At 41.2% G+C, this 288,358-nt stretch overlaps 2 protein-coding genes, 4 long non-coding RNA genes, 1 other non-coding gene and 3 pseudogenes across 14 annotated transcripts; 2 read left to right on the forward strand and 8 right to left on the reverse strand.

Annotated features, from left to right (window-relative positions):
- Positions 1–867: 867 nt before the first annotated feature.
- On the reverse strand, positions 868–111,555 carry Slc16a2 (solute carrier family 16 member 2). 2 transcript variants are annotated; one of them, XM_076918407.1, is made up of 6 exons: positions 110,901–111,555; positions 16,188–16,332; positions 11,831–11,999; positions 10,342–10,485; positions 5,221–5,449; positions 868–3,443 (listed from the first exon to the last, which is right to left on the reverse strand). In XM_076918407.1, the coding sequence occupies exons 1-6, from the start codon at positions 111,346–111,348 to the stop codon at positions 3,223–3,225; spliced, it is 1,356 nt and encodes a 451-aa protein (XP_076774522.1). In that variant the 5' UTR covers positions 111,349–111,555; the 3' UTR covers positions 868–3,222. The 2 variants fall into 2 exon arrangements, with proteins under 2 accessions (XP_076774522.1, XP_034341748.1); XM_034485857.2 differs by having other exon boundaries at positions 11,831–12,281; positions 110,901–111,554.
- LOC143435506 (uncharacterized) lies at positions 17,086–46,245 on the forward strand. The gene is made up of 3 exons (XR_013105877.1): positions 17,086–17,207; positions 41,124–41,216; positions 46,128–46,245. It is a non-coding gene; the product is annotated as an uncharacterized LOC143435506 (long non-coding RNA).
- On the reverse strand, positions 38,049–51,083 carry LOC143435505 (uncharacterized). Of its 5 annotated transcripts, XR_013105874.1 has the most exons (5): positions 43,215–49,663; positions 42,151–42,262; positions 41,892–41,980; positions 40,031–41,743; positions 38,049–38,324 (listed from the first exon to the last, which is right to left on the reverse strand). It is a non-coding gene; the product is annotated as an uncharacterized LOC143435505 (long non-coding RNA). The 5 variants fall into 5 exon arrangements; XR_013105872.1 differs by having other exon boundaries at positions 40,031–41,980; XR_013105873.1 differs by adding an exon at positions 49,739–51,083 and having other exon boundaries at positions 40,031–46,226.
- On the reverse strand, positions 89,593–91,729 carry LOC143435450 (uncharacterized). The gene is made up of 3 exons (XR_013105770.1): positions 91,657–91,729; positions 91,111–91,169; positions 89,593–90,377 (listed from the first exon to the last, which is right to left on the reverse strand). It is a non-coding gene; the product is annotated as an uncharacterized LOC143435450 (long non-coding RNA).
- A 21,055-nt stretch (positions 111,556–132,610) lies between the features above and the next one.
- LOC117694448 (spermine synthase pseudogene) lies at positions 132,611–133,828 on the reverse strand (annotated as a pseudogene).
- Positions 133,829–142,293: 8,465 nt separating this feature from the next.
- On the forward strand, positions 142,294–142,949 carry LOC117694978 (coiled-coil-helix-coiled-coil-helix domain-containing protein 2 pseudogene; annotated as a pseudogene).
- A 73,756-nt stretch (positions 142,950–216,705) lies between these two features.
- On the reverse strand, positions 216,706–218,702 carry LOC117694483 (small ribosomal subunit protein uS5-like; annotated as a pseudogene).
- A 2,544-nt stretch (positions 218,703–221,246) lies between these two features.
- On the reverse strand, positions 221,247–226,205 carry LOC143435496 (uncharacterized). The gene is made up of 3 exons (XR_013105859.1): positions 225,914–226,205; positions 224,812–224,962; positions 221,247–222,736 (listed from the first exon to the last, which is right to left on the reverse strand). It is a non-coding gene; the product is annotated as an uncharacterized LOC143435496 (long non-coding RNA).
- Positions 226,206–248,202: 21,997 nt separating this feature from the next.
- Rlim (ring finger protein, LIM domain interacting) lies at positions 248,203–271,371 on the reverse strand. 3 transcript variants are annotated; one of them, XM_076918528.1, is made up of 6 exons: positions 271,078–271,371; positions 269,261–269,322; positions 268,911–269,014; positions 257,079–257,265; positions 256,219–256,302; positions 248,203–255,055 (listed from the first exon to the last, which is right to left on the reverse strand). In XM_076918528.1, the coding sequence occupies exons 4-6, from the start codon at positions 257,242–257,244 to the stop codon at positions 253,488–253,490; spliced, it is 1,818 nt and encodes a 605-aa protein (XP_076774643.1). In that variant the 5' UTR covers positions 257,245–257,265; positions 268,911–269,014; positions 269,261–269,322; positions 271,078–271,371; the 3' UTR covers positions 248,203–253,487. The 3 variants fall into 3 exon arrangements, with proteins under 3 accessions (XP_076774643.1, XP_076774642.1, XP_034341152.1); XM_076918527.1 differs by having other exon boundaries at positions 268,911–269,018; XM_034485261.2 differs by lacking the exon at positions 268,911–269,014.
- Positions 271,372–275,165: 3,794 nt separating this feature from the next.
- Positions 275,166–275,284, reverse strand: LOC117695547 (5S ribosomal RNA). The gene has a single exon (XR_004604614.1). It is a non-coding gene; the product is annotated as a 5S ribosomal RNA (ribosomal RNA).
- Between the last annotated feature and the right edge of the window lie 13,074 nt (positions 275,285–288,358).

The raw sequence follows: 288,358 nt of genomic DNA on the forward strand, positions 1-288,358 counted from the left end.
TCTGGTCCAGGGACAGAGAGTGCTGGATTTTATTTGTACCTTTTAGATGGTTGAGAGTGGAAGAACATTTGGTGGAATCAGGTTCCCAAGGCTAAGGCTTCATAAAGGTCTAGAGTGGCTGTGAGAGAGACTACCAGGGCTTGGTGCCGCTTGGGAGAGAGGATAATGGTGGAGATGGAGTGTGCCAAAAGTAAAATTTTGTTCAACTTTTAGTTTTGCTCTGGGCTGGTCCTGCTGACGCGTCTTTGGAAATGAGTGCAGTACGTAGTTGGTGAATGAAGTCCACAAGTCCTTAGCTCTCTGTGTCCCTGATGAACTGGGGATCTGTAAGAGCCCCTTCCTAGGTCTCACGGAGATTCCCCATTTAAAATCAAGATAAAATGGAGCAAGACTTTAAGGCTGCTCTTAGCTTTGACAGTTTTGTCTCTCTCATGAGTCACCTTTTATTCCAGACTCTGTGCCTGTGGGGTTGTGTAACTGAGCTAGGCTAACATCCTTAAGTAGCCCAGCAATAAAATAAAGGAAGACAGATGGTGGTTCATTGTATTTGTGAATTTGCAGTGTGGTACTTTTTTCTCGAGGTGGTAGCCTAGCCTTGATAGGACCTCCATTCTAACTCAGCCAGTAAGATGTTCTCATCTTGTGAAGTAACTGCTTTTCCCATTAAAGAGTACCACACACAGAATTTCAGTCTGAAACAGTTTCCCCCCAGTTTCTCTCTTCCACTGTCAGCTTTCCTGGAGCGCCGAGAACCAAGCAGAAATACTGTTTGGAATGAAACTTCAACCTGCGAAGCCAAATTTCCTGCTGTTAACCAGGTTAAAACTATTCCGCTCTTGTAGACAACATACATACATACTCAAACCAAACATTTAGGTCTGTTTATTTTGTTCCAAACCCCTTGAGGATTTAAATGTCCCAGGTCTCAAGCTCTGAAATTTTGTTCGTTCTCTTTTAGTTTTTAACTGTGGTGCCTAAGAGGCTGCTTCCTACTCTAATTAGTAATACTGTGCTGCTTTGGCCAAACAACATTCTCTCGGAAAGCACACAAGCCCACACGTGCGCACACACATTCGTGAAAAAAGTAAATCCACACCCTGCCAATGTTAGGTGACACCTGAATGGGCAGATCTGGGACCCGTGAATGTCTTTCCTTCATCTGGAGAGAAGTGAGTGGCAGCCTGACTCTTAAAAGCTATCCAGCCATGAGCAACAAAGGAGGCCCTGCACACTTATTCTGCCCCCTACCTCCTAAGTGGCCTGGAGGGGTTGGGGCAAGGAGAAATGCAAGCGGAGGCATTGTTGCTCCAGTATTCTCAATGGCCTCTCCTGGGAGTCACAGGGCTCCTGGGGCCCAGCTTCTCCTCTTCCACAGATGCTTGAGTTGACAGGACAGTAGCTCCACCCCTTCCTGTCCTCAGAGCCAAGAACCAATGGGTTTTTCTATGGGGAGTTGATAAGAGCTGGACTGGGACCAGCAGAGGGGGGCTCAGGACTTTGGCCTTGAATGAAACATCAGAGGCCAACTATGCCCCAGCTGCCTGTTAGTAACGGAAAAACTCATGTGTGGGGACCATTGTATTCTTTGGAGCCCCTCAGAGCAACCTCATCCTCCTGGCCTTGGGATGACCCTGGCTTGGGGTGGCAAGTTATTGTTGGGTCCAAGTAACAGCCAGGATGCCTGGCAAAAAGATGATGAAAGGTTGGGTACAGGAACACAATAAACAAAGGCAGAGAGAGAGAGAGAGAGAGAGAGAGAGAGAGAGAGAGAGGCAGGCAGGCAGAGACAGGGAGGAGAGACGCTGAGTTCCTAATGAGGTGAGCTGTACAATTGGACGAGGCTGGCAGTGCCCTTTGCCTCTGGCCAGGGGCACTTGGAATGTGCTTCAGTAAGACTGTTGCCCAGAGCCTGGGTATAGGAAATTATCTGGCACCAACTTCAAAGGGATGATGGTGGTCCAGAGCCTACTTTTTCTGGCACCTATAATGCCCACTCAGTGGAGTGGTCCAGGATGCCCAGAATCGGGGACAGACTGGGTAGGTGGTAAAGGCTAGGGTGGCTTCCCCTTCTGAAAAGAAATTGTCCAACCCATGTTGCTGCCTATGTCTTTTGGGGATCCAGGTACAGAATGAGGTTTTTTTCCTAAAACAGTTCGATTCTTGGCCTGGCCCAGGTGGAAATATTGACCTGTTATGAAAAATGAGAGATGGAGGAGTTGGTCCTTCCCCAAGTCATTAACCATAGCACCTCCCTCAATGCCAGTGCACTGTCATCATTCCTCCTGTGTTTGATGAGATGAGAGGCATTTCTTCACATTTGACAGGTGGCTACAAGGATGGGGAACTGGGAAGGCCTCTTGGTTAATCTGTCAAAATGAGTGAGTGGTACGTGGAACTCTGTAGTGTTTAAGATCCCATCCCTATGTGATAGCCTGCTCTTCCAGTCTGTATCAGTTTGAGCCCAGAAGTGAGATGTAGCTCAGCCCGAGATGAAGCAGTACTAATGCTAATATTAGGGATGCTCTGGGCCAAAATGAAGTGGATTGGCCCAAGCTCTGGGTCCTTCCTTTTTCCAAGCACCTATGTGTCTATGACAACAATAAAAAGGAATAGAGGGGAAGAAAATGGAGAGGAGGCAGTAGAGAGAAAATAATAGGAAAGGAAAAGGGAAGCAGACGGTTAACCAACCATATGATGGGATGGCGCAGAGCCCTCAGGAGCTTTGATGCAAAACAAGGCTCCTGGTCTCCTTTGGCCTTCCTTCCCGCAACTCCCAAATGGCTCCCAAGGATGGATGGCAACAAATTTCTCAGCAAATAGAGGCTTGGGTCTCTCCCACTGGGTTCTGGGGACACAGTAGCACCTTTGGCAGTTGATTGTAGTGGGTGACTAACAAGCTGGGGCCAGAGGTCCCATCCCTGTCCTCCTCCCAAAGAATTAGAAAGTATATGGGGGAGGACCCAAAGGCCAGGGGGTGATCCACACTTTCCCAGATCCTAGGAGAAGAGCCTGGCAAGTTTCAAGGCATTCATGGGGAGAATTCGGTTAATGAGTTTGGAACACCTAGAGCATTGGCTCAGAGGAGATGGTCAGGTGGCTGAAACGCTGTGTGCACAGGTTTGGGAACAAGTGTGCTGGTGGCAAAAATGTAAATGCTGAGCAGGGTAGGATGAGGGGTGGGGTGGGGGTGGGGGAGGATCACACAATGGCAAGACAGAGGCATTAAATGGGCTCTTCAGGAGTTGGGGAGCCTGGCAGCAGTTCTCCGTTGGGGTCTGGGTCATGGGACAGCATTTTATCCTTGCTGGAATCTCTCTGCTCTTTCTTAAACATCCTTTGATGCATCAGGGGGACGAAGAAAAGGATCACAGCCCCAATGATTGGGGGCACACCCGCAAAGTAGAAGGCCACATGGTAGTCACCAAAGCAGTTTCGAAGGAGGCCTGAAAGGGTCAAGAGACATGACATTAGTTTAGCTTTTTCCTGCAACCCAGAAGCACTGTCTCTTCTGAGGGGGGCCATTCTAGTGCCTCTCTAGAGTGCTGGCCTATGCTGTTCTGATTCAGGGACGTTCAACTTCAAGGCTACAGGACCCTGAGGTGAATACTCACTATCAAAGACACCAAATGAAGCATCTCTTTAAAGTTTCTGTGTTTGTCTTTCATTCAGCTACCAGCCACTTTTCAGTCACTCCTAGGGCTGGTGTTACAAAGGAATTGAGTTCAAAAAGACTCCAGAGAATGGTTCACGGTGCAAGTTCTCAGCCCCGCTCCCTCCACCCTTGTTTGGTTCTTGTGGAGCAATTCAGCTGAACTACTGTTTTAGTCTACATTTTATTGATCTATTATTATGTGTGTGATGTGTGTGAGCATATGCATGACACAATGGTTGTGTGGAAGTTGGAGAACAGTGTGGAGGAGTTGGTTCTCTCTTTCCACGTTTACGTGTATTCCAGGGATAAGAAGTTTCCAGGATCCAGAGGCTTGCAGGGCAAGCACTTTACAGGCTGGACCATCTTGCTGGCCCTCCTGTTGGCCTTTTCTCTGGAGTTCCCTTTCTCTGGAGTTCCAGAGGAACTAGGAGGAAGCTGAATGTGTGTATCTTCCGCCAGTTCATGTATGCATGAGTCCCGCGTGCTCTTCCAGCTGCCAACACCATGCATTTGCTTGATGTGAGAAGCTTACGTAAGAAGCTAATAGGAGAAGATACATTGTGAAGATGAGTCCAGAAATACTACCTAAGAAAGGCAAGAAGACCCTTGCCCTATTGTTTACTCAGGAAATAAGCAAAACAAACAGAATCGTGGGTTCTCTGCTACTCTTTGGCTGAGTAGAGGCTTCTCTCCTGGTAGACAGTCTTCCTACTGCACAAGAGCCTGAGTGAAAGAGTTACCACCCTCACACGCACAGTGTCTTCAAGGTATCTTGTACATAATTGGTGTTCGAGGGGTGTTTATTGAATTAGCTCATTGGACAAGCCTAGAAGAAGTGAACAAATGAGCTGGTGTTTGCAGGAAATTCCTGCAAAGAGGACAAAGTTCTTACTCTCTTCTCTTGTTTCTCGTGTTCCTTGAGTATTCATTATGTCCTTCTGGGAGGGTGAGCAGAGAAATTTGGAGGCTGAGCTGGTCCTCCAGCTCTGTGCCTGTTCTAGAATATTTCCTCAATTACATTTCTATGATGAGTTTCATTCCAAAGCCGGTGGGTAAAGAGCAGGAAGCAGAGGATGTCTATAAGTTTTAGTAAACTCAGCGGGAACTTTCGTTTTACCTCTTCTTTTACCTAACTACCTTGAAATTAACCACTTGACTGTGGAAAGAGGAAAGAGAAACTTGGACTAAAGTCAGTGTGACGTGTAATGTGTAAGTGCTTGAGTGGCTATACCAGGAAGATGAAGAATTTGAGGCTAGCTTAGTCTACCTAGTGAGTTCCAGGTCAGCCTATGCTACACAGTGATTGAGAAGGCCAACCATACTTTTCTCTCTACTCTCTGGAAGGGGCTGTGCCATCGACAGTGAAATCCTAGGAAAACATCTACAGCCCTGAACAACCCATGTCCATGTACTATGTTTAATCTCTTCCATCAGGAATTTTATGCACTCCAATGAGGATGTTCATACAGAAAATCAGAGGGAAAGAGGTCTCAAGCAGAGGTACCCCAAAGAGCTAAGGCCCCTGAAAGGAAAACAAGACTCATACCTTCTTCAGAGGGTAGCCTCACCTGCAATGGGGGGCCCAGCAATCATGGGCAGGGCCATCATGCCTAGGAGGTAGCCAATGGCCTGTGAGGCCTGCATGGGTCCCACCAGCTCAAATGCAATGGGAGCCATGATGGTGATGAAGAAACCATCACATAGGCCCAGGAAGAGGCAGACAACGATAAGGCCCCCGAAGTCCCGGCATAAGGGGATCATCATGGACATCAAGCCCAGAAGCAGGAATGAGAGGACCTAGAGAAACAAGAACCTCAAATTACATTTCTCTTCTAAGATCTTCATTTCTACCATCTGCAAAATGGAACTGGATGGGGTGACCGCTGAGAGCAGTTAGAGTATATTTTCTATGTACTCAAGCCCTGCCTAAGTCCTTCACTGAGGGACTTTGTCTGTGAGAGAGGCCAGCCCTATTTAGCTGAATCTAGCAGGATGTTTAAAAAGTTGGGAGAAGGGGAGGGCATTGCCTTGTCCATAGCCAAAGAAGTTGGTATTTGCAATGGATCCTGAAAGGAAGGGAGATGAATTAGAATTTTTGCTGTCTGATCCTGAGACAGGATCTGGGATCAAGCTATATTGGTGTGTTCAGATCAAGTAAGGCATGGAAAGAGGAAGGGAGGAGGTGAGGAAGGCTTGCATGACAATTAGATTGAAGTTTTGATGCAAGGTGCAACTTATTAAAATAGAGCAAGCAGTCAACATCCATCTTCATTTAGGTAGAATACAGGAAATCCCTGAGCCTGAGAGAACACTGGGAGGTTCACTCAGATTCTCTTGTGCTTTACGATATGGTTCATCTCATCTGTCTCAGGCATGGCAGGCATTGGGCTCTAGGAAGCTCTGGGCATGTTTATATACTCAGAGAAGGCAACAGAGACGCTGTACAAGGGAGGTACTAAGCTAATAGAAGGGTATCTGTAGAGCCCCAAAGTAGCCCAGAGTGGGGCAGCCCAGGGCACTGGCTAATACTGTGAATTCTTTAGACTAAGCAAAATTACTTCAAACCAAAGAACCTGTCTTTCTAGAGATGAGGTTTTTTTCTTCTGGAAACTCCCCCCCTTCCGCCCCACTCTGGTTTTTAATTAAGGTCATTTGCAATCAGCGGCTGTGAACTAGACTGAAGCCCTGAACTGTGGGCATAGAGAGGAGACCCCATTCCCAACTCACTGCAGCTGGGCGAGCCAGGTCATCTCAGGGCCAGAACTAAGACCTGATCTGTTTACTAAGGAGTTAGGATGCCCGAGCATTTTCCAAAGGCCCACAGTTGACCAATAAATAGGCAGGAAAACATAGCCAAGAACACACAGAAAAAACACAAATCAAATCTGTTTCATGCCCTACAGATTTGGTGTGTTTTTGCTGACAGTGATTTTGTTAGGGCATTAGCTGCTTTTTGGACATTTTAGAATGTCTTTGTTGGGAGACTTTGAATTTGTTCCAGGCCATTTTGAGGTAGTTAGGTAGAAGCTAATGATAAGAACTGAGCCACACCTGCTTCTCCTTTAGGAAGTTCAACTATGAGCTAAAATCAGACCCACCTATCAATCAAGCCGAGTATGGCAGTTAAGAGTTAATACCATTCTATACCACAAAGGACCCCATGAACAGACCTTAAATCAGCTGAAATTGCTAACTGATGTATCTAGATCTTTCTATAATCCTCTAGTAGGCAGGCCGTGTCAAGGCTTGGAAATTTATAATCCCTCCTTGAACTGGAACTCAGGCTTCAAAAATGACCCCAAACGAGGTCATTTAGGCTATTTCCATTTCCTTTCTAACAGGCTCTTCAGGAGCAAGATGCCTGGCACGACGGGAGGCTTTACAAACTGTAGAGAAGCACAGGCTCTCCTGGGTGACTCTTGAGCATTTGAAGCTATGGGCAGTCCTTTTCTCACCCATGCTGGCGCTCTTACGCTCTTACATCTGCCTCCGAGAGCAAAAGAGGCCACAGGTTCCTGTGACAGAGAATCTTGAAAAACTGAAAAAACTTCATCATTGTCTTGTGCTTTGGTCCAACAATACTCAAACTAAAAAAAAAAAAAAAAGTTTGTGTGTGTGTGTGTGTGTATGCGCATGCGTGCGTGCTTGAGCGCATATGCACATGTGGACATACATGTGGAGGCCAGAGGACAACTCCAGGTGTCAGCCTCAGGAAGACTGTCTACTTTTAAGAAAGGGTCTCTCACTGGCCTGAAGCTCACCCATTAGGCTAGGTTGGCCGGGTATGGAGCTACAGAGACCCTTCTATATCTCTCTAGACCCAGTGCTAGGATTACAAGTGAGCACCATCATGTGTGTGTGTGTGTGTGTGTGTGTGTGTGTGTGTGTGTCAGAGAGAGAAGAGAGAGAGAGAGAGAGAGAGAGAGAGAGAGAGCACACGAACATCTATTGGAGGTCAGAGTGTTGGTTTCTCTTCCCACCTTCATGTTGGTTCTGTGGATTGAACGCAGGTTGTCAGGGTTGTGTGGCAAACACCTTTACCCACAGAGCCATCTTGTTGTTCCCTTTTTTTGTTATTGCCAAGCTTTTAAAAACATGGGTTCTCATGAGCAAACTCAGGTCCCTGTACTTAGAAGGAAAACAGTTTACTGACTGAACCACATGCACCCCAGCCCCAAACACTCAAAATTCATAAAAGGAGGGAGATAGGCGATAAGGGGGATGAAGATGTCTCAGCTGTGTTCTAATATTATTTTATATTATTCTAAGTGGTGAAATTGGGACGTGTAAGAGGAATAAAAATGAGGGAAGTCAGCAGAAGTCCCGGGTTCTACCCAGCTCAGCCTCTAACTAGCTGTACCCCCTTGTCCCTTGGAACTCTGGCTGTATAGTAGAAAGCAAAAGTAGCACAGAAGTTGCCTCTCTGCTGGGGTCTGGTGGGAAGCATTCAAGCTACCGCACTAGGCTACTGCCTTGCTGCAAGAGAGAGTTCTGGCTCAGTGCCAGCTTATTCTTATTTTCTGAACTCACTGGCATTGTGAAGCTGCTAATCCCGGTAGGGAAGACCCATGGTGGGGGACACCTGAAAGAGGCTGGCTGGGGGGGGGGGCACATGATACACCTGTGCAAAAAGTCACTCAGATAAAGCACTGGCTGATATTTGCACGGGAAGTAAACATTTCATAATTTTTTTATCCCAAAAACTCATGGGTTGACCTCAGGCAGTTCTCCTATCTCTGAGACTTAGAGATAAGTCTTGCTTGCCATCCATCATTTACAGAAAGATAGGTGTGCTGGTCTAGTTTTCTGTTAACTTGGCAAAAGCTAGGATTATCTAAGAAAAGGGAACCTCAATTGAGAAAATGCCCCCATCAGATTGGATTTTAGGTGAGCTTATGGGACATTTTATTGATTGATGATCAATATAGAAAGGCCCAGCCCACTGTGTATGTTGTCATTCCTGGGCAGATAGTCTTGGGTTATATAGGAAAGCAGGCTGAACAAGTCAGTAAGCAGCATTCTTCCACAGCCTCTGTTTTAGCTTCTGCCACCAAGTTCCTGCCCTGACTTCCATCCATGATAGGCTATACCCTGTAAGATAAAGTAAACTTTTTCCTCCCCAAGTTGCTTTTGGTCATGGCGTTTATCTCATCAATAGAAAGCAAAGTAGGACAGTAGGTACGAGAAACACGCTGCACATGAGCTCAGCTCTGCCGCTTCTGTGGAAGAAGCCTGTCTCTCAGTTTCTCCTTCCGTGTGATGCTAGGTTGGCCTGGATGGACTACAAGAGAACTCAGAACTCTGGGGAAGCTCCCCACCAGCTCTTGCAACTAGTAGAAGTAAATTCTACATGAAAAATCAATCGTCTCCTTCTCCATGACACACGATGGTGTTAAGGAACTCACTGGCACTGACAGAGTCCATGGAATCCCTACCACAAATGGTCAGGGCTTCTTAGAAGTACTTTTCAGGCATTTCCAGGAGAGAGGGGAGTCCAAACTCAGCTTCTTTCTGGTGGATCATTTGTGATTGCTTGTGTTCTGTGGCTGCATTTCCACAAGGCTTTCCAGTCTGGCATCTCTTGGTAAGCCCAGTTGGTAGGAGCAGAACCATGAGCCAGGCCAGGAAGACACTACTGCTGCTAGGTGGGTCAAAATTTCCTGTATTTAAACTAGACCAAACCCACGTCACACACACAAAAAAAAGATCACTAGAGTATCACTAGGGTGGTCACTGCCACCCCACAGTGTGAGGAAACCTATATTACTGTCAAAAGGACTAAATTGGGCCACCTCTACACATTTCCATGCTCACTTATATAATAAGATATTAATGGGATGAATTGTTTTTGCTGCTCAAATAAGGGCAGTGAGAACTAGAAAGAATGAGATTTGGCCTTTTCTGGAATGACTTTAGTGTTCATTGGTAGGAGGCATTTCAGGTTTCTTTGTTTGTTTTAGAAAGTATCTTTCTGTATAGCCCTGGGTGTCCTGGAACTTGTTATGTAGAGCAGAGTGGCCTCGAACTCACAGAGATCTGCCTGTCTCTGCCTGAGATGGCACTTCAGAGCCAGTGCCTGATGCTAAGTGGCCCTGGAAGCGTGAGAAGTGATGGACCTGGCCTAGAAGAGAGAGACACTGCGCTACAGAGTGCTTCAGATTTTAAGATAGGAATTAAACAAATCATAGCAATTAAACAAATCCTTACTTGGGGGACATATCCAGCTTGTGGCCTGAGTTTCCTGTTTTCAATTGCTGGGCTATTGTTAATAGAAAACTACCTGTTTTATGTTCTGTAACTTTCCATATACACAGCTCTCACGGAATCCTTACTCTATGCTAGTGCAGGAAGGAGAACAAGAATGACTATCTTTGGCCGGGTGGTGGTGGCGCACGCCTTTAATCCCAGTACTTGGGAGGCAGAGGCAGGTGGATTTGTGAGTTCGAGGCTAACCTGGTCTACAGAGTAAGTTCCAGGATAGCCAGGGCTACACAGAGAAACCCTGTCAAAAAAAAAATGACTATCTTCAAAACCAGGGGAAGCCGATAGGCCGAGGCTCAAAGAATTTGATTATCTACTATGTGCAAAGCTGGAACCCAGGAACCCAGAGAACTGCACTGGCTCACCATCCATCCTATCCCAGAGCCCAGTGATGACCTATTGTAGGCTGTGGACCAGTGTACACTCACCTGCAAATATATCTTCTTAAGTCCAGGGATAGAGTCACTGATGTGGCCTGAGACAAGACGTCCGAGGCCTGAAGTAGCCCCAATACACACCAAGAGCACCCAGGTCTCCTTGATCTCCTTGAACTTATCTTCCACATACTTCATCTGAAAAGTATAACACCGAGACCCCCAGAATGGGAGGAAAAAGAGGTACTGATTGGTTAAATGTTGGAATGGATTTTCTGCTACTCACTTCCCTGGCTGAGGACAAGAGCCTCTGATTGCAGTAGCACCTCCCCATGTCCCCCAGCTCCAGGAAAAGTCCCCTGACTGCTTCTAGCAATCACAAAGGCTACTTATCCTAGACTCTCTGGAATGTGGGCTTTTGAGAAACAGTTGACAGGGGGTAGGCACTACCAAGTCCTCAAATCCCCGACAGGACAAGCTACTAAGAAAATCTAGCTGTTCTATGATATTCCCATGCAATGATTTAAAATTGACAGGCTGAAATAGCAGGTCAGTAGGAGATAAGCGTCTACCAACTTCCAGGCAACTCTTTCAAAGTGTGCTTTAAGGGAACACGAAGTCTATAGGCTGGGGATGTAGCTCAATGATACAGCACATGCTTAGTAGGGACGAGGCCATCCTTAGCACACGCATAGATACAAAACCTTACGGTTTGTATAGAATAATGGTTACCCTACAATCATCAGTTCTGTGGCCAATGGACTCAAAAATTGCAAAATTTGTCACCATAGTAAAGAGATTACTACACATCCATCTAGAGAGTTCTTATCATTTGACCACAGAGACCAGCATGCCTCAGAGTGATCTTTACAACCATGTCTTCGGTCATCTGTCCCACTCTTCCAGTAACGCTTATCCTCTGAAACCCATCTATCCAGTTAAATCTTTTGTTTTCAGTATTAGGGGGTAAACCTAAAATATTGTGGATGTTAGGCAAACATTCTACCACTGATTTACTTCTGTAGCACCCCCCCATCACCTTTTAATTTGAAACATACTTTTGTTATGTTTCCCAGACTGGATTGAATTAATACTGTAGTTGAGACAGGCCTTGAATTTTCGATCCCTTTTGTAACCCTCCTAAGTAGCTGGGATTTCAGGTTTGCACTACCAAGCCTGGTTTCTATCTAAACTTTTATCACGGGAGAAACCATGGATAATGGGCCTTGTCCTAAGGAACTACCTTCATTTCCCACTGAAGTTCTCTTTGAACCCATACTCTTTACTTTTCTGCCAATCGCCAATCACTGTTTTGTTTCTTTAGTCTTTGTTCCCTTTTTGTTTATTTGTTTTGAGAAAGAATCTTGCTGGCTGGCATCAAACTCACAGCAACCCTCCAACCTCAGTCACGCAATGCTAAGACTAAAGGCCTGAGCTACCACGCTTGGCTCGGCTTATTTCTTTTTCCAAAGCTCTGCCCTTTCAATGTCCTCCACCCCCACCCTTTGGACTCCAGGTAGGTTGAGGTCAGCTTCTTCCTCACCAGATGTACGTAGGGGACGAAGTAACCAAGGGCAGCAGCAGCGATCCCAAAGGCCCAGATACGGTAGGTGCGCTGGCGGAATACACGCATGTTGAAGTACTTTCTGAACTGAACCAGAAAGCGCTGTCGCAGGGTGTGGGCACCTCTCTTGCTTGGGGTGTCCTGGGAGCTGGGCAGGAGGGGCCGGTAGGTGAGTGAGAGCAGCGTAAGAACAAACATGAAGGTACTCAGCACCTGGAAGGTTTGGGCCAGCTTGATTTTATCCCCCAGCATTTTGATGAGGAAGGGAAAAGACATGGAGAAGATGCTACTTCCAGCAGACACCACACCATTGGCTAGACCTAGGCGACGTTGAAAGTAGTGGCCCAGGATGACGAGTGATGGTTGAAAGGCGAATGAGCAGCCACAACCAAACAGAATCCCATAGGTGAAGTAGCGCAGACTTAGGGAGCTGTGGGAGAAACACCAAGAGCTAGCTTCAGCAGCCTGAAAGCAATTTACCTGCCCACTTTGTTCTTGGAAACCTCCATTCCTCCACCTTTACCCAGTGCCACACTCGCCACCAACTTGCAGAGCAGATAGGGAACCTCTGAACCCCACTTTGCAGATGGCGATGGAGAGGCACTTTGTCTAAAGTAACTCCAGATCAAAAACGCTTGGCTTGTTGTTGTTTCTTGTTTTTGTTTGTTTACTTGTTTTTTCGTTTTTTTGTTTGTTTTCCTAGATAGGGTTTCTCTGTGTTGCCCTGGCTGTCTTGGAACTTGCTCTGTAGAACAGGCTGGCCTTCAACTTAAAGATTCACTTGCCTCTGCCTCCCGAGTGCTGGGATGTGCACCACCACTGCCCAGCATGGTGGGGTGTTTTTTGTTTTTGTTTTTGAGACGGAGTTTTTCTATGTAGGCTTGGCAGTTCTGGTTGGTACTCACTCTGTAGACCAGGCTGGCCTTGAACTCAGAAATCCGCCTGTCTCTGCCTCCCAAGTGCTGGGATTAAAGGCCTGCGCCACCACTGGCTAGCAGTCTTCAGCCCTTTAAGACTAGTCAACTGAGTAAGACTGTGAGGTCAGACTCCGGCAAGTGGGACAAAGGCAGAATTACCACCCCAGTTAGACTAAAAACAGGGGCATGTTCTGTTAATATGTGCCAGTTTTTCCTAGTGTGCCCTCTTGATCAAGAGTAAAGTTGCTTGTCCAGACACTTAAAAGAAGCTTGGCCTTTAGGACACTTGTGGTGACACACACCTGTAATCCCAGCACTCAGGAGGCTAAGACAAGAGAGCAGCCTGAGCTACACAGCAAGTCTCTGTCTCATAATAATAATAATAATTAAAAAAAAAAAGCTAGGATTTCAACCCAGATCAGTGTGATTATAGCATCCCATGAGAGAGGATTAGGGAAAAAAGTGAACGAAATAAAGAAAAGCAGAATTAAGTTTTGCAGTGGTTAGGTGAGAGGCTGCAAGGAGTCAGTGTGTGCAATAGGCAAATTAGCTGTACCTTGCTTTTTTCCTAGGTACTACAAGTAGACATGGGGACCAAAGTTTCATCCTAAATAACAGCAGAGGTCTGCAAGGAGCCAAGACTTTGGTCTTGGAAGGTTGAGCTGTTTTTTTTTTTTTTTTTTTTTTTTTTTTTTTTTTTGGTGTGTCATTAATTTCAGGGCTCTTAATGTTTCAGAGACTGGCTAATGATTTCAGGAGAACTTCCTTTTTTCTTTGTCCTTGCCCACGGTCAAGAGAGCACCAGCCTTTTAGCTCAAGCCCCAGGTGATTTAGACAGGGACTATATAGTTAAGGAGTCCCTCTAGGGACTGTGAGTTAAGGAGTCCCTTTAGTTTCCAGAATCCTGTCTCTCTCACTGCATACGATTTGGATTAGTTCCCTCAGAATAAGTAGCCTGCTTGATTGACAGGAAGTCAAGCCTCAAGTTATGGGCCTAGCCAAGAAAGACAGGTTGTTGCTTAAAACTCTTAGGCCCTGCTTTGCTACAAGCCTCTGTAACAGAAGGCAAAATGTTAGGAGGGGAAAGGCCACAGGCAGGTCAGTTTGGCTGGCCATCTGCCCTCACACAATGCTGGCACAACCTAGTGAATACTTGTTTTCCTTTTGATGCTTCCATATATTTTGCAATAGTTCTTATCTGGCCATGAAATTAACTAATGCTCTTCTTGTTCTTCAGATACAGACTCAGCTTTTATACTAAAACCCTGGACTTAGGCTGCCCTGCCGGTGGCCTTTGATTCCAAGAGCTAACATCACTGTTGCCTTCCATCTACTTGTATCCACTGGACGAAAGTAGGGTTTAGTTTCAAACAGGTTGTCTTTACTTTGAACTTATAGCTAAGGTGATTGTTTTGCTTCTGTCAGACTCATTGGGGTCTTCTCCCATTACATTCTGGGTATCCTACGGGATTGGCTTTGGCTGGGGCCTTATCCAAAGGACAAGGAGCTAGACTTAAAAAGTAGTCCTGGAGGAAGCATGGGATTCAGTTCAGGGCACTGTAAGGTCAATGTTTCTAACTGGGCTCCAGGATGTGAGGCCTTGATAGTTCTTGCCTAAGGCTCATTGGTGCTGCCTGTGATCTGCCCTGTTCCAATTATCCAAAAGGACTCAGAGCCCCAATGTGAGACAATAGGAATAGCAATGACTTGAAGTTCTAGCCACAAGCAGCATCATGTTCTTCCCTCTAAACATAAAACCATCCAGAGAGTTTCTTGGCTCTGAAAATGTTCTTACAGAAAGAGCAAACAGAATAGGGGGCCATGGCCTAGAGAGAAAAATGCCTCCTCCAGAGGGCTGAGATAAGAATGCCAGGAGAAAACATGTCTAAGTGCATTTCCCTCCTGTGCCACAGCCCATGTGGGCTGCAAAAGAAATGAGATCCTTATGTTGCTAATTTGTTTACACTTTGCTGTGCTCTGCCTGAAGAAACAAGGCTGTGCTGTACAGCACTGAGACTAGAGATACTTCAGAGGCCTAGCTCATTCCCACAAGAGTCTGGTATCAGCTTCCTGGGAGGCAAATGAGGCTGGCCACCCGAAGGGTCTTCTGAAAGTTTGGAGCTGCTGTCTTGAGAGAGCTGAGAAAGTTCCAGGCAGGATATGTTTTCCCCTCTCCCTTGTCTCTATTGGATGGGTTGGAACCAAGACATCACTGCAAGCCCAATGGAAGCTCTGCTAGAGGGTAGGTAGTCTGGGCAGATGGACATGCTTAAGTCATTAAGACAGTTGGCTCACCCCCATGGGGCCAGCTGAGATAGAACATGAGTCTTATTCTCCACTGTGTATGGAAACTTAAGCCCAGTGAGCCATGGCCTTCTCTGGGGAGTCATACCCACAAAGCAAGCCTCTTTCAAGTTAGCTTAGTCACCATTCCAGACATGTCACTGTGGCCATGTTCATTTTTCCAGGCCATCAGTCTCCTATATCAGTCTGGGAAGACTGGAAGAAGGAGGTACCACAACTTGCAACGTGTCTGGCAGGAAGCCCACAGACTTGTTTAGGAATCTCACATTTCTCTTGCTGTAGAATCGGGTCTTTATTCTCCCCTCCTCTATATACATGCTTGTTCAGGGTTGACAGGAAAGGAGGCAGAAATACATGTGTAGCCTTCTCACCTAGCACTACCAATTCTCTGAGTGGGACCAATGAGTCTAGGATTTGAGTTTTAGCTGGGTTTCTGGGGTTTAGGTCAGCACTTCGGTGGAGAATGTTGCTAAATATCCTTCCCATGCCCAAGACACGAGGATTCCTTTATGTTTGGCTCACCTGTCTTTCCAGGGCCAGAGCCACCCAGAAAGGGGCCAGAATTTAACTGTTAACTGGCCAAATGCTCTGATTAGCTGGTTTTCAGCTGGAGATTCATTTGGAAATGCTATATCTTCACATTAACTCAAGTAAGTAGCTTACTTCAGGACGAAAGAGCAAGGTTATGTGAGGTGGCCACATTAGAGGGAAGCTTGGAGAGAGCGGAAGCAACCATGTGGTCTCTTAAATATATAGAAAGTGAGGTCCAGACCGGCAAAAGATGCTCTTCAACTACTCCAAAACTAGTCAATGGTCAAAGCAGGACTGAAGCTGAGATGTCTGAACTACCAGGTTTAGACTCCTCCCAATATTTTGGAACTTTGGGTCTTTTTTGGGGGTGGGGTGGTGGTGGTGGATTACTCATTGCATATGTATCCTGCAGACTCCATATAAAGTGAGTGGATTCTGAATCTTAGGAGGAAAGTCTTTGACGATCGGTCCTACATGACCAGGGCCAAAGAGGATCCTGCAATGAGAACAGTGCTCATAGCTCAAGCCCCAAGAAAGAAGCCAATTCTCAGTCTTGGAAAAGTAGCCAGCCGCTGAGGCCTTACCTGGTGAAGGAGCTGGTGTGGAGGCCAATGAAAGCAACAGCAGCCCCGGTGGTGGCTGTGATTCGGCAACCCAAACGGTCAGTGAATATACTCACAATGGGAGAACAGAAGAAGATCATGCCCATGGCAAGGGCTCCGACCCATGCTGCAAAGAAAAGGGGCACAGAGACACCGGAGGTTACTGTGCTGTCTAGTGATGCACTGCTGCCTCAGTTCTTTTCCCACCTCTCCAAGGTGGCACTGATATTCAGAGTGGTATGCAAACAGAGGTGAAATATGAAACAGGAAACAAATGTGGGTTCTGGAATTGGACTAGTCAACTGTGTAACAGGAGGCAGGGATACTAGACCAGATATGTAGCTTCAGGAATTTAAGTGCTTAGATTTAAGGGTGAGGAGGGTAAAGGGCAAGCTTTAGGATGTGGGCAGGCTTGTCTCAGTCCTTGGAACAGAAATCTAAATGCTAAAAATCTTAATATGAAGATCCAGGAGCAGGAAAAAAAATCATAGTCCCCCCCCCCAATGCTTTCTGGAATTGCACTAGAATACAGAGTAAGATGCTATGCAAGATGGCCACGGAACCCATATGCTGAAGTTTATCACCGAAACCCACGTTTGGTAAATCTCTGACGTCCGAATTCCAAATGAGTTTATCTTGTTTGAGAGGATGTGTATCTGTACCAATCCTCACCGAGGAGGACTGGTGCCCTTTTACTCACATTCTTCCAGCCCATTTCCCCTTGCTCAGCCCTCAGAAGGAGAGCCCAAGTTTTTTGTTTGTTTAAAAGCTGTTATCAGGTTTCATCTTGAGCCTCTCTCTTCTAGGTTAAATAATCTTAGTTCCTTTAAACTTTTCTTTTCAGCTTCAATTTACTTTTGTAACTCTGTAATTATTTTCAGAGTCCTTCTCTGAACTTGTTCCAAGACTTCATCATCATCATCATCAAAAAGCATTCATCGAGTGTCACCTGAGCAAGGGCGCTGGGCCAGTTTCTTTCTCCTTCCAAGTGAATAGCCCCAAGTAAGTCAGAGGGAAGGGCCACTCCACTGCCTGTACCTGCCTGTGCCTCATACTTTAGCACCAAATAAACCATTCTCAGGAATAATCTTCACTTCGCTAGGCCACTGTTCTGAGCTCTAGCTGCCTGGCCTCAAAGATCTTGGCCCAGGACAGCAGGGGATCTGGACTTACATGTCAGTTTCACCTATTATGATGTGTGGGACCTTGAGAAATCACACAATGTTTCCCTAATCAAATTTCCCACTTATGGAGTGGGTATTAAAATTCTTGTTGTGCTTTCTCCAAAGTGTTCCCTTAGCAATATTGGGGACTGAACACAAAGATTCACCATGCTAGGAAAGTGCTGTATCACTCAGCCACAGTACCAGTTCAGTCCCCAAAGTGCTTTCAAATGAAATAATGATCACATGTAATCATATATAGAAGAGAGCTTTGGAAATGTTAAGAGCTATATTGTATAGAAAAATCAGTGCAACATGGACCATAATAGACTTAAATGCAAATGTATAAAACTTCTGGAAGACACTATAGGAGAAAATAATTTGTGCAAGCAAAGATCTCATAGAATATTCACATAACTCATAGAACATTTACATAAAGTATAGCCTATAAGTGAAACATTGGTGCACTAGTCTTTACCAAAACTTAAAATTTATCCTTTGAAAACCAGCCAAACAACCAAGGTCTGATGTGGCCCAAGCTGGCTCGAAGCTAACCACCTCTTCCAACCAGTGTATACAATTCTGCCTTGGATGTCCTTAGTCTTGGGGGAGAGGCTAGAGGACATAGATGGGGTGGCTGAAGGGAGAGGTCTTCAACTCCACAGCCAGTAAGAAACCATCATTCCTGATGGGTGAGGCCTTCCAGTGTGTCTACTTTAAGGTCTCCCATGTTCCTGTCTAATCCTTCACATACTGCTATGTAAGCAAGCCTAATAAATTTGTTTCCCAGGGAGAACTTTGGTGAAATCTTAATTCAGTTTGTCAGTGGGACCTTAAGAAAAGGGACAGACATTGTTTACTTCTCTTTCAGGGAAGGAATCTTTGCAACATGGGATTATACATTTGCATTACCACATTCAGCTTAAAACTTCTGTGCTTTTTTTTTTTTTTTTTTTTTTTTAGTTATGTTGGTCAGAGAGATGGCCCAGCCAGGAAAAACATTTGCTTCACAAGCCTGGTGACTTGGATTCCCAGAACTCATGTAAAAACTGGACAGTCTGTCACTTGTGTGTAATTCTAGTATTCTACTGCAGTGAGACGGGAGGAGAACCTCTGGAGGCTCTTGAGCTAGCTAGCACAGAGTGTGCACCACTGTCACAAACAACAAAAGACAGTCTGCATCAAACAAGGTGGAGGGTGAGGACTGATACCCAGAGCTGTCTGTTCTCTGACCTCTACATGCATGTGCCCTCACATACAAATGTGTGTACACACACACATCACACATATACAAAAATAAATATTAAAAGTTATGAAGACAAAAGGCAGATAATAGGTTGGAAAAATATTTGCAACATATATATCTGGCAAAATATACATCTAGCACAAAAGTTTGGGTGGAGCGGATTATCACAATTCAGCGGGAAGAATGCAAAGAATTCAATTTAAAACAGAGACAAAAGTCTTGGACACACATCATACACACAAAATGAATACCAATTAAGCCCATGAAAACTCGATAAATATCTTTAATCATTTGAGAAATGCATATTAAAACTACACTAAGAGTCAGGAATGGGCTGGTAAATACCTGTAATCCTAGAACTTGGAAAGCTGAGGTAGGAAGATTAAGAATTCAAAGCCACTCTGGGCCACATGGTAAGACCTTCTCTCAGAACACCAAAACCAATCAAACGAATACACAGGAAACCTCCCAATGAGACATCCCTTATGCATCCGCTAAGAAGACTTCCTGTGAAGTGGCAGTACTATTGGAAGGATATAGAGGAGCTGGAAATCTCATACACAGCTAGTGGGAATGAAAGATTGTATTCTCATTTTGGAAAATAGCTTGACAACTTCTCATAAAGACAGTCAAGCACTTAACATATCCCACTGAAATCCTACTCTTAATATCTATGTCTATACAAAACCCTATACCTAGGGATGAAGATGCAATTCAGAGACAGAGTCATTACCTAGCATGTTCCAGACCCCAGGTTTGATGCCTTGTACTACTAGGGGGGAACAAAACCCAAAACAATCCAATGACCATGGACCATGGTTATCCACAATTATAGTATATTGTTTTCATAATTGCTAAAACCTGACAACAATTCAAATATACTGGTAAATGAATTAAACAAATGCATATATGTTAATAGAGCAAAACACAGCAACCCACAAATAGTAGTAAACAAGTGATACACACAGCAACTTGGACAGTTCTCAAAGGCATTATATTAAGTAAAAGAAGATAAACTCAAATGACGATACTCAGAAAATTCTAAATAAGACAAAATTATGGGGACAGAAAATCAAAGAGAAAATGAAAGTGAGATTTATTAGAGAGGGACACGAGGGAAGATTTGGGGTGACTGTGGTAGTACTTTTTGGAGGGTGAATGGTTGTTGTGAGTGTCTGTTTTCTGAACAAACCACCATTTTGGGGTATTCAGATGTAACCCCTTGGAAAAGATCATCCCAGGTTTTTTGCTTGTTGATGTTTTACGCCCCAGCACAGAGGGGCAGAGAGGGATATGTAGTGAGAATTTTGAAGTTTGTTTTGTTTAAAAATACAGAAATATAAGAATGTACTTTAGTTTTAATCCCAGGTGTGGGATGTGGTGCTGCTTTAAACTGTCCACAGCAGCTGACCATGATTTGCCTCGTGCTCTAGCAGAGATACAGTTTTGCCAGTTGTAGATAGTTTCTACAGTTGTGTGACGTTTGGAATTCTGGGAACTTTTCAGAAGGTATATACAAGCTAGGACTCCAAGAGGTGGGATAGATGGCTTTTGATCATTCAGAAGAGTTGGTTGTAGTTTGTTGATAGTTGTGCTTAAAGAAGAAAGAAATTAGATTCAGGGATCTCTCTCTCTCTCTCTCTCTCTCTCTCTCTCTCTCCCTTTCTCTCCATCTCCCTCTACTCTCTCTCCTTCCCTCCCTTCCCTCTTCTCTCCCCTATCATTCTTTCTCTCCTATCAAGTGATAGGGAGTCAAATGGGGAGGAGCAAAACAAAGTGGCAAACAGAAAAACTCATAATGTAGCAAAGATCAGTTTCAGGGACATGAGATTCTCACTGGAGTATGCTGCTTCCTGCTACCTGTTGCACACAATGCTACCTTAATTGTCCATGGCCTAGGGGAGCAAAAATAAATGTGGAGAAGACTAGATGGTGGCTCCATCTATGTGGCTGTGGAAAAGTCCTCAACCCTGTTGGGTAAGTCTTTTCCTGTTGTGGGAAGAGCACCCACACCCCTGTAAGTAATTCCTCATCTATGCTTTATAAGGAAGCCCAATAAACTCACTGATTCCCCAGAATGAACTTTGGTAGAGAATCATGTCTTGGTTTGTCATTAGGAGCCTAGGAGAAGGGGTAGACATTATTTATGTCTCACCCTGGAAAGGAATTTTAGCAACAACAGTTCAGTGGTAGTGTGCATTAGCATGTGTGAGAACATAAAAACTGAGCACATAAAAGTGTGACTATTTCCACATGTAAAATATATCTCTAAATCTTACATTGGTTTTTAAGGGGGCAGAAGCTCAGTGGAAAGAGTACTTGGCTAACATGTATGAGGTCCTAGATTCAATTCCTGCCACTAAAAGTGGCAGGGCAGGAAAGCAGGGTGTACCACTTTAAGATCTTATTTGAGGTACATTTATATTTTGTTCTATCACAATTTAAAAATGCCTCAGTTGTGTTGTGAAGAAGAAAAAACTATTAATTCAGTAGGTCATCTTTCAGACACTCTATAACTGAGCTCTTCTGAATATCTACAGTACAGTGAAAACTGATAACTTGGCTCATAAAATATCTTTTGTATAGTCCAAGGAAGTTTACACCTTATTTGACATAGCTTTTAAAATTAATTTAATTTTTCAATAACTTAAAAAAATGGAGACAACAATTGATTTACAGAAAACAGTGAAGACAGCTCAGAGGGTCTCATGAATCATTTACCCAATTTTCCTTTATGTAACTGTAGTACAATATTAAAATGAGGAAACCGACAGTGGTGTCATACATGCTAATAATCCTGTGCCTTTTTATTATGTAAAGATTCCTATCTCAATTAAGATGTACAACTATTACAACATCACAAAGATTCTCCTTTTGACCATCTATTTATAGTTATGCCAGATGTTCTTGTCACCATCCTTGACTCCTAACAACACCCACTAACTTGTTTTGTGTCTTCATAAAAATTTTATTTTAAGAAAGTTATATAAGCTGAGCATGGCAACACACACTTTCTAGCACTTGAGACTCAGAGGCAGGAGGATCTGGAGTTCAAGGCCAGCCTAAGTTACATACTGAGCCCAAGTTCTGCCTGGTATTCATGAGACCCTGTCTCAGAAAACCCAAAATACTAAAATGGAAGTTATATAAATACAGTATGTGATCTTTTGAAATTGCTTTTCAAGCTTCTGCACAGCAAAGGAAAGGAAACAATCATCAGAGTAAAGATACAACCACAGAATGAGACAAAAATCTTTGTCCCATATGTGTGTGTGTGTGTATACATACGTTTAGACTAATATATATGTACATATCCATATACATCAGACAAAAAATGACTATCTAAAACATGTAAAGAACTACAAAAGTTAAATACCAACCTCAGTCATCCAATCTATAAATGGACCAATGAACTAAATAGTTTTCAAAGGAAGAAATATCAGCAATGAATAAATATTGAAAGTAAGAAATGGTGACACAAGCCTGTAATTTCTATACTTGTGAGGTGGAAGCAGGAGGATCAGGAGTTCAAACTCATTCTCAGCAACATGGTGAGTTAGAGGAGAAATCGAGACTTACATAAGAACCTCTCGCCAACAATAGTAACAAAAACAAACTTGAAAAGTGTTCATCATCATTAGTCATCAAGGGAGTGCACATTCAGATAGCTTTGAGATTTCATCTCACCCGAATCAGAATGGCTATTCTGATTATCTAGTCTGAAAACAAACAAATGCTGGGGAAGATATGGGGAAAGGAACACTTACTGCTGGTGGGAATGTAAACTGGTGCAGATAGCATGGAAATGTAAATGAATGTTTTATTCAAACCCTAAAAATCACTCTGCCATATAATCCACATACCATTCCTGGGCCTGCATCCGAATGACGCTAAGCCAAGAGACCACAGAGAGACTTGCTTCAGTTGCTAGCTTTTGCACACACCGATAAAGCATTTGTAAACACTAGAACTTGCAGCACACTGTCCACATTCATATTCAGACCCGAGGAAGGCTTTGCCATTTCTCTGAGCCTCACTCACAGGTGAGATGAGAATGAGGCATTGGTCCTTGACTTTGTGCGCATGTCAATAATACTCATTTACTCAGGGATTCCTCTGCTCCCCACATCTGTGCCCCCTTCCTATTTCTTAGATGTTCATAGTGAATCTTCACAGTTAGTTCAGGGGCGGTTCACAGCAATGTTGGACACCCGACTGAGGAGAGAAAAACAAAACATGTAGCCTCTGGCCTGGGGTTATTTGAGCTTAAAACTGAAAAAAAAATGTGTAAACCAGTAAGTCACCCCAGCCCCTGCACTCCCACCTGCGATGTGCCTCTCTCAGGGGTGCTTTTAAAGGTTGAGCCACAACAAACAGCTACCACCAGCTGCCCTGCTCACCAAGGCAGTGAACTGCATGCTGCAGCCCAGGATTCTCCACCCCAGAAGGGTCACACAGCCATGATCTGGAAAGAGGTGGGCCACAAAATAATTAAGTACAATTCTTCGAGGCAGGGTGACTCTAAGCAACAAGTTTTTCCCCCTTGTTAAGCAATTTCCTTCTAACCCTTAAGGTGACTATGTTAATTAGTTGGTAAACTTGCAAAGAGTAACACAATTGGTTCCCAGCCCCTTCATAGCCAAAGGGGCAGAGTCTAGAAGATAGACTCCCTAAGGAGATTCAATTCCACAGAATTTGCCCCTCTGTGAAGAAACACAGGGGTTTAAGGCTTCACAAACCCAAAGAGAAAATGGGAATGCTCTTGGGTCCTTTGGTCATAGATCAATCTTTTTCCCATGCCCTCTCAACCAGTCAAACTTACTGCCTATTCCTCAGGAAGCCAAAGGCATATGTCCTAAACCTAATTCAAAATGATGAAGCTACAATGCTTTTATCCTATTTCTGTAGTACCTTAAAATCTCCTTGGATTTATTGACATAAAATTTCAGAGTACCAACATATATATCTAGCTATCTCCAGGTACCACTTGTCCCATGTCTTAACACTAACACTTACAATTGTGCTCCCTTCTTTTCTTTATTTTTATTATTTTCTTTGCCTTTATTTGTGTGCTTCTCTAGGGAGTGGTCCCTTGTCTGACTAATGTGAATTCCTAATACTGCAGATATAACTGATTTAGGCTCCACTCATCATAACTTCCACGCCCCAAGTGGGCGCCTTGACCTGACTAAAGTAGTGTGGAAATGAAGAAAGAACACACACACACACACACACACAGAGAGAGAGAGAGAGAGAGAGAGAGAGAGAGAGAGAGAGAGAGAGAGAGAGATTCATGTATAAAAAAGGTTGGGGTTAGGTGTGTTGTGTGCACTCTGATGGAGAGCACCAACTGTTGGTATCAACCTAAATCTTTATCCTGTTTATTCTGTACAGCACAACACAGCAGAGACAAATTAGCTACCCTCCATAGGAGACCTCCATAGGTCTCCTATGAGACCTCCATAAGCTTTGCCATTCACATGGGAATGAGGCATTGGTCCTTGACATGGCTGTTCCCATGCTAACAATACACATTCACTCAAGGCTTTTTCACTTCCCAACAAAATACTCCATATTTTCTCTTCTTTAAGGAGATGGAAGTTTGTAAAAATGTGAGTGTGTGTCTGTAAGTGTGTGTGTGTGTGTGTGATATCACTTTTATTCACCAGATATAATTGTTGTCTCTGAGATTTACTTCTGAATTAAACTCACCCTTTTTAGTTCTTTCCAATCTCTGGCTGGCTGGTTCAACTCAGCTGTTCTGGCTCAAACTCCTCTCCAAGCTGACTGATTCAATCTGTATTCTCTCGGCTTTTGACTGAATTGCTCTGCTTGGCCTCATAGTAACTCTGGGAATTTGTTCTATTCTTAAGGCTCCTTCTCATTTTCTGTCTTATTCTGTTTTCACCTGCAACCTGTCTCTGTAAAACTGTCCTAGTAAAACTGCCTCCTCTCTCCCTCCCCCTTTTCTGCACTGCTCTCTTAAGTCACCTTTCTTTCTTGTCTGTTCTCATAAGACTTGGGCATATCCTATCTCTGACTCAGTCTGTCAAATTTGTCACTTTGTCTGCCTCTCAATTAGACATCATTTTCAAATGTGACTGCTTTCTCCTACATGTGTGTGCTTAATTTTAAGAAGTTTGGCTATAATGTTTCTTAGCATAGATTTCTTGGAGTTCACTCTCTGGAATTTACTCTGTTCTTTTTTTATAACCTGTTTTCTTTCTGTTGATCATATTGGATATTTTTTTCAACTTCCCAGTACTCCCAGGTCTGCCCCCTGCCCTCATGATGCCCCCAATTACGAAAAAACAAACAAGTTCGATTTGTATTGCCCATATGCTCTCTGGAACATGGTTAAATTCCCAGTGGCCAGCCCCTCTTTGATGGCTTCCTATCTAGACTGTTACTTTTGGATGGTGAGTGGGTGGGGTAGGGGTTTTCACAGAAGCCTTCTATGCTATAGTGTTGATCATGGGCATCAACCTGGCCTCAGGTGGCTGCTCAGGTCACTCACACCAGCATGGCTTCCAAAATGTAGTTAACTTTTATTGGTCTACCTTCAAGTTCATTGATTCCTTCCCTTGTCTTCTTTACTCTGCTATGGAGTTCATCCAGTGAGACTTATTTGATTTTGATTATCATATTTTTCAATTCTAGAAATTTTCTTTGTTTTCTGTCTGTAGCTTAGACATATGGTATTTCTTATTTCTTTCACGATTTATTGTAATGGCTTGTTAAGTACTTTTTATAATAGGTGTGAAGAAGTATATAAGCCCCCTACATTTTACAATAAACTTGGTATTTTGGGAGGCGCTAATGTGGGAGGAGAGAAGGAGAGGAAGAGGAGGAGCTAGAAGGAGAGAGATGTAGGAGCCATGGATTGCCACACATGTATCGAGAACAGTCCTGGGTAACAACTTATATCTAGGTTAGTTAATTGGGTAACACCTCTAATTGTGTGGGCATCTTGTTAATTGAGCATTACCAAATACATAAATACATAAAGCCATTGGGTAATCTTTAAACATTAGACTCATTTCTACCGGGTACTGCGTGGATGGCAAGATGGTCTGGGCTCAGCCCAGCCTTGTAGAAACAGCATGGTAGATTGGCAGAGCCATCTTCTACGCTGGTGTCCCGTGGGTGTCAGGGCCAGTGCTTTTTTGGCTGTCATGAGCTGCAGTCAGAGTTGAGCAGCGGGCGGGAGGATGCCACCACTCATGGCCTCAGGCCTTGTCTAGTCGGGAAGATGGTGCCCCCCCCCCCCCCCCCCCGCAAAAACAAGCAAGAATGGGCCACTGCGATTTTTTTGTTTTTGTTTGTTTGTTTGTTTGTTTTTTGTTTTTTGTTTTTCGAGACAGGGTTTCTCTGTGTAGTCCTGGCTGTTCTGGAACTAACTCTGTAGACCAGGCTGGCCTCGAACTCAGAAATCCGCCTGCCTCTGCCTCCCAAGTGCTGGGATTAAAGGTGTGCGCCACCATCGCCCTGCATGGGCCACTGCGATTTAAATATTATCTTTAACATAGGTGCTTTAACTTCCTTGCCGGATAAGCCTCACTTTTGTGTCATCTAATGGTCCTTTTCCACTAAAGGCAAACTCTTTCTGCCCTTGGTGTGACAAATGATTTTCTGTTTTATCCTGAACATTTTTGGACATAAGTCTCAGGATCTTTTAAGACCATCTGTTTTTAGCAGGCCTCCTTTGAGAACTTGCCAGTCAAATACTATCTCATTGCTGCCAAATGGGGATAAAAACCCTTGTTCTCTGATCAGCTGCCATTATTAGAAACCTTGGGGAAGAAAGGGGCCTTGTTATTTCTGAGTGGGGCACACACACATTTCAACATCACCACTAGGCTACATCTGAGAACAGGGGTCCCTTGGCACAGTTTCCTGTGTGACTTCAGTTGACATTACATTAAGTGATAGTGAAAGTCCCAGTGTCCTGTTTGGCCTTCATTGACACCAACTTGGCACCTTTCCAGAAATAGGGGGAGGTGTGATCAGAGGTTACAGTCTGGCAAAAGTGAAAGTTTACATTTTCTACTTGGTTTCTACTAACACTGCAGGGGAGGGGAAGGCCTTGTTACTGGCTCACTACTCTGACTCCACCCAGCTATGGAAGGCAAGCATTTTAGCGATACTGTGTTACAGATTCGAGTATAAAAGTCTAGGTTCCTTGTTAGGCTTTTGTTCATAAAGGATGAGTGGAATGAATACGTTTTCCCCTATGGCATTCAGCTGGAGTGGATGAGTCACTATCTGGCTAAGATACCTCTTCCCTGGTCCTTTAAGGAGAAATTGGGCTTCTCTCAAAGCTTCTTTTTCTGCTGCCATTTTGGCATTTCTAGGTTGTTGGCTTCATAGTGCCATATTTAAGATATATGAAGCAAAACCAACCAAACAGAAGCCCAATAACAAAAAACAAAAGAAAAATCCAAACAAACCAAAAACCTAGGGGATTCCTTTCATGCCATTCCTCCAGCTCTGAAGTCTGTATTATTTTATTGAACAATTACTTAACACATTCTCTGACTAAGATACATGGCTATCCTATAGGCATTGAGGAGGGCACATTAATGACACAGACACAATTTCAAGTACCTGAAGGTAGGTACAATAAGGAGCACACTGTCTTTTTGCAGAACTGGGGACTGAATCTAAGGCCTTGCCCGTGCTAGATAAATATTCTACCCTTAAACTATATCTCGATTCAGGAACATGTTTTAAAAACTGTGCAGTATTAGATAATCAGTCAGAGGATTCATTTCTGGGAAAGGCAAAGTGGTCACCCTTGAAGTCATATACTACATACAAACAACAAAACCAAACTGAGTAGGCTCTCTCTCTCTCTCTCTCTCTCTCTCTCTCTCTCTCTCTCTCTCTCCCCTTGGAAGAACATGGGAGGAGTTATAGGGAGGGGATAGAGGATATGATGGATTGGAGGGGCTGGAGAGAAGAAAGGAAAGATGGAAGCAATGTGATTATATTCTAATTAAAATATAAAAATAAATTTAAAACTAAATAAATTGGGCGATAAAGTTTTATAAAATGCAAATGCATGGCCAGAATAAAGGTTCCTTCCTTGTTCCTTGAGACAGGCTCTTGTATAGTCCTAACTGATTTGGACTTGTAATGTAGCTAACGTAGTTTAAGCTTTAACTCCGGATCCTTCTGGCTTTACTTCCAAAGTGCTGAAATTACAGAAGTATGCCATTGTTCTCAGGTACATTTTCTATTTAAAGATTTTCAAAGGAGTTGGACATCCAAATGAAGGAAAAGTTTGTTAAGTTGAAGCAAAGAAATATAGTCTGCTACATCAATACCTGAAGAATAACATGTTATGACACGTGACTTACTAGGTAAGTTACCAGCAAGCGTCAAGATGATGATGGAAATGGTGGTGATGATGATGACAGTTATGAGCATATTGACAACAAATGAGCATTCTTTGTCATTTGCTGTTATAGCACTCATTTTCCTTTATTTTATACATGCAGGGATAGCAGAAGTTGTCTAGAATTGACAGTCAAAGCTAGAGAGTTTCTAGCTATTGTTTCCTATAATTACCTCTGCCTTTATATGGTGAAGACAAAGAAATTTTGACAAAGCAGTTGAGCTTGTGGGAGAGTTGGGAAGGATAAAACAAATGTGCTATCTTTCTAAAGAGACTGGGAAAAATTAGGGGTGGAACCCATAACTTTCCACGAGGCAGAAAGCATTATTTTCAACCCACAGCTGCATTGCTAAGCAAGTGCCTAATTACTGAAATAAATGTTCTGTTCAACAGAACCCCAGACTTTGAAGATCAACTATATTACAATGTATCATCCATTCCTTTCACTCAATAGTCCCAAAGTTTTTTTTAACCTGAACCACCGCCAGGTTAGGGCGAGCCTCACAAAGCTCATACTGATGTGAACACAATGTTTGCATTCAGAAGGCAGGCCTTTCCTTTTTTCTGTCTAGCATCCTCGGGCTTTTATTGGGCCTGAACAACACAAAGTCAGAACCTTGGCCTTTTCAGTTGTACCCTAGACCAATTGGTTCTCAAAATTCTTAGTCCTCCATTTTCCCCACTTAAGTGCTGAAGTGGTGTTCTGGATCTTTACCCAGGCTCTCAAGCAAACATCTTTGAAGTACAGAGACCTCTCAGAAAAGAACTCAATTGTGGTCCCAGACTCCTTGGTTAACAAAACTCAAGCTCTTCAAACTCCTCCATCCCTGGAGTTAAAAATAGAGCAAGAGATAGTCCAAGAGCCAAACTCTGTAAATGTACTGCAGGCATTTCACAAATTCCTGTTATTGTCAGAAACTAATGAAGGCTTAATAAGGGTCACAGCAGGGTTAGTGGGAGATGGAAGGAAGAGCTAAGGGGAAGTGACACGGATATAGAGGCGGGTCTATTCAAGAGCCACCGTGCCCTCCGACAGGGTGCACAGTATAAGGAAAGTATAACAAATAGGGTTAAAGGTTTTATAAGGCTTAGTTAGACTCAGTTCTAAGTGGAGAAAACACCACCCTTGTTAGAGCCCATGTAATTAGATGTGTTGCTCTTTCTGTCTTATCCCGCCACTTCTTCACAGTTCCCAGTGCTTCGTGAAGAGCCTAAATCTACATGGAATAAGTGCGGCTCCTCCTTGGAATGTTATAGGTGGGGCAGGTGGAGAGTATGGCAGGGGCTCAGGTCTCTGATTAAAGCATGTTGGCACATCTGACTAGGTGGTTAGCAGTCATTAGTCAGATGCCTGAAAGCCTTGATGAGACACATTTAGGAGAAGGCAGTGAAGATACTTCTGGGGTCAGCTGGAGCTAGCTACAGAGGGAAGAAATACAACACTCAAAATTTTTTTTAAAAGGACAAAGCCCTGCCAACCATTCTCTCCGTGTCCAACCAGGATAGTGACCTTCCTCAGAACTTCACATTATTTCTCCAGCCTTGGTCAGGGCCTAGTGTTAAGTGCTATGTAATCATTTTCTCAGTGAATAAATGAAAAGTTCTTGCTCAAGGAAGATGGCTCCAAATCTTTTTCAATTTCCCTCCTCTCTTCTATCCCTCCCCTTCCTCCTCTTTTTTCCCTCCCTTCCTTTCTTCCTTCCTTCCTTTCCTCCTCCGCCTTCTTGGTGTTTTGAGACAGGGTTTCTCTGGCTGTCCCAGAACTTTTTCTGTTGATTATGCTGGCCTTGAACTCGCAGAGATCCACCTGCTAGTGCCTCCCAAATGCTGGACTTAAGGGCATGTGCCACTAATGCCAGGCTTCTCTTTTGTTTCTTATCCTTGCCTTTTTTTTTTTTTTCTTTGCAGTGCTTGTGGTAGAATATAGGGCTGTGTGCACGCTCAGCAAGCACTCTATCACTGAACTCTGTCCTCAGCCCCCTTTATATTTTCTGATCTTGTATTAAAAGACTCTCCAACTCCCAGTTTCTCTAAATCAATTTAATCACCATCTATTCATTGTGCCCAGTATTCTGCTTCAGATTGGCAGTGAACCTGTGTTCTTTTTATATTTGATCTTTTAATTTGATCCTCCCAGTGTTTTCTGCCTTTGGAATTGTTTGTTTTGTTTTCAGAATGCATTGGTTCTTTCTTATTGGTACAATGTACTGGAAAATAGCTTTTCCTGAACATTGAGTATTTAAGCCAATGAATTTTTATCCTTCTACAGTTTATCTCAACATAACTAAGTTGAATAGGCTACAACCTTATAGTTTCAAAGCCTTTTAAGCCAAGAATATCACTGAAAATATTTTAATTCATACCTTCTTATCCGGTCATTTAGCTTTGCTGCGATCTACTTCCCTTTTTAGAGTAAAGAATAAAAGAGGTCTACTTCCTAATGTTACAGACTGAGACCCAGAGAGACTCACATTTAGGCCTATTTGTACCAAGCTTGCAAGATCAGGCTATGCCCAGTCTCAGTCCTTCGGGGTAACTGGAATATACCTAACTGCATATAGTATACTGCTTTTGCACCTAGGGCTTCATGGAATTGCCAGTTATCTACTCTACCAGGTAATGCTAATATGTCAAATAATTGACTCAAGTTTACCTTCTCTGGGAGAACTGTGAATTGAAGAAGTTTTCTCAGTTTTTCTCTGAGGAATCTGGCTTACTCAATACAGACTCTGGCTGTCAAACATTCATCTGAATGAGGGTATGAGAAAGAGAAAGGATACAGACAGGCAGACAAGCAATAAGGAAACAGGGAGAGACATATCCAAAGCAGAAGGGCTCTTATTAGGACTGCAGAGTCCTTTGTTGTTAGTGTTTTTGTTTTTTTGAGACAGGGTTTCTCTGTGTAGCCCTGGCTGTCCTTGGAACTCACTCTATAGACCAGGCTCACCTTAAACTCAGAGACCCACCTGCCTCTGCCTCCCAAGCGCTGGGATTAAAGACATGAGCCATCACTGCCTGCCCAAAGCTGCAAAATCTTAAAGATTAAAAAAAAGTCTTAAGAATAATAGTGGGGCCACAAAGTGATCAGTCCAGATAACCTGATGACAAATCCATATAAGTACATCACAACTAAAGGATAAACAAATGTTCTTCATAAAACTGGTTTATCTTGGCATGGTGGCTCACTTCTGTAATCCTTTCACTCAGGAAGCTTGAGATTGGATAGTCATCATGAGTTCAAGGCCATCCTGGGCTACAGAGTTGAGGCATTGTCTGAATTCCCCCTCAATACCTCCCCAAATCTAATAGTTAAAAAATTTAACATTTAAACGAACAGAATCAATGATTTATAAAATGGATAAAACATCATGATGGAGTAGGATTTGTTCCAGAAATACAGTCATTTCAACATCCAGAAATTAGCCGGTGAACTATATACTTAGAGTAAAAATGAAAAACATGTAATCATGTCACTAGAGGAAGAAAAACCACATGACAAAGTTCAATAACTGTTCAAGATCAAAAGAACTCTCAACAACTTGGAACTAGAAGGTAACTTTTCCAACCTGATGAAGTCAATTATGAAAACTCCACATCTAACGTCATGCTTCATAATGAGAGACTGAAAATGTACATGATAGATTAGGAACAAAACAAGGGTGCCGGTTTTCTATTTACAATACTTGGCTAGTGGCTCTTGCTAGCATATTAAGAAGATACAGGAATAGAAAATACACAGATAGGAAATGAAGAATTAAAACTGTTTTTATAAACAATGAGATCCTCTCCCTATGAAGTTCAAGGCACTCTACCAAGAAGTTGTTAAAACTAATGAGTCATACAAGATCCCATTCAAAGACAACATGTAAAACCAAATTAGAGTGTACAGAGCAGCAGCGAATACTTTCAAATTGAAATGAAAATGCCTTTCTAAACGTCAAAAAAAATGAAATGTTGAGCTGAAGACATATTTCAGTGGCAGAACCCTTGTTTAACACAAATAAGACACAGCCCCCAGAAGCACACACACACAAAAAACCCGTGCAATATTACTGCTGAGTGTAATGATGGTCATCTGCTATCCCAGGACACTGGATGCTGAGGCAGGAAGATTGCAAGTTCAGTGCAAAGAATACCCTGTCACAAAATAAACTGAATTATGAATAAATTTGATAAAAGATCACTACACTGAAAAAAAAATCACAAAATGTTGATGAGAGGTAGTCAAGGAGATGTAAGTAATTGGAGACACACACTTTACTTTTGGGCCTGAGTATTCAATATTGTTAAAATTTACAGCACCCACAACTATCTATAGCTACAGTTCCAGGGGGATTTGGTAGCCTCATACAGACATACATACAAATAAAAAACCCCACACATAAAAAAAAAAATAAAAATGAACAAAAGATAGAGCGTGGTGGTCTATGCCTATAATTACAGCACCTAGTAGGCTGAGGAGCAAGTTTGGGGCCAACCTAGGCTATATGCTAAGTTCCAGGCTAGTCTGAGGTACGAAATGAGAACTTGTCTTAATTTTAAAAAGTGTTCAAAGGGACTGGAGGGATGGATTAGTGGTTAAGAGCACTTGTTGCTCTTGAAGTGGAACTGGGTTCAGTTCTCAGCATTCACATGGTGGCTCATAGCTATTCATAATGGCAGTTCTGGAGAATCCAACACTGTCTTGTCATCTCTACTATCTTCTAACCTCTGAGGGTACCAGGTACATATGTAGTATATGCATATATATGCAAAACTTTTATTCACATAAAATAAATATAAAATATTTTAAATTGTGTCAAAGATACAAAACCACACTTCACCAAAAAGATATGTAGCTGATAAAAGTTAAGAAAAGATGTTTGGTATTAATGGTCACTGGAGAAATTCAAGCTAAAACTCACAAAGAGTCTACTACATACTGATTAAAACATCTAACATTTCAAAATTGACCACTCCCAGTGTTGAGGAGTATTTAGAAGTGCTAGAACTCTCAGTTCCATTTGCATGGTTGCTGAGAATATAAAATGCTGCAGTTTCTCAAATACTTAAACATAGATATAGCAACTCCAAAGAAATAAAAATGTACATCTATGTCAAGATTCATACATGAAGCTGGCTGTGGTGGCTCACACCTGGAATCCCAGCACCTGGGATGCTGAAACAGGAGATCTGCTATGAATTTAAGGATGGATTACAGAAACAGGATGACAGCCTGTTTCAAAAAAAAAAAAAAAACAAAAAACCGGAAGGAAGAGAGAAGAAAGAAAACAAGGAAGAGAAGAGACAGAGACAAAGACACACACACACACACACACACACAGAGAGAGAGAGAGAGAAAGAACAGACTTTTTTGTAATAGTCAAAAACAGCTTCAAATGTGCTATATCTATGCCAAGAGATACTACTCAGAAAAAAAAAGAGTGAACTGTTGATGAATGCACCATCATGGAAGAATCTCCAAACGCCTATGGTAGTGAAAGAAAGCAAAGTAAAAATATCTACTTAAAAATTATATATATATATATATATATATATATATATATATATATATATATATATAACTAGTTTTTCAAGATAGGGTTTCTCTGTGTAGCCCTGGCTATCCTGGAACTCACTCTGTAGATCAGATTGGCCTCGAACTTATGGATATTTACCTGCCTCTGCCTCCTGAGTGATGGGATTGAAGGCATGTACCACCACTGCTTGGCTAAAATACCTTCTTTTTAATTTCATTTATATAAAATTCTAGAAAATCAAACTAATCTGTGGTGACAGAAAAAAGTCCAGTGGCTGGGGCGAGGTCTTTGGAGGTGATGTATATACTTGCCACGTTAATTATAGTGATGGATTCACATGTCTATGTATGTCAAACCTTTTCATCTTGTGTGCTTTAGATACGGCTGTTTACTTTATGTCAATTATGCTTCAGTAAAACTGTTTTGGCTATTAGAAAATTAGAAAACAGTGCAGCAAACGAAGCACATCTATAATTCCGATCACTTGGTAGCAAGTAGTTTAACTTGGTTATGTATTCTTTCAGATTTTTAGACATACATCTGTATCATTTCGTTAAACACACTGTACATGCTATTTATGAAACTTTGAAATTTTATGCATGTTTTATAGACCTTTTCACAATAACAAAATTCAATACTTCTCCAAAATGAAGGTGGGAGGAAGTACAGAATGATGGCAGGCAATCGGGCAGGCAGGAAGGAGGGATGGAGGGATAGAGGAATAGAAGGAAGGATGGAGGGATAGAGGGGGCATGGAAATGAGGGAGGGGAACTACTAATGAATGTCAGAATATAGATGAATATCAAAACAGTGAACGAAGACAATTGCTGTCTAAGATACATATTATATTATATTATATAATCCCAGCTATAAAACCTTTAGAAAATACAAAATTATCAGTTGATGAATAGGACATCAGTGGCTGGGACTGGAGAGATGGCTCTGAGGATAGCAAACGCCTGCTGTACACATCTGCAGTCTCAGCACTCAGTAATCCCAGCACTCCTACAGTGAGATGGAGGCAGAGGCAAGTGATCCATCTTGAGGGCTGTGGACCAGCCAGCCTGAATACACCGCAGCAGAAACAAGAGAGACTTTACCTAACAAGGAAGTAGGCAAACCAACTCTGGAAAGTCCTCATATGGCCTGGCACCCATGGGCACTCCCTCATCAGTAAACAAATACATCAACATTGAAAGACTATCACCTTCTGTGATTGTTGTGGAGGAGGGAGGAGCAGAGAGCAGAATAAAAAAAAATATTGAAAAAAAAAAAAAGGAAAATTTGAAGGGTGATGCTTATGCCCATGACCTTGATTGTGGTGGTAGCTTTCTGGTTTGTACAGATGTCAAAACTCATCAAATTGTACACTTGAAAAAATGTGTGGTTTGCTGTATGTTAATATTTCCTCAATAAAGGGTTGAAGAAAACCACAAAATTACAAGTGAGGAAATTGAGGGTTAGAGAGGGAACAAACTACTCAAGGACACACAGCAAGTTCATTGCTGAGCCAGGACTAGAAACCTCAGTTTTGGACAACCAGTCCGATGTTGCTTTCCCCACAGCACAGCGCTTGATGGGCTCCTGGTAAAAGAGCTCTCCTCAGATCTTCTTTGCCTCTGTCCCATCCTTCTGAGTCTCTCTCACCTGGTGCTCATGGGAAGTCACTGGTACTCGCCTACCTCAGCTCCAGGTCTACTTTTTTCTTTCCACACACACGGCCATTCACCATGACTTCTTTTTTTCTAAGATGCTAAGTCAATCTTAAATTGCCTTTCCTGCAAGCTTGCTTGCCTCTTGGACTGTTTGTCCAGTGCTCAGTTAGGTGATGACTCTATGGCCTTGGTACCCTTGGACTTGAGGCCAGTGCTTGCTGGGTCTCCATTGCCTCACTTCCAAGCTCCCTGTTTCACATCACTAGGCAGCTAGAGGCATTAAGCCAAGGCTGATCGATCAATCATCCCCTGCTGTTTACAGATGATGACACAAGGCCCACAGACTTTGTTCACTGCAAAGTAGGAATGAGGCCTCAGTGTTCTTGCAGCAGGCCCTTTCTTCCCATTCCCTGTCTCGCTTTTTCCACATTAGCACCCTGCCTCATACCTTCTTGGTATTGGAGGTCTCATCCTGAGCAAAGTTCAGTGTAGCAGAGAAAAGGAAAGAGAGCCCATGGCCCAGAAGGAATATAAGTGTGTTTGTTGTTGCACTGGGTTTGGCAGTGGCGCCTAGAGCTCACTAGGTGCTTGCTTCCTGCCAGGTTAGGAAATCTCTACAGCTTCTTTGGGAACACGTGGCTCCTCCAACACATTTTCCAGCCACCAGGAAAATGGAGCATTGTCAGGCGGCCAACTTTCTAAGTTCTATATTGTGGTTTGAGTAGCTCACGCTCTCTCATAAGCTCTTGTTTTGAATACTTGCTCCCCAGCTGCTGGTGCTATTTGGGGGAAGGTTTCAGAAACTGAGGTGGGGTAGGCCAAGTTGAAGGAAGCTGGCCACCGGGGGCAGATCTTTGAGGGCAAATTATCCCTGGCTACTTCCAGTCATACTCCTTTGTTTCTTGGCCTGCTGCGGTGTGAACTGATCTTCCACCATGCCTTCTCTGCCATGATGGACTGAGCTATCCAAACTCATGAACCAAAAATAAATATACTTTTCTTCTTCAAGCTTTTCTGTCCTGGGTTGTGTAACTGATGTATGCTGCCGTCAGGATGTACCAATGCTTAGGTAGAACTATAAATAAGAAAAAAAAAAAAAGTCTGTCTACCCTTAGACAGTAACTGGATTCGGCCTCACCCTAACCTTTGAGGACACTTCTAATCAACCGAAGCAACCAGCTTTGGATAGTTGACTCTTAACCCCAATGGGCACCGATCTCTTTGCTTCCAGAATCAGTGTTCTTTACAGTAGTTTAGCATTAGGGAGGAAACCTGAAATGGCCTGGGGCAGACGACAAAATAATCTGTCTAGAAAGGCTGGCTGCTAGGATCGATATGACTTTGATCTTCACAACTGAGCCAAGAGTTCATATTGATGACACGGTTATGGCCTGCTGTTAGGATTTCATGAAGCATCAAAGTGCAGAGAAAATCCCAAGTGCTCACTTAGGCTGTATACTCTTGCCTGTGATCAGGACTCTCTAGATAATCCCTAACACACTTGGATTCCTTGTTAGAGCAGAGGGATGGAGCTAGGGGAAAGAGGACAGAGGGGTTGGGAAGAATATGGCCCGAGTTCAAGGGCTATTGTCCTTTTCAGTTAAGTGTTTTCTTTAGACATTTTTTTTTTTTTTTTTGAGACAGGGTCTCATACAGACCGGGCTAGCCTTTGTTTCATTATGTAGCCAAATACGACCTTAAGGTCTGAGTCCCTCTGTTTTTTCCTTTCCAAATACACAGGCAGCATGGTGCCTGGGTTAAATGGCACAGAAGACTCACCCTACAGCTTTATGCATGGAGGCGTACCCCCAGCCCCAAGTTGAGTGTTTTCTGAGGGGAATGGAGAGAATGAGGGAATGAGCAGAGGAAGGTAATTAAAATTCTCCCTAGGCCAGAGGGCACTGCAGTAGTTACCAATCTGTTACTGAACTAGAATGTTTCCTTAAGCTTCCCAGCAGCTGTCCTGCAGCCTGCTGGGACTTGGACCAATATTGGACGGTTCGGGGTTGGCTTCATCTTTCTGTGTTTCTGTAGTGATAAAGGTGTAAGCTCTGTAGTCAGACAGGCATGGTTTGGCTTTCGCTTGTCATTTTGTTGGCTTTGAGTGCTAGAGCTGGAACCCAGGGCCTTGTCTACAATAAGCACACATGACACTCACAGACACGGGTTTAAGGACAGGGCTCATTTACTTACTGTTCTACCTTGAACAATTCACTTCACATCTCTCTGTATCAGTTTCAGTATCTGGGGACTAGGCCTCATAAAAGTAAACAATTAAATAAATGCTGTTTTGTGCTGATTAAGAGATCTGGCAACTAGAAATTAAATATTATCCTGGGATAAACAGATGACTCACTTGAGGCAGCAAATAAAAGAAAACCTGTCCGCTCCCCCACTGCAATAACCCTCCATTAGTTATCTCAGGTTTGTTGAGTGGCTGTTGTGAAATAGGATTAATGATTGCGTAGAGCACTAGGTCCCCATAGCACCACACAGGTTTTAATACACTCACAACACTGAAGTGTGTCAGTGGGAAGTCTGACCACTAACAACTAGGAGCCTGGGTTTCAAAGGCGAAGCTGTGGCCTAGGCTGAGCACTGGCTATTTGCCTGTGAAGTACCTCAGCAGTAGTGGCAGGATTGGCAGAGGGTGAGAGTTCCAATCCCTTCATCTAGTTAAGTCTGCTAAGAGGACCAAGTGACCACAAGGATGGATGAGCAGCAGGAGAGAAAAGCACTAGCCACAGACAGCAGCATTGAGTAAGGGAGAGTCCGGAGACTCAAGATAAACCTTTTGTTAACTAGGAGAAAGATTCCTGACATTGTAGTCTTTTAGTATCAGTTCCAGCTCACCTTTGAATAGTCCTTTTGTCTTCTGAAATCATTTTCCAGTACTTCAGGAGATTCTCTCACAGCACATGGGTAAGAAGGAAAGTCTCCTTCTGCACACTGCTCCTTTCTTCCTAGCACTGCTTGCTGTAGGACAGGTGCCTGGTCCAATTCCTCCTCTGTCAGTTGTGCTGTCTCATGTAGTTATTACAACTTCATAAGGTAGCAGATGAGTGTTTCATACACTCCTAAACAGACTGAGGCTTGATCAGTAGATGCTGCAATTTGCATATATTTTTGGCAGTGCTGAGGATGAAACACAGACCTACTGTATGCTACACCACTCAGTGTTGTGGAGGTGGTGGGAGTTGTTGTTTCTTTGGTTTATGAGTCAGGATCTTGGTATGTGTAGCCTAGGATGGTCTAGAACTCACTATTTAGCCCATACTAGCCTTAGAGTGGCAATTCGTAGGCCTCAGTATTCTTGGTGCTACGATTAAGATGTTTTGTTATTACAGGTATGTGCCACCTTGGAGCTTGCAAAGACTCATGGTCTTTAGAATGGAGCTATTTCCAGGTGGCAGAACCCCTAAGAGATATGGCCTGATAGCACTTTGGGTCATTGGGTTTATATTCTTGAAGGAGAAAATAGGATGTTAGTCTTTTCTCCCTCTTCCCTCTCTCTTTCACTCCTGGCCACAGAGTGGGTGGTTTTGCTGTTTTACATACTTCTTGCTATGAAAAGCCCTATCTTCATATGTCCAAAATTGACAGGGCCAATCTATAGGGTCAGAAAGCTCCAATTCTATGAGCCAAAGTAATCCTTTTCTCCTTGGAGGTTTGAATTAGGTAATTTTTTTTTTATGGTAACAGAAAGCTTACTAAAGCATTATGCCAACATTGTACTGTACACGGCTATCAGTGGTACAGCTGAGCTTCCATCCTGGTTCACACTGACACTGAAGTTCATGCTCTCAGTGGCTGTGCTGTGTGTACTCTGCAAAAGTACTTTCTTTGTCTTATGCAAAGGAAGAACTCAGGGCCAAATGGGTTGAGTGGCTTGCGGAGAACCAGTGGGCCTAATTTTGCATCTTCAGGCCCTGCCTCCTATTTCTACCTTATTCTCAACATCAATGGTGTGATTTCCTATTCATGGGAACTATTTTCTACACACATGTGGTCATCATGACCTTGGAATGACAGAGCATGTAAACATGTAAGGATGTAAGGAGGCCTTATTCCAGCAAGATCAAAGTTTGTCCTCTCTCTCTCTCTCTCTCTCTCTCTCTCTCTTTCTGTGATTATGAGACCTGCTCTGTACATGGACTAGCCAAGGTGGAAAGAAGGCAAGCAGCTTACTTCAGGATCCCTGCTGTACCAGGATCAGAGAAATTCCTCGAAGTTCTTAACTTTCAAGTCTGGGCTTGTTTCACTTGTATATCTATGCATGTGCCCACAAAGCAGCAATGAAAACAATACGGGTCCTAAGAAACTAGACAAAAGAACCCTAGTCTGCTCCCAGTCTCTTTTAAATCGGATCTATAGAGTCCTCCTGGCAGGGGTAAAGAGAACTGCTGCACAAGTCAGGTGGCTGAAGAGAAGGTCATGGGCTCTCAGGGGTAAGATTCTTGAAAGATTATATCCCTCAGGCAAATTGATAACACCAGGCTTTAAAGGCTAGAAGTGTGTTTCTGTAGAAGCTCTGTGACATATTTCTTTGCTACCGCACAAAGCCTTTTGCTATTAGAATGACACAGGACTCTGGTTGTAAGGGTCAGAAATCAAGAAAGACAGCAGGTTTTAAGCCTGCATCTGCACCCTAGATAGTGCATGAAAACAGGTTCCCAAATGTTTCCTGGAACTAAATGCTTTCTTCACTCTTTGGAAGGGAGACAAGATTTGGGGGAACACTTTGAAGTCACCAAGGCCAGAGCCCCAGGTACTTGAGAGTTCTCCACAATCCTTTCATGCAGTGGGCCCATGGGGTTGTCTAGTTCTCCCAGAGTGCCCACCTGGCAGAATGGAGTAGAGCAGCAAATATTAGGAATGGTCAATCTTCCCAGCTTCCACTACAGTTTGCTGCCTTCTATATGGGTGGCTTTCCCCAGGGGCCAGGATGGTGGAAATGGAGTCAACAAGTGCCAAGGCGAAGAAGAACAGAATGTGGAACGCCATGTTCTTTGGAAAGGCTGGGCTCTACAACAACAAAAACTCTTTCAGAAAAAAAATTGCATAAAAGATTAACCATGCATTGGAGTTTGAGGTTCAGAAGAAAAAGAATATGACTGTATTCTGACTGAAGTTTTGCAGCCAGTAATACCAGGCTGTAGAAGAGAATGAAAGGGGGAGGGGTGACATTTCAGAATGAGAAGTGGGTGTTGGTACCTCCAGAACTACCTTCTAGTTAGGAGGAGTCCATTTTACGAACATCGGTGTCCTGGCGATCAAAGCTAAGCTGCTTCAGAGCAGAGGTGGGTGCCAGATGGCTGGGTATCAGGGATTATCAGGTGGGTGTCAAGCAGCAGCACTGAGTCTTGCTGTGCACCTGCTTACTCAAAGGATAAAGCTGCTTCATCCCCCCAACTCATCCACTCCACTGACTTGTGCTATTATCTACAGCTACAACAAAAAAACACTCTTGGCTATGAGGTCTTGGAAGAGAATTTTTCTGTCCTCTCCCCCTGGGCTGCTTGCTATCTGCATTGCCTGTCAAGCCCAGGAAAATGCTATCACTGATAGGACACAATTAAAGGCTGAGCTAATTGCTCACTGTGTTACCTTAGCCTCTCTGGTGAGAGATGAGTATGGGGACACTAAAGAATGGTGTGGTACTTAGTACACAGCTAAAGCTCTACACAAACTAAACCTAAAGGCTACTCTCTATGTCCCTTCACACTTTTCTACTGTGAAAAAACCCCAGGAGAAATCGTCACATCACAGGATGGAGGTAGAAGGTACAGGCGTGGGAGGAACACACATACTTTATCATGTAAATCCTGCCAATTTTGAGAGGAAATTTTAGTTTTAACAATTAAAACTGGATAAGGGCCATAAACTGGGACATACAGTCTCTCTATTTATACAGTTTTTTTTTTTTCCTTGAAGAAACTCAGGCTTGATTTCTGCAATGGATTTCTATAGAAGTTGGTACAAACGGCCTCCTTCTCTGGAGCTCACTGTGTGCATCTTCAATAAGAGGTAAATAGAATAAATGCAAAGAGTAGTCTGGGAATTGCATTGGCTTAAGCCAGACCTCTTGGCACAGGGATGCAACTTCAGCTGCTGTGGAGCCTGAGGCAAGAAGATCTTGAGTTTGAGGCCAGCATGGGCAACTTAGTGAGACTGCTTGAAGCAACAACAGTGTTTAGGGGACTGCAGATACAGCTCAGACTATTTCGCACAGCGTAGGTGAGATGCTAGGCGTACTGGCAAGTAGCACGCAAAAAATAAAGGCACAAAGGTTGATAACTGTTTCAGTAAGGGTCATTAGGGATGGTGACTGAGTAAAATAAAGGTTTCCAGCCCTTGAGTGCCTACAACAAGGTATTCTTTGATTCTCAGCTTCATGCAATGAGAAAGAAGAGGCCAGATGCTCACTCAGAATTCTCCATTATCCAAGATGCTACAGAGATGGCGCTTGTTATATGAGAAACTGAAACCGTAGGTCTTACAGTTCTGGAGATGTAGTGGGACCACTGCTTTCCATGAAAGAGGGCTCTGTTTTCCTAGGGTAAGCAGCAAAGTAAGGCATTGGGGTAAATGGGGAGAGGGCAGACCCAAAACCTTATCCTTAGAAAATATACTGTCCCAATATCTAAGTATTTACAAACCTATCTGACCAAACAGACTCAGAGACTGAGTAATGGCACTGACCAGGTAGTTGAAAGGAGACAGTTCTTGAGGTTTTCAACGAAGGATTCAGTAAAATTTCTTTGTGTCACAGGGCGTAGTGAAAACAGAATCTGCAAGACAAGCTTTCTGTGAAATACACTTGGAGAAAGGGCCCAGGGAGGGGCAAAACAGACACAGGGCCTGAGCACTTGTATGTTAATTGCCAAGACCAAGGAAATCTAAATCACAGATACAGGTTTGAGGAAATAAAAATTCTGGACCTCAGCATCAAACCACTCACTGAACTTCTGCCATGTATCCAGGCTCCTAAGTCCACATTTCATATCACTAAAGGTGGCGGGATGGTGGTGGTGGTGGTGGCAGCAGCGGCGGCATCGAGGTCACAGCAACTTCTAAGTTGGGAGTACAATCATTGGTGGGGCACAAAGAGAAGAAGATGGAGGGGAGGAAAAGGAAGGGAAGGGGAAGGGAAGAGAATGGAAGTGAAGGAAAAGGGAGAGAGGAGGGGAGGGGAGAGAGGAAGAAAAAAAGAGGGGAGAAGAGGAGAGAGAAGATATGTCACTTCTGCTTACAAAAGCCCTAGAAGCCTCAAGATTAATCTTAGAGATCCCAAATCTGCTCCTTGGAAATGTGCAGACTCAGCAGCCCAGCCCTCATAGACACCACAGTCTTTGAAGACCATTCACATCCTTGGCTTCTTTTGTCTAAACTGAATAGGGAACACCAAGTGCTCCCCAAGGTTAATTTCCTGACAGTTCAGAACTGACGCATCAAGAGACAGGCATATCCTGGATTGTGTCCACAGCAGTGTTGTCTCTGAGGCCTGAGATGGGCTCTTCTGGGTTGTCACTGCCTAGCGCCTTCCTTCAGCCTGGGAGGAACCGAGTTTGCATGCTCTTCACTAGCTGGGCAGCAAGCTCCAAGAAGACCCACTGAGGGCCTCTTGCTCATTGTGCACTTCCCAGCAACATAGCCCCTGATGAATAAATGAAACTGCCAGAGTCAAGCTAGAGTTCCAGCTTTGGCATCTGGTATTAGTATCTGATATGTTTATGACCTGTTTCTCCCTCCCTCCCCCGCACCCCTCTCTCGAGCATGCTCTCCCTCTCTTCCTCCCCTTGCTCTCTCTCTCTCTCTCTCTCTCTCTGTGTGTGTGTGTGTGTGTGCTCCTCTCTGAAAGCTCCTGATGTGGGTTTCAAATGTTGTTGATTTCAAGACAGTTTCTCATATATCCTAGGCTGCCACAAACTTGTTATGTGTTTGAGGATGACCTTGAATTCTATCCCCCTGCCTTCACTCTCCCAGGCGAATGGCAAGTAGCCAGCCTGTCCCACGATGACTCACCAACATGCTTCCTGGAGGCTGTTGTCTCCTCAAGCATGGGCTCAAGAGCAGGGAGTCTTCGAGCTGGGGAAATGTCTGTTTCCAGTGCAGGCATTTTGGGGGACAATCGGTATCCTTTTCAAGACACAGGACTTAGCCAGAGGAAACAAAGCTCAGAGACAGTAGGGAGCAGGCAGGAAGAGCCTCCCTGACAGAAGGTGATTAAAACCCAGGCACCGTTTATGCACCAGGGAGTGTGTATGGCTCTTGGGCTTAGACTGTAGAAACTTCAAAACTCGTGGGGCCCTAGAGAGTCGCTGGCCTCTTCATTGTAAAGATAAGGAAACAGACTCTGGGAGGGAAAGTGGTCATTCAGAGACCCAAAGAAGCATACTGTCTAAGCAGAGAGCAAGATCTGTTGCTTGGCCTCTTCAGCCACAGCAGGCTCCTGTCCTCCAAGCTGAGGGAGCCTCTCACCCCGAGGACAGAGTGCTGAATCTAGTGTCTTTCTGAATGGCTAATGACTTGCTGTGGCTCTCAGAGGAAGTCAGAGGCATTTTTTCCCAAGATATCTAGGTCTAGGCTGTTACATGGAGTCTCCTGGCCTTTTCTGAGTGTCTGCTTGTTGGTCTTACACATAGACTGGGATTTCTCCTCAAAGACTGGCTTGTAATTGTAGTTCACCTCTCTCCCAAGGATGTCCTTCACTCAGGCAAACAGGCAGATGGTTTCCATGTGGGAAACACCTTTCTAAATGTCTCTGGGTACTCACTGGAGTGGGGACACAGACACTCAGGAGTCAGGTCCCCAAAGTCATCACGTTCTGGGGAGACTGAAGCACAAATACTCAAGGACAAAAACCTGGGAGGAGAGAGGTCGAGCCCACATGAGGTCAGAGGAAGGTGGACTATGTTGACCTTTGACATCTGCTAGGGAAGACCCAGATGGACCTAGGGATAATTGGGGTAGAAGTCTTCCTCATGTGTTTTTCAAGGGCTTCCTTTAAGGCTGACATAAGTTAACCCAACTCTAGCATTCTGTCAGGGGGACATCCAACTGTTCACCTCACTGCTTTGACTCTCAGTGCCGTCTTGGAACTTAGGACCCAACATGGGCCTAAGTAGCACAAGGCCTAGCTAGCTCCCACAGGTTTCTGGAGGAGCCTGTGGACCAGTGGTTCCTGTCACTCAGTCTATTCTGGAGAACACATGGAAGAGTGTGTGCACTGTGGAAATTCACCACAGGTGACTACCCTGTGCTGGAACCCTCTCAGAGGGCATGAGGCAGGCAGTTTTTTTTCTTCACCCATCTTTTTTTCTCTTGAGAGAATCTTTCTATTATATAGCCCTGGCTATATAATATAATATATATAATATATGACATATGATATATGTCATATAATATATAATAGAACATGTTGGCCTTGAACTCACAGAAATCGACCTGCCTCTGCCTCCCAAGTGGTGGGATCAAAGGTGCGTGCCATCAAACATACCTGTGCAACCTTTTCTTGGTGTTGCTTGGGCAAGGATGCAGAATCTTCTAGTGCTGCCCACCAGAAAACACACGCGAGTGCATTTCATGACACAGATGAGCCTTCAGGCATTTGACACTCAGGATTTGATGATGTGTTAGGATAGCACTCATCCTAGGCCTTATCATGACAGCAAGGCTGAGTGATGCGAGTTCTTGTCCTTCTGGATTACATCCTGAAATTCCTAGGGATCCACTGCTGAGATGAATGTCAAGGGTCTAACCATCTCTAAGGCTGGGTGACATGTACAGGAGCACTTACCACAATGTTCTTGTGACTATTAAGTTTGGTGCTTTCCATAACAGCTGGCTTTACATGTGGAATACAGGAAGTTCTCAAGGAAGGTGTCTACCCAAGCGTGGCTTACCTGGCCTCCTTGGGAAGGCATTTGGTGTGGCGAATAACCTCCACACAGGTGACAGGAGCCTTCTATGTGTCACTCTCTGTGCACTAGCAGCACAGTGGGTGTGAGACAGGAGCTTGTGCCTGGAAACAGCTAGCATTCCCCTTACTTCAAACCCCTTACTCTGGCGGCAGCCATGCTGAGGCCCCTCAGCTTGTGGAGGCAGACTTGTGTGCTGGGCAGTGGAAGAGAGAGGCCAAAGCCCATTCCTTGGGAGAAATGGAGGGAAAGAAGAAAAGAAGTCACTCAGAGGCAGGAATGCACCTCTGAGTTGAACCTGGGGGAAGAGATGGCTGCGGGTCTCCTGATGTAAGTTCCTGTGCTTTTTTTTTTTTTTTTTTTTTTTTTTTTTTTTTTTTTTTTTTTTTTTTTTTTTTTTTTTTTTTTTTTTCTGTAGTTACTACCAGGACCCTTTCTATTCTTGGGGAGCCATCAACTGCTGTTTCTGTCAAGAGGTGTCCATTATCACAACAGAATCAAATTCTGGAAAGGCCTCTCCTGGTGCTCCTGAACTCTTAACTATTTAAAGATTCTGGGAAAGTTGGCCAAGTAGTAATTCTCCCTAGGTGATCTCCTGTGCTGAGACCATCTCATAAGCAGGGGGCTCCTTCACATGTGGGCAATCATTTCTTTTATTGTTTAGGAAAGAAAGCAAAATCCTCATGGGCTGTCTAGTGGCCAAGCAGTCTCAGAGAGGCTAACTATCTCAGGGATCCTGTGGCATAGCAATGACCCAGATTTAGCTGTGTGAACCTAGGCTGTTCTAGAAAACCAGCTAGCTTATCTGTAATATTTTCTCCTGCAGTTCCCGTCTCACTTCTTATTCCTGATGTCTCACCCTGGGTTACAGGGTCAACTCCCACCTGTAACGTCACAATGGAAGAACCACCACACAGCTACTGACTTCTGTCTCTCTCAGTGAAAGTTTTTCACAGCTAGGCCCACTTTGCTGTCATCATGATTTGCTTCTCATTGTTTTGGGCAATTTGATTCACAGGGTCTCCTGGTTGGCACGCTGATGGTGAGTGAGGTCATTCAGCTGTCCCAGCAATCAGCCTTTCAAGATTCAGCAAGTGAGAGAGGAAGGATATAACAGCTTGAAAACAAAAGCACCGGAGAAGGAGCAGTCGATAACTGAGCAAGAGCAGGGCCCAGACAACCCCCTCTTTCTGCAGCATCCTTGTGGCTCCTGGTTGCTAGGAGCAGGCGCTTTTGTTGCTAAGTAACGGGAGCCTGGTGGATTAAAATCAATTTCCTGAGCTCACTGAAAGGGGGAGGGAGAGAAGATGGAATGCAGATGCCTTGGGGAAGAACTTTGCCGCCTGGAAGCCCTGCTCAAAAATGAGAAAGGTGACTGTACACCAAGCATGCACCAATACAGAGGCCTAGAAAGATGCTGGCAATTAAGGTGCTGATCAGAGCACTAATGAGTGCTACTGCTGCTCCTTTGGGAACCACTAGGGAAGGCCACCACTCCCTCAGGTCTTTATAATCTGATTGGTCCAGCTTGGACTGGGCATAGGTTTTCTTACAAAGGAGAGATTGGAGGTATTTAAGGTCTATGTGTTATCAATAGTCCTGGAGTTAAAGTCCAGATGAATAACAGCAACTATTGGGTATATGATCTCCTGTTCTTTGTTTAGATAATAACCCCAGTGAAAGGCGCTTGAGAGATGGCTTGGTAGTTCCGAGTACTTGTTGCTCTTGCAGAGAACCTGGCTTTGGTTCCTAGTATCCGAGTCATGAATCTCAACTATCTCAACTATTTTAGAGCATCTTGAACCCTTTTCTGACCTCTGCAGGCACCAGGCATGCACGTGGCACAAGTACATACATTTAGGCAAATGCATAAAAATAAACAAACAAACAAAAAGCCCAATGAAACAAGCAAACAAAAAAACCAACCTTAAAACAAATCTCAGTGAAGGCAGAATGCTCGTTTCCTCATTAAGGACATTTTTGTGAACTTTCCACATAGGAAACACTTTGTCCTCTGGATCCTGTCAGTGTTCCTGTGGCTACTTCCCATGAAGTTTAAGAGAGTTATTCCAATCTATCTCTCTGTAGAGGTCTACAGCCCTCTCTCCTGTAAATACTATCCTCTATTCTTAGTTAGTTTTTAGGGTGCAGACTAGGGTTAGAGAATATTAGGAGGTGGCCTCCATTGTTGTATTTTAATTCTCTACTTCCTACTTTGTCTTTAGTCTTACAGGATGAGCCACCGGTATAGACCCATTGTCAGTATTCAGCATCCAAATACTACCTCTATTTCTAGGTTTCTCCTATTGTCCTGCTTAGGTAAGGACCTCTTGGCCTATGCCGGAGGTGTGGAATATGGAGAGAAAACATGTATGTGGATGAACTTTACAAATTTACAAATGGGGTTTCTTGTTGCAGAACTAGACAGATGAAAAGCTTGAGAATCCTACAGAATCAAATCTAAACTTAAACTACTTAAGGAGCCTGGAGGTTTAGCTCAGTTAGTGGAGTACTTTTCTAGCATGTACAAGGTCCTGAGTTTGACTTCCTTACTAGATAAACCAGGCATGGCAGTGCATGCTTGCAATTCTAGCACTGGAGAGGTAGAGGCAGGATAAACAAAAATTCAAGGTCATTTTTACCTACGTAGTGAGTTTGAGACCCTGTCTCAGCAAAAAAGGAATCACCTAAGATCTTTGGAAACTATCTCAATTGCCTACAGCAAGACTAGTAAATCTTGGTAAGAATTACAGCAGTCTGTGGTACTTGTGCTCTCATCTGCTCCCATCCAACTTAATATACACTAGAGTAACTTTGAAAGAGGGAACCTCAAGTGAGAAAATGCCCCTGCTACACTGGCCTGTGGGCAAGCCTGGGATGCATTTTCTTGATTAATGATTGATGACTGATGAGGGAGGGTCCAGCTCACTGTGGGAGGTGTTGCCCTAAGAAGTCAGGCTGAGTAAGCCGGTTAGCAGCACTCCTCTTCCATCAAGCTCTTGCCTCCAGGTTTCTGTCTTGAGTTCTTGTTCTGACTTCCCTCAGTGATGGACTGTGATGTGGAAGTGTAAGGTGAAACACACTCCTTCTCCCCCAATTTGCTTTTTAACATGGTTTTAACCACAGCAATTGACACCCCAGTTATGATACATCCTTAATCCCCTGTTCAGTATCCATGGTGCTCTATTCTGGAGTTGGGTGGGGTCAGTAAGCAACATGGTGTTTCCTCGTCTTATATCTCTTGCTACAGAGTGACAGTTTGACCCAGAAGGGATAGACTGCTGGAAATTATTATTCCCATAAGAATTATTTTTTCTCTCTGAAGCTTTATTCTACTTCCGGGAAATGGACATGACGGGCTAGGGAGTTTCTTTTCCTCTAAACTCACATTAGTAAGGATGGGGTTGTCTACTGAGCAGAATGACAAGCTAGTAGATAACATTGTGTTCACATCATCTCTATTCCAGATCATCCATCAGGAGAGGCTTCGATGCCAAGAGAGAAATATGAAGAAAAATGGTGGCTTCCCATTCTTGTGCAGCAGCCTGCTCACAAAAACAAGTGTCACTCTGGTTTCCCTGCTTTTGGATCTAATGAACCAGAGCAGAGGTTCTGTCCAGGAGAAGATACCAGCTTTAAGACTAGACAATTCTTGGGTTATGGGTACAGCTTGGTGGTAAGCATTTGCCTAACATCTTCAAGGCTCTGGGACTGACCTCTAGTGCCATTGGCAGGGAAAAAAGAACAGAAAGCCTTAGCAGTTATCTAAAAGAAAAACGGTGAGATTTACTGCCCAAGGGATTTATCAGAATCAGCCCTCATTGTTGAATAATTAAGAGGACTGAGAGTACTATGACTCTAGCAGCAATTACAGAATGCTTAGACAAGATACGAGTTTAATAAAAAGAACCAGAGCAAAAGCTAAGAAAAACCTTCTTATGGTCTGAATAAGCCTCAGAGACAGTTGAAACCCTGCCCTTGTAATGGCCCCGACTTTAATTGGATGAGATTGTAGAATAATTTATACTCCAGGGCATTGTTAAAAATGCAATGGTGGAATTATGAAGCAATTAGTGCAGGCTAATAGGTGGGTGTGATATCACTAGAGATAGACTATCCAGGAGCTAAAATGGAATCACAGGAAAAGAGGCAGAACTGTGCTAAGATCTCAGCAATGTGTGCTGGCAGAGGTGCATGCATCGCCGAGACTGAGGCTGCTGAAAGGCAACGTGAAGCATGTACAATGAAGGGAAGCAGACTTTATGCACTCATGTAGCAAAGTCAGTAATAATATCAATAGTTGCTACAATGTGATATTTGAAATATGAAGTTTTCAAAACATTTATGAGACATGCAAAGAAACAGGAAACTGGCAGATAAACAGGAAAAAAAGCATGCAACAGTATCTCAAGGGGGCAGATCATCAACACAGAAGACAAAGCAGCTGTTGTAAACAGTTTTTAAGAACTAAAGAAAACTATGCCTAAAGAGCCACAGGGTGTATGATGACAATATCATGCCAAATAGACCATTAATAAAAAAAAAATACAAGGTATAAAGACAACCAGTTAGAAATTCTATACTGAAGACTACAGTAACAAAGAAAAAAACTTCAGCTGAGGGGCTCACCAGTACATTTGAAGCAGCAGGACAAAACTCAGGAAACTGTCAGCTAAGAAAGTGGGCAGAGCTCAGAGCGATGTGAGGCACTGTGAGCAGACACACACATCCAGTGGAATTCCGGAAAGAAGAGGGAGATGGAGAGAAGAAAACAAATAGCAAAGTTGCCTCAAATTTTAAAGACAGACAGTAATCTACATAGCTAAGTAGTTATATACATAAGAAATTGAGTGAACACAGGAAGAGTCATGGCAGAAACACCACAAAGTGATGAAAGCCAATAAATAAATAAATAACATCTGAAACCAAAAAAGCAAAAGGAAATGATTTATCATGATTAAGAAGTAATAGGTGGTGGGATGATCTATGCAAACAACAACAACAACAACAACAACAACAAAACAAAACTGTCATCACCCAATCTTATATATGGAATTATGCAAGTAAGCAAATACATACAGAGACAATGTAGATTACCAGTTACTGTGGCCTGGGGAAGTAGATAGTGGTAAGCATCCTTTCACATTACAAACATATTAAAAACACTGAATCATATACTTTAGTAAATGAATTATTTGGTCTGAAAATTTTATATGAATAAAAATTTAAACTTGAGTATACCAGTCCATGACTATAATTTCAGTACTTTGTTTGGACCATGACCTTGAAGCCAGTCTGGACTACACTGTGAGTTCCAGGAAGTGGCCAGTGCTAAGTAGTAAGATGCTGGCATACAAACTTGTAAATTGAAATCAACAATATAAATTTCCACCTAAAAGGCCTAGAAAAAATACAAAAAAAGAACAGAATAAACCAAAGCAAACAGAAAGAAGACAACACAAAAAAGTAGAACAGAAATAAATAAGAGAATAAAACAATGGAGAATAAATCAACGAAACCACAAGTTAATTCTTTGAAAAGCCCTTCATACAAAATGAGAAAATTTAAAGAGACCTACCAAGAAAATAAGAGAGAAGACACAAATTAATAAAATCAAGAATAAAGAAAGGACATAAATATTGGCCTTCCAGAAACAAAAGGAACATAAAGAAAAGTTATGAACAATTGTATGCCACTAAATTAGATTACTTAGATGAAATGGGAAAATTTCTAAAAAGCCATAAATGACCAAAATCCATGCAAGACACAGAGAATCTGAATAGAACCACAATGAGAGCTGTAATACTATTAATTAAATACTCCATTGCCCACTCTTAAACCTCGTCTAACTGGTGACTTTTATAAAATATTAAAAGAATTATTATTATTACTATTATTATTATTTTCCCTTCACTTCTCCCCCTTGCTTCAGCCCCCCTTCTCTGTGGCCCTGCTTGCTCCTGCCCAAAGGCTTTTATTTATTTATTATACATAAGTACATTGTAGCTGTCTTCAGACATCCCATAAGAGGGCATTGGATCCCATTACAGATGGTTGTGAGCCACCATGTGGTTGCTGGGATTTGAACTCATGACCTCTGGATGAGTAGTCAGTGCTCTTAACCACTGAGTTATCTCACCAGTCCTTAAAAGCATTATTAATACCAGTTTTCATAAACTTTTCCAAACCCCAAACCTGTCAAAGATATAACAAGAAAAGAAAAACACAGACTAATATCTTCTCTGGGTATTGATGCAAAATGCAACAAACCCTAACACATTGAATCTGGTTACATATGTAAAAAGTTTATACACATCACCCCATGGATTTTTTCTAGGAATACAACATTGATTTAATGTCTGGGAATAACCTAATATAATGTAGTATAGCAATGAGCTATATAAAAATTAGCAAAATGTGTTAAAAAGTAAAAATTATGATTTGATAATAAAAATTAGCAAAACATAGTCTTTTTTTTTTTTTTTAAAGAAAAACACAATAAACTAGAAATAGAAGGGAATTTCTTCAATAAGGTAAAAAAAGCCATATATAAAAATTCAAGGCTGAGCCTGTTGTTGTTGTTGGTGGTGTATGTCTTTAATCCTAGCACTCAGGAGACAGAGACAAAGGCAGGCAGATCTCTGTTGAGTTCAAGGCCAGCCTGGTCTGCATAGCTAGTTCCAAGGCAGTCAGGGTTACACACAGAGAAACCTGGCCTTGAAAAAACAACAAAACAAAACAAAACAAAACAAAGCAAAACAAAACAAAGTAAAAAACCAAAAGAATTTACCCTCCCCCTGCCACAATCTAAGGCTGGACTGGTGAGATGGCTCAGTAGGTAAAAGCATTTCCATGCAAGCTGACCACTTGAGTTTTATCCTTAGGCCACATGTGCAAAAGCCTGATGCAGTAGTATGCATCTATAGTACTAGCACACTCCAGGAAAGATGGAAGGCAAAAACAAGAGAGTTGTCTAGAAGTGGATGAGCCAACTAGCCTAGAGTGGGCTGCTTGGTAGAGACGAGAAGCAAGATCTTGACTCAATAAGGTAAAAAGCAGGCACTGACTTCAGAAAGTTGTCTTCTAATCTTCATCACATGTGCCATGTCAGCCTCTTGCCTGCACACACACACACACACACACACACACACACACACACACAAACACACACTAATAATAATAATAATAATAATAATAATAATAATAATAATAATAATAAAATATAAATAAATAAAATCTCAAGGCTAAGATCATAATTTTTGGTAAAGAGATTGATTGCTTTCTCTCTAAGATGAGAAAAAAATGACAGTGATATCTGCTGTCATCATACCAATTTAACATTATACTTAAAGTTCAAGACAGTCCAATAAAAAATTCAGATTAGAAAGGAATAAATAAAACTACTTCTGTTTGCAGATGAAGTGGTCTCATATGTAGAAAATCCCAAGGACTTGATACAAAACTGTTAGAACTAATTAATTTATTCAGGATGTTTACAAATAATATCAACATACAAAGATCAATTTATGTTTCTATACACTAGAAATTAACGCTCTTTTTTTAAAATAATTTATTCATTTTTATTTTTACTTTACATGCGTTGGTGTTTTGCCTGCATGTATGTCTGAGTGTGAGGGTGTCGAATCTTGGAGTTACAGACAGTTGTGAGCTGCCATGTGGTTGCTGGGATTTGAACTCAGGACCTCTGGAAGAGCAGTCAGTGCTCTTAACCCCTGAGCCATCTCTCCAGCCCAGAAGTTAACATTCTTAAGAATAAAATTAAGAAAATATTTCCATTTGTAATTGTATAATAATGTACTAATTACAGTTCACTTATATGAGGTCCAGGCCACCTAAGCTATAGAGTGAGATCCTGCCTCAAAGACAAACACAACTCTGATACACTGAAAACTAGAATGTATTGTTGGAAGAAATTAAAACATAAATAGGGGCATCCTTACATCATGGATATGACTTATTATTGGCTAAATAGTAAGTTATCAATTTACTACAAACTTATCAATACTTTTATCAAAATATTTTCAGAAATTGATCCAAATTTTTTCTTTTAAAGAGAAAAACAATGTAAGATTCACAGTGCCTGATTTCAAATTCATCACCAAGTCACAGCCATCAAGAGAAGACAATGTAGTAATTTTATTAATATGTACATATTGACCAATGAAACACAATTAAGAACTTATTTAAAAACCTTGACAGTCATGAGTTGAAAGGAAGGGGAAGGAGACAGCTATTGTTTAATGGGTACACAGTTTTAGTTTGGGCAGATGAGGAAGTTCTAGACATAGATTAATGATGATGGTTGCACAATAATGCAACTGAATTGAATGACACGGAAATGTACACTCGAAATGGCAAAAATAGGATTGGTAAGATGGTTCAGTGGCCACCTGTAGAGAGCCAGAGAAGTCAAGGACCCCAACACTACAGTCTAATGAAAGTAGCAAAGCTTTCCCTGGGTGAGAGCTTTGCTCAGAGGGATGGCGAAGCCTTCCTCAGGCCCAAGTGTGAAGGCTGATAGGGTATACAGAAAATGCCTACTGTAGATTTCCTCCCTGAGTGTTTATGGACTGAATACTGCCCTTTACAGAGACTGCTCCTACTGAGATTAGCTGAACCTGCATCCTTGATTCAGCTGTATGCCACAAACCCTGTCTCCTTGCTCATCTGTAAGCAATAGTTTCGCCTTCATATTCTATTGCATATAATCAACATGCTGAGCTTCTCGAGTGCTGCACTTTCTCCATCTGAGATCCTAGAGCATCCAATGCCAGCCTTTCTGCCTCTGTGTGTCCATGTCCTTTCTTCATTTCCTCACCACCCCTAGTCAGGATGCAGGACCAAGCCATGTGACATCAAGGCAGCCACCAAGTCTGAAGACCTGAACTCAATTCCTAGGACGTGTATGATAGAAAAAGAGAACCAACTCCTCCAAATTGTCCTCTTGTCCTCTGATCTCCACACACATGCTGTGACATGCACTAGAATGTACACACACATGCAAACTAAGTGTCAGTAAAATGGCTGAAATTACAAATGTTACACTATACATTATCTTACCTCCATGAAGCAACTTACTTCTTTTTGTGCTTTAAAAGTTGCCAGCCAGTTAAAAATGCATGCTGCTTTTGCAGAGGACCAGAGTTTGGTACCCAGTACCTACATCAGGCAGTTTACAACTGCCTGTAACTCCAGCTCCAGAAGATCTGATGTCTTCATCTAGTCTCTTTAGCACCTGTGTGGACACGTGTACACACACACACACACACACACACACACACACACACGGACTAAAAAGTAAAATAAAAGTTGTCCGAAAGTGAAAGAGCAACCCACAGCATGGGACAAAATATTTGCAGTAAGTTAAATAAACAGACTATATACAGAACTAGCTGGGTGTGGTGGCACGTGCCAGGAATCCTAGCACTAAATCTGTGGAAAAGCAGAAAAGTAGTGAGCTTGGTGCCAGTCCGAATTTCATAGCAATACTATTTATTAAATAACAACAGCAACAACAAACCCATAACTGCTGTGGTATATATGTTGGAAGTCATCACTTTGTCCTAACAACCAACAAAAATATAAACAAGGTTGAACCATTAATAACTTCATAGAACCAACAGCCAACAGAGAAATGAGCCTTTAAGTTAAAGCAAACTATTATATAAATGGACAAGCTAACAGATTGGAGCATGATACCAGGCGAGACAATACTCTAAGAATCAACAGTGTCATAGGAAAACCCAAGCTATAACTGACAAATTGCTGGAAGTTCATGGACCAAGATCAGAGAATTAAAATCTCTAAGGGACTGCTAATCATAGGAGGACTCCCATGTTTTTGTAAGCTCAGAGATCTACCAGGTTCTTATAGAGAAGACTGAAAAAAATAACCTTGCATTTTCATCAGAAGTATTAACCATTCTGAAATAAACTATATTGGAGAATTTTGCTCTTAACAAGGCTTGCCTACATTCAAGAGATCACAATCAACCAATGTACACCCTCTCATTATTTCTTTTTAAATACAGGATCTAGCTGTGTAGCTTTGCCTGGGTTGGCTTCGAACTTGCAGCTATCTGTCTGCTTTAGTAGTGGGTGTGTGCTACCAATCCTGGCTCAGATTTTGAAGTAGAGTTGTGGTTTAATGAAAGCTTAGATATGAGTGTTAAGAGAGTTGAAAAATGCATTCAAGAAGAAAGACACATGAGAGAATGGATGTGGGTTTCTTTGAGAAAGAATTGGCAAGGAAACTGTGTTCATGTATGTGTTCATGTGTGCTTGGGGATGTATGTGTGTGTATATGCAGAGGCCAGAAGCCAAAGTATATCTCTGTCCTCCACTTTCAATATAACAACCTAATAGTGATTACTAATCCTACTGTGTGTTTTCCTCTATCTTTTCTACTTTGTGTTTATTTATTTTGTTTTGCTTGTTTGTGTTGAGACAGGTCTCTCACTGAATCGAAAGCTTACTATTTGGTTAGAATGGCTAGCTAGCAGGCTCCAAGGATCTATTGTCTGAATTGCACCCTCTACCCTTTTAGGCACACCATCGTGCCAGGCTTTTGTGTGGATGCTGGGGATCTGAACTCAGGTCCTTCCTTGTGCTTGGACAGCAGGCACTTTATTAACTGAGTCATCCCCTCAGCCCACCCCCAAGTGGAACTATTTTTGATTTTTAATATAACATTTATTTACACATACACACACTATAGATTACATAGTTCTATAAAGAACAAAATTCTGTCACTTTCAGTAACATGGGTAAATGGAGAGTATTATGTTAAGCGCAATTTGTCAGGAAAGACAAATACTACATATTCTTACATTTGGGAGCCAATGGTTGGTCTCAATGGTGTAGATAACAGGGTAAAAAATTATCAGCACTTGCAAAAAGTGTCCATTGTGGTGGAAAACAGGATGCTTAGTGGCTATAGGGATGCAGTTGGATACAAAGGATAACTTCTAAATGTATGTGATAGGATAATGATGGTTAACAATTAAATGTCTATCTCAAAACAGTAGAGGATTTTTGAATGTTGCTAACACAAGGAAATAATACACACCGATTACTCTGATCTGATCATTACATATTGTATGCATGCATGGAAATGACAGTGTGTCATATGAATATATACAACTACTATGTTTTAATTAAAGTTTTAAAAAATTGAGAGTTGTCCTGAGATCAAGATAATTTATTAGACATAAGGAAGGACACCATATAATGTTAAAGGAATCAATACTCCAAGAAAACTGAATTTTTACTGAGTATCTGCCTTAAAGCAAAGCATCAGAATATATGAGGTAAGCAAGAAACACCACGGTGGACTAAGATGGTGAATAACACACAGTCTTCCAGAAACTCCAGGGAGTAGACAGGGACATTTTCCCAATAGTCATCAGACAGTGTAGATAGACAACACAGGAATATCTCTAGTAATAATCAAGTAAAGTCGGCAACTTCACAAAGAGAGAAAGAAAGTTTAAAGTCCATCCTGGTAGGGTTGGTTCAGTTTGTTAGTGAGCTCCCCACTCACATGGAGATGGGGGATCAGCAGTAAACTGGGAGCCATGGCTTAAGTCCGAGAGCCTCAGAACATGTACTTAAGACTTTTAGGAAGCAGTATTTTCAAGGGCAGAAGCGCCTCCAGGCTGCTCGTGCATTTCCACTGGAGTGCATGGCCCACCCAAGCTGAGCTTCTCTGTACAGACACCTGCTCTTTCTTCAGTCCAAGCTACCTCAGTCAGGTAAATCTCAAGGCTGTGCAGGTCAGGGCAAGTGGCACTTGACGACAGGGAAATCACATTGGTCAGGCTCCAATGGAATGCACACAAATAAATGTAAGGGAGATTGCATTTTTGTTTACTGGTATTGAACATGGAGTAAATAGAATCTAGAGGAATGGATTTGTATACATGACTCCAAAGGTCATACTTAAAACTCAGGGCAACAAGGCTAAAATGTACCAGCTTATTTAGCCTCTAGACTTCTTCGTACAAGAGACTTCTCTATGGTTTCCTAAAGAGAGGATGGTTAAGTCTAAGTACCTAGGATAAGGTTGGAGAAAAGTTGAGATGCCAGTACATGGCAGAAGGCCCAGAAAAGATGTCTATTTTTACTTTTGGCTTGTGGTCAATGATCTGAGATTGCCTTGATCCATGTCCTATTCATAAAAAAATTACACTTCCTCTGCTTCAGAACCAAGTCACAGGGCTCAGTGCCGTAAACCCCTGCCTGAGGGATAGGAAAGACTAGCACTTAAGAGCATAACTTCATCTGAGGGGGATCCAGGCTCTTTCAAACTCCCCTGTGAGCCCAATTTCCCTCACAATGTCTATCAACCTTATGTGGGACTCAGAGGATTCTGGGGCTAATACAGAATCTGAAGCATGTTCATGTGGTAATAATGGCTTAGTTTCAGCATGCAAGACTTATGACTTAAGATTCCTTGAAAACACAGAGAACTCACCCTAGCAACCAGTTTGTTACAAGCAGTCCTGAGAAAGGTACTTGACGGGGGGTGGGGGGCGGGAGGGAGGGGGAATGGGAGATGAGTGTGTGTGTGTGCGCGTGCGCGTGCGCGCACGCGTGTTCCAGAGATTACACAAAATTGAGCAGGACTAGAAGTCAAGCTCCATTAGGATTGTATAAGAAATAAAATGAGGGAGATGTGGAGAGCTAATGTACCCTTGTATGAATGAGCACTCATGACATGGCCATGCCAAGAACTCCTCCAGTCAGTGCCTCAGACCCATAGGAATGGCAAGGTGTTCTCCTGGTCTGAGTACAGATGCTGACTGTGTGTACAGAATGTGTCAACTACGGCTTCCACCTTCTGGACTACTGAAGCCTGAAACTAAGCTGCTACAGAGACCTCCTACTGAGATAGCTAACCTGCCTCTTCACTCAGCTGTATATACAACATGGACTGATTTTCCATGCTCTGGTGCATCTCCATCAGAGTGCACAGCCCAAGCCATCTCAGCTTTTCTGCTTGTGTGTCTGTTGTTTCTTCATTCACTGTCACCCCAGTTAGGTCAATCCCAAAGCCATGCAGGTCACAGCAGGCAAACACAGTGTTTTACTATCAGTAGTGTGCTGGGGATTGAGCCTGGTGCCTGACTCAAATATTATTCTTCCAGATGAAAGTGGTACTTTAAACTTACTACATCCCAAGGCAGCATGACTCCTCCAAAAATTACTAATCCCACCATAATGACCTTCAATAAGAGCAAATTAGATTAAATCTCAGATAAAGAATTCAAGACACTCATTAATTATAAATATGGTTAAAGAAATAAAAGAGGACACAAACTTCTGGATGAATTTCATATTGAAAAAATATAGGTGAATAAAATAAGACAACTAATATAAGATATGAAAAAATTCAACAAGAAAGAAAAATACTGAAAATAAAGCTAGCTAAAATATTGGGAAAAGACAAAGTATCAGAAAAAAAGACAAGGTAGAGGAATTAAAATATTCAGACAATAAAAATGATAAAGCATTTAGGAAATACATATAGAGCATTCAAAATATATTGTGAGATTATAAAAAAAAAACCCTACCCATTATGAGCATAGAAGAATTTCATTTTAATTATATAGAAAGCAGTTTTCAACAAAATTATAGCAGAAAATTTCCAAAATCTAGGGGGAAAATGCATGTCCTCAGAAAGGAGAAATTTGGAACACCAAACAGATAAGGCTAGAAAGGAAATGTTCCATGTCATACTATAATCAACACACTGAATATGTAGAACAACATCAAAAAAGCATGTTGAAAACAAGAGAGAAATACCAAGTCACATATAAAGATAGCCCATCAGAATAACAGTAGATTTTTAAATAGGGACTTTAAAATGTAGTAATGTTTGAAATGATGTGTTTTAATTTCCAAAAGACAACTTTCAACCCAGAATACTATGTCCAGCAAAACTATCTGTTGTAATTGGAGGTGAAACAACCAACCACAACATAAACAGGCTAAATAAATTCAGGATCACTAAGTCACTTCTACAGAAGATACCTGAAGTAATTGAGACTGACGAGAAAGATAAGCACATCCACTAGCCTGCAGGAAAGACTAAATCTTGCTAGAACAGTAGTTTTAAAAAGAGAAATAGGAAACCATCAAGCATTGCAAATTCACCAAAATGACAATAATTATTATACACTTTTAGTGGTAATCCTGAATATTAATGTTGTCAATGCCCCCAATCAAAGGTTACAGACCATCAATTTGGATTAAAACAGGGTACAGAGCTGGGGATGTGGCTCAGCTGGAAGTAGAGTGTCTACAATCAGCGTAACAAAGAATTGCTGACAAATCCCTAATCAAAGTAACCAAAAGAAAGAGAGACATTAGAGAAATAAAGGTAGAACTTATCAGGAAACTCTTCTTGCTTCTTGGCTTTTATATGTTGCCAGAAGGTGCTATGCAGGCCACTGGAGAAGAAAATTTATCAGTGATCTTAGCCAGTAGTGGGCCTTAGGTACAATAATACCAACCCACCAGGTAAGATGAACCCACTGGTACAATACTGGCATGGATGATATGAGGGTAACCAGCCACTTTATTATTATAATTATTATTATTATTATTATTATTATTATTATTATTATTATTTACCAGTGTGTGTGCTTGTGTATAATATGTATGTGTGATCACATGTGTACCAAGTGACTCTTTTGGAGATCAAGAGACAAGTTTTAAGGGTGGTTCTTTCCTTCCACCTTGCTCTCTCTTGCTGTTTTTTGTCCTTCTGTGTTACTCCAGGCTAGGTAGTCCTTGAGGTTCCAGGCATTTCTCTTAACTCTTATTTCTTATCTATGCCTCTCATCTTGCCATAAGAGCTCTGAGATTACAGATGTGTGCTCTGCTATCTTTTTATGGAGACTCTAAAGACTGAATTTAGTTATCAGGCTTGTAAGCACCTTCATCTGCTGAACCATCTTGCTGCCCCTCCAACTACTTTCTGATTGAATTTAAGGCCCATTTCACTGAAGAAAACTCATGCCTGGTACTGTAAGCCTTGTCAAAAGCCCGTGGCTGGGGAAGCACTAAATTAGGAGGTCTAAAGAGAATGAATTTGTAGCTGCTAAAATTGAACTACTATGAGATAAACTACTAAAACAGATTTTATAACAAATATTGAGAATGAAGTAATAATCAAAGAATCTATCAAGTAAAAAAAGTCCAATCCCAGATCAATTCCCCTGCTAAGTTTAAAAGAACTAACACAAGGCCGAGTGGTGTTGGTGCACACCTTTAATTCCAGCACTCAGAAGGCAGAGACAGGAGGATTTCTGAGTTGGAGGGCAGCCAGGTCTATAGAGCAAGTTCCAGGGCAGCCAGGGCTACACAGTGAGAGCCTGTCTTGAAGAATAAAGGAGGAGAAGGAAAAAGAGGAGGAAGAAAAGGAGGAAGAGGAGGAGGAAGAGGAGCAGCAGCAGCAGCACCACCACCACCACTGTCACAAACAACTCCTTCCATAAAATAAAAGTGTGTTTTTACAAAACGACTCTTAACCTGATATCAAAATCAGATAAAGACCTACTAATGGAAGATTATAGACCAATCTCTTTGATGACCATAGATGCAAACATTAATTAAATAATTACAAACCAAAAAGAACACAGCCAAAAGACCATCCATTATGATCAAGTTATCTTCATTCCAGAGATGCAAGGATGGTTCAACATACACCAGTCAATAAATGTAGTATAATGTATATATATGGACTCAAGGACTGAAATTATAATTAATAATATCAATAAATATAGAAAAGGCTTTTTGACAAAGCCAATATCCCTGCACGATAAAAATCCTTGAGAAGATTAGGAATAGAAGTAACAGGTCTTGATATAATAAAGGCTATATGTGACAAGTGTGCCCCACAGGCTTCGTAGCTCCTCCTTGCTCCTCTATGGTCTCATTTTCCAGTTCTAGGAAGGTCCTGCTTAGCTTCACACTGTAAGCTGCATTACACCACCTCTGTCAGTATCTTACTCCCTGAGTGGCTGGAGGCCTTCTGGCTCTTCCCGGGTCTCACTTTCCAGTGCTGCCAACTTTGTCCTTCTCCTCTCAAGCTCATATACCTCTCAACCACCCTTGTGGATTCCTGAAGATATCCCGTCCAGTTGACCGGAGTTGATTCAAGACAGTGCAGTCAGGTATGGAGAAGACAATATAGGACAAGACCAGCAAGGGAATGTGCTGCTATTTGCATAGTGAATATTAGTACAGACCATAGGAGACTAACCAAATGAAACAGCGTTACCAGTCCCATAGAAAAGAACAATACCTAAACCCTATCTTCCCATCAATCTAGCTCTACAGAACATATCAGAAGGAATATTTCAGTCTGAAGAAAAGATTCACCACACCTAAGGGAACATAAGGAAAAAATAATCCCAGAACAGTTAACCAAAAGAAGTCTAAGGAAACAACACTGTAAAAAAAAAAAACAAATAACACAAATCAATAAACACTATTCAATAATAACTCAATTCTCCAATAAAAGGATATGGACTAACAAAACAGAATCCATCTTTTTGTTGCTTCCCAGAAAGAAACACACATTACCATGAAGTATGGACACTATCTTAAGATAAAAGGATGGAAAAAGATAGTCTAATCAAATGGAACCAAGAATCAAGCAGGTATAGCTATCTCAATTCCTGACAAAATAGACTTTGAACCAAAGCTAACCAGTAGAGATAAGTAAGGACAGTATATACCCATTAAAGAAAAAAAAAATTCACCAAGAATTTACAGTTCTAAACATTTACTCACAAAACATTGAAATACCTAATTTCAAAAAAGAACATGATTAGATCTAAAATCACGATTAACCCCAACACAGTGACAGTGGGTAACTGCAATATTTCACTTTTGCCAATAGACAGGTCATCCAGACTAAAACTAGGCAGACAAATATTAGAAATAAGCAATAATATATAAATCCAATAGGCTTATGTGTAACCCAGACTGGCCATAAACTCAAGATCCTCCTGCCTCCACATACTTCAGTGTAAGCCACCACAACTGGCAAGCACAGGGTGTGCATAGATCTGCACCAGGTCCTCTGCGCGCGCGCGCGCGCACACACACACACACACAAACACACAGAGACACTCACGTAGTGACTGTTAGCTTGGTGACTTTGTGGAACTCCTAACTTTGGAGGAACTATTTGTCTGCTCTTGGAACTCTTTCCATCCTGTTGGGTTGCCTGATTCAGTTTCAGTGTGAGGGATTTTGCCTTGTCTTATTATACTTTGTTCTGTTGTGTTTGGTTGTTGTCCCCTGGAGGCCTGTTCTTTTCTGATGGGAGATGGAGGGGGAGTGGATCTTGGGGAAGAGGGGAGGTTGTGAAGAGCTGGAAGGTGTGGAGGGAGGAAAACTGTGGTCAGGGAGTATTGTATGAGAGAAAAAAATTAAAAGATAATTTTATAAAATAGCATAGAAAAATCAAACGGACCTAACCGCTATCTACAGAACATTTCACGCCAACATTAAAGAATGCACATTCTTCTCAATAGTCCATGATCTTTCTCCAAAATTGAGTGCGCACAAGGCGACTCTCAACAAATGCAGGAAAAGTAAAATAACTCCCTCTATTGTATCTGACCACAATGGAATGAAGCTAAATATCAACAGCAAAAGAAACCACAGCAAGTATGCAAATGCCTGGAGACTAAAGAGTACAATCCGGAATGATGAGTGGATTACTGAAGAAATCAAGAAGGACATTTAAAAAGATCCTAGAACCGAATGAAAAGGAGCAAGCAACATATCAAAAACAAAAGTCTAAGGGGCATGGCCAAGGCAGTTCTAAGAGGAAAGTTTATCACCTACGTCAAAATGAATAGGTAATGGTGGCAAATAAGAGTAAAACAACCCCAAGAGCAGTGGACTGGGAGACAGCCTCAAAACCAGGACAGAAAGGAATGAAACAGAGACAAGGAAAACAACGTAAGAAGTGATGACACAAAAGTTGGCTCTTCAAAAATATAAACAAGGCTGACAAATCCTTAGCCAAGCTAAGCAAAAAGAAAATCACCGCCAACCCACATTAATAAAATTAGAGGCAAGAAAGGAAACGTCACAATAGATACTAATGAAATTCAGAAAATCATGAGGATATATTTTTGAAACCTTTATTCCACTAAATTGGAAAAATCTAAAAGAAGTGGATACATTTGCAGATTTATAAGATATACCAAAACTAAAACAAGAAAAAAAAATAAATGATTTAAACACATTCATAATCAGGCATGAGATTAAAACAGTAAAAAAGTCTCCTGATTAAGAAAAACAAAACAACCACAAAACCAGAGGGCTTTAGGGCAGATTTTCAGCAGAACTTCAAAGGAGAACCAACACCAATACTACTCAAATAATTTGAATAGACATTTTCCCAAAGAAAATATATGAATGCCCACATCATTAAGAATTTGCAAATTAAAAAAAAAACCTGATAGGACTTCACATTCACTAGGATACCAACTGAAGAAAACAGTAACAAGTATTGTCGAAGATATAGAGAAACTAAAATCTGCTAGGAAAAACATTTTTAACAATTCCTTATACATTAATAATTACCATAAAAGTGGAAAGGTATTCTAAGCAGATTGAACAGCATAGACAATGGCTTGGAAGCATGGGATGTGAACCATACACAGTGAGGAAATGCAGTACGTGTGGGTGGTTTTGGTAGGACAGAAAAAAGTGAAGCTGGGTTGGTCATCTGGGAACTTGCGTGGTGTCTGTCCTTGGAGCTTGGACCTAAGTCCAAGTCTGTGGAGATTCTTGAGGAGTTCCTGGGATGGGGAACCACAAAGTCAGACTTCCATGCTAGAGTATGAATGACAGTATATGTAGAACATAAAGGAAGAATCAAGAATAATGCATGTAAACTGGCTTGTTTTATAAACTGTGTAGTTTCCAAAGCCCGCGGTTGGGGGTGTTCCTAATTGTCATCCCTGAGCTACCTCCCTTAGGGCCTGCCATGATCCCTTTCCCCACGGGACCTTACCTAGTATAGGGCTTTTGGAAAATTAAATACAAACAGACTTCAAGCTGCAAAACAGTTACTGGGAGGTAGCATTTCTGTTTCGGAGAGATACTTTGAATGATAGCATGGGGAACGTTCCAAATGATTCTAGATGGTACAGCAAAGTCCAGGTTGTGGGTTGTGACCTGCTTTCTGCATACTATTCAACACACTAACCAAGGACGTAATGTTTTATTTATTTACTTGTTTATTCATGTATTCATCACAGCACTGGAGACGGAAGGCAGGCTTCATACCATACTCCTGAGCTACATGTACCCAGCACTTCTTGTTTGTTTTAGAAGCTCCCTTTTCATTTTGTGTCTAGTGGTGAACGTTAATGAGTATTAATCCTCGATATGGCCAAGGTCAAGTTCCTTAGTCTTCTGGGCCTTGGTTTTTCTACCTTATTATGAGGTTAGTTTTAAAATTTTCTTGTCACTATCCATCTTGGCTTTCTGTAGCTGAAGCTGAGCCTCAGCAGTAATGGGGTGGCAGAAAGATGGGAAAATCAGGAAGATGGAAGAGAAAGGCACACTCTTAGAAGTCTTCAGCCTCTGACTGGGAACTGTCTGGGTACGTGGCATCCTAGTCCAGCCTGAAAGAGTAAGTGTTGTTCTCAAGTCAAACATGCTTACTATTTAAACTGGCATCTCACCCCGAGTTTCCACTTTCAAATCCAAAATGCACTTCATTTTTTCCTTTGTGTCTCTAAATCTCAGGAGAGAATATTGCTCAGGGGACCATATTGTTTTGGGTAAGCTAGGAACCTATATAGGAAGCATGTCCTTCATTAAAAACCTGAACTATGACAATAAAGCTGAAAGGCACTGGAGCTGGGCCTTGAATCAACCACAGAGAGCATCAACCTGGGTGCCTCTTGACTGCCTTTAAGAGGCTTCTGGATTCTTGTCCACACTTCAGTAAGTTTCCTACTACTGCAGAAGAAAAAAAACATAGAACAGGTCTAAAAGTGAGTAACAGCCTAGAAGTCAGCTACGGCAACACTACAGAAACTGAAGAACCAGGTTAGGAGGCGGCCAGGAAAACACGGCAGGCAAGGGCAACAGGGATCAGCTGAGGCACCCATGGGGGCTGATTGGAGCTTAAGGACCACCTACTACAGCGGCTTCTGAGACTGCTACAAGTATTCTGGCACTCATTGGGAGGAGAAAGTCTTTGAGTATTTTCTTCAAGTGAAACTCTTAACAAAGTTCTAGGTTGACCTAGGATAAGGCAGCACAGGCTCACTGCAGCAGCTTGCTGGCTGTGGTAGTCAGTGTCATTTACTAACCAGACCTTCTGATTGGTAGTCATTGTTTTCAGTTGATAAAGTTATGAAATGAATTATCCTTCAATCAGTGTATTTGCTAGTAGACAAACTCATGAAAAACTATATGACTTAGGAGAGAAAATACTGAAAGGTGAAAAATTTGAGAACTGTAATTTCACCCAGGAAGAAACAGAGACTCAAGAATTAGTTTGTCCAAAGCCATAGTGACTGAGTGGCCCCTTCAAAGCTGGAACTCAGATCACTTACCCATCAGCCAGATGCTTTCCCCTCTATTCCACTGCCTCCTAACACTGCTCATTCATCCACAGTAGATTCTGAGGCAAGGTCTGTTTAAATGGATGAAACCCATCACTTATGCCAGGAAAGTGTCTGACTTGATTTGTTCCTTGGCCACAAAATGATACAGGTTGACAGAATGGGCTAAAAAAAAAATACAGAGCCTAGACATTTCTGTTTTTTTTTTCTTATTATAACATGTTTTGTGAAAGAGTAACTTACGAAGGAAAGAAATTTACTTGAGTTCTGGGGGGGCTAAGAAGTCCATGAGCACGGCAATAGCATATGGTGAGTATTTCAAGCTGTTTTGCGTCATGGCAGAGAGGTGGAAGGCAAATGAGCATATGTGGAAGAGATCACACACATCCTTTATAACAACGTACTGTTATGGTAGCCAATCCAGTCCAAGCAGAGCAAGAACTCAATACCATGAGAATTAACCCAGCCCCTCGAGAGCAACATTAACCTGCCCCATCACCTCTCAATACCATTACAGTGGGAATGGTAGCACTTGCCATTGTTGTAGCGAAATAACCTGGGCAAGAGCAACTCAAGAGAGAAAGTTTACTTTGGCTCACAGTTCTAGTGTATTGTCCACCATGGTGGGGACGTCATGGTGGCAGAAGTCTGAGGTGGCTAGTCACAGTGCATCTTACAGTCAGGAGGTGAAAGGAAATGCAGGCTAGTTAGCACCCTGCTTGATTTCTCCTTTTTCTTCAGCCCAGGATCCCAGTTCATGCCATTGTGCTGTCCACGGTTAAAATGGAACTTCCTGCCTCAATTAACCTACTCTAGATAATTTCTCACTGGCAAGCTCAGGGACTAGTCTCCTAGGTGATTCTAGATCCTGTTAAATTGACAATATTCGGCATACAGGAATCAAATTTCAATGCAAGTTTTAAAAGAGAAAAACCATTTTAAAATAATAGCCATTGACTAAAATGTATCTGTGTCATGAATTAGGGATTACTACTATGAGAAAGGTTGGGCATCTGGACAATGCTAAATCCATGGCAGCTCTCACTAACATTACATTACATTACCATCTGTTCTAACATGAACTACAGCTCTCTTTGATTAGGTAAGTGTTTTATTGTGCCTCTAGTGTTCCTGAACCAGAATCTCAGAGTATTTGTGGCAAAAGTGAAGCTTGGTAAAATATCTTGGGAAACAGCAACTTTACTTTTACCAGGCACAAGAGAGTCACTGATGTGTAGTGAGGAGAGCCACGTAGAATGAGAGCACTGGAAGCAGCCGTAGACACCAAATAAAATACATGCAGGAAAAGCAGGTGTGGTGGTGCATGCCTGCTGAAGGATCAAGAATTCAAGATCAGCCTTGGCTACTTGAGACCCTATGTAAAATAAATAGATAGACAGATAAATAGTTAGATAAAAAAGTGACTAGATAGATAGAAGGATCTATCTATGGGTAGATAAAAGATAGATACATGGAGAGATGGATATATATATATGAATATATTTATTTGTATATATATACAAATATTTATATAAATATAAGTTTACTTGTATGCACATACATACATATACATACACACAAATAAATACATAGGTAAAACAAAAATCTGGGGCCACTGAGATCGCTCAGCAGACCAAGGCACTTGCCACCAATTCTGACCACCTGAGTTTAATTCCCAGTACCCACACACACAAAAAAGGAATGAACTCCTGCAGACTGTCCTCTAACCTCCATGCTGTAGCACTTGTGTGCCCATGCACATACAACACATACACATAAATACAAATTGAAAACTATGTACATGAGAGTATAAATGAGGAGGGACGCTGCAACTTGAGTAACTATTTGGCTTTTCTTGTTTTGTAGGAGGCAGGTCTAGAAAAATCTCATTCAGACAATGAAAGCAAAAGCTTCGCACCAGCCACAAGCACCAGCGCTTTGAAGCATGGGTGGGAGGAGGGTATGGACTCTGAATCCACCGCCCATCCGGGCTCCTGGAATCCTGGGGTCCTTGGATGAAGTCTGCCCGCTTCTTCCTAGGCTTTCCCCAGGAATGGTGCTGCCTGCTGGGTCTGTGGTTCTCTTGGCTCCTTGCTTTCCCTTCTCCCCTCTACTTGGAGGTGGTATTCACCAACCCTCTCCCACCAGATAAGGAAGTCTTGTTCTTCCTGATACAGGAGAGCCAAACAGTTCTCATTCCCTGGGGGCTGGGAGGGCCCAGAGAGGGAAGTTCTGATGATTGTAAGCAGATCGGTTAGTGGCCTGGGCAACTCCAGGGGCTCCTGGTCCCCACATCCTTCCCACCTTTATCTTGTGCCCTCATTGACCACTTGGCTACCTTGTACACGCTTAGAAACTTGCAGCAAGCAGAGAACACTACACCCTAGCTCTAAGGAATGATCTTCCCAATGTGAGCGTTGGCTGGTGAAGAAAACTCTGGTGTGCTCCTCACTCAACATCCTTTTGACCCATTCAGTCCTTTCCTGCCATCCAGAAGGGGCTGTCCTCGTACATTGATGCTGGCTTGGGCCTACCAAATAGGCTGAGTTCCACCGCCAGCTTCCCTGGCAGCCCATTATGAAATACAAAGCCTTGAGGCCCAGGCTAAGTTTCTGTAAGTTGGAAAATTTATGGTCTAAAGAGTTACTCTTGATCTCCAAATATCCCATGTTGCCATTTTACATTTTATTAAGGAAATAAGAGTAGAGTGAAAGTACAACCATTTTCATGTGGAAGCCTAGGAAGAACACATGAGATGGACCACATATCCTGTTAACAGTGTTTACACTGCATAATCAATCTCTCTGAAGCATTTTCCTAAAATGAAAGGTTCCATTGGCCATGAACCAGAGTACCCCATGCTGCCATATTCCCATGTACAATGGTTCTAAAGCTGCCTTAAGATTGTCACTTGTCTACTTGCTGTCTCCTGGTCTCTGGGGATAGGTAAAGTCCTCATCCCTTATCAAGGTCAATGAGATCAGAAGGAAATTACTACTGATGTCCTCCACTGAAATAAGATGTTGAAAGAAAGCCAAGTGGAAGAAGGTGGCTTTCATCTCCGCTCTTGTGAAGAAGTAGGAGTCCAAAAGAGGTAGTGAATTCTGTCTGAGAAAAGGCCTAAGAACCTAGGCCAAAAGAGACTTCACCTGCCTTGTCAAATATCCTCATTACATATGGCTTCAGCAGCAAAGGGCCTTCAAAATTGTCCTCTATGGTTAACTGGCTCACATAGGTCCACAACAGTCAAACAGCAGGACCGGATCCCTAAGCTTTTCCACAGCTACATGTCAGAGACAAAGCAGGAGAAGTAGAGTCTGTTGGCCTTTGTTGATAAAAAAGCTTTTGGCAAAGGGGAAATCCCCACTAAGAGACCACCTATACCTTGAACAGGGGTCAAGATTGTGACGGCCTTTGTGGAGAACATGAAGACTCTGCTGGTGATGATTTCACATGATGTAGACCCCATAAACTTGGTGGTTCTCCTGCCTGTTCTGTGTTACAAGATCAGGTCCAAGGGGGAAAGCCAGGCTGGGGTGTTGGGTTCAAGGAAGACATGTACCACCATTGCTTTCATACAGGTTAACTCAGAAGGTAAGAGTGCTCCAGCTAAGCTGGTAGAAGCCACTAGGACCAATGACAATGACAGATATAACATAACCTGCTACCTCACTGGAGAGACATATGCATCCAAAATCTGTGACTGTCATTGCCAAGATGGAAAAGGCAAAAGACAACTTGCCACCAACCTCCATTAAATGTACACCACAGGGTTTTCTGTTCCTAAATATAATTTTAAAGTTTTTTTTGTTAAAACAATTTTTTGAGACAGGGTCTCTCTATGAAACTCTGGCTGTCCTGGAACTCACTCTGTAGAGCAGGTTGGCCTTGAACTCACAGAGATCCATCTGCTTTCCAAGTGCTGGGATTAAGTGGTGCATGTGTCACCACTGTCTAGCTTTAAAGTGTTCTTTAAGAGAAAGAAACTAAAAGCTTCTTTATTTGGTGCTATAGTTACTGATTTGTTTTAAGAAATACAAAATATTTAAAAGAAAATTTTTGGTCTCTCATTTTCATCCTGGACAAATCTTTAAAAATTGTCTTAAATGTTCAGCTGAATGTCTTTCTCTATGGGTTTTCAAAACCCAGTCACAGTGCTCAGGGCGGTGCAACAATGAGTAGCAACATCAAAGGGAATAAAAATATCAACAACAACAAAAACTTCCAAAAATAGTCTTCAGTACTAAAGAGAAACAGCAAGGCAACATTCGCCAAGTCACTTTCTGCTTAAAAAAATATTTTGAAAATAGAAGTCATCTGTGAAATAGAAAAAAACACCGATAAGTGACCTGCAATTAAATGTACTGGGAACTTTCATTTTTAATAGGCCCAAAACTGGAAATAACATAAATGCATATGCACAGATAAATAAATAAAAAAACTGTGAGATAGTTACACAATAGGGGAAATTGCTCAGTAATGAAGTGAGAGCTGGGCATAGTGGCACACACCTGTAATCCTGGCATTTGGGAACCTGAGACAGAAGGATTGTGAGTTCCAGGCCAGCCTGGGTTTCATAGCAAGATCTTCTCCCTGCAACTCAAACCAATCAAACAAGAAGACTAAACAAAATGTTACTACACACATTATTTTGAGTCTCAAAATAATCTCCAGATAAAAGAGTATATACCATATGATTCCACTGACAAGGCTCTTTCAAAAGCCACTTAATCTATACTGAGGGGAGCATACCGGTGGTCGCTTCGGGATGGGGGTGACTGACTGCAAAAGAGCACGAAGAGTCTTTTGAGAGTTATTATTGAGTTGAATTAGTGGGTGAATGTATTTGTCAAAACTAATCAAATCACAAAAATATATGTTGTTTATTGTATATCAATTATATACCTCAATAAACTGTAAGAATTAGACTTAGAGCAAAAATTGTACTAAGTGATGTTGAAGTAACTTGATATGCATTTCCCATTCTCTTCTTCACTTCTGACACCATTACCAAAGCCAGAAAAGTGAAATGCATATTTTGCAGGCTCTCCTCGCAACTGGAAGTTAGAAAGTGAAACATTTTCAAATCTGTGAAACCTCCCTTCCTTTCCAACTGCACTCTGAAGTCCTTGGCAAAAAAATCATAAGGTAAGAAAGGTAAGGACACTCTGATGTGAGGGAGATGGTTGTTAGTCTACTGGGACTTCCGCTGACTTTTTTCATTTGCATTTTTTCCTATCCATTTGTGTGCCTGATGACTTCTGAACGATTTCAAATTATTCAGATCTCTTCTTCCCCAGGCTAACAATCTTGCTTCTATCTTAAAAGATAATCGAGTCTATCTCTGATTTTAAATGTGGGGAAATTGTGCCATAAAGAAATGAAGGATCTTACATCTGATTTTGAAGAAGAATAGAAAGACAGAGAAGATTAAGGGACAATGGAAAGGGGAGAAGAATCTGATCGAAGCTTCTTGCCAGTCAAGAATCAAGAATTGTAGCACTATGGGCGGTGGAGATGGCTCAGTGGGCAAAATGCTTGTTGTGCAAGCAAAGAAGACATAAGTTAGATAGCCAGCATCCATGTAAAACATGGGTGCAGCAGCACATCCATAATCCCAGTGTTGGGGAGATAGAGACAGACAGACACTGGGGGAAATCACTGGCCAGCCAGTCTACCTAAATTAGCATGTTCCAGACTAGTGAGTGACTTTGTCTTAAAAAATAAGGTGGAGAATTATAGAAGAAGACACCTGAAATCAACCTCTGGCCTCTAAACCTGTACTCAACCATGTGCATGTGCATACACAGATGTACATACACCGTATACACACAGACAATTTCAGTACAACTAACAACATTGGTTGTGAAAAAATTTTTGACATAAAACTAATATTTCTTTATAAAGAGATATCTTATGTTAAAATAGCAATGAACTGTGCTTTAGGCCTGTATTAGTTATTTTTCTATTGCTGTAATAAAACACCATGGCCAAGGTAACATATAGAAGGAGTTTATTTGGGTTTACAGTTCCTGAGAGTTAAGAGTCTGTCAGGGTGGGGAGTGTGGCAGCAAGCAACAGACCTAGCACTTAGAGCAGGTAGCTGAGAGCTCACATCTTGAATCACAGGCATAAAGGAGAGAGAGAGAGAGAGAGAGAGAGAGAGAGAGAGAGAGAGAGAGAGAGAGAGAGAGAGAGCAAACTGTGAATGGTTCAAGGTTTTGAAACCTCAAAGCTTGCCCCCCAGTGACACACCTTTTCCAGCAAGGCCACACCTCCTAAACTTACCCAAATTGCATCACCAACTGAAAACCAAGTATTCGAATTCCTAAGATTATGGAGGTCATTCATCATGTAAGCCACTACAAAGTCTAAGCATAATTGTCAAATATAGACTTACTTTTTTCCCCAGGTGTTTTCTGAAATTTTAAAATTAATACTAAGCCCTTGCTTCCAAGGTAAATAAGGATGTTTAAGGAATAAAATCATTTTAACTTTCCCCACAATTCTTGCGACTTAGGGTTTTACCTTATCAGCTGCAATGCTATGTAGTGCACATCAGGACTAATGTCTGATTTCATTTACCAAAACCAAAAAGGTTTTATAACAACCCTTTCAGAAGCAGTAAAAACAATACACATGCCAGAAATCATAAAAACCAACACATATGCCTACTATAAAGACAATCATGATTCTCTGTTGAGAATCCTATATTCAAATTTGGGTATATTTTATTCCTTGCCTCAGTTTTTTCTCTTTTTATGAATCCCAGGTTCTATGTGAAAGATGTCTTTTAATATATTCTCTTTTTTTCCTGTCATGAAGACAAGTATTCCACATCACTTGAGTAGAAGTCTCTAAAAGAGAAAGGAACTCTTCAGGTTACTCACTGGCAGTGGTTCTGGTCTGTCTCTCCTGCTACATTGTCACTTACTGTCTTACAAGACAGAAGAAGAAGTTGATCTAAATATTTCAGATTTCCTAGGTCAGATCCCCATGTGAAGCCTATAGATGATATTTCTGAAGAGCTTTGTTTTAGTTTCTTCATGAGTGTTTTGAATTTCTGAGTGGTATCTCCCACACCCTGATTCTAAGAAAAACTACTTCTCTGTCTCCTGCTCAGTTCTGTTTCTCTTCAGTTGTGGTCTTCTAGGCTGGTGAGATTCCCTCACTGTGCAGAGATCTGCAAAAGTTTCAGTAACAGTTATAATGTGCTGGAATAAGTATACCAAACCAGAATGAAAAGCTCTGGATAAAATGTTAACACTTGGGAGGTGGAAACAAGAAACCTCTGTGAAGAGAAACCCAAAGCCCCAGAGGAGCCTGGGAACTAGAAAGTTCAAGTAACAATGATGCCTATTTACTCTTGGATGCCTGAAACGTTTTTGCTCAAACTCAGGTTATCTCAGAACTTTAAAAAAAAAACCCCAAGGAAGGTGAAAGGAGGGAGAAAAGAAGTATAGGGGGAGGGCCCAAGCTCCGAGGTTCAGGAGAAGGCATGCCTTTATAAGAGCAAATGGGAGAAAGTAAAGGCCACAGTAGGGGAGGGAGTTAGATTTAGAGAAGTTGAAGTTTGGAATAAAAAGCATCTTAACCTCCCTCGAGATGGATTTAAGCCAGAATCCCACCTAGGAGGACTTGCAACAGATTGAGTCTCAAATCTCTGGGGTTGGTTTCTAGAAATACAGAGCTAAGGACCAAAATGCCTTTCAAACTTATTGATTTGGTTCAGTATGCTAGAGTCAAAGATCATCTGTTCCATATCCATCTCTCTCTGTCTGTCTGCCCACCTGCCTGCCTATCTATCCATCTATCTATCCATCCATCCATGTATCTATGTATCTATGTATGTATCTATCTGTCTATCATCTATCTATCTATCTTATCTATCTATCTTATCTATCTATCTATCTAATTATGTATCTATATATCTATCCATGTATCTATATATCTATCTATGTATCTATCTATCAATCATGTATGTATGTATGTATGTATGTATGCATCTGTCTGTCTGCCTGTCTGTCCTATGTCTATGTATCTATATCTGTATATCATCTGTATCTATATCTGTTATTTAGTCCAAGAGTTGTTGTGGGCAGAACAGCAAGGTAAAGAAGAAACAACTCCAGAAAGATCTTTCTTAGAAAAGTAGGTCACCATGTGTGTTGCCTAGCACTCTATGTGAGGGAACCACCAGGTAAAGCGGGAGGCAGGGCACACAAGATGTTTAACTTTTGAGAGCCCTCTCCATTTTCTCTTCTTCCTCTCCTTTCCCCTCCCCTGCCCTCCTCTCTCTCCCCTCCCCTCCCCTCCCCTCCCCTCTCCTCTCCTCTCCCCTTTCTCTTCTCCTCCCCTCTCCTCTCTTCTTCCCTCTCTCTCCTCTCCTCCCTTCTCCTTTCCTCTCCCCTCCCCTGTCCTCTTCCCTCTCCTGTCCTCCCTTCTTTTCTCCTCTACCCTCCCCTCTCCTTTCCCCTCCTCTCCCCTCTCTCTCCTCTCCTCTCCCCTCCCCTCTCTTTTTCACTCCCCTCCCTTCCCCTCTCCTCCTCTCCCATCTCCCCTCCTCTCCCCTCCCCTTCCCTCTCCTCGCCTTCCTTCTTCTCCCTCTTTCCCTTTCTTTTCCTCATTGTTGTCTAATTTCCTCTACCTGCCCCCCCCTTATTCTCATTCTCTATGGGCTTCTGTCCTCCCCCATTCCCAAAATACCCTTGTAATTTGTAATTTAGAAACCATTGAGCCCCCAAATTTTTAAAGACCATAACTGAAGTAACAAATAAAAGTTGTAGGGGAAAAATATACAAAACCATGAGGCCCAGAGAGGGAAGTCATAGACCTCAAAGGTATTTACCCAAGGTCATAGGGTTTGTTAGTGGGAAAATAGGAGTTCAGTTTCTCTGAGTTCTGATCCAAAGTGGAAAACAAGAGAAAATGAGTATATCTCAGACAATAAATACTACAATGTGATTAAAGAACGATTCTTGTCAGGTGTGGTGGTGTATGCCTGTAGTCTTAGCACCCAGGAGGCTGTTCCAGGCCAGTTTGAGCCACATAGGGAGATCCTGCCTAAAAAACAAAACAAAACAAAACAAAACAAAACAAAAATAAATAAAAAAGAAGAAGAAAAAAAAGAAACAAGAGCTATTTCCCGTTCCTCATGATTGCTATAGCTTGAAGTTTTGCATAACGAAGTTAACTATGCTCTTAGGCAGGTTTTCTCTTGTTTTTCTATTGTTTTGAAATTCTGGACTCGAACCAGCAGTGACATCAGTGTGTTTTGATGATTGGTTGATAGTGAGAATCCAAAGAAGATCTTTTGTAACAACATAGAAATTAGAATTGGTGACATACACTTGGAAAATAACAGTGCTGTAACCAGGATGCTGACCGTCAACTATAGGTTTTCTTATCCTGTTGTTTCCTGTGGGACCAACAGATTTATGTTCCAAGAAAATAATGTTTTTCTATTATCTGAGCGCAATTAGAGAGCAAATTTGGATAGCATCCATAAGTTCCAGGTGGCTTGCTTTGTGGAGAGGATAAAATTCTCATCTCTTTGGAAAGGGATGGACATGATGTGAGTACCTTGAGTGACAACTCTCAACAGAAGGAGGACAATAGCCATCCATTTCCTCTCAAAGTAAACAATATAAACCCAACTTTAGCAGTTACATTACCAGCTAGGAACTGCTGGGTTAACAATGGCTGTGTTAAGATGCCCATTGCTCCTGGAGATGCAAGAACACTAATGTGGGATTTAATTTTAGTACACTGTTATTCTGTCGATTCCAAGATACTACTTGTCTAAATGCTTTCTGGAATTTTTGGATGCTGCACATCTATACTGCCATTCATACCTACATAAGTCATTTGCCATTAGAATTTTTATGTGAAGTCGTTTATTTATAATAAAGCTGGTACTATATAAGAAAAAAGAAATAAAAAAATCTTCCACAAGAATACACATAAGACAATAAGTTGGGGTATTTTTTAAAACATAGGGGCTGGAGAGATGGTTCAGCATTAAGAGCACTAAATGGTCTTCTAGAGAAGGTGGGGTCACAACCATCTTGTAACTCCAGTCCCAGGGGGATCTGAACCTACTTCTGGCCTCTGAAGGCACCAGGAATGCACATTATGTACAGATGTGTATGCAGACAAAACACCCCACATGCAAAATATACAAATAATTGCTTTAAAAATAAAAATAAATCTATTTGTCTTAGGTAGTGATTTGGAGTAAAGCAGAGCAATACATTAGGTCATTCACAATGTTTCTGTAAACCTTAGGGTGACTTTCCCAATGTATAGAAACCTACTGTTCTCTAAAATTGGCCCAAAGCTTCATGTTGCACAAAACCCTAGGTGCAGGCCCAGACTCTAGCCAATGTATCTAATTTCAGTTTGATCAGAGTTTGTATTATTAGTCTGGGACCTCAGAGAAGCATAATATAAAATGGATTTTTAAATGAGAACTTATCAAGGGAGATGAGATCAGATGGTGAGGGATGCTGGGAGAGACAAAAGACGGCAACATAAGCCTGAGTGTGAGTGAACATGGGAGAGAGGGGTAGGGTGGGGTGGGATAGGGAAGGAGTCTTCATGGAAGAATTTATGCCTCCCCTGTGCTCCATAGAAGATTTGGCAGGGCCACCAAGGCTTCATGAAAATCAAGGTCAGCCAGCAGTCAGAGGAGTTCTGCGTCTCCTAGGAATAGATGGATGTTAGTGACTCTGCCATGTAGCAACTGTGACCTTAGCACAAATACTGGGCTAGATTTCAGAGCATCGGGGCCAAAACCTTGAGCCAGTTCTGTTCTCTGTAGCTTAAGGTCTACAAAGCATATTCTTTTTTTTTTTTTAATGATTTATTTATTTATGTTATGTATATGAGTACACCATTGCTCTCTTCAGACACACCAGAAGAGGGCATCAGACCCTATTGCAGATGGTTGTGAGCCACCATGTGGTTGCTAGGAATTGAACTCAGGACCTCTGGAACAGCAGTCGGTGCTCTTAACCACTGAGCCATATCTCCAGCCCTACAAAGCATATTCTTATAAGTGCTATAGAGTTCTGCTTTTAGTTTATACTATGTCCCTTTTTGTCCAGTGATGGTGTTTCTGTACCCACAGGCCCATCTGGGACCCTGAGTCTTTAAAAGGGAAGAATTAAGAAGAGGAAGACAAAGAGCCTCTGCCTGAGGCTTAAGTTTGTCACCTCGAGCATTTTCTCTTTCTTTACAGAGTCCTCATCCCAGGACCTCATTACCATGGTCCTTCTTAGTATTGTATAGATCTTTTCCTGTTCCAGATGCCTTGACTTTCCTTCCCAATTATCTTAGTCACCAAGCCTGGAAAACATGGACCTAAACATGGGACAGGGAAGTGGAGTAAGAGTTAGAGAATGTCAGATACAGCCTTTAATTCTTACAGCAATGACTACTCCTGTTGAGACCTGGATGGAAAAGATTGAGACATCCTGTTCTTTGAATTTTGCCTGCTTTAATCTACACGATTACATGGAGAGGTAGTAAATTAGTGTACCCACTTGTTAGATGAGAAAACTAAGACTCCATGCAAGCTTTGCCATCACTGACTCAACTTTAGAGGGCACAAGGGCAAATTTTACAGTGAGCCAGAACTTCAGTGAGGGAAGGGTGAATTTTACCCAAAGTTGTTGCTCCCTCTTCTAAAACCCTAAAGACTGGGCAGGATTGGAGCTTCTCTGAAAACTGTTCACATGAAGGCCATCACCACCTGCTCTGTGACTGACATGATGCCACTCAGCTCCAGCCCACATGACTTGGGGATCCTACTTTAGCCCCTCCTTTCCAGGAGATTTCTCAGCTGCAGCCTGAAAAGAGAGGACAGTTAGAAGTGGAAGCCAGGCTGGAGGCCTATGACTGCTCTGTGAAGGGCTGCTGGGGTGCTGATGCAGCCATACTTTCTCCACACCAACAGCCATCAGTGAAGGAAAGCATTTTTTCTATAGTACTCACCCAAAGAGATTGTTACTCTAGGTTTGATTTTACACTTTAAATGCCCACAGGATATCAGTCCAGACTTAATATTTCTAGATGAAGGGGGCAGATGAAGGAGTAGAAACTACATAAAGAGAGGACATAGAAATACCATTTCAAATATAAAACACTGGGTATAAGATAGCTCAGTGACTAAAAGCTTTCCATGAAAGCCGGATGATCTCATTTTGTTCTTCAGAATAGATAGGAGAGAATCGGCTCCATAAAGTTGTCTTCTAGCCTTCACCCATGCACCTTAGCATGAGTGCCCGCACATATATTATGACCAAACACAAAATAAATAATAAATAACAATAACACAAAACAATAAAATTACTAGACATAAATCCAGCCATGAATGTGTGAGATCAGTATACCATTATGACATCAATGAAAACAATCAAAGACACAAATAATTGGTATTTTATGCTCACAGGATAGAAGAGTTAATATTCTCAAAATGTTCATACTACCCAAAGTAATACACAGATTCAACTTTTTTTGAAAATTACAATAATATTTGTCACAGAAAATAGAGATTTTGAATAGTTAAAGCAATTTTGAGAAAGAAGAAACTTGGAGGTATTATGTGTTCTGTCTCCAAATCATAGTACAAATTAATACTGACTAAAATAGTAAAATAATGTCATAAAACCAAATACACAGACCAATGAAATAGAATCAAAAGCCTACAAATGCACATTCTCATCCATGCACACACAGGCACACCCACATGGTCAACTACTCTGACAGTAGCACCAATAATACATAATTAGGAAATGAAAATCTCTTTGATAAATGATACTGGGAAAGCTGGAAATGCACCAGCAAGAGTATTAAATTAGGGCTGCAGGTGTAGCTTAAAGGCAGAGTACTCACATGCATGTATTCAATTATAAACACTGGGGCAGGGGGAAGGAAATTCAACAATAGCTTATACCATATACAACATTAACTTGAAATAGGTTAATGTATTAACTATAAAACCTAGAGATTCTAAGAAAAAGCATGAAGGAAAAGATCTCTAACACTGGTCTTGGGAAAAGGCACAAAAGTAAAAATATGCAGTGTGACTATTGTAACTGACCTCCCGTAATACAATAGCAAAACACAAAAATTGAATTTAAAAAGGAACTAAAGAGATCTAATTTTTAAAGAAGGTATACAGATAAGCAACAGGTTTTTGAAAAGGTACTCAACATTGTAAGTCAACAGAGAAGATCAATAAAAACGAAATCATAATGAATCTCACAACTGTTAGCATGGCCCTTTAAAAAAAAAAACAAGGAAGATGTGGAGAAAAGAGAACCCTTGTATATTGCTGATGGAAATGTAAATTTATTGCCATCATGAAACTAAGTATGGAGGTTCTTCAAAAAATGACAAATAGAATTGTCATACAACCCAACATGTCTACTTTTGAGTGTATATCTAAAGGAATTGAAATCAACATGTGCAAAGCACTATCTACATTCTCATGCTCACTGTAGCACTATTCATAACAGCCACAATATGGAATCAACCTAAGTGTCCGCCAACAGATAAATGAATATAGAATGTAGGGATGGTACATAGACACAGTGGAATGTTATTTAACCTTAACAATGACGAAAATATTGGTATTGACAAGATAGTGAACAACCCTGGAGGACATTCTCATGTGTCTGTGAAATCTAGAAATGGTGACAGAGTAGAATGGTGTTTTCCAGGGACTGGGGAAGTAGGAGAAATGGGGAGATGCTGGACAAACATTAACAATTTTGGTTACAAGGTGAGTAAGTTGTAGAGACCTAATGTATACATGGTGAATGTAGCTTATAATACTGGCAACATATACTTGAAATTGCTAAGAGCATAAATCATAACTGTTTTTTTTTTTTTTTACCACAAACAAGAGTAACAAGGTAATGGATGTGTTAATTAGGTTGATTGTGGTAATCATTTCACAATGTATACATACTTTGTATCATCACATTGTAAAACCCAATTATTATTTACAGCTTTTATTTGTCAATTAACCCTCAATAAAACTGAGAATGAAAGACTTGAAAACACAAAGTGACTACAAGTTGACAAACATTGTAATTATTACTAATGATTGCTTTCAGTTTTATATTTTTGCTTTTCACCTTACTTATTTTTTATAAAATATATCTTGATTATATTTTCTCCTCCCAGAATGCCTCCCAGATCATCCCCACCATCCTACCCACCCACTTATATGTACCTTAGCTCTCCTTCTCTCAAAAAAAATTCAGGAACTAAAACCAATATGAAAAAAAAAAAAAAACAAAACAGAAAATCCCCACCAAAATAAAAATCCAACAAACAAAAGACCAGCAAGTCAAAAATTGCCCAACCAAAACAAACCCGGAGTAAAACTCTACAGGAAAAAAAACCAACCCAACTCACAGAGTTAATTTTGTGTTGCCTACCTGCCTTATTATTTGAGGATAGATTTATGTTGTATGTTGAAAAAGATTTTTTAAATGTTATTTTTAACTAAAATACTGCAACATCTCCCCTTCCATCTTCTCCCTCTGGCCTTTGGACCCCACCCTCAAGCCTATTCAGCGTATTACCTGATTATCAAGTTGGCTTTGAGCCATAGTATTGGGTAATGACTTGCCTAAGGTGACAAAGCAGAGATCTCTCCCTCACTTGTCCCCCTTCCCTTCTCTGCTCACTCTCAAATTCATGAGCTCTTTTTCTTTAATTACTGTTACATATATGATTATAATAGACAATAAATAAATATGTAACTACAGGTTACAGAATCTGTTTAGTGTTGTTTGCATGTACTTTTTTTAGGGTTGGCCACTTGGTATTGAATAGCCAATTAGGGGCCTCCTCCCTAGAGAAGACTGATTGTCTCTAAACAGTCATTAATTGCTTGTAGCTCTTCATCTAGGCACGGACCCTGTGAGTTGTTTTCTTTACTTATTTTCACTAATAGAATACATCTTTTTTTCTTTCATCTCTTCTAAAATTATTTCTTTGAAGTGTTGGTGATTGAATCCAAGCAAGTACCATACCACTCAGCCATATCCCCAGCCTAATTAATTCTAAAAAAAGAAAGGCCACTTGTAGAGTGGGGAGAGGCACACATCTCTGCTTTCTCACCCTAGGCAAGTCATTACACATTATTATGGCTCAAAGCCAACATGATAGTCAGATAGAGAGCTGAATAGGCTTGGGAGGGGGAGGCAAAGGCTCAAGGTCTGTTCAAAGGCTCTTTTTTTCCTGCTTTTCACTGGTTGCCCATAACAGGCTGGTGCTTAGAAAGTGATCTATATGTATGGGAGTCGCAAGTAATTGGGAGTGGGGGCTGATGGACAGTTTTAGGTACTCAACACTAGTCCCTTAAAGGGATATATATGCCTTGTGAGTGGACGACTGAGAAAATCCAGAAATTGGGTCAAATTATTTATGGGCTTCCCACTAGAGACTGGTAGTCTCTTTAAAGGTCTTTTTGATGTTAAAAAGAAGATGGCTGAAAGTAAACTATTTCTTAGATTTGTAATGATTTGAAAGCAGTAACAAGAAGATCAATGTGACTTTGGAAGATACCAGGCATTTCACACGCTAGATTGGAGGGCATGCTCAATGTCCTGGTTGAAAAGGAGCCATGTCTGTAAAGCCCGCTTCACTGGGAGTCTGTTCTTCAAGTTCCCTCACAGATGTCGAGCTCTTTTCCTCCAGGGCAATGATTCTTAATCTTGACTATATATTAGAATCACCTAGGGAGCTTTTAAAAACTATTGCCCCTCCTTTGGAGATGATGATTCAGTTGATGAGATAGAGCCAGGGTGCCAGTATTTTTAATGCTCCCTAGGGAGTTTTGATAGGCTGCTAAGGTTGAGGACTACTGTTCTGCAGGAATCCTGCAGGCTCAGTCTTTTTTAAAAAGTGGATATTATATTTCAGATTTTATACCCTTACCCCATTCCCCCCACCACCCAGGAACCTCCTATCCCATCCCCCCTCTTCCTGCTTCTATGAGGATGTGCCCCACCTACCCCCGACTCCTACCTCCCACCCTCAAATCCCCCCCTCACTCGGTGTCCAGCCTTCATGGGACCAAGGATCTCCTCTCCCACCTATGCCCAACAAGGCCATTCTTCCCTATATATACAGCTGGAGTCATAGGTCCCTTTCTATGTGCTCCCAGGCTGGTGGGTTAGACCCTGGGGAGCTCTGGTTGGTTGGTATTGTTGTTCTCCTCATGGGGCCACAAACCCTTTCAGCTCCTTCAGTCTTCTCTCTAACTCCTCCATTGGGAACCTCATGATCAGATCAATGGTTAGCTGTGAGCATCCTGCAGGCTCAATCTTACAACAGCCTGAGTGACAGACAGGTCAAGTGATTGGAAGGTTTTGGAGGGGTGGGGGATGCACACTGGATTTGGAACATTTCTGCTACTGCTGTACAGTGGGATCCTTGTTAGGTCCCATGTCTCTCTCTGAGTCACTAATCCTCCAGCAGTATAATAAAGTATCCGACTCAATGGCTTATGAAGGTCCTTATGAATTTCTCAACATTCTGGAATTTACCAGGTAGGAGAAAGACCAATGAATACCTTTGTTCCTGCTGCACAGGCCAGGCTTGGCTTATAAGGGAGGTGCAAATGATTACCAGTAACCAAGCCCAATGGGAAGAGCTGGTACAGGAAACTGCCTACCAGATATTAGAATGGAAAGTTCAGAAATAGTTGTCAGGTCTTCCTCAGTTGTGATCCCAGTAGGGAAGGTGTAGGCTTTTTATAATGTTGGTGGCATTGGTGGCACCACATCTGTTTAGCAGCAGCAGCAGCAGCAGCAGCAGCAGCAGCAGCAGGAGAGATAATGACCTTAATTTGAAATACAGCTCTCATCCCATATAAGGACATCTCAAGTATATCTAGAGCAGAATTTCAAGGAGTTGAAAGCACCTCTACTGTTCTCTCTTTTCTTCCTTTCATCTTTCTCTGGGAAGATAAAGGATTATATTTTAATTCACTACTTTTTCAAGGTTAAGCTTGGCCAAAATTATTGGCCCACATGTTAGACTCTTTGGGCAGCTTGCTGCCTAATTAGGAAGGGAGCAAAGTATCTTTTCCCACATCTAATTCAGCCTTTTACTTCCCTTCTCTGCACTTTCTTCCCCAATCAGTGCCCTTGTGTTACATGGCAGTTTTGTTGCCCTCTTTTCCCATTTCTTACTGCTCCCTGTCTCAGCTTACTTATGAATTACCCAACATAATTCATTTAAAAGCAACTTCACCATGCTGTTACCACAATTCACACAAAATTAAGTATAGTCACTTAATTAAATTGCAAAGTTCTTGGAAAAGACCTGGTGCACTACAGGATACCACTGGACTGAGCACAGAGTCAGTGTTAGAGGCCATCTGGCTCTTCTGATAGAGTTTCAAGGGCTAATAAATCAAGGGTCCAATGCACTACTCAAATAGATATGGAAGAAAAAATGCATGTATGATTGTTTGTTTGCATGTGCATCTCTGTACCGTCTTCATGCCTGGTGCCTTTGGATGTCAGAAGAGGTTGCTGGATCACCTAGAACTGAAGTTACGATGGTTGTGAGTTGCCATGTGGATGTTAGAAACAAACTTGGGTCATCTGCAAGAGCATCAAGTGCTCTTAACTGCTGAGTCATCTCTCCTAGTCATGAATCTGTCTGTCGTGTCTGTCTGTCTGTCTGTCTGTCTGTCTATTTATGTAAGTACATATCTACTCTGACTGTCCTGGAACTTGCTCTGTAAGCCAGACTGGCCTTGAACTCACAGAGATCCACCTGCCACTGCTTCTAAGTGCTGGGACTGAAGGTGTGTGTGTGTGTGTGTGTGTGTGTGTGTGTGTGTGTGTGCTACCTTTTGCTTTTGTGAGCAGGCTGGCCACTGTACGCTTTCCTCCTTTTTCCATATAGCACACTCCTGCACATGTCACAGACCTATTCTTGGCTGCTTCTCACATGAAAACACCATGCCCTGATGTTTTCCTCTCCAGGTTCCTTTTCTTCCTGCTTGTGACCCTGTGCACTGGAAACAAAATGTAGAAGGAGGTATACTTTATGTCGTTCACTAGCCCACTAGGCACCCTATGTCTGCAGCAACTGACCTGACCCTATTATCCCAGCCAGCTGGATGTACTCCGTTCCTCATTGCTTCCCCATCCCCATGAGCAAGCGTTCCCTGCTCTCCTAATCAGGAGAGTGTTAGAATTTTCTATTCCACATCACAGTCAATTCTCAAATAAATAAATCTAAATAAATCTCACCACCATGGCCTTAGACAAGGCACCTAACACAGAACCTTTAATTATTCATCTTTAAAATGATGACAGTTCCTTCTGTGGAGCTCAGCCCAATGCAGGCCTGTAATTCCAGTTACTTGGAAAGCTGGAGCAGGAGGGTCATAAATTCAAGGAAAGCTTGGGCTATGTAATGAGTTTCAGAACCTAGGCAAGATCCTGTCTAAAAAATAAGAAAGAAAGAAAAACAGAAAAGAAGCCTCTCTTCTCAGATAAAATGAGACAAAGCATGTTAAAGTATACAGCCTATAAGGCATATAATTATGTTAATAGTTAATAGTTATATATGCCAAGCACGTTAAATACTTCATACATATTGATTCATGGAAACCACCAGCAACTCTATGCAGTAATATTATTATTATCTTGATCTTGATTAGACTGAGTCATTTTCCTCCAAGGACATACAACTTACTAAGTTAGAGAACTAAAGAATGTGATTTTAACTTAGACTTTGGAGTGTTCACTTGTATGACTTAATCACATATCTATAGTATATGTGGTAATATATATTAATCATATATATGTATAGTGTGTGCATACAAATTATTTTTATAGCTAACCCTACTATATAACTATATCCACTCCTGCATACACATGTCATCTCCTGCATACACATGTCATCACCTCATCTCTCCTCCCTTTTTTTTTGCCCTGCCCTTCTTTGTTCCCTTAGACAGTTTCACTTTTCTTTTCATGTCATATATTCACACATGATTTTATTTATCTGTATAAAATATAGGATCCATAAATGAAAAAAAAGCATGCTGTTTGTTTTCCCAAGATATATTTGATTATTTAATTAATAATTGCTAAATATGACTATCTCCAGGTGCTCCCATCTGCCTAGGAATGATCTAACTTCATTCTTTATGGACAAAAATTCAATTGTGTAGATATACCATATTTTCTTTATCAAATTTTCTGATGTTAGACACCTTGATGGGTTCCACAATTTATCTACTGTAAAATAATACTGTTATATTGTTATATTGTGTGATGGTCAATGTTGACTTGGAGTCCTCTGGTGAATACCCAGAAGTGGTATGTATAGCTGGGTCATACAGTAGACCCATTTTGACTTTTTTTGAGAAACTTTCATAATGATGTAGAGTTGTCAGATAAGATAGCATGGAAGAGACATCATAAAAGATGGATTAAAATGGAAAAATAATCTAAGGTGGTCAAGCAAAAGCCTACTACTGGTCATTTAGTGCAAATAGTGTTGTGACAGTAGACAGGGAGATTGTGATTTTCCCCTCTTGAAATAAAGGGCCTCCTTTGGCCCTTTCCCAACTATGGAATCCTCCAAGCCCATCACTAACAGCAACACATTTCTTTACTTTGTGACATAACACATTTATATCCAGGCTTGTTCCCTCCTGTTTATAACACCAAAAAAGCTTAAGTATGCCAAAGGGATTTGTCCAGTGTGGCACATTTACTGTCAATATCCTTCTATGAGACATTTGTCCCATAACAGGTGGTAAGGACCCTGCCACCAGTGTGTGTGTGTGTGTGTGTGTGTGTGTGTGTGTGTGTGTGTGTGTATTTCCTCTACAATCCATTCTTGAGCTACTTGGCACTGAGGATCAAAAGGTTTCTCCCCAACTATAACTAACCATCAACTTCCCATGCCTCTTTATAGCCAAGCATAGCAAGGTCTAGTCACTTTTCAGTCATTTGTTCCTTGCTCAAATTGAACATTGAAACCAACTGCAGAGGAATCACTAGAAAAGCACATTGTAAGTCTGAGTAATCTCAGAGTCAGAGAATGTCCATCAGAAGCTGAAGAAACCCCACAGACTAGTCTAAATCTGAAGTTTGAACAGGGATCTTGGCTGTGTGAGGGAAAGAGTTGTGGGCGATCCACGTCCAAATGATTGATTACACATTTTAGGCTGCACGTCTTTTTTGTCAGATAGATAAATATGTTCTGCCTTTCCTCACAAAGCAGCCTCTGCATCCCCTAGGAACTCAGCACATATCCATGTAGCTAATACCCAAAGCCCAGCTGCAGCCTGACTCAGAACAGTGCAAGAACATACAAATCTTTCTATTTGTTACATATTTGGAATTAGAGGATCATAAATTTTCAGGACTGGAAGTTCTCTTACCAAGATTTTTTTTTAAGCCTTCGAAGTTCATGTGCTTTAACCACAGAGCCCACAGAAACTCAATCCAGAGGGACAGAAAAGAACTGGCCAAGTAAGAGGGGGGCTGCTATCTTTGGTTTTCTACAGCATTCTCTCTTCACTCTAGGCCTGCGTTAGTTAATAGTGTTATAGATAGGACTTTAAAATAGAGACATTTTATAAAATTTTTGCACTGAGGAACAAGGATTTTATTCTCTCATGACCAAGGAATCCAAGATCTCCATAAGCCTACTGACTCCAACCACCACCTAAGCCCAGGGAAACATTTCTTGAGAGAGGGTTTCACTATGTAGCCTAGGCTGGCTTCAAGCTCACAACCTTTTTGCCCCGACCTCTGTGGTGCTGCCATCACAGATGTGCGCCTACACACTCAGAGCAACATACATGTTATGGGGCATCAAAGTAGAGGGGACAAGACATGAACCTGGGTGTTTTTGCCTTTAAGTCAAGGACATAAAACCCTATCAGCCACCCCATTGGCACTGTTGGAGGCACTGGCTTCTCTAAAATTAGTTTGGTTTCAATTGAACAGTCATATCCATTTATCCCACCAGTGAGAGTCCAGTTTCATCTGATAACAAGATGAAGGCTTCTGGTTTTTTTCCCTGGAGACAGGGGGTAGAGTGGTATTTTTTGATACAGGAGTACAGATAAGACTCATTCATGAACTACAAAGATGGAAGTTTCATAAGCAACCATTCAGTTCAGCATATAGAGACTCAGACCCAGAAACAAAATGGAAATACTCAAAGTTACAATATACATTAGTGGCAGGCTCAGCCTCCTACATCAGCCAGTGCTATTTCCACTGGCCTTTGGGTCTGTCAAGTCTTCATTTATTCTGTCGTTATTCATTTCACAAATATTTATGTCCTCTGTGCTAGGCTCTGGGGCTTGTAATGGGGAAGTACATAATTTCTCAATAGGAATGGCTTAGGGAGAGCAAGTTGGTTGAATGAAGGTGATTAGAGGTCTTGTCTTAATGCTTGTTGGCATAGCAAGTGCATGAGTTTTACTTAGATCATGTACTCATTAGTTGTGGTTTTGGGAGACGCTAAAGTTCCTGAAGCTAGATTTTGATGCCACCATTGATGGAAAAAGGTTAGATCTTTCTGGTAGCCTGTAGTGTCCTGTTGTAAGGCAAAGATCATCTCTTTATCCAGGAGGGCTGAGGGGTGAGGCTTGGAGGAGTGGGTTTGGATGAAGGGTGATGGTTGTGGCCAGGAGAAGTGTTAGGCAAAGGAAAAATCCTCATAACAAAACAGCTGCCAAGCTAAAGAGTTCCCCACAACAGGATGAATCAAGACCTTTCCAGTCAGAGAAACCACAGACTTCTGACACTGAGCCAGTTGTGGCAGGTGACCTAGTTAGAGGGGTGTGTGGCTAAAGAAGTCAAGGTTCTGAAAAACCCAGTAGATCTTGCAGAACAGAACAAGAGAGAAACAAAGAGGAGATCATGAAATGTCCAGTTATTTATGCCCTTAGAAACCCACGTATGATCAGAAAAGTAGCTGCTAGTTGTATCTAAGGTATCTAGAGTGCAGTGGAGCCAGCATGAGCTGAGATGTGATCCACTAAAGCCAATGCAATCAGGCGAGAGTAGATCTAATTACTTTGGGGGTTCTATTTCGAGCCTTTGCAGGTAAATAAGTACTTTCTTTAAGAGCAGATTCACAATGAGATGGAGAGAGAAGCATGAGTGTAGAGAAGGAGCATCACTCATTAGATTCCCCCTCCCCCCATCCTACAACTTGAATAATTGAATTACCACTATTTAGTTAGAGTGGGAGGCTCCCAGTCTAATCTGGTCATTGTGTAGGTGAGGAAACTGAAGCATAGGAGAGGAGTAAGGGCTTGGTCTATAATCACATAGCAAGTGAACATGACATTGATGAAGTGAGAACCCAGGTCTAATGACAGTTAGTGCCTCATCCACAGTCCCCTCTTCTGCTCACCACCAAGCACACCTCAATGTACACAAATGAAAAATTCCCAACAAGTCAATTATGCCTTGCTTCCCACCAGCCATCTTTCCATTCTATTTCCTCTTTGCCCCTACAGAACAGAGGGCCAGGGATCTGAGAAGTTTTGCAGATTTGAGCAGGGTAAAGCACAGTGCTTGGAGGGTGATAAGTACAGCTAACATAGGACATGAAGAAACAACTCCCGGGGGTTGTCTCAATACCTAGCTAATTGACGTTTGAGGCATTTTTTTCAAACATGTCATTATCCTTGTACTTAAGGCAGCTGCCGGCGATAATACAGTGGGAACCAGGCCAAAATTCCCTGAGATAAACAAACAGACATTTAGTGTCAGCCTGAGCTTTGGGTAACCTGCTCCCACTAGACATTGCATCTTTCTCAGCACAAAAGCTGTCTCCTAGCAGTCACATAGCTCTGGGTAGATCTCTACCAATAGACACACTTGAAACCTTGCAACCTGCTTTGTTTTGTAAAAAAGGGGCACCACATCTTTCTCTTCCCCAAACCCTTTGTCTCTGGAAAAACTGAGGCACATGGTCTAGGAATGTCCACCAGCCCAGCAAGAGATCAGCTCCAGGGATCAAACTTAAGGATTCAGAGTCCTAAGATATGGTCTGATGTGGTTTTGCCATTAGAATACTCAGTTATGTAAACATGGGGAAACAAGTAATTGATCAAACAAGATGAGGAAATGTAATATGAGTATTCTATGCAAAGAGGGGACCAATGAGAACCAGGGCACATGTGATCTGCTCTTACTTTCCACTTCTTACAGGTCACAGCCTCCATGAACCTCAGTTTTCTCAACTAGGAAACAATCAAAATACTCAATTTGATAAATAGATCTCTTTTATCAGAATCACCCAGTGTGTGTGTGTGTGTGTGTGTGTGTGTGTGTGTGTGTGTGTGTAGTAGTAGTAGTAGTAGTAGCAGCAGCAGCAGCAGCAGCAGCAGCAGCAGTAGTAGTAGTAGTTGGAACTGAACCCAGAATCTTGCACATACTAAGCAAGTGGTATGCCTTGAGTCACATCCTTAGCAAGTTGTGCATTTCTAAAATTTCAATACAGGATCTAAGTTGTCCATGTAAGCCTTGAATGTGTAATCTTTCTGCCTCAGCCTCCCCGATAGCTGGGGTTACAGATCTGAGGCACCAGATCCAGGGTCAAAATTATTTAAAATATTGAGTTGAAGGCTGTACTTCACCAATTCTGATTCAGTGAGTTTATCTTTAACTACAGAGAAACTGTATTTTTAACAGTTTCTAGATGATTCTACTGGTGAGCTGAAGTTGCCACTAGGGACTTTATGTTATGTTCCTACCATCTATGAATCTGAGGTAAGTTTGGAATACATACTTAACTATGGTTATCAACATCACCATCCCTTTCTTTCTTCCTTTCTTTCTTTCTTCCTTCCTTTCTTTCTTTCCTTCCTTCTTTTCTTTCTTCCTTCCCTCTTTTCTTTCTTTCTTTCTTTCTTTCTTTCTTTCTTTCTTTCTTTCTTCCTTTCTTCCTTTCTTCCTTTCTTCCTTTCTTCCTTTCTTTCTTTCTTTCTTTCTTTCTTTCTTTCTTTCTTTCTTTCTTTCTTTCTTTCTTTCTTTCTTTTCTTCAGAGTCTCACTACGTACCTCTGGCTGTCCTGGAACTCACTATGTAGATCAGGTTGGCCTCAAGTTCACAGAGGTCTATCTGTCTCTGCCTCCTGAGTGCTGGGATCAAAGGCATGCACCACTACTCCTGGGTCCATTTTTTCCCATGTAACTACCATCATATGACTCAGGCCTGAATATTTTATAAAAGGAGCTGGCAGGCCCCTTTGAAAACTCACAAAGACTGAAAAGAAATATGTGGTCAGATTCACAGGCCACAACTAAGGTTTCTTGCATGCTAAATAACCTTTTATTGGAATAAAGCAATAACAACTTCATGTAGGAAGAGAAGGGCAAAAGCTTACTGAGGGGTGGCACAGGAAGAGGCATTCAGTGACATGTTAGGGCAGGGCCGGGTGGGGAGGAATGTGTTCTTTGTTGCAAACAGTTAGGTAACTCTGTCATTCTGTCATCCTCTTCCTCACCTGGGCCTTGGGCCAAAATCTGCACTTCTGACAACAAGAAAATAGGCTGAGTTCTTCTCTTGGGCATGACTTGAAGCAGGAGGCTTAGGCCAGAGGCTGGGGGAGAATCAGATCAGTCACAGTGTCTTAGAGTTCCAAGTTCAAAAGTTCTTTCCTCAAACATAATATTCTTTTGCTGTACGTTTACTTAACCAAGTAGGGTATCTGTGTATGAGGTAAGCAAGCTCTAATCACCATTCCCTGAATAATTAAGTGGCACAGTCTGCTAGAACTCAGGATGCTAGCTGCCTGCTTCAGATTCTAGCTGCCTGCCTGCTCAGAGTGTTATTGGACTGGTGAGAGAGGAACTTGTCTTGCTTGCTTGCTTTTTTTCCTGAAGGGGAATAATGCAGAGGACTGATTTAGTTTGTATCTGGAAACTGGAGGTGGGAAGGCCAGGCTTCCAGCGGAAGGACAGGACAGATGTGTGGGAACTCTGTCCTGCCTAGCTGCACCTGGAAAACTGAAGAGGCAGATGGTGCTTTGGGAATTCCAGCCTTGGTCAGAGGATCATTGAGAGTACAGCTCTCCCCTGGAGCTCAGAAACCTGATCAGCCCCAAGGGAAAGAGAGGAAGAAAGAATACTTGGCCCCCACAATTCCAATCAAAATTCATAGACAGGGCAAGGAAAGAGGACAGTCATTTGTCAGGTGTCCAGGAGCAAAGTAAGTCTTGGGGCTTCCTGTGGGATTCCTTAGGGGGTATGGCTAGCAGTCAAAGCAAAAGCCAAAATCTCCTCCCTTGGTTGCTAAGAACAACAATTTGTAAAACAAATCCAAACATATCATACCTTTAAAGTAGCCTTGCAAATAAGGCCCGACACCGTGGATCTGGCTTTGATTATGGTGCCTAGAATGAAAGACAAGAACGACTACAGTACCCCCCCTTTTTTTTTTCAAGCCACATTATCTCATCTTTGCCCCTCACTTCTACACACACTTAGCAAGTACTTAAGACTATAGTGCATTGTGTTAGGTGTGAGACTCACTCTGATTCTCCTTCAGGAAATCTTTTGTCAACTGTTAGCTGCTGTTATCAGCTATGGTCTTACTTGACTCAAGTGTGGTATTTGCATCTCTTTGTTCACACAGGCTTGCAACTTAATCCTCTATCTCCCCTTGACCCTCTTGCAACATAACACCTAGCAAAATATGCTGTAGTTAGTGAAATGAGTCCTCTTGAGGAAACTCAAACCAAATAAAGCAGACAGAAAGGTTAACACACATGGGGCTGAGGGAAAAGCTCAGTTGATAAAGTGCTTGCTGCACAAGCATGAGGACTCCATAAGTTTGAATCCCCAGAAATCACATGAAAAGCCAAGTGTGGTGATACACACCTGTAATAATCGTAGCACTGAGGAAGTGAAGACAGGCAGATACCTAGAGTTCTCATGCCAGCTCAGGTCCCATTGACAGACCCTGTTCCCTAAAAAACAAAGTGGACAGCTCCTGAGGAATGATGAGGTTGACTTCTGGCCTGTGTGTGTGTGTGTACATGCAACTGCATACAAATCAGTTCACACATAAGAAGAAATGCAGTGCATAGTCGGTATCTCTTTGATCTAATGCTTAACTTTTATTGTGTTTACTGCCTTGTTTTATTTTATTCCTTAAGACTGATCGTTATCTGAAAATCAAATCCAGATTGTTTACCTCCCAAAGGCTTTCAGATAAACTTCCTACCCACTTCAATGTGCACACAAACACACACAACTAGAACTCACCATTTATTATCTGTCACTTCTCTGAGGTCAGTTTCCTTACCTACAATAATGGGCTAATAATAACATCATGAGACAAGCCCAATTTTCCAAATATCTGTCTTGATTTGCATAGACCCAGGGTTGGCACCACTCATATAGGTGAAACAAGAAAGCCTTTCTGTGCATAAAAACCTGGCAAATTTTGCTTCTGGGAAAGGAAAAAGAATCCTGCGATTCTTTGTCACAGAGATTACAGAAGCAGATGGTTGCCTAGTCTACAGATAACGGGGCAGGGGGACAGGACATGAGCTAGGCTGGGCAGATTTGCATTCTTGTATATATAAAAGGGCAGGCAGGGAGCAGAACAGAGTCCCAACAGCCGCTCCTCCTGAGAGAGGAGCTCATCAAGGCTCATCAAACATTTCCCAGCCATTTTCTCATCCGATCTTCAAAACACACAACACAAATCTAAATAAATGTTTTGATATACCTTTTCTTTTCATCTAAACTCTTTCAAACCTTTAAACATGGGTTAGGTGCTTTGGGTCTGTACAAAGGATCCATGAGCAAAGGCACCATTTGCTTTTGCCAAGCCTGAGGACCTGAGTTTGAGCCCCAGGACTCATATTGTGGAAGAAGAGAAAAACAAACAAACAAACAAAGCAAAAACAAACCTAAAAAACCAACAACTTCTGAAAGTTCTAATCTCCATGCCTACTTGCCACAAAAAAAAAATATGAAAAATACCCTGATTTTTACCAATGAGGCAATTAATGTTCAGGGTAGTAAAGTGCAGAGGGTAGCCATAAAACTTCCAGACAGTGGCAGAACTCAGATTTTTGACATGTATACATGGATGGGCATGTACATGCACACACATGTGTGTGGAGGTCTAAGGTAGATACAGGTGTTTTCTATTGCTCCCCACTTACTTATTGAGGCAGGGACTCTTGCTGGACCTGGACCTTCTGGGTAGTCTAACTAGTTGGCTTGAACCAGGGATCTCCTGGGACATGCAGAAGTGAGGAAACTGAGTCAGTCCTAGAGCAATTCAGACTAATCTTATTAGGAGACATTCCCTGGGTCAACTGGTGTAGATGCATTACACGCAGGGAGTCCCAAATGGGCAGAGAAGAATAACAGGAGAACACAGTCAAATAACTTTAAGGCTGCTGGGGTTAATAGGGACGGATTATCATAGAGCTGGCCGACCTCTACAAGGTCAAAGCTGCGAAAGGCTTTATGAGTTATTTGAAAGCTGGGAGCTGTGGCTCAGTAGTAGAGTATGTGCCCAGCATGCTTAAAACTCTGGGTTTTAGTCCCTAGTGCTGGAGGGAGTAATATCTAGAAGCATATACTGCTATTCACAGAGGAGCAACTTAGACTTGACTCATCAGAGTCAACAGTACTGGGTTTGAATCCTTTAATGCAAGTGCTAGTACTGGACCTTAGATAAATGACCTAATATTTCTGATCCTTAGTAGCTTTATGTGGAAAATACTGGAGTGAGTACTAGCCCCCTACAGAGTTATTCTGAAGATTAAGTGAGATAATCTGTGGAAAAATTTTTAGCATAATGCCTGGCATGCCGTAGGCTATCAATAACTTCTTTTAGTCAAGAAGTTGTAGTTGATTTGAAAATCAAATCCAGATTGTTTACCTCATTCTGCTGTTATTAGCCATTTTACTTTGACCAAGCCACTGGTAATTATTTCTTGGAGTGTATTTACAGGGTTAGTGTAAGGCCTCCCTCAATAATACAATTTATTTATGTAAACATCCAGTTTGATGTTAGGCACACAGTAAATACCCAGTAAATACTGGCTGACTCCAAACTGGAGTATCTCTAGGACAGAAAACTAGAATAGTTCCTCCTAACTGTTGCTATGGCACCCCATAGTCTTGCCTCATCCTTTGTACAGCAAAATGAAAACTCAAGCAGGTTCAGTCTGTTCGGATGAGAACTAATGTTTTGATGGTTTTGCTTCATTGTTACGGGGCTACCCCTCAACTACAGATCAAACAATCCAGGGAAAATGAGGTAGCTACCTATCTTCTGGGGAGAGACACATTCTTAGTCCCCACCCCTAACTCTGTTAGGACATCTATTACCATTTCTCTTGCCTTGAAGTCCAGTGTGATGGGGCAGGAATAAGGGTCTAGGGGAGAGAGGTGTCATGTCTCCTATGTCAGTCTAGGGAAATTTCAGCATACGTCTGCCCTAAATCCTGTGAAGATTTTTAGTGGATCTCTACTCTAGATCAAGGTTTGTCTTTAAGACAAATAACATCTTTAGGCCGAGGGATGAGAAGGATGGCATCAAGTGATATTTCAAAGCTCTCGTTGCTTAACAGCATCCTTCAGAGAAACAGCTCCAAGGGAACCAGCCATCGGTTAAATATTCCCCTGGCACCCAAGCCTCGTCTTTTCAGGCACTTCGAAGTGACTTAAGAAGCTTCTTTTTGCACTTGCCAAGTACCCATTGTTTGTAAAAACCTTTAAGAAATCGCTGGGCTTTCACTTCAATGCATATGGATTGGCATCTGACACCCAATCAGGATTACTGTGACTGTTGCTAGTCAACCCTTTACCATTGCCAAACAAGTGGTGGAAGTGTATAAATCTTATTACCCATGCTCTGGTTTCCCCACATGTAAAATAAGGCAGTGGACTATGTGACTGCTGTCCTGGAATTGAGTGGGCAATTCAGTGAAGCAGGGGTGAGGACTGGCTATCTTGCATGTGCTCACATGCACATGTACTCATCCACTCTTACTATATTCATGTACACACACATCATCACACATATCACACACATACACACCCATAACAACACAAAGTTAGATACGCTCACAGTCTCACGTACTTTCATACAAATTTAACCCAGACACATAATAAACAACCCCTCCCCTTGCACACAAACAAACACACATACATTTCTCAAGGCACCCTGTGAAGAGCCTTTATGGTGCTCTTTTTCTCAGACAGCTATAACAAACACACCCTGTTTCTAGAATGGACACACATTTTGGGTTACCTGTGACAATCCTGTTTTATGCCTAGTGTTGTAGAAAAATATTAATAGTGTTCTCTTCCATCCTCAAAAGCATTCTGGTTTTGATAATAAGTGATACTCTAACCCTACCTAAACCCATATCACCATAGACTCAGGCCTGTTCCTTTCCTGGGAGATTACCTTATTATTGCTCGCTTTAATATTTCAACCTCCCCAAAAAGCAATGCAATGTGTGGGTCCACATCCCGCAGATTGTGGGAAGGATGGGATCCTCTATAACCAACCAAAATTCTAGTTGGCCTCAAAATGGGGTCTCAGCTTCCTTGTTTTGGGTCTGACAATTACAGATTCTGCACTTATATGCTTTCTTTTCCTAATCTTCAACAGTCTCTCTCTCTCTCTCTCTCTCTCTCTCTCTCTCTCTCTCTCTCTCTCTCTCTCTCTCTCTTCTCTTTTCTTTCCTTCCTCTTAAAGTACTATGCTCTGATGGTGCCAAGCTCTCTGAAGCAAATCTACTTACTCTATGGTACCATATCCCCATACCTTATTCTAGGTACCATATCCCCATACCTTAAGCTCAGAGATTTATGGAATAAGAAGTGACCAAAGGGGGACACAGGAGGGATGATGAACAGGAGGAAGAGGAGAAGAGGGATGTGAAATTCAATTTCCTTTAGGCCTAATTTCTTTTAGCTTCAGAGCATTTGGGCCAGTGACTATTTCTGTGGGTGGATTAACTGTGTTTTGAAAAATACTCTGAAAATGTTGTCAGCTATTTGCAACCATGGCTATAAATACATTATGCGGGAAGGAGCTGTAGTGCTGCTATTCATGGAGCAACTGGACAGGACCCATGCTCTCCAGACATGTGGATACCACACAGGGAGGTCTGAATTTTAGCAGCAGCTGTGCTAACGTGCAAACAAGATGGAGGCCAGGAAGAGGCCCCAGCAAGGGCAAAAGAGACACTGGCAGGATGAAGTTGGGGAATTTAGAAAGAGTGTCTTTTTCAGACTCCTAGAAGACCAGTCTAGAGAGAAGATGAATGCTGTGGTCTGCTCCTTCATTTCACAGCTAGAAGGCTGTTCGTATGTGCACACTTTTTGAGAGTATACATTTATAATGGTCCATGTCATGAGTTCAAGCTTAAAATCAGACAAATGTATGCATAATTTCTTACATAGATGGAGTTGCTTATACATGCATACACAGTGGGTAAATGTCTCAGTCCACATATACATGCATGACCACACATGCAAATCTGCAGGTTTGCTTATTAATATGACCATAATGATAATTCATGTGGAATGTTCAAAGTAGTTTCTAAAGGGTTATCACATTAATTCTATCATTTGAACTGTATCACACAGCTGAGAGGCAGGGATTATAACCTCCACTGCTGTCTTTTCTGCAGAGAAGGAAAGTGAAATTCAGACTTGGCCAAGGCTATGGATCAGGTAAACAGTAAAGCCAGGGCTCTAAAACTGTCTACTTAGTGTTAAATCTTAGGCCTCATAGAATGCAGAGAAGTGAGACAAAGGGGAGTTAAACTTTGGGATCGTCATTGTGTGCTCTCATCTCAAGGCATCTTTTATTTCAAAGCTCAGACTAAGTCAATGAAAAAGAAGAGGGCCTCAAGGCCAGCGCTGGCCTCAGTTGAGCCATGGCCTGGAATGTAGCCTTGAGGTTTCTATTCCTGTCTGGAGTACCAGCCAAGTCCACTCATGAGACATAGGTGAGCCACAACATTCTTTAACAGTGTTCATTGGTGATAATCTGGAAGCCATAGGTAGTTTTTTCAAGTTAGAGGCTGGAACAATAGATTTGTTTCCTTCTTATTCTCTCCCATGGCTGTGTGTGTATCTATCTTTCCCTTTCTACAAGGCGTAGACTCACAACATCTGGTCTGACCGGTTCCACCTGAGCCTTCCATGTTTGAGATGCTTTATGAAAAGGGCAGATGGCACAGGCCTGAATGTGAGTGATGCCATCCCCAGGGAGATGGCAAATGAAGGTCTCTATATCTCTCTTACCTATAAAACCTTCTCTCTCCATCTCTTTAGTTAGCAGGCCTATGGAAATTTTAACTTGAGCTATTCTTTCCATGGGCAAAATGTGGGTCAAAGAAAAAAAAAAGCCCCCAAGCCATTTTGGTTCTTGAAGCACAAAACTGTCTTATGGTTCACCACTTGGGTGGTTAGAACCTGCTGACGCACAGAGCATTATAGAAGCTGATAATGACATCAAAGTTTCTGACTTGAAGCCACTGGAATAGTCAGAGCTGGGAGACTCTTGCTCCACTCATCACCAAGAGGCAGAGGATCCTAACCATTCGTCTCTTTCATTCCAACTATACACCAGAATTTTAACTTGATAATATTTAGAGCTTCCTGCCAGGATTGTTTTATTGAGACTTCCAGGTATATGTTCTCACCTGCTCTCAGAAGATAATAATCCTTCCAAGTACTGTGTGGGAGGTTCCAACCAGCAAAGAGTCTGTGAGGCTTGGCAAGATAAGCTAGTAGGAACAGGATACAGAAGTCCCTGCTATGTATAGAATTGCTTGGGGGGAGAACTGCTCTGGGTAGTCATGTAGACCACACATAGTTATTGATTCTTTCCAGAACTTAGGAGTGTATGGACTAGTATAACTATTGTGGGATAACTCCAAATGTGAATTGATAATCTTAGGTATCAATAAGTTAAGACCACCTCCAAATAAGAAAAGTATATATTTACCAATTGAACTCTGTCATCTTGCAGCATTTAACAGTCTAAAAATAGTTCTTAGGGACTCTGAAGGTCCTAATCTAGTACTCAACATGAGAGTAGCCTATGTGGTATCTTAACAATGCACCCAACTCCCAATTCTTGACTATAATTGGGCTAACTTGGAATCACATTTGCTTTCAGGCCCTAGTATGTAGATTATTAGATAGATGCCAAGAGCAGCAAACATGTATGTAGCTCCTGCTGTGTGTCAGATACTGTTCTAAACCAGTTTATAAGCTCGTGTCGTAACCATATATCATAAGTGATTTTCTTATTTTCCCTTTACAAACAAAGAAATAACAGTACAGAGATGTTAAATACCTTGTGTGTGGACAAACAGCTAGTGTATAGTGTTAATCCAAACAGTTTGTCTGAACATCAGTGCTGATTGAAGCTGACTCTATGACAGGATCCATACACATAAAACACAAACTTCTTTTAAATAATAAAACCACTCTGGTATCTGGAAAGCTATCTTCATTTTTATTTTTTTTTGATTTATTGATTTTGTTTTATGTGTATTAGTATTTTGCCTATACATATGCCTATGCACCATGAGTGTATCCAGTGCCACTGTCTTGGAACTGGAGTTACAGTAGGTTGTGAGCCACCATGTGGGTGCTGGGAATTGAGCCCAAGATCTTCTGCAAGAGTAACAAGTGCTCTTAACCACTGAGCTATTTCTTTAGTCTCTAGAAAGCAGTCTTAGAGTGGAGATTATTCAGGAAAGATTTCCTATGATGTTAACTCAGTATGCCATAATTGGTTCTAGCAAATACTAGCTGTGCTTTGAGGTGTGATCTTACTTGCACAAGTATATACACATGCATACACACATAATTCTCTTTTCATCTCTCTTTAAAAATTATCACATCTCTATCTATCTATCTATCTATCTATCTATCTATCTATCTATCTATCTATCTATTTATCATCTATCTGCATGAGTTCACATGCCCTTATGTCACAGTCTGTGTGATGTCAAAGGATAACTCACTAAAAATCAGTTCTCTCCTGCCACTCTGCAGTTCCTGAGGATGGAACTTAAGATATCTGGGCTTGGTGGCAAGTGAGTTTACCTGCTAAATCATCTTACCATCTATCTTTGCCTCACTTGAGGGAATTCTTCAAGGATATAGGATTGAAGCTATGGATAGCTACTATCTCTGAAAGCTGTCTTTCCTCAAGCCTGTGAGGCTATGTTTCCATTTTCAAAGAAGCTCTCTCGTTCACCTCTTTGCCATTCCTCATCACCATCATGCCCAAGGTCTCCTTGTGGAACTATTCATTGGTCCAAATTTTTCATTTCAGAATGAGAGAAATTGAAGTCCAGAAAGGAAACGGGACTTAGCAAGGTCACAAAGAACTTACTCAAGAACTCCCTTTTCTCCTCCTCTCCTCTTTTCTCTTCTCATCTCCCTCCCCACCTCTTCTCCTCCACTCCTTTCCCCTACTCCCCTCTCCTTGCTGATGACAGTATTTTCTGAATTCCAGCCACAAAGTGTCAGTTCCATCTAAATCTTTCCTTCTGTAACTCTTGTTTTGATTCCCTTAGTGGCTCAACTCCTGGTTGCTTCTTTTCCCCTATTGCATACCGTGCTTCTTACCCATATGCTTAAACTTCAGATGGTACCAGGGTTAGCGAAATTTCTATGGAGCTTCCAGAAAACATGTGCATTTCCTCGCCCGTGAAGCACGGAATTGGAAGCCCTGGGTTAGAATTACTGTCTACTCTCATTTGCCTCCAGTCTTCTGTCTATTTTCTGCCCCTAGAAAAGAGGATCAGGAATTCTACACAGCCTTTCCATACAGTGAACTTTCCCCTAATAGACACAAAATCATATGAATTGTTTTATTTCCCAGATCCCATCAATATAGTACTTGATGTGACTAAAGACACTGGCAGAAGATGCGCTTAAACAGTTTCCTTTAACTGTTCTATGAATTTAAAAAATGGAGATGTTAAGTACAATGTACCTAGTAAGAGATGACTGTTGCAACTCAACAGACTTCTTTCTGCTGAGGTTCACAGGATCTGGACACCACACACCTAGGCTGAGAGCTTCTGCTACTATGCTCTTCTTGGCCTCAGAATGCTTAGAAAAAAAATGTCTAGGTTGCTGACATAGAAAAGCAGGTGGTGTGGCCCAGGCTACTGTGCCACAGGCCATTTTCAGGCATCTCATTTTGTGGCCTGATGCCCAGACATCCCCCCACCCCATGCCTTTCTCTCCAAAAGTCCTTAGTATTTTTTCTTCTCCTACCCTTCCACCCCACCCTAACCCATCTGCTGTGTAAGGCCTAATGGGGAACAGTGACTCACTGGATTCCCAGAAGGGGAAAACCCACCCCAAAACAAAACAACAAAAAACAGAATCTGAGACACAACCAAATAGTCTAATGTTTTTGTTGTCGTTCTGGATTTTAGTTTTGTTTGAGACAAAGTAGTACTATTCAGGCCAACCTGACTTTGAATTCCTGATCCTCCTGCCTCTGTTTCCAAGTGCTAGGATTATAGGCCTGCACCACAATACCTGGTTACAAATTGTCTAATTCTCAACTCCTATACTGTTGATTTGCCCAGTTTCCATGAAGCTAAACCCTATGTCGAGTTCCAACCCTACCAGCAAGTTTCCCCTGATTCTTCTCTCTTTGCCCATATCACCACAAGAAAGTGATAACAACATTCAATTCAATACAACACACATTTTTTCCTATCTAGCAATAACCACAGTTATTTTGAATGTTGTATTTTTCAAAGAAATTGTAAACTTCTTAAGGGACACTGCTCTGGCTCATATGGAGGTCACTCCAGCACACAGTAAAGACCTATTCTCTTGGATTAAACCCGCTTTCATGCAATTGGAGGAAAATGGATGGGGAAGGCTCATGAGCCAGGAAAGAACTCACACTTAATCAGATGCTTAGTAGGTGCCAAACTGTGTGTTAGATATTGAACATGTGTTGTTTCATATCAGTGATGATGTTATTTTATGTCTTAGAAAACTAATAAAATTTCCAAGAAATTGAAAGCTTTGTCTGGGAACCATATGATAAGTAAGGTATCTCCATCTAATGCTGCTTCATCCTAAACCCATATGGAAATATTGAAGACAGTTGAATGTCCATCAGTAAGACATTGATTAAATAATTTATGATATACCCATTTGAAAATATGATGTGTCTTCAACAAAGAATGAGGGCTTGCTTTATGGACTTAATGTATAACTAATACCCACGATACTTTGAAGTTTGAAGGCAAGTTAGAAGACAATGTGGGTTATGTTCCATCATTTGCACTTCAAAGGTAGGGTATGCATTTGAATGATGGCAAGAAACAGAATATTTCTGGAAGGATACCCTAGAAAGTGCTGAGAGCCTTGGGGAGAAACAGGAGAGAGAAACAGGAGGGAGAGAGAGAGAGAGAGAGAGAATTTTCAACACTATACATTTTGAATTTTATCTCCATGTATTTCCACAAAGTAATATTTGAGGATTGACTTTGGGAAAGTTCAGGATAAGTAGGGAAGCATAATGCCAGTGATTGAGCAGAGAAGTGTGGAGCATGGCAGCAACTCACCACCTTCACTCATTTTTCAACCCCCTTTCAAAGCAACCTCCACTACAAATGGATTAGTTAAGGACACGCCTTTCCACACATAGCTTAATTATAGACCTGTAAGATGGGAACTCCCCGCCCCCCATCTTTCCATACTTACCTCAATCTCTTGGTTGGGTGCAGATTGTGGACAGACCCCAGGACCTTTGTATATGCTAGGCAAATGTTCTGCCATCAACCTATAACTTTAGGCCTTTAGCCCACATATTTGAATAGCTAAAAGTAAGGGTGCTTACTTGTGGTATATTTAAAATTCTTGTCTTAAAGAAGGACTTGTGGCTTACATTTTGTGACAAGCAATTAAAGAAAAGTGTACCAGGCATGGTGGCATGTGCTTATAATCCCAACACCTGATGTCTGAGGCTGGAGGATCATCATGAGTTCAAGGACAGCCTGGGCTATAGAGTAAGGCCCTTGTCTCAAAGTAACAAGATAAAGCCATTTCCTCAGTCAACTAACTGGCCTTAATGGAGGCTTCCTAAGTGGTCACTGAAATTCATGCCCGAAACTACTACTGTAGTCCTCCTTTGTGACCTCAGCTCTCTGGGGCCATCCTGTTTAAAACACAAGGAAACTAGACTACTCCAGAGCTGAATACAAAGGAGTAAGTCTCCTTATAAACTTAATGTCCCCTGACTCAGACCTTCTGACCCTAAATATCCCTTTCCTTCTTCCTTACTATCTGCAAGAGGACAAGACTCTGTGACAGTCTCCCTGGAGGAAGTGACACCCAAACTCCATCGACCATCTGCCCCCCGCCCCCCACCGGACCTAGCAATTCTTACTGAAAAATTCTTCCCTTGACAGAGTGAAGTTTGTGAGCTCTTGACAAGTGCTGTAAATATTTCCACATGTCTTGTTTCCTTGAATGTATATGACCTGGGATCTGGTACCTCCTCTGCTTGGGCTCTCCTTGGGCCAAGGAAGAAAGTAAACACAACCAGGCCAGTCTTTAGCTTTAGGACATCAGACCAAACTGCAGAAGAATCCAGAGAGGAGATGGTGAAGAGATGGAGTAGAGAGTGAGAGGACAGGAAGAGATCTTTAGAGACACATTTAGACAAAGTATAGTGACTTCATTTCTAGGGCCTGAGCAAGGATCATCATAATAACGACGACGATGACCATAATTTGCAAAGACCTTTTATAAACACACAGTCATGTCCCACCCTGACAGAGCTATCAAATTAAATACTACTTGCTGAGGACGGCTTTGTGGTCTTTGTATGTGGGACTGCTGAATCCTAGAAAGGTTATGTGATTTGTTCAAGAATAAAGAACAAAGAAGTGACAAATTGTCTAACGCTTTTTGGACTTTAAGAATTATGATTCTTTGCACAGACACTCTGGGTACAGTGAGATGGGTAGTGAGAAGATGATGTCCTGTATCACAAGACTGCCCAACCTTTGTTTACTAAACCCCATCTTTCTTTCTCATAAGGATCCCTAGAAGACACAGGAAGGAGAAAACTCCAAAGTAGTGTCTCAAGGTAACTGCTCCCACCACTGTGCTGTGTGTTAAGTCAGGGCCAAAAACCAGGAGTTCTAGGATTAGACTGTTGACATCTAAATTCTAGCTTTTGCCACATGAACCTGAACATGATATTTCTGTGCCTTGATTTATCTACAAAATGTAAGAAGTGGTGGTAACTACATGATTAGACTGTTGAGAATTCAAACAAATTGGTACTTGAAAGTGTTCAGGATGGTACTTTCCATAGAACTAATTGCTGTTAAGTAAATGTTGCTTGTCACAACTGTGCTACTACTATTAGGGTGCTCAACAGAAGTATGGCACTAATGGTCAAAGAAATCCCACTGTGAAATGTAGCAAAGGCAGCCACGCTAGGCTCTATACTCCATACTGCCCCACCCCCCACCCCCGTCGCCCCAGTGGCGGAGAGAACTGGCAGGGAGTTATCTCCAGTCTTCTATCCAATTCTCTCATACCTGCATGATTGACATGGACCATAAGCAGAAGAATCTTTTTGTTTGTGAGCTCAGTAGCCTGAACAAGCAGCTAAAATCACCTCAATCTCATAGACACCATGTTTGAAGGAACTCTACTAATAGGCCAGATAGACATTATCTATCCCTCTATACACACAAACACACAGGTCTGAACACGTGGGTGCATGTGCATACCACTTCAGCTGGGGTAAAATGGTAGGTGTGTAGATCCCCAGGATAAGGTAGGCAAAGAACCTGTGTGAGGACTGGTTATCTAGCAAGGTCCATTTTCCTTGTTTCTGACCCAGCTCATAGAAACAGGAAAGCAACTAACCAAGGAACTACCTTTTCCTCTCTCTGCCCTCCCTTTTTTTCCTTTTTATTCTTGAAGGTTTGAGTATCTGTTTCCTTCCTTCCCTGATCTCCCTGCAACCAACTGTGCATTTTTTTTTTGCTGGTACAAAGAAAGATGATAGGAGCATAACGTGGTGTGAACCAGAACCCTGAAGCTAAACCCAGTCTAGAGTTCTGGGGGCCTAGGAGATGCACAACACTGATGGGGAGGATTTAAGGAAGAAAAAATCAAGATTTCTTGATTTGTATTAGACTCAACCATAATAATACCTCTTGGGCTGGGTGCTTAGGTCTAGGAAATGAAGAGGTATGGCAATGGCCAAGTGGGTTTCATAACAGCTATTCTACCACAAAAATCTAGAGGTGGTTTCTATACCCTTGAGTCACTGTTCACTCAGAGTGGAAAGCAAGAGAGGGGAGAAAGGGAAAAAGAGAGGACTCAGTATATGTGTGTGTGTGTGTGTGTGTGTGTGTGTGTGTGTGTGTGTGTGTGATCTTGAGACTGCAGATAGATTTGAACTTGTGTAACATGCTAAACAATTTTTTAACTGAGAAGTGGAGAGCAAGAGAAGAGGGAGAACAGTGTGGGGAGGAAGGAAGATGGCATATCTAGCAAATGTGATTTAAAAAAAAAAAAAAAGACACACTGAGGAGTGAGGGGAGCTGAGCCAATGTTGTTGGGACAGCCAATCTCGCACTTTCCTCTTATCAACCCTACAAACTTGAAAGTAGAGAACAGAGAAGGACAGGACTGCTAAGATGAAGAGGTTACACGCCACATTCTCCACCCACAAGTAGATGTTGAGTTCTTTCATATAGGCAGGGAATGCACCCATCTTCAGAGCAGGTCCTTTAATACCACTGAAGCCAGAGATGTCCCTTAGATCCTTTATTACCACTGAAGCCAGAGATGTCTGCAATGACCACAGCTCCCTTCTCAGCAACATTTGAATACTAGGTAGCATGCAGAATAGGAGGGAATGTGAATATAGAGTGGAATTTGTGATAAATGTTTCCTAGTCTCATAACTGGGGAGTAGCAAATGGATCTGGACCAAGAAATATCACCCAGCCAGGCTGACCACACTCTCCATCCTCTTGACCTAGCATGTTTTCTAGGCTGGATACTTTGTATCTCTGTCACATTAAATTTAACTCCGTAGAAAGATAAGGGAAGACTTCTTTCCGATGGAATATTCACAACACATGAATGATGGTATACATGTGTGCACACACATGCATGTTTTAAGAACAAGGCCTTGCTGCCACATGAGGTTTTGCATGCTTGTAATCTGAGTAGTCAGGGGGGTAGAGGCAGGAGGATCACTGCAAGTTTGAGGGCAGCTTGTTTTAAGTAGTGAGTCCATGTCTCAAAAGGTAATCAATCAAACAAAAAGTAAACAAAACAAGTCCTTTTCTCTAGGGTTGACACACTCAATCCGAAGTGAGAGTTCAAGAAATGACACTTCATCATGCACACAATCTAACACAAACAAACAATCAAAGAAATTCTTTTAACACACAATAAAACAAAGCAAACCCATGACATTTGGTTGTTGGGAGGAGCGGGGCACCCTCCTGAGAAACTGGACTTCTCAAAAGGTGGAGACAGCATCTCTTACATACTTCTGCAAATGTTGATAGTTTAGCTGCTTGCTTATTCTTCACAAAAATGTTGCCAAATGACCAGAAAATAAAAATCCAGTGTAAAAGGAAAGCACTCCATGCCTGGTGCCTCATTAGGCACTCTCAGCCAAACCAAGAGTAAAGCCAAAGTTGACCAGGGATGTCAGGCATGTATCTCTGCCTTCTCCAAGGCTCTCCAAGTATCCCCAAGCCAGCTACAAAGATGCCCTCTCTGAAGCCCCCCAAGTGGGAAGCTCTGTATCACATTCAGAAATCTTGGTTTCCACTTTAGCCTGAAGTAACCAAACCAAACCAAACCAAATCAAACCAAACCAACCAACCAACCAACCAAACAAACAACAAAAAAACCCCAAAGGTCACAGGGACCATGCATTTATGAGAAATGAGAGCAAGCTGTAGGAAATTAAATTTTATGAGAGGGGCCCAGGGCTGGAGAGTTGGCTCTGTGGTTTAAAGCACTTCTTGTTGTTGCAAAGAGCCCAAACTCTATTCGCAGCACCCACATGGAGGCTCAGCACCTCCTGGGGCACCAGGCACACATGTGATGCACAGATGCATACGCAGGCAAAACACTTACACACAAAATAATAAAAGTAAATCTAGTTGTTTTTTTTTTTAAGAGAGGGGTCCAAGCTGAGGCCCAAGGGAGTGCTTTCAGTTTAATACTTTTGAGGAACAGATTTGAATACTGGGAAAGAGCATCATACAGACTAGCAGCACGCCAAGTTGAGAATTCTTTTCAAAATCAAGTTCTCTGAAGAGCAGAACACTGTGGGGAAAATATGTGTCGGCTCAGAGTTGCTCTTACATACTGAACAAAATAGAGCTGGTCTTTTTAAAGGTGCACAAATTTTATAGCCCCATAGTCTTTAAAAAAAAAAAAAAACAGATAAAGTAGAAAAATGGTGTGCACGTGGTTTTCTTCACTTTCCTAATATACTCCCAACTCCCCTAACTGCCCCTTCAGGAAGCTTAACAAATTTTTGTTTGCATGTCAAAACTTATGCTAGGTGAATAGTATAATGTTGGGGTTAGAAAATTCACACAGTTAGCTTTCTTGATTTATAGATAGGTAATTGAGGTACAGAGCCAGTTGAGATCACAAGTTTTATAACTCCTAGCTGCTATCACTGAGATCACCAGTTTGTGTGTGTGTGTGGGGGGTGTTCAGATTTGGCCTGAGGTCTCACTCTTTTTAGATTTAGAGTAAGTTTCACTCTCCGATAGCACTAGGAGGAGAAATTGAGGCAAGAAGAAGAGGAGTTGTTTACAGTGAGCACTTGAGGCCAGTGAGACAAGGCTCCAGGCAACTCAGCTATCAGCTCCAACAAGCATTTTCTTGTTTGGTTTTCCAGTGCCGCAGCCTCTCATCCTCATACTTTCTAGCATGAAGCATGGTCACAGATTGGGACCCACTTTGATTGGAGAGGAGGCAGAGGAATGATTTGAAAGATGTCTAGCCATTGGCCCTGTAGCCTAAAGCACCAACATGATCTTGCTCTGCTGGACAGCAGGCAAAAGCCTTCAGCCAAAGTCAGGGGATTGACAGATGTTTACTCAAAAGATACCTCAATTTCAAAGTCAACAATTTCTTAGTAAACCCAATGAGACACTGAAGCAACACTGTGATGAGGAGAAAGACAGCTGGCTTGTTTCTGCCCCTACTCAAGCCAGTAGTGGGCCTTCCTTACTATTGTCCACTTTGTTTAGTAGTGAGAGCCCGAGCCTTGCCTCCCTCAGGAATTTCCAAGGACTGTACCTCTAAACTCCCCCAATAAAAGGACCTCTCATCATGTATGGCTCCGCAGTAAACTGGAAATCAAGGCTGAAAGAGCAAGGACTTACTCTGAAGCACTTTAAAATAGACTTTAGTTTGGATCCAATGTTAGCAACTCTGGCTAAATCTGCCTTACCTGCTGAACTTAAATCCCAACCTTGCCTCTACTTAGGGTTTGAAGAGTGAGCTAAGGCTAGCAACCAATACAGTCTTGCTCCTATTTCCCATTATAAGGCTCAGCTATTGTCCCAAGAAACCATGCTTGATTTATATATCCCACAAATGGTCTGGCTGCCTCCTGTCCTATCTGATGTCTTTTGTGGGCTGGAGAGATCCCCAATTTTCTGTGATTTCTACAGAAGTCTACACTCCTTTCTCTCTTGTTCTTTCTTTCACCCTTTATTCCCCCAGCCTACACCTCAGTTATTTGTTTCACTCTCAAGAATGCTTTACCCATCCGTCCTTCCAGACCTAGCTCCTCAAAGGAGCTGAAGAAAGGACACAAACACCAGAACCTCGAAGCCACAGTATTCACAAAGGTTACCTGCTCTAGGACAGCCCAAACTCTACTTTCCTTCTATCTGTTTCTTGACCTGTGCCAGAGAGCCCCTGTTTGGAATTGTCTCATAGACATTACCTTTCTCTGGGACTGTCACTACTGTAGAACCTTAGACCTATTAAGCCATTACGCATACCTTCATGGCTATGACAGTATTAGGCCTAACACAAAACCATTTCGGTTGCAGAGTACCTCCAAATACAAATTAATAGATCGTTAGGAATGAATGTCATGTAAAACATCAAGAAAATGTGAGAATCATATTAATAGAAATAAACAAGGTACCAACTTCCTTAAGTGTCCCCCCAGACTGGTTATTGGGCAAATGCTGGCTCATAAAGACAATAGCAAAATACAAAGTTTTTCCCATCTTTTGATATTCCAGGGCTATGACACAGATGACCATGAAATTTGAATAGACTGAAGAAATTGTTTGCAGGCAAAGATGTCAAAACTTATGCTAGGTGAATAGTATAATGTTGGGGTTAGAAAATTCACACAGTTAGCTTTCTTGATTTATAGATAGGTAATTGAGGTACAGAGCCAGTTGAGATCACAAGTTTTATAACTCCTAGCTGCTATCACTGAGATCACCAGTTTGTGTGTGTGTGTGGGGGGTGTTCAGATTTGGCCTGAGGTCTCACTCTTTTTAGATTTAGAGTAAGTTTCACTCTCCGATAGCACTAGGAGGAGGAATTGGGGCAAGAAGAAGAGGAGTTGTTGACACAGCTCAAAATCAAGATCTAAACTGTGACTTGGGCAAAAGTATGGTGGCACATGCTTATAATCCTAGCACTTGGAAATTTCAGGCAGGAGGACTATGACAAATATAAAGCTACTGTGGGTTACCCAACAAATTCTAGGCCACCTAAGGCTACGTGGCAAGAGCCTGCCCCAAAAGACAAGTCAGTAAACAGTAGCTTCAGAAATCCAAGGGTCGCAAGAAAGGTAATTCTGAGGATGAAATGTTTCTGTAAAATATTTACAAGAATGTAGTAGGGTGTTACTGATTTCCAAAATAAAAACTGAGGCATTCTGCAAAGGCTCAGTATCAAAAATAACTTCAGTGAAATCATGATATACCACAACAAGGACTCGAGCCAAAGTATTCTCAGACCCTTGGGACATCCCAGATTTCTTTCTGTCTCTTCCTGACCTATACTCTCCATAGTTGAAGCCAGTAACTCTAGCTCCTTAGTGGATCTAGTCTGCGTTGGCATACACACTAACCACACCTCTGCAAAGACCACAGCACCACCGCCCCCTCCAGCTGCACTGTGAGGTATTGACCGGAAAGTCCCTGCCAGCCCTCCCCCTGAGTCTCCTATGATCACCTACTTTGAAGTCTGTTCCCCAGCAGTGAACCTCTTCCTGGTAAAATAGTGGTTTTTCCAAGTTTTATTGCATGCTCCTAAGGCCCCAGCGCTAGGCCTGATCGCATCGCATAAATACAGGGGCCTAATTTCAGCTTAGACTCTACTGCTTCCTTTTAAATTTCGCCTAAACTTTGCCACTGACCCTGAAGGCCACTAGCCTGCCTTCAACCACAAGGCAACTCTCAGCAGGTGCCCACTCCCAACCCCTCAGTAACCAAGGCAACATTCTGAGGGCCTAGCCTGGCTGCTTTCCCAAGAGCCCCTAATCTGCATCAAAGCAGGAAAAAGGTGGTCCCAGGGAGCATAGAAGCAGCCTTCTACCCAGAAGTTGTCCCATAGAGTCCAGGGACCCCTCCGCTCCAGTACCGAGTAGCCTAGGTTGTTATGGACTGCCATTTATAGCCACAAGTACACTCGAGATTTTTTTCAAGTGGGCCCTGTACACTGCAGCTGTGCCAATGGGTCACAAGGTCTGAGGCATAAGAGTCCCAAAAGCCCCTTCTGCCAGACAGCCCAGAAAAGCTGCAAACACCGCACCTCCTTGATTGAAGGCTGTGGAGGGGTATGTGTAAAAGTAATCCACAAGTGGGCATCCTAGAATTCAAGGTTTCTATTTTATTTGATAATCCAAAAGTCCCCTCTTTTGGAGACTGGCAAGAGAGGACCCCCTGAACTCCAGGGGAACACTATGTTTTCCACTTTTTCCAAGTAGGGAACTTGAGGAGATGGCGTGCACATTTCTGGCTATCCTGACAGCTCAGAGGGGGAGCCAGATTTTCATGAAAGGATATCTCAAGCTCCCAGCTAGGTCCAAAAACCTCTCATCAGAACAGCTGAGGGCCTTCTTTTGCAGAGCGAACAGCCTGAGTTTCCAGAGGTCACTGGAGGGTCTCCATGCTAGGGAGTCTGCACACAGCCACATCCCTGTAAGGCAGGGGCTATGTGTGTCTCCAACCCTGCCTAGTCTTAGGGATGACCAAGTCAGTCCCAAGCCAAAGCTGGAGTGACGGGTCAACATTCTAACTTCAGGGAGAAAAAAGCTCCCCCCCCAACGGATAACAGAGGTGTGGGACTCCAGAGAGAGCGCAGCTGAGGTGCGGACTAAGTCGCAGGGCCCATTCTGTATCCCGCCTCCCTGCCTCCTTTGGGGCTCGGCTTCCAGTGCACAGCGAGCCTCTTGCTCCCCGGAACGGCAGGCGACCGCACGGCCTGGCTGGGCTGTACCCAGAGCAGGCAGAGACGCGCGCACACCCCCCACCCCCCGCACGCCTCCCTTTCTCTCCTGCCGACACACACGCCTGCCATGTGTTGACTCTGAGCGACGAATCATCAGGATTCCCGAAGTGGGTTTTGATAGAAAACCGCTCTGGTCCCCAAAAGAAACAGGGGCTGCTGCGGGGACCCGTTGTTCAGTGCTTCTCTTGGAGCCCTTCAACCTTCCTAAGGTCCTGTCTACTTGACTTCGCTTTCCACCCCGCCCCCAAATCCTCCAAATATTCCCCCCAGCACACATGGGCAAAGTACTTTAAACAATCTAAAAGGTGAGTTTGAATTTGTCCCAGGGCAAAAAGTTCATTGCGTGCCTGTAACCAATTGAATGCCCCAGTTCTCACTCTTGGGACCGCTTCAGCCCAGGTCTCCATTGCCCAGGCTGCCCAGAGCCCTGCAACCCATGCCCTAGCAGGACACAGGCAAGAAGGAGTGAGAAAGGACCTTTGAAAGAGCGCCTTAGACCAAGAGGTATGGGGATGACGGTGGGGGCGGACGCCCTTGCCCACAATGCCAGGTGGGGCACGTGGAGCCACTCACCTGCTTGGAACTCCACTTGGCGATTTTTCTCTTTTTCCTCCTCTAGTAGCATGGTGTAGAGGATACCAACAGAGTTATGGATGCCGAAGATGGAGCCGTTGCACCAGGTGGCTGCAAACACCACTATCCAGCCGAAGCCACCTTCGGGAGGCTGAAAGCCACGCGCAGTGCCTCGGGTCTCCACAGTGGGCGTGGGCTCGGGTTCTTGCACTGGCTCAGCCTCAAAGCCCAGCTCCGGCAGGGGTGCAGGGTCGGGTAGGGGCTGGGGCTCAGGCTCAGGCTGAGGCTCGGGCGGGGGCACTGGCATCGGCTCGGGCTCAGGCTCCGGTTCGGGCTCTGGTTCTGGCTCCGGCTCGGGCACAGGACTACACACTGGCTCCTGATATTCCTGGTTTGCCTCCTGACAGGGCCCCTCAGCTTCCTCGCTCGCCGGGCTTGGCAGCGCCATCGCGGCTAGAGGACTGACTGTGGCTTGCTGGAGGGAGCTGGAGGAGCTGTTGTCTGGCTGGTACTTGTTTCTGCTGCTACTGCTCCTGCCGCCGCTCTGAGCACTGCTGCCGCTGCTGCCTCAGCCCCTGCCTCCTCCTCTCAGCGCCCGAGCTGGCCAGCCTGTCCCGCGACAGACGGTCCCTCGAGCCCTCTCCTTCTCCTCCCCCGTCCAACCCCCCTCCTCGTCTCCCCACGTCATCTCTCTCTCCTCCCCCTCCTCCTCCCTCCCACCTCTTCCTCAACAGGCAGCCGCTACAACCTCGCTCTTCTCCCCAGCCCTTCCTCCTCTTACTCGCCTACCTACTCTAGCCGCTGCTGCCGCCCCAAACTCCCTTTTCAAATTACTGACTCCTACTCTCATTCAGATACTTAGAAGTCGAATTAAATTAGCGAAAGGAGCAGAAACTACCCTGTTACCCTACCTTCTCCTCCCCGCAGGTCCCAGAACCCACTGATCAACCCCTAAGGCTCCAAGGAAGACCCTGTCTGTTCCTTGACTCCATTCCCTCTTTGCCTTCAAGCAACTTGCATCTAGATTGGTCCTGGGAACCCCAAGACAAGAGCTAGTCCGTGACAAACCCCACCCTGTCCTCGGGAGTCTCTGTGTTCCCACTTGGACTCGAGACTGGTGACCAAGAGGGTACAGCCTGGGCTTCAAACAGAGGGTGGGCACAATCTTCTTAAGTCTGGAACTCAGACCCCCACAGACCTGTGCACCCCTCAGAGTCTCCCCCTACCCCCGCGCTTCCCGGCAAATCCCTGGCGGGACTGAGGGGAGGAGGCGGCCCCGCAGCGGGGCCCGCCCCTCCGGGCAGTCAATCAGGGCTTTGTTTGCGCCAACCTGGAGCCCAGAGGAGCCACAGAGGGCCGGGTCTAGGCTTGGCCAGGGCAGACTCTGGGCCAGGGGCCGGGCCAGGAAAGGAGAGAGGCACGAAGGCACCAGAGGGGGCCGGGCCCAGGCCCCGGTGGGACCCAGAGCATAGTTCAGGTTACTCTTGGCTCTCTGTTCCAGAGAGCAAGAAATGGGGGTCTAGATCTAGCTGCCAGTTTGGTCAAGGGCTGTCCAGCTCCTCCTGGTCAGGCTGGACCCTTGGGCCTGGACCTCTGCTTTTCGAGTGCAGAGGGATATCTTTCCACCACCCACCTTTCTCGTACACCCACAGTTCAGGCACTAACCTCAGAGTTCCATTGAGTATCCAATACTCAGTAAGAGAAAGTTTGTTCTTAACCGAGTGCCTGAGACCTGATGTGGGGAAGGGGACTCTGCCTTGTGTGTGAACCACAGTGTACCAGCTCAACTCTCTCCTACTTGGTGATTCCAAGAAACTCTGCATCCCCTAAGGGTCTGCACTTGCACTAGCAACGAGTGTGAACGTGTGAACGTCAGTCTCAGTCGCATTTTACCTCGGATCTGATTAACCTTTCTGCTAGGTAAAACTGCCTGCCGGCTGGAAATGCAACTCAAGGCGCCTGGGCTCCATCTGATGCCAATGAACACAGTCCTTAAACACCCGTGAACAGGCACAATTGGGTGGCAGGCAGGACAGGGATGTCCTGTGGCTTGTGGTTCCAAGAAAGGAATCAGTCAAATTTACAGGTCACAGGGTCATGCCAGTCCACAAAATAGGCATTGTGCAAATATGTAGGGCAGGTCTCTTACTGACGGGTAGCAAATTTTATCACTTGCTTCTTGTGGCCTCCAAACTGAACCACAAATCGTATCAGCCATTTATTACTTTAAGGTCATGGAGGAAGTCAAATGAAAGGTAAAATTTAAGGCAAGTCTTCACACAGAGAAGCCAGAAGCGACCTATGATCTACACAGGAATATAGAACTTGTTGCTGAGATGAGAAAAGCTATGACCTAGCCAAGCAATAGCAGGGTTCTGGGGCCTCGAATATCGAGTGGGGTTTCTAACAGGTGGCTTCGGGATGGTTTCCTGCTTCAGAGCCTGCCCTGACCCTAATGCGCAGAGATACAGAAGCACTCTACTCATAGAAAGAGGAAAGTGAAAGTTAATCAGGCCAAAAACTTAATATGTATCATGCTTCTCCCAGGGAACACTTGCATTTTAATAAAACTCCACGATGCTTCAGCCATGAGGAATGAGAAATCATCGACATGCTGAATACTGAGGCTTAAGGGTTGCTTTCCAGCCAGGGACCCATCTTTCACATTGCCAGCTGTCCTCCAGGACAGCTCTAGACTTGATGTCCACTTGCAATAAACCTAAGACCCTAAAAAGAGTTTGTTTCCAGTCCCAGAACTGAGTAAACCATAAAGTTCTGTGCCTCGTTTTCATTCCAGCTATCTAAATTCTATTTCCCTTTTGGGAATGGGTTTTTAACATCACAGAAATGGGGATGGAGTGGATCGAGGTGTGGCAACACTCACTGGGAATCTCCTGTAAGCCTAGCACCATGCTAGGCCCTATGCGTACATGATGTTATAGAATATTCACAGCAATGAGGAAACAGGACCCAAGAGGTTAAGTTAGTTAAGTTTACAAAGCCAGTAAGAGGTAGAACAGGTATCTTTGCCCATTTGTGTGAATTTCAAAGTATGTGCCCCACCCCAGAGACAGGGATATGTCATCATTCTAGCAACACAAGCAGTACATACCGGTCCTCCCCTCTTTTGAAGGTACAGGTGCTTTTTAATGGCTACAGCGCTGGTATGTGGAGACCTGGGTTCTAATCTTGGTTATTTCGTTGCAGCTAGTGTGATCTTAAGCAATTCATTTCCTTATCTGCAATATATACTTCTGTCTACTTCACAGAATTAGTAAATGTAATGCTGAGAGCTATAAACTTTATTTGGTATATGCAAGTGCTATGCTTTCAATAAGTGTCCTCTAAAAGCCAGTGCTAACTTAAAGGCCTGGTTTGCCAGCTTGTGGCAGTGTTGGGAGGTAGTGGAACCTTAGTGAGGCAATGCCTTGTGATAGAAAGTTAATTCATTGGGAACATGCTCTCGAGGTGAATATTGAGACTCTGGCCCCTCCCTTCCTGTCTTTCTGCTTCCTGGCTGCCATGAAGTAAGCATCTTCTCTGCCATGTGCTTATTCCACATCTACTATAATGACACAGGCCCAAAGGCCCAAAGTCATTATATGACTATGAACTAAACGGTGTTTATAAACTGAAACGGTGTGCTGAAATGACCCTTCCTTCCTTAAGAGTTGACTATCCTCAAATATTTTGTCATAGATAATAGAAAGTTAACCCAAGAGTGCCAGTGAAGAGTTCTTGAGTCAGAGATGCATCCTAGTTGCATCCTGGAGAAAAAGTGGTAGTGATAGTATAGACAGTAGCTTGAACTAATTAGAGGTATAGAAAACAGGCATCAAATACGTGCTATTTTTTTTTCCATAAATCTTTAAATCAGTCTTGGTCAACAGACATCAGGGGTAATAGATCTTTATAAAAATTTTGTTTATGTATGTATTTTATGTGATGGGTGCTCTATTTGCATGTATGCCTGCATAACAGAAGAGGGTATCATCAGATCCCATTATAGATGGTTTTGAGTTGCTGGGAATTGAACTCAGGACCTCTGGAAGAGCAGCCAGTGCTCTTAACCACTGAGCCATCTCTCCAGCCACAGTGGGCAACACATCTTTAAAGAATATTTACTATTTGGAGAATCTTCAGCTTTACCAGGCTCACAAGTAAGTAACCAAGAGTCCCTGGAACTCTTTATTTGACTTGTGTAACTTTGGACTGTAGAAAAGCCTCAGTGAAGGTTTTCACTGTTATTTCAAGTAAGACAACACATTTTTTTTCTGTACTTAATAGATTGAAGCCTGGGGTGGAATCATTCCAAATAGTTATGCCTTTTATTCCTTGTAAGAGAGAGAAAAACCGTGTTATTTTCCTAGCTCAGAGGCACATTAGAATCACTTAGAGGGTTTGGTAAAATATTGACTCCTGGGTTCCCTGCAGTTAATACCTTCTAAACATAATATCTAGAAGTGGAGCCTAAAACTCAAGGCTTCTAGTAACCCTGATTTACCGCCTGATATGGAAACAACTGAGCTTAAACAATGGTCCCCCAACATTTGGATCTTAAGAATTAGTAAAGTTTCTCTCCAATGCCTACTACCCCAACATAATGCCATTTTTAAATGTCACGTGGGAATGTCATCACTAGCATGGCATTAGTGAAATGATATTTTAACATGAGACTATAGAAATGTACAAAGAACATAGTTTTTAAGTGGGAAAATCTTTCCTAAAAGAAGTCTGTTGGCAAAATGTTTTTCCCATGAATCAGTAGACACAGAATACACAGTAGACTGTCATGGGCAGGTGGATGTTTAGGATTTCTTGGACTAAACAGCCTCTGAAAGTCCCTTCTATTGCTCAAGTTGTCTATTTTATGTGAAAGAAACTCCCTCACATCAAGTGTTTCCTATTTAACAGAGTTTTGTGGCTAAAATGGAACTCAGTGGGCATTCTCATTATCCCTGTACCCTGTGTCTGAGTCAGTCATCTTACTACTTGAGAATGGATGGTACAATGAGAGTATGCTCAAGAAGGCCTTCCCTTCCTTCACTCAGCCTTCTTCATCTTTATGAGGGTAACTTAAGACTTCTGATGATACAGCATTACCTTGGCTCTAATAGCCAAGTAGAATCGATTGTGAAAAGGAGTTCTAGTAGCGTCAGTAACAACAACAATAAAACATCCAAAGGCAGAGAAGACTTTGCTTTCATTACCCACAATCAAGAAGGGTATTGATGGGAACCCGCATTACTGGGAAATGAATTTGAATGTTGACACCTTCTGATAGCCAAAGTGGAAGCATGGAAGAAAAGAGATACTGGGCATAGTTTGGTTTCAGTTCAAGCCAGGAGGCAATTCATAATAATAGGTGCATTAAAAACGAATCAATTGACCATATGCACAGAGCCTGCTTCCTGGATGCCAAGAAGAAGCAGTCTGTTCAATAGTGAGCCTATTATTAGAGCAGACATGGAGGGGGAAAAGATGAGAGAAGCACCAGGAGCATTATGGGAAAAGAAAGAGGTAGGGAATACTTAACCCCATCCTAGTGTGAGGAAAGCCTGAAGTGAAAGAATAAACTGGTTTAACCATTTCTTGATCATATTTAAGGAAAAAATGTAACTGTTTTCTTTTAGTCTTTTGTTAATTTATGTTTAATGATCATTCAAGAAATACTTATAAACTCCATTTAGACCCCATACATGTGCAAATTTGAGGAAGCTTCTGCAATATTAGGTTTTTATATAGTGTTTCCAAGTCTTTAGTGCTAGTTATCCTACACTATGTTCCGTCTTACACTCTGCCCTTCCACACCCCAATTTAACCCTTCTTGTTCTATTATTTTCTTTCCCCCCTCCACAGCACTTTCATTCCATCCCCTTTCATTGAACACCCCCGTGACTCCTTTCTGGTTTTCTGCCCTCTCTGGGTACTTCAATTTAAATACATATCTAAAGATTCAAAACTGGTATCCACATATGAGAGAGAACATGTGGTGTTTATCTTTCTGGGTCTGGGTTATCTCACTTGGAATTATTTCCTGTGACTTTCATAATGGATTTTTAAAATTGACAATAGAAGAACAGTCAAATGTGTATATAAAGCACATTTTCATTAGCCATTCATCCATCGACAAACATATAGATTATTTACATTTCCTGGTAATTGTAAACAGAGCAGCAATGAATAAGTAAGAATAAGGATGTGTAAGTATTTCTGTAGCAGAATATAGAGTTCTTTGGCTCTATACTAAAGAGTGATATAGCTGGGTCATATGGTAGTTTGATTTATAGCTTTTTTAGAAACTGCTACATTGGATTTCATAGTGGGCCACACCAGTTGGCATTCTCACCAGTAATGAATACCTCCTTCAGATACCACAGGCTAGCAAATGAAAAGTCCAGTTAGTCTATTACTATGTCCGCTCTATAGCATAGTAATAAAATGCTCCCTCAATTATTTTTATACTCATAAACGAGTGTATCTCTCAGTCCTTATCAGAGAAGCTTTTTTTTAGTAGATAGTGATTCATACATGTACAATATGCAAACAATAAAAGACTATAAGTTTCTAAGCTCTAAATGAGATATCTATATCACACACCACCAACCTTAAGGCTCAGAGATCATCATGAAAGAGAGTGGATAGACTGCAAGACTCAGAGAAAGCAGCTATCAGTAGCAAATCAGTGTTTGTCAGAAAGGACAATGCAGTTGTACACACAAGTTCACAGCAGCTGGGACTGTGTGCACAAGACTGGTACAAGATTAAGCCAGACAAAATCTCACTCTAGATGAAAGAGGGGCTCATGAAGTCACACCCCTATCTGAAATGCTATTGGAAACTGGCAGTTGCTGATAGAGGGAGAATTAATTTTCTCTAGAGACTTGGGACCATCCACTACTTTCACTTTATAGCCTAGACTGGCTTGGAACTTGCTGTGTAGCCCAGGCTGGCTTTGAACTTATGTTTCTGCCTTAATATCCCAAGAGTTGTGATTCTAGCCCCTTAATACCACACTGGGCTCCAGGCTCCTTATTTTACAAATAAGAAAACTAAAGCCTAGGCTGGAGAGATGGCTCAGAGGTTAAGAGCACTGACTGCTCTTCCAGAGGTCCTGAGTTCAATTCCCAGCAACCACATGGTGGCTCACAACCATCTGTAATGAGATCTGATGGCCTCTTGTGGTGTGTCTGAAGACAGCTACAATGTAGTCATACAAATAAAATAAATAAATCTCTTTAAAAAAAGAAAGAAAACTGAAGCCTGAAGAGGGCAAAAAACTTACTTAGGTGATATCTAAATTACCCAATTTCCCTTTTAATTACTGTAAATAGGTATAGAAAGTAATATAATGTAAAACACAAACAACTGAGGTAAGGCCATTGTTTTACAATGGTCGGGCTTTACAATGATAATGAACAATGAGAAACCTTGTGAGGCAATCAAAAGGTCAGAAACAAAAGAAAAAGGATTTTCCTCAGCACCTGCAGGGACTTCTTTCAAGCTGGACTTTGAGGTGATTGCATTTAATGGGTTATCTTGTTTTGGTCAATTTAGGAAATGTCTCTCCATATAATATTCTTCTACCTGTTTCTCTTAAATTTGGCCATTTAAGGATTAAGCATTCCCAGTCTAGATAAAAATGTGACTTACACACATTTAGAAAGATAATTCTAGCACTAACTAGTGAAAATACTACCTGCTAAAAAGGCTCAGGAGGGAAACATGAGGGAGACCTAGGAGCAGTTATTTCTGGATGAGGCTCAGGGTAGCTGAGAGAGAGCTGAGGTAGAGTTTATGTTTCCTACATTCTCAGAGAGTGCTTGTATAATCTCGAGAGTGAGTTCCCAGGCTCCAAGATAGCCACCAGTGCCAGGACCATAAGAACATCAAAACATACCCCACCCCCAAAGAAGATCCTACATACCACGAGATAGAGGAATGAAAAAGTATTGGGCTTTGGACCAGAATCAGGTATCCCCAGCCAAGTTGGAGGAGACCAGTATGCTTTGGCCCAGGGGCCAAGTTTCAAGTGTAACTTGCTGACCCTGCAGATAAGGAAAGCTAGACCACACCAAAAAAAAAAAAAAAAAAAAAAAATCATTCGAATGGAGCAGGGGCAACAGTACAAGGGGCAGAGGTGAGGAAGTTGGGTAGAGTGGAAGGACAGAGAGGAGGTGGTTTATTTTTCTCCTTCAGTACATATTTACAGAGTTCCCTCTGTGCCAGATTAAATGCACTTTTCCTGGGGCCTCTTTCTGGATGGAGGAGGAGTCAAAGGGAGTATTTTGTTGAAACTTCTTGAGATGTTAATCCATTTGCCCAAGGTCATTCTATGAATGAAATCCAGTTTAGTTTTCTGGCTTAGTTCTTAGCCAAGGACATGCCTCTCTATACCACCCTACTTCCTATTATTTTGAATTTACACTAGTCAGGGATATTGTTTTTGTTGTGTCTTTACCTGGTTTGGCTATTATAGTGACTCCAGCTTCATAGGAAGAGCTTGGAAGTGCTCCTTTTATTTTGTTTGTTCAAAAAATTTAAGAAGGATTGGCTAGAGATTGTCTCTGAAAGTCTGGAAGAATTTTACTGTGAGTTTCTTTTTAACTGGAAGGCTTTTTATTGTTTTAGTCTCTTCATTTCTTATGGGTCTGTTTAGATTGCTGATCTCTTCTTGGTTTTATTTTTGTAGTTTAGATGAATTTTTAAATTAATTGGTTACGTTTCCCTGTTCATGTTTTAATCTGTTAATTTGGGTCCTCTCTGTTAGTTAGTTGAACCAAAAACATATCAATTTTGTTTATCTTTTCAAAGGATCAGCTCTTAAGTTTCTTTGCTTCTTTTTACTGTTTCCATCTCATTAGTTTCTGCTCTGATTTTTATTATTTCTTGCCATCTACTGTGTTTGAGTTTGGGTTTGGCTTGTTCTTGTTGCTCATTAAGTCATTTATTTGGGCTCTTTCTGATTTTTAAATATAGGTACTTAAAACTTTACATTTCCCCCATAGTACTGTTTTAAATGTGTTTCAGTGTGTGTGTGTGTGTGTATCTGTGCATGTGTATGTTGTGTTTATTTTTCATTTACTTTCTGGAATTTTAATTTATTTCACTATGTCTTTTCTGACCCATTCATCATCTGGTAATGAGTTGTCCAATCTTCGAGTGTTTGTGTATTTACTAGATACTTATTCGTTGTCAATTTTAAGTTTTATTGGGAAAAGCAGCTTCCTAATAAACATACATACATACACATACATATATACATACATACTCATACACACATATAAATAGATAGATATAGATATATAAATAAAACCAGCAGAGAAATAACTTATCAGACTGATGTTACTCTGTATCTTTAATTCATGTTAAGTTCACTTCTTGTGAAATTGGGTCCACCAGAATTTGGTACACATATGTTTAGAATTATAATTTCTTTTTGTTTAACTGTCCCCTTCATTGGAGTGAGATGTCCTTTTTTTATCCTATCTGGAAGTTTTAATTTGAAGTCTATTTTGTCAGATATTAGGATAGCAGTACCTGCTTGTTTCCTGGTCCCATTTGATCGGAATATTTTGTCTATTCTTTCACTCTAGGGTAGTGACTATCTTTAAAGCTAAGATGAGGTTTTTTTTTGTATACAGAAGATAGATGGATTTTGTTTCTTGACCTATTAAGCTAGTTTGTATCTCAATCTATGGGTATAGGAAAAATCATCAGAAACTATTTTAATAGCAGAATAATAATATTAGGCTCTCCCCTAGGGCCTATGACAGGTCTAGCCACAGGCTATTGGCTCCATTAACACTGTCAAGTATGGATTCCACCTGTTTGACCATGTATATTGCTGCTTTTCTCATAATAGTCAGGAAATAGAAACAGCCTAGATGTCCATCAAATGATGAATGGACAATGGAAATATACTTTTGTTCAACAAAATTCTATCCAGCAATTAAGAAAAATAAAATTATGAAATACACAGGTAAATGTATAAAAATGGAAACAATTGTCATGAGTGAAGTAACCCAATCCCAGAAAAGCAAGTACCACATATTTCCTCTCCTACACGGATACTAGCTTCATTCAGATCTCATATTCAGATACACATATGCACACATACACAAATACACATATCATATTCAGTTTTATTTGGAATATCCATAGAGATTAGAGAACTAGTAAGGTACTGTGAGGTACAAAGGAATCTTTTCAGGAATGAGATATAAAGGGGGAAAGTAGATTAATGAAACAGGAATGATTCATTGGGGTGGGAGTATAGAAGGGTAGGTTGAGGAGAAAATATGGGGATGAATAACTAACACTAAAGGTCTTTTGAATATCTCATGTAGAAAACTACTTGTAGAATCATCTTAACACGTATAAAATAGTTGTAATGGAGTTACTCTACAACTGGAGGCAATATTCCAACTATACACCACATGCAAGCAAATAAAAATCTCAGTACTAGGAATATATTACTTCTTCTTGAATTGTAGGCTAATGGGGCACAGTAGTTCTCTTAAGCATTAGGGGTTATTGCTAATACTCCTGGTAATTCTTCAGAACTTGATAGTAAAAGTCTATGTTTGAAAAGATCACATACTTACAACATGGATAAATCAAGCTGGTGTTCACCTGGAAATTTCGAGCTTACCATCTACTTTTCATAGTGCTGGGGGTGTTCTGCCTTCCTCAGGAGGAGAAAAGAAGCCATTATTCTCACTCAGCTGTGACTTCTGTAGTCTACAGTTAACAATTGGCCTGGCAAGATACTCCCATAGGTGCAATAGTGAAATGAATGTTATGTCAGTAAGCAACCATTTTCTGATTTTTTTTTTTTTTGCATTGTAAAACAGTATCTATGCCATGTAACTCAGGTTGGCCTCCAACTCAACCACATAAATTCTAAAATTATAGGTGTTTGCCATCTTAATTTTGTCTATTTTTCAATCTATCTATCTATCTATCTATCTATCTATCTATCTATCATCTATCTATCTATCATTTATCTATTTTCTATTTATTTATTTCCTTTATTTGTTTTTGCTTTGTTTTAAGCTTTTCAGTTTTACTAAAGTATCATAAGACACACAAACGTCTTTCTCTATACTGGGGGCAACAGGAAAGGTGCCCTGAGGATGAAATCCCAGCCACTAAAGGTTTCAACTTTTAAAAAGTGAAAATTAACTAGAAAAAAGAAAGTTTAAATGGAGAAAGCAACTAAAAGAGTTCTCTACTTAAAACTAGCTGCCATGAGGACTGTTCTCCCAGAATCAGCATGCAGAGACCACTAAAGCTATAGTTCAAGGGGCCTATGCTTCATCTTGAATTGGCAGCAGAAACGTAACAGCATTATTCATGTGGTACTGGATTTACAGGCATGAAAGATTCAAGAGTGAGGGGATCATAGAAGCCTGTGCCAAAGTCCCCAAAGACACCAAAGCCACACAGTATGTAGTATTCTTTGCAAGGAGGCTCTGAAATACCATTGCATGAAGTTTGGAAAATGAAGTCTAAGTTAAATAGGAGACTCTGGGATGTGGAAAATGCCAGAACTGTGGAATGTCTTCTGGGGAAAGCTGAAGCCATGGAATGTAGTTGACCCAATAGAGATGCTAACTATGCTGTAGGTGACAAAGATGGCACTGCTAAAGGCCATGAGCCCAGAGAATTTCAGTATAAACTCCAAATGGCAAGAAATGGAGCTGTCAGAGTTGTTATTTCCCCTGCTGGGTTTTTAGTCATGTACTAGTGTGGTCTTGTCTTGCCATCCTTCCATTTCCTTTCTTGCAATGGTAATATTTATTCTGTGCCATTGCATAATAGAAACATACAACATCTTTATTTTATGGGGGCTCACAAAAGATTGCCCCAAGTCTCAGAAGAAACATAGAACTGTTGAACTATGTGAGATGGTTGAAGACTATGAAAGATGGACTAAATGCATTTTACACTATAAAGCAAAAGTGAGATTTAAGGGGCTAAGGGTGGAATTCTATGATTTAAAGTCATATATTTGGAGGTCTGGTTGACAATAGTGAGGTTGTGATAGTTAATTTTCAATGTCAACTTGACTAGATAGATCACCATGAAAACACCTCTGGTTCAACAGGTGTTTCCAAAAAGGTTTACCCGAAGATGGCTAACCCACCCTGAATGTCAGAGGCATCACCCCACAGCTTAGAGGTCCAGACTGAATCAAAGAGAGTCAAGCACTATTCACCTTTCAAATCCCTTACTGGAGATGCAATATGACTAGCTTCCTCCCACTCCTGCTGCTGTGATATCTCTGACACCATGGACTGTACCCCCAAGCTACTGGCTGCAATAAATCCTCCTTAAGTTGCTTTTGTCAAGTGTTTCACCAATGTCCCCTCAGTAGTGAAGCTTTCTTCATATGAATGCTGTCCCAGAACTCTCAGTGCCCTTGGCATGCAGTTATAGTTTCATGTACTGAGCACCAGTTTTAACTTATGGGCTAGCCTGTTTGTTTCAGCAACTCCAGCTTTGTGTCATAGGATGTCTATCTATATCTCCTTTACCAGAATAAGAACTGTTTGAGCACTAAAACTGGACTTTGTTTAATTTTTGTTTAATTCACTATCCTTACACTTACAGAGTGACATCATGTAGTAGACACTCAATAAACATGTGTTGAATGAGATACCTATTGTTGAGTATGTCCACAAATTATTTTTGATCTCCATAGAGGCTCTAGAGACGATCTTGTGTGATTAATACTTACACAGATTTTAATTGGAAAAGATGAAATCAGTCACTAAAAGCACACAGAGTTGAAGCTCAGAACTAAACTTTAGATTCAATTTTGTAATCTGGAAAGACAGAAACCATTTCTTATAGGTCCTTGCCATGATTGTAGAATATCAGCTTTATTTAGGCAGGGATTTAAACTGTTAGTATCTTGAAGACTGGCTACTACATATTAGATAATAATTGTTTGTCAAATTAATTAGAAGATTATCAATACAGTCTAGCCCCTTGATTTATCCTTTGCCAGTGTTTAAAATATGATGTTAGTATAGTTTCTCCTCCTCCTATTCTTCTTCTTCCTCCTCCTACTCTTCCTCCTCCTCCTCCTCTGCCTTCTTTTTTGGGTATTAGTTCTTTGAGAGTTTTGTACAACACATTTTGATGATATTCACCTTCCCTTCTCCAGTTCTTCTAGGACTCACACACTTCCTTTCTTATTTAACCTTTATTTCCTCCCCCATCCTTTCCCCAACAAGGTCAGTTTGTGATGCCTAAATATTCCTGAATGTGTGACTTTCTTTAAAGTGGTGCACTTTCAGCATCCCAGTAACCTTTCACATGTGCATTATTGATAGCTCCTCACAAAATAGCTTCAGACTAAATAAAACGTATCTCATTTTATTTATACGTCAGTTTTCTAAGGATAGCAGACCAGGGGTTGATTGTATTCTTCAGAGGGGCAATTAAGTCTCAGAAAAAGTAAAATTATTTTCTCCAAGTTGCTCAACTAGTAAGTGAAAAACTTAAGTCTTAAACCTTGATCTTCTTGCCTCTTCCCAGAACTTTCTTCACTACAAATGAATTTCTTGCATTGGTGAGGGCAAGGTGTACTTGCGAACCTTGAGAACAGGGAAGGAGTAGGAAAGGACAAAGGAGATGATTAAAAACAGGAAGAACTCTGTGGAATGTTAAAGGTGGGTTTTCCCATGGTCACTGACTCAGGAGTTTCAATTTAGGCAGGTGGAAGGCAAACCTTGTGCCTTGGTCAGTAAAAATGCCTTAGAGTGAACACTTTCCTGAGTAGAGCAGTCCAATCCAAGCAGTACTCAGGAAAGAAACAGTATTTTAGGTCATCCTCCTATTATGAGGTTTAGGTTTAAAGGTTTGTAGATTTTTGTTTGTTTGGTGTTTTCAGGCAAGGATGGTAATAAAAAGAGCTCCCTGGGCCTTACTAACAGCAACAGACAGCGGCATAATCCCTGTGTCCATGTTTCTGAGGGAGCAGGCCAAGTGAGAAGAACGTGCCAGCAGGATCGCAACTTCTCACCCAACTTGGCAAAGTCAAATAGAATGACAATTAGTGGTTATAATACCCATCTCCAACACTTTTTAAGGTGTTTCAAGAATAAGTTCTAGCAGGGTGGAGGTAGGAAGAAACTGTAGCCTACAACCCAGTATTGTTCTCTCTCCTGGTCTCTTCTGGTCAATTATGTACCTCCTTCTCTCCCTTTCTCTCTCTCTCCCTCCCTCCCTTCTTCCTTTCTTTTTTTCCTTTTGAGACAGGGTATCATGTAGTCCAGCTTGCCCTTACATCCCAAGTGCTGGAAATACAGCCTATTGGCATATATCAAAAATTCTTGGTTTATAATGTGCTGGTGATTGAGACCAGTACTTCATGCTCACTAGGAAAATACCAACAACCAAATCCTCAGCCTTCCTCCATTGTATTGTAGGTTCAATGATGCATATGACAGGAAGGATGGAGAGAAAGAAAGACACATTAGTTATAATTAAAATTGTCAGTAATTATTTTTTAAGTGGAGTCCTTGGAAGTCATCATGGCCTGTGGCTGGCAATGACATGTCAACCCTAGACTTTAAGAATATTGAACATCATAACCCATTATTGGGAGAAGAGAACAAGAAACCTTTGATGAAGTTTGATGAACATATGTAGGGCAAGGCTTGTGCCTGTTCTTGTCCCCATCCCCAACCACAAAAAAGCTGTCCCCTGTGTTCTAGAGACACTCTACTCAGCTACATATCAACCTGTTTGCCCTAGTGGACATGAATTCCTTTTTGTGTGTCTCTGAACACATGACAAGCACTCTTTAAGTTCATGTTGAATGTATGGGCTTTGACTTAGGTAGACTGAGCATCAAAAGTATTTTGGAACAAAATAGAGACATGGAAAACTATTCTACCCAATAAGACCTGGCCTTCTTGAGCTACAGCTTCAGTGCCAATCCCAGCTAAGTAAACAGTTCACTTTTTCTGCTTCCCATTCTCTTTTGCTTTCCTTCCTGTAGGAGATTCTAGAAAGAATTAAAGGGCTAGGAATCAGTTAACATGGGTTTAGGTCCCAGTGTTGCCAGTGTCACTGAGTGGCTTTGGGTGAGTCCTTTACCTCTTTTGGTCCTCTTAGTATCTTCATCTGACAATAGAATGAATAAGGATGAGTACTTTCCTAGTTATCTGGTTCATTTCTTTAATACAAGAACATGAGATCATTTTAGGTATTGCCAGAAGCAAATTTTGAATTTTAATAGTTGCAGATACATGTTAATATTAATTAGAAAAATATACCTAGGGCACTAAATCTGTGATGTTATAAAGGATGTAAATGAAGTCTTAGGAAGAAAGTAAGACAATTTAGAGATGTATACTAAATTATATTAACACACTGGTTTCTTGATATGGTGAAAATTATATGTTATTTATGAGTCATACCCAAGGCTGAACAGCTGCCCTAGAACTTGAAGACACCCTTCAGGACAGATATAAATACCATTACCATTACCACTTTCACCCTTTAACCAAGAGTTGTAGTTTTATTTTATTTTTATAATTTAATATTTTTATGGTTTTGATCATTTCATTCTTGAGTACTGTATTAACATCATTACTACCCCTCCTTCTACACCCTCTAACCCCTCCCATGCCCTCACCAACTTCTTCTTAATTTATGACCTCTTTTTCTTCAATAAGTATTGTTATTTACACATATATAAACATTTATAACTATATATTTATAGTGAGTCCATTTAGTGCTGCTTTGTGTGCATGTGTGCATTTAAAGCTGACCACTTGGGATTGGATAAACTATAAGTGGGCACATCCCTGGAGGAAGCTGTATCTTCCTCTTTCCGCAGCCATTGGTTGCCTATAGCGGGGAGTGGAGCCTTGCAACATTTCCCCCATCTAGTTGGCATTCGATATGGTGTTATCATTCTGCAGGTCTTGTGTAAAGACCATTGTATTGTTGATATTTAATGGGTACAGCTTCTTTGCCATGTCTATAAGACAATGTCTAGTTGCAAGCATCCTGGTCCTTTGGCTCTTATAATCTTTCTAACCCCTCTTCCATGATTTCCCTTGGGCTTTAGCAATAGGAGCGTCATTGTAGATATACCAGTTAGGGTTGGGGAACCCACAAGAGAACAAGAAGCCATAGAACAAGAAACAATTGTTCTCTGCAGTTGGATCAGTTATGGATCTCTGTAACAATCTCCATCTCCTACAAAAAGAAGTTTCTTTGATGATGTGTGAAAACTATACTTACATGCAGGTAAGTAAAGAAAAGTATTTAGAAGACAGAAATTATATTAGTTTAGGAAAATGGCAGTTGTGGGTTCTCCTTTAGAGTCTCCTCAGCCATGGGTAATTGGCTAGGTTTATGGTACCAGACCTGAATTTCCTCTTACCGAGTGAGCTATAAACCCAATTAGGCAAATAAAAGTGCCTCGATCTCACCATTGAGATATCTTGCCCAGCCAGTCATTGTTGTGGTTCATAGGCTTTTACATTTTAGTAGAACTATTGATTGCTTTTTATCCCTGGCAGCTTGCACAGCACCTCCTGATGCCATTAGAGTTAGTACTCAGGCCAGCTCCAGCTCCAAATTCCTCTAGATCTTGTATCTGAAGTATGTGGTGTCTTAATTTTAAGTTCTAGGAGGCAACCAAGGGTAGACCACAATAAACTATAAGGTTTTGGGAGTCTCATGAACTCCCTGACCAACAACTCAGAGGGAGGTTTCCCATGCTTGGCACTGGGGCTTTTGTCGGTCTAAACCCAATTCAGTCATATTTTACTTTCCTGGCTTCTGTGGTTTACTATACATTATATTCTCAAATTTAAAATTTCAGAGTCAGGATCCACAATACAAGAGAACTTGGAGCATTTGCCTTTCTGGGTCTGAGTTTCCTTACTCAGTATATCTTCCAATTCCATCAATTTACCAGTTTTCATTGTTTTTTTGTTTTTGTTTTTGTTTTTGTTTTGGCAGGTGAATATAATCCCATTGTGCATGTGTGACACATTTTTATTATCCATTCATCAGCTAAAGGACATTTAGGTTGTTTTCAATTTTCACTTCCACCAACCCTAAATGAGTGTTCCTGTTTCCTTGAATCCTGCCAGCATTTAGTGTCAGGTGTTTTCTAAGTCTTAGCTGGCTGGCATAACATCAAATTCCAAATTAGTTTTAATTGGCCTTTTCCTGATTACTAAGGATGTCGAACATTTTCCCACCTATTTCTTAGCCACTTTCTTCCTTCCTTTGAGAGCTCTCTGTTCAGATTAGCCTATATTTTAACTGGGCCATTTGTTTTCTTGATTCTTTGTTTTCTGAGTTCTTTGTCTATTCTGGTTATTAATCCTCTATCAGTGGTATAACTGACAAAGATTCCTACTTTGTGGTCTTTCTCTTTACTGGTGGTACTATTTTCTTTGCTGTACAGAAGTCTTTTAACTTTATAAGGTCTCATTCATCAGACATTGGCTTTAATTCCTGACTGAACACATTCCTGTATTTTGCAGGGTACTGCCTATGTTTCATTTTAGCAGATTCAGTGTTTTGGGTTTCACACTGAAATATCTGATAAATTTGTGGTTGAATTTTGTGCAGAGTGTTAAATATGGATCCAATTTTGTTCTTGCGCATGTGGATATTCCGTTTTCCAGCACCATCTGTTGAAGATGCTGTCATTCCTCTAGTGTGTATTTTTTGACATTTTTGTCAAATATCAGATATTTGTAATTATATACACTCATGCTTGAGTCTTTCATTTAGTTTTGTTGATCTACGTGTCTGTTTTTGTGCCAGTGCCACACTGTCTTGATTTACTATAGCTCTGCAATCTACCTTGAACTCTAATATGGTAGTCCCCCCGACATTATTCTTTTTGCTCAAGATTGCTTTGACTATCTTGGACCTTTGTATTTCCATGAGTTTTACAATTTTTTTCTACTTCTGTGAAGAATGTTATGGGGATTTTTATTGGGATGGTGTTAAATTTGTAAGTTGATTTTGGTAGGATGGTCATTTTCACATTTAGTCTACCAATACATGAGCATGGAAGGTATTTTCATCTTCTACTGTCTTGTCAATCTCTTTCTTCAAAGATGTAAAGTTTCAATGGAAAGGCATTTCACATCCTTGATTAGGATTATTCCTGGATATTTTTTGAGGCTAGTGAGAATGGGACTGTTTTCATAATCTTTTCTCAGAGTGTTTCTTGGGAAGTCTATTGATTTTATAAGTTAATTTTTTTTAAATCCTTCCACTTTGTTTAAAGGGTTGATCTTTTGTGGGAAGTTTTGTGATCTCTTAGGAATAAGCTCATATCATCTGCAAATAGGCATAAATTTATTTCTTTTCCTATTTGTGCCCCTTTAATTTCCTTCTCTTGTCTCATTGTAGCTAAAGATTCAAGAAGCAAATTATTGGAGAAGAATGAGAATTAGTGGACAGTCTTTCTCACTCCTGATTTTAATAAGATTTTATTAAGTTTTTCTCTATTTAAGATGATACTGGCTGTGGATTTGTCAAATAAAGCCTTTATCTTATTCTCCCCCAGAATTTCTATTATTAAGGTATGTTGGTTGTGTCAAAAACTTTTTCTGCATCTATTGAAATAAATGCTTTGAAATAAAATATATAATTTTTGTCTTTAAGTCAATTTATGACATTACATTTATTGACTTTCATACATTGAACCATCCTTCTATGTCCAGAATAAAATTAGCTTAGTCTGGGTGAATGATCTTTTTCATGCATGTATTTGCTAGTATTTTATTGAAAAATTTGTATCTATGCTCATCAGGAATATTGATGTGTAGTTTATTTCTGAAGCATTTCCTTATGATAGTCTGCTGTATCTTGTAATGATTCGCTATTCATTTCTTTTTTCTTTTTCTTTCTTTCTCTTCCTTCCTTTCTTCCTTTTTTTTTTTCTTTTTGAGACATGCTTTCTCTGCCTAGTCCTGGGTGTCCCAAAACTTACTCTGTAGACCAGGCCTGCCTCTGCCTTGCTAGTTCTTGGATTAAGGTGTCTGCCACCAGGCCTGGCTTTGTTGTTCATTTCTAATTCTGTTAATCTGAGTCATTTCTTTAATTGATTTGGTTAGTTGGGCCAAGGGTCTGATCTTGTTTATTTTCTCAAAGAACCATCTCTTAGATTTATTGAATCTTTGTACTGCTTTCTTCATTTCAATTTTATTAGTTTCTACTCTGATGTTTATTTCTTGTCATCTAGTAGATTGGGTTTGTTTTATTTTTCCAAATTCTTGAGTTTGTTTTATCTAGTCACTTATTTCAGTGCCTTTTGATTTTCAAATGTAGGCATCTAGAGCTGTAAGTTTCCCTCATAGGACTGACCTTAATGTGCCCTAAAGGTTGTGTTTTCATTTTCATTTAGTTACAGGAATTTTTAAATTTCTTTCTTGATTTCTTCTTTGATTCATTCTCCAACAGTGTGCTGTTTAACCTCCATGTGTTCATATACTTATTAGAGATTCACTGGCTGGTTATTTTCAGCTTTGTTGCAGTGGTGTTTGAAAGAGAATGGCCCCTATAGGCTTCTGTATTTGAACTTTCACACCAGGGAGTTGAAAGAGAATGGCCCCTATAGGCTTCTGTATTTGAACTTTCACACCAGGGAGTGAAACTGTTTGAGAAGGATTAAAAAGATTAGAAGATGTGATCTTGTTGGAGGAAGAGTGTCACTGGGGGTGGGCTTTGGGAGTTTCAAAAGCCCACAATAAGCTCAGTGTCTCTCTACCTGCTGCCTGTGGACCAGAATGCAAAACTTTTAGCTACTGCTCCAGCTACAGCTCTATGCCTGTTTCCCTGCTAAGATCACAGACTAACCTTCTAAAATTGTAAGCAAGCCTTGGATGAAATGCTTCTTAAGTAAGAGTCATTTTGGCTATGGTGTCTGCTCACACCAATAGAACAGTAACTAAGTCAACTGCATTTGATCAGATAAGATACATGGAGTAGTTATTTGAATTTTTTGTTGGGATGTGTTTTTGTATCCCAGTGATGTGTTCTATTTTATAAAAACATGAACTGCTGAGTAGAATGCATATTTCATGATGTTTAGGTGGTATATTCTGTAGATATCTGTTAGCTTTATTGAATTTATGATGTCACTTAACTCCAGCTTTTTGTTTAATTATTTATTTTTTATCTAATTGACTTTATTGAAGAATGTGGATTACGATTACTTAGTTGTGGTTAATATGTGTCTTACTAAGTCCAGGAGTATGCTTTATACAAAATTAGGTACACCAGAGTTTGGTACACGTATGTTTAGAATTTTAATTTCTTCTTTCTTAATTATCCCTTTGATCAGAAAGAAGATTCCTTCTTTTTCCATTCTGATGAGTCTTAATTTGAAGTCTATTTTGTCAGCTATTACGATAGCAATGCCTGCGCGTTTCCTGATCCCATTTGCTTAGAATCCATTTTTCCAATCCTTTCACTCTACAGTTATGCCCATCCTTGAAGGTAAGATGAGTTTCTTAACAACAAAATGATGTCTCTCAATCCACTTGACTAACTTTTAAAATGATTATTGTACTACTTTTATTTTATGTGTATGAATGTTTTGCCTGCATCTACGTCTCTGTACTACATGCATATCTGTTATCCTCAGGGGGCCAAAGAGGGTGTTGATACCCCTAGAACTGGAGTTGCAAACAGTTTAAACACTCATGTAGATGCTGGAACCAGGTCCTCTGGAGGATCAGCTAGAGCTCTTAATCATGGATTCAGCTCTCTAGCCTCTGTTGTATTTATTTTTATTTATGTGTTTATTTGTGTGCCTCGGTGTACACATGTGTGCTGGAGTACAAATAGGTCAGAGTGGGCATTGGACCTCCTTAAACTAGTGTGACAGGCAGCTGTGAACCACCAAAATCTCACCTGGCCATGCTATCACCACAGTTCTCAACCTAGCTCAGATCATTCAGCTTGCTATTGTGAATATCACTAGCCCGGGCCTCCCTACACTCCCAGACATACCTTGGTCCACACCGCTTATGCACTGGTCCAGTTTGACGAGTCACCCAGAACCTCACCTACCTATGCCATCCCCATACTCACAGGCCTAGGAGGGGTCATACAACATCTGCATCATTCCATCTTCTGATACCTCAATTTCTTTCTTCAGAGACTTGAAGTTCTTATCATAGAGGTCTTACACTTGCTTGGTTAGAGTCACACCAAGATATTGTATATTATTTGTGGCTATTGTGAAAGGTGCTATTTTCATAATTTCTTTCCTAGCCCATTTACCATTTGTATAAAGAAGGGCTGCTAATTTCTCTTTTTTCTCCTTTGTCAGAAGCACTGCTAATCACTCTTTTTAAACCTTTCAAAGCACCAAATTTTAATATCTAAGTCAATTTGGGGGTGAGAGGGGAGAAACTATCAGGAACTTCTCTCCAGAACAAAACAATGATGTTCCTTCCTCCACATGTTCAAATTAAAGGTCTACTGAAACCAAAACAAAAACCCAAACCCCGCACAGAGGAAAAAAAAAAATACTAAAATCACATTCTAGGGGGTCAGTGCATTCCACAGTCTTTGTGGTCTAATTGTCCTTCGGTTGACTTTTAAAAATTAACACCCTAACTCATCAAAAGATACATTTTTCCCATTGACTTTCACATTAAAAATAATAATTAAAAATGAAAACCACTTGCAGGAATTCATGAACAGTTGCCTGACTCATTTGATGGCATATACGGCATATGGAGGTCAGGAAGGTGGCTTGCAGCACACGTCATTCAGGGGATGCTCATCTTTAAGGCTTAACTTTCTTCCAAACAGTGTAAAATACCCACAATTCCAAGTATGAAGGGACCCAGACAATCTCTTTTGAGAATTCCACAGACAATACAGGCGCCACAGCTTTTCTTCATAGAGTGACAGGGCTTCAGTCAAGTTCACACAGTTCCCCTGTGTGAAGTATTTTCCATCCTGTTTCAGAACCTTCATTGACAGGTCAAGAATCAGTCTGAGAAACTCCCATGTGGAATCTTCTTCTGGAGATGTAGAGATAGGAACAGCTGTCAAATCATCAATCACATAATCAAATTCCCTTCTTTGGCGTACCTCTTCAGTACTGGAATACAACCTTCTATAAGACTCTGATAGCAATCTCCTTTAAGATTGTCTAAGACATCTCCACATAGTCTCTGCATGTATTTCTTACATCCATCAATTACCATTTGGTCAATCTTTACCATAGTGACCATCTTTGATTTCAGTTTGACAATTTTACATAATATGCCTCCATCTCCGCCTCGCAGAATCAGTACATCTTTGCCAGTGTAGTCTTCTTTACCATTGCCCATGATGGCCCGGGTATATGCCAAGTCACTCTCTACCGAATTCACATCCCCGCTGAGGATGAGAATATTTCCAAATTGCTTTGAGTGTAGAATTTTAATGTTCTGATAGGGTGAATCTTCATCATACACCACTTCATCTATGTCATATTCAACCAGGCGCCCATCAGCTGTAGGCCAGTATCTGTGAATGACCCCTCCTCAAACTATAGGTGGCAATTGCTTCACCCATCCAGTACTGTCTTGACTCAATTCTTTCATTTTTTTCTTCTATTTTGTTCAAAAGTCTGTTAGTTTCTTGTTTGCCTTGCACATCACTGTCGTAACTCTGAAGGTCCAGCAACACCAATCCATGTGGATAAATTCTCAAATTGGCAAAGCTGCCATTCTTGTTTGTGTAAGTTGCTAAATATCCATGGTCCTGCCAGGTGTGCACGGACTCTGTCATCCCCTGCTTCTGAAAAATGGACTGAAGGCCTTTCAGAATGGCCTCACCATCACCTTTGGCGCCGAGTGTGAAGTTGAGCGTGCTGTGCCTTGCTGCTGCCATGGTGTGGCGAGGCCCTGTGCCATGCCTGGGGAAGCAACCGCGGGAGACTGAGGGACCGCGTGACGTGTCAGGCTGCGGGCTGCTGGGAGTTTGCTACTGATTTCTTGGAGTTAATTTTGTATCCAGCCACTTTGCTGAAGGTGATTGTCAGCTGTAAAAGTTCTTTGATAGAATTCTGGGATTCATTTATGTACACTGCCATATAGTATGCAAATAGCGATACTTTGACTTCTTCCTTTCTTATTTGTACCCCTTTGATCTTCCTTTAGTTTTCTTATTGCTCTGGCTAGAACTTCAAGTACTGTGTTGAATAGATAAGGAGATTTTAGTGGGATTGCTTTAAGTTTCTCTTCATTTAGTTTGATGTCAGCTACTGGCTTGCTGTATTTATTGTGTTTAGGTACGCCACTTGTATGCCTGCTTTCTCTAAGACTTGTATCATAAAGGGATGTTGAATTTTGTCAAATGAGTTTTTAGCATTTAGTGAGAAGATTATGTATTTTTTTCTTTCAGTTTATTTATATGGCTGACTACGTTAATAGATTTTTGTATATTGAACCATCCTTTCATCCCCGGAATGAAGTCTACTTGATCATGGTGGATTTATGTTTTTGATGTGTTCTTGGATTCAGTTTGTGAGTATTTACTGAGTATTTTTGCATCGAGGTTTATAAGAGACATTGGTCTGAAGTTTTTTTTTCTTTGTTGGGTCTTAGTGTAGTTTAGGTATCAGGGTGACTGTGGCCTCAGATAATGATGAGTTTGGTAAAGTTTCTTCTTTTTCTATTTTGTGGAAAGGTTTGAAGAGCATTGGTATTAGCTCTTCTTTGAAAGTCTAAAAGATTTATGTGCTAAAAATCATCTGTCCCTGGGCTTGTTTTTGGCTGGGAGACTTGTATTGACTGCTTCTATTTCTGCAGGGATTATAGGACTATTTAAATAGTTCACCTGATCTTGATTTAACTTTGGTAAGTGGTATCTATCTAGAAAATCATCCATTTCCTTTACATTTTCCAATTTTGAGGAGTACAGGCTTTTGAAGTAAGACCTAATAATTTTTTTAATTTCCCCAGTATCTGTTGTTTATATCTCCCTTTTCATTTCTGATTTTGTTAATTTAGATACTGTCTTTCTGGCTATTAGGTTGACTAAGGATTTATCTATCTCATTGCTTTTCTCAAAGAACCAGCTCTTGGTTTCATTGACTCTTTGTATTCTTCTCTTTGTTTCTAATTTATTAATTTCAGCCCTGAGTTTGATTCTTTCCTGTCAACTACTTCTCTTGTGGGTGTTTGCTCCTTTTTTTTTTTTCAAGAACGTTCGGGTGTACATTTATTATTTATTTATTTATTTGTTTATTTATTATCATTCCTGTTGATTACATCTCAGATAATATCCCCCTTCCTGGTTACCCCTCCTCAACCCACCCCTGTCCCATTCTCCTTCTCCCCCTTTGCTCTGCTATCATAGACTCTAAACCTCTAAAAACCATAAGCCAAATTAAACATGTGCTTTTATAAGTTGCCTTAATTAGTGTTTTGTCATAATGATAAAAAGTAACTAAGCCACTTCCAGCCACTTCTCCACCAACTTTACTAGGTCTACAGCACTAGTGGATCCAAAAGTAGAAGGCATGAGTGGACACACACACACACACACACACACACACACGCTTGTGCATGCTCATAGTGGGGGAGAGATAAAAAGGACACTGGAAATGGCATGAGTCTTTTGAAACCTCAAAGCTGGCTCCCAAGGACTAATCTCCATCAATACCGTATCTTCTAACCTTTCTCAAGCAGTGCTATCAACTGGGACCAAGCATTCAAACATTTGAGCCTATGAGGGGTATTCTCATTCAAACTACTACATTAAAAAAAAAAAAAAACTCAAAGAAAAATAAACATGCAATAAAACCTCAATAAATCAGTTAGAAAATTTATGGGAAAACTTACAAGTAGAATGGATCAAGTAAAAGACAGATTATCAGGACTTGAAGATAAAGTAGAGGACTTGCATTGTTCAATCAAAAATTATGAAAAAATGTAAGACACATGAAAGAAATACGCAGGAACTTCGAGACAGTATAAAAATTCAATCCACAAATTATAGGCATAGAAAAATCCAAGGTTAATGACACAGATCAGATTTTCAGTGGGTTAGTGGAAGAAAACTTTCCCAAATTTAGGACAAACATCCTTGTGCTGGGTAGTTTTATGTCAACCTGATACAAACTAAAGTCATGAAAAGAGGTAACTTTAATTAAGAAAATACCATATGAAGCTCAAGAAGAAGACCAAAGTGTGGATGCTTCAGTCCTTCTTAGAAGGGGAAACAAAATACTCACAGGAGGAAATATGGAGACAAAATGTGGAGCAGAGACTGAAGGAAAGGCCATCCAAAGGCTGTCCCCCACCTGGAGATTCATCCCATATACAAACACCAAACCCAGACACTATTGTGGATGCCAAGAAGTGCTTGCTGACAGGAGCCTGACATAGCAGTCTTCTGAGAGGCTCTGCTCATAGCCAACCATTGGACTGAGCACAGGGGTCCCAGATGGAGGAGCTGGAGAAGGGACCGAAGGAGCTGAGGGGGTTTGTAGCCCTGTGGGGGGAGCAACAATGTTAACTGGTGTCTTCCAGTTTCAATGGTGAATCTGCCAAGACTCACCACCAGAGGATTTAAATTTAATATGGCTTACAAGATTAGGATTCTAGTTGTTACACCCACCAATTGAGTTACCATTGTTTCTGAAGTAAGTTTGAGCGGTGTTTTCTTCATGTGGCAGCTTGACTGGGTTCCAGAGAGAAAGGTACAGTGGCAAAGCGTGGGTTTGCCAGATGTGCACTACAAAAGGCCGTTGGAATTTTGAAGCATGGGGTTGGCATGATAGCAACGGGCCAGTGGGAACTTAGCAAGTGGGGTGGAGAGATTTTGGAGCTCTAAGAGAGTCTCCATGAGATGAGAACAGGCTGGCTATTTCCCACCAGTATCTGGTTGGTCAGCCCACTGGCGCCAGTCTGGCAATAGCATGGATTCTTTGTTAAAAATTTTCCTGCAACAGATGGCAAGCCAATGTGTTGGGCAAGAATCCACTAGAAATTTAAGATTATTAGCCTGAGAGAGTTTTATTTTCTAAGTGAGAAAAGGTGGTGCTGGGACAAGTCATGTGGACTCAATTGGGGGAAACTTGAAACAAAGAAACAGGGTTCTGAGGTCCCCTGCTGTGGAAAGAGACAAGATGGCTGCTCTGAGTCAGAAAGCCAGAGAATGAAAGTTGCCTACATTTTGGGGCAGATATTGATTGAACTGTAAATTTATAAAATTAGAATTATTTGCTTTTAGGATAGATTTATATATAGATTTTGTCTGAATCACATGGGAAATTCTGCCCATGGTTCAGAAGTAGGATAGGGAAAATTAGTCACTGACTCCAAGTAGAGAGGGCAGTGATAGTTACCTGTTATGAACAGATATTAATAAAATAAATGTTTGTAGCTCCAGGTAGAGAGGCCAAAAAATAGATGGTATAACAGAATGGCTGTTCTAGGCAGAGAGCTTAACAAGTAAAAACTACCTGCTTCCTATAGGCAGATATTAGTGAAAGTCTGAATTGTTAATAATTTTTTATTTTATTGTTAATAAAATATTGTTTATTTTATTGTTAATAAAGATATATTGCTCTAATAAGTCTTACAGGATACTCAAATTCTGTCTAATGTGGGCTCCACAGGAATTTTGGGTTCAAATCCTGGTTTGACTAGCTGCCTGCTTGTAAGCAGGTATAGATAGACGTGTGAATCTGCCAGGGGCCAGCCCCGGCTTTTGTAAGGAGATTTTCTTTTTTCTTCTTGGTTCTTCTTGAGGCAGTGGAGGGGGAAGAACATTGGTGGGGGTAAGACTTGGTCTTACGGCAGAAGAACAGATGCTTCAACGTTTTGAAGTAGAGCGAGTGTCCAGGTGTTCAGAGGTCTCTATAAATTGGCTAAGTTTTAGAAACTATGATTTGTGCTTCCCACAATTATAGTTAACTCAGTCATTCTGGATTTCTGACAGGGTTGAAAACATATAGCTATTGACCTTAAGAGAAAAGATTTGAGTGGATGGTCATCAGCTGACATTCATCCTAAAGCCAGGTTCAGAACTAAATGTTTTAGTTAGAATAGATGACAGAGGAGCTGGTTAGTCAACAAAAGGATAAACTGGGTATTAGGACTATCTTGTACCTCACTGGTACAAATTGGCATAATTATGCTCTAATTGTATTTTGAGAGAAAAGTTTCATTTTAACAGGAAGGGTGATGGGTAGGAGGAGCTAAGGTGGGAGGAGTACTGAGAGGAAGAAAAGGAGTAAGAAGAGGAGAAGAAAGAGAGGAGAAGCTAGGTGATGAAAGAGAGAAAGAGGGGGGAGACAGGGAGGTAGATGTTCATGTACCTCCACCAGTCAAAAATAGTTGTTATATCTAGGTTGGTCAGTGGGTTACACCTCTGATTGAACAGTTCCAAACTTATAAAGCCTATGATTAACATTTTTTTAAAAAAAATGTATAAATGCAAAAAGGAAAAGGGGGCATGGGATAGGGGTTTCCTAAGGGGGGTGGGGGGGAATGGGGAAAGGGGATGCCATCTGAAGTGTAAATAAAATATCTAATAAAAAAAAAGACTTGGTCTTACGAGATATTTAGGGTTGCTATATAATAAAAGTTTACTTATCTATGTTACTATGCTACTGTAGCTGTCCTGCCTTCTGTGATCCTCTGAGGCCAGAAACTGCAGTTTCTGGCACTTAGCACCTCATCCCCAAAACAGCAAAGGATTAAGTAAATAGCCTTTGTACTATCTCAGCAGGAACTGCTGGGCTCTAACTTGTGCCTGCTAGTCTGAAGTCCCAGGAAGAAAAGGACACTTACAAAAGTAGTTATAACATTTATTACTAAGTTGTAAAAAGTTTCCTACGATAGGTATCTAAGGGGAAAAGCAGAAGGATGCTACCTGTGGAAAGGGAAAAATTCTACTCTATCTGGGGAAAGGGAAAAATTCTACTCTATCTGGGGAAAGGAAAACATTCTATTCTATCTCTCTATTCTATCTGTCTCTCATCTCTTTGTCCTCAGTATTATGCATCTTTCAGAATACATAATCACATGTTACAAAGTTCATCACAAGTTCACACCAAAAATCAAATTATAAGTTGAAATAGAAGTTTACAACAGAGAATGTTTACATGCATATCCATTAGGAGTAATTATCTAAACATCCATCACCTATCTAGCTCCACAGGTTCACTGAAGGTTTATAACTATAAGTTATTAGTGAAGTTTTGTACAGATAAACCCAGGCAATATTTTATCTTCTGTCCTAGCACCTATAATAAATCATTAGTTCCCTTTTAATGACCTTTGGTTAATTGTTTTACAACTTCTTGAAATGTGCTCCAAGCAGGAGAAAGTCTGGTTACTAAGAGCAATTAACTGATGACACTTGGGAGACTGGCAGAGTTCTCATTGCAGTTTTGACTATCAGAAAAGGACCTAATAGCAGTCCCACTATAAAAGAGCTTAATAATCATTGATATAATTTTAGGAATTCTTATAGGATCATTATTAAGACTTAAAAAGTCATCTATTTGCCTGTATAGCGTCATCACAAGACAGTACATCTTCATGGATCTACAGAGATCTGCTCCAAAGGAGTGTGCTATTGCTTAGTGATTGTTACATGTGTTTAATAATAATAGGAAAAGCATATTGATAGCAGGAATCTTTCCTAAAATAAGTCCCTTACAGTCTTGCTGAATAAGTGCTTATTTGTCTCAGATTATATAATAATCCAAGGCAAGCCATTTCAGGATGATCACCTACCAGTTATTAGCTTGTCCCATTATGGCTCCTGACATGAATCAATTGTTTTAAAGATGGTATAACAAAGTCTGCAGGAAACTCATTCTCTAATGTGGGTTCCATGGGAATTCTGGTTTTAATCTTTACATGACAATTTAGGAAAAGTCTAAATAGGTTCATACAGTATTTGTTTAGTTTACTTCATTTGTTTTAAATTATTTTTTATTATCAAAATGGGTGTGATTTTTAGTATTGTGGTTGTTTTATTGTTCCTCTGGGACAGAGGGCAAGCTACAGGTTTTCCTGGTTGCTGGCTGGAGGATATACTCATTTGGGAGGAAGGTTTTGTCTTTGTGTTTTTAGAAAGATGACTAGGCTCTGGATGTCTTCCAGACCTATATGGGTCAGATTTGACAGAGGGAGACCCCCAGAGAACTAGATTCCAGAGAATCACACAAAAAAGTTATTTTGATGATACTAAAATTTTGTTTTGAGATTTATATATTACAGAATATACAGCTTTGGTGAGATTCATGTCAGACATGCTAAACTGACTTGCTTGAACTCCTGATCTCTTGGATTTTCAGCTGAATCCAGTCAAGACACAGACAACAGAGACTTTAAAAATTGTTGATGTGGCCTTCTTAAGGCCAACCAACTCCCTCATTTTCCCTACCTCCTTCCCCTTCAAGATATCTCAATTCCCATATTCAGCTTGAAGAAGTTATGAAGAGTCATTGTCCAAGTTCCTTGGATTTAGGGTTCTGGAGGTGGTTATACTAAAGTTGTCTTTCTAGGGAATTTAAAAATGATCATAATTGAAACAGGGAGGAAATAGATAGAATTGATTGTATAGCCATAATCTCATTTGGTAGAAATCTCTATAATTTTTACTAAGTTGAAGTCATAATTTCTTATTTTGGTATAGAATTTATTTGATACAATTTTAAAGCTTTCATTGGTATGAATTTTTTATTGATATAAAATTGGGATTAATATTGTTACTCTCATATAGGCATTGTGCCCATATAGCACATTTAAGAATACAAGGCTTAGACTTAGTCCTTCTATAACTGCTATTATAAACTGTTTTTTAGATGATTAAGCAATATGAGTTAAGAGCCAGACAGCAAACTCATGATTTTGAGTTAATTAAAAGGGTGTTTCTGAGATATTTCAATTAGCAATGGCTGAGAGTAGTCAAGGTTTAACAGTTCAGAAATGCCTTGGGTAGATAGTCAGTCTTCAAAGGTGTCAGAAGTCCACAGAATATGATGTATATGGACATTTCATTATTAAGGATCATTTGACTAGAGATATGTCTGTTCCTGACAGCACCCCTTGCTTGGATTCAAAGAAGAAATTGAGCATCAGTGGAGTTGCTCCAGTTGTTGTGAGACAGCCACTAGGCAAGAATTGCCTCATTTTATCTACAGACAAAATACTGTTCAGAAAAAGGACACACTAGGCAGAATAGTCAACTGATAATCTCTGCCAAGACAGGGTAATCATCCCTTCAAAATTCTGCATTACAAAAGTCTGTCAGATGATCCTGGGCCAGAAGGCTGTAGACTGATTCTCCAGTGTTTTAAAGTATAAGAGACTGTCCAGGTGATTAGTGGTCTCTATCAATAGGCTAAGTTTTGGAAGCTATATTTTGTGCCTCTCAGATTTTTTAGGTAATATTAGTCGTTCTTGCATTTCTGGTGGGGTTGAAGATTGGTAATCTCATAGCCAACCCAAGCTGTTTATCATTGAGAAAGATGATATAGATTTGTGAGGATGGTTTTCAGATGGCATAGAATCTAAAGCCATGACATGAGTCAGGTGTAGAATTATAAGTCTTTAAAGTTAGGATAGATGACAGAGTGTACTATTTAATTGACAAAAATGACTGGGTGTTAGGTCTGTCTTATACTTTATAAATTACAAAATGGTAATAGTTGTGCTCAATTTATATCTGAGATAAATGAGTCTTTTAATTGGACAGAAAGGGGGAAGTGTCATGGATAGCCCTAGTGTTGCTTGTATTTTTATGCTAATTCTGCTTTCCCAGGAGGGGCTGCAGACAAGGCGTGAATCATGTACACAGGTGACTTCTGGTGAACCATCCCCTAATGAATAAAGGAACCAATCACTGGGTGTGTAGTCGGGACTTCTGGGTTGGAGAGGGGAAGAGAGGAGGCAGGATAGGGATAGGACCTTTTGGACAGGGATAGCAAGAGGACAAGATGTAGCTACTAGTGTCTTCCAGATTCAATGGCCAAGATTCACCACAGGAGGATTTAAATTTAATATGGTTCCATGGTGTACTATATTTAAAATACTGAATATACGGAACAAGGAGAGAACATTGAAAGAAAAATCACAAGTCACACACAAAGGGAAACCTACCAGTTGACTTCTCCAGGGAGACTTAAAGCCTGAAGAACTGGAAGGAATGTACTCCAATTTCTAAAAGACCCCAGATGCCAATCTAGACTACTGTACCCCATAAATCGGTCATAGTTGGAGGACAAGGAAAAAAATTTCATTTATATAAGTAGTCCAAAGAATTCATGTCCATCAAACCAGCAAGACAGAAAGTACTAGAAGCATGTTCCAGACTAAAGAGGGGAGTAATAGGCAGTTTGTCTTCTCTGAACATGGAGACTACAAGCAGTTAGGAAGCTGAAGCCGCACTTCCCGGGTGACTCCTCCAGCTAGCCGGGCCCCTCAGATGAGGCCTGCTCCCAGAAGAGCACCTGCAGCTCAGCCTCCAGCAGCAGCTGCACCATCTGCAGTTGGCTCACCTGCTGCTGCACCCCAGCAGCCAGGCCTGATGGCCCAGATGGCTACCACTGCAGCCGGTATGGCTGTGGGCTCTGCAGTGGGGAATACCCTGGGTCACACCATCACTGGGGGCTTGAGCGGAGGACGTGGGAATGCTGAGCCTGCAAAGCCTGACATCACTTACCAGGAGCCGCAGGGAGCCCAGCTGCAGGACCAGCAGTCTTTTGGACCTTGCTCTCTAGAGATCAAGCAATTTCTGGAGTGTGCCCAGAACCAGAGTGATGTCAAGCTCTGTGAGGGCTTCAACGAGGTGCTGCGGCAGTGCAGCATTGCAAATGGTCTCATCTAATCAAGAAGTTCAAGCTGAAGAAATGTAAAATTGGTTCTGTATAATTGATAGTATAAGTGTGGACCTTACTTCTAACAGCCCCATTGCTTTGGAATGGCCACGAAAGCGATCTGACTAGAGATGTTTACTGAGGCTTGTAGTGTTGGTTAATGGGCAAATGTTTGGCCTCCTTAAACTTAACTGTATTGTGATTGTAAGTTAAATAAATTGGTTTATTCTGAAAAAAAAAGAGGGGAGTAATAATAGTGAAGAGGCAACAGAAAAAATAAACAAAACTATAATTACCAAAATATAAATTGAGACTAAGTACAAAAGCAGCAAACACAAAAAAGACAAGTCAACATCCTCCTTTAAAAAATAACTTTAAGTATTAATGTCCTTAATTTTTAAATCAAAAGACACAGGTTGGGGACTGGAGAGATAGTTCAACAGTCAAGAGCACTAATGGTTCTTAGACACTGCTGCTTGGTAGTGTGGAGATGGCTCAACTAGACAAGGTTCTGGGGAAATCACTAGACTGAGCTGGTACATGATCTAAGGTTGCAGTTTTTTTTTTTTTTAAAAAAAAGATTTATTTATTTATTTTATGTATGTTAGTACACTGTCATTCTCTTCAGACACACCAGAAGAGGGCGTTAGATCCCATTACAGATGGTTGTGAGCCACCATGTGGTTGCTGGGGATTGAACTCAGGACCTTTGGAAGAGCAGTCAGTGCTCTTAACCGCTGAGCCATCTCTCCAGTCCCTAAAGTTGCAGTTGCAGTTTTAATGTAAAGAGAACAATCTAAGGCCTAAATACACCCTTCATATAGCATTTGAAAAACTCAAAACTTTCCCCCTAGATTGCTGTTTCCAAGGTCCCCTAGGGGTGATAGTTAAGTCTCTATATCGAAACTAGTAGATCTTGTTAGGTATGGTTGTTATATTTGTAACCTTAGTACTCAGAAGACTGAGGCAAGATGATCAGGAGCTTAAGTCTAACCTGGGCTAAAAAGTGCTATAGTATGACCCTGACTCAACTCTCCCCTAGCAAACAATCCCTGAAGCTGTGAAGTGTTATTTTGGCCTGAGAACTTGATGTAAATTGATGATTCTGTTTAAGTCAGTCAGTTTGAAAATCTGCCTATTTTTCTGTAACCCACTCCAGGCTCTGAGATCAAGTTATAAAAAAAAAATTAAGAAACTTTCACTCAAAGTTAGTCTTAGAGATTGCTTGGGGGTAATAGTCTCCAGCATCTAGATGCCACCTGGTGGTCATGGGTATGGATAAAATGTTCTTTTTGTTGTGGCTTGGCATCTATTGCATGGCTTTCAGTTTCAATGCACCGTGTTTCTCACCAAGTCTCAGAGAGTATGGATTGGCAGAAGGTGGAGGCATAAGGGGGAGGCATAAGGGAGGAAGAAGTTGATGAACCTAACAAGTTTTTGCTGTTGGTTGCTTTTTATTTTTATTTTTTTATTGAAAATAGATTCCCTTCCATTACAATACATCCTAATCATAGATTCCCCTCCCTCCACCCCTCCCAGCTTCCCCAACCTCCCCTTTCTCCTAGACTCACTCCCCCTCAGTTTTCCCTCAGAAAAGAGCAGGTCTCCAAGAGACAACCAAACGTGACAAAACAAAATACAGTAAGACAAGACTAAATGCTTCGTATTGAGGCTGGGCAAGGCAACCCTATAGAAGGAAAAGAGTGCCAAAAGCAGGCAGAAGAATCAGACACATACTCCCACTTTAGAGGACCTGGTGCAAACCCATGCAGGCCCTATGCTTGCCACTTCAGTCTCTGTGAGGCCCTATGAACCCTTCTATGGGCTTCTCCTGGTTCCAGGGAGGGACCCAATGGAGACTGCCAATTTAGACTCTTTCCAAATAATGTTGGTCTGTGGGTCTCTGTACCAGCTCCCATCTACTGCTGGAGGAAGTCTCTGATGACTACTGGACAAGCCACTGATGTATGAGTTTAGCAGAACATCATTAGGAATCACTTCATTGTTTTTATTGTTCTTGCTGTTTGTTTGTTTGTTGCCAGTCATAATTGGTTCTACCCTAGGATTCTGGGCTATCCAGTCTCCTATTCCTGGCCATCTAGACAGAGTCAGGCATGGGCTATCTCTTGAGTCTTGGTCATCAAGTTAAACCAGACATTGGTTGACCACAAGTTCTGCATCACCATTGCCCCAGAACATCTTGTAGGCAGGATAAAATTTTTTTGCTGGGTTGGTGGTCCAGGTTTCTCTTTCTGTGGCCCGCAAAGTACCTTCCCTTGCCAAAGAGACTAGAACATAGGGGTTGAGATGAGCAGTGTGGATGTTGTGCTCAGCAATAATTTCCCTATGCCACCCCCAAATCCACCCCCTGTCAGTTTTCAGAGAGTGACTTTATGTCTTAGCATCATCCCAGGTTGTTTATGTATCTCCATGGGAGCCCCTCGGAAATAACTAAACCAAATGCAGCCCAGTCCCACCACTAGAAGCCTTGCCTGGCTACAAAAGATGGCCAATTTAGACTCCATATTCCCAATTACTAGGAGTTCTCACTAGAGTCATCCCCATAGGTTCCAAGAGTTTTGACTGCATTAGTGTCTCCACATCGTCCTCCCCCCTACCCAATGCTCCCAATTCAAGCTGTCCCTCCACTAAGAAAATAAATGTTGCTTTTTGATAAGTCAGTGTTGTACTGTTTTCAAATACCTGTTCACCATGCCACAGTGCCTTAAATCAGCACTAATACAAGTTGTTCTTGCATAAGCAACTCAGATCTTACTGTCAAAAATTGCAGTATGGGCCTCAACCTGTCTGCAGGCTCCCTCAAGAACTGGCACAAAGGCTTTTCTTTGTTTTATGTGACTCAGAATCTTCACAGGCCTTGAGTGTCCTTGAGGGAGACTGTTCCTAACAGTGTTTAAATGCTGTTGCATCCTTGAGCATAATGATAGGACAGCAATGGAGATTTTTTTTAAATGATCAAATGTAAATGTCCACAAAAGAAGTTGGGACAGGAGATATGTTTAGAAATGATTTTGAAAATCTCTTATGGAATCAGAGAAATGATACAGCTACATGCATTCATAGCATAAGACACATTCCTAGAAACTCTAACAACATCCAAAGATTTCACCTTGGTTAGCTTATAGACTCTATATCCGTAGGATGTGAAGGCTAAGGCAGAGTTATAAATCAATTTCCACAATACAAAGTTCATATGTGAAGATTAAAAAGATATTGTCGCCTACCTCTTGGTATTTTTCTTGACAACAAATTTAAATCCATGTTTGAATAACACTGTACTACTTTGTGGGGCATATTAAGTACCTCATTAAAATGATTTCTGAGTCCTTTTTCATGATCTATTATCACTGACATTGTTAAAGAAACTGTATACCTTCTCAGTGAGAAATCTCTCCACACACTTAGAGAAGAAGCAAAAGCTCTTTAATGAAGATCCTGACCCACCAGAGCTAAAGCCCAAATAAGAGTCAACCCTCAACAGAAGATTTCATAAGCATATATATATATATATATATATATATATATATATATATATATCATACACTGTCATCCTTAAATCTTTTTTTGGGTCCCAGCTCCAGGTTTGAACAGAGACATGAAACTTCAAATCTGGCCATGTAGGCAAGTAGATTTACATGGCACAGAAATTAAATATTGCCAGAATTATTTTAAGTACATCAATATTGTTCTTTTTAGAATAGTTGTTACCCTGGATCATCTTGCCCACCTGGCAAAGTTCTGTTTTTCCTGATAAAAGCAAGGGACTTAATGGCAGACCAGAATGTAATGATGGTTGTGACCCTATGCTGCCCTCATCAAGCTGCCCCTTAGAGGTATGTCTTTGGTACAGTAATCAGAAAGAATCAGGGCCTAATGGCTGCTTGCATGTCAAGGCTGTCTCCTTTGTCAGGGGAATGGAGCCTAATGGCTGATCAATCCTGGTGAATAAGCATTTTCATCCTATCATCCTAAATTTCCCTTATCTCTAACAGGCTCATTAGCAGACTGTCTTTGGGGTATTTTGGAGGCAGTGCTCCTTTAGCTAAATTCCACTTGTGTGACTTAATGTCTCCTAAGCAAATCTATTAGTAAGTCCTTTATTATATCAATTTTATTGCTTTGAGTTTCTTCTGCATTATTATTACTCATTTTATTTATGAAAAAGGTGTGAGCACTGAATAAATCTTTGTTACTATCTTAAACACTTTTACATTAGATTAATTAAGAAAATGCTTTTAGTTTACTCTCACCTCTCCCTCTCTAATGCTATTCCTTAAAAAAAAAAATAGATTCAGGCTTCTAACTCATATTGTTCTCATTGTCAAAATTTATTTGGAACAAATTTTCCAAATTTTTGTTTGTCAGAGAAAAATTTATTTCTTGTTTTTTTTCTCCACTTTAGAAAGATAATTTCACAGCATATAGAATTTGAGGCTCTGATTTTTTTTTTTCTCACAGTAACGCTAAATATCTAACGTCATTCTTCTTATTTGTGGAGTGCCATGAAGAAAAGTCTGATGTGGTTATCTTTGCTCTTCTGTAGGTATAAAGATTTGTGGTTTTTAAAAAATGTTCTCCCAAGATATTTGCTTTATCTATGCATACTTTGTTGAGCAGATCTTTTATTTATTCTTTGATAATTTTATACATGTATATAATATATCTTGATCCTAATGACCTCAATTCGTTCTTCTCCCCACCCCTAACATTCCTTAACATGTCCCCCTGAAAACCTTCATGTCTTCGTATCTTTTGAAACCCATGGAGTACAATTACTGGTGCCTGCTAGAATGTTGACCCATCTTCTTGTCTGGATCACATGTAGGTCTTGTGTGGGTAACTACAGGTGCAGGGAATTAATGAGGACAACAGCCATGCCATGTCTATAGGACAACATTTTCCCCATCCTCTGGCCCTTACAACTTTTTTCTTCCATCTTCCATGATGTTTCCTGAGCCTTGGCATTGGGAGTGGATACAGATGCCCCATTTAAGACTGAGCACTCAACAGTCACTTATTCTCAACACTCTGACCAGTTCTGAGTGGCTGCTGTGCACTGTGAAAGAAGTGTTTCTGGCCAAGGTTGAGATGTCACTAATCTATTGGTGCATGGGTGTATGTGTTTGGGGGTGGGGCATTTGTCTGAATTGGTATTCTCTGAACTTCATGGGTATATGGTTTGATGTTATGCATTTAGAGGATTTTTCCAGTCATTATTTCTCTTGTCACTGCCCCTTTGTCTTCTTTTAGGGTTCCTATTATACATACATATGCATGCAACTGTCTCACAGTACATGGGTAATCTATAATGTTTCTCAGTAAACTTCTCTTTGTTTTTCTATTAGAGTACATAGTACCCCTTAGCAGGTACCCCTAGTGAAACCATTAAAATGGAGAGAGGAGAGAGAGAGAGAGAGAGAGAGAGAGAGAGAGAGAGAGAGAGAGAGAGAGAGGCTAAGAAAGAAATAGAAACAGAATCATAAAATAATGATTGAAAGTTATCAGAATGGCTCAGCAGGTAAAAGCACTTGCCAAGCAAGCCTTTTCCACCTAAGTATGGTCACTGGAATCCATGGTGGAAACCTTCATATGCACACTATGGCATGTGCATGCACAGAGAGGGAGGGGAGAGGGGGAAAGAAAGAAATATAGTGAAGACAAAATATAGTAAAAGGAAAAGATAGAAACAAAGAACAAAAATAAAAAACAGAAAAGAGAAACAAATACCATAGATACTTAAAAAGATAGCAATCTAACTATATTGATATTCACACCATTGTCACAGCAGTGCTCTTTAAGCACCCATTTGAATTATCTTTAAAGCACAGGTTGTCAGTATACTTTTTTTTAAAGCCAAGCATATAGGGTGTCCATAAAATAATCTACTGATAAATATAAATGGATTGAGAAAAATATACCCTGGTAAAACTGATCAAAAGAAATCTGGAGTGACTATATAATCTCACACACCAGATTTCAAAACAAAGGGCCTGATCAGGGATAATGAGAGGCATTACTACTAATAAATGAATCAATTCTTTAAGAAGACATAATAGTCTTTAATGTGAATATGCCTAATGGTGAAACATTAAAATGTATAAAACCAGAATTGATAGACCTGCAAAAACACTCTGTTCTTATAGTTAGAGTCTGATATACCCTCTCAGTAACGAGCAAATCCAGCAGACCAAAAGCCAAGAAGGATATATTTGAACTTAGCAGCACATAAAATGGATCAAATTGATATCCATGGTCTCCATGCAACAACAACAGAATATACACACTTCTCAAGCTTACATAGAACATTAACTAAAAGAGACTGAGTTCTTATATATAAAATAAATGTTTAAAGAATTGAAATCATGCAATTTCTGCTTTCTAAGTATAATAGGATTAAACTAGAAGTCAATAACAGAAAGTCAAAGCACATATTAGATGGCTACTCCCACAAACCTTATGCTATTGTTGCACTGGTATAGCTTGCAGATCAAAGGGGTTGTGGTTGAGTTGGTGGTTATCTTTCTCCTTTGGTAGTGTGCAGAGTATCTTCCTATAGCATATAGGGATGAAGGCCGTATGTAGGCACCAGCTCAATTTCTCCATGTTAAGTGTGTTGTATAGGTATTATCTTTTTCAGTAAGGCCTTGTCATCCAATTGTGGAGAACAATGGAAAGTATTGGTGTTTTAGTCATTGTTTTATTTCTGTGAAGAGACACCATAATCACAGCAACTCTTATAAAAGAAAGAGTTTAATTAGGGCTGGCTTGTTGTTTCAGAAGTTTGGCCCATTATCATCATGGCAGGTAGCATGGTAGCATGAAGGTAGACATGGTATTGGAGAAGTAGCTGAGAGCTCTATATCTGAATTGGCAGGCAGCAAGAAAAAAAGTGACTCTGAGCCTGGCTTGATTTTTGAAACTTCAAAACCCATCCCAAGTGACACACTTCAGCCATCAAGGCCACACCTCCTAATTCTTTTCAAATAACGCCATTCCCTGATGACTAAGCATTTAAATATGTACCTATGGGGGCCATCCTCATTCAAATCACCATACTTGGCAACAGCTTGGGTTCTTTGGGGATTCCTTTGGTGATTTCGTTTAGATCACCTTCATTTATATATAATGAATATATATTTATATATAATGAAGGTGATCTAAACAAAATGAAATATATATATATATATATATATATATATATATATATATATATATATAAGCTTCTGCTGTATTAGGTTTACATACTACCCCTCAAATGGCCTTTAAGTTTAGCTGTCTGTCCCTGTATTTTTTCTCCTTTTGTTCCAGCCAACTATGGAACACTATCTCTTTCTGGAAGAGAACTTCTCACAGAAGTACTGTTTTCTTCTGTACTGTAACTACCCATGTTCCATGATAAAAGGAGGCTTCCTGATACCTGCTATCATGGGAATATACAAACATAAAGTTCCCCTGTGGAGTTGAATATGCGGGCAAATACATCAACATCTATGTTTTTGCTCTAGAGCTGGTGAGACCTGGGAGAATGAAGCTGATAAGAGAGGTGGACTAAAGTCTCATGCAACAGCCAACTTGAATCAGAGCATCAGACAATTTATACTCTGAGAGTTAAGAGGAGTCAAGTGAGTACAACCACAAGGGCTAAAGCACATGTGGCAAAAATCATGTTTTCCCATAGTGCATATAAACAAATAGCAATAGACAGTTGTTATGAATAATTTGAAGTAAACTTCCTCCTAACCACTACATATGGGAGGGGCATGAAAGCATAAGCCAAGAACAATTCCATGTTTTTAAAGAAACGAGGTCACAAGACTCTTGTCTTGGTTTCTTAAAGTTTTCTCACAAGCACTCAGAAATCTCACATGACTCCATTCTTGGACGATGTTCTGACACATCTATTATTGTAATTTCAGTGCACAGAATTTAAATGTCAAAATGTAAATTTATGCTGATGAGTTTACAATACATAAAAATATAATCCTTGATATCGCAACAAAAAAATGGGAGAAGCTGTAAAGAAATATATGTGATTCAATATTATCAACTTAAGACAGAGCTTTAGAATATGCAATATTCTAATATTACATTGTAATAGCAATGGCAATCACAAAGAAAATACTTGTAGAAATACATGAAAAGAAAAAAAGTCTGTAACTTATAAAGAAAATTCAGAGATTCACAAAGGAAATCAATAAAAGAAGAAAGAAGGTAGAAAAAAGTTACAATACAATATAAAAAACAACAAACTAGCAATACTTTAAATATCAATGGATTAAACTCTTTAAAACCAGCCATTGTCTGAGTAGATCCAATTGTATATTCTCTACAAAAGACTCATTTTAAGAGGATTTCAAAGCTGAACATGGTGGCACACACCTTTAATCCAAGCACTCAGGAGGTAGAGGCAGATGGATCTCTGAATTTGAAGCCAGCCTACAGAGTAAGTTTCAGAATAGCCAGGCCTACACAAAGAGAAACCCTGTGTCAAAAAACAAAACAAAAGCCTAAAATAACAGTAACAAAAAATGAGAACTTCAAGTTCAAGTTCTGTCTGGTTTAGAAACTGCGTTTAACTGTCATTAATAGTCATCTCACTTATTGGCCCAATTGTCATGGTATCACAGTGCTTATGTTCAGGCAAGCCTCTGTATTAGTCAGGGTACTCTAAAAGGAAAGGACTGATAGAATTTATATTATACTATATTATATTATTTTATTATATTATATATTCTTATGTGTATATTACACATATACTACATATATATGGCTTATTACCATGGCTCATAGATTGTGGCCCAGTTAGTCCAACAATGACTGTTTCCCAACAAAAAGGAAGGAATCCAGTAGTTGATCAGTCCACATGACTTGAACAGTCTGAGCAGTCTCAATATGATGCTGGATTCCTAGAGAGTGTCCAGCCTTCTGATCTTTAATGGAATACTGAAGAAGTAGTTTCTAATACTAGTGCGTATCATGCCTGCATGGTCTTAGGATTAAACTGTAAGTGCCAACATCAGACTGAAAGAATAAGAAAATGTATTGCCATAATGACAGTCAAACCAGCTAGATAGTAAATGTAGTGTTTTAGGACATTGAAAAGGTTGTTTTTTTTTTAATGTCTTTATCAAATATAGGACTAAAACTTGGCTCCTTCAGCTCTACAGCATCTATCTGTACATTACACAAACAGGTTTATTCTCTTAAATATGGAGGCCAAATCTAAAAACACAAAACAAAATTGTTTACCAACTATGGAATACTGTCTCTTTTTGGAAGAGAACTTCTCACTGAAGTAGTTTTCTTCTGCACTCTAACTGCTCATGTTCCATGATAAAAAGAGGCTTCCTGATGCCTGCTGTCATAACTGGTCACAGCATAGAAACCCAGAGTTCTCCATGCTAATGAGTTATTTAGATGGGCTCCAAAAGTTTAGTCAATAAGCTTCCCTTCTGAGACATTCCTTCCTGCAAAATGTATTTAATCTCTGGTTCATTCTGATTAAATCGTATGCATCATTTTCCATCATGTATAAACAGTTTGGGCAAGTAAGGACTGTCTCTTTCATCAAGGGCTGCCTTAGGGGAAGCCTCATCATACAGAGCCAAACCTAAGTCTCCCATAAAAGGCTCCTCCTTACTCCTAGCACTCACCCTGAACTAACCAGATCCCCCACAAACTCCACCACTGGCTCATTTCAGGAGTTTGAGAACCATAGCCTCTGTCCTGGCCCCTGCTATTTCTCACTTGGAGAAACACAGGCTGGGACTCCTATCTTAGGCTATGTTTTGTCTCCTCTGAGTGGCATGTTGGCGTCCCACAAGCCCAGCACCCCAACAGGGAAAAGGCAATATAGCTTAGCACACAGCCCTTGCATTTTGCCTCCCCGAGAGGTGATCTGACACCCCAGCAAATGAAGCGAAAAGCAGAACCGCAAATGCCTCTCCCTGATGAAGAACTCAAATATATGAGCCTATGGGGGTCATGCTATTCAAGCCACCACATCCACAAAAGGTTCTTTGTGATTTTGTTTTGCCTCTCCTCTTCCTTTAATAAGGACAAAACTGTCCCAGCTATTTTCATTATAATATTATAATAGTATGAATGCTCTTACTTTTTGTATGTTACAGATTCTACTTTGCTCATGTAGCATACTCCAAAGTTCTATGCTGTCATTACAGGGTTGTCTTATGTTCTCAACCCTTGACATCTGCTACATTTTATCATGGATTCTCAGATTGACCCTGGAGGAGTGTTATTGATGCTTCATCTGTGCTCATCCCCATCACTGTCTGTGGCTATGTCTTGTGGACAAGGGGATAATCTTTTATAAACTTAGGGGCAAGACTTATGAGGCCAAACTCCACTATGACAAAGTCCATCCTTTTGTGAGAAAATGGCTGTAGATATATGAAATCCTATATAAAAGTCCATAAACCAAAAGTAAATGTAGAAAATCTGTTCAGGTTCTTTGCCATGTATATATCTCATAAATTTTCTATTTTTTAATCAAATATTTGTTTCTTCTTCTGGAAATCATGGGTGTATCTCCTGAACATAGTCTAAAAATTGAAGCTGTTGTGTTTTTACTTTATTTCCATGCATGGTTTCTCAAATCTTCTTCTAAGTACATATAAGTGTCTATCTCTAGTTTTTGCTTGTCCTATGTTTTATATCTTACACATAGACATATACTTCCTCTTACCTTTATTCTCATAATTCTCAGGGATTCTTCCTTTGCCTGACCAATGGGAGTTACCTGTAATAAGGATACCTGTTTGGGTGCCACTTGCTGAGATTTGCATGGCTTTAGGATTGTCCTGACTGGGGCAACAGGAAATGAAAAAATAACATATATTCAAATAGAAAAGCAAGGATCAGGTGGGCCATGTGTTCCAATGGAAACCACTAGCATCCCAGGAACTCAGTGTGTTTATTATACACAGCTGAATGAAGAGGTAGAGGGGTGTGTGTGTGTGTGTGTGTGTGTGTGTGTGTGTGTGTGTAAGCAGTGTTGGGAGCTGACTTTTAGCAGAAAGCGGCTATCAGCTTTGCAGCCATCTTGAGCCATATACCCTGACATGAGACTTGGATTACAATAGCCTACAACAGCTGAGCACACTCTGATAACATCTTGCTTTAGATACCCAGGACTTTCCTTGGGTGTGTGAGATTAAAGGTGTGTGAGATTAAAGGTGTGTGACTTAAGAGTGTGACTTAGAGATCAGATTAGAGACAAGACCTAAGGGCATGATTAAAGGTGTGACTTAGAGGCATGGCTTAGAAGTGAGACATATAAAAGGTGAGAGGCAGATAGGAGAGTAGAGAACAATTTGGAGTAACAGAGATTGAGTACAACTAGGAACTAGGAACTAGGAACTCAAGACTTGGGACTTGGACTAGGAAGAGAGACTGAAGAATAAACGGGATTGAAACACACTCTGTCTGGTCTCCATTCTTCGAGTCCGTCCTCACTCTCTCTCTTGCTGAACCCCGACCCGCGGACTGGAGCTGCAGCTTGGGCCGGGATACAGTGGCCGCCAAGCGTGTAGTGGAGAGGGCCGCAACATTTTTGGCCGCCCAAAGTGGGGCAGCTCCGGCCTCAACAAGGCAGGTTTACTATATATAGCTGAACAGGAAAGTGGGTTAGCTAATCTTTGTAGGGGGGAAGGCTCAGGTTGCGGTCACTCATGAGAAGAAGCTGTGGTTAATACTTTCTGCACATAGATTAACATCTCAACATGGACCAAGAGAAGGCCTTACCATTCCCCTGAGCCTGATCTAAGGAGCACATTGGCAGTCTCATGAGTCTGAGACATTGGCATCCTAGCAAGACATCTTCCAGAAAAACATCACATGACATAGCCAGAAATTTCTACGTTCCTTCTTGAGCTCTATCTAATATTTATCTGTGGGTCTCTGCATCTGTTTCTATTGGCTGTTGATTGGAGCCTCTCAGAGGACAGTTCCTGTCTGCAAGCATGACAAAGTATCATTAATAGTGTCAGGGGTTCGTGCTTGCCCATGGGATTGATCCCAAGTTGAGCCAGTTATTATTTGGCCATTTCCTCCATCTCTGCTGCATCTCTGTCCTGCACTTCTTATAGGCAGGACAATTTTGGGGTCAAAGGTTTTGTGGATAGGTTTCTATCCTTATTTCACCACTGGGAGTCCTGCCTGGCTATAAGAGGTGGCCACTTCAGGAGCCATATCTCCCATTGCTAGGAGTCTCAGCTGGAGGCCAGTGCCCAATAATTTTAAAAAGTAATTCTATATGGATCACGATGGGAAGGATTATATAGACATTACAAAAATAAACAATATGGTTGTCTTAATGTGATTTGTGACTTTTGGGGAACCTGAGTTTCCATTTGCTATTGTTTCTTTCTACTTAAAAAACTTTGCTTAGGATTTTCTGTAATGCAGATTTGCTCTTGGCAAACTTTCACAGCGTTAACAATGGCATTTTTGAACAACACAGCCTAATATGTTTCCAGCTATCTAATTGGATTTACCTCACTTCTTCCTCATAATTCAACTCAGGTTTAATATTTTTGGAAATATTTTACATAAATGGTGCTTTGTCTTTGTCAATGAGTGTAGAGAATATGCATCAAGACGTTTGTGATACCAATTTGGTGTGATCTTGGTGATAGTAAATTTTCATCACTTTCCCCCTTTTTTAAAAAAGAACTCACCAATTTCCTGTGTTCTCACCATGTGCATTGTGCCTCCATTGATGGTGTTGTTGTTGTTCAGAGGCCCTGACTGACTCTTTCACGTACTGGAGTTTATGGCTTGTGGTTTAAATCTTGCCTGTGCTTCACACTGAATCACAAATTTTATTTCTTTCAGAATTCCTTCTCTGACAACCCAGGACTAAGACCATTTTTTCACTTCTTGTTGACTCTAAGTAACTGACTGTTTCCCATCTGTTACGTTTATTAAGATAGTTTTGTGGTGTTCTGTGTACCACCTGGCACTTTTTGGCTGGCTGGCTGCTGCTGCTAGAACAGATAATGCATCTCATCCCTTTTGTCGATATCCATATGTCCAAGAATTTCTGTTTCTCATTAGATAAGGAAAGAGCAGTATTTATTGGGGACAGGGTTAAAAGAAGGAAGAAGAAGATCTCTGAAGATAATAAGGCAATAGGATGGTGTTGTCTACCCTCCTCAATCTTACCCACTAGGTCTGAACTTATTAAAGAGTGAGAGGTATAGATGAAGGTGCTATAGGGATTACTCAACAAGGATTCTGTGAAGCCATGAGCAAGGAGTTCTTGCAAGGTCTCAAGTACCTAGACAACAGATTACTTGGACACAGAAAAAACTCTCTCTCTTCCATTGTGTGCTCATATATGCACTCACAAACATACAAGTGCATGCACATGTGCATGTGCAGAGAGTGTGGGCTGAAGTTGGTAGCATAAAAGGCAATGTTTTGGCACGGCTAGTGACAGTCTCTTCAAAGGCCATTGTAGCAAGTGAGACAGCTCCAAATGGTTTTGCACTGTATAGTTTTAGACACATGGATTTCAATATAGGAGGAACAAGTGGGAGTAGATATCATATCCACAATGGAAAATTTATTTGTAAGCATGTGAATTATTTCTTTTAGTACTTTAGAGGACATTTGTGGTGAGAGACGAGTCTTTCTAGGACTTGGCAAAAGCTATTGAGTCATAATGCATTGCATGTAGATGAGTATACATGCTACAGGTTAGGGTGGGCTCTTTAAGCAGAAAGGCATCTCCCCTGCTATGTAGCTTATCACAGATTTTGACACACAGCAGGCACAAATAACTGTGTTCCTTCAGTGTTTCATAGTGACTTTCTGTTTAGGATGAAAGAAGTTTTCTTCTTCTCCTTGATTGTCACAACATTATGTTTCTAATACAGATTAATTAGATGTAACTGGAGAACAATTTGTTTGTTATCTGCCTGGTCTATGGGTTATAGTTAGACAAGCAAAGATAATTTTATTTCAAGAATTAGAAAGACAATAAACATCTCATTTCTTCTGCAGACAATCTAAGCATGATTTAATTAGTCTCTTGAAGGCCTGCGGTGTACGGGGACAAAAAGATTCTGGGTAAGCTGAAAATGATGTCTCTTCTATGCAAGATGTGATGGTGCTTCCAGCCACTTTGGAGGCTGAGACAAGTGAGTCCTGCCTGGAAAACAAAGCAAGTGAGTTTAAGGTTAGAATGGGAAACTTAGCAAGAGTCTGTAACAGAATAAAAGTGTTCAAAGGCTGGGGGATATAGCTCAGTGGAAGAATGATTGCTTAGAATGTGTGAATCCTGAGTTCAATCTCTAATACCAGGAAAAATCTACATGAATGTCTTTCCTGAAAGAAGGAAGAAGAGTAAGCTTCCAACTGTTTAGTGTTGCCTGAGCTCAGCCCCAAAGCTTATTGTGATCCATCTGTCTTTGTGGAAAATTAATTCCAGAATTTGTACTATCTTTTTTTCCCAATTTTCATTTATTAATGCATCACTATAAAGGAAAGCAAGACATGTTAACAATTAGGCTATGATGTAAAAAGTTGTTAATTGAAGTCTGGTATGGCGACACATAGCACTATGGAAGCTAAGAGCAGATGATCACCAGTAGATTGAGGATAGCCTGTACTAGAGCAAAACCCTGTTTCAAAAGAAAAAGAAAAGAAGTGAGTGGTTGGGAAGAAAACATTAATTAAAGAAGACAGTTCTTAATGATAATAATTGTAATAATAAACAATTATATATAATGTGAGCTAGAATAAAAACAATAATAAGCTATCATTTATTAAACACTTCTGGGTATTTTTCTAAGCTCTCATTTGGTCTTTGCCACAAGCCTTATGAATAGTAGAGAAGTTTTTTGCAGTTTCACAAAAGAATAAAGTATAACACAGAGAAGCTAACACACAAAATTATATGGTACAAAGTCTGATTTCAGCCAGCAAGCATGGTTCCAATGCCCAAAATCTTAATTACTTTTACAAAATAAAAGCTAATCCAAGTTTAACAGCCTACTGTTTCTACTCAAACCACCTGTTTACAGTTTGGGATGAAAAATACCAAGAAACAGTATGTAGAAAGAATTTTGAGCCAAGGGAGCCAAGTGATCATCTACTCTGATTGCCAGAACACCATGGTTACCGAGTTGCTATGATAAAATGCCCTTTATTTTTTGCACTTCATCCATCAGCTCAGTAATTTCCTGATGGTGCTTTATCTAGCAGGCATCTTAGCAATAATCAGGATGGGAGTCTGCCTGACATATTCAGAAAAGGGTTTTAGTAAATCTCGGTGAATAATTTATTGTTAATTTTGTTTGCTGTGATGACTACCTTATGGCTCTCTATATTCTTAAGTCTTCATCATGAGAAAAATGTTAAAAGATCTGTGGGCGAAGGGACATGCATTTTTACTCTACGTATAGCCAAACAAGATAATCAGGAAGTAGCATAAGAATAGTAACACAATGGACACTGAGCAATAAATAGCTGTTACACTGCTCTCTCTGTGTATAATATTTTCCTTTTGCTTTCTTTTTATGATGAAAGGTCTTGAACAACCCAGGTTATGTGGTAGAATTTGCTATGTAGCCAAGGCAGGCCTCAAACTAATCCTGTTGCTTCCACCTCCTAAGTCCTGAGATTACAGTTATGCACTACCATACCAGGCTAAAAACATTTTAAAATGTGTTCAAGAAAAAAAAATCATGTCCTCATTCTTCTAAGCATAGTTAGACAAGTCAGCTTGTTGGTACATACCTATAATGTGTGCGTGTGGGTGGGGTCTTTGCAAATACCAGGGCTGGCAGAGTAGTGAACTGAGGCAAGAAAGAAATCCAGCTCAGCATGTCTCAGTAACCAGTGTTAGTCCAAACTTCTAGAGTCTGACACTGAGCAGTTTCTTTTAGACATATTTAAGTACAGTACAACTTTGAAAAAGGGTTTCCTGGTGACAATTATCACAATAAAGCTTAAGGCATGACTACATTGTAACTCTTTTACAAAGTGCATGTGACCTCTTCCATAAGAATGGATTCTATAGCTGAAGGACCTATGGAAGGATCTGCTATGGTCTAGGTCATTACAGAGGTCGCCAAACTACAAAGTACATGCTACATCTCCTTTAGAGGTGGGTTCTATTGCCTGAGAAACAATGCTTAAGATTCAGGTCTACAGAATAGAGTTGGGATAAACTTAATAGTCCTGGGAGATTTGGGTGTGGTCTGGTCCTACAGATATCACTAGGCTATTAATTACTGTCATTCCCAGCTATCCTGGTGGAAAACAGGTATATATCTCCTACATTGAGGAGATAACCCTGTGTGATTAGCGTTCTCATTTTTTCTAGTGCTTATCTGTAAGCAGAAGTATGGGTCTGGGGAGCCAGCGGGGAAACATCAAAAGTGGAGTTGAGGTATGTCCAAACCCTGGAAATCTTGTCCTAATGTTGGCAGGATTAGTATTGTTCCCCCCACCACTTACCCAGGCCTGAATGCCCTACTGCACATAGCCTTGTACCCCGACTTTTTGACCCCTGAAGGAGCTCACATAGCCCGATAGCCAGGTTAAACTTTCTCTCCCCTTATAAGGTCATGTCTGGCAGCACCTAGAAGTCCTACTTAGGCAAATGAGGCATCCCCAGCACCGGGAACCCAGCCAATAATGTACACTCACCCCTATATCCCTTACTTACCCCGTAAAGGTTTAAATAGCCTTTGCTCCCCCTGCCCCAAGCTGTCTCACTGAAGCTGTCTCTTGAGTTTATTCTAGTCTCTCTTGTGCTCATGGTGGAGTCTGAATGGCACAGAAGGACTTTGTGTCCTCTGTACTATAATTCTAGAACTCAAAAGACTAAGGAAAGAAGACCGTAAACTTAATACCAGCCTTATTATAATAGTGAGTTCCAGACTACCCTGAGATAAATAATGAGACTCTAACTCATAAAAACAAAAACAAAGAAGTCTTGGGTTGCCAAGGTGGCTCAGTGACCCTTGCCATGCAAGCTGGATGTCTTGATACCTGTCTCTAGAACCCATGGTGATTGGAAAGAACCAACTCCCCAAAGTTGTGCTCTGTCTTACACATGTGCAGATTCCATGTACATATCACATAATACAAAAGTAACAATAGTAATAGCAATAATAATAGTTTCAAAATCTTAGACATAAAAGAAACGCAAGAAGCCTCTGTAAGATAAAGAAAAGATCACAGAGACTAAACATGAAACATAAGCATAAGCCAGTGACAAGGTCTTCAGTTTTCCCTTTTGCCTTGTACATCCTAGACTTGAAGCTGAAAAAGCCAACAATAAAAGTGGGGTAGACAAAAAACAAAACAAAACGAAAACAAAAAAAAACAAAACAAAAGAGCCAATAAAGGATATGGGTGCAACCCATTGGTAAGCGCCCCGACCCAGTTTACTTCCAACCCCAACACGATAAGAAACAGCAAAAGTCCAACAAACACCTACTCACTTGTAGGGGGATACCACCACTACCCCCGCCCGCTACATTTACAATAAAGCTCGGTGATCGGTCAGTATGAAAGGTAGGTAGAGTGAGAGTTGGGAGGAGAGGAGAGGAAGGGGAGGAGAAAGGAGAGAGAGGGAGCAGCCATGGAGAATCACGGAGGGGTCGAAAGCTGTCCTGGGTAGCAACTTCTATCAAAAGGTTAGATATTGGGTAACAACTCTAATTGTGTGGGCATCTTGATAATTGAGCATTTCTAAATATGTAAATCCTTTAGCTAATCATTAAGCTTTAAGAGTCTTCTTTCTACCGGGCATTGCGAGGATAGCGGGTATTATCGGGGGCTCAGCCAAGCTTTGTGGAAGAAGCGTGGTGGGTTGGCAGAGCCAGCTACCACACTGGCATCTAGTGGGTGCCAGGGCTGATGTTTCTAGATAGCCAGAGCCATGGTCCAGAGCCGGAGCAGTGGGAAAATGGCGGCTGCCTGGGAACAAGCTGGACTCAGCGCCGAATTCTAAATATTACCCGTTACACTCACTCTACCAACACAATAAAGGAGAAACTAGGAAAGATAGAAAACTTTTATAAAATGATTTCTTTTTTTTTTAGCCTAACTGCCACACCAAAAGCTATTATCCTGAATCACTCCTGCCAGACAAGAATGGATAAAAAGCCTAGAAATTAGTTCTGTCCAGGTTGTAAGGAGGCATCCATAACATCCCCATTGTGAAGATGTCAAGAAAGGAAAAGTAGAGGTCAAGATGTTATTGACTTCAAGACTACCAAGGGAAGACCATAGTGCAAACCATAATTAAAGGATTTATTGATTACTACTATTGGGACAACAATCTCTTAGACAAATTTGAAATCACCATAAGAAGCAGGGTGAGGGAAAGTTTTGTTTTTTTTTTTTTTTTTTTAAAGATGAAACCAGAAGACCTTGGGTATCTGTACAATAAAACCAAGAGGTGCTCTAATCTTCTAAGATTATGTAGTCAAGGCAACCTCAAATAGTTTTTGACTGTCTGCATAAGCAAGTTACAGAAGCCAAAAAGCAGTTAGTTGTGTCATAACAAGTAGATGGTTACAGCTGTACATTTTTGGGTTGGGGTCACTGAGTCAGGTTACTGGGAACTTATCCAGTTTCTGGCTGAAATCAGAGACACAAATGATTAATTGGTACTAAGATGGATGCCTAGCATAAAATGGAGTTTCTTTGGCTATCACAAGGACTTTGACTCAAAACAGACTTGTAAGAAGGCACAATAATGTGGGTTGGTAGAGAAGATGTGGAAATCTATGACTCCTACTTACTTGGAAGGAATAAAGTTTACTCTTGGATTCCACCAGGGATGACTGAGTAGGGAAAGTAGGGAATATAGACTTTCTTCTTCTTCTCCTTCTCCTTCTCCTTCTCCTTCTCCTTCTCCTTCTCCTTCTCCTTCTCCTTCTCCTTCTCCTTCTCCTTCTCCTTCTTTCTCCTCCTCCTCCTCCTCCTCCTCCTCCTCCTCCTCCTCCTCCTCCTCCTCCTCCTCCTCCTCCTCCTCCTTCTTCTTCTATTTCTTCTTGTTCTTCACTCTTCTCTTTCTTGTCACCTCAGGCAAGACCCTCTGAAGTTTATTCAGCAGTTCTCCTTAGTGGACAGGCAGCACCCCACCACCTTGTATTCCTGAAGTGTGCCCAAGACTTTCATGGCACTTCATCAGCATTTGCATCTATCCAGTGGACTTCTACTTTCAACTGGCAGAAACGAGGCAGTGTTCTTTCCTTCTCCCTGGAAAAGTGTAGTTCAAGCTAAAGGTTTAAGTAAACTATACAATCTCTATAATATGATATCAGATTTTCATTTAAAATTAGTCAATATAAAAACTCTTTGAAATGGTGCAAGGAAAAGAGGATATCTACATGGAAGAAAGTGACAATGGGTATTTACCTTACAACATATATAAAGAGTAGATTGGTCTTACTTTTAGGGTCTAGTGAGATGACTCAGTGGGTAAAATGCTTGCCTGAGTTTGACTCCCAGAACCCACAGAAGGAGAGAATTGACTTCACAAAACTATCTTTTGATCTCCACAGGTAAACAGTGTTATGTGTGTCTATACTCACCCCCCACACACACACACAAAGTGCAAACACACATATATGAACACACAATAACAAATACATATTATTAAAAAATCATGCTATCAAATGTTTTGGATTTTTGTGGTAGAGCTCTTTCCTCTGGGTATGATGTGATTGTTGGCTATGATGAAGCACAATACCCTCATCTGTAGTTCTGGCAAAGAAATAAAACAGTACACCAATAGTTAGGTCTGTGATGGTAACAACGGGGCTGTTAACAGTCTTCCTAGGAAGAAAGAAGGTGGGGCGTGGGGTATCACCAGACCTTCTGTTTTGATTCCAGCCACCATTCTTCATGACTCCCTAGCTGCATGTAGTCTTGGGAGATACTATAGTATATAAGAGATGAAAGATTGATTGGTGATTGGAATTCCAATGATGCAGTGTTTTTCAGTCTTTACCCATAACGAAGTGGGACTTTTCCATTACCCAAGTGCCTATAAATAACCCCCAGCTCATGTTTCAACAAACTTATTTATTCATCAAGCTAGACTTGAATGCAATTGTGTCTTTGGTCTGTCAATACCCTATCTGGAGTGAATAAGCATATCTTTATATTTCCCAAGTAAAGTAGTACAACATGTTGCTACCTGAACACAGGCTGAATGGAACAAAAGTTTGGTTGGAACACTTGCATGGACCAGGCAATGGATGATGACAAGACACACAACTAGAAGGCCCACAAGTACATGGGAAGTTCCAATCTTGAAGCAGCATCAGGGGAAGATGCAGAACCATGGTGGGGACTCAGTCTGACTCTGACTTAGACTCATAGGTCAACACACATTACATATTAGCTTTAGCAGAATCTATGGACCTAGGATAGGGACCAAATATGACTTTAAGTAAGATCCATAGGCATGTGGGGACTTCCAGAATTCATATTGGAATCTATATAAACACAAGTATTAAGTCCAAGTTGACAATGGTCAATACGTGAGTCTCAGAGGAAGACTAGAGAAAGAGCTTCTGATCCTAAATACTAGTCTCACAGGGGGAAAGGAAATACTATGTCCATTCCTGAACATTTCAAAAATACTACTGAAAGAAAAAAGGCAATTTGTGTTTAAAAAATAAAAGATGCACAGGAGGAAAACAACCCTCTCAACCAACAAAATAAGTCAAGGTGCACAAGTCCCAGCACAAAACAAAACCATGAAAGACTAAGATAATCTTTCTTCTTCCAAGATTACTGATACTGCTTTCTTGCTGCCCCTTCTATCTCATATCCAGAGAACCACTCTCTACCAGTGACCCTCAGTTACCACATAAAGCTGGAACTCAAGAAGGAACCTTCATTTTCCTTCTGTCTTCCATTTTGGCTTCTCCAGAGTTACCAGTAGAGTCCCCCTAGTTCTGCCTGGTGGCTCCATTCAGCCTGTCCATTAGCTCATCTCTATTCCTGTGTTACACTTGATAACCCACAGTCACAATACTTGGCTGGGATCAGTCTGGGCAACAGCAATCAAAGAATAGAACACCCATCCAACAAAGATGAGACCAGATATCGTAACTCCGGATGCCTTTGAAGTCTTCCTTTCCTATTTGTATCACCTTAATCTCCTTCAGTTTAAGTATATCCTTTGTATCCACAGTCTCTCCAGGACTTTTAACATGAAGAGACATTGGATTTTATCAAAAGTCTTTTCTTCATCTAATGAGCTTATCATATAGTTTTTGTCTTTCAATCTGCTTGTATGGTAGATTACATTGCCTGATTTACATGTGTTGAACCATCTCTTTCTTCAATAATGCCCACTTAATCATGGTGGATGATCTCTTTAATGTATTCTTGGATTCGGTTTGTGACTATTTTATTGGATATTTTGCATCTACGTTCATAAAGGAAATTGGTCTGTAATTGCTTTCTTTGTTGGGTCTTTATGTGGTTTAGACATCTGAGTACCTATGACTTCATAAACTGAATTGTTCTGTTTCTATTTTGTGGACCATTTTGAGGAGCATTGGCATTAGTTCTTCTTTGAAGGTCTGGTAGAGTAGTGTGGTGGATCTATGTGGCCCTGGGCTTATTTTTCCTCTGTTTGTTTATTCATTCATTCATTCATTCATTCATTTTACATCCTAATTGCTGTCCCCTGTCTCCCCTGACAGAGTCCCTCTCCCCTCTTCTCCTCCTCCTCTGGGTTTCCCCCCACTTTGGCCATCAAGTTTCTGCAGGGTTAGGCCATCCTCTTCCCTGGCCAGACAAGGCTGTCCAGTTGGGGAACAGATTCCATATTCAGAGAACAGCTTTAGGGACAGCCCCTGCTCCAGTTGTTGGAAATCCCACATATAGACTGACCTGTACATTGCTACTTATGTGCCTGGGGGTCGAGGAGGGGCTCAGTTCAATCCAAGTATGCTCTTTGCTTGGTGGCTTAGTCTTTGAGAGCCTGAGTCCAGATTAGCTGACTCTGTCTTCCTATGTAGTTCCTTCAGGGCCTTCAATCCTTTCCCCCAACTCTTCTGTAAGAATCCCAGAGCTCTGCCCAATGTTTAGCTGTGGGTCTTTGCATCTGTTTCAGTCAGCTGCTAGGTAGAGCCTCTCAGAGGACAGTTAGGCTAGGCTCCTGGTTGTCCCAGGTGAGAGCAGGCCTCCTGGGAAGCAGTCAGAGCTGTGGGCTGGGGAGTGAGGTCCGCCCTGAGTTTTTTAAGTTGAGAAATTTTTAATTATTGCTTGTATTTCACTATGAATTTTGAGTCTGTTTAAATTGTTTATTTCTTCTTGGTTTAACTTAGGCAGGTCATTTATATCAAGAAACACATCTATTTCTTTTAGATTTTTCAGTTTCGTGGAATACAGATTTTAAAATATGACATGATTGACATGATTCTTTGGTGTCTGTTGTAATATCTCCTTTTTCATCTCTAATTTTATTAATTTGTATCTCCTTCTGTCTTTTAATTAATTATGCCAAGGCTTTGTCCATTTTATTAATTTTCTCAAAGAACCAATTAATTGATACTTTGTATTGTTTTGTTTGTTTTTATTTAATTGGTTCCAGGCCTGAGTTTGACACTAGAAATGAAAAATGCCTAATAAAAGCTCAGTGGAAAAAACCTCAGCAATAGAATAGATCATTTGTAAAAGGAAGTATAGGGGTCCTAAGATGAGGTAGAAGAATTAGATCAGTAAGTAATGTCAATGGTAATTTTTAAATAATACAAATAGAACATAGAAGAGATTTGAAACACCATTTAAATACCAAAACTTCTAATTATGAGTATAGAAGCAGGAGAATACTGCTCCAAGTACATTGAAAATATTTTAATTAAACTATAAAAATAAATCCTCCAAAAATGAAAGAAAGGCAAGCCTAGACCAGTACAAAAGGCCTCCAGAACACCACATGAACAGGACCAGGAAATAAACTCTCGACCATGACATATTATAGTTAAAACGCTAAAACCCACAGAATAATGAAAGAATGTTTGTCTTAGAGTTTCTATTGCTATGTTAAAACACCATGATCAAAAGCAATTTGGAGAAAAATAGTTTATTTCAGCTCACAGTCTATCAGTGAAGGAAGTCAGTGTAGCAAGTCAATCAGGACAGTAGGTGGGAGGCAGGAGATGATACAGAGGCCATGGTGAAGTACTGCTTGACACCTTGTTCCTTGTGGCTTGTTCAGCTTACCTTATTATAGTACCCAAGACCACCAGCCAAACGCATCATCACTGCTCACAATAAGCTGGACCTTCCCTCATCAATCATCAATCAAGAAAATGCATCACAAGCTTGTCCACAAGGCAATCCTATAGAGGCATTTTCTCAATTCAGGCTCCCTCTTACAAAATGACTCTAGCTTGTATCAAGTTGACATAAAACTAGCTAGAACAATTAACCCCTTGTCAAGGTGGCACACAGACACACCACTATTCAACTAGAATCTTTCTTTTCTTGTTGTCCCTAAGACATGTTAATATTAATAACACAATATAAAACATTTCAACTTTTAAAATTTCCCCAGTCTTTACATTTTTAGGCACTTTGAAAGTTCACTTTCTTTAAAAATAGCCAAACCTCTTTAAGGCATCCGAAGCCTCTCTAAAACATTTATGTTCTTATAACTGTGGAGTCTTTTTCTAAAAAAAAAAAAAAAAAAAAAAAAGAACCAAGATAAATACATTCCTTTTTTTAATTTATTTTTTATTGGATATTTTATTTATATTTCAGATGCCATCCCCTTTCCCCATTTCCCCTCCCTAGAAAACCCCTATCCCATGCCCCCTTCTCCTTTTGCTTTTATACAATTTTTTTTAAATGTTAACCAAAGGCTTTATAAGTTTGGTAATGCTCAATATCAATCAGAAATGTAACCTAATACCCACCTAGATATATCAACTATCTTTGACTGGCGGAGACATGTGAACATCTGCCTCCATGTCTGTCGCCCCCTCTCTCTCATCACCTAGCTCCTCCTCTCCTTACTCCTCTTTTTCCTCTCCATACTCCTCCCACCTTAGCTCCTCCTACATATCACCCTTGCTGTTAAAATAAAACTTTTCTCTCAAAATACAGTTAGAGCATAACTATACCAATTTATGTCAGTAAGGTGCAAGATAGACCTAATACCCAGTCCATCATTTTGTTGACTAACCAGAACCTCTATCATCTCTCCTAAATAAAACACTTAGTTCTATACCTGGGGTGTTTTTTTTTTGTTTTTGTTTGTTTGTTTGTTTGTTTGTTTTGTTTTTAGAATGAATGTCAGCTGAAAACCATCCACTCAGATCTTTTCTCTCAAAGTAAATAGCCAGGATTGACTATGAGACTATAAGTTTTCAACCCATCAGAAATCCAGAATGACTGAGTTAACTGAAATTATGGGAAGCACAAAGTATAGCTTCTAAAACATAGCCAATTTATAGAGACCACTGAACACCTGGACAGTCCCTATACTACAAAACATTGGGGCATGCGATCTTCAGCCCTCTGGCCCAGGATCATCTGACAGACCCAGTGATGCAGAATTATTAAGGGCTGATTACTCTGTCTTGGCAGATATAATCAGTTGACTATTCTGCAAGTGTGTCCTTTTCTGGACAGTAATTTGTCTGTAGATGGAAAGAGACAATTCTTGCCTAGTGGCTGTCTCACCACAACTGGAGTAACTCCAAAGATGCTCAATTTCTTCTTAGAATCCAAGACAGGAAGCTGTCAGGAGCAGACAGGTCTCTAATCAAAATGAACATTAATACAGAAATGGTTCTAACGTCAATTCTGTGGATTTCTGACGTTTTGAAAACCAACTATCCATGTAAGGCAATCTGGACTGTTGTCTGTTAACTCCTCTCAGCTATTTCTAAATAAAATATAGAAAACACACTAATAACAAACTCAGAGCCATGAATTTGCTATAGGCCCTTAACTCACAGGCTAACCATCTCAAATCAGTTAGAAAAGTTAAAGAAGGACTGGGTCTAAGCCTTGTATTCTTAAATGTTATATAGGCACAATGCCTATGAGAGTAACAATATTAATCTCACTTTTATATAATAAGAAACTCGTACCAATGAAAACCTTAAATTTGAAATCGAAATAGATTTTGTACCATTCAAGAAATTATAACTTCATCTTAATAACAATTATACATATATCTACCAATAGGTTATGGCTATGCAATAAATCCTAGGTAATCTTCCCTGTTCCAACAAAACCACTACTCTTCCCTAGAAAGACAGACCAATATTAACCACCTCAGTCCCAAGCCCAGGGAATAGGGGCGCCGACTCTTCATTAACTTCTTCAAGCTGATTATGGGTGTTGAGATATTAGAAGAGGGGTGGGGGGAAGAAGAAATTGATAAGCCCGTGACACTGTGTCTTCACTGCATCCAGCTGGAATTCCAGGACATCAGAGGTTCGAGCAGGTCTGCTCAGCTTGCTTGATGAGTAGATACACCAAGGCTATGTATTCTGCAATATACGATTCTCAAAACAAATTTTACTATCAAGATAATTGTTTGTTTGAATTCTGGATCTAGTCTTCTGACAGCCTGCCTCTGTCATATCTAATCCATATAATTCTGGGAGTTTCTATGAGGGTGTGCTCCCACCATCCTCCCATTTTTGCCTTTCTGCTCTCAAATTTCCCAACATTAGGGAATCCAAACTTTCAGGCATCAAGGCCCTTCACTTCCACTGATGCCTAACCCTTTACCCCATACCCCCTCCTCCAATTACTATGAGGGTGTGCTCCCAACATCCTCTCCTTCCTGCCTCCCTGCTCTTGCAATTCCCCAACACTAGGGAATCCAAACTTTCAGGTACCAAGGTTGTCCACTTCTGCTGATGCCTGGCAAGGCCACCCTCAACTACCTATACAGGTGGAGCCATGAGTCCCTCCCTTTGTGTTCTTGGGCTGGAGATTTTAGAATGGCTATTCCAGCTTGTTTCTTAGAACCATTTGCTTGAAAAATTGTTTTCCAGCCTTTTACTCTAAAGTAGAGTCTGTCTTTGCACTGAGGTGTGTTTCCTGTATGCAGCAAAATGCTGGGTCCTGTTTATGTATCCAGTCCATTAGCCTATGTCTTTTAATTGGGGAATTGAGTCCATTGATGTTAAGAGATATTAAGGAACAGTGATTGTTGCTTCCTGTTATTTTTGTTATTAGAGGTGAAATTATCTTTGTGTGGCTATCTTCTTTTGGATTTGTTGGAAGAGGGTTACTTTCTTGCTCTTTCTAGGGTATAATTTCCCTCCTTGTATTGGAGCTTTCCTGCTATTATCCATTGTAATGCTGGGTTTGTGGGAAGATATTGTGTAAATTTGGTTTTGTCATGGAATATCTTGATTTATCCATCTATGGTAATTGAGAGTTTTGCTGGGTATAGTAGCCTGGGCTGGCATTTGTGTTCTCTTAGGGTCTGTATGACATCTGTCCAGCATCTTCTAGCTTTTATAGTATCTGGTGATAAGTCTGGTGTAATTCTGATAGGTCTGCCTTTATATGTTACTTGGCTTTTCTCCCTTACTGCATTTAATATTCTTTCTTTGTTTTGTGCACTTGGTGTTCTGATGATTATGTGATGGGAGGTATTTCTTTTCTGGTCTAGTCTATTTGGCATTCTATAGGCTCCTTGTATGTTTATGGACATCTCGTTTTTTAGATTAGGGAAGTTTTCTTCTACAATTTTGTTGAATATATTTATTGGCCCTTTATCGGGAATCTTCACTCTCATCTATACCTATTATCCTTAGGTTTAGTCTTTTCATTGTGTCCTGGATTTCCTGGATGTTTTGTGTTAAGAACTTTTTGCATTTTGTGTTTTCTTTGACAGCTGTGTCAATATTTTCCATGGTATCTTCTGCACCTGAGATTCTCTCTTCTATCTCTTGTATTCTGTTGGTGATGCTTGTGTCTGTGACTCCTGATTTCTTTCCTAGGTTTTCTATCTCCATTGTAGTCTCCCTTTGTGATTTCTTTATTGTTTCTACTTCCATTTTTATGTCCTTGATGGTTTTGTTCAATTCCTTCACCTGTTTGTTTGTGTTCTCTTGTAATTCTTTAAGGGATTTTTGTGTTTCCTCTTTAAGGGCTTCTACCTGTTTACCTGTGTCCCCCTCAAATTCTTTGAGAGTGTTATTTATGTCCTTCTTAAAGTCCTCTATCATCATTATTAGAAGTGATTTTAAATCTGAATCTTGCTTTTCTAGTAATATGGGGAATTCAGAACTTTCATGTGTGGAAGAACTAGGTTCTAATGATGCCAAGTACCCTGGGTTGCTGATGCTTACGTTCTTGTGCTTGCCTTTTGTCATCTGGATCTCCTTAGACCTGCCCTGTCTCTGACTGGAGCCTGTCTTTCCTATTATCTTGGTTGTATCGGAACTTTGTGGGGTGGGTGCAACTACTGGGGTAAGCACTGGGGCCCAAGATCTGCTCAGTGTTTAAGCGCAAACAGGATGCTGCCCAGGTTAGAGCTCTGGGAGCCCCGTTTCCTCTGGGTTCTTAGAGATTGGGGACAGAGCTGCTGCCCAAGATCTGCTCAGAGCTCTGGCCCAGACCGGAAGGAACCAGTGCTCAGGGCCAGGAGTGACTTCCTGGGTCCTTGTGGGTCCCTGTTACTCCGTTTGGGGTGGGTGTTGCTGTCTGCTTATCTAAGTTACTGCCCTGGTTAGAGTTCCTGGGAGCCCTGCTTCCTCTGGGTTCTGTGTGATTGGGGGCAGAGCTGCTGTCCGGGATCTGCTCAGTTCATGAGCCTAGACCGGAAGGAACCGGATAAATACATTCTTACTCCAAGAGCGAAGAGCCAGGACACAGTAACAATTAAATCAAAGCAAAATTTAAATCCAACAGTGTAAATAACTCAGCGTCAGACTTCTGGGACTTATAATCTTGTAGGCTTGAAAGAGCTTTTCACAACACACATATTGTGTCTCTTAGGCTCGTGCTGCACTTGCTGCTGCTGTCCTTACTGGTCATCCCATGGTACTGGCACCTCCAAAATGCTGAGATTCCCCAGTGCAACTGAGCTGCACAGTTACAAATAGCCTCTTCTGGGCTTTCTTTGGGGAACACAGTCATGCCCCACAGTGCCAAACCTCGGCTGCTCTTCATGATCCCCTTCAAAACCAGTACCACCCAAGTGACAACAGCTTCTGTGTACTGACTTAAAGGAAACACTTCCCAAAAGATTTGCCTCAATTTTTTCTCTCTCACACACATGTTTATTAGCATATATTTTGTCTATTTCCCTTTTATTGAAAACAAATTTTCTCATACTTCATATCTTCATTGTAGATTCCCCCTCTACTTTTCCCAGTTCCACTCTTCTTCCCCTCCCCTTCGGACCCACTCCCTTTTTGTCTCTCATTAGAGAAGAACAAGCTTCTAGGAGATAACAAGAAATCATGACAAAATAAAATATAATAAGATAAAGCAAAAAAAAAAATCACATCCAATTTGGACATGGCAACCCAAATAAGAGGAAAAGAGTCCCAAGAGCAGGCACAAGAGTCAGAGACCCACTCATTGTCACACTCAGGAGTCCAATAAAATATTAAGCTAAAACTATAATATGTTAGCTGAGGATGTGGTGCAGACCCGTGTAGGCTCTGTGGTTGCTGCTTCAGTCTCTATGAGCCCATGTGTAAGCTTGCTCAGTTGACTCAGAGGCCCTTGCTCCTGGTGTTCTCCATCCCCTCTGGCTCTTACATTCTTTCCTCTCCTTTTCTGCAGGGTTCCGCTAGCAGTGAGGGGAAGGATTCAGTGGAGACATACAATTTAGACTCTGTCTCCATGTAATTAATGTCTGGTTGTGGGTCTCTGAATTTGTTCCCATTTGCTGCCAGGAGAAGCTTCCTTGATAATGATTAAATAAGGACTGATCTATGAGTATAGTAAAATGCTAATAGAAATCATTTTACTGATACTTAAATTTTTTTTAGACCAGTAATATTTGGTTTTATCCTAAGTCTATCTAGTCTCTAATTCTTGATTACTCTTGTAGTGTTGGGTATGAGTTCCATCTCCTGGAGTGGGCCTCAATTCAAATCTGATATTATTTAGCTCCTCCCACAAGTTCTATGTCACCAACACCCTATCATATTTTGCAGGCAGGACAGATGTAGGTCAAAGATTTTGTGGCTGGGTTGGTGTTCATGTTTCTTTTTTGGTAGCCTGCAGAGTACCTTCCCACATCAAAGACACTAGAACTCAGGGTTGAAGGCTTCATATAGGCACCAGTTTGACTTCTTCATGTTCAGAGAATTGTATGGGTATTGTTCTTGGCAGTGTGGCCTCACTATCAGTTTGTGTAGAACAACCCATTTACTTAGCAACAGCCTGGGTTGTTTGGGGATTTCCATGGGACCCCCTTGGCCAACAATTCGATTGAATGCAACCCAGTCTTGCTACTAGAAGCCACATTTGATGACAAGAGATAGACAGTTGAGACTTCGTATCCCACATTACTAGAAGACATCATTAAGATTACCTTTAAGTTTACACTGTACTGGGTTTCTATATCATCCCTCAAACACCCATCAATCCTAGCTCTCTCTACCCATTCTCTCCTTCTACCTTATCTCTCCTCCTGCTGTCCTGATACTCTCCCTCTCATCCCTATAAATCTTCAGTCTGCCTGTAGAATCTACTTTATTTTCCCCTCCCAGGGAGATCCATGTGCTCCCCTCCTTGACCCTTCTTCTATACCTAACCTATACCTAACCTCTCTATGTCTATGGATTGTAGCTTAGTTATCATTTACTTCACAACTAATAACCATGTATAAGTGACTACATATCATATTTCTCTTTATGTATCTGTGTTACCTCACTCAGGATATTTTTTTTCTATTTCCATCCATTTGCCTGCAAATTTTATAATGTCATTTTAAAAACAGCTGAGTAACACTCCATTGATCTGCCCAGGTTCTTCTGGCTTTTAAAATCTCTGTTGAGAAGCCAGATGTAATTCTAATAGGTCTGCCTTTATATGTTACTGGGACTTCTTCTTTCTTTCTTTCTTTCTTTCTTTCTTTTTTTTTTTTTTTTTTTTTTTTGCAATTTAGTGTTTTGATTATGTGGCAGGAGGATTTTCTTTTCTGGTTCAATCTATTTGGTGTTCTTTAAGCTTCTTGTATGTTTATAGGCATCTCTTTCTTTAGGCCAGGGAAATTTTCTTCTATGATTTTGTTGAAAATATTTTCTGGGCCTTATAGCTGGGAATATTCTTCTTTCTTTTATTTCTATTATTCTTAGGTTTGGTTTTTGCATAGTGTCCCAAATTTCCTGGGTGTTTTGTGTCAAGAATTTTTTTTTAGCTTTAACATTTTCTTTGACTGATGTATCAATTTTGTTCTATCTTCTAAGCCTTCTTCCGTCTCTTGTATTCTGTTGGTGATGCTTGCATCTGTCGTTTCTGTTCTCTTCCCTAGGTTTTCCTCAGTTTGTGTTTTCTTTATTGCTTCTATCTCCATTTTCAGGTCTTGAACAGTTTTATTTGTATCCTTCACTTGTTTGATTGTATTTTCTTGTATTTCTTTAAGGGATTTATTCATTTCCTCTTTAAAGGCCTCGATGATCTTTATAATACTGGATTTAAGGTTATTTTCTTGTGCTTCAGCTATGTTAGGGTATCCACAGCTTGTTGTAGTAAGATAGCTGGGTTGTAGTGGTGCCATATTGCCCTGGCTTTGTTGATGGTGTTTTTAAGCTGGCTTTTAGCCATCTGGTTGTCTCTGGTATTGCAGGCCTCTGGTAATGCATGCAGAAACTGTGGGCCAGGAAATGGAGTGCAGAGGAGCAAATGCAGTTTACAGCTGTTGGGAATGCTTTAGGGAGAGCAGCAGGCATGGAATTGCCAAAGAGGCATCTGAACTGGTAGTCCCTTATGGCAGTAGGGCCTCTAGGAATGCAGACAGGCCACTGGGCTGGGAAATGTAGGGCAGAGGGCAGAGGGCAGAGGGCAGAGGGCAGAGTTCACCTCTGCTTAAATAATCAGGTATTATTTTAATTGGGCCTGTATTTATAAATGTCTTAGCCTTTTCTCTTTCAGTTTTCAAGGCTGTACTAGCTATTGTCATGTCAACTTTATTTAACAAACTAGAGTAAACAAACAACTTCATTTGACAAGCTAGAGTCATTATGGAAGAGGGAACCTCAGTTGGAAAAATGCCCCAACATACTGGCCTGCAGGCAACTCTATGGTGCGTTTTCTTGATTGATGATTGATGTGGGAGGGCCCAGCTCACTGTAGGCGGTGCCACTCCTGGGTGGTGGTTGTGGATGCTCTAAGGAAGCAGTCAGAGCAAGCCACAAGGACCAAGCTTTTAAATATCACTACCCCATGGCCTCTGTATCAGTTCCTGCCCCAAGATTCCTTGAGTGATAGTCTGTGATGTGGAGCCTATAGGGGCCATTCTCATTCAAACCACCACAGGGAAACAACCTAATCTGGTTACTAGTTATAGAAGTAGCTGGACACTGAAAACACCGCTGAGGTAGATATTAGTTATTTCTGCATTTCACTGCTGTAAAATATAATTCACATAATTTTCCTTTAATAAAGCAAATGGGAATGTAGAACAATGTATCTCTCTGAAAACACACACACGCACACACACTCACACACACACACACACACACACACACACACACCCCAAATGTTATCAAAGGTTGTTGATGATAGTTAAGATTTGGAAAATCTTTACTCAGCGCTTGAACATTGACATGTTGTTAGTTTCCACAATGAATCCATTTCCCTGCATGCCTAAAGTCCTGTATAAATTTTTATAGATATCTTAAATACACACATTTTTATTGATGGGATCTTAGTATGTATGTCCATTCTAGCTCGAAACTCTGCAATCCAGGTTGGACTCAATTCAACTACACCAAATGCCTACATGCTGGGAGTACAGACTTATACCATTGACATGTACATTAAAAGGTGGGGTTTAATTTTTTTCTAAAAATAATATAACAGCAGTATCCATATATTTTCACATTTGTCTCTGTACATTTAAAAATACTTTATAAACTGTATCAGATAGGGTCAGAACAAACAATGAAGATCTTTCTCTTTCCAAAGTGAAAAGAAGCACAGAGTTTCCATTAATCACCACCTGACTCCTTCGAGAGCGTCTAAACTTTCTTTCTTTTCCTTTTTTGTTAAACTGTCATACAGCACGGACCATGAAAGGCATCTTATCTCTCTCCTGATTTCTCATGTTGTTTGGTTATTATCTACAAAATAAAATATACATCAATCTAAACTAATATATGTGTATATATTGCACTTATACATTGTATTGACAAAATATTTTTTCTTTTATTGGATACTTTATTTACATTTCAAATGTTATCCCCTTTCCAGGTCTCCCCTCTGGAAACCCCCTATCACATTCCCCCTCCCCCTGCCTCTATGAGGTTGCTCCCCCACCCAACCACCCACCCACTCCTGCTTTCCAGCCCTGATATTCTCCTACAATGGGGCACCAAACCCCCACAGGACCAAGGGCTGCTCCTCCCACTGATGTACAACAAGGCCATCCTCTGCCACATACATGGCCGGAGCCAAGGGTCCCTCCGTGTGTACTCTTTGGTTGGTGGTCCAGTCCCCAGAAGCTGGGAGGGGGCGTCTAGCCGATTGACACTGTTGCTCCTCCCATGGGGCTGCAAACCCCCTCAGCTCCTTCAGTCCCTTCTCCAACTCCTCCATCTGGGACCCCCACACTCAATCCAGTGGTTGTCTGCGAGCATCCGCCTCTAAACTTTCCATAGAGATGCTATGCATATTTCAGACTAAGGCAGGAGGCTCAGAAAGTGAGATGGTGCAGGTATGTGCGCTAGCTTTTAAAAAACAGCTAGGCCTCCAGAAGGAAGGAGGAAAGCATTACATCAAGCCTGTTTTTCTGTAAGTATTCCAAGATCTTCCTCTAATTCTCTCCAGGATCACCTCTTTGTACTCAGGCTCCACTCTGGAAGTTGTTTCTGTTATTTTGTGGTGATCCATCTGGACTCTACTTTGCATTTTTTTTTTTTTTACCTTCACCCTCTCAAATCAATACATTCGCCACCGTTGCATATTTGATAGATTTGGGTGCACTGCCCTGTCCTTTGTACACTTCCTGGTACATCACTTAAAGAAAGCAGATTTTTGTACATCAGCCCTAATGAACCTATTTCCAAGAAAATTCCTCAGGATCTCCAGACCACAATAACAGGCCCATGTAGCCTGTTGCATACAGAACTTGGCTCCAAAATTGGGTCTTCTTGGGGGGCAGGACAGGGGCCACCACTCCCCTACCCGGACCGATGGCGCCTCATGCCTTCCCTTTTTCCTCCCCCCCTTAGGCCTACTGGAACTACCCGCTCCCTAGCATCGGTTTCCTGCTGAGTCCCAGTCGGATAAAATTAGCCTATTGCTCTCATCTGACAAGTGTGGGAGCCACAGTAAAGGGGGGAAGGGGCCGGTCTGAGCCAGATGCTTGCGGCCAGGCGCCCTCCCAGCTGCCCACCCGCACCACTTGTCGTTCGTGCGCTCGAGCTGCAGCACCCCCCCCCCCCGACTGCCCAACTGACCCGCGGGGCGACCCTCGCCCTCCTTTCCTTTCCCACCACACCCACCCCGCGTGTTCCCGCAGTGGCCAGACACAGGGAGCTGGGGCTGCAGGTTGCTCAGTGACATCTTCCCTGGGACCGACTAGGTGTGCAGGTGGCACAGGGGATGCGGCTAGGGCTGAGTCCTAGTCTCATGCAAAATCGGGGGGGGCATTTATTCCGGCTGCTCAGGAGGCCTGGGTCCTCTTCCCAGTCCCAGAGGGATGACAGTCCTTGAGCTGCACCAGGGAGGAGCATCTGCTCCAGCTCCTCCTGAGGGAAGAGAGGCCAAGAGCAGCCTAGCAGCAGGCTAGCTGTGTCCCAGCCCTATGGACACACAGCAGCTGCCACTGGTCCCAGTTCTGCTCCCCCAAGGTGCCCTGCCTCCTCCACCCTGCCCACCACCGCCCTTGCCATCGCCACTAGTCTCTGTGGTGACCACGGTGCCCCACACCCTATGTCTCCAGCTCTCGATGTGATCCTGGCTGGGTCTTCGGAGAACCCTTTCCAAAGGTTCCCTGGCTCCACAAGGTCCCAGGGGTGATAAACGGACACTGCTAGCAAAGTCCCTGAATGAGTCCTGGCTGAAAGCTCAAGGGCATTGAGGGGTCTGGGGCGCTGTAGGCCTGCTGGACCAAGTCTCCTGCCAGGGACAGCCATCGTCCTCCATACATCCCTCACCTTACCTCCAATCCAGAGAGCCCCATGCCTCTCCACCCAGGTCAGCCCAGCGGCCTGCTTCTGCTAAGACTGGAAGACCTAGCCTTCAGTCTCTCCACTGCAGCCTCCTCAACTGTCCCAGAGGGGCCTATGCAAATCTCAGTGCTACAGCATGACTTCCTATGTGCCGGACCCTAGGTTTAAGCCTCTAGCACAAGAACAGCAACAATGCACGTTCTGCCTGAACTTTGGGGGCCTACCTGGCTAACAAGAGTTTGCCAGCATCACAGGTTGAATGCTTCACCACACAGACCCAAAGATCTCACCCACAAAAAAAGCAGAAACAGCATCTTGGGCCCCGCCCAAGTCTAGCAAGCCTGATGAACATAGGACAGCTGCCACATGGATCCTTAATCAGATGCTCCTATATACCCAGTGGTCACACATGGGAGCAAGCAGGGTTTGCCATGTTGGAGACACCTCTTCCAGACCTGCACCAAAGGTTGGGAATGGTGGAAAGTCCCACATTGTCTTTAAAATAGGCCTTCCTCCCTCTGCTCCTTGTCCTGGGGTAGTGGGAAGCTCCAGCATGATATTGGAATACATGAACAGTGAATAAGCAAACAGCTGGCTGAAGTGATGGGTACCATATCCTTTTCCACTGAATCTCCATCAATGTGTTTTCTTCAGCTTCAGCCACCTCCTCAGCCATCCCACTGACTCCACACCCATTGCTACTCTCTATCCCAGGGAAAAAACCTTCCTGCTGGCCATGTCTTGCAGGTATTTCTGTATTAAGGCCTGGTGCCTGCTCATTTGACACCCCTAAATCATGAGTTCCCTCAAGATCCTCCACCCTATGTGGGCATACAGACTCCCTTTCATGGAAAGAAGGATTCCTTTGCCTTTGAATTGGCAATTCATAGCTCACACATGCTCCAGTATTATGCTGGAGCCTCCCCTCAGCACTAGGGAGGCAGGTGCTCCCAGGCCCATTTTACAGGTGTGAAAACAGAGGCTCAGGGAAGAAGTGAATGCTAGGTCCTGAAGCCCTTCGTCAAGGCCCTTCCACCTCACATCATAGAAAAGAAATAAAATCTCTTACCCCACTTTCCAGAAAGTCTGCCTGTTGTTCCTGGAGTCAGCATCTTCTCCTCCCCTGACTGTTCTGTGCCCCAGAGAACTCTCTAGTCTGGCATCACATCCCAGGGCCACTATGGAGGTTAATTTCCAGGGCCTTGATTTGATTACCAAAGCATCCTTTGGTCTACTTACTGGAGGGTAGGCAAGGGTTTGGTGCTACTTCTGGAGGCTAAGTTCATGGAAAAGGATTGGTGGAGAAGGATTTCTCTCTTCTGGGACTTCCAGCACTGTGCTCCAGAGACAGTGAGGACACAGTAAATATTGTCCACAGAAGGGGAAAGAAGACCCCAAGGTAGTTGCAGGGAAAATAAAAGGGAATAATATTTCGATCCCATCTCCGTTATCCAGATACAGTACATACCCTATAGTCATCCAAATACAGTACATACCCTACAGTCATCCAGATACAGTACATACCCTATAGTCCCAGCACTTGAAAAATGGAAGCAAGATGGAGCTAGAGTTCAAGGCATCATAGTGAGAAACGATATCAAAACAACCTTCTGACCCTATATATCAGCCAGTTGGATTGTCCTATAAATGCCTCTCATCTGCTGGGATATCACTGCTTCCTCAACTCCCTTGATTTCTTCTGCCTCTTGAGGACTTTATATTATCTAGCAAAACCTCACCAACACTTTTAAAAATAGCTTATAAATGCCCATGTTCCAGAAATCCTAAACTAAACTTTTATTTTCTGAGGTAAATAACTTCAAGTATCCAAACAGCCCTTCCAAGGTTAGAACTCATCTTTCTACCTGGGCCTGGAAAGTAGGGAGCACCACATGCTAGGGTAAGGCAAGTTTCACTATAGCTGTATCTGTATATATTCTGTATCCCAGATTGGACTCAAACTTGTGATCCTCTGAAGTCTGCCAAGAATTGAAATTGCCTGGCACAGTTCTGTAGTTCTGTAAATAGTTGTAACTTATGAACTTTAGAAGCACTTAAATAAACATTATATGAAGGAAGAAAAAAGCTTCAAGCAAGTTTACCTTAATTAACTTGTTCTAAATGAATTTAGTTCTTTATACTACTTGACCAATACAGTTTGGGTCTGACCTACTCAGAGGAAATCGAAGACTCACAGAGCTGAAGTGGTGGTGGGCTTTCCAGGCTCAGTAATTTCGAGCTGCTTTCTATAAATCAGAATTACTTCAAGATCCACTAAAATTCCTAAAGTTAGTGGATTGCAGAGTTCTGGCCCTGTTTCCCATTCCTTCAAGCAAATAACAGTTTCAACATTGAAATAAAAGCAATTTTCCTGTTTAATAAACATTTTATAGTTTTGGTTGTGAGCCTAGACTTTAACTGCTGTGCTATTCCTCCAGTGAGCTGTATGCTGTACCCTGACCTCCATTGTTTGGCCCATGGCTCTGCCAGAGCCCCAGGAACATTAACATCCACCTTTGGCACAGCCAGCAAAGGTGAGCAGTGTGTTGTTTGCCAAGTTCCAATGTCAGGCTCACAGCTCTGCCTACCTCCTCTAGGAGTCCTGTTCCTGGATCAAGAACATCCAGCCAACATGAGGGACAGCCAGATGGCTAAAGACCAGAGTAAGAACACAGTCAACAAGACCCAGGGCAATATGGCACCACCAGAGCCCAGCTATCCTGCTACAGCAAGCCCTAGATATCCTAACACAACTGAAACACAAGAGAATGACTTTAAATCCAATCTTATAAAGAAAATAGAGGCCTTTAAAAAAGAAATAAATAAAAACCTCAAATAAATACAGGAAAATACAGTCAAAAAGGTGAAGAAAATGAATAAAACTATTCAAGGCCTGAAAGTGGAGATAGAAGCAATAAAGAAAATATAAACTAAGGAAATCCTGAAGATAGAAAACCTAGAGAAAAGAACAGGATTTACAGATGAAAGCATCACCATCAGAATCCAAGAGACGGAAGGGAGAAGCTCAGGCACAGAAGATACCATAGAAGATATTGATACATCAGTCAAAGAAAATGGTAAGTATAGAAAGTTTCTAACACAAAACATCCAGAAAATTTGGGATTCTATGCAAAAACCAAACCTAAGAACAATAGGAATAAAAGAAGAAGATTCTCAGCTACAGGGCTCAGAAAACATCATAGAAGAAAATTTCCCCTGACCTAAACAAAGAGATACCTATAAACATACAAGAAGCTTACAGAACACCAAATAGATTGGAGCAAAAAAAAAAAACCCTCTTGCCATATAATAATAACAAAACTAAGTGTACAGAATGAAGAAAAAATATTAAAAGCTGCAATGGGAAAAGGCCTAGCAACATACAAAGGCAGACTTACCAGAATTGCACCTGACTTTTCAGTGGATACTCTAAAAGCCAGAGGATCCTGGGCAGATGTCTTGCAGTCTCTAAGAGATCAAAGATACCAACCCAGACTGCTATACCCATTACCATAGATGTATACTTCAATTACCATCAATGGAGAAAGCAAAATATTCCATGACAAAGCCAAATTTAAACAATGTCTTTCTACAAATACAACCCTACAGAGAAGGTGAGGAGGAAATGGGGGGAAGATTTGTGTGAGGGGGTACTTGGAGGAACAGGGGATGATATTGGGATGTAAAGTGAATAAATAAATTAATTAATGAAAAAAACCCTCAAGCAATAGCTCATGCTGTCGAAGTAACAGGAACACTCTTGTGTTGCTGGTGGGAGTAAAAACTTATACAACCACTTTGGAAATCAATTTGCCAGTTTCTAAGAAAATTGGGACTAGTTCTACCTCAAGATCTAGCTATACCACTCCTGGGTATATACCTAACATATGCTCCACCAGGTGTTCTACTATACCACAAAGACACTTGCTCAACTATGTTCATAGAAACTTCAATTCATAATAGCTAGAAACTGGAAACTACCTAGATGTCCCTCAGTGGAAGAATGGATACAGAAAATGTGGTATATTTACACAATGGAATATTACTCAGCTATTAACAATGACATCATGAATTTGCAGCCAAACGGATGGAACTAGAAAATATCATCCTGAGTGAGGTAACCCAGACCCAGAAAGACAAACACTATGTACTCATAAGTTGTTGAGGCTTTTGTCTTTTACTGCTTATTGTAATGATAAGGGCTAGCCTCCAAGATTTAGAGTCTGCATATATTCTGAGGTACCCTGACCCTAGTTAATTCTGATTGGTAAATAAAGATGCCAGTAGCCAATAGCTGAAGAGAAGACACATAGGCAGGGTTTAGGTTTCCCAGGTTAGAGACCACGAGGAAGGAAGAGAGGAGAAGAAGCATGGGATAGAGAAGATGTGCAAGAGAAAGGCTGAATAGAGCCTCCATGGAGGAGGAAAAACATGCAGGAGGGAGAAAAGCTGCAATGGGATAGCTGAGCCATAAAAATGTGGTCATGTGGGCTAGCCAATTGGAGTTAAGAGCAGCCCAGATGGGACATAAAAATGAGTAAGTAGTAACTCAGAGTTATCGATAGGAAAGTGGATTCCAATAGCATGGATGGTAGGTGGTCTCACAGCTATTGTGCTGTTTAAAGCATATTAAAATATAGGCTCTCTCTCTCTCTCTCTCTCTCTCTCTCTCTCTCTCTCTCTCTCTCTCTCTCTCTCTCTCTCTGTGTGTGTGTGTGTGTGTGTGTGTGTGTGTGTGTGTGTTTCGTCTGGAAACATAAATGGTCAAAGGCAGGAAGTAATCCTGTGCTGTGATTTTTAAAATATCTAACACAGTAATAAGTGGATATTAGCAAAAAAAATACAGTGTTGTGGAAAATATTTAAAAATGCACCATCTTGTGCTATTTATTGCTGGCTAGCCCCGGCAAGCTGGTTGACCAGGCACTGGCTGGCATGGCCAGCCTGTTCTCATCTTGTGATGACTCTCTGACTCAGACCTCCGAAATCTCTCCACCCAGCTCACTAAGTTCCCACAGGTGGGCCGCTGCCATACCAACCCCATGCTTCAAAATTCCCACAGCATTTTGATGTGCACTTCTTGCAAACCCATGCTTTGCCACTGTTTCCTTTCTCACTGGAACCCAGTTGAGCTTCTGTGTGAAGGAAAACACCACACAAACTTAGTTCAGAAACAATGCTAACTCAATTGCTGCGTGCAACAACTAGAATCCTAATCTTGTAAGCCATATTAAATCTAAATCCTCCAGTGGCGAATCCTAATGGATTCACCATCTAAACTGGAGGTCACTTGTAGCTACATCTTGTCCTCCTGCTGTTCCATCCAAAAACCATTATCTCTCTCCTGCCTTTTCTCTTCCTCTCTCCAACCCAGAAGTCCTGCCTACTCGACAAGTGATTGGTTTCTTTATTCATTAGAAGGGTCACATGAAGACATGAGTATGTGATTTATTCCTCATTCCAGACAGCCCCTCTTAGAAAAGCTGAATTAACATCAAAATACAAACAGCAACAGGGCTATCCACAACAGTACAGGATACCCATGCTACAATCCACAGATCCAAAGAAGCTAAATCACAGAGAATACTTAAATTAGAAGGGAAATAAAACATCGGAGATGGATGGATGGATGGAGGGAACCAGGTAGGAGATGGGGTTCAGATAAGAAGGGGGTGAAGATCATGTGTGGGGAGAGCATGATGGGGATGGTAGGACTGAGAGATAGAATGGAAATTGGTGGTTAGGATGCATCTCTGGGATGAGTCAGAGACAAGGAGGCTCCTGGGAGTCTATGGGGAGGGCAGTGACTCCTAGAAGCTGGGGATATAGAGACTAAAGTGGCCACCTCCTATATCCTGGCAGGACTTCCAATGGAGTTAAGGGGATACCAACTCACCCACAATCTTCAACCCACAATTTGTCCTTTCTACAAGATGTGCAGAGATAAAAATAGAGCAGAGACTGAGGAAATAACCAGCCAATGACTGGGCCAACTTGAGACCCATCCCATGGGAGAGAGCCAACACTATTAATGATATTCTGCTGTACTTGGAGACAGGAGCCTAGCATAACTGTCTTCTGAGAGGTTTCATCCAGCAGCAGATAAAAACAGATACAGAGACCCACAACCAAACATTAGGTGGAGTTTGGGGAGCCATGTGAGGGGAGTGGTATACCTGTGTATTAAGGAAGAACTATTCCCAAGAAGAGTAGGATAAAGGATTGAGGGAGTCAGAGTGGTCATGGACAAGACAAGATCTTGAGAGTCAACTAACCTGGGCCCATGAGTGCTCCCAGAGAGTAAACCACCAACCAAAGAGAATGCATGGGCTGGACCTAGGCCCCCTACACATTTGTAGCAGATGTGCAGCTTTGTCTTCATATGGGTCTCGTAATAATTGGAACAGGGACGGTCACTAACTGTGTTGCCTGTCTTTGGCTACCCTTCCCTTAGTTCGGCTGCCTTGTCTGGTCTCAGAGGGAGAAGATGTGCTTAGTCCTTCTTCAACTTGATGTGCCAGGGAAGGTTGGTACTCATGGGGTGACTCCCTTTCTCTGAGGAGAAGGGGAAGAAGTAATGGAGAAAGGGGCTTCTGAAGGTGGGACTGGGAGGAGCAGGGGGTAGGACAGCTATGGTCGGGATGTAAAGTGAATAAATAAATAAATTTTTAAAAGTAAAAATAAGAATAAAAACATTGTAAAAACAAGTTCTCATTTAGCTTAGGATTGTCCTTGAACTCTCTATGAAGGTCATACTTCAAAGTTAGAATTGAAAATTCAATGTAGTTTCCTCAGGGAATCATCTCAGAAGTTTGAGATGTATCCTGCACAATAGTTTAATGTCCTCTCTTTAAATATCCGTGTTCATTTTAACACATCTATTAAGAGCTTTCTTGGGTTGGTGATGCCACATAAAATAAAATTTGCTTAGCAACCTCTATAACCATTATAATATTTGTATAAATAAGAGTGTAAGTTAAAACTATTTGTGTGAATAACAAAATATATGTAGACAAAAATTAGAATATGAAGAAGAAAGTGTATGGAAAGTAAAGACATATTTTCAAAGAGTTAGCTTTTATCAGTGGATTAGTGTCTTCATCAAAAGGCTGAAGGACTCAGGTGTGGTGGCACACACATATAATCCCAGCTCTCATGAGGTTGAGGTAGGAAGATCATAAGTTCAAGTCCAGCCTCAGTTACATACTAAAGTCCTGTCTCTTAAAAAGTTGAGACACTTGAGGCAGAAAATTGAAGTCATCTCTTTTATGCTTTTGTCCCATTGTGTGAGAGCACCTGGCACACAGTGTTAATAGCTCCTTAGCTTGCCAAACAGTTCAACTAAATTTCTAATTTTTAAAAATAAATTACCAGTATCAGGTATTTTGTTATTGTAGTTCAGATAAATATATACAATATATCAAAATATGTTGGGCAGAGAGAAAGGAATACTGAGGGGAAAATGTATGTGTCCAAATGCTTACATTACAAATTAGGGATGATTTCAGATCAATAATCCAAGCTTCTGTTTCTACAAACTAAGGAAAAAGGAGTCAACCATGAAGAAGCAAATTACAGAGGACAGAAGTCAATGAAATTTTAAGAAGAGAAAACAATGTAAATAATTAATGAAATTTAAAGTTACTTCTTTTATTTTTATTTATTTTTTTAAGACAGGGTTTCTCTGTGTAGCCTTAGCTGTCCTGGAACTCACTCTGTAGTCTGGCCTCAAACTCAGAGTTACATCCCAAGTGCTGAGATTAAAGTTGTTTGCTACCACATTCAGCTGTTAGGTTTTTTTTGTTTTTTGTTTTTTTTTTTTTTTTTTTTTTTTTGTTGTTGTTGTTGTTCCTGAGACAAGGTTTCTCTGTATAGCCCTGGCTGTCCTGGAACTCACTCTATAGACCAGGCTGGCCTCAAACTCAGAAATCTGCCTGCCTCTGCCTCCCAAGTGCTGGGATTAAAGGCATGCACCACCATGCCCGGCTAGTTGTTTTTTTAAAAATAAAAATGACAACATCCTAGTAAAACTGAGTAAAATCAGAGAAGACTCAACTTGGTACTGTCTGAAATGAAAAAGTGATATTGCAGACCCTGAAACTGATAAAGGAATAAGAACTATAAGGACATCATGCTATAAAAAAAAAAATCTATATTCCAGCAAAATGGAAAGTGAAAAAGAAATGGGTAAAATTCTAGATATATGTGATCTACCAAAATAAATGCTTCTCAAACTATTCTGTAAAATAGAAACGAAAGAAACACTTCCAAATCATTTTTATGAAGCCAGTATTATATTGTTATCAAGTCAGACAAACATCTAATAAAAAGTAAATTATAGATCAAAATTTCTCTGATGAATATAGATTCAAAATTTCTCAACAAAATACTAGCAAGTCAAATTCAAGAACACATTGAAGAGATTATCCACTATGATTGAATCTGCTTCATCCTAGAGATGCAGGAATGTTTCATTATATGCAAATCAACACATGTAATCTGCCACATATAAATAGACTCAAGGTCAGGAACCAAGTGATCATCTCATTAGACAGAGAAAATGTGTTTAAGAAAACTCCAGTATTTCTTCATAATAAAAGTCCCAGAGTATCTAACAATGTGATAGATATACTTCAACACAAAGCCTACAATCAACACATAACTTTTAATGGTGACTTTAAAATATTAATAGCCTCAGTTTTTCAATCGAATATACAACCTGCCTGACTGGATCAATAAATAAAATCTATCATCTGCTGCCTATAGGAAACATGTATTTAAAGACAGGCAGCACTTTAGCAGTGGTTCTCAAATTGTGGGTTACCACCTCTTTGACAAGCCTCTATCTCCAAACATATTTACATTATGATCCATAACAGTAGCAAATTACAATTATGAAGTAGCAATGACGTAATTTTATGGTTGGGTGTTACTACAACACCAGGAACTGCATTAGGAAGGTTGAAAACCACTGCTAAGGAATGAAAAAACCAAACTACCTATTCAAGAAATGAGCTATGGGACTGACCTAGTTACTTTCAATTGCTGTGACAAAACACCATGACCAGAGGAAACTTATGAAAGAAAGCATTTGATTGGCCCTCACAGTTAATCCATGACCATCATGGCAGGAATCAGGCAGGCATAACATTGGAACAGTAGCTGGGCTCTACAAGCATAATACTGAGAGAAAGCTAACTGGGAATGGCATGGGTTTTTTGAAACTTCAAAGCCCACCCCCAGTGACACACCTCCTCCAACAAGGCCACACCTACTAATCCTTCCCAAACATTTACACTAACTAGAAACCAGGTATTGAAACATTTGAATCTATAGGGGGTCATTCTCATTCAAATCACCACAGGAACTAACCAGAATGTTCCCTTATGTTGCCTAGTTTTATGTCAACTTGACACAAGTGTAAGTCAGTTTGGAAAAGGGAGCCTCAATTGAAAAATTCCTTCTATAAGTTTAGTTGTGCATAAGCCTGTGATACATTTTAAAGTTAATGATTGATGTGAAAGGACCCAGATAGCTCTGTGCAGTGCTACCCCTGTAATGGAGTACTGGGTGCTATAAAAAGGCAATATGGAGCAAGTCAGTAAATAGAATTTCTCTCCTGTGCATCAGTTGTCTCTAGGTTTCTGCTTTGAGTTTTTGCTCTGGGACTGTGATATGGAAGTATAAGCAAAAATAAACCCTATTCTCCCGAAGCTGCTTTTGGTTATGGTGTTTTATCACAGTAACAGAAACCTAATTAAGACACAACTTGGCACCGAGTGATAGGATATTGTTCTAACAGACCTGACCATGTTTTGAGGATTATGGAAGGATCTGGAAGTTTTAGTGGGGGAAATCTATTGAGCGTTTAGAGATTAATCAGTTGTTGTGGGGTCTTGGAGTCTAAGAATACTGAGAACAGTGCAGAAAACTATTCTCCATTTGAGTCGTCTCTTAGCCTGTTATTTGTCCTTTATGGAGAGTTAAGGTTCGACTATGGGCTTACCAGGTTACCATGTGACCTGAATTGCTTAGTATGAGCTGGGTACTATCTGACTTACAAAACCATAATGTTGGATGTGCAGAGCAGAAATCTATTTTCAAATAGAATTGGTATGTACATGATCAAGCCTGAGCAGGTCCTCAGGGCACAACAAGTTACATGGAGAAGTTTCCCATATGCCTATGTTTCCTATTCCTGTTAAAATTCTTTCTGTCTCCAAGTATCCACCTATTGGATTATGGAGTATATCATATGATTGGTTAACTGAAAAAGAGAATACTAGGGTTTAGTTTGCTGATGGTTTTGCATACTATGTCCACCAGATGTGGACAGCTGCATCATTACAGACCTTTTCTGGGTAAACTATGAAGGACACTGGTGAAAGAATATATTCACAGTGGGCAGAACTTTGGACAATGCACATGGTAGTACATTTTCCTTGGAAAGAGAAATGATCGGATATATGATAGTTTATTGAACTATACCAATGGATTGGCAGGATGGTCAGGAACTTGGAAAGAGCATTGATTGGGAAATTAGTGAGTAGTACATTTGTGGAAGGAGTATGTGGATAGATCTTTCCCAACAGACAAAAGATGTAAAGATAATTGTGCTCCATATAATGTGAGGAGCGGGTGAGCTCGAGCTCTGCTTCTTGGCAGTTTGCGCACCGTGCGTTTTTCCCTAACTGAGCCACAATGCGCAGACTGGCTGCTACACAGGATCGGGCTGTTTGAGGTGCACCAATGAGGCATGCCCACGTGGCAGGTGCTGATTGGGACAGGCAGGGGTATAAAAAGGACAGCCATTAAGAGAGATAACAGAAGACCACCTAGAGAGATAGGAGAAGAGACTCCCGAAAGAGAGGAGAGTAGGACCACCCAGAGAGATAACAGAAGACCACCCAGAGAGATAGGAGAAAGGCATCCAGAGAGATAGGAGAAAAGCATCCAGAGAGAGGAGAGATCAGAAAGGCATCCAGAGAGAGGAGAGGACAGAAGGGTATCCAGAGAAAGAGAGATAAGAAAAGGGCTTCCATAGAGAGAGAATGGTTAAGGATCCTGAATAAAACTGCATTGAGAAGAACTCCAAGTTGCGTCGTTCCTGTCTGCTGATCGGATAGAAAAGCGACAATGTAAATTTCATTGAAAAGTAACTTCAAAAATGGAAGTTAAATGATCAAGTGAATAGAATGGCCCATTATGTGGACAGCCTCTACCCTCTCCATTCCTGGGATTGCAAACTGATCCAGCCACTCTGTAAATTAGTGGAGAATTCTGAAAGAACTAAAAATAAATCTTCTATACGACACAGCTATACTACTCCTTCGTATATGCCAAAGGAACTCAACATCCTACCATGATCTGAGGCGCTTGAGTCCTGAAATTCTAGCTAGGGGTGTCAAGGAAGTGAAGAAAGGACAGAAACACAGACACATATACAGTGTAGCTGGAACATGAAACCTCAGCAGGTTTATTGGGTACAAAACAGGTGAGGTGTTCTTCATAGGAGATTTCTATAGGCAATAGACTTAGAATGTAAATAGCTTGGAGACTGAAGCATCAGTTACTAGTTTCTTTACACTGATCAATTGTTCATAAACAAACTCTGGAGGAGAGTTTGGTGCATACAGTCGTGTGTCACACATTGCAACAAACTGCCCCTAGACTAAGTGTAGAGTTCCATCCTCAACATCAAAGAGACAAAAGAGAGAGAGAGAGAGAGAGAGAGAGAGAGAGAGAGAGAGAGAGAGAGAGAGAGAGAGAGAGAGATGTAGGGAGCAGAGTAAACCCTAAGTGAGCAAAGTCTTGAGTAAAGTGTGTATTTTAACATAGGCACAGCCTGTTGAATACCCCAGTACCAACAGGCTCATCATACTCTTATTATGAAAAACATAATTCTGCCAGGTAGGTAAGGTGACCCTGGGTAACAACTATTCAAAACAGGGTAACACTGGTGTCCTTAAAATAAATCTTTGCTGTGTAATATATTTGCAGTCTATAAGCAGTCAAACTTGCAATCTTCTGTCTCTGTTTAAATTGTTTAAAGTGTAAAATGGGGCTAGGTCCCAAAAGAAATCTAAGGATGACAGTGTATGTAAAATGCATAAGCTTAAGAGGTATATAAGCTAATGAAATCTTCTGTTGTGGCCAGCTCTTCTTTGGGTACTAGCCAAGAACTGGGCAAGTGTTATAAAAGAGTTCTTCCTTTACCTCTACCTGTTTAGTACAATTTCTCACTAGGAAGCCATATTGTTTGTACAATACAAGCACCCAGGAGGTAGACCCCTTATGCCCTGGAGATCATTAACCACAGATAAGAACATAGCTAGATGAGGCCGTTACCCCAGGAATCTTCTTGAGGCATCTGCCCCTGAGCAAACAGTATAATTGTTGCAGGGTAAACAAAGACAATTGACAAACTCTGACTAGCCAGGAGGACAGGTTACAGATTTAAGACCTCCCTTTACAATATGCTTAGAGATCTCTCTGAAAATGTAGTTTAAAGATTGGGAGTCATACAGGGTACACCCCTGGAGAAATAGAACTCGGAAAATAAGATAGATTGACTAAAATACACTTTGCCTACTTTATAGCGTAGATGATGAAACATATAGTAAAAGAAGTTAGGTATTAGTATTTGCTATTCATACAAAGACTAATTCAGATATTTTCTGTTTGCCTGGAGTGCTTTCTAACAGCTAACATTGCCAGCCTGAGAGCAGGCTGTCAAATAAGAAATGTGTTTGCTTTGGAGAAGACATTCTTTAGATTTTCTAAATTGGAGTTATAGAGCTGATAGTAAAAATAAAATCTGTTCTCTTTGTATTTTCTAACTGTGACTGAACTTACAACTCTGGACATGTGTAGGACAAGCAGGCTGTACGTACAACCAGATTGGCAAAAGGACTGGTGAGGCTGAGTGAGCTCAAACCCGAGGAATCTCAAAGACTTGAGATTAGCATGAGTTGAGCAGCCCCCGACCTGTCTCTGGACCTGCTCTGGAGGGAGTGACCATGACACCCAACTGAGAGGGCCACTCAGTCATGTAGTATATGAGGGAAAACCTGGAGTTTCTCTCCATGTTAATAAGGTATCTAGATAGCCTTAGCCTTCAGCCAATGAGCTTCTCTTCCTGGACATTACCATGCCCTTCCTCCAAAAGTATATAATTCCTAGTTCACCCTGAATAAAGTGTATGCATTTGTACCCACCCTCAATAAAGCAATATGAACAAGCAAGGATCACCTTAGAGCTGCTTTGTTAAAGATTGCCATGGGGAAGGCCTTCGCCTAAAGAGTTTTGCCTAAGACTCCAGAGAAAGGCTATTCTCTTCTCCCACCCCTCAGGTACTGGCCACTCCTTCCCAATCAGACCTCATCCTGCTCATCTTGGATGCCACTTTCCTCTTTCTGCCTGATGTACAGAAGCCCTGAGGTAAAAACGTGGACCTTGGACCCACCCCTGTGTTCCTGACTTCCTCTTCAGACAGTACATGGTGGGGCATGAGTACCCAGAGCGGACACCAGGAAACCACAGCATTCGTCCCAGACCTTACTCATCTGACATCCTGAAGGGAAACACAGGCAATGGACTCTTTAGTCCGGACTTTGCACTGCTTCCTCCAGGCAGGCATGCTAGCAGCACCCCTTGGCAGAGGCAGAATGCAGTACCACAGACATGTAATGAATAAGCAAACATACAATCTGTATTTATTGGATAATAATTCATCTGTCTTTGTTCTATAAAACCTGTATAAACAAAGAAACTGATTGCTAGTCAGTCAGAGCTGGAGAATCCATCCAATGGCTAATCAGTCAGAGCTGAGAGATTCCCTTGAATACCATTGCCTGACAAACTCCTACACTCACTGACCATCTTCTCTGCAAGCTTCCCTGTCAGCAATGACCCTCAGCCAGAAAATCCGCCCCAACCTCACCTCCAGCAGGGAATTTCCTGGGCAGAGGCAACCTTCAATCTGCCTTCATGGATGAAGGTTTGTATGGTCTGGAATGGGCAGGGTGGCCATGCTCTGGTCATGGCAAACCACTTCCCCCACAACCACTGGCTGGGAACCAGAAGCTCTCCAAAAGTGTTGTCTTTCAGGACTCTCAGGAGGATCCCATACACTTATTTTTATCCTCTGCTACACTGCCCTACTTCTTCCAAACCTATCACCTTCTCTTCCTCCCTCCACTCAACCTCTCCCTCAATCACCCCACTGGACTACTCCTAACCTGGCTCTTCTAGTGGAGTCACCTTCCTTCTTTTTCTTTCCCCATACCCATCAAGGCCATTCTTATGTGTGTGTGTGTGGGGGGGGTTGTGGGGGAGGCAGACTCAGTTTCTACTCTTTCAAGCTGTGGCTTCTATTTCTACTTCTATCCCTGAAGCAAAAGCAACCTAGCCTCTATCCTTTCTCTCCACCAGGTCCCAGAAGGTAACTATGTATATCCTCTGTTTACTACAATGGATCTTTACAATTGAACAAATCAGAATCCCCTTTGCAGCACAGACCCCAGTTCTTTAATTTCCCAGATTGATTCTGTTTAACCATCTCCCCACTTGATTCTCCCCAGCAGATTCTCCCCACTCTGTTTACTACAGAAGAAAGAAAGTGAATCCTAGCAAAAGCAGCTAAGGTGTTGCCTGTGTTAAGTCTTTATAATGACTAGAGAATAGTGACAACTGACCAAGTTCAACTCAAAGGAGACCAAGTATGGGATAGAAGAGGGTAGGAAGTCACTTGGTGAGTAACACCAGGATCTATTGGAAGATATTAAACAGGCAGCCCTCAAATGTAATAATTTGGCTAAAGTAGCTGATATGAAATAAAGCTCAGATAAATCACCTTCAGCATTTCTCAAGAGTATACTGGAAACATACAGTCTTACACTCCTATAAATCTGAAGGACCTGTCAAACTTTAAAGCAATTAACCTGGCCTTTGTAAACCAGTTGGCTCCAGATGTATATAAGAAAATCCAAAACATAGATGAAATCGCAAGGATTTCAAGGAAATCGCAAAGTCAGAGTCATTTGAGGTAGCCCAAAATTTGACAATAGTCACAGCAAAGATCTGCTAATAAAGAAAGTAAATCAGACCATGGTGGCTATGCTACGTACTCCTCCTGGCCTTTTCAGTCCTGGGCAGGCCACATACACCAAAATTCATAGAAATCCCCTGCAAAAAGATCAATGTGCTTGATTTGGGACAATGGAAAGAAATGAATGTCCCCAATGGAAATGGGTAGGTCTTCCCTGACCACAGGTGAGGGGTCTTCGGCCTAAACCCATTCTGACTTTGGAAGAATAGGGGGACCATGGCTCTTTCAAATTAGGATCCTGGGAGCCTATGGTAATCTTTTTAATTGGGGGCCAACTTGTACATTTATTGGTAGACATAGAAGCTTCATTTTCAGTTTAGAGAAATCCCTGGGACCCCTTGCTTTAAGAAAAAAAAAGCAATGAAAATGCAAGTAGCAACAGGAGACATTAAAAAAATATAACTGGACTACAGAATGAACTGTTGATCAAAGAAAGGGAACCATGATCCATTCTTTCATCGTTCTTCCTGAGTATTCATTTTCCCTTGTTGGGGAAAGACCTCCTGAATAAGTTCCAAGGAACAGTCTTGTTCCCAGGTTCCAGGGAGATGCCCAAATTGCAAATAGGGAACCTAGCTAGTCACAGTTATGACCTTCATTTTCTCCTTAAAGGAAGGATATCTCTTCCTCTAGGCCTAATGCAAGATCCAGAGGGAGAACTAGAGGTACATTTGATAAAGTTGTTCCTCCTGGCCTGGCCAACTATGTGGCCCAAGTCATAGTACAACTGACCTGGGGCACAATGTCCATCCAGATTAAACAGTACCCTATCACCTCACAGGCCAAAGAATGGGTCAGGATCTGTATCAGACATTTCTTTGAACCTCATATACTCACTCCATGCCAGTTGGCCTGGAATACCCCTTTATTACCAGTTCAAAAACTGGGACCCCAAGACTATAGACCAGTACAGGACTTAAAAGAGGTGAACAAGTGGATAGAAGCTACCCCCTAATTGTTTTCCATTCTTATACTCTGCTCAGCATGCTTACACCTGAGCATAAGTTCCATACTGTGCTGGATTTAGAACATGCATTTTTCTCCATTCCTCTGTCAAAATTAAATCTGTCCATCTTTGTATTTGAATGAGACAGTTCTGAACTGGGAATATTAGAACAACTGACCTGATTACCTTAAGGGTTCAAGAATTCCCCTATTCTCGTTAATGGACTTAAGCTGCTTCTGCAATGAGTGTCCAAAAGTTGTCTTACTCAAATATGTAGATGATTTATTGCTGGCTGCCAAGGATAAGATGCTACTCTGGCTCAATTAGGCTATCAGGGCTCCAAAAAGCAAAATCATATTTGTACACCTCAGATCACCTATTTGGGGTATAAACTAAAGAAAAAAAATATTGTCAAAGGTTCTCATAAAAGCTACAGTGGTTTGTATATGCTCTTCCAAGGGAGTGGCACTATTAGAAGGTGTGGCCCTGTTGAAGTAGGTGTGGTCTTGTTGGAGTAGGTGTGTCATTGTGGGTGTGGGCTTTAATGCCCTAATTATAGCTGTCTGGAAGCCAGTATTCTACTAGTGGCCTTCAGATAAAAATGTAGAATGCTCAGCTCCCCCTGCACCATGCCTGCCTGGATAGTGCCATGTTCCTGCCTTGATGATACCTAAACCCCTGAAACTTTAAGCCAGCCCCAATTAAGTGTTGTCCTTACAAGAGTAGCTTTGCTCCATATGGTGTCTGTTCAAAGCAGTAAAACCCTAAGACAAAAGCCATAATGAGAATCCTTGCCCCAACCACAAAAAAACAAGTTAGAGAATTCTTGGGGGCCATTGGATAGTGCTACCACTGGCAATCCAGGTTTAATGAAATTTCCAGGCCTCTGTATTCATCTACAATGGGAGGCAATGCCTCCTTGGAATGGACTGAGAAACATGAACAGGTTTTTAAAAGTGTAAAGGAGGCTTATGCAGGCCTCTGCTTTAACTCTCCCTGACAAGTCCTTCCATCTTCACATCCATGAAAAAAGTGCATTGCAAGGGAGTCCTGACACAAACCCTAGACCCTTGGAAAAGATTGACCCCAAAAAGATTGACTATGGTAACCTCAGGATGACCATCATGCCTGTAAGCCACAGTGGCTACCACAGTTCTTATGGAAGAAGCAGACAAACTTATATTGGGCCAAACTCCAATGTCCCCACTCAAAGGAGACATACTTCTCAGGGATACAACTAATCAGTGGATAGATATCACATGCCCTTTTAACTCAGGCTATCTGTGGTCATTTGAATAGGTTTGGTCCATATGTTTGAATGCTTGGCCCACAGAGAGTGGGCACTATTAAGAGGTGTGGCCTTGTCGGAGGAAGTGCGTCACTGTGGGGGTTGGCTTTGAGGCTCCTATGCTCAAGCCAGGCCAGTGTGGAATCAGAATTTCCTCCTGGTGGTCTTTGGATCAAGATGTAGAACTCTTAGCTCCTTCTTCAGCATCATGCATGCCTGTACACTACCATGTGTCCTGCCATGATGATAATGGACTGAACCTCTGAAACTGTAAGTCAGCCCCAATCAAATGTTTGTCATTATAAGAGTTGCCTTGGTCATGGTGTCTTTTTACAGCAATTAAATCCTAAAACACTCTCCTTCTAAACAAAGACAGAGTGACTTTCATTAAGTCTTTGGCCATCCTGACACCACCCTGCTGTCAAACAATAACCCTGAAAAACCTGTCTACAGCTGTCTAGCAATGTTGGATATCATCCAAGGTACTCGACCAGACTTATTTCCATCTTATTGACAAAAACATAGACCTCTACACCAAGGGTAGCTGTTTTATTAGAGAAGGGATCAAGTATGCAGGACAGTGGTGGTTACAAGCCAATGAAAAGTCACTTGGGCACAAGCCCTACCCAGGGCCACCTCTGCACAGAGAGTAAAATTAATATCCCTGACTCATTTACTAAAATGAGCAAAAGGAAAGAAAGTAAACATTTATATAGTTAACCATACCACAGCTCATGGTCATTGACAGATACATAAACAAAAGAACTTTTTGTTAACATCAGAAGGAAAATCATTAAAAAAAAATAGGAGATTGTTTGGCTTTTGGAAAGTATCTGGCTATCAACCAAGCTAACTATATTATACATTAGCCATGTCACCAGAAAGATGATAGCATCCAGACCCAAGGTAATAAATCTATATATCAGGTCACCAGGGATGTTGCTCTAGGAGAGCCCCCAAACCCCAAATGAATCCAGAATTTTCTCTGAGCCCTCACTCTACCATGTTGAGATGTTCCAGAATACATTTCAGAAGAAATCAAGTCATATTATAGCTTGGGACCCAGGAAAACATCTGTGAATGGTGGATCCTACCAGATGAAAGAATTTCATGCCAAAGTCACTGGGCAAGAACTGGCCAGTTGCCCTATTCATACACTTGTCACCTAAGAAAGCTCAGAACTGACTTCCATGACTGTCAATCTGGACACCAGGAAATGCTCCAGAATGTCTCAGACTGCTGTTTGACCTGTGCCAGGTAACTACTACCTCCAGGACACTGAAGTTAAGGTATTGTATGTGGTGAATCTTGGGAATTGGACTTTACTAAAATCAAACAAGGAATATTTGGATACAAAGACATACTGATCTTTGTCAACACTTTTGCAGGCTAGGTGGAAGCCAGTCCATTCCAAGTGGAAATGGCCCAGATAGTAGCAAAAAAAATTAATAATAAAAATTATTCCCAGCTTTTGCTTCCCTTATCTCTAGGGTCTAACAATGGCCTGGCCTTTATGGCAAAACTATATCAATTGCTCTCAGAGGTTCTTAACATAGATTGGAAACTATGCTGTAAGTATTATCCTCAAAGCTCAGAAAATGTAGAAAGAATAACTGGAACTATAAAAGAAATGTTAACAAATATACTCTTTAAAACTGGTGGTAACTGGGTTGCCCTCATGCCCTATGATCTGCTGAGGGCCCACTGTACCCTGAGAAAAAATTATCTTATATGAAATAGTCTATGGGGATCTACCCCACTCCATAATCCCTTGGGTACACAGAAAACTGTTATCAGATTGCCCCACTCCAATCTCTGAGTCCTTAAAAGAATTAAAATTAATTTTGAATAACATCTCTCCTCAGATCCAAGATGCTCAACCTATTGGGTATTGTCCTCCTGTCATCTACTTTAACATAGTAATGTTATATTGATTTGCTGCATCAAAACTAAATAGCTTGAACCTAGATGGAAAGGACCTTAAATCCTGATTTACTGGACGACCACTGCTGTTAAGGTTTCTGGTATTCCCGCCTGGATTCATCACTCTCATCTTTAAAACAACAACAAAAAAAAAGACACCTGAGGAGCCTACAGAAGAAGAAATGGGCCACCAGAAATGTGCAGTGATTGAACATAGCCCTCTTGAGATTAAGATTTCTAAGATTTAATGTTTTGTTACTAATCTGCTCATATTTTCTCTTATTGCTATAAATGCCATAATGATAGAATTAACCTATTGGATTATATTTTTGTTCCTGAGCCTTAGGTATGATAACTTTCATAAGACTTCCACCTGGGGCTGGGAACTTAGGGTAATAAGTACAGGAGAAATCTTGGTTTCAGTCAGGACCAAGCCAAGTTAAACACCAATCTTTGTAATCTATTCAGCATATATCATAGTATCGATGCTTGGCTTAGTTGTGGATTTGGCATGGATCAAGTTGCTTGGCATGATGCACACCCAAGAAAAGAATATGCAGGTACTTGGTGATGTAGAAATCTTAGCCAAGAGAAAAGACTACAAGGCTCCCAAATTCATGCCTGCCCATTTCATGGGGCTCCCTCCAATTACACCAGTACCCTAACAATTTAGAGAAAATAAGTACAACCAGGAATATCAAAACCTATGGGCCCCAATAAAAATCATTTCCCAGTATCCCAGGCATCCCTAGCACACTCACATCCCACCACAGTACAACTGTAACTGACTACCACCTGCACACATCCTAAGGACTTGTCAACTACCGTGTGGACTATTTCAACTTCTACTAAACCACCCTCACTCACACTTCTGTATACTTTGCCCCCATTCCCACATTTATTCTTCCAACTGAGGTTCCTCTTTCAAATATAATCTCAGTAGTCTTCTTCCTTAACCATCCTGCATCTAACCTAATGAAGATTGTTGGCTTTGGACTCAAAATCCCATTACTACATAGGAATAGCTTCTAACCTATCTCTTGAAACATTATCACAAGACACTGATGCTACTTGTTCCTTATAACAGCCCAAATTTACTCTAGGTGATACATAGGAACAAGAATTGTACATTTTGTCTAATGTGTCAGGTCACTTGGCATCTCTTTATTTGGATAATTGCCTAACTATTGCATGAAACTTAACTGCAAGTGGCACTGAGAAAAAGTAAACAGATATTTCTTCCTGCTTCTCCAGTTGGCTAGTGGGCCTGTGCTGATGGTATTACACATTGCCTATCAATTTTCTTGCATTGTACATGAGACATACCCATTTTTGTATTCTTATTTATATCACCCCTCAAATTTATAACCATGATGGGGATATAAGCCACCTACATTTAGCTATAACATTAGGCCATCCCTGGCCAGGCCGACTTCTACTTTTAATGGGTGCAGGGAAAACTATATCTGTGGAACTGGGAATGTCAGCACTTGTCCTACAAGATCAAGAGTTCAAAACCTTAAATGTGAAAGTTTCACCTGATTTTTTTTTTGAAAGCACGGTCTCTACATTAGAATGACAAGTAGACCCTTTGGCAGAAGTATTACAAAATAGGAGAGGTCTTGACTTACTCTTCATGAAACAGGGTGGGATATGTGTAGCTCTGGGAGAAACTTGCTGTTTTTATGCTAACCAATGAGGCATAATTAGAGAAACCCTAGACACAGTAAGAAACTATCCTAAAGTCAAATACTTAAACTACCAAGGGAAAAAATAATTGGTTTCAATCCCTATTCAACTGGTCCCTGTGGCTAACTGCTCTTACCTCAACTGTTGCAGGACCCCTAATACTCTTCCTGATGCTACTCACTATTAGATCATGTATTTTCTGATGGATTACAAATTTTGTCTTTTTCTAGATAGAAAATGCTAAAATAGTTGACATATGCTGGCATTATCATCCCATACAACAGACAGAAATAACCATTCCCTATCAAGGATTTGAAAGGGACACATAAGACAAGGAAGAAATGATGGACCAGCCTGATTCCATCTTAAGATTAGTAGCCATATTATTACAAGGTCAAAATAAATTCTTTTCTATTGACTTTAAAACTTAAATTTGACAAGGTCTTAAGCTATTCCTGGAATTTGACATGTTCCACACACTATGGAATCAGACTCATAACTTCATCATACCCTTAACTCTACACTGATGATATGATGTTCTGCCAAGGAATCTTGAGCTGGTCTACCTAGATGGTCTGTCAAATAATGCTTTCTGTTGTCTGCTTCTGTAAATCACTTGCCAATCCTAATGTTACTAAATTCCTCTGTAAATCTCCAGTCTGCACCTATTTCCTATAAAAGAGGCCTTAAAAATTAAACCAACACTCTTCTCTTAGAACCCACTTTAGAAAAGCAGTCCTGCGCACAATAACAATAAGGCTGTAATCTCCTTCATATCTACAACAAAAACTGTCACCTCAACCATATTTTGAAGTGATCATGTCCCCATTTCATTCAATTAAGACTTCAAATATTAGAACTTTATTATTAATCAGTGGAGCCTGAAAAGCTATTAATATAGCTTTGGTAAAGTACTGGCTATTATTATCATTTTCTTTCTCTTTTAATTTATTTTTATTGGATATTTTATTTACAATTCAGATGCCATCCCCTTTGGCCATTTCCCCTCCCTAGAAAGCCCTATCCCACCCCCTCCTCCTTTTTGCTTTTATACAATTTTCTTTAATGTTGATCAGAGGCTTTATAAGTTTGGTAATGCTCAATAACAAGATGCCCATACAATCTGAAGTGTAACCCAATACCCAACCTAGATATACCAACTATCTTTAACTAGTGGAGACACACAAACATCTGCCTCCATGTTCCTCTCTGTCTCTCTCTGTCTCTCTCTGTCTCTCTGTCTCTCTGTCTCTCTCTCTCTCTCTCTCTCTCTCTCTCTCTCTCTCTCTCATCTCCTAGCTCCTACTCTACTTCTCCTCTTCTCTTACTCCTCCTCTTCCTCTCCTTACTCCTCCCACCTTAGCTCTTCCTACATATCACTCTTCCTGTTAAAATAAAACTTTTCTCTCAAAATACAATTAGAGCATAACTATGCCAATTTGTGTCAGTAAGGTACAAGATAGACCTAATACCCAGTCCATCATTTTGTTGACTAACCATAACCTCTGTCATCTATCCTAACTAAAAGACTTAGTTCTGAACCTGGCTTTTTTCTTGACTTTAGAATGAATGTCAGCTGAAAACCATCCTCTCAAATCTTTTCTCTCAAAGTAAATAACTGGGATTGGTTGGCTATGAGGCTATAAGTCTCCAACCCTGTCAGAAATCCAGAACGACTGAGTTAACTGAAATTATGGGAAGCACAAAGCATATCTTCTAAAACATAGCCAATTTATAGAGACCACTGAACACCTGGACAGTCCCTATACTACAAAACATTGGGGCATGCGATTTTCAGCCCTCTGGCCCAGGATCATCTGACAGACCCAGTGATGCAGAATTATTAAGGGCTGATTACTCTGTCTTGGCAGATATAATCAGTTGACTATTCTGCAAGTGTGTCCTTTTCTGGACAGTAATTTGTCTGTAGACGGAAAGAGACAATTCTTGCCTAGTGGCTGTCTCACCACAACTGGAGTAACTCCAAAGATGCTCAATTTCTTCTTAGAATCCAAGACAGGAAGCTGTCAGGAGCAGACAGGTCTCTAATCAAAATGAACATTAATACGGAAATGTCTGTAACGTCAATTCTGTGGACTTCTGACATTTTGAAAACCAACTATCCATGTAAGGCAATCTGGACTGTTGTCTGTTAACTCCTCTCAGCTATTTCTAAATAAAATATAGAAAACACCCTAATAACAAACTCAGAGCCATGAATTTGCTATAGGCCCTTAGCTCACAGGCTAACCATCTCAAATCAGTTAGAAAAGTTAAAGAAGGACTGGGTCTAAGCCTTGTATTCTTAAATATGTTATACAGGCACAATGCCTATGAGAGTAACAATATTAATCTCACTTTTATATAATAAGAAACTCGAGTTTGAGAACAGCCTGGTCTACAGAGTGAGTTCCAGCATAGCCAGGACTACACAGAGAAACCCTGTCTCAAAAAAAAAACCAAAAAAGAAAAAAAAAAAAAAGAAACTCGTACCAATGAAAACCTTAAATTAAAAATCAAAGTAGATTTTGTACCATTTAAGAAATTAAAACTTCAGCTTAATAACAATTATACATATATCTACCAATAGGTTATGGCTATGCAATAAATCCTAGGTAATCCTCCCTGTTCCAACAAAACCACTACTTTTCCCTAGAAAGACAGACCAATATTAACCACCTCAGTCCCCAAGCCCAGGGAATAGGGGTGCCGACTCTTCATTAACTTCTTCAAGCTGATTACGGGTGTTGAGATATTAGAAGAGGGGCAGGGGGAAGAGTAAATTGATAAGCCTCTGACACTGTGGCTTCACTGCATCCAGCTGAAATTCCAGGACATCAGAGGTTTGAACAGGTCTGCTTAGCTTGCCTGATGAGAAGATACAACAGGGCTATGTATTCTGCAATATACAATTCTCAAAACAAGTTTTAGCATCAAGATAATTTTTTGTTTGAATTCTGGAATCTAGTCTTCTGGCAGCCTGCCTCTGTCATGTCTAATCCATATAATTCTGGGGGTTGCTATGAGGGTGTGCTCCCACCATCCTCCCATTTTTGCCTTTCTGCTCTCAAATTCCCCAACACCAGGGAATCCAAACTTTCAGGCATCAAGGCCCTTCACTTCCACTGATGCCTAACCCTTTACCCCATCCTCCCTCCTCCTATTACTATGAGGGTATGCTCCCACCATCCTCCCATTCCCACCTCCCTGCTCTCGAATTACCCAACACTAGGAAATCCAAACTTTCAGGCACCAAGGCTGTCCACTTCCACTGATGCCTGGCAAGGCCACCCTCAACTACCTATACAGGTGGAGCCATGAGTCCCTCCCTTTGTGTTCTCGGGCTGGAGATTTTAGAATGGCTACTCCAGCTTGTTTCTTAGGACCATTTGCTTGAAAAAATCGTTTTCCAGCCTTTTACTATAAAGTAGAGTCTGTTTTTGTCACTGAAGTGTGTTTCCTGTATGCAGCAAAATGCTGGGTCCTGTTTATGTATCCAGTCCATTAGCCTATGTCTTTTAATTGGGGAATTGAGTCCATTGATGTTAAGAGATATTAAGGAACAGTGATTGTTGCTTCCTGTTATTTTTGTTATTAAAGGTAGAATTATCTTTGTGTGGCTATCTTCTTTTGGATTTGTTGGAAGAGGATTACTTTCTTGCTCTTTCTAGGGTATAATTTCCCTCCTTGTATTGGAGCTTTCCTGCTATTATTCTTTGTAATGCTGGGTTTGTGGAAAGATATTGTGTAAATTTGGTTTTGTTGTGGAATATCTTGGTTTCTCTATCTATGGTAATTGAGAGTTTTGCTGGGTATAGTAGCCTGGGCTGGCATTTGTGTTCTCTTAGGGTCTGTATGACATCTGTCCAGCATCTTCTAGCTTTTATAGTGTCTGGTGAGAAATCTGGTGTAATTCTGATAGGTCTGCCTTTATATGTTACTTGGCCTTTTTCTCTTACTGCATTTAATATTCCCTCTTTGTCTATTTGGCGTTCTATAGGCTTCTTGTATGTTTATGGGCATCTCATTCTTTAGGTTAGGGAAGTTTTCTTCTACAATTTTGTTGAAGGTATTTATTGGCCCTTTAAGTTGGGAATCTTTACTCTCATCTATACCTATTATCCTTAGGTTTGGTCTTTTCATTGTTTCCTGGATTTCCTGGATGTTTTGTGTTAAGAACTTTTTGCATTTTGTGTTTTCTTTGACAGTTGTGTCAATATTTTCCATGGTATCTTCTGCACCTGAAATTCTCTCTTCTATCTCTTGTATTCTGTTGGTGATGTTTGAGTCTATGACTCCTGATTTCTTTCCTAGATTTTCTATTTTGAGGGTAGTCTACCTTTGTGATTTCTTTATTGTTTCTACTTCCATTTTTATGTCCTTGATGGTTTTGTTCAATTCCTTCACCTGTTTGTTTGTGTTCTCTTGTAATTTTTTAAGGGATTTTTGTGTTTTCTCTTTGAGGGCTTCTACCTGTTTACCTGTGTTCTCCTCAAATTCTTTGGGAGTGTTATTTATGTCCTTCTTAAAGTTTTCTATCACCATCATTAGAAGTGATCTTAAATCTGAATCTTGCTTTGCTGGTGATATGGAGAATTCAGGACTTTCTTATGTGAGAGAACTAGGTTCTAATGATGCCAAGTACCCTGGGTTGCTGATGCTTATGTTCTTGTGCTTGCCTTTTGCCATCTGGATCTCCTTAGACAGTGGATCTACCCTGTCTCTGACTGGAGCCTGTCTTTCCTATTGTCTTCGTTGTATCAGAACTCTGTGGGGTGTGTGTTACTTACTGGGGTTAGAGCTGGGACCCAATATCTGCTCAGTGCTCAGGCACAGACAGGAAGGAACCAGTGCTCCGGGCCAGGAGTGACTTCCTGGGTCCTAGTGGGCCCCAGTTACTTTCTGTTTGGGGCGAGTGTTGCTGTCTGCTTACCTAAGATACTGTCCGGGTTAGAGTTCCTGGGAGGCCCTGTTCTTCTGGGTTCTGTGAGATTGGGGGCAGAGCTGCTGCCTGGGATCTGCTCACCCAGGATCTGCTCAGTGCTTGGGCCCAGACCAGAAGGCCTATTAGCATTTTCACAGGCTCAAAATTTTTAATTTCCTTTGCTTGTCTTCTAAGTATAGATTTAAAGGAGCTGTCCATCATGCTGAAAACAATATCTATCTCTCTGTCTCTCTGTCTCTCTGTCTCTCTGTCTCTCCATATATAGTTTCCCCCTACTGCCTCTTCCTGAATGGGAAGAGTCAAGTGTAAGATTTTCCTTTAAGCTCATAAACTTTATCCTCTGTCTGTAGGTTATATCTCCAGCTCTCTGGACAAAGAAAATAGTGCTCACACTTTTAACCCAGAATCATTTGGGGGTGGTTCCCCAAGCTCTTTCTGTGGCTCAAAGTCATGAGTCTGCTACAGCTACTTATAGACACTTAACTTCTTTTTTTCTGAGTATCTCAATGTAGATTACAAATAGTGTTAATGCTAATATAGGTAAAAACTTTTATATCTTTTTTGTGATTCAAAAACATCCTGTAAGCTTCAAGGAGTCACAACTTGAAACCACCTTTCACAGGGCAAATGGATTCCAGACAAGTGCTCTTGTCATGTTGTGGAGTGGTGGACAGTGAGAGAAAGCCTGGTAATATTGAGCTGGGTTGGAAGCCCCAGGTACCCAAAGGGATGATAGAAGCTTCACCTGCTCCTGACACCAGGCCCCTGTCACATAGCCATAGTCCCCCAGAGAGAGAATTGTGACCATCAGTCATGTAGGGGCAGTGGTCCCAAGCCCCTCCACATGTACATGAGGCATCCCTTACATCTCAGACCTGTCCTGTCCAGCAAGGCATTAAAGAGGGGTCTGGGGAGGTCACCTGAAAGAGAGCAGTGGGATACAGGCAAAGATGCAAAGAATGGCAATCTATCTATAAGCTGATCAAATCGCCAATTTTACTTTTTTCACACAGGGGTTATATACACAAAAAGGCAGGATGTGGGGAAGGGAGTGACACAGGCATGTGAGTGTTCAAGGGGAGTACAGATATCTTCCAGAACAGAGTGTCAGCTGGGTGAAGGTTCAGGGGACAGTTCACTATGACTCCACCCATGATTCACTTATCCTTATCTAAGTTGGTACTATCCACCAAGGCTACCCAAGGTCTATGACTATCCACAAGACCTATGACTACTTGTTCCTATCCAGGCTGGTAATTTTCCACCAAAGCTGCCTGTTTACAATATGTTATAGTTATCTGTTTCAGTGTTTTTCCACAGACACCTGAGACTTTGTGTCAGCAGGCTGACTTAGGCCTATGGCTTATTCTAGGCCTTCAGTGTATAAGCAAAGCTGCCCCTGACACAGACCAAGCCAATAGAGAGCACCCGCTCTCAGACCACAACCCACCCCAAAACAGTATATAAGATCCTATCCAGAAGGAATAAAGGTGTGTGAGAATGACTCCATCCCCTGAGAGCATTTGTCATATGTATAAGAGCTGTAACACTTCCTGGGAAAAGGACACTCTCCTTCTCCCAAAGCTTTCACAGCTAGAAGGGCAGCAGTGACACCAGAACAGCTGCACCAGAGCAGTGGTGTTGACAGCACTTCCTGCTCCCTGCTCAAGCCCTTTCCCCTTTGCTTGAATGTTCCTGCTGGGCTGGGCCAGAGACCTCCATAGATAGCATCTAGTACATAGACTGGCAACTGGTGGCCATGTGGGGCACAAACAGCAGCAAACACACTAAAATGGATACCATGGGAAGGTACCCACCCCCCAACTCTGGAGATAAACAACTGGTCCTTTCCTGCTGTGCTTTCACTAAGCACCACTGCATGGATTTGGACAAGCTGAAGGGAGCAACTGAAGCCTTCTGGCCAGAGCTACTCTCTGGTGTTGGCTGAAGGTCCCTCTAGCCCTTGTCTAAATCCCAACAGCTCGAAACAGGCATTGGCAAAGACTATCTAACTTTTTTAAAACAAAACAAAAAAACCTGGTAACACAGCAGCCACTTAAATGCCACAGGGCAGCTGCCAGTTCTTAAATCTGAGGGAAGGCTTAGTGTTTTAGACCTCTGTGGAATCCCCCAAATCTAATAGGCCAAGGGAACATTCCCATTGGACAAGATACTTTCTCTTCTTTTCTGTCATGGGTAACTCATCATTGCATAAAAAAATCTCACCAGGTCAGGGAGATGTGTGCCCTACTAAAATCCCACAGAATAAAAATAGCCAAAAACAAGCCTTCTTGTTTTGAGAGGAAGTCCTTCAGATAGTGCCATGCATGGCCAATGATAATATTTACATCCCTGACTAAATGAACCCGAGTAGCTTCTCTTATCAGAAGCAGAGATACTCAAGAAGGAAAAACTCCCTCCTGTGATTGTTTTTTGCCAATCTTAGCTGCAATTCTGCAATGCATAGGATCATCTAAAATAGGGCAGGCTGATAACAGCACAGCCCCTGAGGCTCCTCAGTCAGATGAGCCCAAAGGTCAAAGTACTAAAGACCACCCTATTTCAGACCTCACAGCCCTTACTTAACTAATAAGGGAAATAAAATCCATCTACCCACCCTTGCCTCCTTATTCCTCAGAGGAAACATTGAATAAAACAGTCTGCTCCTCCTTCTCTCACCCAAAGACCGGGCTCCACTAGAAAAACAAATGAGCTTCCACTTTCTCCCTACTCCACCTTCCCCCACCCAACCAGAGAGCTGTCTCTTTTATCCCCACCCCAGCCACAAAAGCCAAAGATCTACAAAACACTTAGACAAAAACCTGCCAAACTCCATTATTGCATATCACCAACTATCTACTACACAACAACTTTGTAATTTTCATGACTTTCTTGTGAAAACAAACCCTGCCTCCCATGCTACTCAGGACTCTGCTATGGAACTAGAATCCCCAAACCCTTGAGCATCACTCATTAATATTACCCCCAATCAAACTAAACCACTCAACTGGTTAAGCCTCAGACTTAAAAGAACTCAGGCAGGCAGTGAAGGAAGATGTCACCCATGCACCCTCGACAAAATCTCTCCAACAAAGCCATATTGCCAACCTAAACACTCCTCAAGATTGGAGAGATATTTGTTGCTCCTCCCTGCCAGGCCCAATGTTCTTGGAGTGGGAATCTCTATTTCAAGATGAACATCGCCAACAAGTCAGGCAATATCAGGACCAAGGCAACACCCCAGGGGTTTTGAAGAATTCTTTGGCCAGGAAGACTTTTCCATGGGGAGCACAGCAGACAACACAGCAAGCAGGGCATTATGAACAAGTCCACCTCTGTGCAACCCAAGCTTGGGACACCCTGTCCTCAGGTTCATAAGACCCGGCCTCCTTCCTGCTCTCTCAGTCAAAAGCCAGGAAAGCCACTATCTGATTTTATTCTCAGAACTAGAATGACCCTAGAAAGAAAAATCCCCAACCCCCCAGCCAAAGATCACCTTCTTAAAACCATTGTATGGGAAAGTATTCAATGACTTCTGAATCCAGACTAGCCTGCCAGGGTCTCTGGCCTGAGTCTATAGAAGCCTCTCAGCATCTCAGAAGGCTCCGACCCAAACTTAGCCATTAAAATAGATAATAAGCCATTCAAGTGCCTTATTGATACTGGAGCTGACAAGACAATTTTAAGACAACAAAAGATCTCAAGAGACTGGCAACTAATCCCTGGGCCCCAGCTTCTAGGTGTAAAGGGAACCTCTCTTGCATTTATCACTTAACAGGCTTATAGGTGAGAGGACCCTGATGGACTATGGGACTCATGCGCCCCCTGGTGGCTCAAGTAGCCACCAGTCTTCTAGGGAGAGATGCCTTACATGTCCTAGAGGTAGTGCTCCAACCCAAAAAGAAAGAGATCACATCAAGATAGAGGGCATTACCTATAAAGTTATACCCAAGGAGACCCTAAAAACCCTCCTCCAATCACCCCCAATTCTAAGGGCCACTGTTAGATTTGATACTCCCTGCCTTTATTGACTCTCCAATGAAGCCATGTGAATTCCACAGTGGCTTCTATCAAGGGAGAAGCTTAAAGTCCTCACACAGCTGGTAGAAGAACAGCTTCTACTACAACATATACACCCTCCTGAAGTCCATAGAACACCCTGTGTTCACTATAAAAAAGAGCTCAGGGATATGGAGACTACTACAAGATTTGAGGGCAATTAACAAAACCATGTGAGTCTGGGGATCTCCCCAAAGAGGGCTGACCCACATCTCAGCTATCCCTGCCAATGTCCCCCTATTAGCAATAGATATAAAAGACTGCTTTTTTCCATCCCTCTCCACCCCGAGACTACAAATGCCGTGTGTTCTCAGTGCTCCCCATTAACAACTCTGGCCCAGCCTCATGATATAAATGGACTGTTTTCCCCCAGGGAATGGCTAACAGTCCAACTATTTGTCAGGAGTCTATAGCCACTGCATTAAAACCCTATTTAGACAAAGGACTCAATATATACCACTATATGGATGATATCTTAATATGGGAGACTCTTCAATCTCCTCCTCCCAACTTAAAGACCAGCTAATGCCTTCCCTATCTGATCCTGCATTCAAAATTGTCCCTCATCAAATTTAACTTATTCTGCCCATTGCGTTTTTAGGAACAAAGATCTCCTTTATCTCAATAAGCCCCCTCAAATCCACTCTTTCCTTCCCTAAAAATTAACTTTCGCCTCCCTCTAGAGTTCTTTGGGTAACCTTAATCGGCTTCGACCCTGGCTCCCCCTTCGCACAAGAACCCTTAAACCCCTCTTCAACATCCTAAAAAGAGACAAAAGGCCCTCTTCCCCAAGAACATTGTTCCCTTAAGCAATCTAAGCTCTAAATCCTGTCAATGCAGCCCTAAAAGGCATGGCTCTTTCTAGTTATGACCCAACATACATACAGCTCTTTATTTCAATTTCTCCTGTACACTTGTGGGAGCCCTTTACCAACCTCAGGGGGTGTTGGAATGGCTCCATACCATGTTGGTTGGTCCACCCCAAATTTTAAATGAGGTAGATGCACTCACTAACATGATTTGAAAGGACATAGACAGAGCCCTACAAACCCTAGGTAAAGTACTTGACGTTCTTGTCACCCCCTTCTTCCTCCCTATTATTCAATGGCTAATAAAAATCACTCTCACTTTACTATCAGTTTAATAGGATTCCCAGGACAAATAGTCAACCATTATCCTGACAAAAAAAAATGGGCCCTCCTTTCTGTTGTGATGGCTGCTCCCCTCAACTATTTTCAAAAAAAGTTCATACTTGGAGCCCCTCAATATTTACTGATGGGGGAAAGAGGGGAGCTACAGCAGTAATATACTATTCCCCTGGGATGAACCCCCTATTTTCCAATTCAGAGAGCTGCCATATCACTCCCTCCAATACAAAGAATTATATGCTATCTATCTAGCTCTGAGAGAAGTCAAAGGACCCTGCAACCTCTTTTCAGGCAGTGTATATGCTGTCAATTTGCTCCTCTGGCTGTCAAAATCCTTTGTCAAACTAGAAGCCAACCCACTTTCCCCTCTACTCATACAGATCTCTGCCCTCCTACAGGAGAGAGTCTCCCCTCTATATCCAGCATGTCAGATCTCAGTCCCCTCCCAAGCCCAGTATCTGAAGGAAATGCACCTGCTGACCAAACCGCCTCAACAGTAACAATCACAGCCTTGATTGAGCAAGCAGACCAATTCCTTCATGCCCACTTCCCTGACATCTCCCTTGCTCAACTCCAAAAGATAATAAAAACATGCTCCTCTTGTGCATCCCTCATTATCACCCCAGCCTTACAAACGATGGGCACCAAACCCCGAGGCCTCAATCCAGTGCTTTATGGCAAATTAATGTCACCCATATTCCTCACTTCAGTAGACAGAAATATGTTTTTGTTACCATAGATACATACTTGCATTTGATATGGGCTATAGCCCAAACAAGTGAAAACTTGAAAAAGTTAATTCACCATATGCTCTCCACCTTTGCCATCATGGGCACTCCTCAACAGATAAAAACTGATAATGGCCCTGCCTTCACTAGCTCTCAATTCAAAACCTGCACACACTTGGAAATTGCCCATCATATGGGAATTCCCCACAACCCTCAGGGCCAAGGAATAATAGAAAGAACACATCAAACCCTAAAAGCTCAACTTCTAAAACAGAAGACAACCACCTACCCCCTAAAGTACAATTAATGATGACTCTGACTACACTAAACATATTTGACATCTACAAAAACTCAAAACACCCCCTTATCTCCCTCCATTGACACACACCAAAATTAACCCCCAATCCTTGTATGATGGCATGATCCTTTGTATGAAATTTGGAAGGGATCATATCCTCTCCTTATAATCAGGAGGGGTTTTGCTTGTGGTTTTCCACAGGACAAGCCTAAGCTTTTCTGGGTTCCTGCCAGAAATGTCTGACACCACCTCACCAACCAAGATGGCCCGCCTCTCACTGGTGGATCAAGGATAGAGGAGAAGGGAGAAGAGGAGGAGGCAGAAGAGGAGGAGGCAGCAGAGGAAGCACCGTATCCAGAACACCTGGTGACAGCTGCCCAGGCCACGTGCCCTCCACAAGATCTCCTCTCCTCTATTCTCTTGGCTATTTTTGTCATTCTTCATGCTAACTCTTCTATTGCCCAGCCTCTCCCTAGCCTTCCCAACACTTACCACTGGAGATTCTTCACTAGGAAAACCTACAACAGAAACGGACCCAACAAAGTTATAGGAACCCAGAATTGCCCACTTGAAGGATATTGGACCAGGATTGAAATCCCCCTATACCTGGATTCTATCTTCACTACCCCCAGCCCTTTTCTCTGCTCTCCTTACTGAAACACAGGTGAACGTCTCCAGGAGGTCTCCACATATGGATGCTGCAGATATTAGAGCTGCAGAATTGGATCCACCAGCCGCTGCAGCACCATGCTCACCAACCTTAAAACTCATTTTTAGCTTTCCATCAGCGATCCATGGAATGAACGTTGGCGAACTTGAGTCATGGATAAACTTTACCCTAATGGCTATGCCAAATACCCTATAGCTAACCTACCTGTCTCCCGTGAGCTTGTTCCCACCTCCAAATCAGTCTTTACCCATGTTAATATTCTTCAACAGGAAAATCAATCTCAGAAGGAACTCCTGGCTATAATGCATACAATATCCAGCTGACCTTCCTTTAACCACCCATCCCAACTCCTCCCAATGTTTTTTCTGTGCTTTTCTTTTCTGACCACTATTAGCAGCTGTTTGCATTAACATTTCCCTTCATGAACTCCATGGACCCCTTACCCACAAGGAAAGCACAAGACATTTCTCTCTTTGAACCTACCCACCTCATTTTGCCTTGTAGGGCCCTCTTTGAAAACCCCTCTTACATGTGCCTTTGGCATCCACCATCATCAATTCAGTATATGCTAACCTTCCTGCTCTCCTCTGGTGCAAAGGCACTACAGGCACCTGTGTTAATCCCCCTTCCCAAGGCTCTGGCACCTCCGTGTAATTGTTCCTCAGGTTTATCTTTATGAACCTGAAGAACTTGCCTTGCAGATGAGAAGCTGAGAGATCTTCATTCCTCTGCTCATTGGACTAGGCCTTGCTGTCTCACTAGGGGGCGATAGAAACCGCTGGAGCAGCACTTGTCCAAATACAACATCTGGTCAGAGACTTCCAGGCAAGCTTGACCAAGCAATGGCCTCCACTGCAGACAGCCTTGAGTCTTTTCAATGCCAGATAAAGTTATCTTAGCAGGAGTTGTTCTCCAAAACTGAGGGTGGGGGTGGGGGGGAAATGGACTTACTGACTGCTGAACAGGGAGGGACTTGCAATTTGCTGGGAAAGGAATGTTGCTTCTATGTCAATGAATCTGGGCTGATAGAACAAGATATACAAATGCTCTAAGAGCTCCAGGGGAATCCCTGGGAACATACTCCCAACACCCCTACCCCTTGGTATTCTAACCCCTTGGTAGCCTGGATTCTTCCCCTCCTTGGCCCCATACTAGCCATTGGAGCTTTGCATCTCTTGGCACCCTGCCCCATTCAGTCTCTAAAGCAGCAGATGAGTAGCATTGCAAAGATAACTACCAATCAGGTTTTGGTTCAGTATCAAACTGTTCCTAAGATAGGAGACAGTTATTCTGATGACACCTCTCCTTTATATTAAAAAAAAAAAAAAAGGAGGACAGTGGACCATGAGAGAAAGCCTGGTAATATTGAGCTGGGTTGGAAGCCCCAGGTACCCAAAGGGATGATAGAAGCTTCACCTGCTCCTGACACCAGGCCCCTATCACATAGCCACAGTCCCCTATAGAGAGAATTGTGACCATCAGTCATGTAGGGGCAGTGGTCCCAAGCCCCTCCACATGTACATGAGGCATCCCTAACATCTCAGACCAAGCCAATAGAAAGCACCCACTCTCAGACCACAACCCACCCCAAAACTGTATATAAGATCCTATCCAGAAGGAATAAAGGTGTGTGAGAATGACTCCATCCCCTGAGAGCATCTGTCATATGTATAAGAGCTGTAACACTTCCTGGGAAGGGAACGCTCTCCCAAAGCTTTCACAGCCAGAAGCTCTCCTGCACCTCACTCTCTAACCAGCCCTCCAATGTTTCAGCTCAGCATCTCGGAGCAACAGCAGTAGCCAGGGCAACAGCGGTATGAGAGCAGCAGCAGAGGTTGTACTTCCCCCTCCCTGCCCACTCTTTCCCCTTTGCTTGAATGCTCCTGCCTGGCTGGTCCAGATAGCGTCCAGTGCACAGATCAGCATCATGTCAGTCAACAGCCACCCTACCTACTGCCTGTTCCTGAGTGGGAAGAGTCAAATATAAGATTTTCCTTTAAGTTCCTAAACTTTATCATCTGTCTGTAGGTTATATCTCTCCTTATAGATTTCCAGTCAGCTGACAGACACCATTCTATCTTACAAACTACTCCAAAAATGGTCATGAGCCATGAACTTGTTGAAAGCTGATGTGAACCAGATGCTTCTGACAGTATTTTCTAGCAACTTGAGCCCATGCTTTGGGCCATCATTCCAGACTACTCCAAAGTTGACTGTACTTCACTAACTCCAAATGGTCCAACATGATCTAGACAGCATACCAGATGTACCCTGCCCTGTCCTGGCCTTTGACTGGCATTCCAGCCTTCCTGGGTCTGACAGTACTGTCTTAATTCCAGCTGAGAAGTTGTTACAGAAGAGACTACATCATCATATATCATTAACAAAAGGCTGCAATGTTAAATCCAAAGCAAACTAGTTTCCTTCCACCAAAAGGAATTCCTTCCCTTCTCTCTGGCAAAAGGAACAAATAGCTATCTGTGATGCCTATTACTATATATCATTAGCAAAGCACATGCTGTCCTCCAGGCTCCTTCAGTGTCATGTTACCTATTAAAAACTAGAGTTACAAAACTTGCAAAAAAAAAAAAATAGGACTGGAGAGATGGCTCAGTGGTTAAGAGCACTGACTGCTCTTCCAGAAGTCCTAAGTTCAATTCCCAGCAACCACATGGTGGTTCACAACCATCTGTAATGGGATCTGATGTCCTCTTCTGGTGTGTCTGAAGACAGCTACAATGTATTCATGTACATAAAACAAATAAATCATTTAAAAAAAAACTTGCAAAAATAGCTACTCAAGATGAAGCCTGGGATTTGATTTCCTTCTTATCAAATTTGACCTGGGTAAAATCGATGTTTATTTTTCTCTGTTTCACTGCTCTATATATTCTAATTATCATTCATAGGTGTCAATATCAAACACTATGGATATTGGAGGTCTCAAAATGAAATTCTCCAGATTCTACTCATTCTCCTATGGCTAGTGGGGAATATAATGGACTACTAAACTATAGTTATTCCATCTCAAAATAAGATCAATTCTGTTACTATAGCCCTACAGACTTGATATCAGCCTGAGCCTCAGCACAAGTCAATGACTTTATGCAGATGATCTCGAGCCAGCAGAGAATGCAAAGTCTAAGGAAAACTTCGTTTTATGCTAGGCATTTGTCTTAGGGTTTTGATTGCTATGAAGAGACACCATGACCATGGCAAGTCTTATAAAGGACTTATAATTGTGGCTGGTTTACAGGTTCAGAGATTTAGTCCGTTATCATCATGGCGGGAAGCATGACAGCATGCCTGCAGACAAGGTTCTGGGGAAGAAGCTGAGAGTTCTACATGTTGATCCACAGGCATCAGGATAAGAGAGTGAGCCACTGGGCCTAACTTGAGCTTCTGAAACCTCAAAACCCAACCCCAGTGGCACATACTTCCTCCAACAAGGCCATATGTCCTAATTCTTTCAAATAGTACCACTCTCTATAGGCCTATTAGGGGCCATTTTCATTCAAACCACCACAGCACCATTTTAAATTCTCAAAAGATAAGCTCCTGACAACTCTGTCTCCTTGCCCCATGCCCCAAATTGCAAAACTGCTATGAGATAATTAACCACGTGACACCCCAGGTACGTGGACAGCAGGTGACATTCTTCTTTTTTTTTCCTATGTACCACTTCCTCAAGGGCTGAAAAGTGAGCCAAATCTTGGATGTGAATTACTTTGTAAGTTTAAATACTTGAAGGAAGTACTAGGTGTCTCTTTACCAGTCTTGATGGCATTTTAAAACTGCAATTGTTTTGTAAGTACCTTTCCTGTCTCAGAGTCAGCTATAAGGTCTCCTGTAACTTGTAAGAGCCAGACCATATATCAAGTATAAATTATTTTTTTCAGGCCCTAGATATTTAGATTAAGGACTTTAGTTAAGGAATCTCCATTAGTGACAAGGTTTTTGTTTTTTTGTTGTTGTTGTTTTTTGTTTTTTTGTTTTTTTGGTTTTTTGATGTTGCTTCTGCATTTGCTTTGTTTTGTTTAAACAATTAAGTTGCTGGGTTAATTAAGCCAGATTGCACAAAATCCAGGTGGCAGCCAAAGCCGTTAAGATTTTTTCCTCTGGCTATGTGACTCTCCCAGGGCTACTCCTAAAAGCCAAGAGACAATTAACAACTCCAGGTGCTCTCACTGGCCAGCAACCAGCTGCCGGTAGCAGCTGCCTTTGTGGCTCCTAGAGGCGCAGGTGAAACTACTTCTGCCTTTACTGTAGCCTTTCCCGTAAACCCCGCTTCTGGGCCTGCTCTCTGAGATTCACAGTGTAGGCAACTGGAAAGGAGCAACATGGCTAGTCTATGCTCCCCAACAGAGCTAGGCTGTCTAGACTGGCCCCAAGGGAGCACAGAACTCCACTACTGTGCATTGTTCACTTGTATGGTCCCTGAAGACCAACGATGTGCTTCCTGACTGTGATGCTTTTTTCTCTTCCACAGTTTTCAAAAAACAAACAAACAAACAAACAAACAAACAAACCAACTCCTTTTGTGGAGGTGCCTGCAAATGCCACAAATTCCAAATTCCAAATGCCACACAAATTCCACATGACTTAGCTGGTGCTGACCCTGAGCAGTATACTTTTTGACATATTTCAGCACTATACAACTTTGAGAAAAGTTTCCTCGTGACAATTATTATAACAAAGCTTAAAGCATGACCACATCAAAACTCCTTGTACCGTCTTCCAAAAGAAAGGTGTCTTTCTACTGAGACATGATACTTAGGATAAGGGTCTAGGAAGGAAGGGTTTGTAGTAAGCACAATAAATTCTTTTTGGAAATTACATGGGACCTCTTTCATAAGACTGGGTTATGTTGCTGAGAAACAGTGCTCAGGAGTCTGGGATAAACAATAATATGGGGGATTAAAGTGAAGCCTGGCCTTACAGATAGGACCTCATGCCTTTCTACATCTCTCCATTTCTAAGTTTGTTTTAATAGTGGCTAGAATAGAGAATAGGTTGCCTCTATGGCTAGTCTAGTTAATATAGACAAGCATAAGAGAATTATAAGAATAGCCATTACAGGACCAAGGGAAGGAGAAAGCCATCTTAACCATGATGGCCATTCAAAGGTCACTTAATAGAGTTTGTCTACCTGTTTATGCAAATCATTAATTTGACTATGAGAGAAGTCTGACAAATTAAAGCAACACATACTAGGAAGTTGTTAGTAACTGTAGAGTGAAAAATTATAAAGGCCATCTTATGAAATATGTGTAAATTTTTCACCTTAGACCTTGGGCAGAAAAGCACTTGCCAGCAGGTTTGGGTCCATCTAATTAGTTACAGAGGAGGGGGAGTTACAGGACAAAGGCCTGTTAAGAACATCCCAGAAACTGACTGGCCAAGGGAAGAACTACACCCTGCCCCATGGTACGGCCTACTAGTGTTCAAAAAAGGTAAAACAACCAATCCTGTGCACCCGCGCGAAAGTTCGATTTTTCCCTACCCCGCCCATATATAAGCGCTATGCCCCTGAGCCACGAGGTCAGTCCCTCTATCCCCTATGTGAGATATGGGGATATGGGCTGGCCCAGAGCTCTGATTTAATAAACCACCTCATGTGCTTTACAGCAAGACGGTCTCTCGTGTGTCCTTTGGGTGCGTGCTATCCTGTGACTTAAGTGGACCCCCTTTCTGGGGAGTCCCGGACCTTTCACAACCAAGATTGCTTGAACAACAAATAAGCTCTATTTTGTAAAACTGTGGTTCTCGATTCACCCATTTCTTAATTTCTGTTAGTATTTTTGCTGTGGCATTAGTAATTTTACTACTCACACTGGCCATCTTTAAGACCTCTCTTTGCATTCCAGTAACCATTCCTGTAATAGAAATTGTGGCCGCAGTCATTACAGGATCCAATGGATGCAAAGAATCATCACAATTTTCAGAAACAGTTCTCTTGATCCTATTGATCTACTGAAAAGAAAAATGGCTGTAGTTCAGCCTATCCTGCATAAACCTTTATAATGTAGAGAAATGGCAGTATAAGTAACATTTTTTTCACAAAAAAATCCATCCCAAAGGCCGTTGTTTACATGAGGGAAGGGTGTGGTTAGAGGTAGAATTGCAATAAAGAGGGCTATGAGTTCATTTAAGGCATAAACAATGTGATAGAAAACCACCATCCAGGCTGGAGAGATGGCTCAGTGGTTAAGAGCACTGACTCCTCTTTCAGAGGTCCCGAGTTCAATTCCCAGCAACCACATGGTGGCTCACAACCAACTGTAATGAGATCTGACGCCCTCTCCTGGTGTGTCTGAAAACAGCTACAGTGTACTCACATACATAAAATAAAAATAAACCTTAAAATAAAAAGGAAAAGAAAACACCATCCACATGAAGATCGAGGTGAAGGGAGATTCTATTTTGTCCCATTATTTGTGCATAGTGCTTATAAGTGACTCCTATGCCAAATAAATATATTTTATTTTTCCAAGACAGGGTTTCTCTCTGTAGCCCTGGCCGTCCTGGAACTTGATCTATAGACCAGACTGGCCTCAAACTCAGTGAGATCTGCCTGCCTCTGCCTCCCGAGTACTGTGTGTTAAAGGCATGCACCACCACTACCTGGCATAAATTTATTTTTAAAACCCCAGGAATAGACAGGTCTCCTCTAACATGAAAAGATTGTTCTTGTTGACTGCCATGTGCCAAATGAAGCCAGAGGTTATTTACTTTTTTAAAAAACAGACTTAATCCATTTATTTTTCTTGTATAAAAACCCTTATGTGGTAGCCACAGCTGGAGCCTGGGTCCTCTGAGCAGAGACTCTGGTGTGGGTCTTCACAAGATGGTCAGTGAATTCCTGAGAAAGAGACTTGATGAACACAGTCTCTTTCCAGATGTCGGGGGTCAGGCAGCTGTAGGTCTTGGAGATGGCATCAAAGGTGGCCTTGCAGTTTCCCAGGGTGGCAGTGCAGCCCCTGGCTGAGGTGTAGCAGTCGTCTATACCATCCATCACCAGGAGCTTCTTGGGCACAGGAGCAGAGACAATGCCAGTGCCTCTGGGGGCAGAGATGAGATGCACCAGCAAAGAGCCACAGTGGCCTGTCATCTTGCACGGAATAGTTCAGGGCTTGACAACCTTGTTCCCCCAGCAGCCTCTCCTCACAGGGACGATGGAGAGCTTGGCCAAGATGATGACCCCTCAAGATGGCAGTGGCAACCTCCTTGAAGCATTCAACACCAAGACCAACTTGACCATTGTAGTCCCCAATAGCAACGAAAGCCTTGAACCTGGTCTGCTGGCTAGCCCGACTCTGCTTCTGCGCTGGCATGATTTTCAGAACCTCATCTTTTAGGGATGCAACCAGGAAAAAGTCAATAATCTCAGACTCCTTAATGGGCAGGGAAAACAGGTAGATCTCCAAGGACTTGATTTCATGTGCTTACCCAGGCAGCCCAGCTTGGTGAGCAGGATCCACTCCTTGTCTTCTGCTTTACCTCCACAAGTCCAATGGCCTCGACCACAACCACTACCCCTAAGACCGCTGCTGAATCCTCTGCAGAAACCGCAGCACCCTCCTAAAATCCTGGGCCCTTGGGTCCTCCAGGCCCTCCCCCTGCACTGCGTCATCCACCATTTGGTGTTTTCCCAAAGAAGCCAGAACTTATTTTCCTTTTCTTTTTTGTAGTAATTCTACCTTTTTAATTGGATATTTTATTTATTTACATTTCAGATGCCTTCCCCTTTATCCATTTCCACTCCCTAGAAACCCCCTATCCCATTTCCCCTCCTCCTTTTTGCTTTTATACCATTTTAATTACATGCAAGGATTAAGGTCAGTTCTAGGTTGAGGAACTAGCAACAGATGCAAATAGTCAAGGAATAAGCAAGACAATAAACACAAACAGTCAAAGAACAAGCAAGGTAATAAATGAAATTCTGTGAACACTCCTGTGATAACTGTTTCTAAGGGCTTATCAGGGTGACCAAAATTTCTGAGCCTACTTCTTTGTCCTAGCCCAAAGTCATTTTCATGTCTGAAGCCTACTTTCTTGTTCTAGCTTAAGATGTAGATTCTTGCCTGAAATTACTTCTTTGTTCCAACCTAATGTCAGATTCTGGCCTAAAGCCTACTTTTTTGTCCTTGGCCAATGTCATATTTCTGTCAAGCAGCCCATTTCCTTGTCTTTGTCCCACGTCAGATTCTTGCCAAGCAGCCCCACAGGCTCTCTGCCTCTCCCCCTTTTTTATTTCATAAACAAGGCTGAGCCTGTCTTAGGTCATTATGCCAAGAATACCTTTTGTACCTGTCATGGAATATGCAATATCAAAAGCAATGCACTTCTGTCTTAAGTTGGTAAGCCTCTGTGCAGAATCTTACCCATCCTTGGCTTGCCAGCCTGTTAATTTAATAGCTATGTCTGGGGATCCATTTTCAGGTTCAAGCCATGTACTTTGGCTGCTCACCCTGAATCTATGGCCATATCACCCTGAATGTGCCTGATCTTGTCTAGTAGAAGTTATTTTCTAAAGTATTGGCAATGGATAGTATTATTCTAGGTACAATGATATCAACTTTGGTAAGCAATGCATCAAATATTCCTTTTTTCATCTTCATTTAACTATACTTTCCACTATCAGAACTTTTTAAAGAGTACTTACTTATGCTAACACCCATATTACTGTGTTTGGATTGATCAGTTAGATTAGTCCAAGCATAGTATTTCCCGTTGATATGATTAAATATTTGTATACTATCTTTTGTAACTGGTGCTAAAGGATAAAAACTAATACTTAGCATGGCAAAACAACATCATATTGTCTCCTATTTCAGGTGTACCTGTTATCCCCCCTGACAAAAGGCATTTAGAGTCTGCATTGACAAGCTGAAAGTTAACATGTAATACAGTCAGTAGTCAGTAAACATGACAGCATCATTTTGGGGTCCAGGAGGACACTGTCCTAGTTGATTCCCCAAAGTCTCAGCTTGGTGAGTCAGAGTCTTGATATCTCCCAAAGTTATCAGCTCACTCTTCTTCTTCAGGCATCTTCTTTTGATGGATTGGCCATCTTCCTCCAAATGTAGTCTTTTGGTCTCTGGAAAGCTGTCCTGGGAGGATGTATAAGATCAGGAGCTATGTGGGACTTTATTCATCTGGATTTTACATATGAGATGGACAAACCAGGAAGCTGCAGCCTTGCTAGGGAGGAGTTGGGTTTTTGTTGTTGTTAAACTGATAAAGGTAGCCATCAACATTATCAGAGATCTGAGAAGTATAAATTAGAGCAGGAAGTATAATCCAAATGGCCTCTATATCAATTGAAATGACAAAGAAACACCACTAGGAGCTGACAGTTCTTTTTATAACTGGAAGCCTTTTTCATTAAACATGTTAAATGCCAAATTCAGAAGATCCACTAGGGGTTTAAGGACCATCTATTAAGTATACCTAATTTTGAATAAACTTTAATTTGGTTTTAGTTTTTTGCTTCAGGCTTAATTTTGACAGCATCCATAGAATGCCAAGGCTTGTCCTTGTAAATGAATTACATTTGTATTTAGCATTAATACAAGCATAGTTCTGAGCACATTAAAGAATTTGAACATTTATAAGGTGATTGACCATTAACTTGCATGTGTTAATATTAAATTTTTCTAGAGGCCTGGTGTTTAACACAGTTAGCAAAGACATAAGTGGTTAGACATATATCTCTAAGTCAGTTCTTGTTAATCTGAGTATATCTTTATGATCTTAGCAATTTATCATCATACAAAAATTCATCCTAATTCAAAATATCTCAAAGACCTTCTGTTGCCTCTCTAGTCTAAAAAGGAAATACAATAATAAGCAGAGGGCTCAGTGAGATTATGTAGTCTTATAGGTGCTACTTTAGTTGATTTATATCACACAGTTATTTTGATCAAGATGGTGATGAAGTTACATGGCATGTATCGTTTAACCTTAGTAAGGTAGTTGCCAGCCACATGGTTGCTTTCATCCTGATGAGGTCATCATCCAAGATGGAGGCAAACCACATGGTTGTTGTTAGTTGTTTTAAGAAGTCCGACTGCAGCTCAGAACAGACCACGCCAGACCACGCGGTTGGTTCCAAGGGGGAGGAGGTTTATTCAGGGGATAGGGCAAAGGTGAGGAGAGGAAGGTGGAAGAGATAAGAGAGAAGAGAAGTGGAGGCCGGCCATGACCACGTGGAGAGAGAGGAAGGTGGGGGAGAGGACAGAGAGGCAAGAGGGTAAGAGAGAGAGAGTAAGAGAGTAAGAGAGCAAGAGAGTGAGGAGGGGGCAAACAGCCCCTTTTATAGTGGATCGGCCTACCTGGCAGTTGCCAGGTAACTGTGGGGAGGAGCATACCTGGCTGTTGCCAGGTAACTGTGGGGAGGAGCATACCTGGCTGTTGCCAGGTAACTGTGGAGGTGGAGTTTAGACAGAATACTAACAGATATGATGGCATCTGGATGTTTTTATTGTAGATATGATGGCATCTGGAAAAGTCCAGAGCAGAGAGATAAACTGGACATAAACATGAAACATAAACATCCACGAAAGAGGGGAGTATAGCGAGGGGGTGGGGAATGGAGACAATATAGTGAGAAAAGCAGGAGCAGAGACGAGAGATAAAAATAGCAAGAATACCAGGGTTATAAGGAGAATAAGTAGCTGGCAGGAGAGAAGTCTGTGAGCTGAAGGGAGTTTAGGGTAGGGGAGGAGAAGAGAAGGAGTAGGATGCTAGCATGGACTCTGAAGTGTATAATAGGTACTTGAGGTGCTGACGGAGCCTAGAGGCCAGCATGAACTTTGATACGCTGATAGGTAGCACAGGTAGCCAGTTGTCCCTTCTGCCAAAGGTAAGGGAAATTACTCCTTTTGGCAAATGAGAATCAGTTTCACGAGTTGTGAATAATGTTGGCTTTTATATAACCACCAGAAATCCTCCTGTAGTCCAGATTGAACCTATTTCTGGGTATTTGGGCTGTGTTTGGGGAATTGGCATTTCCTTTGGACCTGACACTTAGTTTCAGGAGTTATGTTGTATTCATTGGGGCTTGGCACTGGGGCATTATCAGTTTTGCACTGGGGCATTTTCAGTTTTGTTGTTATTGTTGTTGTTGTTGTATTTTGACTAGTTGTGGTTTTCTACATTGGTCTTCATCTACTCCAAAGAGAGGCTTCATTGATGAGGAGTGAGAACTACTCTTATCTGTGGGTACAAAGATAAGTATTTAGAATGTGATTAGGAAGAATCGTGTTCAGCCAGAAAAGTGGCAGTAGTAGGTTCTCTCCTAAGATCTGACCAAGCCAGCTCAGTCAGTCAACAGGGTTGACTCAAGGAAGGGAGTAAGGATTGAAAAAAAAAGACAATTAGACAGCATTATAACATGACTTTAGCCAGTGTTGAAGCTGAAGCCGGTTTATTTTTTCCCAGTCTGCTTTTATACCATTCTAGGTACTTGCAGAGAATAAGGTCAGTTCTTAAAGGCAAAGTAATCAAGCAAGGCAAAGAACAAAGAGATCACACCAGGTAGTAATCAAACAAAGCAATAAACAAAGTCTGGATCACTGGGTCTGGGGGCTTATCAGGATTACCCAGACAAAAGGGAAGTCACATATTCAGTGGCTGTGTTTACCTTGATCCTTGCATTAGCCCAAATGCAAATGCTCTTATCTGATCCTACCTCCTTGAGCCCAGTGACAAGTACTTGCCAATTTTCTATAAACGGTACCAAAAGCTCTTCACAAAGATCTATGACACTAGCCCTGGGCAGTCGACTAGATTTTCAGAACCAGGTATGATTTTCCTCCTGTTGAGTAGTTCTTTGTACAATTAGAAAACTGCTGGTGGATGCCAAGATATGAGTGCCACTATTACATCCTTAGGAATGCTTTGCCATGCTGATCATTGTGGTTCAGTGGTACCACAGCTCTGTAGGAACTGCTAACTGTAGCATTTATTTGCAAAGAGGCTCACACACACACACACACACACACACACACACACACACACACACACACGAGAGAGAGAGAGAGAGAGAGAGAGAGAGAGAGAGAGAGAGAGAGAGAGAGAGAGAGAGAGAGCGAGAGAGCTTTTCTTCCATACACATCTTGGTAGATTTTGGCAGAACAGGCTTAATAGACTCTGCCACTGATTTCTCTTCCAAGAAATCTGGCTGAAATTTAGTCCTCCCACTACAAGTGGCCCCAGGCTCTTTCTACCACCTGGGGTTGGCCAAATGTAGAAATCAGTCTAACACAGCACCCTAGTTCCAAGAAATGGCAGCTGGACCTCTGCCACCACCAGGAATGCTAGAGCACAACTGCCCTAGAGCTTAGGGTTTTTTTTTTTTTTTTTTTTTAATTGTTTGTTCACTTTCCCTTACAGCATGAATAACTCAATATAGATTCACCAATGGTCCCTTCATAGGGAAAAGTTAAAACAGGCTCAACTTCTAGTACAAGAACAATTGCAACTAGGACATAAAATACCTAAATCTGTGCTGATTAATTTTACTGAGGTACTTATTATCTAGTCTATGGAGGACATTCTCCTTTCCTTCTCATCTAACCAATATTTAAATAATTCAGGGTAAATAAGTTGAAAGAAAAAATGTAATTTTGGGTTGTTTCAATTGGGTACGACCTCATCTGTATATCACCAGTAAGAATTTGACTCTTTTCTTTTTGTTGCTTTCTGGAGACCCTTGGTTAAATTCTACAAGAGAGGGGTTGAGGATTTAGTTCAGGTGTAGAGGGCTTGCCTAGCAAGTGCAAGGCCCTGGGTTCGGTCCTCAGCTCCTGAAAAAAAAAAAAAAGACAGAATTGTACAAGAGATGTAACAGTTGAAGCCGAAAGGGTTATTATTTTATTAAATAGGGCTGCTGCTAAAGTTGTAGTGCAAAGAATTAATCGCCTATTTCCTTATCAATTACTTACCCTTTCTTCCTTTTCGTTTCTTTCTGGAATTATATATCAACATGGTAATGGTATAATAGAAATTTATTATGTCATAGTTTTCCACAATAATCTGTAATTCCTTATTTACAAGAAATTGTAGACTTAATAATGATGGGAAGGACACATATTAAACAACTTACTGGTAAAGAGCCTATATAAATAATTGTGCTACTAAATAAAATTCACATTGACTATTTGGTCCACACCAATAATAATTGGTAAATTGCATTAGCATGTTACACAGGATCTATAGAGAATAACTATAAAAGAGATTCCTTTTTAAGATTCTTTTTGAAGATACCCCATGGGTGTTAGCTAAAATTGCGTCTAAAAATCCTATAGAGATTTCTTTTGATGTTTTTACATATGGTGCATCAAAACAACAAGGAGATATGTCTTATATATTCTTATTACTACAGCAGCATACTGTATATATAACTTTGATTTAACTCTTATTTAGAAAAATTGATCTACTACAACATACTGTGTATGTAACTTAGATTCAACTCTCGTTTTAAAAAACTGATGTTTTAAAATAACAACTGTTAGTTGTTTTAAGAAGTCCGACCGCAGTTCAGAACAGACCACTCCAGACCACGCGGTTCCAAGGGGGAGGAGGTTTATTCAGGGGAAAGGGCAAAGGTGGGGAGAGGAAGGTGGAAGAGATAAGAGAGAAGAGAAGTGGAGGCTGGCCATGACCACGTGGAGAGAGAGGAAGGTGGGGGAGAGGACAGAGAGGCAAGAGGGTAAGAGAGAGAGTAAGAGAGTAAGAGAATAAGAGAGTGAGGAGGGGGCAAGCAGCCCCTTTTATAGTGGATTGGCCTACCTGGCAGTTGCCAGGTAACTGTGGGGAGGAGCATACCTAGCTGTTGCCAGGTAACTGTGGAGGTGGAGTTTAGACAGAATACTAACAATATCTACAATAAAAACATTCCCCTTAACCATACCTTGGAATGGTCATGTCCTCAATTTATACATCTGAGAGCTACAATAATGACCTTCTTGGCAAGATATGCCCACTGATGAAATACTAACAAGAATGCTATAGGGGTATTCAACCACTTTCTGATTAAATTTAATATCTGCTACGTGAGAGGGAACCCATACCTAGCTGTTGATGAAGCCAAGAACATGTAGTTAGATAAGTCAAGAGTCCTAAGGGAAAACTTACTACTATTATTATTCTGGTGAGAATAGCATTAAAACAACTTCTAATGGATCAGAGTATCTCTCAACTCCCATCAAGAAGCTTCTTCTTGTAGTAGATAGCAATAAACATAGAAAGCCACAACTGGTCAAGATGCAGAGAATAAGAGACTTACAAATGCTCATTAAATAGGATTTCTATATTACATCTATCCCCTCAAGGCTCAGGGATCATTGCAGAAGAAGGATGCAAAGATAAGAACCAGATGTGGTAGATGACTTAAATTGGGGAGGGGGGGGCTGGACAGAACAAGGCAGATACACATATTAACTCACAGAGATTGTGATAGTACACAGAAGACCTGCCCAAGCTCAAGCCAGACAAATCCTAGCATAGAGATGGGGAGAGGTGGCCTGAGGTCTCATTCCTAGATAAAAACTATTGGCATTTGATAACTGCTGGGGAGAGAGTCTGCTTTGTTTAATGACGTGACCTCCAGTAGTTCAACTATACCAGGGCAGCCTCCATATCCAACAGTAGTTGGCCAAGACGAGCAGGACTCCAAGGTTTTTAAGAGTGAGAACATGAAGGTGAATAGGCAGGGAACATAAGGGGAGGTAGGGGTGGATCTAGGAGGATCTGGGGGAAAAACAGTGACTATAATAAAAATATAACATGTGGAATTCTCAATTAATAAAATACTGTTTTTAAAAAGAGTAAATCAAATAGCTGACCAGGACAAAATTTGTCTTAGTAATATATTACCTACTTCTTTAAATTGTACTTCATTGTGGGAATAATGACACACGCCTTTAATCCCAGCACTCTGGATGCGGAGGCAGGCAGATCTCTGAGTTTGAGGCCAGCTTGGTCTACAGAATGAGTTCCAGGACAGCAAGCACCACACAGAGAAACCCTGTCTTTAAAATAACAACCAAAATGTACTTAATATGCTAAAATTATAGTTCTCTCTGGCTTATGTCAATTACCATCTGTCTTAGTAATGAAATGGCTATACTCGTTTGACTGTAACAACAATTTTATTAATGCGGAATTTTTCTTCTAATAGATTATGATACATGGATGGTTTCTAAGACTTTGTCCTGTTTGATATGAGGAACTTAAACCAAATGTTGAATCCTAAAATAAATCCCTCTTAAAGGTTTTATGCAACTAGTGACACTGTCTGAAATGTACTCGTTAATATTAAATGCAATACTGTATAGATTCTATTCTATACTATAGAAAATCTAAATGATCTGAAAATCACTTCAAAAATTGCACTTATAAATTTAAGAAGACAATGATTCTATAAAGAATGTCTATATAATCGTACAAAATACTATTTTATTTCACTCTAGTTATTCTCAATAAATAATAGGGGAATAGGCAAAAAAGAGCCCAGCCAACACTTTGGTTTCTTAGCTAGGCAAGCCTGCCCCCTAGAGGTACAATAAGAAAAAACAAAGCAAATATTTCCTGCTAGTGAGAAGCTTGTTTAATTTTTATTGTGATAATGGTCCTTTGACCTGAGAATATCATATTAGACTAAAAGAACAAATAACCGTGATTTTGTGCACATGAATCACACGAACCAACTTCCTTCGGAAAGCAAAGAACCCTGGGAAAAGAAATTAAAGGCCTAGGGCACTGGGTCTCCATCCAGGAGCCCTGCAGCCATCCTCTCCGCTTCCACCTGGACAGAGAAAAGGACAGCTAAGGGAGAGGCAGTGCTTTTTCCACAGCGTCATCCGGCGGCTTTTGTGTCTTCTAACCCTAATTTGCAATTCAGTAGTTCCTAAAGTTGGACCTCTCTGGTCCCATCCATGTTTTAGGCTTTCGAAACACCTCGTTTCAGAATAAACTCTTACCTCCTCTCCTTGACCTGTGAAACCTCACAAACTTCCCCCTTGCTTTAGATTTTATTGATTTTCCTCTTCAGTCCACTCCTCTTTCTTCCTTCCAATTAAGGATCCAAGCTCATTCCCAGAGGCATAGAAGTCTTGTCTTCTTGAATTCGGTTAGATATCAATTTATGTCAGCTCAAAAAGGACCCATCTCAGTCACAGTAATATCCTACTTTATTTTCCTTCCTCATTGTCTGAGTTTGTACTTACAATTGTACGATCTCATTTGCTGCACTAGAAATACCTTCTGTTGAAGGCAAAGGTCTCTGTCTCTCTGCACCCATGATAGTGCTGGGAACTTAGATTCCAAATATTTGTTTGTTTTTGCATTTGTTTTTTGAGACAAAGTCTCATGTAGTTTATTATGTAACCAAAGATGACCTTGAACTCTTCTTGATCCTCTTGACTCCAGTGTTTCAAGTGCTGAGATTAAACCACCATGCTTAGGTCTCAAATGTTTTTTCAAGATCAATAATTGCAGGGAGACACTTTAGTTAACCTTTAATTTTATTTTACTTATAGAGTGCTAATATTCAATTGCCTCCATATTATTATGAGTATTTAATAAATGGCTGTGAAAAGACCCAATAGCTAACACACAAGTATCCAATACATTTCAAGATATGGCTCATTTATCAACCAAGTTCCATCTCTCTGGCTCCCTCTCTCATTCAAGGCCACTCTGAAAGTTCTCCTTTGAATAGTAGTAAGATGAATTTGTCTTGGGGTGGTGAATGGAAAGAGTGTCTGCTTTACACCATAGGATGTTCCCTATAGAACTCTTGTGGGTAGATATTCGAGTCATCCACAAAGGCGTCAGTTGGGAATTCCATCACTCAAGTTTCCAGGATCAAAATTTACACTTTTTTGTTGATTTACTAAGATGGAATCTTTATTATGTAGCCTTAGACTGCCCTAAATTTGCAATCCTCCTCCTTCAATTTCCAAGTGCTAGAATTACAATGGTATGCTGCCATAGATCCCATGGTCTGGTTTTAAAACTGGCATTATTTTAGCAGGCAGTAGAGCCTAAACTAGGCTAGTAGATAATGTATGCTAGACAATTACTTTTAAAGCACTGAATATCAAAGATACTATTAGCAAAAACTGAAAGTAACAACATGGGGGGAAGATGGAGGGAAACAACCAGGGCTTCTGCAGCTTCTCGGTCTTCAAAAAGGCAGAGAATGGGCTCAATCAGTGCCTATGTGTTCACAAGAGCTGCTAAATAATCTGACTATAGCCCCACCATCTCCACACTCACAGGCCTAACTTCAGACCCATGACCTACAAACTGGCTCTGCCTGATGGTCCCTTTTCCCTATTCCTGTTTCTCTCCCTTCCCTCTACCCTATTGCAACTTCCGCACCCACAGGCCTATACAGTCCCAAAGGCTTGCACAGCAGCTGTGCCTGCTGTAGATCCAATCAAGCAACCTATGCACTAGTTTTATCTAGCCTAACCCCTGTCATGCGACTCCTGCACTGGTCAAATCTAAGGCATCATGGTTAGAATCTCACATCAGGCACATAATCAAAGAAGGAAGTCTATATGATCAGGTCAAATTGCAAACAAGACAAATATGAATGTACAAGACAGAATGTCTTGAGCCAATTCCCCTCGTCCTATAGAAAAGTTCTTTAATAAAAATTACCAAGATGAACCCCAGGACACAGAATTTAAAAGAAGAATCATGAATTTTATCACAGAATACAAAAAATTAAAGCATGGTAAGAGAACATACAGGAAATGTAGGACACCACAAAAAGACCAAATATTTGGGGGCTGGAGAGATGGCTCAGCAGTTAAGAGCACTGCTTGTTCTTCCAGAGGTCCTGAGTTCAATTCTCAGCAACCACATGGTGACTCACAACCATCTGTAATGAGATCTGGTGTCTTCTGAAGACAGCTACAGTATACTCGTCATATATATAAAATAAGTAAATAAAATATTTAAAAAGACCAAATATTTGAATTATCAGAACATGGTCCAAAGAATGAGTCATGTGAGATTTCTGAGTGCTTATAAAAACACTCCAAGAAACCAAGACAAGAGTCTTTTTTTTTTTTTTTTTTTTTTTTTGGTTTTTTGAGACAGGGTTTCTCTGTGTAGTTCTGGCTGTCCTGGAACTCACTCTGTAGACCAGGCTGGCCTCGAACTCAGAAATCCTCCTGCCTCTGCCTCCCAAGTGCTGGGATTAAAGGCATGCGACACCACCGCCCGGCTGACTAGAGTCTTGTGATCTCAGTTTCTTAAAAAAATTTTGTTCTTGGATTATGCTTTTGTGCTTCTTCCAGGTGTGGTGGATAAGAATGAGCTTACTTCAGATTATTCATTACAATGTGATATTACTGTTTGTTAATATGACTCTAAGGAAAACTATGCATTTGCCATGTGTGGCTTGTCTGTCACATGTGGCTTGTTCTTATGATTGTACACTTTATTCATGTGACTCCTCTTAAACTTCAGAGTATAAGTTGTCTGATGCGCTGAATAAAGTGGCCTATTGTATGAGACTTTAGTCTACCTCATTTATTGTTTCCCCTTTCCAAGGTTCCACCACCCCTAAAGTGATAAACAAATTATAGGTATGGATGAAGGAGAAGAATCCAAGTCAATGGCATAGACCAGACCTTCAACAAGATCTTAGAAGAAAACTTGCCCTGCATAAGGAAAGGCATGGCCATATAGATACAGGAAGTACACAGAGTCAAAATCAGAAAAAAAAGAAAGAAAGAAAGAAAGAATTAAAAGCTGCACAAAAAATCCACAAATCACATGTAAAGGAAAACTTATCAGAATAACAATTGATTTTCCATCAGAAATTTTGAAAGCCAGCAGATCCTGGAATAATGCACTTCAAGTTCTAAATGACCATGACTATCAACCTAGACTACTGAACCAAGCAAAAGTACCTGCCATAGTGGAAAAAGAAAAAAAAAAACTTCCTGTGATCTAAAGAGGCTAAAATAATTCATATCCATAAGACCAAACTTAATACAGGAAGCAACAGATTGAACAAAAGAGAGAAAAAGGTATAGCCAAGGGCCTGTAGAAATGTGACGTACAAGACAGTGCAGAGGTCCTCCACCCTTTGCTACTGCTGACGTCATTTCAGGTTTAACTAGAATTTGATCTCCTAAAGAATCCCATGGAAAATTACCAAACTCCACTCTAGAAACCAAAGGTCAAGATATCTTAGCTACTTATCTTAGCCTGTTTGTGCAGAAATCCCTCCAGCTACAATTATCTTAGTTTCTGTTAAATTGCTTGCTTCTGGGAAGCCCACTGCAGCTGCCGAGGGAGGGATATCCTGACTTGATTTTTACCTTAAAAGTCCTGTGCTCTGGACACTCAGGGCCACACCTGGGTCTCCAAATTCTTGGGTGTGATCTCAGTCATCTGGAATAAAGACTCGGTTATAAACTGTGTCAAACTGACCATCTTTGGTGGGCTCTGCACAACAGAAAAAAAGACAAATGAAGCTGTAATTACTGAAACACAAACTGTGACTAAGAAAAGAAAAAGAAACAAGCCTGCCAATATCACAATGGCTGCAATTGAAACATACCTCTCAATAATGAGTAGCTTTGGGGGTAGCTTTTAAGTTTTAAAAAGATAATCAAGGCATTTATTAATTTTATATACAAAAATACACAAAACAGAACCTTCAGAATCTTGATTTGTTATGCTGGCTTTGAGGAAAGTCAAGAGATTTAATAGGGCACACTATGTTTTTATAATTTTTTGAGATTATAATATAATTATATAATTTCTCCCCCTCCCTTTCCTCCATCCGATGCCTGCCATGTACTTTATTGCTGTCATTAATTCATAGCCTCTTTTTCTTTGTTGTCACATACATACATATACATATATACACACGCACATATACACACATATATACACACATATATAGATATCCTGCTCAGTCCATATAATTTTACTTATATGCATGTTTTCAGAGCTGGCCATTTGGTATCAGATAACTAATTGGTGTGCTCTTCCTTGGGGAAGACTGTTTCTCCTACTCAGAGCACTCCTTAATTTCCTGTAGTTTTTGTCCAAGATTGAGGCCTAAGAGTTCTTCTCCTTCCACATTATTTTCTCCTGAAGCTTTCAATACCCTTTATTTTTGTTTTGTATATTTAGTGTTTTAACTTTGATATGCTGTGAGATGTTTCTTTTCTAGTCTTGTCAACCTGGTGTTCTGTGTGCTTCTTGTATTTGTATACTTACGCCTTCTCTTACTTTGGGGAAGTTCGTTTTCTTCTTTAATCTTTTGGAAAAGCTGGTCTATGCCATCGACCTAGAAATCTCATCTATCCTATTACTGGAAGCCTTGGTCTTTTCATTATTTCTCATATTTCCTGTATGTACCTTATCTGTATATATCATATTCTTTGCTTATTTTGCCTAGACACTCTACTATCTTTGAGTTCTGACATTCTCTCTTCTGCTTACTCTAACATTTTTCTTTGAGTCCTGGTTGGGTTTTGTTTGTGCCTGAGACAGGGTTTCTCTGTGTAGTCCCGACTGTCCTGGAACTCACTTTGTAGACCAGGATGACCTCGAACGTAGATATCTACCTGCCTCTGCCTCCCAAATGCTGGAGTTAAAAGTGTGTGCCACCACCACCCAGTTTTAAAATTTTTTTTTTATTGATTTTCTGTAAATTTCACATCATGCACCCCAAATCCATTCATCTTCCAGTCCCTTCGTATTTGCCCTCCACCCTTGCAACTTCCCCCTTAAATAAAATAAAAACCAAACAGACAAAACCTTGTCATGAAAGCTGCAATGTGTCACACACTATACCCTTTTACCTACATTTCTTTACTTGCAAATGTTCACTGCAATGAGTCATTGGTCTGGTACACACCTCTGGCTTCTGCTACACTATCAATTCTGGATCCTCACAGGAACTCCTCTTACATATCCTGTTGTTGACCTGTGTCATGGTGATTCTGCAGTTTTGGATTTGTTGGACAAGCCCAGCACCTTCATGCTCCAGCAGTTCAGAGATGAGTTGGATGTTGGGGTAGGCCAACACAAAGGCCTGGATCTGGGCCTGGGTGGAAGCTGTGTTGGTCAGCTCACCAGCTCTCCTGCACCTCCATGCCACCAGAGCCAGCTCTCCAGCTCTCACACCCTTGGGGCTGGCTCTCTTGTGTCCACCTCACTAGAGCCAATTCTACTGCTCTTCCCAGGCACAGTGTGGGGCCTACTCTTCTGAGTGCTGTGCCTGGCAAGGAATGGATTTTTCAATTCCTTCTTCTTTTCAGCTTTAGTTAATCCTCTTTGATGCTATTATTGAAACCTAGATTTAGACAAAAGATAGAAATATTGAGGAGAAATCAAGCTGAAAAGAAGATGAACGCTAAGTAGAGTCCAACCACACAACTCAGAGAATGGTCTTAAATGTGGAGTGAATCATGTTGAAGATACAGTATCAGAACTTGAAGATAAAGTAAAGGAATTGAACTGTTCAATAACAAATATGAACAGTTTTTTTCAAAACACAAAAGGAACATGTAGGAATGGTGGGGTTTCATGAAAAGACCAAATCTTCAAATTATCTAGAGTAAGAAAAATCCAGGTCAAAGGATAGGCAATATCTTCAACAAGATCATAGAGGACCCCCCCCCCCCAAATTAAGAACAGATATGTCCATATAGATACAAGAAGCACACAAGACTCCAAGTACACAGGACTAGAAAAGAAACTCCTCCCAACATATAAACCCAAAATACACCAAAAAATAGATAGTGTTGAAAGCAGAAAAAGAAAAATCACAATTCACATACTAAGGAACACCCAGGGAGCCAAGGCTTGTGCTGAAAGAGACGACAAGGGCTTGGACTAAAGGAAGTCATCAGGACAAGAGCCCACCCAGTTAATACTGCACCGTGTAAAAAGAAAAGGCCTAAGGAATTATCTGTAACTGTGAGTAATAAACAAGGGAAAGTACATGGAAATGTAATTAAAGGATGGGGGTCCAGGTTCCATCCTAAACAGACAATGGAACTTGGCAGCATCAGCCATATGGTTCTGGCTTTGGTGTCATGAAGGATACAGGAATAAAGGGGTTCTGGAATCTTCTTTTGTGGTTTAGGACAGCATTTGAGGCCAGATGTGTGGCAAGGGAGACCCTGCATGGAGGCCTACAAAGGCTACCAAGTGAAACTGCAAAAGTGAAGTGCCTTCAGCATTTGGGACCCCAAGGTATTGGAGATGTTGTATCTGCCTGATGTCTCCTGAGGAGAGCTACAACACGGGATGGAATCAATTCAAGAAAGAGAAGTGTGTTCCAATCAACAAGGCATGAAGGAATGGGAGATCTGAAGAACCATCTAAGCCCTTTGATACTGGACATGGAGCAACAACAGCTGGAGTTTGCCCTGGTGGTTTTAGTCTTGCTTTGGTCCAGTACTTCCTCACTATAATCCCTTTCCCCCTTTTGTAATGGTAATGCATATTCTATGCCATTGTATGTTGCAAGTATGTAATTTACTTTTGGATTTTACAAAAGATTACAATTAGACATTGCATTGAGTTTCAAAAGAGACTTTAGACTTTTAAACAGTGTTGAGACTGTAAAAGACTATGTGAACTTTTGAAGGGAAGGTCAAGTAAATGCATTTTGAATTGTGCTGTGGCCATAAGACTGTTGAGGCCAGGGAGTGGAATGCGGTGGTTTAAATAAGAATGTCCCCGGTAGGCTCATATATTTGGATGCTTGGTTTCCAGTTGGTGGACTGTTAAGAATGACTAGGAGCTGTGACGTGTTGAAGGAGGTGTGCTATGGGGGTGGGCTTTGTGGTGTCAAAAGACCACATCAGACCTGTCTCACACTCTCGATCTGTGCCTTGTACTTGAAGATCAGGATGTAAACTCACAGCTAGTACTCCAGTGTCATGCTGGCCATGATGTCCACCTTGGACTAACTCTCTGAAACTGTAAGCAAGCTCCCAATTAGGTACTTGAAATGTCACCAGTATTCTTGGGTGTTTGATTACTTGACCTTTAGGTAGTGATTGTTTGAGGAGGCTTAGGAGGTTTGGCTCAGCTGGAGGAAGAATGTCACTGGGGGTGGGCTTTGATGTTTTAAAAGCTTGTATCATTTACAGTATGCTCTCTCTGCCTTCTACTTGTGGATCCAGATGTGAATGCTCAGCTTGAAGCTTGAAGCTTCAGTCGCCATGTCTGCCACCTGCTGTCCCCACTATTATGCACAGTAACACTTTACAACTGTGACCTCTAAACAAATTTTCTTCTTTAAGTAGCCTTGGTCATGTTATTTTCACAGCAGTATAAAAGTAGTTAATTCATGCCAGAAAGACACATGCAAATGCTTCATATTATCCTTTGTGATTCCTAGCTCTGAACCTTTTTTATAAGAATATACAGGAAACATTATTTTATATTTACTTACAAACACATATATAACATATACATTAGTGTATGTGTATATATTTTCTCTCTCTCTCTCTCTCTCTCTCTCTCTCTCTCTCTCTCTCTCTCTCTCACACACACACACACACACACACACACAAATGAAATTACACCTGTATTGACAATTTTGGCATTTTGTTTCTTTTAAAATACCACAAAAAATGCCGGGCAGTTGGTGGCACACGCCTTTAATCCCAGCACTTGGGAGGCAGAGGCAGAGGCAGGTGGATTTCTGAGTTCAAAGCCAGCCTGGTCTACAGAGTGAGTTCTAGGACAGCCAGGGCTACACAGAGAAACCCTGTCTCGAAAAACCAAAAAAACCAAAAAACACAAAATATTATATTTTCACTTTAATCTCAGGTGTAGAATCTGAGGCTGCTTCAGATTGCCCACATCAGCTGACTATGATTTACCTTGTGCTCTAGCAGGGACATGATTCGGCCATCAGCAGATAGTTTCTGCAATTGTGTGACATTAAAATTCTGGGAACTTTTCGGAGGGTATAGAAATGCTAAGATTCTGAGAGGCAGGGAGGGTGGTGGTTGGTTGTTGGTTGAAGTAGAAACTTAAGGGTTCTTTGGAAAGTCAGTTGTGTTAGATGGTGTTTTGTTGGGACAAACACAAGAAGGAATGTTTTCCTAAAGTGGACACAGGTGAAAGGCTAAGGCAGACTTGTAAAGAAACATTGTGCTGAAGCAAGCAGACACAAGTGAAAGGATGCTCTGCTAAAGCAAGCACATGAAAGGACATGCGATGAAGGATTCTTCGCTAATGACACACATATATTGGTCTGCATAGTTGAACTTCATTTGTCAGGACTCCACAAAGAGAAATGCACCCCCCCCCCCAAAAAAAAAAACCCAAAACTTCTGGTGGTGTACTGTGGCTTCTTGCTTCTTGTGCAAACTCAGGTTGATAGACAGAATGATGTCAGCAGAGATGAACACGTTTGCTGAGACAAGACATGTGGTGAGGAAAGACCTGTGGAGGACAGGTGATGTTTGGAGAGAGTATACATAGGACTCGGTGGACAGTAATGGAAGATGAGCTGATCTTGCTTGTAGAGCTAGCTGTACAGTGCTTATTGATCTCTTGTCTTCACTTTGCTTCACTGAGAGAGGCACAGCTGAGAACTTCTGGTGTTCCTACTCCTACTGTCCCTCCTGTTGACTTGTGCCGAGGCTGAGGCTGATTAGTGTTTGCGATCTGACTCTACTGAACTAGACTGCGTATCCATGAAGTGTTTGCAAGTAGATTGAGCTGCTGATGCTGAACTGAACTGCCGATTTCCTGACAATGATGGAATTTGCGCAAAAGAACCATTTCTGAACAGGTCTACTTCCCCCTTATCCTTTCTTTTCCATTACCTCTGGTGGGTAGTTGACCCAGCCTGTGGGTCAATCAACGAGGTCTGCAAGGGAGAGAGTGGGGATGGAGGGGCAAGAGACATGAAGAATGGAGACAAGAAAGTTGTCTGATCAAGTCTTGTTTATTGAAAGGCAATTATGGGTATATAAGCACAAGCAGGGGAGTGCAGCTGGAGACACTTAACCACGAGTACCTTGCAGCTGGGAGCACTAAACAGCAAGTCCAGGATATGTCTGAGAAAAACAAGATATTATCAGAGTGTGTTCAGCTGTGTTATGGGCTGCTTACAAAAATACCATGCTAGAAAAACAAGTCAGGGTGGAAAAGTATCAACCTGCAAATATATGGCTCAAGATGGCTGCAAAGATGAGAGCCGCTTTCTGCTAGGAGTTGGCTCCCAACAGATCCCCCTTTTTAATTTTTTTCAAAAGGGAAGGCTGGGAAAACTTACAAAAATCGTGCCTGTTTTAGGTTGGAACAGACCCTAGCCTCCCTTTCCCATCTCTGGATACTCAATAGCTGTTTGGTTGAGTTCTTATCTTAAGTTTCTGAGGCCTCCCAATTAGGGGCAGGGGTCTTGAGGTGTTCTCTTACCCGCCATTAACCCCTAACTTACTTGCTAAACTGGATAGCCAATGACAGTATGGGCCTGAGAGACAAGAGAATAAGTAGCCCTAATAGGGGTCCCAAGTCAGATGGGGGTAAAGTGGTGAGCCATGGCGATGTACTAAACCAAGCCTTGAACCAGCCCTGCTCCTAGTCATGCTGGCATTCAAAAAATTCTAGGCCCTCTCTGACCTTTTTCATAGAATTTTTAACAATGCCTGAATTGTCAGTATAAAAGCAGCACTCTTCTTTAAGGGTGACACACACCACCACCACCACCACCACCACCCCACCCCCGTTGGAGGGTTGGAGGAGTAAAAGGTCTAAGCCTCTTCTATTCTGTAGCACTACTTCAGCTAAGGAGAATAATGAATTTTGCAAATGCAATATAGTAGATTCCATTCTCTCTAGATCTAAATCTATAGAAGTAGAGAGCTGATCATAGCTTTGATCTTGCAAAATAAGCAAGGAAATCCCTGTCCCTGCCCCAGTCAATCCCAAACCCAAAAGAATAGCTATAGTAACTGTGGTAATGGGTTCTCTCTTGGGTCTAAGCAATGTACCCCACTAAATCTTAAGCCAGCGAACCAAGAGTCCAATGGAGCTACCTTGGAGGCACTGGTGATGGTGTCTCCTTCAGCATTGAGGACTTTCCAAGTCAGGTTAATTGGCATATGCTGGTTGATCTGTTCCAGTTTTAAAGCAATTGTGAAGGGCAGTAACAGCATCAAGATGCACAGAATCTTCACGTTTCCTGCAAAGAAAAAAAAATAGGGTTCTTAGGGGGCTTCTTCTCCCTGGATTTGTTATTATTGTATATTTGTTTAATCAGTCTCTCTGGCAGCCATCATGTGGCATCTGCTGTTTGGGAATATATGCAGACAGAACCTCTTCCCTAGATAAGCACTGGGTCTGGCACGTTCCAGGTTCCTGTTTAATGGGTCTTTCCAGAAGACTGTTGCAAAATCCTTTTTGGTATTAGGATGCCAAAATCTATCTGCAGCAGATTTTCCTTTGAAAGCCAGAGTTTAAAAATATAAAATCTTGAGGCAAGGCAGCTTGTCTCATCAGGGGTATAGGTAAGCAATGGTGGGTCAGGAACATATGTCCAATACAGCTTCCCAGTCACCATTGTCAGGGCACTCAGCAAGCTCACAAGTCAGCATCATTCTTTGTCCTGGCATCAGCATGTCTCACCTGTCACTCTGGCAGCCACTACACTCCTTCAGCATCCTGAAGAAAAAAACACAAACATGCCCTCTTCTCCATATTTAATACCTGATGGGGATCATGCCTTATGCCAATAAGTGGATCCTTCCCTTTCACCTATGCATAAGTATGCCTAGTTGTTAAGTGCCGACACTCAACAGAAAGTTCCTTGGCATCCAATTTTAAAAAATAAATAAATAAGAACATGATTTAAATAAATTTGTGGTGTACAGGGATATAGCTCCCCTTTTTTTATTTTATGAAGATATTGTTTTAAAGTTCCATGGGCCTGTTCCACAGTCTCCTGTCCTTGACAATTATAAGGAATCCCTGTAATATAGGTAATGTTAAGTTGCTGCTAAAAAGTCTCAAATGTTCGACTGCCATAGCCAGTTCCATTATCTGTTTTTTGTTTGTTTGTTTTTCTTTTATTATTATTTTGGGTACCTTATTTATCTGCATTTCAGATGTTATCCCCTTTCCCCATTCCCCCCAGAAACCCCTTAACCTATCCTCCCTCCTCCTATTTCTATGAGGATGTGCCCCCACCCATCCACCCACTCCTACCTCCCCACCTGTTGAGGCCCACATTCTGCCTCAACACTTTGCCTCAAGGCTTTGGTGCTAAGTGCTCTGGTCAAGAGAGAGTGTGGCTCTTGGGGCAAGAGACGGGAAGAATGGAGACAAGACAGGGTGTGATTCAGTCTCTTCTATTTTCTCAAGTCTCCCTTATTGAAGGGAATTCTGAGGTATTTATATACACAAGCAGGAGAACACAGGTGAAAACATTTTACCACGTGCACCATACAGCTGAGGTCACTAAACAGCAAAACAAGCTATGTGGGATAAACAACATATTTATCAGAGTGTGCTTCAGCTGTTATAGGCTTTTGACAACCAAGTCTTTCATCAGGGTATATGGTTCCAGATGGCTGCAAAGTTGATCTAGCCGCTTTCTACTAAAGTCGGCTCCCAACACCCACCCTCAGATTCCCCTTCTCTGGAGCATCCAGCCTTCAAGGGACCAAGGCCCTCCTCTCCCACTGATGCCCAACAGGGCCATCCTCCTCTACATATACAGCTAGAGACATGTGTCCCTCCATGTGTGTTCCCAGGTTAGCTGTTTAGACCCAGGGAACTCTGGTTGGTTGGTATTGTCGTTCTCCCCATGGGGCCACAAGCCCCTTCAACTCCTTCAGTCTTCTCTCCAACTCCTCCACTGGGTACCTTGTGATCAGTTTGATGTTTAGCTGTGAGCATCCTCCTCTGTGTATGTCAGGCTCTGACAGTGCCTCTCAGGAGATAGGTATATCAGGCTCCTGTCAGCATGCACTTCTGTACATCCACAATATTGTTTGCATATGGTGATTGCATCTAGGAGGGATCTCCAGGCAAGGTGGTCTCTGGATGGTCTCTCCTCCAGTTTCTGCCCCACACATTGTCTTATATTTGCCCCTGTGAGTATTTTGTATTTCTAAGAAGGACTTAAGCACCCGCACTTTGGTCTTTCTTTTTCTTGGGCTTCATGTGGCCTGTTATGTCTTGGGTATTGTGAGATTTTGGGCTAATATCCAGTTATCAATGAGGGCATACCATGTGTATTCTTTCCTGATTGGGTTACTTCAGGCTCAGTCTTATTAATGAAATAAAAAATGGGAAGAGGCAAAGAGCCTTTGGGGCTGCTTGGCAAGACTCTGACATGGGCCAAGGACAAGGAAATGGGCTGCTTGGCAGGAATATGACATTGGCCAAGGACAAGAAAGTAAGCTTCAGGCAGGAATCTGACATTAGGCTAGAACAAAGAAGTAATTTCAGGTAGGAATCTAAATCTTAGGCTACAACAAAGAAGTATGCTTCAGACATGAAAATGACTTTGGGCTAGGACAGGGAAGTAGGCTCAGATACTTTGGTCATCCTGATAAGCCCTTAGAAACAGTGATCACAGGAGTGTTCACATAATTGGGTTTAATGCCTTGCTTGTTCTTTGACTATTTGTGTTTATTGTCTTGCTTGTTCCTTGACTATTTGCATCTATTGTATTGATAGTCCCTCAACCTAGAACTGACCTTAATACTTGCATGTAATTCAAATGGTGTAAAAGCAAAAAGGAGGGTGTATGGGATAGGGGGTTTCTAGGAAGGTGAAACGGGGAAAGGGGATGGCATCTGTATTGTAAATAAATAAAATATCCAATAAAAATAAATAAGTAATTTTTTAAAAAGGAATTAAATTAAAATAAAAAGTGTATGATGAAGGTTATTTCTGGGGGATCCCTTGGTAAGGTACTATTCCCCCTTTTTAATTTTTTCAAAATGATGTTTAATGGCTTGATGTGCCCTACCATACCTTGGCCCTGTGGATTATATGGAATACCCATTTTACGTAGTATTCTCAATTTTTCACAGAATTGGTGGAAACTGGAACTTGTATAACCTGGGCCATTGTCAGTCTTTATCTGTTTAGGCACACCCAATACAGTGATTTTAGTGAGCATATGAGTGATCACATGTTTGCTTGCTTCTCCAGTTTGTAATGCCAAATAAATGAAACCACTGTGTGTATCTACATATACATGCATATATTTTTGATTTCCAAATTCATTATAATAAGTAACATCCATTTGCCAGAGACTGGGTATCAGTCCCTTTGGATTTATGCCCAAATGAGGAACTGGTAGAAGTATAACACATCATCGACATTGTTTGACAATTTGCCTAGCTTGTTCTCTGGTAATTTTAAACATGATCTTTAAAGTTTGGGAATTAAGGTGATGTAACTCATGAGCCTTTATGTCCTTATCCAAGTTAGATGTCAGGTCTGATAATGTCACTTTGGTTACAGGAGTGGCTAGATCTGCCTTGGTGTTTCCCTCAGAGAGGGGACCTGGTAGTCCAGTGTGGGCTCTCAGGTATCCTATAAAGAATTTACACTTTCCCCTCAAAATTAATTGTTGACAGTGTAAAAACAAATTGGCTGCTTCTGAGGAATGCTTTATTTGTGCAGCAGTTTCTAGCAGAGGGATAGACTGAGCTAAATATGAGCTATCTGTATAAATATTAATGGCTTGATTTGGGAATGCTTGGAGCACAGCAATAACAGCATATAATTCAACCAGTTGAGCTGACACAGATGATGTAGCAAAGGAGATTACTTGATCTTTAAAGGCATAAGTGGCTGTTCCTGATGAAGAACCATCAGTAAAAACTAGCAATGCTTCTTCTATAGGTACATGCATGGTGCAAGATGGAAAAACAAATGCATGGTGATTACAAAACTGAACTAATTTGTCTGGATAATGATTATCTAGCTGGCCAGCAAATGAGGCACATGTGATAGGCTAAACTTCAGAGCTCTGCACAAGCCAATCAACCTGATGCCTTATATAGGGTTGTACTATGACATCAGGGTCTTTTCCAAAATATTTTTGACTATTATCTCTGCCTAACATAATCATGTCAGCTACACCAACATAGTACAGATAAAAAACTTCTTAGGGTATGAAGGAAGATGAACCCATAATAAGGGTGCAGTTTGCCAAAACACTGCAGTAGGAGTTAATTTGGTGTTAAAGATAAGAAAAATAAAGACTCAGAATAATTAATATGAGTTACAAATTGGGATGAAATAGCACTCTCAACCTTCTGTAAGGCTTTTCTACCCTCCTCTGTTAGAGCCCTGTCAGACTTAGGGTCAGCATCTCTTTTGAGAATATCAAACAGTGGCTTCAACTCTCCTGTAATAAGTTTTAAATATTGGCATTGCCAATTAATGTCTCCTAATAATTTTTGAAAATCATTAAGTATCTTAAGGGAATCAGTCCTAAAGGTGGCTTTGCTATTAATAATACGTGGGCCATTAATCTGAAATCCTAAATAAGTATATGGATCTTGTAATTGTACCTTTTCTGGTGCTATTTGTAACCCTGCAGTCTGTAAAGCTGTTTTAAGATCATCCAAGCACTGGGGCATCTGTTTTCCATCTTTTCCTGCTATTAAGATATCACCCATGTAATGAATGATGTAGATTTGCTTCCATATGGTTCTAACACCGTCTATGGCGGAGGCCACAAACTTTTGGCACAAGGTAGGACTGTTAGCCATACCCTGAGGCAAGACTTTCCATTGATATCTCTTCATAGGTTCTCTAAGGTTTATAGCGGGAACACTAAAAGCAAAGCACTTTCTGTCTTCAGGATGCAAGGGGATAGTAAATAAACAGTCTTTTAAATCTATAACTATTTTATAATAGTCTAAAAGTTTGGCCACTGGTGTGGGCAGCCCAGGTTGCAATACTCCCATCAGAATCATGGTCATGTTAACAGCCCTCAAGTGTTGCAACAATCTCCACTTTACTGATTTTTTTTCTTGATGACAAATATTGAGGTATTCCAGGGACTGTAACTCTCCTCTAAACGTCCTGCCTGTAACTGCTCCTGCACTAGCCACTGGGCAGCTTGTATTTTTTCGGTGGTGAGAGACCACTGATCCACCCAGATGGGCGAGTCCTCCTTCCAGGTGATGGGATTGGCACAACACCCTAGGGGTGCAGCTGAATCAATAGCCCCCATCAAAAATACCCCAAGCCTCTTCTTCCAGTGTTGCCATGGGCCTCAATGAGATGAGTATTCCCATTTTCATTTTTCCCTAATCCTTTCCCCAGGGAGAATCCAGAGTGTATCATTTGAACTGTGATTACTTCATTGGGGCTACACATAATCAATCCCAACTGGGATAACAGATCTCGGCCCCAGAGATTAATGGGAAGGCCTGGGATGACATAGGGTTGTATATTTTCTGTATTTCCTTCTTTATCTTTCAGCACCTTAGAGCTTTGTTGTGGGTTTTGAGTTTGGCCAATACTTCTTAGATTGATCAAGGATGGGGCTAGAGGCCAGATGGCCACTTTGTTTTATGATAGTCACACCGGCCCCTGTATCAACCAAGCCTTGGAACGCCTTTTCATCAAGCCATATTGTCATCATAGGCTTTTGTTTAACTATAGGCTGTACCCAGTATGCATCAGAGGAACCAAAACCTTGATCCCCTCTCTCAGGACTCTTACATTTGTGATTAGTAAGAAACAATGGAAGTAACAATAGTTGAGCTATCCTCCTTCTTATGGGAATGGTGACTATATTCTGTATTGCCTTGGCCATTATCTTAATCTCACCTTGATAATCATTGTCTATAACTCCAGGAAAAATTTGTAGTCCTTGCATGGTGACACTGCTTCTTCCCACTAGCAGGCCAAACACATTGGGTTAGAGCGATCTGAACACTCCAGTGGGTAGGGCCTGAGGTCCCATTTCTGGGGTTAATACTGTGTGGGTGGCAGAACTGAGGTCCAGTCCTGTGCTTCCTGGGGTTGCTTGACTAAGTTCTGGAAAAGGTTGTTGTTTGCTGGCATGAAGCTGACTGCCCCATAAGCCTGTTTTTTGGCTTGTCTTGGTTCTGTGCCTGGGGATGGCCCCTGTTCCCATTTCCCTGATTATGGGAAAAAGTGTTCTCTTGTGTATCTGTCTTGAATTTATCTTCATTAGCCCAGTGCTTTCCACCACTTTGTAAAATAAATGTTATCTACATTACATTTTTAGAGTTGAGACTTCTTTAAAAAAAAAAAAAAAAAAAAAAACCTGAGGTATGTTCTCCTCCTTTAGGGACCACGACTCATCAGACATGAGTAACTGACTCACCTGGTTATGAAAACCTGGAAGGTCCCTAGAGAGCCACTGGTCCTTAGTTCAAGATGGAGTCTAGAAGCACTGGTTCTCATATCAGTGAAAGAATCAACAGCAGCAAAACAATAAATAAATCAAGTCATTGGTAAGAGGGAAGGTCAGGAACTTGAAAGGGGAGGAACTGGGATAAATACAGTGCTTATGTATGAACTTCTAAAAAAAGATTGAATTAAAAGTTGAATAAAATTATTGATCTGAACATACCTCCCCGCACAACACAAAAGAGAAGTCATGGCCAAGGCAATATAGAACAAATTTTTCTCCATTTGGGCCTTTAGTTTAGATAGACTACATCTAAGATTTTGAAGAGAGAGAGAGAAAGAGAGAGAGAGAGAGAGAGAGAGAGAGAGAGAGAGAGAGACAGACAGACAGACAGACAGACAGAGACTGAGAGGAAGTGAGAAGGGGGGGGAGAGAAGAAAATCTGGGTGAGCTAGAATAACCTTTTCCTTAAAAAGAAAAGTGTGATGATGTGTTTGTTCCTCTGGCTTCTTGCTAAGCAGTCAGAGTTACATGGAGAGAGGTGGAATCACCCACACCAAGACATCACTCCTCCACCACAGAATCAGTTTCTGGACACTTAAAAAAGGCCACAAGTGTTACAATATATTCACATACAAAATACAAGTAAAGACAAATGAATTAGCTTTTTCTAAAAACTTAATTTCCAAAGGCTCGTTCTTCATAGGACTGATAACACTTCACTCCATATTGCCAAACAAAACAAATTTTCAGCAATGGCATCAGAGAAATTTGGTGTTGGGACACACTTGCTCTCATCATGGCTGAAGTCTGATCTGGTAGGTAGCCTTTATTTCTCTCGTTGTCTACTATTTCCTGTTGTCCCCCAGAACACCTACTTAAATGGATATATTATCACTTCCTAGCTAACTATAAAGTCAAAAGACATTGTGAATCCATGCTTGCTGTTTCTAAGAATGACAGAAACGTCTAACTGTAGCTATTTCACATGAAATCCTTGGAAATTATTTGTATAGTTTTACAGTTTAGGGAAGTTAATAAAGAGGCTCTGTGGAAATTCTAAGTGCCTGTTCCTGAGGGAACTGTAACAGCACTGTTAATTGGTTGCCATATTGTGCTGCAGCTGGAGTGGGTTTCCCTCACTGGCTAAGCTATTTTTCTAATTCTTTAAAAAAATTTATGTATTATTATTGTTGTTGTTGTTGTTATTGTGGGGGTACATGTGTGCACATGTGGAGGTCAGTTTCCCCTCTACAATGTGTCTCCAGATCAAACTGAGGTCATTAGGCTTGAATGAATGTGTATTTTGACATGGGCATGGGCTATCAACTACTCTGAGACCAATTGGCCCATGATAGATTGGCAAAGTCGTTAACCAGGCCCAAGGAACCAGGCTCAAGAGACATGACAAAGCCTCCCTAGGGAATCCTAGTGTGAGTGTTTATGAATGACTAATCAGTGTGTGCAAAGACTAACAACTGCAGTTTCCTCCTCCCAGATGTTTACAGCCTGAGACTGCTCTGCTATGGAGACTAGCTAATTGCTTCCCCTGTGTAGTATATAATAAATACACTGAGGCTCCATGTTGCAGTTGTCGCAGTTAGAGAGCATAACCTGTGGCCAGCTTCACTCTGAGCCTGTCCTTCCTTCATCCCTAGGCGGGGTTCCAGGACCCATGCAGAACTGATAAACTGTGGATCCCCTTAAACTATTTGGTATTGTTTTTCTGCCCCTTTGCTAGTGCCTCCTTTTATGCTGGCATAGCCTCTGGCAAATTCTGGTAAAGAATTAGATTTGCTTGGTCTTGCGGCCCATAGCATTAATGACTAAGACTATGTTATTTCCTTTTCTGAATGGATACATTTCTTAGAGAAAATGTGTTTTCTGCTCAGATAGAAGGGTTTCCTATAGAAGGGACACAGAAGCCCAGGAACCACACAGCTCTGAGGTGGGACAGTGTCCCAATGGAAAGGCATCCTGAGACACTGGGTGCCAGGAACTGCACATCTCTGAGAGAAAGCCTTCTCAGCAGAGGTGTTGCTGTTCCCAGGGCTAGGGTTTAGCTCACTCTCTTCGCTTTGCTTCTTCTCTTTACTGTTTCTTCTATTTTGGTTCCTTCCAATGAGAGACACGCCAGGCAGAAAATCTCATGAGATTTTTGGAGGGTCCAGGGTATGGAGGAACGAATCCAGGGATGGTTGTCCTCTGATCCCAAGGAGCAGACAGTGGGGAATTGGACAATCCTACTTCTAAAGGATTTCTGAGGGGACAGAGCTTCTCAGGGAAGAGTTTTCCAGAGTGAGAATTAGTGGGATTTCAAGTCTTGAGTTTGGGCAGCTCAGGGATTGGTGGATTTCCTGCCTCAGGGATTGGTAGGTTTTTGTGGAAAGCTCAGTGATTGATGGCCTTTTTTCACCCTTTCCCTGCATTAGGGATGGGAAGTCCTTCCCAGCTGCAGCAGGCTTTCACTGAGGCATCACCTCTCTGGGGTTACTGAGGGAGGCTGGAGGGGAAGTGCTACCAGTGTGGACAGCTCTTCATGCTGGCAGTAGGCTGAGGCAGGAAAGGCCATGCGTCACTGTTGACAGTTCCTGCAGCTCCTGTGATGGCTGAGGGGTGAGGAGCTGTTGTGGCGCGGCCATTTTAATCAGAGCCGCCATTTTAGATAGCTCCTATGGGACATTTTATTGCAGTGGTGGCTGTAGACTGAGGCTAGGACTGGACGGCCCCTGCTTTGATGGCTTTTGTTGTGCAGCAGCTTTTGTGGCACTCAGTCTTACCAAGACATATTTAGGCAAAGAGAAGACAGAAGGGTAAATGTGCCACTGTATATGTCTACACAGGAAAAAAAGAATAAAGGGCAGGGAATCATTTTAGAACTCTGGCTCCAAGCAGTTAGCTCCATCTGACTTTCCAGCTGGTTAAATTTGCCTCCAAGGCACTATCTTTAATGGGAACAGGTTCTACAGGTAAATTCCTTTCCAGTACTTGCTGACTCTATTTAAAATGTGGGGAAATGCTTAATACTCACCATTAGAAAAAGATATAAAGACATACTGAAAAGTTGATCTGAGGATTAGATAATGTGATGTCTAAATTAGATGATGTATCTAAAGGTTTTAGTCAACTGATGAGACATCCAATAAACACTAAAATACAAGATCAAAGGGGGCAAGGTGATAGTAGTTTTAGAAGCTTGGCTAGGCACTCTAAGCCAACAGCTTTGGTGTCCAAATTAAAAATGAGGCTTATTGGGGCTGGAGAGATGGCTCAGTTCTTAAGAGCACTGGCTACTCTTTCAGAGGACTTGGGCTCAGTTACTACTTCCATATGGCAGCTCACAATCACCTGTAACTCCAGTTTCACCCTGCACACACATGGTGAACATAAACTCTGGCACACACATACATGTAAAATAAATATTTTTCAAAAGCCCTCAGCATCACCGTTGTGAAGTTTGAAAATTGGTGAAAAGGACCCAAATACCTAGAGCAGGGTTTGGTAGATCTGGGAAGATTATACACTTCATTTTTTAAAAATCCTTTTTTAAAAAGCTCTCTCTCCATATATATATATATATATATATATATATATATATATATATATATATATATATATATATTTTTTTTTTTTTTCTGGTCCCATCTTGGTCCATACTCTCTTCAGTCATTGGTCTGTTTTGTGTATTCTGGTAATGGAATTGAGGACTTTATACATGCTAATAATTCTGTTATTTAGAATATTAAAACTATGAAGGCCAGATTTGGGTTTCATTCATCTCCTTGAATACAATTAACCTTAAAACTTACAGCTAGATTACTAACAGCCTATTACAAATGTAAGCCTTTTCAAGTGCTGTCAAGCTTTATACTAAGTACTCTATAATCTCCAGTAAGGTATTACCATCCTGCATTCTAGGTGAGTTAGAGACATTGGCTAATTTTCCCAGGGCCACAGGACATGGCAGAGTATTTCCATTCACATCTTTCATTCTGAAGTTCTTCCTTGTACTCTTAATCCTGCTTCCTTATGACCTTTTAGTATTTCTCCAAATCCTAGGCTAGTTTGATTGTAAGGAATGATTTCTTAGAGACAAACAAAAAGCATTGGTTTTGAACAGCTGGCCAATGAGAATTTTAAAAGGAGATATCTATATATGAATTACAGAATATAAATATAAATGTGTTAAATCACTTTGGAAATTACCAAATACACTTTAAGATGTAGCAATTAAATGAAATGAGCATTCATTTCATCAAGTTAAATGTGTTTTGGAATCAATTCCAGGGCAGAAATTTTCCGAAAGTAAAACTTTTTCTGTACTTTATAAAATTTGAGCAAATTTTGGTGGTTCTGGGAATTGAATCCAGGGCCTTGTGCAGGCAAAGTACTATACCTCAGCATCTCCATTATTTATATTACATGTACTATTGGCTTCAGTTATGGCTTGACTTGAAATATGAAATAACTAGCAAAGATTTGAGCCACCTTTTCAGTATGCCAGTCAGATTACTGGCATCCAAGTAAATGCCCTTTAAAACTAGTTGCCTTGAGCTGCCATAGGTCTCTGAAGAATGCTGTCACTTGCTTAGAAGATGCTTGTTTAAATTGTTTTGGGAACATTTTTATGAGCCCTAGTAGAGCAACCCTATTCAGCTGGTTCACTTGCTACCTTTCTGGTTAATCCTGCTGTTTCCAAGAATTATCTTTATCTCAATGGATATATACCATTTAAGCATGTGAAAAACATTCTAAAGGCAAGTGCAAACAAACCATATCCAAATATCCTAAGGTTTGTTTTTGGTAGACTGTGACCTAAAGTCTCTGAAATATTGCTGAACTTCTCACTGGATGGTCCATGACTGTGGCACATCTATAGTAGGTAGTGACTACATTGCCCGGTGCAGTTTTAGTGGCACCACGATTTAAAAGCTGACCTGTGGCTATGCAGATAAACCTTTCCGGCTGACCCACATAACATCAGAACTGAGTAAGCCTCATTAAAAAAAAACGTGTAGGTGATGATTGAGTTTTGAAAAATGCCTTGTGATACAGGTCTATAATCAAAGCTTAGAGGCTGAGGCAGAAGAATCACAAATCCAAGGCCAGCCTAGGGAACAGCTTGCAACATTAAAATAAAAAGTCTGAGGAGTCAAGCACTAGGGTGTTTGCCTAGCATGAATTGAGGCCCTGGGCTCAACAGCCAATTTCTAACAAATTGAATCACCACACACTAAAAATCCTAGAAAGTGAGACACAAAGGGTGGACTTCACCAAAGCTGTACTGAGGAACTGAGTCTGAATATCAATAGAGAGCTCTGCAGGTATCACAGGAAATTAAACTTTAACAAAACACTGCCCAGCTTAAGGTGTGTAAAGGGAAAATTCTATCCACCTATCATAGTGTGATAATGTGCTTAGACAGAGCCACCTCAATGAAGGACTTCTACATTTCAGGATGTAGACAGAGACAGGATGGAAGACACACTATACAAACAAGTGCACGTGCACACGCTCACAGGCTCATGCACACACACACACACACACACACACACACACACACACACACACCCATTCTGTCCAGGGAGGTCAAGCAAGATAGCAGTCAGGGCAGAAAACAGCAAAGACACATCTACTTCAAATGTTACTGATTTCCCAGATTCTTGGCATGTACTTTCATCTTTTTATACCAAAGATTAAGCCATTCAACCAGAGACAGAAACTGAGGCCAAATAACAAAACCCATTTGTCCACAAGCAGAGCAGCCAAGGCTATCAGACTCAAGATTGCAATGAATCTTCCTTGAGTCTAAAAATTGCCCGTGACCAGTTTAAAGCACCAGAACCTTAATCAGTTTCCACTTTTAAAACCCAAAGGATGAAAAAGCACAAATGATTACTTCATGCATTTTATTGATAGTCTATATTTTAAGTCTGCAGTATGACATCGTACATAGGGAAAAAGCTTCTTCCTAAAAGATAGCTATTAATAATCAAACCAAATTTAATGACTGACCTTTCAAGGTATTGTTCTGCATCAAACAAGTTAAATTTTAGCAGGTGTAAAGCACTGTACAAAAAGTTGGGTACATTCTCAAAATTCAACACAGGGCTTCCCAACCAAGAGTTTGCTGGATCAGATACCGGGGAAGGGTATTTCGTTCAGGTTTAAATGGTTAGGAAATGAGAAAGCAGACAAAGCCAGCCAAGCAAATTCACTTCCCTTGGTGCTCCTCTGTTGCCTTTTGAAAGTGTCTCCTGGAGGTCAGAAAGCACTGGTGTGACAGTAACTCCAGCCTTTTGACAGCATGCACACATGTGCTTCATGTTCAAAGACTTAAGAGCAGCCCTCTTCAAATCCTTTCTTACGGGCTTTACAGAGCTTTCCCGGATTGCTGCCCAGTTCTATACAGAAACCCAAGTAAACATCTATTCCAAAGCAGCTTTTCCATAACCAGGCCAACTGCGTACCTACTCCACTGGACACTTCACAGGGCCCTATACCTTTAAAAGCAGCACCAGGGACAAATGGAACTATCAAGAGGTAAAATTCAACTGCTGGACTGTTTAAACATGTAGAAACCAATCTGTTAAAAATGTTAGTAACAGGGCACTGAACAGAGTTAAGGCTGGGCAGCTGGCTTGACTCGAACTTGCAGCTGGAAACAATCTTCAGAATGAGAACTGAGAAAAACCTTGCAACAAGGCACAGTGGTATGACAGGGCTCACTTTCACTGCGCATCTCTAGCTGCTTCCCCAATGACTATAAAGCAGCTGTGGGACTTCAGTAAACAAATCCTTGCTGGGTGGGGGTGATACACACCTATAATCCCAGCAATCAGGAGAATCACTAATTCCAGGCCAGCCTGGGCTAACAAAACAAGACCCTTTCAAAATACCCAAAACTATAAGTCCCATGTATCTCACTGTAATTTTGAGTGGTCGATAACCTTTTAAAGATTTGAATCCAGACATCTACATAGACATGAAAAAAAAAAAAAAAAACCCATAAACCTGATACCAAAAAAAAAAAAAAAAAAAAATCCCCGGTAGTTCTATTCTAAACTGTAGGCTTTTAGATGCAAACTATGGTGACTTACAGGAGGCCACTCACTTCTGGAGTGTTCGATAGTATTTTAGAAATGTTCCAGTGAAGGTAAAGGAATCGAGTGCTAAGTACCTGAATTTCTAACCTTCAAGAGGCAGAGGCACAAGGACTGCCACAAGTTTGAAGCCAGCCTAGTCCACAGAGAGCTCTAGGCCAGCTGTGGTACACGGCAAGACCTTACCTCAATAAAGGTATTCCAGAATGCTAAAAAATTGAAAGGGTGGATACTGAGCTCACAGCTGTTTTTATTTGCTTAAACTGGGACTTAGAAATACTCTTTCCTCAGACCTTGCACACTTAACTTCCCAAGTGAAGTATGATCCATCAACATACACTTAAAAATAATTTTTTAAAAGAACCATTTACTAGTTAACTCAATTACAACACTGTTACTGAGCATTAAACATACTGAACCGTACTAAAGAGGAAAAAGAGACACCTTCACTCGTGTCTTCTCCACCTCATTACACAGGTACAGAAAGAATACTTCGAGACTGAAAAATCAGAATAGTCTTAGAAGATTAGCCAAGAACCCAAGTGCCCTGCAAACATGGCTTCCAGGTACTGCATATTTTTGGTAAGACATGTGACACGGAAGCCAGTCAGAAAAAAACATTAATTCAAATCAGCTAAGGCAGATTACAAATTAATTTCCTTTCACAAAAGAATTATCCTCCATCTGTTAAAAAAAAAAGTCAACCAGAAGGTGCCACTGTATTCTAGTAAACTGTCAGAATGGCCTTTAACAGTCATTTTGCAACATAGACCTCCTTATCACATGGATATTTGGAGACTCAGTCATAGAAGCAGGTGGTTAAATACAAAGTGTGCTAAATGCTAACCCTTCATAACTATAAGACATCGACAAAAGCAGAGACTACTTGGCACAGAAAGTTTTCCCAGGACGAAAGAAAAAAGAAAAAACCAAAATATTGCTTAAGGTAACAGAGCAAACCAGTTTCCTAGCTTGGATGGATTCTAACTGTGTCCCTAAAGACTGAGCATCTCCTGGCACTAACATTTTGTTAACAATCTGACAATTAACTGTTCCAATAACACCAAAGCCACTTCCATTAACATGGAGGACATGGTGGTGTAACTAACATGTTCTTTTCAGAGAAAATGTTCCAAATTCCCACCATAGCTCTTTTCTGCAGGGTTACTGCAAACAGCCTGCCATTTTTAACTTGTTAAACTTTGTTTTCAGCACTAATAAATCTCAACATTGTAAGCTGTGTGGAATAAAACAATACTGCAAACCTTTACACTAGTAAGCGGATTAAAAAATTTTGAAATATTCAAGGAAAATCAGGCTTTAGTACTTTCCCCTATGCTTTAAAAAATGCAATCCCCCAACATTATTACTGCATGAAGTTCAAAGTAGGTCTTAAACACAGGACCTTTCTGTAATAAAGAAAAAGTGCGAGGATAAAAAACGAAATGTAAAGTCTTTTGCAAGAAAATGTTCCCTCAATAGGCGTTTGGACACTGGAGAGGAAACCAAGATTCCTGTTCTTCATTGCACACCTGACACCAACAACCTTATCTTTAACAGCTGCAACTAGTAACATAGAATAGCCGTGGACGCTAAAATAAAAGCAACTTCCACTAAAAATACTTGTATTCATTCTAGACAACCCAATGTCAATGAGTGCTTCTTGAAATGGTCCACATGAACTTCAAACATGTGCATTCTACTGAAGACTAGAAATGTAAAGACTGACTTCCAGTGTTTTTGATTAGTTTCAACATCTACATTCATAACCAGAATCCTGCTTGAGTTACCTCTAACTTCAATACTTCAGAAATGAGTAATACATCTGGGGAGGTTAGGGAGGTGCCTGCTGTCCATCACTGTTTAGAATGTGCTGCAGCTATTTTTGAGCTATAGAAAATGAACACCCCTAAAATGGAACATTTTACCAAGAGGAAAATGGATTTGTTATGTTTTTACCTAATCAGGACTATCCTGGCAATCTGAAAACCATAGAAAGGTGACAAGGAGGCTCACAAATATAAAGGAACCCTGACTTTTACATGGACAAGTCTTTTAAAAAGATAAAAATGTATTACATAAGCGCCATAAACAGTGAAATATGCTTCTATTAAAAAAAATAAGTGAAGCTTTGTTTGGACATTATTTCCTTGCAAGAGCAGTACATATTCCTTTGTAAACAACTACCATATTTACAATTTACTTTCCTTAATACTTAGGACTGAAAGCCAGAAGAAAACATGAAAGAATGTACTTTGAAATAATCTTTACTGCTAAGGCAATATCAGTGAGGGTAAGCAGGTAATTCCTAAAGCAGATTTCTGTAAAACATTTTCTAGAGTACTGGACTAACCTGGGTAGTTAGCTTATTTGGTTGAAGGCCAAGATTGTGTATCTTCAATCCAGGTCTCTTCTGGCCTGTTAGCTTTCCCCAGAGAAACATTTTACATATCCGCTCCACAGCCAGACTAATCTTAACCCTAATCAGCCTCAAAAGAAAAACAAAAAAAGAGGCAAGAGTACTGGGGTTATCACAATCTATTCTTCCTACAAAACAACAATAAAGTGCGTGTTCATATATATGAGCCAGCCATCTTATGTTCAAATACAGACAACACAATTAAAATTTGAATTTCAAATAACCCAACATGACTCACTTTCAATAAAAAATAAAAATCTCTTAATTCACAATAGGTCTTTAAATGTGGCCCATTAGATCTGCTAGCTATAGCAGTGAAATTAGCAACCAAGTGTGCACTAGTACCTTAAATAGTCTCAAACAAGCAACTCTCTCTGAGACCTCTCCAATAGCACACACATCTGTACCAACTGAAACCCTTACTTTAAAATTGGCTTAAAAGTCTCTCCTCTACTTTTTCAGGAGCAGATTGTAAAGACATCAATTTAACTTGTACTAGGTAGTAGTGGTTTGTTTTTTCATACACCAAAGAAAGCTCTGCCAAATAAATGTACTGATCTTCTGTTTTATCAAGCAGAATAGCGGGTCAAGCTGCTGTGGCTCTCACTGTATAAATCCAGTTCATGTCTGTATTACTTACTGTCTTCATGAAAATGTTCCATTCTTCAGGGCCGTTTTCTTAACCCTCATGTATCACTTCCTGCCTAAATCCAAGTTGAATTCTGCACAGTCCTTTCCTTTCCACATCACAGTAGCTGTTCACAAAGACACTAAATATAGATATGTTCTGCTCTTGACATCTACACACTTACAAAAGCAGCTTCGTACTTTGTTTGGTGTGTTTGTTTTACTATGCTGGCTCACAAAAAAAGCAGTTCTCATTTCTAAGCATGGTACTTTACAATTTTGAATGCATTAATACAACAGTGCATTGGAAAAGTACTGAGCCTCTACAAAATAGCTTTACATTTTTAAACAAATGAATGTGATTTTTTTTCACTTACACAAGCATAGGCTTTTTAATATTTCCACAAGATAAATATCTCAATTAAACTCTAAGTTCACTCTATTGTGTGCCACAGTGATGGGCTTAGGACAGTTAATACACTTAGAAGATCCTAACTGTTTAGTGTTATTTACACTGATATGTCCATCATCACCTACTCCGGCAGGTGAACAAACTATTCAGAATGTAAATGAATTTGTGTCAATAATTGGGAATGGTACATTTTAGTTAACCATTTACAAAACACATAATGGAACTTAGTCTTGAGTGGGAACTTTCTTCATGCCTCTCTTATGGCCTGGGAAACTTTCAAAAGAGGTCACCTATAGAATATAGAAAGGAGCTACTGCTAAGGCAGCCCTTAAGACAACAAAGGAAAAACTGACAAGTGGACATGGTTAAAGTATCAGTAACAGGTTAGCAATTCATCTGGTACCGAAATCAAATGTTTAAGTCCTAAAATGTTGCTTTTAAAATATTCTTTCCATCCTGAAAGAGAAACTAGAGAAAAGCATGATTCCCTAAGAAAGCAATGACTCAATTCAGGTTATGACTTTATATTTTAAGCACCACTCAAAAAAAAGTGGACATAAAGCAGGTGATTTGTCTGCCCATCACTATTCCAGCTACACAGCTCAGAGTTCTGTTCTCATTACACAACACTTTCTCTGTTCCCAGAAGATAAGACTGCTCTGCGACAAATGGGACAGGTAGAATTCTCCGACAACCAGCGGTCGATGCAGTGGACGTGGTACTCATGGGAGCAAGGTAGTTTCCGAAGTTTGTTGCCTTCTGTGTATTCGGTAATGCAAACACTACATGTTTTCAATGCATCGTTTTCACCAAAGCTTCTCATCGCCAAGTTATCGATCTGTTCTTTGGTGAGTCCTCTAGGTTGGTCTTCATCATCTTCATTTAAAAGAAAAAACTGAGCCAGACTAAGGAATGGCAAAGAGCCACTTTCATCAAATGCGACTGGAGCCCTATGTCGACCATCTCTCCTGGATGGGCCAGATGTGCCTCCTTCACTACTGCCTTCAAACATCTCTGAGCTACTTTCTGAACTTTCACCACTTGAACTGGGGCTAGGGCTTGAGCTGGAACTGGAACCAGAGCTGTTACCACCACCAGAGCTCCCTCTTCCATTCCGTGACTCTGCTCTCTCCGTATTGCGGCTGGAGACTGAGGCACTAGGCTCTGAATCACTATCACTGTACATAAAGTAGCTGAGCTCACCAAAACCTGTCATTATCTGCCTTAACATGGTTTGAATTGCAACAGATGTAGTTTCACTTAATCCAGTATTTAAGATTCTACGAATAGGAATCCTGATGGTACTAACATAGGTTCTCACGCCTGCACGTTCAGAACGTGAAAAGGTACGTCTAAAACCTCCGCGTTCACTTTCATAAGTAACTGTGTTGTTAGGAGCCTGAGATCTTGATCGAGTTCTACTAGCTATACTATCTCTCTGGCGGTATTCTCCAGGACGAACTCTTCTTACTTGAAGATCAAGAACTATGGTTGGAGGTCTTTGGCCAGATCCTGAGGATTCACTATTGCTACCTGGGTCTGAAGAACTTGTCCCCTGAGAGGGATTTCTTGATCCAGAAGCTGCAAAAATACCTCTACCTAACAACTCTGGTCCAGATATCTGCTGTCTCAGGGTCACATGGTGCCGGGTTCTAGAGCTTCCTTCAGGCTCACTTTCCGCAGGTTGCTCCAAGGCCTGAGGTGAGACACTATGAGCTCTTCGTGAAATTTCATTTGTTGGATGCAGAGGTGACCTACTTCTTTCAGCTCTTGCTCTGGTTCTCCGATGTTCTGGGCTCCGGCTTCTTGCCCTCCTCTGACCTCTGGTGGATGGCACTTCTGTTAATGCTTCAGTTGAATTGCGTTCTGCTCTAGATGGTCTGGCAGATGTTGATTCAGATGCAGAATTTTCCATTTGCCTTTGGCTGCTGCTTTCCATGTTTTCTACACTAAGACGCCTAGTGGATGGTTCGTTCTCATTCTCCGGAGTTTGGTTTCCATTATTACGGTTAACATTTATTTCTAAACTGAATCTAAAATCACCACTGTTTGGATTAGTCCGGCTCACTGCTCTCCAGGATTGGTTTCCTCTCTGACCACTTCTTGTTGTATTTCCAGTTTGTCTGACTGAGTTAAGCCAATCTATTATAGAATCACTGTTGGACACATCATCTGAAGACTCTCCAGCTGTTTAAAACAAAGGGGGAGAGGGAGAGAAAGGAACTACAAAATTAGGACACTCATGTAATGCTCATAAACATTAAAGAATTTTGAAATTCTGAACAAATTTTACAAATTTACATTGAAAAAAAGCTAAAATACACTTAAGAGTCAGTGGTTGTCAACCTGTGGGTCATGACCCCTCTGAGGGGCTCAAATAACCCTTTCCACCTAAGACCATCTGCAGATCAGATAAATTTACATTGTGATTCAGAAGAACAGTAGCAAATTACCGGGTTACATCATTGGGGAGGTTGAGAACCACTGCTCTAGAAGATGCTATGCGACTGTGGGAAGGCATGGATTTTCCAGGCCGCTGTCTAAACAAAATCAAACTACATCATCACTAGTTGGGGGGCTAGTGTTGGATTTTGGTTCCAATTATATTTCTACCATATTTTTATCAGTTTTATCTGTCTTTGATACCATGAAGTTGTTCTAAAATATAATATTATAACCAGAGCAAAACTATAAACAAGGCTAACAGTTTATAATTACTTGAATTTGACAATTATCAAAAAAATTTCTATAAAACTAAAGACTATTATCAATTGCTGAACCTAGAATAACAGCATATCTAACAGTATGTTCACAAGTTAAACTTCTATCATAGCTCTTACATTCAAATCCCCTATTTCCTGCAGAGAGAAGCACTATTCCCCAGCATACTTGCTCTCTGCCTATTTGATACTAACAGAAAAAAACCCTCATCAGCTGTGCCAACCAAACATGTCTCCAGTTACTGCTAATGCCCCCAGGAGGAACAACCACCCAACTGAAAGGTGCTGCTGGGCCAACAAAGCAGCATTTTCTTTTGCTGATAAAGCCACATTTATAAATAAGGAACTGAGTAAGAAAATGTTTCAATGTGGAAAACCAAGGGGAGGAAAATCTCAACTTAACTAGGCGATTTATCACTGTTGCCCAATTAACACAAACAATCCAAAGGTGAGGCAGACACAGCGGTGCTGCCATCCATCCTCCCCAAAGAGCAAGAACATGCCACTTCTCTTTCTATGAGTACTTAGCACCAGATTAATTTGTGGCATTTCTGAATAAACTTTGGTTGATATTCACTATTAGAAAGTTCATCTTTCTAACCTCTACCGACCTCCCCAAACAAAATGTACCTCTATTTTCATCAGAGCTCTGTGGTGGTGGACCCTCTTTAATTTGTTGTAGTCTTCTGAGCAACTCTTCCTCAGTACTTTCGCCTGAAAGTTGAAAAATTTTTTGCCAAATTACAAATTAAGTAAGAACATCATGTCAGTTTCTGTCTTTTTTCCCCACCTGCATGATTCTTTTTAAAGAAGGGTCCATCCAAGATGACCTCAAACTCAAGAACCTCCTGCCTCAGCCTCCTGGCAGCTGTGATTACAGGCATGTGTCACCAAGTCATGCCTGGCTTTGTGATCTGCACTTTAAACCCAGTTTTGCCAGAAAACACACTGAATAAATGGCAGGGCCAGAACTGCAGTTAAGACATTCTTAAGTTTGCTCAAAATCTTCCACCTAAGCCTTGCTAAAAACCTTACATTTGAAAATGAATGAAATCATCCACAGGTTAGCGGAAATAGTCGAGTTGTAACTAGGATCAAACAAGACTATATCTCAGTGAAAGATATAACTAAGAACAAAGTTCTAGCTGCTGGATTACACAGTTTACCCATAGATAACTCTTTAGGCTTGCAGTTGGGACATATTCAGAGAGTAAGATGAGATGACAAAATAAGATGAGTCTATCCTAGAAACCAAAGGCCCACTGGCTATTTTGTACCTGGATGCATAAGCTAGCTAAAACGTTCAGTTCAATTCTTATTTAATCCATTTCACTAAAGATTTATAATTCAAAAATTACAAACATCTGACAGGACTATTCTGAGAATAGAAACAGGTAATAAATACAGTAGTGGCATCTCCTATATTAGTAATTTTTCATTAAAGAAACATAAAACAAGTGGTTTCTTAAAAAAAAAAACATGTAGCTTACCAGGGGTGCCTAGCAAATTGTTGTCCCTCATAAGTCTATAATCTTCTTCACTGAGATTATTTACAAATTGATAGAAAGCTTCTTCCCGATCCAATCGATCCATCTGACTTCTGCGCTGAGCCGCAGACTGGTCATTTCCTTTATCGTTAGAATCCGAGTTTTCCATCTTGAACAAGTGGAAAATTATCTAAGAAGAAAAAAAGACCAAATTGAAAACAGACACCATTATGCATCCCATGCCTTTATTTACTTGAAAACCAAAGTGCAGGAAATAGAGGTGAATTTTAAGAAAAACAAATAAATGAAATATGTAATAGAAAAACTTTGGGAAAACACTGGTACACTAGGAAGTCTAGGCCAGGGAGTTAGTATTTGGGCCTAATTCAGCAATGTGGCCTATTTTTATCTTCTTTGTAATCTAAAAATGGCTTTTACATTGACACTAAAAAAATAACCTAGGGCCTTCATTGCATGAATTCCACCATGAAGGTACACTCCTAGGTTTTATAGTTATTTGAGCTACGGAAATGTATATGATCCAGTCAACTCAAACATGGTTCTCCTGCCTGAGCCTCTTCAATGCTGGGCTTATAGAAGTGTGCTACAAAGCATGGCTACTTTCACATTTTAAAAAATGTGGTGTGTGAAAAATAGGAAACACACACCAGTATTCCTAGTCTTCCTGGAGCACAGCCATGAACACTCATGTTATGGCCAAACAGAGCAACTGTAACAGTGAATTCCTCACTGTTTTGCACTGCTGGTCTCTACACTTCAGGTTACCTCAATGCAACTGCAACTTGATAGTATTTCAAGTATTGCATGTGTCATCCTGTGACTTTTAAAAAGCATACAACTATACACTCTTTGTGGTAACATACTTGAACATCACATATAAAGGCACAGCAGAGGCTACCTACTTTTCACCATATTAGATGACCAAGGCTGCACTTAGGCAGATACTATCAATGTGCTAAAGTAGTATAAAATTAGACTAAAATACTTGTCAAAATAGTCCCAATTCAGGAAAAAATAATCTATGCTCTGCAAATTAGAAAACTCAAGGTGGAAGATTTTGCCTAAAACATTAAAACATTTTCTTCATTAAAAAAACCCATGCATTGGACTATAATTCAGCTGTTAAAAACTGAAGTTATGAAGTTTCCAGGTCTGCCAGGCAGTGGTGTCGCACACCTTTAATCTCGGCACTTGGGAGGCTGAGGCAGGCGGATTTCTGAGTTCGAGGCCAACCTGGTCTACAGAGTGAGTTCCAGGACAGCCAGAGACACACAGAGAAACCCTGTCTCAAAAAAACCTTAAAAAAAAAAAAAAAGAAATTTCCAGGTCAGTGGATGGAGCTAGAAAAACTCAACCTGAGTAAGATAACCAGAGACCAAGAAAAATATTGTATGTTTTCTTTTAAATGTGGATGTTATTTTCTAAGTCCTTGATAGGCATGTTACAACCTATATAACCAGTGGTTGGGTGTCAAGAAGACTAGGGGGAGGGGGTTTTTGCATGCCTCTGTTTTCTAGAGAGAGAAAGGGATAGAGTTGGATGAGTAGGGAGGATCAGAGGGGAAGGAAACTGTGGTCAATATATTGCATGAAAAAAAACCTCCTTTTCTTCCTTCCTTTTTACTTCCCAAGTGCTGGGATTAAATGCATGCACTACCACCATCCAGCCAAAATTTTTCAATTAACAAAAAACAAAAACGAGAATTTAACCAAAAATTTCCAAATGGCTCATTTTTTTTCTGAGAAAAGAAAGCCATTTTATCAATGGTAAATAAATTTTTGTTTAAGAGCAGAAATGTGTACAAAGGGAATTAATATATTAGCACTAGGCTTTTATTTACTGTAGTTACATAAAAAGTTGAGGACACTAGACAGAATGTCTTTGACCATGCACGTCAATCTTCCTGGCCTAGCTTTCTGAATGGTAGGATTAGAGGTGTTTTGAAATGGTAAAAATATGTAGAATAGGAAAAAACCTGGTTATACTATTTACTTTTATCAAAACTCAAGATGTTGCCTCTGGTCACTCATTTTATTTTCTTCAACAAATACTCTGAATAAAATGAGAATCCACCATGTTACTAAACCAGTAGTGTCAAAAGTAAACCTTATTCTTGTGGCTTTAATCATCTTTAGTTGTACAGATTTTTTTCTGTCAAATTTTTTTTTGACAGGATTTCACTACATAACCTTGGCTGGCTTAGAACTCACTCTGTAGACAGTGTGGCCTTAGACTCAAGAGATCTGCCTTCTGACTGCTGAGATTCTGTCAGAAATCTACCAAGTTGTTTTGTTTTGAAGAGAGAGCTCTACTTTGTAGCCTATGCTGGACTTGAACTCATGGCAATCAATTCTCCTGCTTCATTTGAACCACAGGTTTATTAACCTTGGTTAGATTTTATTGTGATTTGTAGAACTTGGGTCAACGATCACTTTTTTTCTTAATGAGAACAACCTCAATTCCTTCAAAATAGAAATGGCTTAAAGAATTAAATTTGGCTGTAACTTGATAATGTCTCTTAACAAATAAAAGGACAAGCAATACTTATATGCAAAACTTGATAGGAACACTAATACAACAGGTTATCAAAGATTGGAGAGCTCTACTCCTTTGATGTTCAGCAAATCTTTGAGATCCAACTACACTTCCAAAAGCGAAAAGTGAATTTCCTCATTTTAAACTTCATTGCTAGGGCAATGGCTCGGTGGCTAAGAGTATTGGCTCCTGATGAGCAACAGTGGCACAAGCCCTTAAATCCCAGCACTCAGAGGCAGAGACAGGCAGATCTCTGCGAGTTTGAGGTCAGCCTGGTCTACGGAGTGAATTTTAAGATGGGACAGCCAAAGCTTCAAGGAGAAACCCTGTCTCAAACAATGCCTAGTCCAAACAAATAGCACTAGCTGCTCTAGAAGAGGACACAGTTCCATAATTATCAGCATGATAGCTCATAACCATCTGTAACTCCATCTCTAGGGGATCTGACACTCTCTTATTGGCCTCCAGAGGTACTAATCAATCATTTGGTGCACAGACACATGTAGGCAAAACCCCATACATATAAATAAAAATAAGTAAATCTCAAACTAAAATTCATACAGCATATAACTAAGCTTCTATCTAGCCTTGAAAGGGAAATAGTAACTCATTCTAATGATACCCTAAAAGTTATACTTGGGAATTGAATCTCTAAGAGATGAATATGCACCATTAAAATCAAGCCCGTGGATTACTAAAGAGCCTAGTACATTCAAGTGAAAAGGCATTTTTAAAAGATGTAAGATACACAACCCCTGCCCCTAAATCTATGAATGACCCAAAATTGAAGATGACATGGGTAAAAAAAAAACTCTCATTTCAAGTCAGTCACAGTGGACAAACATTTCCAAGTAGTCACTGAGGTATACTGGCGTTAGACTCGAGAACATTGCTCCCTAAAAGAATGACCTTCTCACTGGTTAACTTGTATTAGGTAGAATGTAATCAATTATTATTATTACACATTGAGATTAATCAGCAACAACCTTATCAGGCCAATCACAGCACCATAAGCTTGTAATCCCAGATGCTCAGGAGACTGAGGACAAAAGATGTTTCCAATATGTTTTTTTAAGATAGGCTTACCTCAAACTCTGGATCCCTGACTCCATGATCCAAGTATTGTAGAAACAGGTACATGCTACCTACCCTGCTTGGCTCTGAGAACAAACAAGTCGGAATTCCTGGCTAGCCTGGGAAACACAGTAATACCTCATCCCCAAAACAAGAACCAAAACCAAAACCAAACAACAGCAACAAAAACAGCAAAAAAAAAAAAAAAAAAACAAGAAAAAAGGAGGAGTGACCCTTCTGCAATTTTGGCTTCTCTCTCTCACCTAAGGTTCCCATGCTGAAACCCTAGCCGTCAAAGTTATAGTATTAGAAAGTAAGGATTAGTATGCCCTTCTTGGGAAAACCTTTAGAGAGCTACCTTGACATTTTCTTCAATGGGAATATAGTGAGAACCATGAAGTCAACCCTTGCCAAACACCAAGCTGCCCAGGCCTTGATTCTGACTACCCAACTTCATGAATGAACTCTCTTAAGTTGTTGTTTACAAGCTATGGAGCTTAGGACATTCTATTTATTATAGTAGCCCAAACCAACAATGACAGTATGAAAATAAATTTGTGGTGGAGAGTACTATAATTTATCCCTCCTTCAACATGTAGCAGTATCTTCATAAATCAGTCCTAAAGAGAAAACCAAAACCTCCTCACATTTATAATCTTCATAGTTGGAACACCAAGGCACGAGTTCAAAACCAGCTCAAGATACAAGAACTTTGTTTCTAAAAAAACAAAACCCTATTCCAGATTTAAAAAAAAAAAAAAACACAAAGAACCCTGTTCTTGTCAAACATTGCCCACTTACCTACTTGAGGCTAAGCAGTGTAGGAATAGTCACACTCAGACTTGCCTTCCATTTCCTGAACACCACCATTCTCTAAACGACCCTTTTACTGTTAAGTCAGTAAGATGAGCATGCCAAGGAGGTAGAGGGCGGGGCCACAGTGTTTCCGGTTTCCTAGCTCATTACTAAGTTTCTTTAATTTTTATAGAAATTTCTGATAAGTGTTTTAATAACTTGTCACTATGGAAGGACCAGAAATCAGAGTGGACAGTCATCAAAATACATGAGCCAAGAATATAAACAAATGTAAAAAAAAAAAAATCACAACACAAGCTGCCATTTTCCTTACAAGTAACACAAATTGGTATTGGTAACAGCAGCTGCTTTTTTAAACAGAAAAACACAAAGGGAAAGAAAACAGACCCTCAAGCCATAATTTGCCAAAGAAAATCACCACTAATGTTTAATTAACATTCTTAAAGCAGTCAACATTCCAGAGTAAAGTTAGGAGGAAATCTACTTGTGACAAATCAGTAAGCAATTCTGAAGATAACTGCCAGTTGAATGGGTTTTAAAAATATAAATCTTCCAAAGAAGGCAAGAACATCTGATAAGTTCTGACATTTGAAGGACATGAACCTAAGATAAAACTCACAGGCCAACAACAGTGGCATAGTCTTAAGAATTGCATCAAGGAGCTTAAACCTGGACGAAGCAGAACCCTTTAGAAAAAAATGGAGATTTTTAAAAACACTATCTAAACTCAGTGGGCTGGCGCGCACACACACATAATCTAAGCACTCAAGAGTCAGAGGGCACAAGAATCTCTGTTGAGTTCAAGGCTAGCCAGGATAATACAGATGAGTTCTCAGTAGACAGTAAGGATGGGCTAAAATAAAAATGAAAAAAACACGCTATATCAAAGGTAATAAGGCTAAATAAAGTACAACAAAAACAAAGAGAAAGGCAAGGCATGGTAGTGCACATCTTTAATCCCAGTACTCAGGAGGCAGAGACAGAGACAGGTGGATCCATGTTAATTCAAGGCCAGTCTACTCTACACAGTGGATTCCCATCTAGCCAGAACTGTGTGAGACCCCTTTTTTTAAAAAAGAGAGAAGAGGGAAGAACGAAGAAACAGAAAGGCATAATGCAAAGGAGAATATAACCAGTGTCAAACTAGAGTGAAGAATTGACAAAAAAAAAAAAAAACCAGGAAAGCCAGTAATTCTTCCTTTTAATACAAAAGGTATATATAACATAGCTGCCCCCAAATGGAGAGGTAATCAACACCTTAAAGCAAGCAAACTACTTAAATCTGCATAGTCATATTGTGTAGAAGTTAAACAAAAAGAGAGAATTCAAAAGACCTTCTGAACTAAAATGTCATTAAATACAGGTTCTTTTCCTCTGATCTGGAAATATGGTAATACTGATCTGTATGTTCCAATGACACAATTCCAAAATTGCAAGCAAACTAGCAAGGCCTCGCTAAATAGTGTTTGCTAAGGCAGTGGCTTCCGTAAAAAGTCTGTTGCTTGTAATAATTTTGGGGACAAGAAGAATAAAATCTGATTCATTCCCCATTTCTGCCCTAACTCTCTGTCCTTTTACTTTAATTCTGCATTGGCTAAAAGTAGAGTAAGTTAAGAGATCTCAGCACTGGGAAGAACATCCACCCTGTGGGGAAAGTCATGATGGTGAGTTAGTTATACCTCAGGTACCAGAACCTGAGGTACCTGCTTAATTATTTTGAAAGAAAAGTAAGTTCTGAATGCAAGCAGTGGTCTCAATGCCGAGTAAAGGAATCCCATACATGCAGACATGAAGAAAGGTAATAAACCTAGGTCACAAGTTCTACTTGACAGATGTCATGTTCCTATTGTTTGGTAGGTGGAAAAAATATTTTAAAGTTAAAGGTGTGTCAAAGATGTTAGGGAACCATGATCCAAATAACTAAAAAACCAGATTTGTTACCACTGTTAGTATAAAATAATCAGCAAAAAATGTTGCTAGCTTTTAAGACATGCATGACGAAAGGAATTATGATGCACTCCCAGTTACACTAGTAACAGAGAAAGAACATATTGCTCAGCGGCAGAGTGCTTGTCTAGTATGTGTGAAGCCCAGATTGCTGAGCTGAGGGGACAAGGACTACACAACCTTCGAGTTCTTCCACTTCACCAGAGAGGGTCTTTAATCTATCACCTCATCCTCAAGGTTTAATATTCACAACACAGATCATGCACTTGGATATATGACTAGCTTCAGACATTTTAAAACAATTATTTCCTCAAAAGATTACCAATAAAAGACAACTATAGAGAAAAAATCCAATTCCTCTTAAAGCATTTAGCTCTGTGCCCCTGGTTATAAAACAATATAAAAACAGATCTTTTAAAACAATTGTACATTTAGCCCTGACAACAGTCCCATAAAGTAGGGAACTTGTCTTGATTTCAGGATTTCACAAGTGAGAACCTAAGAACAGGAGGGAGTGATTATGTGAAAGCCCCATCGATAGTAAATGGTCAGCAATTACATATGTCTACTGATCCCAAAGGCAATTAATTAACCTTTCACTAAATGACTACTGCCTCCCTGAACAACCCAGACTGTGTGCTTTAAAATGTATTTATTCCTCAAATCCCAATAGGCATAACTACTGACTCTCACCATAAGATTCTTTTATACCAATCCTTGCCTAAAAGTTTTCAATCATGAGAAAAAAACCTTTTTTGGAGTGCTAAGGTTTGAACCTAGGGCCTTACACATGTAAGACAAGCACCCTACCACACTGAGCTACATCCTGCTTAGCATTCCAAAGCATTTTAACTATTAACCTCCTGCCTCAGCCTCCCAAGTAGAGTCTAGATTACGGGCACATGTCATAAAGCCCACTAACAAAACAGCTTTCAGTTGATACCCACTCTTCTACTGGATTATAACCCTAGCCCACAAACCCTTGTGTTCTGGCATAAACAGCTGGATTTTCTCTTTTCTGCTCTGCTTTTTGAGGGACATGGTCTCACTATGTAGCCTAGCCCCATGTTACCATGCTGGCTCTATAATTTTCTGACAGTGCTGGAAATGGCTTGTGCATATCAGCCAAACACTCTACCACTGAGGCATACAGCTCAGCTTGATTCTACTTTCTTAGGCTTTATTATTTTTGTCAATAAAGCATAAGTTCAATAATACGAACACAAAAAAGAAAAAACACCTGTTTATTTAACCATAGCCAGGTATGGTGATAGACGCCTTAATCCCAGCACTCAAGACAGGCAGATCTCTGAGTCTGAGGACAGTCAAGGAAACATAGTAAATGCTATACTCTCTTGTCGGTTGTCATTCCCCTTCAATCCCAAGTCATTAAGAATTTCTTTCTGGGCTGAAGAGATGGCTCAGTGGTTAAGAGCATTGACTGCTCTTCCAGAAGTCCTGAGTTCAAGTCCCAGAAACCACAAGGTGGCTCACAACCATCTGTAATGGGATTCAATGCCCTCTTCTGGTGTGTCAGAAGACAGCAACAGTGTACTCATATACATAAAAAAATAAATTAAAAAAAAACAGGATACATAGTAAAACCTTGGCTCAGGAAGATCACAAGATCAAGGCCTGTCTGGGCTACAGTTAGTTCTAGGGTAGCTTAAGCAATTTCATGAGACATGAATAAAAAGTAAAAAGGGGAATTCGGACTACAAATCAGTAGCAGAGCACTTGCCTGGTATGTATAAGGCTCTAGTTTCAATCCCCAGGTTCATAAAAAAATATACAAAGTTAATATACAAATGATCTACTAGATTTGAAGTCAGGATAAAAAGTACCATCACATACATAGATACTAAAAAAGTTAAGAAGTTTTCTTAGTCAGGTGGTGGTGTTACATGCCTTCAATCCCAGCACTCAGGATGCAGAGGGATCTGAGTTCGAGGCCAGTCAGGTGTACATAATGAGTTCCAGGATGGTGGGGGCTACCCAGTGAAACCCTGTCTCAAAAAAAGAGAATTGTCCTTTCCTTTGTAGAATGTTTAAATTTCATTAAATATATAATATATACAAGTGGATAGATGGTTAGCTGTGCTTTTCTGCCATCTCTCACTTTTAAAAACAAAACATTCTTTAAAAAAAAAAACAGGACAAAATGAAACCTCCCTTTAATTCTAACACTCAGGAGGCAGAAGCAGGCAGAATTCGAGTTCCAGGCTAGACAGTGATACACTGTCAAAAACAAACAAAAAGCCAAAACAAAACAAGGGCAGAGGGGATAAAGATGGCTCCTTAGTTTGGAGTACTTGTTGCTCTTACAGAAGACCTGATTTGATTCCCAGCACTACAGGATGGCTCACTACCATCAGTAACTTTGGTTCCAGGGGATCTGACATCCTCCCCGAGCCTATATGGGCAACAGACACACATACAAATTCATATACGCACATACAGGTAAAATACTTATACAAGTATATCTAATTGAAAAAAACAGGACAGAGTTGTTTTACTGTGTTTATTTATGGGAAGATTCTGCTCACCGTCCACACAATTTGTTGATAAACTCCCAGCAGTACACTAGCAGAACGTACAGTGAATTCAATACTCCTGAGATATCATATTAAGGAGAGAGATTACCTATTATCCCAATAGTAATGTACACTCAGCCTTGCTTTTAATTTCCTATCTTTACCTCTTGTAAAGGGCAGTTGGAAAATCCAAAATGAATTCCTGAATGTCTGTCATGTCTAAGCTCTTGGCAGGAAGTTATGACTAGCAGTCTACAAATTCCTACTGCAAGTTTCTAAAACAACTGAAAGAGTATTAATAACTATATAGTAAAGTAAACTAAAGGACAGAAAACTGTGCTATGCTACCAATTTATAGGATCAGGTTACTGGGAAGCCACTATGACACTCCATCTCAGTCAGTGAATTTAATCTCCAGCCACCCATTCCATGTTCCTTTATTATTGCTTTACTTCATTAGATCAGAATTTGTTCTCTATAAACTCAATTTTGAATCACTTCTTTTATTATTCCAAAGTTAAAAAACTATCCTATGTTTCTATGTTTATCTTAAAAAGTAATTGATGGCCAGGCAGTGGTGGTGCATGCCTTTAATCCCAGCACTTGGGAGGCAGAGGCAGGTGGATTTCTGAGTTCGAGGCCAGCCTGGTCTACAGAGTGAGTTCCAGGACAGCCAGGGCCACACAGAGAAACCCTGTCTCGAAAAACCGGAAAAAAAAAAGTAATTGATACAAGCAGTGTCGACAGTAATCAGTAACTATAGTACTATTTCAGGATATAAGATTTCTTATCAATCTGGGCCTGTGAAACATTCCTGTAATTGTAGCAGTTGGAAGCCTGACGTAGGAAGATCATGAAAACTCATGATGGCCTGGGCTACACAAGAAATCTCATCAAAAAGCAATGCAAAACAAAACAAAACAAAACAAATTTCCCAAAATACCCAGAGGATGAGACAGGAGGATTTCCATGAGGCTGCTATATAATTGGCTCCAGGACAGCTTGGACTACAGGAGAGACCTTGCCTCCCAACCCCCCCCCCCAAAAAAAATCAAAAATAAAACACAGCCAAAATGACTGGCATATCACCTATACCAACAAATTCATTTTAGTTGAGGCAGTGCTGCTACATAGAAATTATAAGTATGGGTCTTTAACCTTGACTCATACACTAAGAACCTTTTATACCTGTACCTAAGTTATCAAGCAAGTATATCTCCCTAACCAGAAAGAATCCTTCCCATCAGACTCCCTTAGACTGTCACAGGTCGCAATAACAGTATAATCTGTAGATGGGCAGTTATTACCACTAACCCACCTTAAGCACACGGGCACACGCAGGCAGGCAGACAACTATGCTGCTGCCTACTACATATATTTGTTCCATACATCTATTGGTGCTGTTATGATTAATGGAATAAAAACTCAAGTTTAAGCATTGTAATATCAGAAAATCTTGGGCAAAATTGACAATTACAAATTTCAGGTGGAAAACCCTATGTTCAAAACATACACCCCAAAACAAGATAGTCATCTTTGAAAAACATCTAAGTTAACTGAAGTGGGAAAGATGAACTGCTTTACACTATCTAGGAACTATCTGTATTCAAAGGTGAAATAAATAACGAAGAAAAAAATGCAACTATTACTATCTGAGCATTGGTTATCAAAACTTCAAAGTACTGTATAAACTGGGATTTAACATGGGATTTAGAAATCTCCATGTTAAATAAGTATACCTACAAAACAAATGTCCACCTCCTAAGCAGTGACTGAAAAATCTAGAACCTTGTTGGTCTGGTTTTGACTTTGTTATCTGTTACCCACTCTATGGTAAATCAAAGGAACAGGATGCGAGTCAGAAAGGTATTCTATTTCCCAGTCCTCTAGGATTATGGGAAAAGTACATGTAATGCAATTCTATAAATGCCAATGCTCCACTTGACCTACTCTTACTGAAAGCCTTACTTACAATGTTAATCAACTGAAAAATATCGTTATTAAGCTATTTCTTTAAAAGACTCCCGATTTTTTTTTTTTGAAACAAAATCTCACTATCTTGTTTGGAATTCACTATCTAGATCTGGTGGACTCAAATTGTGGTGATCCTCCTATGTCTGGCCTTCCAACTGCCAGGATTCCCGATTTGGGCCACCATGTCACTCTGACTTTTCTTTAAATTTCTCAACTTACACCAAGAACATTAATAGATGACGCAGGAACTCTATTACAAACCACCCAAATGATACATACTTGCTAAATAACTCTCCCCCGTCACCTGTTTCACCAAGGCAAATTAGAGTTAATAATGGTTTCAGATACAAGATAACTTACAGATTATCACCTTTAATTTCTACTAGCTTTCTGGTAACTGGAGAACCAACAGGTATAGAGGCTTAGCGACTTCAGTGTTGGAACAGACCTGAGGTAAAATGAGTGTTCCACAATTTAACAAATCATCAACTGTTTCTCAGTTTCCTCTTTAAAACAGTTAATATCTCCATGAAGGTCCAACTGTGAAGATTATGAAGTAATACATGCCAAACACAGAGCCTGGCACATACTCCTTCAAGAGAAGTTATAAATGTAACCTAGTTAACTATCCAGACCAGTTTGCTTAGGACAACGCAAGTTTGCATTTGCTTTCCAGGAATACTTATTAAGTGTCCTGGTTAGCACAAGTAATTTATACAGTTACAATGTTGGTAATAATGAAAAAATTAATTCCAATTAGAGTTATACATACCATTATGACTTCTTGAATCTTGAAGAGGAGAAAAATTAGCAAACAAAGTAACACATATTCTATTGATATTTATTCACTGAACATTTAAAAACAATTGCTATACCCAGATCTCTAACAATATCTTAAAAGCAGCATACTTTTTTTCTTTCTTTCAGTGCATACCTCCAATCCCAGCACTCAGGAGACAGGCAAGCAGATCTCTGAGTTCCAGGCCAGCCTGATCTACAGAGCTAGTTCCAGGACAGCCAGTGTCACATAGAGAGACCCTGTCTTGAAAAAGAGCAAGATCGATAGGTAGGTAGGTAGATTGATCGAAACAGATGTCACAGATAAAGCACAGATGACTTTCAGGTCCTGAAAAGGTATCCTTTGAATTCACAGTAAAAAGTACCCATCATGAAGAATAGTCAACACCAATGAACCCATTCTACCACAGGACTGCAGAACAGAATATATATCTGTAAAGCATTCTATATTATAAATCACCAGGAGACAACACAATAGATAATTACCTGTCTTCTAGGACATAGTACTGAAATCCAATAAACTGGATTTTAGTTTTCTTCACTCCGCTCTAGAAAAAAAAAAAAAAAAAACATTCATTATTCTTCCCGTTATAAAATCCGTATTTTCTTTGAAATAAAAAAGAAATTCTAAAAACACATTTGGGTCACATATATCACAACCCAACCTAATTCAATGTTAGTATTTGAACAACCAAGGTCAGAGGGAACCAAGAGTTAGATAAATTTAGTTAGATTTCCTTTAAAGGCCAAGAGGCAATCTAGCTTTTAATATTAGCTTGTTTAAAATAGGCTTTTCTGTATCAAACTAGTAATTATTTTCAAGTTCTAAGAGCCACTTTCAAGGACTTACCTGGTACACTAACTACAGTAGCCTAACGCAGAAATCAAAGTAATAAAAAACCATCAGGACATCTTAAGCTGAAGAATGTTTGTGACCTTTTCAGCAAGAATGTCTGCCCTAAAATAGTTAGTTTAAAGGGTGCTTGGGTTGGTCTTTTTAGATACTTAACCTGTATTTCAGAAACTGATTTGAGGAAAAGGTGGGCCTGTAATCGTGCCTGCCTTCTAATTATAAAGAATCAAAATAATTAGGACTACATTTACTATTCTGTCTTCAATCATCCAAACACACTGTAGCTAATTATGATTCAAGAAATGTAGGCAACTTATTTCTAGCAAAAAAAAAAATCGTGGGGCCGGCCAAGAGTACATGAGAATCTGATATAAATCCTTTTCCCCTCCAAAAGAGAAAAAAAATGACCTAAATAAATAGTCTGCTAGGCCTCAGACTGCCAGACTAACCTGTGGAATAAGTATGGTGAAACTGTCCAGGGAAAGAACGTGGCTGTCTCCTCCATCTTGAAATTAATCAGCAGAAGGGGAAAAGGGACTGAGTATTCAGGAAGCAGAAGCCCAACCGGTTAATACTAGTTTCTAAGCTATGGCGTACGTGGCAGGTACCGCCCGCCCGCAGAAGCTGAGACCCTTAGGGGTTTTTCTGAGTGGGGGAGGGGTAGTACTGCTGGCAGATCACACGGAAATTAACTTGAAAATAGTCTGGCTCAATTCCCACACTTACCAGGGAAAACAACCCGCAACGCCTTTTCCCTCCGTTTTTTTCTTTCTTGGTTTTTTGATTATTTTTCCTTTGAGGAAGAAAACCCTTCTAGTAATATCTGGCCAAGGATACACTTAGGGCTAAAGGAGCAGGGAAGCAAACCACATTTGTCCCCGATCCTCCAGGAAGACTGTCATCGTAACCCGAGGATAGCAAACTGGTAGTGCCCTAAAGAAGGGTTCAAAATGGGGCTCTGCGAATCCTGTGAAGATCTCAAGGCTCAAGAGTTCTCAACATCTGACTTAAGAGCACCTCCACCCCACTTCCCCAAACCCTAGCACAATACGCAACGCGGGGCGACGACGATGGGGGTGGGGGGGGAACCTCTGAGTACGGCAAAGCACTGGAGCCATCCTCACGCCTGAGGCCCAGAGTACGGGATCGCCTCCCCAGCATTCTCAGCTAGGGAGGGCCTGGCCCCGACTCCAGGGCCTCGGAGAGGAAGTCCTACCCGCCTCCTTCCCCTTCTTCCATGAGCCTGCCGCCACACGCCACCCAACTAAAATGGCAGCGGCGACTACGCCACGGAGCCCCCCGCAGTCGCGAGCCCGGGTCCGGAGGCCGTACTGGGTTGGGTGTCTCGGCCGCGGCTGGCCACTCGGGCCATTTTGAGAGCCGCGGCTCCCCTGCCTACCTTCAGCCCGACCGATATCCCGTTTCTCAGGGTGCCCCTGTCTTCACTTACTCGGTGTTTCGGCCAGGAGTGGACACGCTGGGCTCCGCCGCGACACCGGGGCTCCGCTGCGCCGCCGCGCCGCTGCCGCTGCCGCTGCCGCTGCCGCTGCCGCTGCCGCTGCCGCTGCCGCTGCCGCTGCCGCTGCCGCTGCCGCTGCCGCTGCCGCTGCCGCTGCCGCTGCCGCTGCCGCGGTATAAACCGCCTCTGAAACCCGGCAAGAGACCCGCCTCTAATACAGCGCCAGCTCAGAGACGTAGCTCAAGCAGCCATTATCCTCCCCATTGTTACCTAGCAGTGACAGGAAACGACTGCGCACAACAGGAAGTGACGCTGAGGTCCCAGTTCACAACTCCACTCCCAGACTACTAGCCAGCCAATCCCAGTAGAGTCCTCGAAAAGGCCTGGTGGGCAGAGGAGGGGCCCGGTAGACTACCCGCCCAGGCCGGCGGCGGGTCGGGAAAAAAAATGCTGCTGGGACGTCCACCATGTGACACGCCCCACCCTCCTTCGCCATTTTGAACTGTAGCGAGAAATTTCACGTTCTGAGAATTGTGGGAACCTTCGCTTTCCCATTTTGAAAGCTGAAGGACGTCACAGTCGGGCCGCTTGAAGCCCTTTTCGGAGAACAAGAATGTAGTATCAGCGTAACTGGCATTGATCCACACAGTCCAGACTAGTGTAGACTGCAGCCAACATTTTATTCAACATGTATTTATCGAATGCCAACTGTATGTCAAGCACAGCTGTAGATGTTGAGGAAGTTGAACCATAAATTAAGTTGAAATAGTCTAGGACTTCTCAGTCCTTATGGGATTTGGTAATCTATGATGAACACATTTATAAAACAATTTGTTGTTAAATACTGGAGATTAAAAGTGGGGAAGGGGTGGAGGAGTACACAGTAGGGACAAAAGTGAATTTGCAATGTTAAAGAGTGGCGAGAAAGGATTCCACGGGGCTCTAACTAGAGTACTTTAAAAAGGGGCGGCGATGTGTAAATGGATGGGAAAATCTGATGGCTGGGAAATTCGAAAAGGGCGGTTAAGGAAGCATCTCTTAGATGCTAAAGCCTAAAGAAAGGAATGGAGGAAATGCGCCATACAGCTTTCAGTTCCCATTGTTAAGTTAAACGGGAAAAGAACCCTAACCCACGTTTTAAGGACGCCTGTGTTCCCATCCCTATTTATCTGGTTTCTGATATAAGAACCGGTAGACTAGCTTTTTGACTGATGTTCCAACGAACCAAAACTTATTGCTACATCATTTGCTTAAACTAGGCTGGAAGCTGGGCAATGGTGGCTCGCCTTTAACGCCAGCACTTAGGAGGCAGAGGCAGGCGGATCTCTGTGAGTTCGAGGCCAGCCTGGTCTACAGCGTGAGTTCCAGGACAGCCAAGACCCACACAGAATTAAACCCTGTCTCATAAAACCAAAAGAGAAAGCTACACTAGAATATTTTTCTTTTGATATTTTTACATTAATCGTCTAGGCCTCACCTCACTTCCCAGAGAAACCCGTGACCACTCTATTAACCTTCTCCAGCGCCCTTACCTACTTAATCTTCTGTAAAGCACTTAAACAATTTGTTTATCTCACCGTTTAAGAACGCGGTAAAGGGCTGGAGAGATGACTCAGCGGTTAAGAACAGACTGCTCTTCCGGAGGCGCTGAGTTCAATTCCCAGCAATCACGTGGTGGCTCACACTGTCTGTCATGGGATCTGATACTATCATCTGCTGTGTCTGAAGAGAGCGAAAATGTAATCACATACATAAAATAAATAAATCTTTATTTTTTAAAGAACACAATAAAACCCCCCAGAACTGGGGAAGCTGAGACAGGAGGATTGCTGAAAGTTGGAGGCCATCCTGAGCTACATAATGAATTCCAGGCCAGCCTGAGATTTTGGTTTTTTGGTTTTTCAAGACAGGGTTTCTCTGTGTAGCTCTGGCTGTCCTGGAACTCACTCTGTAGACCGGGCTGGCCTCGAACTCAGAAATCCACCTGCCTCTGCCTCCCAAGTGCTGGGATTAAAGGCGTGCCAGTGCCAGCCTGAGATTTAAGTGTGAGACTACATTTTTAAATGGAGAGTGTGTCTGTGAGACCCTGGCTGGCCTTGAATCTACAGTCGAGGTTTCCCAAGTACTCGTACTGTTATTTCAAACCTGTACCAACACTCCCTGCTCAAAGGTCATATGACTTTTATTTTTTTATTTTCTTTTTTATTTTTTTTATATTTTATTTACGTTTCAGATGCCATCCCCTCATATGACTTTTAAAAAGACAATCTGGTAATGTGTGTCAAAAGCCCCAATATAGCTAGGCACCACAGTGATTGCCTGTTATCAAAGTACCTAAGAGGATCTAGCAGGATTGCAATTCATTCAAGGTCAGTCTGGACTACCTAGTGTGTTCCAGTCCAGCATGGGCTAGAGTCAGACTCTGTCTTTAAAACAAATACTAGACATAATATAGAATGTTTTAATCTATAAATCACATTTTTTGGTGTGTGTGTTTCAACCTGTTATGTTGCTCAAACATTGTTACTTTCTGCTCACTTTGTGGGTGGTCCCAGGGATTGGCTTCAGAGCCAGAATGCCAGCTGAGACCAACTCAAAAAAAAGAAATATATCTGGATTCTAGATAGAAGTCTACATTCCTTGGGGGGGGGAGGGGAGGGGAGGGGAGGGGAGGGGAGGGGAGGGGAGGGGAGGGGGGGAGGGGAGGGGAGGGGAGGGGAGGAGAGGGGAGAGAGAAATATTTGTGTTTTTACCCTAGTACTAGGAATGGGCCTTAGCAAGCACTTTACCACTAAGCTAAATGCCCAATCCCTACAAGTTTATATGGGCATACAGGCAAGTAAAGTACAACTGTTATTAACCATTTAACCTTTTTAAAAAATCTTTTTCTGTATTATCGTAGAGATTTTACAATGTACATGTGTTTAAGAGGTTTTAGAAAGGGGGACAGACTTTTTCATTTAGTAAGAAAAAGCAGTCAGAATGTAAAAGAAGAAAGAGTTCATCCATTTATTCCTTCCATGGTCCAAATACACACCTCGCCTCTGTTTCCTTAGACCTGTTTTCCCATGCTCGTTCATAAGCATGAAGATGCTTCAGGTATTTAGGTAATTATTCACGTCATGAAGTCCATGATGCCACTGAGTACACTCTAGAACCATCTAAACAAACACTCTTGAATAGTTTCTGTTCAGCCTACTTTCGTGTCCCACATGACAATGAAATGAACAAAAAAAAAAAAAAAAAAAACCCCTCTCCTTGTGTTCATTTCAATGATCTGCTGACCACTATTTACATCTATCAGTAGCTCTATAGTATCACAAGACCGCTCTATAGCAAGTCATTGAGCCATTATCAACGTAAAGAACATTAAAGGACAGGAGAGGAGTGTACCAATGGAAGTACCAAGAGCAGCTGCCTTTTGTGCCTGAGACCTGAAAAGGTGGTTCTGGAAAATAAGGAATGAACTGAGAGAGACTGAACAACCGTATTTACATTCCCTGGGATGAGAAAATGGAGCCTGGAGTGCTGAAGCACTAGATGGTTTTCTCCAACAAAGATTCTATTTTATTTTCTTCACAGCGCTCACACATTAGAATTTAATTGGTCCATTTGCTCATATATTGATTTTATTTGTATGTTTATAATCTATCAGTCTTCTTGCTTGCTGGCTCCTACCCCTCTGAGAGCAAACACCGTGGGAACTGAAGCTTGGCTCCACCCCTCACAGCAGAATCTCCCCAGCCGAAAAAGACTAACAAGCACTCAATCAATATTTTTTAAATGAATCAGCAAGCTAGTATTCTTATTGCAGATTTTGAATCTCTCCTAATAGCAATGAAAATCGTTATTTTTTAAAACAGATATCAATATTATCTGATTCAATATTGCCTTGCTTTTGTTTTTAAGCTCTTTATGTATGCTAAGTGTTTGATTTTGCTTTTTTGTTTTATAATAAAAATATATTTAAATGGAGGGATAACATTTACAGCTGCTGTGTGTTCGAAACTTCATTTTTCTCCCTAGAAATACTTCCACTATTTTAAGATATAGTAAGTAAGTGCTATTTTTTTTTTTAAAGCCTACAGCATCCGGTATTCCCAGGCGGTCTCCCATCCAAGTACCAACCAGGCCCGACCCTGCTTAGCTTCCGAGATCAGACGAGATCAGGCGCGTTCAGGGTGGTATGGCCGTAGACGTAAGTGCTATTTTTAAGACACTCCAAAGGTTGTGTGGAAAAGACAGCTTCAGAATATTTACTTAGTTCACATACTGCGTCTAATTTCACCTTACCATTCCACACACGGAGCACCCTATGGAACTCCTCAGCCTCCCAGTGCCTCCTCTCCACTGCCCTTTGACTCTGTCCTTTGGTCAGGTTTCAGCACAGGTAAGATTACAACAGAGCTTTACTCTCCCATTCAGTCACCTCATCTGCACTTGGCATAACACACACTCATTTTGCATTGTTGTTATTTTATGAGAACCCCTTTTGAAGATCGCTGACCAGTGATAGATAGATACTCTGTAATTCTTTGAATAAATGAGTTAATGAAAAAAAAAATCCACTGGCCAAAATCTTTTAACCAGAAAACCATTTATCTCTTAATGTTTCCATTTCACCAGCTTGCCCTTTTAGAGGTTCAGGATAACAGTTAAGATATGACTGAACTATAAATGCCATCTTCAGTTGGTTTGGAGAAAGTGCATAGAGATACAAAGGTAAATATTCACTAATGCTTTATTTAAACAAATAAAGTAAGTATTAATTTATTTAGGCACTGGAGATCAAACTGAACGCATCTGGGGTCTTATGAACACTAAGCAAGAACCAGATCCCCAAGCCTCTTATTCATTCACTTATTCCTTGGATTAAGTCATTCATTCAATAAATACTGTGAGCCAATGCTCTTTGTTAGGCCTTGGGGCTACAGGTACAAAAGTTACAAGCTCTGTCCTAGTCCTATAGTAGAAGAGAAGCATCCTGGGAGAATATAGTTTCATGATTTTATAAAGATGTGTGTAGATTCCATTGACAACCCAGGAGTTCTCGCACGGGGACAGAAGGTATTAATATGATCAAAGTACGTGTGTGTTTGTGTGTGTGTGAAAATGTCACAGGGATGAAACAAGAAAAGGTCAAAATGAAGCCCATTATCTTGCACAATTAATACATTGTAATAAAACAGAACAAAGAAAAGATTAGAATGTAAAGCACACGGAGCTCATAAAGCCTGTAGAGGGCATTCCAAGCCCCCAAGCTTTAAAAATAGTATGCCGTGTGTTTGCCTCATCCGTGGCAAACATTGCAATTCTGTTTACTTCTAACAACACAATGGCCCATTTTCATTGGGACTATAGGCACGTGGCTGTCAAACGTCCTGTTTATACTGGCATTGTTACTGAAAACTGTTAGATCCCTCAGAACTATTATCTCTTCAAAGTTCATTGTGGTGCATATTGTTTCTCCCACAACCCCCCTCTAACTTAATTAACTGGAGTTGTTATCCTCAGGAAAATAAATTCTAGGGTAGGAAGTATTATTGCAAATGCTTGGCATACTAGAAGTCAAATGAGTTCTGGCTAATTGCACTGATATTAAAGGGATTCAGAGTAGATTTATAGTCATGGCCCCCACCCCCAGCTACTCTTGCAGCAAAGGCAAGGTTTTCTATACCCTCTCTGTGCTGTCTGGGAGCTTCAAGGCAACCTGCCTTAGGAAAGCAGTAAGATGCCTACACAAAGCTCAGAACACTCTTGCGATTCATGCCAAAGCAACTAGAATGTAGCCTTTCGGCAACAAATTAACAGGCTCATAGACAGAAGGCAAAGGTGTGGATTTAGAGAAGACACATTCTTGTTATTTCTCATTAGTAGCAACTCATTTTAACAAATAAATTCCTTTTCACTTAAATTATTTTTTACTGTGAAGAATAAACTGTTCAAAGCTGTTTAAGTATGGACTATCATCTCCGATGTCAAATATGCAAAGTGTCTCTCTGAAGACCAGATACCCAGGTCTTTGTCAGTCTCCTCAGTCAACAACAACAACAAAAAAATTAATCTTGAGAATATCCACCTCAACTTTCCACAGAGGTCATATGTCAGGCCTGTACCGTGTCTACCCACACCGCCCACCCACATTCACCCCATATGCACAGCTGCTTTCTCTGGGGAACCACATTCAACACAAAGTTGCTCCTCTGCCTTCTAAGTCTCTTCAGAGAAGGAAGTCCCCTCATTCCCAGCACTCTGACTGGAAAACGCCAGCTCCCAAATGTCTTTCCCTCCCCCACAGAAGTCCAGGGAAAAATTCCAAGGCCACACTAAGCTCTTTGACTCACATCCCTCCCGGGGAGAGAGAAAAGACTGTCGGTTAGAGAGACAGACTCCGGCCACACCCTAAAGTTCTCGCCCAGACGACTTAGGTGGGAACCTGAGAATTTCCAGGCTTTAAATTTTATGTTTATTTATTTAAATTACTTGGAGGATTTTGTTTTGTTCTGTTTTGTTTTTTCCCAGCTAGGGTCTCTAAGCACTCTCCTGCCTAGCCTGGAACTTGATTTTTTTTAGACCGCGTGGCCTTCACATAAGCAGCTACCGACTTTCTTGTTTCCTCTTCCTGAAAGCTGGGATTTCATGTGCTCACTGCCACCAGATTTTAGGAATTTCCATTTTAAATACCGCTCCTGCCACCAATGGAGATTCAGATTAGGGTGGCTGGAGAGATGACTCAGCAGTTAAAAGCACAGTCTGTCTGCTCTTCCAGAGGTCCTAAGTTCAATTCCCAGCAACCACATGGTGGCTCACAACCATCTGTAACTAGATCTGATTCCTTCTTCTTGTGTACATGAAGACAGAGCACCCATATACATAAAAATATGTAAATAATAATTTTTTTAAAAGGAAAGGAGTTTGAAAAAAGGTTCAGATTAGGGTTATTTGCAGAGAGGTATTAGGAAAGCTTCCCTTTAGTTGAAACAATACTACCTGTCATTTATCATATCTCTACCATGTAATGGAAACAGATACAGCATCTTATTTAGTTCTCAGTCCCAATCCTTGAAAGATGTTACGAGCATTATAAATGAGGACAATGAAGGCCAAAGCAGTCAGAAACAGCACTCAACCCCAAATCTACCTCCTGTTACATGACTAGTAAAAGATGGTGCTATGTTGAGACTTTTAAATACATCTCTTGGCTCCAAAATCAGAGCTCAAGAGAATCATACAATAATATTTTTTTTCACACCAACACCGTAGAAGCACACCCCCAAAATCACACCAATGGAATATATATATATATATATATATATTTTTTTTTTTTCTAGGCACTACACCCACAGCCTTACATATATAAAACAATGTTCTACCCCTGAGCTATACTTTTAGCTGGAAATGTATTTTCTCAAAGATGATTTAAAAATTGGAGGGCACTGGCTATAGCTCCGTGGCAGAGATTTTTGCCTAGCATATTCAAGGGCCTGGGTTCAATACCCAGTACTGCAAAGTAAAGAAAGCAAACGCAAACATTGTTACAATCTCAGAATTTGGGGGTGGGGCAGTTTGAAGCAAAAGGATCTCCAACTTTAGGTCAATCTATATCTTTAAAAAAAAAAGGGGGGGCAAGCGTGCCTTTCAGTACTGGAGAAATAAGAAAGCAGAAAGTGCACCTCAAGGGACATAAAACATTAGTCGTTTTCAGGAAGGAGAGTCAGCCTCACTACACAAGCCAGGTTAGCCTCACATTTATGGTCATCTTGCCTCAGCCTTCCAGTGCCTTTACCCCTTGAATCATCCCACCAGCACAGCACACTCTAGTTTTTAGTGTTGTGTGAGTATATGTCTCATGTGCACATGAAGCCCACAGGACCATCTCAGGTGTCATTGTCAGGAAAACAATCTACATCCTTTGACATGTGACCTCTCTTGGTCTGAAGCTCATCAATTAGGTTAGATTGGCTGGCCAGTGAACCTCAGGATCTTCTCATTTCTACCTTTCCAGTACTTGGATTACAAGTGTGCGTCAGCGCACGTAACATCTCTCAAATGACCCTTCCCCCAATTCCCTGTTTTCACTCTAAAGACTTTCTGAGACGAAGTCTCAGTTGAGATGTCTGGCCAGGTCTTCTTGCAGTCTTCTGAGTTTTTAAGTGGAAAAAAGAGATTTCTGCTTTTCCCTCACATCCTTTAGCCAAGTAGATTCAATTTTAAGAAATTTCCTAAAGAAACAAATGGGGAACTGGGCAGTGGTGGCACACACCTTCCATCCCATCACTTGGGAGGCAAAAGCAGACTGATCTGTGTGAGTTTGAGGCCACCCTGTTCTACAAAGCAAGTTCTAAGACAGCCAAGGCTACACATAGAAATCCTGACTTGAAAAAAACCACCCCCCTCAAAAGAATGTAGTTTCTTTTTTTCTACATGTAGCTCTTCACTTTGACCAGCATCTTTGGTAAAGATGCTGATTTTCTACAACATGTACTTTTGACTACTTTGTCAAAAATTAGGTGTCTGTAGGTGTTGGAATTAGGTCGGTGTCCTCAGTTCCACTCCATTGATCAATTTGTCTGTATTTATAATAATAATCATTTGTCGATTAAAGTAAGATGGCCATTTTCACAATGACGGTCCTACCAATCTACAAACATAGTATGTCTTTCCATCTTCTAGTGTCTTAGTCAATGTCTTCTCAATTTTATGAATCTATTATTATATAAGCTTCCCCCTTGCTTAGTGTTAATTTTGAATATTATTTTTATTTATTTCTTAGTATATTTGTCATTGTGTGTATATGTGTGTGTGAAAATTACTGATTTTTATGTTAATTTTATATCTTTTTATGCTATTGAAGGTGTTTATCAGATATAGAAGTTCACTGGTGGAATCTTTAGGGGCTTTTAGGTATAATATACAGTCTGCATAGTTTCTCTGATACCGAATCCTTCCTTTTTGGGCCTTTGCTCTCTCACTCTTGTCTCAGTGTTGTCCAGACAATACTTTAAGCATTATACTGGACAGGAATGAAGAGAGGAGATATCCTTGTCTTGTTCCTGGTTTTAGTAGAACTTCTTTTAATTTTCTTTTCACTTAGAATGATACTGGCTGCGGACTTGTAAACTGACATTATTACATTGAGGTATATCCCTTGTATCCCTAGTCTTTCTAGAACATCCATCATGAAGAAGTTTTGGATTTTAAAGGCCTTTTCTGCATCTGATGAGATGATCATGTGGTTCCTGTCTTTTAGTCTATTTATATAGTGAATCTCTGGGATGAGCTTGAGCACATGGATAATCTTTTTGATGTGTTCTTGAATTTGAATTGCATTACATCCATGTTCATAAAAGATTTTGGTCTATACTTTTTTTTTTTACTGAGTCATTTTTCTGGTTTTGGTATCAGGGTAATTATGAGTTCATGGAAAGACTTTAGAAATGTTTTTCGTTTTGTATTTTGCATAATTTAGAGGAGTATTACCATTAGGGCTTATTTAAAAGTCTGATGGAGGGGCTGGTGAGATGACTCAGTGGTTAAGAGCATTGACTGCTCTTCCAGAGGTCCTGAGTTCAATTTCCAGCAACTACATGGTGGCTCATGACTGGGGATCTGGTGCCCTCTTCTGGCATGTGTATGTACATGCAGCATAGCACTCATACATTAAATAAATAGGTAAATAAATAAAAATGTTAAAAATCTGATGAAATTCTGCGTTGAATGCATCTTTCTCTGGCTTTTTTCTGTTGTGAGATTTTTAAGTACTATTTTAAAATTTTTCATTATTTATTATTGGATCTATTAAATTATTTGCTTAATTTAAAAAAAAAAACTGTTCTCTCATACACGATATCCCCACTGCTGTTTCCCTTCTATCTACTCCTCCTAGTCCCTTTCCCAACCATTTCTCTCCCTCAGATATACTTCTCCTCTGTTTCCCTTTAGAAAACAGCAGGCATCCCAGGGATATCCACCAAACATGGCATATCAAGTTGCAGTAAGACTTGACACAAACTGAGCTGGGCAAGGCAACCCAGTAGGAGGGAAAGGGTCCTAAAATCAGGCAAAAGAGTCAGAGACACTCCCTCCCAACTCCCACTGTTAGGAGTCTCACAAAAATACTAAGCTATTCAATCATAACATATATACAAAGGACCTAGGTCAGACCGGCACAGGCTCCCTGATTATCAGTTCAGTCTCTGTGAGGTCCCATGATTCCTGATTAGTTGATTCTGTGGGTAATGCTTTCCTGGTGTCCTCAACCTTAACTTCAGTCTTTACTCCCCCTCTTCTGCTGGGGTTCCCTTGGCTGTCTAGTATTTGGCTGTGGGTTTTTGTATCTGCTCCCGCCAGTTGCTGGATGACACCCCTCTGGTGATACTTGTGCTAGGCACTGATCTATGAGTATAGCAGAGTATTATTAGGAATCATTTCATTGACTTTTTTTTTTCTACTGGTCCTGTTCAGTTCTATCCTGGGTCTCAAGCTGTCCTGCCTCTGGTTCTTGGCCATCTAGGAAGTGTTAGGCATGGGCTCCCTCTTGTGGGTTGGGCCTGAAGTTGGACTAGTCATTGGTTGGTCACTTCCCTCAAGTTCTACCTCACCTTTCTTTACCCCACCACATGTCGAAGGCAGGATAGATTGTAGGTCAAAGGCTTGGTAACTGGGTTGATGTCTCATTCCCACTGATAAGAGCCTTGTTTGGTTATAGACTATGGCCAGTTTAGGTTCCATATCCCCAATTACTAGAAGTCTTCACTAGGGTTACCCTCATAGATTTCAGAGAGTTTCCACTAGGTTTCTATATTGAGTACTGGGAGAGACAGCTGGATAACATGTAAAAGTCAAAAGGAAATCAGGCCTGATATCTTCCACTCAATCCAGTCTGTTGATGAGACTTTCTTTTGATCTCATTATTTGACTCCCCAAATCAATCCACCCATCCATCCATTTATCTGTCTATCTGTCTGTCTGTCTGTCTATCAAGACAGGGTCTCCGGGAATTCACTATGTAGATCAGGCTGGCCTATAACTCACAGAGAACATCCCACCCCTGTCTCCCAAGTTCTGAGATTAAAGTCATGCACCACCAGGTTTGGAACTTCCTAAGTTTTCATTTTTGATTTTTATTTCATATTTACTTTTCCCCAAGAGTCTCTATTACATTCTATTTTCACATCTTAAAATTTATTTATTTCATTCAACTATGTTTTCATCATTTTCACTTAGATATTTATTCATATCCTCTTTGAGCTCTGAAACTGTAAGGACTTCAGCATTTACAAACAAATATTCAAAGTGCTTGATTCTAAGTGTTGGGGTTACATTGAGGTTCTGGATTCAGTCTCCAAGTGGTTCCAGATCGAAGTAGTAATTAGACTGACTAATAGTTCAGCAGTGGGTGAGAAGGATACTGCTTTGGGGTATCTCTAACTGGGTTTCAGCATCAAGCTCTACAATATCCCAGGGCCAAGAAGTGTGTTGGGTACCTGAGAGTTAAGAAGAATGGTGGGATAACTCTGGAAGTTCCTTCCTGGAACTCAGATTCAGACTCAGATTTTGTAGACTACAAAGTGTGATGGGTCAGGTAGCTGGCATTCATGGGGAGGGGGATATACTGGCTCTGTGAGTTCCTACTTAAATTTATGGTTTGGACTCTCGTTCAGACTCCATGGACTCCCAGATCTGTATGGTAGATGGGGTACCTGATAGATGAAGGGATGAAGGTCGCACTGGCTATGGAAATCTCTAACTAGGCTTCTGGGTCCAGCTCCACAAAACTCAGGGTCCAACAGTAGATGGAATGTTCAACAGTCTGGTGGGTTAGTGAACTGAGAATTCCTACATGATGCTCTGGTTCATATTCTGGGTTTGGACTTAAAGCTCTCCCAGATTGGGGTAGTTGATGTGATGTGTGAGGAGCAGACTGGCTCTGAGTGTTTCTATCTAGGGCTCTGAATCATGATCCTGGTCTGAGTCCTAAGGATGGATGAAGTGTCTGACAGTCTGGAAGCTCAGTGAATTGGCTCTGAGAAAATAATTTTTAAAATGATATACAGTTACAATGAGTTAAATGAGTAAAATGAGTTAAACTGAGTATAGTTGCAATTTACTTTGGTTTCGTACGTTTTATTTACTTATTAATTTTATGTAGATAAAACATTATGTGTCTTGTCTCCATATATGTTTGTATATGCCTGGCCAGAAGAAGGTGTCAGGTCTCCTGGAACTGGAGCTACAGATGGTTGTGAGCCACCGTGTAGATGTTAGGAATCGAACCTGTATTCTCTGGGGGAACAGTCAGTGCTCTTACCTACGGAGCCATCTCTCTGGCCTCTATTTGGTTTTGAGACAAAAATCTCCCTTCATATCCCTAGCTGACCTATAATTTACTCTGGAGACCTGGCTGGCCTCCAACTCACAGAGTTCTGCTTGCTCTGTCTTTTACGTGCTGGGATTAAACACATATGCCACCTGGTTTATTTGTTTTTGAGATAAGGTGTCAGGTAGCCACTGCTGGCCTCAAACTCATTATGTAGCTGAGAACAGCCTTGAAGTTCTAAATTTCTATCTCTATTTCCTGAGTGCTCAGATTACAGATGTGCACCTCTCAGCTGGTATCCAACTGTTTAAAATACATTTTTATAAGCCTCAGAAAGACACGTCTTCAGAATATATCTTTAAATGCTAATATATATTTCTGGGCACTAGTGCTACAGGTGATTACTTTCTAAAGTTTTTGCAAGAAATATGCATTACTTTTGCACTTGGTTGGTAAAAATGTTACAAAAGAGAAGCTGTTATCTCCAGAGTAATCAATTTTTGCTCATCATTCTATGCATCACAAACTGTCCATTAGACTGTAACTATCATGTGGGCAGAAATTAGTTTTTTTTTTTTTTTAATTTCCCCTGGTACTTCCTGCCACACAGTGTTCTGCATTCAATAAATGTTGACTAAGTCCACTCGTGCATACGCATACATATAAGCCTATGTACCTATGCGGGCATGCAGATTTAAATATGCCACCCTCTTTCTCATCAGTAATGAGAAAAAAGTAAAAGGCAGCTGTTTTTTTGTTTTTGGTTTTTTTTTTAAAAAAAAAAAACCTAATGGGCCTTTTGCCATATGTTGAGAAAGGAATGGTGCTCTCTACCTGCCAAGGCTGAGGGTACAGAGTGACCAATAATGATTCCAGGCAACCACAATCAAATTTGTCCATTTCTGCCCACATAATTATTTTCTTGTATTGCTTTTGATGAGATTAGGTCCAGTTCTCCTACAGTTCTCCTAACTAGCCTGTCTGGGCACTTTATTGAAAATGTTTAAAGGAAAAGCTACGTACCACAGCAAGTGGTAAATGAGCTGTCTGTACCCACTCTGGGCTACTTGTTGCAGCCAGTGTTTAATCAGTTGAGACGACAAGGACCTTGTCCTGTTGAGAGGCACGCAAGCCAGACAGGTTCAGAGGTCTTCAGTCACACCTCATTTGCTGTGTCTCCAGAATTCCATGCTCTGCATCAAAACTGAGATAAGAGTATAAAGTTTGTACTTTGGGTTATCAGCAGGTGCCCAAGGGAGAATGAATGTTCAAATCCCTCAAACCACTAAATTATTAAAAAGCCCTCGAACAGACTCTTCAGAATCAGACAGCAGGGCTGAAGGATTTACACATTTGATATCAGAAATAGAAGTGCAGGATAAAGACCCAATCTCAGCTCTTGATGATTTGATTTTTTAAGAATAGTTACTGCTGTGCAAAGGAAGGCACAGAACGTGGAGGACATTTTAAAGGCAGATTATGGCTTATCCTTAATTATGGCTGCTGCAGAGCTAAGGAGATAGGTTGGAGCCTGATCATGACTCTGGTCTTCCCTCAGAGACCCAGCAGGCAACAGGGTAGGGTTTCTTTTGCTTCCTCAAAGCCGCTGATGGGGAATTATTGATTCTGAAATCTCCTGTAGGAAATTTTTACACAGTAAAGTGGGGCGTTTAGAAATCTGAGCAGATCGACCAGCTGTGAATTTATACTGCCTCATTACGTTAACCCATTGGAAACTGTATCTGGGGACACACTAGTGCCACTGTCTTCTTACATATTTATTGGGCTGTCAAGGTATAAAATGCTACTATTAAAGTCAGAAGCACCATGCAGCGGACCATGGCTTGAAATTCCCTCTGCTAATCACACCAGAGTCCTGGCAGCAGCATCCCCACATTCAGCAAATATTGAAGAGGAGGGAGCACTGGGGTGGCCTTAGGAGACTTTGCTTTACTCTTTTATTGTTTTTCAAATTAACCAGAAATTTACACTTGTAAATAATTAAAAACCTAACCTTCTTTGAGGCCTCTCAATCATGTAAGATCTTACCTTGGGGGCATGGTCCTCAAAATATCCTCTATTTTGTGTTCTGTGGGGAGGTGCAAAAGGTACTCTTGGGATACAGAAAGGAGACTGGCAAAGGGTAACTGAAAAGTTCAGGATTTATAAGAAATGCATTTACTTTAAAGCCTTTCCTGGTCGAAAAAGTCAATGACATCACACACTTATCCTCCCTATGTTGTAGGCAAAGTGTGTACTCATTAAATACACTCACAGCACAACTTAAACTCCACTGACTTTTTTCTCCATCATTTCTTTGCATGGCAAGCATCAAATACACATTTTTATGTTATAGGAATGAGAAACTGAATCTAAAATGTTAATACTTTTTCAGTGCCTGTGTGATGTTTTGAATGAGAATGGCTCCCATAGGCGCTATATTTGAATTCTAGGTTTCTAGTTGATGGAACTGGTTTGGGAAAGATTAGAAAGTAGGGCCTTGTTGGAGAAGATGTGTCACTGGGGATGGGCTTTGGGGTTTCAAAAGCCCCTACCAGGTGCTCTGTCTCTGTCTCTGTCTCTCTCTGTCTCTCTGTCTGTCTCTTTCTCTCTGTCTCTCTCTGTGTCTCTGTCTCTCTGCCTCTCTGCGTCTCTGTCTCTCTCTCTGTCTCTCTGTCTCTGTCTCTGTCTCTGTCTCTCTCTCTCTCTCTCTCTCTCTCTCTCTGCCTTGTGCTTGTGAATCAGAATGTAAGCTCTTAACTCGTGCTCCAGGACTATGCCTGCCTGCCTGCTGCCATACTCCCTGCCATGATGATCATGACCGCTAACCTTCTAGAACTGAAAGCAAACCCATAATTAAATGCTTTCTTTCATCAGTTGCCTTGGTCATGGTGCCCCTTCATAGCAATAGAACAGTGACTAAGACAGCCTGCTACTGTTAAATTGAGTATCACTGAGACTTGTAAATATATTTTAAAATGTGTGGCCAGCTGCAGTGGGTAAATCCTGAACTGATCACTGAACATATAAATACCTGTCCAAGCTCCTTACTAGAGGCATTATTGTTTGCATCTGTTAATAAAAATGGCAAATTATTCATGAAGGAAGGAATTTTCTTTTATCTCCAGATCTAAATGAAACTTCAGACTAAAATATGTTATTTTTTAAATAAAATTATTTAGTGTGTGTGTGTGTGTATGTGTGTGTGTGTGTGTGTGTGTGAGAGAGAGAGAGAGAGAGAGAGAGAGAGAGAGAGAGAGAGAGAGAGAGAGAGAGAGAAACAAGTTTTGGGAATTTGGTCTCTCTGTTCTCTCCTCCACTTCACCTATGAGCTAAGCCGGAGCTCCCAGCCCCAACCCCAGGCTAGATGCCATCCTCAGCCAGCAGGCTCCCAATGGCCCTGGCCTTGTCACTGGCCTGTGGATCCCTGACACTTTATCCCAACTTCTCTGTGTGGTCCTTTAGCAGCAACTAGATGCCCGGAAGTCAAGAAATACCAGCTTCAGCTTCCCATATCTCAGACTGCATTTCCCCACCCCCTAAGCAGTGTCTTGGCTTCTCCCTAAAGCCCAGCCTCCACTGCCTCTTTTTGCCTCCTTCCTTGCCTTCCTTCCTTTCCCCCCCTTTCTTTTGGGGATTGAACCCAGGGTCTTATGTTCACACTAGGCAATTTCCAGAAAATCTGACTTCCATGCACAGCAGGTACTCATGTAGTGCACAGACATTACGCAGGTAAAACACCTATACACATAAAAATAAAAAAATAAATCTCAAATTATTAAAAATAATAAAAAAATAAAGACATTATGCCCCTATCATGTTTGACAGTGCCAATTCTTTTTAGGACATAAGTTCTAGATGTTTTTCTTTTCATAGTCCAGCTTCCAACTGAAGCCAGCCACTTCACTTGTTTTTATTACTTATCCTAAAGTTATTTATTTATATATTTATTTAGCAACAGCACCTCACTATGTAGCCCTAGCAGATATCAAACTCAATCTTGGCTTACCCTCCGGGGTATTAAGATTACAAGTGTATGCTACTCTACTGTGCCTGATACTTGTTTTATTTTACAGGTATTCTTTTAAAGTGTGTGTGTGTGTGTGTGTGTGTGTGTCTGTCTGTCTGTCTGTCTGTCTGTGTCTCTCTGTGTTTGTGTTTCAGTATGTAATAATGACGTATTATGTTTCTCATTCTTCCATCAGTGCTGTTTATATCTGGCCCATTTTTCTTTCTGTTATATGGCAGTTCATGATGCACATCTACTTTCTGGCATCTAGATCCTCACCACCACAAACTGCACTGCAGTGAACATGCCTGTATATTTGAACCTATTATACAAGGAACTTTTTCTTTTTAAACATTTTGGGTGTCACTTTGTAACTCAAAATAGCCACAAACTATGGGGTCACGTAAAGCCATGTCACCAGACAAAAACTGGGAAGGTTGAGTGGATTCAAAAACCCTGGTAAATTCTCATATCTGAGAACGATAGGCATTCCAGACTCGGTTCCAGTCCTGGAACACGTGACTATGACACTTCACTTGAGGATCTTGACTGCTAGTCACATAACACAGAGCACAGAGTTCTCCAAGCTAATGAGGTATCTAGAGGGGCCCTGAGGGTTTAGCCAACAAGCTTCCCTTCCTGGACATTCCTTCCTGAAAAAGGTATTTAATCTCTGGTCCACCTTAAATAAGTTGTATGTACCAGTTTTCCATGACGAACAATGAACAAACAATTTGGACAAGCAAAGTCTGTCTCTCTCATCAAGAACTGCCATGGGGAGAAGCATTTGTCGTAAGGAACTGCTCACTTAAGTCTCCTGCAGAAGGCCTCTCTCTACCCTCCAGACATGAACACTCAACCCTGAGCTAAGCCAGAGTTCCCCTCCACCCAGTCCTGGGCTCATCATTGGACCACTTGTCCCCCTCTTTCCTGACTCTATGAGG

Source organism: Arvicanthis niloticus, chromosome X (genome assembly GCF_011762505.2).
Source record: "Arvicanthis niloticus isolate mArvNil1 chromosome X, mArvNil1.pat.X, whole genome shotgun sequence".
NCBI classification, from domain to species: Eukaryota; Metazoa; Chordata; class Mammalia; order Rodentia; family Muridae; genus Arvicanthis; species Arvicanthis niloticus.

Excerpts from the sequence above, each read along its gene's own strand:
- Slc16a2 (XM_034485857.2), bottom strand. The coding sequence starts at position 111,348 with ATGGCGCTGCCAAGCCCGGCGAGCGAGGAAGCTGAGGGGCCCTGTCAG. Across the intron at positions 16,333-110,900 it reads CCAAGTGGAGTTCCAAGCAG|CATGGGTCGGAGCCCTTGCC; the intron begins GTGAGTGGCTCC and ends TTTTCTTTGCAG. Across the intron at positions 5,450-10,341 it reads TTAAGAAGATATATTTGCAG|GTCCTCTCATTCCTGCTTCT; the intron begins GTGAGTGTACAC and ends TTGTTTCTCTAG.
- Rlim (XM_034485261.2), bottom strand. The coding sequence starts at position 257,244 with ATGGAAAACTCGGATTCTAACGATAAAGGAAATGACCAGTCTGCGGCT. Across the intron at positions 256,303-257,078 it reads CAATTTGCTAGGCACCCCTG|GCGAAAGTACTGAGGAAGAG; the intron begins GTAAGCTACATG and ends TTCAACTTTCAG. Across the intron at positions 255,056-256,218 it reads GAGCTCTGATGAAAATAGAG|CTGGAGAGTCTTCAGATGAT; the intron begins GTACATTTTGTT and ends TGTTTTAAACAG.